The sequence below is a fragment of the Barbus barbus genome, assembly GCF_936440315.1.
Source record: "Barbus barbus genome assembly, chromosome: 8".
NCBI classification, from domain to species: domain Eukaryota; kingdom Metazoa; phylum Chordata; class Actinopteri; order Cypriniformes; family Cyprinidae; genus Barbus; species Barbus barbus.
Window position 1 is genome coordinate 5,303,335 of NC_136736.1, and position 288,358 is coordinate 5,591,692.

General features: G+C 36.1%; 3 protein-coding genes across 3 annotated transcripts; 2 read left to right on the top strand and 1 right to left on the bottom strand.

The window, feature by feature from the left end:
* Positions 1 to 22,725: 22,725 nt before the first annotated feature.
* LOC306873764 (VPS10 domain-containing receptor SorCS3-like) lies at positions 22,726 to 239,127 on the bottom strand (the record flags this gene model as incomplete). The annotated part of the gene is made up of 21 exons (XM_079423246.1): positions 238,338 to 239,127; positions 139,374 to 139,441; positions 114,638 to 114,737; positions 109,528 to 109,738; positions 80,806 to 80,912; positions 67,666 to 67,739; positions 65,674 to 65,738; positions 64,405 to 64,523; positions 61,677 to 61,766; positions 61,035 to 61,214; positions 57,191 to 57,337; positions 53,021 to 53,123; positions 51,061 to 51,137; positions 49,600 to 49,691; positions 47,549 to 47,656; positions 46,488 to 46,605; positions 46,276 to 46,379; positions 39,317 to 39,430; positions 37,533 to 37,704; positions 29,127 to 29,306; positions 22,726 to 22,797 (listed from the first exon to the last, which is right to left on the bottom strand). Exons 1-21 carry the CDS (start codon positions 239,007 to 239,009, stop codon positions 22,726 to 22,728), a joined length of 2,973 nt encoding a protein of 990 aa, XP_079279372.1. The 5' UTR covers positions 239,010 to 239,127.
* Positions 194,332 to 198,025, top strand: LOC306873424 (uncharacterized protein). Its single transcript, XM_079422693.1, has 5 exons — positions 194,332 to 194,461; positions 194,936 to 195,959; positions 196,185 to 196,337; positions 196,743 to 196,835; positions 196,991 to 198,025. Exons 2-5 carry the CDS (start codon positions 195,627 to 195,629, stop codon positions 197,306 to 197,308), a joined length of 897 nt encoding a protein of 298 aa, XP_079278819.1. The 5' UTR covers positions 194,332 to 194,461; positions 194,936 to 195,626; the 3' UTR covers positions 197,309 to 198,025.
* On the top strand, positions 225,314 to 227,888 carry LOC306873425 (uncharacterized protein). The gene is made up of 4 exons (XM_079422694.1): positions 225,314 to 225,356; positions 226,300 to 226,681; positions 226,770 to 226,862; positions 226,972 to 227,888. Exons 2-4 carry the CDS (start codon positions 226,610 to 226,612, stop codon positions 227,287 to 227,289), a joined length of 483 nt encoding a protein of 160 aa, XP_079278820.1. The 5' UTR covers positions 225,314 to 225,356; positions 226,300 to 226,609; the 3' UTR covers positions 227,290 to 227,888.
* Positions 239,128 to 288,358: the final 49,231 nt, after the last annotated feature.

Here is a 288,358-nt window from a genome sequence, read left to right on the forward strand (position 1 = left end):
TTAGACTGCACAGACGGCATGCATTGAACCAGTCTCTGTAGCCCATTTTCAGTTCCTTTATGGAGGATAAGCGTAGTCTAAAGCATAAACAGCATGCCTGTATGCATCTGGAGAGACTGCTCACCTTTACAAAAGCTGTTTTCTAGAATCCTTAAAAAAGGGGAAAAAACGGCAAGTTAACTACCATAAAATGTATGCAAATTTGGCCTAGATCTGTGGCCTTGAATATGCACTTACTCTACAGTTTGAAAGGTTGGAGTCGGTAAGATTTTGGTATTGTTTTTGAAAGAAGTCTCTGATGTTCACCAAATATTATTATATTTTAAAATAAGTTTTATTTTATTTGAATACATTTTAAAATGTCATTTATTCCTGTGATATGAAAGCAGAATTTTTTTTTAAGTGTAAACCTGTGTATTGTATATTTAAAACACATTTAGTTTATTAGTACTATTACACAAATATTAGTTTTATTAGTAAATTCCACATATTTATGTATGACCAACAAAAATGCATCATATTAAGTTCATTATTTTTGTTAAAACTGCGTGATACATATGGTTTCTAAAATTGATAAGAAATTCAAATACACAAATCTTAAATTTAAGCCTTTTTTGAGTCTTGAGCAACACATGGCTCTTCAGAAATCACTCTAATATGCTGATTTGATGCTTACTAAACATTTCTTATTATGATCAGTGTTAAAAATAATTGTGCTGCTTAATATTTTTGTGGAAACAGTGATATATTTTCTTGAAATATAAATATATATTTGGAACAAAGTAAGTCTGTACTGTCACTTTCGATCATTATTGAATGCATGCTTGCTCAATAAAATTGTTAATTTCTTATTTTAAAAAAAAAATATAAATAAATGTTACTGACCCCAAACATTTGAACAATAGTACAGTGCACATGGCTCAAATTCATTTTTGAATTCACTTCTGTGAAATACTTCAGATATTGTGGTGAAACAGAAGTTTCTTTGTCAGATTCTTCTAGAAGCTCTAAATTTAAAAGATGAGGACATATTGGATAGAAATCAGAACATACGTTGTGGTTAGTCTGGCTGGAATATCAGTAAACTTTGGGTATGAGATGATCAAAATAAACAGAATAATATGAGATATGTTCCAAAATCTAGTTAGCTGCCTAGGTAGACAGCATTTTAAGGCATTATAGTGCTCCCAACGCAAATACTATCACTTGCTTTGTTTCTAAATGTAACGACTCCCTTATTTCTGGCAGTTGCAGTTTCATATTTACTGAATAATCATTTTAAACCCATTAATGCCCATTTAAAAATTAATCTCATAGCATTTTTCATGCAATTTTAATAGCAGTGTAAATGCATTCATGGCACCTCTGAACGGTAAATATACAGATTCTGAAAACAATGCTATGGCCACATTGTAAGCATTAAAAATTCAAGTGTAATAAATTCAATGTTGCATCAAAATATTTCTTTCTAAAGCTACTTTTTTGTCATGTCTATTCAATGCTTCTCTTATTTAACACTATGATCTTTTGGATGATAATTTCTCAGCCCATATTGATGTGATTATAAATATAAGTGACTCAATTCTTATGTCTATCTAAAAAATAAAGAATAATATTTGTGTGTGCTAAGCTTATTAGAGCATCCCTGTTCACGTGAGGAGCACTATTTTATGACACACAGATGCTGCCTAAGTAGACAGTGTTAAAACAAAGGTCCTGATTAAGACAGCACACTAAGTTTCAAAACAGAGAAATAATGTATGGTGCATGCGTTATTTAAAATAATAAAAATGAAAACAAAATAATTTCAACACTAGTTTAATACTAGTTAAATAATATATACTGAGGTACCTACCCATTTTGATTTGTGGTATCATAATTTAATTGTTTTAATAATATAACTAATTGTTCTGTTCCACACAGAAAAAAATATATATATTTGATTAGAGCTCTGTATTCATAAAACATATCTTTTACATGGAAATGATGAAGCACAATGTTTTGGATTGTAATATGTCACTAATTGAGTAGAACAGGAATTAATTGCTTGGGGAATTATTTTGGCCAAAGTCACTTATATTCTGATATATTGCTATGCATTTACATTCACAATGGAATCTAAGAAACCACCTGCTTATTATTCATGAATTATGTGAATTTTGAGTGACACAGGCAATCAACTCCAATACAAAATGTCTAACCATATACTGAAACACTGCTCTCTATAGGTGCAGCTCTAAATCTGAGGTCAACATCCAAAATGGCAACATTGAAGCATATGCAATACGTCTTTACTCTTTTTTTTTTTTCTTGTACAATGACTGAATAAAAAAACTATTTACAGCACTGGCTTATCTACAGCACATCAATGAATCACTGTTTGGATTCGTAACACCCTCTTTCTGAAATGTATAGCAGACTGTGTCCAGTGAACTTCAGTCTTCACTATTATATTTACAGTATAAGGATATGAAATGAAATACACTTGCTGTATATACAAAGAAATTAAAACTTGAGACCTACTGAGAATATTGTACAGTTCAATGGTTTTTCAATCCCTGGGAGATGAGACACTTTAACAATGTATGCCCCCAAAAATAATAATAATAACTTTGTTAAACTGTTATAAATTAATTTGCAATTCTAAATGACGAATACACATTATTCAAAAGGCATTCTTATTTGTAAGGCATTCACTTATGAAGCAAAATGATCATGTAAGCCATTTATCTACAAAAAAAAAAAAAGTCAAAAGAACAAGCTGAATGTAAAAAAAACCTCATGGAATGCACACGGATAGTATATATTTGAGGAGCTTACAATAAATTACATTTAGCTGAAGGTATGTTAGAATTAAAGTTACATTTTATAACATTTTCCAGAAAGATATCAAACTCTATTGTGTTCATGGTTGTATATCAAGAGATTTATTCCACAAAACATTCTCAACGTTTGATATTCCATGGATTTGACCTAAGTTCGAGCCCCAAAAAGCTTTACTATAGAGACGTGATTCTTAATAGTTACTGTATATTACCGCTTTATAGAAGTACAAAAAGTTTGCCTTCAAATTGACATTTTATCACAGTGCTTTTGGAAAGGTATCTCACATCATGACTGAAAAATTCACATTTTAGTCCATATCTCTTCGCCTTTAGATGAAGGCTTGATAAGTGAGATAAATGTGTAATTAAAAGTTTAAATGTTTCGACAACCACCAATTTAGTGGATTGCAGAGCAGGATTGCTTGCACGAAGAAGGCAAAGCTGTAATATAGAGAGGGATATAAACACTGTTGGCTTTTTTTTTTTTTTTTTTGCATGCTTCAGCTGCAATTGTGTTCCCTTAGTTCAAGTTATGACAAATATAAAAATGAGATGACCTACTGAAGAGATTAAAAACCTAAAAATTAAGTTAATATAGTCACTAAACGCACTCTTCACAATGTGTGAAAAATCAGTTTGAACAGGTAAAAGAACTTGGCATAAATAAGTTCTGACCCAACAAAAATATGAAGTTTTTGATACTAACCCCCCCCCACACACACACACACACAATGTCAAACTGATAAACTGACAAATATAATTCAAAAATGCACTGGGAAAGTGGCTTCTCCCCCAACTTTCCATTACGCTTACTGTTCTGTAATATTCAGAACAACATTTTTGGAATTTCAAATGTTGGTAAATAATCCTAATTTCTCAACCAAGCATGTTTTCAGTAGTTAAATCTATTCTTATTTTCCACACAGATCGTAACAAACAAGACACCCATGCAAATCTGAGCTCCTTAGAAAACTATTAACAATGACAGTGTTTTGAAATTACAAAAAAAGCAAAAAAGGAAAACTGTCAGCCTTTAAAATAGTGATACCTCTGTACACATTATTACAATACGCCTCCGCCTTCTTTCTTGACGTTTTCAGACACTCGTGCAGTTCGGGATCTCCCTTGTGCTTTCGCAGGTGCTGATCACACCGCCTACTAGTCAAAAACACAGAAATGACACATTAGCCTTCAAAATTCTACTTCAACAAACAAAGTTGTGTGTATTTATTTTCTTAACACAAGTCCCTGGATGATTACTCAGAAGAAAACTTATTTAATAATCTTGCTTTTAATTGAAATAACTGCCTGAAACGACTTTTCCCAGACCTACTTTTCACTATTCAGTGAAATCTCAATGGATAAGTCTCAACATGACTTCAAGTTGGACAAATGGTTTGCTTTGAAATGCATAACATTACAGAAGTGAAATGCATAGCGAATGCCATTTTATGTAATCTTAAAATGCTTGATTATACACTCAACTATAATACTGAAGTATAAATGAACAAACTAGATGTTTTCAGCATTAGAGTCATTAAATATTTATCCTCATGAAGGCAAGCAAAATGAGTGTAAAGCAGGCTAGAAACTGAACCATTAAGTAAGAAATCAAGCAAAAAAAAAAAGAAAAACGAATGTTTCATTCTCCTATTAAACACCCACAGAAAGAGTGGTGGGATTTATTTTCTGCGTGGCACCGATTGTTGCATGTTTATTCATCACAGTTGTTGTTATCACACTGACCCCAATTTGACCCCTTTTATAGTTTAATCAGCGCTCTTTTATAATCACTGCTTAACAGCACCAATTAAATATTAATTTGCAGTTATTAAGCAATTACATGATCACAGACGCATCCACTTGGGAAATAAGGACACTTGGGCCCACTGTAGATAGTTCTCATTAGCATGTATTATGTGTCCGATTATAAACTCTCTTGATTCCAAAGGCTGTTTTTTGGTCTGATGCGTTTCACTGTGTAATTCTAAAAGCTGAATGATTCATATTTTAGTGTAAAACAAAAAGCTTGCCACCGCAAGAGTAGTTTTATTATAGCATGCAGGTCTGTGACTCAAATAGTCCCGAGGCTGCAAAAGACTAAAGCCGGAAAAAAAAAATTACTTCTCCTATCATGTAATTTCTACTTGAGAACTACTCAGACTTAGAATACTACAAAAAGACAAGTATTCAGAGATGTAGCTGGAAAAGTTGGCATTATGTTCACTACGATCCACATTAAAAAACCTTACTGACCAATCCTACTTTAGCATCTTTTGTCATGTGCAATATCAAACAAGCTTTTGCTCTTTTCTGAAGTACTATTAATCTTAATTTAATATATATATATATAGCATACTTTACAAGCATACTTTAAGCTTAAAAAATTGCTTAATTATTAAAAAAAAAACATTTTCTCTGAAGTTCTATGTTATAAATCACTCACATTTTGCACGGGCCTCCAGGTCTTTCTCCATCAGTTCTTTCTGGGTGGAGAACTCACTCAGGGTGATTTTTGGTGTGGCGTCATTCTGGCCCACCGTACTGATCATCTCCTGCTCTTTCTCATGGTTCACCTCTGCGTAGATGTTAATCCAAGGAATTTTTCTGCAGAAGAGGTTTTTGTTGGGAAAATACATGAGTATTAACAATCATCTTTTTACATTTTTTTTTTTTTAAAAGGTGTAATTTCTGAGCCACTGGAGGCACAAAACGGAGTTGCAATATGTTTGTTTGAATTCAGAAATCTCAAATCAAATTACCAAAAAAGTCAAATGTGCAAAAAATATGTTTGTTTTTGTGCCTATTTCAGTGGCAAATTGGCATAACATGCATGACAACACAAAAAGAGGGATGTGTGCATGCAAACTTGTTAAACTGCAATACAACAACTTGTTAAATATGGTGCGTCTGTAATCACAATCCTCTATTGTATTCCTGAAATAATGACAGTGAGTATATTTAATAACTTCTGGAGAAGAAGTTGCCCAGGCAATCAGAGGTTCTGAGAAGTCGCTTGTCTTGATAACACTACAGGACAACCCGGAACAAATTATAGAGATGTTTTTATAATTCCCTGAAATTTCATGGCATGCTTTTCCAACACACTAACCACACTGTAATGTGTTTGCTATTTTTCAAGCTCACTTTATATTTTTATGAATTTTCTCTTTTTTTTTTTTTTTTTTTTAATTTTTTATTACTATTAATTTTGTGAGCTAATTGCTTTGTTTTTCCAAGTGTAACATTTCCATAAATACACTTACTTTTTAAATTACTTGGGGGGAGAACAATTATATCTATTATTAATGATTGTTTCAACATTTCCCTGAGTCTTTTCCATTTGAATTATTTTGAAACCAAATAAATTATTCAAAGCGCTACAAAACAGTTTTCCAGTAGAGGAACCATGGCTGCATATTAAACAATTCAATGATATTTCCCTGCACTTTCAGGAAGCAGCACTCCCCCCTGTTTCAATATCCAAACTAATAACTAGATTTTACAACTAGCATGAGCAAAAATAGCACTCTCAAAACATCCCAGATACAAAGGAATGTCGCTCCCGAGTCCATCCCATCAAATCTTACTTTATATTTCATATTTATATGTAGATAAACAGAAAAGAGAACTATGGTGTGCGTGAAAAGAAGTTCAATGGCTCGTGCCCTGGTAAAAAAGAATAAGTGATGTAAAATCTGTTTGCATGGATGTACCTCTTAAATTTGTAGATGAGAAATACAGCTAAACCCAAAAACACCACTGACAGAAGCATCAGCATAGCAGAACTGCTGTGTCTCGGGATGGAGTCAACCAGTGGAGCTGTGATAAAGACAAACATTGTGTTACTGAACAATGACTATTTTTAATAAGAAAATTAATGTCTTTACAACTTCATACACTGCCATTCAAGAAAGTAATATTTTTATTATTAAAATAAACATGCATTAAATTAATCAAAAGTGACAGTTAATACATTTATAATGTTACACATGATTTCTATTTCAGATAAATGCTGTTGTTTTGAACAATCTATTCATCAAAAAATCATTCACAACTAATGTATCACAGTTTCCACAAAAATACTATTGTGTCCACTAACAATATAGTCACAGTATGTTTCGGAACAAAACATACCAGTCTAAAACTGGCATTTCATGCAGATCTAAGACCTTTTATCACCAGTGAATTAAAGAACAACTGATCTTGAATCATTGCAGAGCATCTCCTGTAACATAATTTCCACAAAGCCCCCCTCAGCTCTGTAAGAGGGACTTCTGACAATGGCATCCCTTCAAAATCGTTCATGGGAGTCTTACACCCACTGGCTGTATATTTCCCCCATGACTATGTTGTAGAAAGACAGGCCCATGAATCCTCTGACCTTTTCAAAAGAATCCTGAATGCTTTCCAGAACTTTGGCAACAAAAACGGGCCAAGGAGGCAGCCAATTTTGCTCTATAAAAGTGCATGGGTAATAGCACAGACCATGAGTCATATTTAAGTTAGATATTTCGCTCACTACTAGTCAATACTATGGTTACTGCAAGTAATCAGTAACCATTACCAAGTTATTGCAGAAAATGTTAAAGAAGCCAAATTACAACCCGGATTCCTTAAATTTGAATAAAATGAAAACTAAAAGACTTTCAAATCACATGAGCCGATATGTTATTCACAATAGAACATCATTTTTTTTAACTGAGAAATTGTACACTTTTATCCACTAAATGAGCTCATTTCAAATTTGGTGCCTGCTACAGGTCTCAAACAAGTTGGCACGGGGGCAACAAAGGGCTGAAAAAGCAAGACATTTTGAAATGATTCAGCTGGGAGAACATCTAACAACTAAATAAGTTAATTGACATCAGGTCTGTAACATGATTAGCTATAAAAAGGAACGTCTTACAGAGGCAGAGTCTCTCAGAAGTAAAGATGGGCAGAGGCTCTCCAATCTGTGAAAGACTGTGTAAAAAGATTGTGGAATACTTTAAAAACAACGTTCCTCAATGTAAAAATTGCAAAAGCTTTGCAAATCTCATAATTTACATTGCATAACATCATCAAAAGATTCAGAGAAAATGGAGTAATCTCTGTGCGTACGGGAGAAGGCTGAAGAACTTTGTGGGATGCCCGTGGTCTTCGGGCCCTCAGATGACACTGCATCACTCATTGGCATGAGTCTGTCATTGACATTACCAAATGGGCCCAGGAATACTTCCAGAAACCACTGTCGGTAAACACAACCCGCCGTGCCATCTGCAGATGCCAACTAAAGCTCTATCATGCAAAAAGGAAGCCATATGTGAACATGATCCAGAAGTGCCATCGTGTCCTGTGGGCCAAGGCTCATTTAAAATGGACTGTTTACAAGTGGAAAAGTGGTCTATGGTCAGACGAGTCCAAATTTGACATTCTTGTTGGAAATCACGGACACCGTGTCCTCCGGACTAAAGAGGAGGGAGACCTTCCAGCGTGTCATCAGCGTTCATTCCAAAAGCCAGCATCTCTGATGGTATAGGGGTGCATAAGTGCATACGGTATGGGCAGCTTGCATGTTTTGGAAGGCACTATGAATGCTGAAAGGTATATAAAGGTTTAAGAGCAACATATGCTCCCCTCCAGACAACGTCTATTTCAGGGAAGGCCTTGTGTATTTCAGTAGGACAATGCAAAACAACATACTGTAGCAATTACAACAGCTTACTACATAGCTTCGTAGTAGAAGAGTCCGAGTGCTGAACTAGCCTGCCTGCAGTCCAGATCTTTCACCTATAGAGAACATTTAGCGCATTCATTAAATGAAAAATACGTCAAAGACAACCTTGAACTCTTCAGCAGCTGGAAACCTATATCAGGCAAGAATGGAACCAAATTCCAGAACCAAAACCACAGAAACTCATAACCTCGATGCCCAGACATCTTCAAACTGTTTAGAAAAGAAGAGGAAATGCTACACCATCGTAAACATGTCCCTGTCCCAACTATTTTGAGACCTGTAGAAGGCATCAAATTTGAAATGAGCTCATTTTGTGCATAAAATTGTAACATTTTTCAGTTTAAACATTTTTTATGTTATCTATGCTCTATTGTGAATAAAATATTGGTTCATGTGATTTTGAAATTCTTTTAGTTTTCATTTTATTCAAATTCAAAAACGTCCCAACAGTTCCGGAATTCAGGTTGTAAATAAATGTGGCATATGGTGGTAAACAAAATGGATAATACTGAATACAGGGTAAATTAGAATGAATTAAGTGAAAGCATGCAGGACATCTTTTTTTGGTTCCAATTCAAATTGTTTATTCATTTGTCCAATGTGATTATCCCAAAAACAGTATTATCAGTATGTGTGTTCGCTTGGCATCAAACGAATGACTCTTTCAACCACTAATTTCTACCAGTTTAGCTACAGGAATTGATTTCACTTAATTTGACTTAATGAGTCTTTTAACAATAGCAAAAACATATTTTTTTTAAATGAAATACCTACTGTTATGAATGTGAATATTCGAGTAAACATGATCCTGTAAACAACCATGACGATCAGTACTGACAGTTTAGTGAGAGAATCAAGAATCACTCTGATTCAATAAGAGTCATTAGATTGGTTCAAACTGAAAAATATTGTTTAGATATTTAAAAACGTAATTTCTGTGATGGCAAAGCTGAATTATCAGCATCATTACTCCAGTCTTCAGTATAACATGATCCGTCAGAAATCCTTTTAATATGCTGATCTGATGCTCTTATTAGCAATTTTGAAAACAGTTGTGCTGCTTAATATGTTTTTTTTTTTTTTTGTAAACCGTGATTCATTTTTATCAGGATTCTTTGATGAATAGAAGTTAAATTATTTAAAACAGACATCTTTTGTAAAATCGTAAATGTCGTTACTCTCCCTTTTGATTAATCTGCGGCCTTGCCACATAAAAGTATTGATTTCTTTAATAAATTAAACAAGAAATAAGTGTAATGTTACTCTCAAGTTTAAGACTTGTGATTCTTTCTTCTTTTTAAACCAAATGGCACAAAAAGTAATTAATTCCCAGAGTTTTGCAACCAGATCTGAATATGAACTGTTTCTCGATTCCCAAACAAAACAATAAACCAGAAAGCCTTATTCTTTTCAGTGCTGACTTTTTTCTTCTTCAAAGATCTTGCAAGCCATGATTGCTGGAGAGCAATTATCCAATTATCTTCCATAAGGCTTTCAGCATCACTGGTGGAGCATAAAAGCCCAATCTTTCAACAATATATAGTGCTGACAAGCTTCTGGTCTCAGGAAAGCAATCAACGTAATTACCCTGGAGAATCGAGGGAACAGTATATAGCACCCAACAGAGGCTAGAGATGGAGATCGACTGAAATGCCACTGTGAAATGTAATCAAATATTAGCAGTAACAAACTACAGATGTCAACTAAATCATACCAAAATAGCTACATACAGTATGTAGCATAACAGTTGTGTTACCTAAAGTTAATTGTGTGATGTAAACGATGACCCGGGAGCCAGGTTTCAACTCGAACTCCACAGAGATCTGATTCAATGCGTTGACCAAGATTTCTGAGATCTAGGAAGAAAACAGCATTCTATAATTCAGCGTTATATAAAGAACTGTCATCGGCACTGCCTGAAGAAAATAGAAGTAATGCTTAAAAAGATGCTATTTGGTTTTTGCATGTGGGTGGATGAAAATAAAATTAAATAATTGAAGGTATCATTCATATCCATATAGCACAAACTATGCTGCATGTTTGGTAGCATCCACTTTCAGGAAAAAAAAGGTACAAAAGCTATCATTGGGGCGGTACCTTTTCAAAAGGTACACCTTTGTACCTAAATGATCCATAATAGTAACTTAAAGGTATTATCTTACAGTAAACTTTAAGATATTATTACCTAAAGTGTACATAGTACTACCTAAAAGGTATATAAGTGTACCTTTTTAAAAAAGGTACCGCCCAAGTGACAGCTTTTGTACCTTTTTATCTGAGAGTCTGTGATAGCCCATATGCATCCATAAACAGTATTCTGCACTCTTGTTTGTATCAAATACAGATCCTACTTTGACATAAGAGTGGAAATTATGCACATTTTAATCTATAATGTCAGACTTTGACAACCCGCAGTGTGACACACATACCCCATCCCTTGTATCAAACAGGATGAGTACCAGTGAATGCCCAAATGATTTGTTACAGCTCTTTCTGCAGCTTCAATGACAATGGAATTGGCCAAAGAGTAAAATATGTTGTTATTCTTAAGAGTGTAATTTGCCAGTTGTGATTACCGCCTGTGAGATATTAAAGTGTAGAGCTTAATTTTGTAAAATGGCAGTGTCAGTAATGTGGGGTTGTGGATCAAAGAGTTTAAGGGTTTATTTAAAACCCTAAACAGTTATAATGTCTCCACAAACACTACTATTCAACATTTCACCCTCAAAACTGTAAATTCAAAAGCCCCTACTGTAAAAGACTCTTGTTGTGACACGTCCTTGTCATGTAAGCCTAATTAGACACGGGTCTTTCTGCTATTGATAATAATGCCTTTAAGGTTAAAGAAAAAAAAGAAAATAGGTAATAGGTAGAAATGTCAAAACAAATGTCAGAATATTTTTGACACGTCGTCTCTTTTTGCGGTGACAATTACTTTCATTGTAGTCCTGTGTAGTAGCTGCTCTTTTATTCTGATAAAGGTCCATCATTCTCAAGCGCATTTCAACCTTGACCATTAATGAGAAACCATAAAATTTACATCAGATCTCACGTCTAACCTGCTCCAGATCCTCCTCGGTCCGTTTCCTGCCATCCGATTGGTTCCTGGGAGGAAGCAGGAAGAGTTCGGCCGCAGTTGGAATGCCAGGGAACACGGCCACCAGCAGCTGTTCTTGTGGAATGTCAGCAACCTGGGTGGCGCAGGACAAAACAGCACTAAATACATAAGGCTCAATGATTTATAAGCTACCGTCTCCCGCATTTACGAGGGTTACATTCCTTTTAAACGAGGCTGATGGCTTCCAATAAATCAGATTTGATGTATACAGAATGAATCCTGGCCAAGAAATTATTAGACACAAGCGCGCGAGTGCAAATGGTTCTATACACGCTGAATTCCTAAAAACCTCAATCAATATCTTAGTCATAGATCCACTACAAAGCCCAAAGGTCTAGACATTACGGGCTGCCGCAAAACCAATAAAGAGAAGCCCACCATGTATTCTCCCAGAGATACTCACCAAAGGCCATTTCCCTCATAAAGAGGAAATTATCCGACCTCAGGTAAATAATCTTTGTTTTATCTGGTACTACCATGCAGGGCTCGACCGGTTATAAGACAATAGCTCAGGAATAGACAGCCTAAGCATAATTTACAATGAGCAATGCGGCCAGAGCCAAAGCAGTCTTGCGAATCAATACTCCGAGTCTAAGTTTGCACTCACCACTGCAATATTGGAGAAAGAAAAGCCCTGGGGCTCATTGAAGGATTCAGCCTATGTGCAACTGCTACTGATATTCCTAATGATTAAAGCACATCTCCAAACTCCAGCCTTTGTTTCTTTCTCAACACGCTTGATTCAACGCACACTCCGTCTGCTTGCAAATTAAGGTCCAAAAAGGCAATTAGACCGCAAAAGAGAGACATAATGTTGCAATGCTCTTAATTACACCCTGCTAATAGCTTAAGAGTCATTGTTGTAATTAAATCGCTTCTTGTCAAAACAGTCTCTTCCCAGACCGAAGAACTGCGGAATAACATTAAAAGGCACAGATGCAATAATCCATTATAGCAGAGGACAAAGTTGTTATTAAAGAGGTTGTTTAGACATCTGTTGTGTTGTCTGTCATTGTAGTTCATCTTTCCCTATTTAAGTGCTTGGCTGTGTCTACTATTGACTCTCTGCTAGAATGCAAATAAAGCTTTACAGGCAAATTTAAACAATTCAACACTTCTAGTATTTTTTCATTCATATGCATAGTGCAATAAAAAAAATCCCTTATTGTCATCTTTACAGAGAGCATTCATTGCGTAAATGCTTCCTTTGAAGCCAAGGCATCAACGTGAAAGTCCTTGGGCAGTTTTTAAAGCACAACACTCATGATGAACAATTTACTGCGAATTATTACAAAGCAAGAAATTTGCACATCGGCTGGGTTTTTTGCTGGAGAAAGTGTTGAAGTGTACTCTGGTCATGCTGGGAGTCCGTATTAGGTAAATACTGTATGTCTGGACGTGGTGCAAATGGAAATGCAGTTGGTCCAGTAACAGGAAGAGACACTCACCTCTATATCTGGAGTTTGAAGATGAAAGTGTCTTCCTGTTACTGGAACTGAATTTACATTTGCACCAAATCTAGACATATTTACCTAAAATAATATACATATACTGCAAAAACACACTACCAAAATTTGGGGTCAGTAAGATTTTTGTTGTTGTTGTTTTCTCTTATGCTCACAAAGGATGCATTTATTCTGTTCAAAAATAAAGTACAACTAATATTATGTTATAAATAAATATTTTTAAAATCATATACATTTAAATGATATTTACATGATATTTTATAATGTATTTTATTCCTGTGATGGCAAAGCTGAATTTTCAGCATCTTTACTTTAATCTTCAGTGTCACACAAATTATTCTAATATTGTGATATTTGGTGCTCAGCGATATATTTCTTATCATTATCATTGTTGAAAACCATTGTGCAAAAACAGATAACTCCGTTTTTAACAATTCTCAACAATAATGATTTTCATTGTGCATTCCAATTATTCTCAATCAAACTGCAGTTGGTTTATTTTGATTTTTTGATCATATATATATATATATATATATATATATATATACAGTGGGGATCGAAAGTTTGGGCACCCCAGGTAAACATTTGTATTAATATGCATAAAGAAGCCAAGGAAAGATGAAAAAATCTCCAAAAGGCATCACATTACAGATTAGACATTCTTATAATATGTCAAAAAAAGTTATATTTTTTAAATGCCCAGACTCATCGGACCTTGCCCCAACAATCAGCACAATGGGTTCTTCTAAGCAGTTGTCTAGAAAACTGAAACTGAAAATAGTTGACGCTCACAAAGCAGGAGAAGGCTATAAGAAGATAGTTCCACAGAAATGTTACGTTCAATCGATTTCTGACTTCAAAGTGTCATCTGAATTGTTATTTTTAGTTGGCTCAACCTTTAGTGAACTAGTTTTATATTCCATTCAACTAAAATGTTTTAATTGGTCAAACATTTTGAATACTACAGCTAGTTGAGGCAGAAGTATTATAGTACATAAATGTAAGTGTTACAGTATATAAAATCAAATCAAGTCACTTTTATTTACATAGCACTTTATACAATACTGATTGTGTCAAAGCAGCTTTACAAAGTCAAACAGGAAAATAAATGGTCAATAATGCAAGAGGATATTAACAAGTCATTTTTCCAGTTAAAGTCAGTTCATTGGTAATTCAGTGTTGATATCATCCAGTTCAGCTCTCCTCCAATAAAGTCTGTGCAATCAGCCAAGCGTCTCCAAATAAGCAAGCCAAAGGCGACAGCGACAAGGACCCAAAACTCCATCGGTGACAGAAATTGAGTAGAAAACCTTGGGAGCAACCCGGCACAGTCGGGGGGCAGTTCTCCTCTGGCCAGACGAAACCAGCATGGTGTGGTTTAATTCTAGGCTGCAACACAGGTCAGATTGACACTTGTGGTCTTGTCCCAATGGCCAACGAGGTCTTTGGAGGGAATCTGTCTCTGGAGCTCATCTAGCTGACATGATCTCCTCTGACATTCAGGGCTGTCGAGGCGGTCTCTAGGTGCTGATCCACCAACTGATCTGGATACGGACTGGATCTGGGTGGCTACATTAACCTCGGAATAAGAATGAAACAGAGGGATATTAGTGTAGATGGCACTGAGAAAAGTAAAGCACATTATAATTGTAGTAAAAACTCTATAAACATTTACACATATTACCTGGAATGAAAACAATAAACTCCTCGTCTTGAAAGTAAACACAGTATGTAGTTGCAGTGAAGCGGTCTGGTCACATGGGAGTGTTCAGTGCCTCGGAAGAACTGACTGGGTTGCATCTGAAATCTTGCAATGATGACAAAGCACCAATGAAACCTTTGGCCACACCCTGAAGGAGAAAGAAAAGTACATTTTAAGTTAAAAAATGAAATGATGCCTTTTAAATCATTAACAATGTATCAATATCAGTTAATTAAATTTGTGATGAAACAAAAGTTGCAACCTTTTTTTTTGACACAAATCCAGTAATGCAATAATTTGAAGTGAACATGGGCGTGTTGAATGGGTTTTTGCATGTTCTGCAATTGTCCTGTGAAGGAGTGCTTGAACTGGGCCGGGATGCACCGTTAGGCAGTACCAGCACTTCTATATTTTAGCCTTTAGAGTACCTGCACTTTTTTGTGCGTACTGGCACTTCTGACATGTTGCCGGTACTCAGAGTAAAATTGTCAGGGTCTGGGTGATTAGGCTATATGATCGCATATATGATTAGAAATTATATTGAAACTATGTAAATCACACTACCCAGGCAGGATCACCTCTCATCTCGTCCAATCACGTGAATGAACGCAAGCAGAGTCGGTCTACTTCATTGTGTGGTGTGCAAGAGCATGTCAGGGGAGGCGCACGGAGTAGTAGAATAATAATTAATTATTGATTACTAATTTGAATCAATACTTTATAACGAAAATCATATCTTAAAATGAAAAGAAGCAGGCTTTAGCAATCACATCATTTTAAACTGTAAACTCCTGGAAAGTCCAAGGATCCCGTGAACGAATTTAAACTGTAAGCTCAAAACAGCGCTAATGCAGAGAAAACACGGCCGATTTCATCAACGATTACGGAGAAAATAGTGACTTATGTCCAGATGTCAGTAAAATTATTCTTTTCAGCGTGTATTTGGCTTAAAAGCAAGAGTGTTTTATAATGAACGCTGATTATGCGGTGGTCAGAGGTTTAGCGATTCTGAATGGATCCGTATATTAAAGGCAGTTGATTTATTGGTCTTTGGCGGCTCCCTGTGGTCCTGTTTGGTATTGCAGCTTGACTTGTGCTAATTTGTATTGAAAACTTTTATTTAATTATTGATTGATTGATTGTGGCACTATACATGCATTGTGAATTATTAAAAAGTACTTATTTATGTAATATAAATAAATAAATAAATAAATAGGGGGGGGGGGGGGGGGGGGTACCGGCACTTCTTTTTATCCACTTCAAGCACTACCGTGAAGTAAAAAGTCGACGTTAAATAAACGTTTTGATAAATTCAGTCTAACATTAAGTACAAATATTTATTCAGTGTAACGTTACGCCTGAACTTGACATAACGTTATCTTGATATCCACTTTTCTTCGGATATACAACTCATAAAACACTTTCTAAATGTCCACTCAAAAAATCGAATATGTTGTATGATTTTCTCGTTCATTTTAGTCTAAAAAAATAACATTTATTTAGTGTAACTTACCTGATGCATGAACTTGACAAGATGGTGGCGCTGTTTCTCCCGCGAAGTCACTCGGGCGCGTGCACGTACAGAATGATCCCAGTGTTGGCTGGATTTGTTTTTATTAGTTTAGCCAACATTTAACATTCGGATTTGAAAATAACCATTCATTTAATGTTTTTAATATATATTTGTGCAGACTTAATATAATATCTTCTCAACTAAGCCCAAACAATAAAATTAGTTCAACTTAAATATTTTTGCCCTCCCAACATTTTGTTAATTGGATTTTTTACAGTGAATGCAAAAGTCTTCAATGTCACTTTTGTTCAATTTAATGTATCCTTGCAAAATAAAAGTATTAATTTCTTATAAAAACTGACACTTTTATGAGGCTATTAAACTTCAAAACAATGCAAAAGCACCAAAAAAATAAAAGTGGTCCATACAACTGATATGTACTATTCCAAGTCTTCTGAAGTCAAACAATTGCTTTTCATTAGAAGTTATGTTGGTATTGGCAACACCCATGTCAAATGTTGTGAAGTTTAATGGATCATTGATGTCACAAGTATGTCACACTCTCCTCCTCATGATATCATACTCTCTCTATACCACACCCATCAATAACAGTGTCAAAAAAGCCTAAAATAATAAACAAAACTTGGTCCTTCTTTCAGTATCAAAGTGTTTGTGATTCAAGTCCTGTGCTGACTTGGAGGCACCGGCTTTGCCTTTAACCCCTGCTACTGAAACCTTCTATTCTCATCTCCTCAGGCTGTTATACCGCTATCGCCCCGGTGCACCAGAACAGACAGCTGCCTCCACTCACCTCTCCTGCCCATTGCCTCAAACAGCTGTCTTAAATGGACCTTGACTTTGATTATGTCTGAGCCTCGCTCTCCCTCTCTTTTTAATACACTGAGCTGTTTATCAGCAGCAGTATGGATAAAGTATATCTGCTACCTCTAGGGCACCACGGGATGTGCTTTAAATGCGAGAGGATAAATGAAAGGAATCTGAGGCAAGAAAGATAATGAGAGAGAAAGAGCACATGCAGAAGGCGGAAGTGCATTTACGAGCAGATGTGAGATCAGTAGCTTCTTTGTGCTCCGCTGGTCTGACTTTGTTCTCAGGCAGATTCTGTTCTGTATCAAGGAGTTTAGATTTAAGTGTGATATTTAGGGATTTCTGTATCTTTGTGTTTTATGTCTGAAACAGAGAGAGAATATGGCTGGTTTGATGAGCACAGTTTTCCTAATGAAACAGGAAGCTGAAAAATGACTTCAAACCAGACTAAGCTGGTTTTATGATATTAACTGGTCATAAAAAAAAAGCCTCTGTTTATGATCTTAACTTAACTTAGGTTGGTTTTGGGTACTTTGGGCAATATGAGCCTGGCTGGCTACACCCCTAAAACAGCTACACTACTGTAAACCATCTCAAGTCTAGTGGACCAGCTTAGGCTGTTTTAAACATAAAAGTTGCATAAAAAATAAGCAACGTGTTAAAAATATATGCATTACCATTCAAAAGTTTGGGATACGTTTTATTTATTTATTTGAAATAAATGTCTACTTTTATTTAGCAAGGATGCATTAAACTGATCAAAAATGAATCTTTTCTAATGTTACAAAATATATATTTTTTTATTTCAAATAAATTCAGTTCTTTTGAATTTTCTGTTTAAGAATCCTGAAAAAAATGTATCATGTCTCCACAAAAATATTAAGCAGCACAACTGTTTTCCATATTGATAATAATAAGATTTATTTATTTATTTACTGGTTGATTGATTGAAATGTATACTTTTATTCAGCAAGGATGCATTAAATTGATCAAAAGTGAAATTTTTCCCCAAATAAATTATGTTTTAATTGTCTGCTCATTAAAGAATCCTGAAAAAATGTATCACAGTGTCCACAAAAACATTAAGCAGCATGACTGTTTTTAACATTGAAATAAATCATTAAAATAAAGTTTTTTAGCACTAAATCAGCATATTAGACCGATTTCTGAAGGATCATGTGACACTGAAGACTGCTGAAAATGTATCTTTGCCATCACATGCATGTATTTTAAATACACACACACATAAGTAAAACACAATTTTCTAAAAAAAAAAACTAACAATGCAAATCATAATCAGTTATAAAACGTTTTCGAGCAACAAAGGAGAAACATTTTTTTAAGCGTTGGTCTCAATTTCTTTAAAAGACTATCGATATGAGAACCGTAAATCAGCTTATCATCGAGCCAGATACCAAGATATTTGTAAGATTCAACCCTTTCAATCTGTGTACCATTTAAAGTATGAATCATAAAACCATTTAATGGTAATCTGAACCAGGTAAAAATCATGTATTTAGTTTTTTTAGCATTTAACACTAATTTTAAGTTACCAAGAGAAGTCTGAAATGAATTAAAAGCATTCTGTAAAGAGTCCATTGCCACTTTTAAAGATGGAGCCTTTACCAAGTTCATTTATATCGATATAATTTGTGTATGTGTATATATATATATATATATATATATATATATATATATATATATATATATATATATATATATATATATATATATATATATATATATATATATATATTTATTTATTTATTTATTTATTTATATGTATGTTTACCTATTGTTCCTGGATTTATTTAGTAATTCATTTATTTTTCAGTGAATAAAAATACAGAAGCAAAGTGTAAGGGACAAGGACAAAGGATAGGATAAAGACAACGGGAGGCATTTGACCAGCATCTGTAGGAGCTACAGAGACGAGTCAGGAAAAGACAGAGAGTGTCAAGATGGATAGAATAAATTCCCACTCACTTGGAGAACAGCCTTCTTAATTACCCGACCCACATCCTGTCTCCACTCCGGGATGTCGGGGTTGGCATCGTCCAGATTAGGAGAGAAAGATAAAAGAAGCGATTTGAAGAATTCTGTCACAGAGGAAGAGAGAAGCAGAGACGGTCCCTTAATTCTTTCTCTCATAAGATGCCCAACACCTTCTATCTGCTGTGATTTGCTCCAGATGATTTAGTTGAGCTGTAGCAGAGTTATCATTACTGACAGGTATGGAAAGGTTAGCGCTGATCACAAAAATGATTACAGTCTATTTGGCAGTTGCCAGAAGGGAGTTTTTATAGCTTGCAGTGGCCAGAGAATATTTCCTGTAATTCTGAACACTCTGAAAGCTGTAATAATACATTTCATCAAGAATATATTTTTTTTATATAGTTATATATACACAGTAGATTGTTACCATACAGAAAAAAATTAAAGAGGAAAAAGTCATTTGAAACATAGGACGTTATATGTCTGTAGCATAAGAAACCTCACATTCACAATTTGTCATCATTACACATCCTTCAAATAACATTAAAGTGACTATATTTAACTATATTTAATGTCTCATTAGCATATACTGTTGGATTGTGATTATGGACTACACAAATTATTCACTACTCTATCAACTTCCTCCATAATAACAATGTTAAAAATGGTCATGAATTGTTTTTGTGTATCCGAAAATTGTCCATATTTCTGCCATGTCGCAAATCAAGCATTGTGTGACAGATTTTTGTTTGTCAAAATGATGGTAATGAAAGTGATATCTCAAAAATTATTATAATAAACTGGTTGAGGCTATTTTACAGATACACAAAATTATCATAAATACAAAACAGAAGATTAAAACACACATCTATCTATCTATCTATCTATCTATCTATCTATCTATCTATCTATCTATCTATCTATCTATCTATCTATCTATCTATCTATATACATAAATGTATGTATGTATGTAACTGTCTGGTCAAATGATATTTACCTATAAATTAGGAAGTGTTGGAAATGGCTCGAACTCTTGCTACTGTAAATGCTCTAAAATTCTAATTTGTTATTTATTTATTATATTTTGTGAGTATTTAGCAAGTATGCAAGTTGGTTTATTATGCAGTTTTTTTATTTTTGGACTTTATTTTATTATTATTAGTAGTAGTAGTAACATTACTTGCTGGTCTATTTTTATTATATATATACATACATGCATACATATATAAATTATTTATTTATTTTTAAAGATACACAATGTTCACAAAATAATTATATATATAATGGACATCTGTATTATATGATTGAAATTCTGGAGTAAAACAACAAATAAACATGAAAAGCATAGCAAAAATAAATGACAACAACATGATGGAAAGTTTCCAAGACATTTTTTATGTGACCTTGCCTAAAAAAAAAAAAAAAGTAGAAATCTGAAGTGCAGAAACAATCATCCGTACTATGTCACATTTGTCTGATTGTGAACACTCACCTTGTATGGCGATGCTTCTGGTGTCCTGCAGTATAGAGTCTCCTGACGAGACCTGCACAGTGACGGTGACCATGCCCTCGGTGCTGAACGTGTGGGAAATACTGCTGTCCAACGTAATTATGGGCTAGCACCAAAAACATAGTGCGTATAAAACAAAAACAATCAAAATTCAATCCATAGATTTCTTTTGGTATTTGTAAGCTCAATGACTTCCGTAAAATGGAAACTCTTAAAATGAATAGCGCCAACTGCTTTATTGATGTTTCAGGGCAAACAAGCATAAACTAAAGAACACATCTAAATACCACAAAAAACGACAAGAACAAGAACTACATTATTAACGGTTCATTGCTCCTGTTCTGTTTATCTTCTACCGTAAAATGTCTCGGAGGCCTTCGCCCCAACAAAGCGAGGCAGAAAATCGGTAATTAGGAGCTGGTTGTACCTCCGTGTTGTTCCCCAGCCACCAGAAATAGGTAAGCGTTCTGAAATGAGAAGGCCAGACCACTGCCGTCAGGTTCACCTCCTTATTCTTAATGACCACATATGGAGCCAGCAGCTGAATATGCTCTACAGGGCCTGAAACACACACACACAGTCAATACAAGAATAGCAAACTGCGCAAGGGGTGAGCAAAAACTGAATATACTGCTAAATCAACTAGCCGGTGGGATGAATAACTAGTCGACTATTTGTTCTTGTATAATTAGGCTGGTTTCGGCTTCACCTGACATCGATTGGATGCTGTTCAAACACAGCAAGACGGAAAGCAAGGGGATGGAAACAGAACGCAGGGGTCTCAAGACCTGTTTTTAAAAGTTTGAGTATTTTTAACTTGGCCCCGGCATTTAAAAAATGCAACATTCACAGTGGGATGTTCAAGAAAAAAAAAAAAAAAACGCCCAGAAGTCAGTGAACAAGTAAATTTTCCAGTACAGTTTTAATGCGCTAGCAGTGTAACCAACCCATTCTCACTCCCAATTCGTCACATATTGAAGCTTGGTCAGGACCGTTTTGGCATCGCTTTTTGACACTCAAGGTACCCCTTTAGCGTCACTTTTCGACTGAGAAGTGTCCTCCATTGTTTTCAGTTGTTTGTCTTAATTTAATGGTTTGCATGCATTTGTAAAAAATTGAAATAATTTTATATACATTTTTACTTTCATTGGAGCACCTAACCCCACCCCTGCCCCTAAACCTACCCACCTCTGAACAATATAAAACACACACAGGCAAATATAAGTGCAGTCACAGGTATTTATTGAAAAAACTGACCATAAATAAGCAGTATAAAAACATTCCAAGTCGTGTTGCATTCCAAGTCTTCTGAAGCCATACGAAGTCTTTATAAGAAGAAGAGAGTCAAGCAAGGTTTTAATCGCTGAAAATGATCCCGCTCTGTTAACGCGCTCACATCTCATTCAAGAGCCAATGGCATTTCACAACCAAAGCTGACGTAAGGCTTCTTCTGGTGGCATTCTTTGAATTTGAGCACAGACTGCAGCAGCACACAGGAAGTCTTTACGGCGGATGGAGATGGCGATCGCGTCTGTTCCTCTCACAAATCAATTGTTTTGCCTCGGAAGACTTGGAATATTAATACTTTTTAAATAAATTATGACGGTAGTTGTATCTGCCTGCTATATCTTGTGTTTTATTGACAGATGGTAGGTTTAAGGGGCAGGGGTTGGGTTATGTGCTCATAAATGTGTAATTAATGTAATATAAATAAAACTGTTTTGATTATTTTGATTATTATGTTATTACCCAATACATCATTTCAGAATGAGCTTTATTGGCCAAGTATGTTTACACATACGAGGACTTTGTTATAGTGACAGAAGCTCCACAGTGCAACAGAATGACAGCAACAGGACAGGACACAGATAATAAAAGAATAATATACAAATATCTAAATAGGCAATGTACAAAACAGCAAAAACACAATATATAATATAGACAATTATGTGTGTACAGGTCTGATATGTGCAAATTTGAAATGAAAAAATAAATAAATAAATAAGTGTAGTGAATAAATAATAGAGTTTTGTGTTTCACGTTTTATTGTCAAGTGTTCATGAGATGGATTGCCTCAGGGAAGAACTGTTCCTGTGTCTGGTCGTTCTGGTTCTCAGAGCTCTGTGTCATCGACCAGAGGGTAACAGTTTAAAGAGGGAGTGTGCTGGATGTGAGGGGTCCAGAGTGATTTTACCAGCCCTTTTGCTCACTCTGGATGAGTACAGTTCTTGGAGAGTGGGGAGGGTTGTACCAGTGATTCACTCAGCAGTGCGGACTACCCTCCGTAGTCTTCTGAGGTCAGATTTGTAACTGAGCTGAACCAGACAGTTATTGAAATGCAGAGGATGGATTCAATGATGGTGGAGCAGAACTGTTTCAGCAGCTCCTGTGGCAGATTGAACTTCCTCAGCTGGCAAAGGAAGTACAACCTCTGCTGGGCCTTTTTGACAATAGAGTCAATGTGAATATCCCACTTCAGGTCCTGGGAGATGGTGGTGCCCAGGAATCTGAATGACTCCACTGCAGTCACAGTGCTGTGAGATTCGGTGAGTGGGGGAGTGCAGCGGGGTTTCTCCTGAAGTCCACGATCACCTCCACAGTTTTGAGCGTGTTAAGCTCCAGGTTGTTAAGACTGCACCATACTGCCAGCTCCTTGACCTCCTGTCTGTAAGCAGACTCGTCACCATCCTGGATGAGGCTTATCAGTGTGGTGTCGTCTGCAAACTTCCGGAGCTTGACAGAGGGGTCTTTAGATGTGCAGTCGTTGGTGTAGACTGTAAAAAAGCATAGATTGTAAAAAAAGACGGACGACGCATCTCCGCTTCCTTCCATTATAGAAAAGTGAAGCGAAAACATCTCTGTATGGCCGCTGCCATCGTGAGTAAATGACGTCATTTGGAGCCCGAGTCTGCGCAGTAGTGTCGTGAGGTGGAGCCGCGGAATCAAACTCCCGCCCAAACTCCTGCAGACCCAATCAACCATAACGACACGCCCGATTTTTATAGCATGAAATTACTAGCTAAAATCATATTTTGGAAAATTGTATTGGAAGTGTAGTTAATTTTATTGTTATGACTCTAGTCCCATTCGTTTACATGGAGAGGGCGGAGTTTATGACCTGTACTGCAGCCAGCCACCAGGGGGTGATCAAAGAGCCCACAGCTTCACTTTCCAGTACGAGTGAGACACACCCGGTGTAGAGGGAGAAGAGCAGTGGGGAGAGAATGCAGCCCCCACTGCTCTTCTTCCTCTACAGAATTATGACGATAAAATTCCCAGTATCGCGCCGGCATATTGACGCTAAGGGTTTCCTATTTTAAACAACGGAGGACCCTTCACGTCGAAAAGTGACGCTAAAGGGCTACATTGAGCGTCAAAAAGTGACGCCAAAACAGTCCTGACCAAGCTTCAATATATGACGACGAGTTGGGATGAGACTGTGTAGGTATAACACCCAAAGCACAACTTGATAAATGAAGCATTAGCACTAAAAATGTTAAAACTGAAAAAAAAAGTATAGAAAGAATATAATAGATAAACTATTTGGACAACCTATGTGACCCACATCTAGTAAGTCTGCACAAATACATAAAACAAATCATATTATTTCTCACATCATTTATTCACTCATCTGAGATCTTTCCGCATTGTTTACTCCTCCCCGGGTGCAATTCTTAGCTTTTTTTAATGTTTATTTTATTAAATAATTCTGCTTCAGTCTTTAATGCACATCAGGAAATAAAATTTGGACCTAATTGCTCTCATCTGATCACAAGTGGCCACCCCCTGTTTGTTTGTGAAAAGTGGAGCTAAAAGCAGTAATTAAGCACCACAGTCTACTACACCTGTGGAGTTAAAGGACACATGCAGATTTTGGCAAAGTAACTATGAAAGTCACCCATAGAGTATTGTGCTGTGTTCAAGAGATGTTTATTCAAAGTTTGCTAACCAGTGGCCAGCCACTTTATTGCCTGTGTGGCTACCAACTTGTCTGTATAAATTCGGAGAAGTTTTTTTTTTTTTTAGTCTCTTAGTATTTGTTGTATAATGTGTGTTCGTCTGCCAGCTAAATAGAGTACGATACTGGTTCATAATTGGGCCAATTAGTGAAATAACACTTTTTATTGCATTTTTAATTAGTATTTTTGTTTAAATCAGTATTACTCGTTTGTTTTTGTTTTTTTAAACATCTAAATATCTTAAACAACAAAATAATAATAATAATAATAATACAAAATAAATAAAACTTATTTTCAGAGAACATATCATAAATTAGTTTGTTTTCTTCTACTGTTTCTTTTTTTTTCCTGGTTTTAATCTATAAATTGCACTCGCAGATAATAATAGTGTTAAAAGCCCACTTAAGTGTACTTAAAGAGAGTTTACTGACTTTCATGACTATGTCTATGTCCCCACCAGAGGTCACTCGCTCACCACATGGACTCTTGCACCACACTAACTGTTGCACGCCACCTCAGACTACCATTCCCATCATCCATTGCACTGACGACACACACAGCTGATTGCACTGATCACACACGCTACTTAAACCATGGACTTCCTCTTCCTCTCTGCCGAGTATTGAATGCACTTATTGCTACCCTAGGTGATAGCTACCTTACGGAGCCTTTCGTAGTTTTCATAGTCTTAGTCTTGCCTGTTTTGATTCTAGCCTGTGTATCTTGGTTTAACCCTTTGCTCTGCTGTTTTGGATTGTGTTTGCCCCTGCCTGGATTATTGCTTGTGTACCTGGTTCATCTCTCTTTGCCTTGCTCTGTTGGATACTGTTCGCCGATCGAATACCCACGCTTGTCTAAGGAATACTCTTTGTCTTGCCTCGTCTATGTCTGTTTGCTGTGTATCAACCAATGCTTGTTTATGACCACGCCTTTTAATAAAGCTTTGCAGATGGATCCGCACGCCTCAGACTTCTGTCACTCCATTTTTATAATGTTTGTTTAATGGCATATTTTATGTATGTCAGTATGACTGACACCAAGCAAGCAATACTGATTTCCCTATAAAAAATGTTTCCCTGATATTTAACCATTGACTATAGCCATTAGACATTGCATTATAATTAATAGCTTTAAATTTTAACATTTATTAGACTTTAAAAATGACTTCTAATTTAAGTGAACTTAAAACAATCTTCACGTAAACCCATTATAATAAATGTTATATACCTGTGCCCCTAAGGAGAATATGCAGAAATTGAATAAATTTATCAAACACTAAATTCTAAACTAAATACAGATAAATAGTTACAGTTATATAAAAGTTGTTGATTTCCCCTCTTTTTTCTTTTATTCTTGATGAACAGATCACAGCAGCTGGTTATTAGGTTATTTGGCTTTAAGGGATGTCGCTGCTGAACGTGACGCGGATCTGACTCGCATCATATTTTCTCTCAATTCTCTTTATCTTTTTTGACCCATTTCAGTATCTACTAATGAACTGACAAGTTGAATCGGGTGTGTTAGATGAGGGAGACAGTGCTAGGATGCTCCAGGACAGTTTTGAAAACCATTTCAGAGACATGTTTTTAATGTAACTCATATATAACATATTACAAGCACGCACAGTTTTAAAGCAGCTTTAATTGCCTTTTTGGTAACTTCATGCCTTAACTGACCACGACATTGCATGCACATAGTTTATTTTGCGCTTTGATATGAATAGATACAGGCTATAGCGCACGCCGGTTACCGTGCTGTTTGACTCGCGACTGTGACTGAATAAATGTACTTCTTTTCAAGAAAAACAGACAGAAACAGCAGTTATGAGCGGGGTGGCCAACCCCATGATATACACACACACACACACACACACACACACACATACACACAACCCAAATTCCAGAAATGTTGGGACGTTTTTTAAATTTGAATAAACTAAAAACTAATAGAATTTCAAATCACATGAACCAATATTTTATTCAAAATAGAACATATATAACATAACAAATGTTTAAACTGAGAAATTTTACAATTGTATGTACAAAATGCTACAGGTCACAAAATACTTGGGATGGGGGCATGTTTACCAAAGGGTAGCATTTCCTCTTCTTTTCTAAACAGTTTGAAGGCATCGAGTCTATGAGTTTCTGTAGTTTTGGTTCTGGAATTTGGTCTCATTCTTGCCTGATACAGGTTTCCAGCTGCTGAAGAGTTCACAGTCGTCTTTGACGTATTTTTCGTTTAATGATGCGCCAAATGTTCTCTATAGGTGAAAGATCTGGACTGCAGACAGGCCAATTCAGAACTCAGACTCTTCTACTACGAAGCCATGCTGTTGTAATAGCTGCAGTATGTGGTTTTGCATGGTCCTGCTGAAATACACAAGGCCTTCCCTGAACTAGAGATTGTCTGGAGGGGAGCATATGTTGCTCTAAAACCTTTATATATCTTTCAGAATTCATAGTGCCTTCCAAAACATGCAAGCTGCCCATACTGTATGCACCCCAATACCATCAGAGATGCTGGCTTTTGAACTGAACGCTGATAACACGCTGGAAGGTCTCCCTCCTCTTTAGCCCGGAAGACATGGTGTCCGTGATTTCCAACAAGAATGTCAAATTTGGACTCGTCTGACCATAAAACACTTTTCCACTTTGAAACAGTCCATTTTAAATGAGTCTTGGCCCACAGGACACGACAGCACTTCTGGAACATGTTCACATATGGCTTCCTTTTTGCATGATAGAGCTTTAGTTGGCATCTGCAGATAGCACGGCGGGTTGTGTTTACCGACAGTGGTTTCTGGAAGTATTCCTGGGCCCATTTAGTAATGTCAATGACAGAATCATTCCGATGAGTGATGCAGTATCGTCTGAGGGCCCGAAGACCACGGGCATCCAACAAAGGTCTTCAGCCTTCTCCCTTATGCACAGAGATTTCTCAAGTTTCTCTGAATCTTTTGATGATGTTATCCACTGTAGATGATGAGATTTGCAAAGCCTTTGTAATTTGACATTGAGTTAAATTGTTTTAAAAAGTATTCCAAAATCTATTTACGCTCTTTCACAGATTGGAGAGCCTTTGCCCATCTTTACTTCTGAGAGACTCTGCCTCTCTAAGACATTCCTTTTATAGCTAATCATGTTGCAGACCTGATGTCAATTAACTTAATTAATTGCTAGATGTTCTCCCAGCTGAATCTTTTCAAAATGTCTTGCTTTTTCATCCCTTTGTTGCCCCCGTGCCAACTTTTTTGAGACCGTATCGTAGACAGGTATCAAATTGCAATGAGCTCATTTAGTGGATAAAAGTGTAAAATTTCTCAATTTAAACATTTGTTATGTTCTCTCTGTTCTATTGTGAATAAAATATTGGCTCAAGTGATTTGAAAGTCTTTTAATTTTAAAAGTAAAAAATGTCCCAACATTTCCAGAATTTGCGTTGCATATATATATGTATATATATATATATATATATATATATATATATATATACACATATACACATACACACACACACACACACACACACACACCAAATATCACCATAATCATTTCTGCAGGATCATGTGACACTGAAGACTGGAGTAAAAATGTAAATATGCTGAAAATTTAGCTTTGCCATTACAGGAATAAAATCATTTTATTACATATTAAAATATTTAATCATTACAAATGTGTAATTCATGACTTAGAAACATATTTAGTTTACTTGCAGCAGTACACTTTAATTGCTTCTAATGACAAAATAAGGAATTATGAATTTACAAATTACATATGAAGAGTTAATTTGGTAAAATTAGATAAAAAAATAGATAACTCCGTTTTTAACAATTCTCAGAAATCATGTTTTTTTCATTGTGCATTCCAATTAATCTCAATCAAACTGCAGCTGGGTTATTGACTAGGTTTAAAAAAAAAACAGCTAACTAACACAATAAAAAAAATTATAAAATAAAAACATTTTTTTAAAATAAAAAAAAAGTTATCTGTTTTTGCAAAAAAACTCTTCATATATAGATCTAAATTATTGTGACATTATGTGACATTGAAAACTGGAGTAATAGTGCTGAAAATTTAGCTTAGATCACAGGAATAAATTACATTTTAAAATATATTCAAATAGAAAGCAGTTATTGTAAATACTAAAAAAAACACACACACATATATATATATATATATATATATATATATATATATATATATATATATATTACTGCTTTGGCTGTATTTTGGATCAAATAAATGCAGGCTTGGTGAGCAGAAGAGCATTATTTAAAAATCGTACTGTTCAAAGCCTTCTGACTGGTAGTTTACTAAAACTTAATAAAAAAACATAACAATAATATTATAATATATGATAACTTTTGGTACCTCAGCAAACTGGAGAATGCATTATAACACACCTGAAATAACTTCCTCACTTCATGTATACTAAAAATACACACTGAAGTAGGCGCTCATTTGTGTGTGTGTGAAACCTACACGTTACATGCAGGTAGAGGGATGATGTGTCAAACCCGAGGCTGTTCTCCGCCAGCGCTGTTACTCTGAAGATGCCCGCGCTGCGGTACATATGCCGGATGCCCTCCTGCGTCCAGCTCAGGTTGGAGTAGGAAACAGCCGTACCGTCCCCAAAGTCCAGCTGAATGTTTGTCCTCATAGAGTCGCCCTAAAAACAACACGCAGAGCCAAGCCTGATTATTACAACAACTCTTTAGCACACTTTCCTTAATCACTGAGTCTGGCAGCTGCGACCAAAAACAGCTGTGGGTAACGTCACCATTCTGCTCCACAGACACCGGCCCATCTGTTTCCAGACACAAGCATTGTTTTCAGCCCTGGAGTTCATTCCTGCCGTAACTCTGCCTCATATATGAGATGAGGTGTGTGAAACCAGACACAGAAGCCACTTATTTACAGAGAAAACTGCGCCAAATGAATTACCTCTCAGCATGTATTTCAGCTACCTGTGGGAACCCGTCATATTACTTTTGATGTGTAATATATATACTTGATACTCCATATTGTGTTGGTTTGGCTTGCTCAGATATCCTGATGGGTCAACCCACCGCAATCATAATTGCTGTTTACCAGATATGATATTGCATAGGGAATATAACCATAAATATGACTCATGTGGCTCTGAACGAGTCTGCTGTAATGTATCCTGCCATTTTGTAATCTAAAAGAACTAAATTATTATATTTTATTTATTTATTTATTTTCAGTTGAATATGTGGGTGGGATTACATGGACGAAATCATGAATCCTCTGTAAATTACATTTCTTATTTCTATTTAATCCAATCCAAACAGTAATAACAGTCTGCCATATATAGACTATAGCAACTGGTATAAATCATACAATATAATTTACATCTAAAATATTACAATATTATACTTAATTATACAAAGTGGAGACTGTTTAACACTATGAAAAAATACAATTTGTTTATTGGCTTCATGGTGAAAGTTTTCCTGCACCCAGTACACCAGACTTTTTTTTTTTTTTAATTAACAAAGTTAAAAAATACAAGGCATCTGAAAATGCTTATATTAGATATTAAGACTAGTGGAACCTTTTTAGCTTTAACCTTTTATAATATATATATTTTTTTTTATTATTTATTTTTTTATAATATATATATATATATATATATATATATATATATATATATATATATATATATATATATATATATATATATATATATATATATATATATATATAAATTACAATCCAGTGTAGAAATCAACAAGTAAAGAAATAATATTATTATTATTTTTAATTATAATAATTATAATAATTAGAGTATTATTTAATAATTAATATATACAGTAATTAAGTAATACTTAGTAGTATTTATAATAATAATAATAATAATAAGTATTAAATTATATTAAACACTTACATATATTTATAATTTGTATTATATATATAAAAATATAAATTACAATCCAGTGTAGAAACAAATCAATAAATAAATGTGTTACTATTAGTAGAACATTGTTGTACTGCAAACAGTATTATTTAATAATTAATATAGACAGTAATTATTATTGTAATTATTATAATTAATAATAATATTTATAATAATAATAATAACAATCACAATTTTTACACAAAAACTGTAAAATTCAATACTATTATGGCTTTCTTAATTTTATTGGTTTCAAACATTAAACTATGAAGATTCACCTTCAAAAAATGCAGCATTTTTCCCCCTCTGAATCATGTTTTAGTTTGGAAAATATGGAAATCATAATCTAATAGTGCATGTCATTCAAGACCCAACAGCAATCCACAGATATCTGGGCTTATATCTTATGACACTTGAAGCGCCTCTGGTGCAACGCCTGAAACATCTGCCCCAAAACCACCCATTAGCACTAGTTCTAAATATAAAACTGCTAAACCCAGTTAAAAACATCAAAAACAGAGAAAAGAAAGAAGAGGATCAGGAAGTTGAGATGAAGTTGAGTTTGTGCCTCGAACCATTCCTTTTATCCACAGTTCTTCAGGCTCTACATCTGGTTATGGGTGCAAGTCAAAGAATGCTAAAGCATACATATGTGTGTGTGTGTGTGTGTGTATGTGTGTGTGTGTGTGTGTGTGTGTGTGTGTGTGTGTGTGTGTGTGTGTGTGTGTGTGTGTGTGTGTGTGTGTGTGTGTGCGTGGAATTCCCAAATCCATGCTTACGCTTCCCCAAATCTCCCTCCTTTCTCTCTTTCCGCCGTTAGCACATTGTAGCCTAATGCTATTGGGATATTAATTTGTAACACTGCATTAGCAGCACAAGAGGGGGGGGGGGGGTGTTTATGCCCTGCATAATGACAAATCCAAAGCTGCCTGGTTTATTCCTGTCTGTTTGCTTTTAGGCACTGCTGACTGTGAAAAGTGTCCCGCCTCTATGCTTTTCTGTGCAAGCATGTGCACCGGGTTGCTTTTAAGATATTTCACGCCACTTTGTGCAGAAAATCACAACTACACTGTGGGAGGAGAAAGGAAAAGATGACTGACAGGAGGAACAGTTTGTATAATGACAGTAAGGGCACAATTTGTGCTGAGCTCATGAGGTTCAGACAAAGTCCTTTTTCAGTGAAGTCAGTTCACGCAGATTAGCTGCCATCCTGGAACCCCCCCCCCCCCCCCCCCCCCAGCATTTCTAGGGAACTGTTTCCCTGCAAGAATGAATGAGTGAATGAATTAATTATTATAATTTGTATTCAGTTGTCCAGTACAAATATCAACACATGATTAATACAATATAAATATATAAGAAGCAAAATATTATTTTAAAAAATATTATAAAAAAAATAAAATACTCAAAAGTTTAAGATGAGTGAGATTTGATTTTTCTGAAAATAAATTCATACTTTTATTCATCGAGGACACAATAAATTGATCAAAAGTGAGAGTAAAGACATTCATAATACAAGAGATTTCAAATATATTATGTTCTTCTGAAAAAATTATCAAATCATCTTGAAAAAAACAAACAAAAAAAAAACATAACGGCTTACACAAAAATATTAAGCCGCAATAAATATTATTGAGCATATTAAAATGATGTCTGAAGGATCATGTGACACTGCAGACAGGAGTAATGATGCTGAAAATTCAGCTCTGGATCACAAGAATAAATTACATTTTAATATATATTAAAATAGAACACTTATTTTAAACTGTAATAATATTTCACAAAATATTATCAAACAGAGATTATACAATTTTTAGTTTTTAACTTTATTTATTTGTATTATTTTATATTACACTGTTAAAATATATATATTTTTTTTTTTCCTGAACTGTGAAGCACAGGTTTTATTCAAGATGAAATACAATTAAAATTTATTATTATAATTAATATTATTATTATTATTAGACAATTTATATATAGGTATTTATGTTTAAATATTATTATTTTCTTTTTCTTACCCCAATGGCTTTATTTAAACAAAAATTAAGAAACAACATTTAGTAAGGTTTATACCTAAAACAATGAAGATGGATGGATGGACGGACGGACGGACAGATAGATAGAAACACACGTGGTCAGAATTGTTGGCACTCTTGGTAAATATGATCAAAGAAGGCTGTGAAAATAAATGTGCATTGTTAATCCTTTTGATCTTTTTTTTTTTAAATCACAAAAATCTAAGCTTTCATTTGGAGAATAATAATTTAAAATGGGGGGAAATATCATTATGAAATAAATGTTTTTTGTTGTTGTTTTTTTTCTCTCAAATACACGTTGGACACAATTATTGGCACCCCTAGAAATTCTTATGAGTAAAATATATCTGAAATATATTGCCATTCGTATTCACAATTTTGAGCACACAAGCATGATTATGAACATGAAATTATCCAGCCATGGCTTCCTGTTTTACAGAAATATAAATAGGAGGGAACACAAAACAAAGGCCAAATTCCAAATTAATCACCCATCACAATGAGAAAAACCAAAGAATATTTTTCTGATGTGCAGCAAAAGATAACTGAGCTTCACAAATTAGAAAGTGGCTTTAAGAAAAGAGCTAGAACAGTGAAAATTCCCATTTCCATCATCAGGGCAATAATTAAAAATTTCCAATCAACATAAAATGTTATGAATCTGCCTGGAAGAGGACGTGTGTCTATATCGTCCTAATGCACGGTGAGAAGGAGAGTTTGAGTGGCTAAAGACTCTTCAAGGATCGCAGCTGAAGAATTGCAGAAAAAGGGTGAGTTTCGGGGTCAGAAAACCTAAAAAAAAAAAAGATCAAACAGCACCTACATCACCACATGTTGTTTAGGAGGGCTTCAAGAAAAAAATCAAGAAAAGAAAATACTTTCACCAAAAAACAATCTCCAGCATATTCAGTTGTCAGACACGACTGGAACCCTAAAACTGACCCCAAGAACACCATCCCCACCATCAAACACGGAGGTGGAAACATTATGCTTTGGGTGTTTTTCTGCTAAGGGGACAGGACAACTGCACTGCATCAAAGGGACGATGGATGGGGTCATGTACCAGGCCAGGGCATTGAAGATGGGTCGTGGATGGGTATTCCAGCATGACAATGACCCAAAACACACGGCCAAGGCAACAAAGGACTGGCTCAAGAAGAAGCACATTAATGTCCTGGAGTATAGCCTAGCCAGTCTCCAGACCTTAATCCCATAGAAAGTCTGTGGAGGGACTTGAAGGTTAGAGTTGCCAAACGTCAGCCTCGAAACCTTAATAATGTGGAGAGGATGTGCAAAGAGGAGTTGGACAAAACCCCTCCTGAGATGTGTGCAAACCTGGTGGCCAACTACAAGAAATGTCTGACCGCTGTGATTGCCAACAAGGGTTTTGCCACCAAGTACTAAGTCATGTTTTGCGAAGGGGTCAAATACTTGTTTGACTCATTAAAATGCAAATAAATGTATAACTTTTTTGAAATGCGTTTTGTTTTTTTTTTGTTTTTCTGTCTCTCACTGTTCAAATAAACCTACCATTAAAAGTATAGACTGATCATTTCTTCGTCAGTGGGGAAACATACAAAATCAGCAGGGGATCAAATAATTGTTTTTTCCCCACTATAGGATAGATAGATAGATAGATAGATAGATAGATAGATAGATAGATAGATAGATAGATAGATAGATAGATAGATAGATAGATAGATAGATAGATAGATAGATAGATAGATAGATAGATAGATAGATAGATAGATAGATAACAATAAACTAAGCTAATCTGCTTCCTCATAAACTTTCTCTGCTTCTATATTTCCTAACCTCGAGCTGCTTTTTCTGTTCAAAATAATAATAATAATAAAAATCTTGTGTTGCACCTTAAAGGCATTAAATATTAAGGTCCATTTGATTTGCCTAAGAAACAGCCCCAGCTCTGACCCTCATGAATAAAAATAGATAGAATTCTCAGCCCATCTCACTGTCTCTCTCTCTCTCTTTCTCTCGCTCTCTTTACTAGCTCTCATTCTCTTAATGAAAGGAATAAGCCCTCATTTCCTCATCTCATCATACTCCAATGTGACAACTCTGCTGTGGTGAGACGCCTAGGGAGAAACACTTTACCTGGAATGAGCGTGCAAGCATGTGTGTGTGAGACAGAAACCAAGAGAGAATATGTGTGACCATGTGTGCACTGCACCTCAATGAAAGCTATTCCCCAGCAGGCTTGTAATATGTATCCGGCTTGCACCATACCATCTGTACAGAGTGAAGCCTTTTCAACTGCCAGAGCTCCAGCACAGCTTGGAGCAGAGGACACCAAATTATGGAAAGTTTCCAGAATGTCAAAATGACCTATGTGGGTGTAAACGTTCACATATAGAGCTCAATGATCGTCTCACTTAGCCAGACTGGTCTGAAAGTCTGGTCCACCAAGAACAGCCCATTTAGACAGAAAAAATAGCCTGACCATCATGTAAAGTAACCACTCATAGTTCTTTTTGTGATGGTGATGGTTAATACGAAATAGCTGAAACCATAATAACAAACCAGCACAGTAAAATAGTTTTAAATTATAGCACAACTGTGTCGGCCAATAACTGGCTGAAAATTCCAGTGTAAAAAATTAATAGTTTAGTTGTTATCTTAAAGAAATAGTTCACCCCCACATGAAAATGAACTTACCCTTGCGCCGTTCATGCAAATGAGTTTGTTTCTTTATCAGAACAGATTTTGAGAAATTTAGCATTGCATCACTTGCTCACCAGTGGATCCTCAGCAGTGAATGGGTGCCGCCAGAATGAGAGTCCGAACAGCTGATAACATTACAATAATTCAAACATTCAAGTAATCTACATGACTCCAGTCCATCAACTGACATCTTGTAAAGTGTTAAGATGTGTTTATAAGAAACAAATCCATCAACACATTTTCCTCTATACATAAAATTGCTTTCTCCAGTGAAAAACTATGTACAGACCAAGCACCGGTTACAAGCAAAAACAGTCCAAAATATTCTTAAACAAACATGCTGGTAAATTTTGACGAGAGAAAAGGGGATGGAATTTTTTTTTCACTGGAGGACGCATAATTATGGATTATGGACTGGTTTTTGGCTAGTTAAAATGCCTTAATGATGGATTTCTTTCTTATAAACATGCAGCTTTTCACTTCACAAGACATGAAATGATGGACTGGAGTAGTGTGGATTACTTTTGAATTAGTGTGATGTCTTTATCAGCAGTTTGTACTCTCATTCTGACGGCACCCATTCAATGCAGAGGATCCATTGTTGACAAAGTGATGTAAATGAAATTCCTTCAAATCTGTTCTGATGAAGAAACATACTCTTACGTATTGGATGTCCAGCAAATTTTCATTTTTGGATGAACTATTACTTTAAGGTGCTTTTTCTGACCTGAACCTTAAAATGACTTTTGTTGGTGTATGCTAATATAGTCTGGTTGATTCAGTCATATTAATTCATATTTCTGATTTGACTTAAATAAATTTGAAGTTACTACACAAAACACATTTTTTAGGCTGCCAGACAAAACAATGCCCAGGAATCAGTAAAAATTTGTAGATTTCATGATAAAAAAAAGAAAATTCTGTCAACAAGTATAAAGCACATACTCTTTTCCAATGAATACTTTGTCTATATCAGTACTTCTCAAATGGTGGTTTGCAACTTAAAATGGGCTGCAGGTCTGTTCTGATAGGGTTAAGATAACAGATAAAACAATGCTAAATGCAAATGACAAAATGCAACAAAAAAATCAAAACATGCTTTGGTAAGAAAGCAATATAAAAAATAAAAGTGTATGAAATTCTAAGGCAAGGCACTGCAGGCAAAAACAAATTTATTATTAATGCACTGGTCAGTTTAGAGATTTTGAGCTCTTTTTTTGGCTTTTTATAACGTGTTTCAGACTAGTGGAAAAAATATCCAAATTACACTTTCAAGTGTTTATTTTATTGCACTTTATCTATACTTGCCCCTGCAGATTTCAGTTACAATACACTTTTTTTAAATGAATTATTTTTGTTTTCCTCAAAATAAGTTGTTTTTTTCTCTCCACTTCTGTAGCACTTACATACACCAAACTTTATTCATGAATGATATTCTGAAGGTTTTTACAGATGGGGTTTGTTCACGTATCATTTGCCTGTTTTGCCTTTTTTAACAAAATGATATCCCTTAAAAACATGATATTTTTTTTCTCTCCTGTAGCTGATGACTGTATTTTCTGATTTATTAAGCTATAAAAAGAGCTATCCAAGATCCTCTCTGTAAAAAAAACCTTAACCTCTAATATGTCAACAAAATTAAACAAGAATTTGTGAACTTGGCTATCCAATGTTAAGATTTCTATTCTGTGGATTTATGCAAATTAGTTCATATTTAATAAGATAACCAATCATTTGCATTCTGAAAACAAAACTTGCAATACAAAAAAGTTTGCAACTGGTGAAGTATGGTGATATACGTTAGTATTTATATCTATTATCTATTACTATGTATTAGTACCTGTTCACCTTGGGTGTTTTGCCTTAAAATGTAAAAAATAAAAAACACTTCCCATATCTTTTTTCGTTAATGTCAAAGTCAGTCTGTGTGTCTGATTATATCTTTATTTTGCCACCCTAAAAGACACCGTTTCTTCCACTTGGTGCCTGATGTTAAATCCGAGTCCTGAAGCAAAACCAGCTGAGAACCACTGCTTTAGCTAACAGATATAATAAATTAATCTGCTACATGGACATCTTGATATCTGATCATTGAGAATCTGCTAGAGTTAGCACATCGATTTAATAATTATTACTGTATAATTTACTTAATAACTTCTGGCCATGCCGCATTTTAAATGATCAGATCACTGAATCTGATAATTTGACTATGATTTTCCATTTGCTAAGATTCAGATAACCCTTGTGATGATCTCACCTCGTCTAGCTGCACCAGGAAGGTCACATTGCTGCCCATGTTGGCTGTGAGTTTGTCGTCATGGGTTGTCAGGACTAAACCTCGCGGGGGGCGATTCGGACACTGCTGTTTCCTGGCCGTGTACATCTCCTTCACTCCTTTTGTGCAGTTATTCGCTACCACTTTGCGATACCTGAAACACACAAAGAAATCAAAAAACTTTCTTTTGAGATAAACGATTTGATGGTTTGATATTATCCAACTTAATGACATTCACATTGTGACTTAGTGTCTGGGTCACTGTATTTATCCATTTGAATACAACAAGCCTGATAGATCCATTCTGAGTAGCTCTGTTTTTTTTTTTTTTGCTGGATGAATTGGTTTTGGCCACAATTTATGTGACAATCTCAGAAAATGATAATCACGTTCTTTCTCTGTCTCTTTCCTTGTCTGTAATTTCGCACCCTTGCTCTGAATGGATATGCTTTCTGACTGATGTTGGTTTTAAATGAGGTTTAAATGAAGTCTTTCCATTACACAGTGTTATCTGTCCAGCTAGGTCTCTTTGTATGGATTGCCTGTCTAGAAAGTTGTCGCAAAGACGGACGCCACAATCTCCAAAAAGTTTAAAACCTGCTCACGTCAATATGGCTTGTGTCTGCTCATCAGCTCAGCAAGTTTAAATCATGGCTCACTTAATTAAACATAACCACTTTCCTAACACATGATTGGTTTAGTGCTAGTCTGATAAAAAATTGTTTACGAAAAGTGCTCTTCTTACAACTATTTAAAAACATATATGAAATATATGGAAAAATATAAAAAAATTAAATATATTTGATTTTCCTATAGTTTTTATTCAGTTTATATTAATACATTATTTGTATTTTACATTTTTTTTTGCATTTAATTTTATTAATAAATTATTGTTGTTATTATTATTATTATTATTGTAGGATATCAGAGCGAATCAGACAATTTAAGATTCGATCAGATTGGAGTTGTCCCAGGATCCCGAGACAACAGGATGTTCGTCATAAATCTGTTAGCTCAAAAAGCTGAGTGCACACACAGGCGCTGTTTGGATGAGCAATGCATGTGTATTTATTAACTATTACTACATCCATTAAAAATAATGTTACTTGGAAAAACTTTATAAATAATAATAAAAAAAAATATAATAAACAACATTAAATATTATAGAAAATATAGACATAATTAAAAAACAAAAAAACAATGAAAATGGTAAAAACTAAATTAATAAAACAGATTTAGCCATCAGTGACCAAATGTCCCCACAATGAAAGTAAAACACCACCATGATGAAATGTGACCCTGGACCACAAAACCAGTCATAAGGGTCAATTTTGTCGAAATTGAGATCTATACATCATCTGAAAGCTGAACAAATAATCTTTCCATTGATGTATGGTTTGTTAGGATCTGACAATATTTGGTTGACATACAACTATTTGAATATCTGGAATCTGAGGGTGCAAAAAAATCCAAATATTGAGAAAATCACCTTTAAAGTTGTCCAAATGAAGTTCTTAGAAATGCATATGACTAATCAAAAAATTAAGTTTTGATATATTTACAGTAGGAAATTTACAAAATATCTTCATGGAACATGATCTTTACCTAATGTACAAATGATTTTTGGCATAAAGGAAAAATCAATAATTTTGACCCATACAATGTATTTTTGGCTGTTGCTACAAATATACCCCAGCGACTTAAGACTGGTTTTGTGGTCCAGGGTCACAAATATGAAGTGTCTGCATATTGTATAGACAGCTTACCCTGTGCTGTTAAGGTAGATTTGTCCTTGGCTGCAGCTTCGAGACAACATGGAAAGGTTGAACCAAAATGCAGGCAAACAGTTTCCATCCCCTCTTCTCTCAAAACCATAATCACTACAAAACAAAACAAACAAGAAAAGAAAAAAAACTCACATAAATAACATTTCTTTAATTTTGACTCATCTGAGGTATACAATTCATCCTTAAAAACGTTCCCTGATGCCTGTCCTGTAAAACATTCTCCTAACTACCTGTACATCCTTTCATTCATGCACAGCAGCACATCTTGTATTCAAGCATATCCTTCTTTTATGCCCTTGAGACAATTGCAGCCATTGAGATGCATTAATTCTGGGATGACAAATGTCTTTTCTGCTCTGAGAGCTGCAGGCATCAATGTATGTCCTTAACGTCTTTCAATTCATTCTCTCTTCTCCCAGAAGCCCTGGAACCTGCTGAAGTGAATGTCTGTTCATATATCACCGGTGACTTTGATTTATCAATTAATTACTGATCCACAACAAAACCCAGAAGACCACATGGTCCATTTTGGCATCACGCATTTGGGCTTTTAATTATGAGCAGTTCCAATCCGGCACTCAGATAAGAGTCAAGCTTTAAAAGACATTTGTGTGCTGGTGCTCAGATTATTCCCATACAAATGTAGTGTTATTTTAGGTGCATATGGGCAATTACTTAAATAGTAACACATACCACAAAAACAAAAGAGGTCCCAAGATTGAACCCTGAGGTACACCACAAGTTAATGGTAACATAGTGGAAGAAAAAAATTCCAACCTCCACCAAAAATGTTCTATCAGAAAGATACAATTTAAACCATGGGCAATGGTGTCAAAGGTAAAGCTTTTTTACACTGGGTTTTGTATCATTGTAGTTTTATTAATGTATGTGCTTTCTTGTTGGTTTTATTATTTGTTGTTTTTTTTTTGTCAGGATTTATGTACAACACTTGGTTCGGCACTGGCTTTTTTTAATGTGATCTAGAAATAAATGTGCCTTGCCTTAATTTTGAAAACTAAAACATATGTCCTTCAACAAAGAGTTCATGATAATCTTTGGATATATATATATTAGGGGTGGCACGGTACACAGATGTCGGTTCGTTATGTACCTCGGTTCGGGGGTCACGGTTCGATACGATTTCGGTACAATAGGGAAAAAACCAACAAATCTACTATGCTTGGTTTCTTTTCATTTATTTTGAACAGAGAGTAGTACAGTAGTAATACCAAATATTATATTACTTTATATATATATAATCTGCAGTACATATATACATACAAGGAATAAATTATTGACATATATTTGATTTAGTTAACAGATAAACAAGGGGAATAAAACAGTGCGACACGTAACAGTCTATATATGCTGAGTTTCAGTTCATTTTTGTGACACGCTTAATTTGTTCACAGAAATGAAACTCAAAAAGCAGAAAGCAACATCCTATTTGTTTTCTTTATTTTATAAAACCACAATGTTTTGCTTTCATTGTGAGTGTACACAAATAAAAGCAGACCTTTATACAGTGATGCATTAAGTGTTTAAAGTTGATTCTGCTGATATAAGGAAACAGTTGAAGTGATCGCGTCTCACACACACACTCACACAAAACGCATCAGTTCCAGCATTGCTACTTTATCGACATAACATACAAACATCAGCGCACCTGCCTCTGTGTCACTGGAACACGACTGAAGTACAAAGCCTATAATTTACATAATAAATAATAGTTTAGCACTCAGATACGTATCATCGCAAATATGGAAATATTATGGAATATTTGGATTTGTGCTGAAAGAGAAAGGTAGGATAAACAAGCACAAAGCTCCATTTCGCAAACAGTTGAGTGCACAAGCCTATAAAGTATACTCCTTTGTCAGTTTATGTGAGAGACGCATTCAGAATCAGCACATGGTCACTGTCTAGTGGGCTTTGTTTTCAAGTGCGCAACTCGTGGCATTTAGTTGCTTAGAAGTTACCCTGGGAACTTTTGCAACCTCGCAGACTATTACACGTTCTGCTTTGGAGTGATATTTGTTGGTCGACCACTTCTTGGGAAGGTAACAGTGGTCTTGAATTTCTTGCATTTGTACACAATCTGTCTGACTGTGGATTTGTGGAGTCCAAACTCTTTAGAGATGGTTTTGTAACCTTTTCTAGCCTGATGAGCAACATCAACTCTTTTTCCGAGGTCCTCAGTAATCTCCTTTGTTCGTGACATGATTAACTTCCACAAACATGATCAGACTTTGATAGATCCCTGTTCTTTGAATAAAGCAGGTCACATACTGACATTTGATAGTTTTTGCACTGACTGAAAACACCTCTGCACAGATGGACTCTAATTTCACCTTTAAATTAACTGCTAATCCAAGAGATTCACACACTTTTGCCACTCACAGATATGCAAGATTGGATCATTTTCCTGAATAAATAAATGACAAAGAAAATATATATTTTTTGTCTCATCTGTTTGATGTCTACTTTCAGGACCTGTTTGAAAATCTGATTATGTTTTGGGTCATATTTATGCAGAAATATAGAAAATTCTAAAGTGTTCACAAACACTTTAGAATATATATATACAGTGCTGCTCACTACAGCAGCACTGTGTATATATATATATATATATATATATATATATATATATATATATATATATATATATATATATAGTATATATAGTGTAAAAATATGTAAAAGTTTAGACATGTTTAAAAAGTCTCTTAATTGTCATCTACATACTGCATCACCAACTGCAATTATTATTATAAACAATAAATGGATCATTCCTAATTACAGTTGTCCTCGCAACAAATGCATTACAAATGCTATTTTGTTCTTCTATCAGTATCACATATCTTATATCTGCAGCTAGAAGATGTGTTTTTAATTCTTACACCACAACCTAAACCAATAAAATTGATTAGATGAGCTCTCTGTATAGAGCTAATGGAAAGAGACAACATATTATATTCCACAGAATAATTGCTCTGCATATCATGTCACAAGATGTTTTTTGCAATTAAAAGTTCTGTGAATACAGCAAATTTAGCAAAATTTTTTCAAGCATGTTCCTATCTTAAAACTGCAGGATGAAATACATACCGGTGGGCCGAACTGATCTGGACAATGAATATATGAAAACAAAATATCACAGAAGCTAATGGACTTAATTAAACTGCTAAAGTTTTTCTCATTCAAAAATGAGGCTCAATGGAAGAAAAAATAGTACCACAGCTAGGCTGTATCTGCCTAATTTAAGATAATTAGAGAACTGGGTAAAATTTTAAAATTAATTAGCATGCAAATTAAATATGTTTAGTAGTTTGTCATGTCTGTATCATCCAGACTATTACACCTACAAATCACACAATGCATTGCCAAACAAAAAAATAAATAAAAAAATGCAGTAACTGTGAATTATGGTTCTTTCATTTGTTTACACCGAGAGAAAAAAAAAAAAAAAAACTTCTGTTCTGGCAGAACTAATTCTAAGTTTATTCAAACTTTAATTAATGGCTTGAAGTTGAAAAGCCATGAAGAGTTGCAATTCTGAACTTGTGCCTGAACGCTTAGCGCTCATTTGAAACATATAGGTTTGAGTCTAGTATGCAACATGTCCTAATTGCAAATTTTCTTTCCTTTCTCAACTGCCCGTCAAAAACAAAACAGCAAAAATAACATCATGTTCCTTTTCTTTTTAAGTTGACATATAATAATTTCCCCTGATAAAAAAGGAAATACATATTTTCTGCTAAACTACATGCTGCAGCTCTGGCTTTTATATAAACGACCTGGAATGTAACTATAGGACGGAAGTTGAATTACAGATTTAGTTATCAAGAGAAGATTGCTGTGATGGCAGAGGTAATAATGTAGACACATAAAGAGTCTGGCAGCAATATGTTACGTGCAAAATTCAAAGCATCATTATATAACCAAGATAATCAATGTACAGTCAAGTTAAGATGTCCTCCCATCAACTTTCAGCCAAATTCAGTTGCAGCACTCTTAATGAACAAATGAATGTCTCATACTGAATTCAACCCACAAGCTACTTTTCTGCTCAGATCCATGGTGATTGTGAAACCTAGCATTTTTCTGTTTTTACTCTAAAATATAAACAAAATTAAGCACTGAAGATTTTATTTTATTTAATTTCTTTATTTTCTTAAATATGTGGGTAGATAGTATTTATAGAGTTGTAACTTTTTAGTTTTAGTTACTTTTTCTTATTTGTAAGTCGCTTTGGACAAAAGCGTCTGCTAAATGACAAAAGTAAAGTAAGTAAAGTAAGATGTCCATGCTTTTTTTCAGGATTACTGAACTAACTACATTATTTGCAATGTCTCTTCAGTAACTTTTTTTCTAATTTCCATAAGTGGCATTTGCTAAACATTTTGGGGGGTAATTGTATTATGAAACTAATTTATTTATTTTAGTGCTGGGCAAAGATTAATCGTGATTAATCGCATCCAAAATAAAAGTTTTTCTTTATATAATATATCTGTGTGTACTGTGTATATTTGTTATGTATATATAAATACACACACATGCATGTATATATTTAAGAAAAATATGTTATGTTTATATATTAAATATATAATATAAATTATATGAATATAAATATATACACGTAAATACATGTACATATTTTCAAAATATATACTGTATGTGTGTGTCTTTACATATACATAATAAATATACACAGCACACACAGATATATTATATAAAGAAAAACTTTTATTTTGGATGCGATTAATCACGATTAATCTTTGCCCAGCACTAATTTATTTATATAAGTTAAGTAAAATGACTTTAAGTTAACTTTTCTAAATCCAAGACAATCAGCATTCTGTTAAGAACTGAAAAATATCACTACTATCACCAAAAATCCAAAATCAAAATTAGATTATTTTAGTCAAAATTAGTCAAAAGCATTGAAGGATCGCTCATATACAGTATTTTCCCTTTCAGGGCTTGCTGTATAATCATTCACACTGACAGTAGAAAGCAATGCTCCTGTTCTTACGTAGGCGTGCTTCGTGTCACAGCGAAACAGAAAAATGTCAGAGACAGTCTTTTTTTTAATATATAAATCCTCCCACTGACATTCTTAATCAGTGAATGTGACAGACCTCTAAGAAAAAGAGGGCAAAATTTCAGCAAAAAACATTTGATAAAAGTGACGCACCTTTCCAAAGGATGTATTAACATACTTTTGGGAAAGAAAGAAAGAAAGAAAGAAAGAAAGAAAGAAAGAAAGAAAGAAAGAAAGAAAGAAAGAAAGAAAGAAAGAAAAATATAAAACAATTCTACACGGTACATTTCTCACACAGTCAAAAGTTTTCTTTATCTACGAAAAAAATCATCTTTCTTCATAATTTAGAAGGAGGGTCCTAGCAAGGTGTTAATCTTTTTAGGGGGTCTGTTCCTTTCATATTTTGAACAAAGCATTGCTTAATGAAAAAATCTAGTATTAGAATCAAAGTATTGGGCAAATTAAAGACGCACAATAAATCTCAAAAGGCAACCTGGGGACTACTTGCATATAGAGAAGATAAATGAACACATATCTGAAAGCATGGTAAGATCCCTTCACTGAGATGTGTAACTGCACTATTTGCTGCAAGACGAAATCAAACAGAACAGGAGAACATATTAAAGACAAAGTAAGGATGCACTGTGCGTTGTTGGAAGAAGATAAAACACTTCTCTGTGAATGTGATAAATGATGTAGATCCCGAGGTATTTATATATACTTTAAAAGAACCTGCAGACAGACAACAACAGACTACGATGATAAAGAACCTCGATCTTCTCTTCTTCTCCTCTCAGCCCTGCGGCCTTTAAAAGCCCAGAGACTGTCTGAATCATGCATCTTGATCCTCAATAAAGCACCTTTCCCACCTACACTGACCCTATAGAAGGGGTTAACCAGTCCACTGGTGTAGAAGTCTATTCTGAGATCTTTGAAAACAGCTCCCGGATCGCCAGTAAACAGAACATGAAGGCCATGTGTTTTTATAAATACCTGTGATCCCACCTAAAGAGCAAAGTAGGACACAAAACAACAAAACTATAAAACGCAAGAAAATCTAGACTGCACTTGTTTGCAGGAGTTTCAGGTCTTGCTTTGTTTGATCGGTTTGATATATTAAAAATACAGTAAAAATTGTTATATATTGTGAAATATCATTACAATTTAAAATAACTGTTTTCTATTTTAATGCATTATAACTATTTATTTGATAGCAAAGCTGAATTTTTAGCATCATCACTCCAGTTTGCAGTGTCACGTGATCCTTTAGAAATCATTCTAACATCTGGATTTGCTGCTTAAGACACATTTCCTTTTATAATCAGTTGCTAATTCATATTTTTATGGAAACTGTAATGCAGGATTTTTAATTAATAGTAATTCAATAGAACAGCCATTATTTGAAATAGAAATATTTTATACCATTATACAGTAAATGTTTGAATGCCACTTTTGATCAATTTAATACATCCTAACTGAATAATAGTATTAAAATCTTGTACATGGCTATATTATTTTGTTTTGAGCAAGTATGTGGCGGCCAAACTTAATCACATTAGTTGTAAACTCTGATTATGTTCAGACTAGCCAGTTTGTGAGACCATGCAAAGTGAATGAACTAATATGCCCATAATAATAATCAAATATCTAAATTAAGATCACATCTAAAATGATGATCAGCATATAATTAGAATCAGTCTACATTTGAGACCTTCTTTAATTGGAGTCAGATCAAATTAAAAACACAGTCAGTCTAAAGTAAATTAAACCGTTTAAGACAATTCTTCTAGAATCACGAGAAAAGATATACCTGCAGGACATCACTGATGTAGCTGTCTGATCAGTGGGTGGATCTTTAGCTGCGTTCATTTTATTAAGCATGCTGTTCACTCACCATTCAAAGTCGTGTGCTCTGCAAATGCACGGTTCTGCAGACAGGATCCTGGAGTTGTCCCATCCCACCATGCAGTAGTTTCCTGGACGACGCTTCATGTAGATCTGTTTTTGACCCATTATGCATGGCTCACCCTAAGAAAATCATATCTAAGTCAGTTGCAACCTATATTTCAATTTAGAAATTGTGTTTTTGCTTGTTTTTCATTTTACCTGGTTATGCATGTGCCAGGTTTGGTAGTCTCCCTCTGTGCACCTTCTGGTGAATATGGACTTGTAGTCAATTTTGATAAGCTGCCATTCAGAACGATGACTGAAGTGTCCAAAAAACCTGCCAATTGACAAAGAAATGTTTCATACTGCTCACTCATTTTCAAGTGAACCAGGAGTCTTTCATTAGCTGGTCCAGACGTGTAAGAATTGGAATTAAACTTTGCAAAAAGGTCCATCTCCAGAGACCGGATTGAGCATTCCTGGGTTACTTCATTAGATATGTCTGAAATTGCTCCCTGTATCCTATAAATTGTACAATATGGTGTTAGTAGCATTATCTGAATTCAGAGTGAACATTGCCTTATGTAATTCATTCTTTTCTAAATGAAGTCTGATATAATATACTTTCTTGACTAAACTGGAAAACACACACACAAATAATTTTAAATAAATAATCAGATACTTCACGTGATTCTTATTAGCAGTTATTTAATTCCCTTGTCATTGTGAACATGGCAAACAAACAGAACAAAGATTTATGAAAAAGACTATGAAACCACATGTTGTGAAGTACTATTGAGATAGATTCATGAACACGAGAAGAAAAAAAAGTTTGAGAGTTTGCCAAAACGTGTGCTGTTTCTATCTGTGTGTAGCATCTACAGCTCTGCAGATCCTTACGCAGATCCCTGTTATAGTTTATTTTTAACAATAATTTCCTGTTCATTTCAGTTCTGTCTTTCAGTCCTGTTTTTACAGAGAATTTTTTTTTTCTTTTGTGTTCAAAGTATTAATTAAAAAGTATGATACAGCCCTATTAAACTATATACCAGCACTGAGACATAATGAAAAGTGTTATTGGTTCACTGAGACTAACAACATTAGCTTAAGAGTCTGATTAATTAACCTTTCCTCACGAGTGCATCTCTTGAACGAACAGATTTTTAGTGCTCAGAGGAATCTATTCTTCTGTAATAAATAGGACATAATGAGGACGCACAGGCTGTGTGTGCGTGTGTGAGAGAAAGACGGTGGTCAAAAACAAACCTCTATAGACTTACGTCATGATCTGATTTTCTGCACCTGCCTCCACCAGAACACCATCTACGAACAGCGGCATGGCTGAGAAACTGTGACGAGTCCACTGGCGACCTTCATCAAAGCTGATCCTGCAGAACACATCTAGATGTTCAAATGTCAATGGATGACAAAACTACAAACAAAGAATGTTGTGCATGCAGTGCTGGCTAGAATACTTGTAAATTATAGTCTGTTACTGATTCCAGATTACATTAAAAAAAAAATGCAATTAGTAACGTAATCCATTACATTACACATTTTAGGTAATATAACTAATTTTTGATTACTTTTAGATACCCTAACTCGTTTATCACATTGATTTAAATAGGATAAGCTTGTATCGCATTGATATAAAAATACAAATAAAATATATTCATTTTGAATTATTAACAACATGAATGTGCATCAAAGATTACATTACAGGACATCAAGGTTTCCTAAACTGGGATTTGTAAAGGAATTGTAGGGGGTTTGTGAGTTTAGTGAAAATTTGAATTAGTTAAATCATAAAAAATGTCAAATTAAAATAAATAATGAATAGAAACAATTAAAATAAAACACTTACTAAACAAATATATATTACAAAAATATGTTTACCTGCATGTTATGTGACCATTAACCAACAATAGAGAACCATGGACATGCAAATGTGTTACTTAATGGTTAACTCATTACCTAAAAATCTAGTAAAATAAACTTAAACTAAAAAAAACTCAATTTTTTGCAAATCTAGTGGTTAAATGCTGAGTGGCAATTTTCTAAATCTATTTCATTTTAATTCTATTTTAGAAAGGTACATTTAAAAATGAAAAAGAATTGGGGAGAATCAATAATATGCATAATGTACTGCTATTGTGTGAATGTGCTCACATAATCAATAAAAAAGTAACTGTGGTCTGATTATGAGTATTTTTTAAAGCAATGTAATCTAATTACAAGTACTTATTTTTTGGAGTCTGATTACGTAATCCAGATTACATGTAGTGTAATCAGTTACTACCCAGCACTGCATGCAGGTGTAAGTGTAAGTAAATGATGACAGAATTTCCATTTATGGCTGAACTATACTTTCAATATATTCAAATTTGATGAAAATTGAATATTTTAGAGGGAATAAGATATAACCAAAAAGTAGAGATACATACAACCCAGTAAAAGTACCATAAAAGTTAAAAAAAGGAAAAAAAGAGCGCAGAGGTCATGGAAATGAAAACATACAGAAAATGGCAATGTTTGAAGATCTTAACATCTGCAAATGTGGTAGGGAACAGAAGCAAGTAAACACTAGAGAACTTTCTTCCTTCAAGTCTGATCATGATACTTTCTGACAGCTTATCAACATCATTTTCACAGGTGCAAACAGTAGGCTAGCATGTGTGACAAGGTTGGAACAATGCACAATGGCACTGCTTCCAAGTTGTCTCCGGTCTGCTAAAAGCAAAAGTCGGAGGTAATGTTGACATGTATCCATTAAGAGAACATACAGTCAAGGCTGTTATTTGAAGTCATACTCTCAGGAAATGACACGACTGCCCTCCACAGTTGTGACTCCACTTATGGTCTCGCTTCAGTTGTTTAAGAGAACTAAAAAATGAAGGTGCAACACTTCAGTGGACCTAAAACTAAAGCCAAACGCTTCGAGTGATAAGAGAGAAAAGATTTGAGACTCTGGAGGATTAAACATCACTGAAGCAAAACCAGGGAGGGCCAATTTGAAGAAGGAATCAATGTGTGAACTCGTGGGGATAAGTGGGAAGCTTTAATATGGAACACTTCCCATGGTGCGCCACGTACAAACTGATTCCAATCTGTTATTTGGCAGCCTTCGTGTCCTGCCGTTTCATTTTTGTTTGTGTGGGGAGGATGTTCGATCTACACAAACCCAACGATTGATTTTTTTTTCCCTCAACGATCTTAATAGCACAGAACCGACCCTTTCAGACAGATGGAGTGATGACCGAAGTAACTGAAGCAGGAATTTCACCAAACCAGCATGAATAAACCTGGCAGAAGCAAGCTTAATTTCACCTACCAAAGATGTCTAGTGGGCACAGTGGGCTGCTTCACGGCAACCAAAGCTCCACCTTTGTCCAAAAACCACACATTGTGCTCTTCCTCAAAAATCTGCATCATGGGAAGAACAACATGGGGTTATTTTCATTGTTTTGCACAAATAGGCTCAAAAAGGCACTTTTGTGTAGAAATTTGTGTACTTTTCTCACAGAAGTTTTTCTAGTTTTTCTACTCTGGTTTAACATTTTTCCGGTTTTGGTTGGAGTTCTACAGAGATTACGTATTTTTGAAGGACAAAACCCAACCAAAGTTAGCATTTAAGCACTTCCGGTTCCATCGTTCTGAATCAATGGGGTGTTTTTTTTAATGGATTTTTGGTATAATTCCTGAAATATACATTTTGTGGTTAATACAAGCTCAGGATTAGGGCAGTCATTAATGATTATTTTGGTAATCGAGTCGAGTTTGGTAATTGAGGTCGATTATTCTGACGATTATTTGAGTAACCAGATAATTATAATAGTTTTTTTTCATGGTAATAAAAATTGACCTAAGCGAACAATAGTCTTTAGAATTACATAAAATAAATAATGTATTATAAACAATTGAGCTAATGTACATTACGCATTATAATGCCTACAGAGGGGGCCAACAGCATGACAATTGTTTTACACTTTACTTCGTTATCTAATTTGTTTAATATTGACTAAATAACTTTTAATACAAATGTCCATTTTATTTTTTGCCCTTTGTTTACAATAGAAATGCTACAGCAACTGTAATTTCTTAAATATGTGGACATCAAAACGAGGGTTTAAACTTTTATTTTGAAATCACGATGAACACTTAGCATATGGAAAAAGATATTGATGTGTTCTTCTGTGTTTGCGTAGGTTTATAAATAATTTACCTTACAAATCTGATGACATGACGCACATTGCATTCCCAGATGAATGGTATAATAAACTCAAACTCACAACAATAGGCAGAGATGGAGTTTGAGACGCTGCACTCATGTAATTGTTAACAGTTTGTGTGGAGCAGCATTTACTGTGAATGGAGCTGCTCTGAAACGCAAGTACGTAAACTACACGCATGTAAATATTTAAAGCGCATACATTAAACCAGAATTGCATATATTTATTTAATTGAATCATAATGTTTGTGAATTCACAATAGCATTATGCATTTTTATTTTATTTTTTTAAAATATCATGCAGCTTGATTCTCATCCATGGAATGAGTCACTTCCGATATTTTGCCGGTTACTCGACACGGGCAAAATGCAATCAAGGATTTTTTTTAATTGAGTACTCTAATTGAATTTAGGAATCTTGACAGCCCTACTCAAGATATTTTCGCATTTTATTCTATGACATAAAATACACACTTAAAAACCCTCTGTGAGTTTGCTTGGAAAAAACTTTGTTGCTATCAAGTGGCTAAATGGGAAGTATGAACCAGTGTGAACCAGCCATACCTGTCTCCAGTTATTGCCTGCATCTGATGAAATGAACATCGCCACATTATTGTAAGACAGCTCAGAGCCAATATTTCCTGGGAAACGAACCAAATACAAAAAAATATTTGTGTTAAATAATGAAACAATGTCGAACACCAGCATAGCGCATTCAAAATTCATAAATCAAAAAAATGTGTATTTGTACTTGAATAAGCAGCTTTTGTAATTGAGGTCAGACAGCATGGTTCAATATTTGCTCAATCCATGCTCATCCAAACTCAATATACTCACAACATGCATATAAACAAACTCTGTTTTGACTGGCATTTTCAGGAGCCCAAAATCACACACGCATATTGGACAAAAAATGGTTGTTTCGAAACAGCAATGAGGTTAAATGGAGGTTTTGAGAAGAAAAATCTTGATGTCTCACACAAAAGTCTGGAATTAAAAATCAAGTGCCACAGTATGAAATCAAACACTTCTTATCAAATATCTCATCCAGGACCAAATGATTTGAGCTATGCTACCCATACTCATTTTATATCTCCATATTTTCACACTATATCAACAATTGTCTCGTTTTGTGCATTTTAGATAAAAGTTACTTAAATTAAATTTTAAAAAGAAACTTCTGAGCAATATGTTTTCCCTCTATTGACCCTGAATTAGAGAAGAGATTACAAGATAAGGTATGAGTACCACAACTTCTACTCTTGTGTATTGTAGTTGTGTTGTTTTACGCCTACGCACAGAAACATCATGACTAGCATAAACCTACCCGCAGTCGCCTCTGCTGTGTGCTGTTGCCCTGTTCTAAGACTGTCACAATGAACTGAGGGGAAGTGATTGTACGTCCTTGAGTTACCTGTGAGAAATGAGTTTGTTTCCTTCAAGTGACAACTCTAACAGCAACCCCGCTGGGAATGTGAAATGAGAGAGTTGTTCATGTTTAAAGAACTTTCATATATTTAAAATGAGGGGCTATTTCAAAACTGATTGCACATAAGATGAAAAATATTTGTCACCAGACCCCTCATTAAAGTACAGAACAAGTGTATAAAGAAATGAGTATTGATACTGCTATATGTGTGTGTGTGTGTGTGTGTGTGTGTGTGTGTGTGTGTTTTAATAATCATAAAATAACCTTTTGGAGGTTTATGTGAAAGCACTTGGTGTTCAAAATATTTTCTTTGTTATATGAATTAATACATATTAATTTTACAAATACAGTCGTGGTCAGAATTATTGGCACCCTTGGTAAATATGATCCACAGGAATAGTTCAAAGAAATAAAATAAAATAAAATAAAATAAAATAAAATAAAATAAAATAAAATAAAATAAAATAAAATAAAATAAAATAAAATAAAATAAAATAAAATAAAATAAAAATAATAAATACCATTCAAAAGTTTGGGGTGTTTTATAATAATCTGACCAGGAGAAGTCAAAGATGTAAATTATAGGCCTTCATTGTAGATAGTTCACCCAAAAATGAAAATTAGCTATCATCATTTACTCAAACATGCATTTTTTTCTTCCGAACAAAACAGGCATTTTGAAGTTGGTAACCAAAACGTTGTGTTCACCATTGACTTCCAAATTTCTCAAAAAAGACTATTTCATGTTCCAGAGAAGACAGAAAGTCATATTTGTTAGGGACGACATGAGGGCAAGTAAATAATTTTCATTTTCAGGTGAACTATCCATCTAAAAGTTGTTTGTATTTGTGATTTAAGGAGATTTGCTCATAAACAAGCAGAGTCGTACTCCACATTACATTTTCGATTGGTGCCAAAATCCAAGAAAACGGACCAAATGCTGACTGCAAACAAACATAAGGGTCTGCAGTGAAAGCATCATTAGTGACCAGCCTGACGTAACAAGTAATGTTTAAATTTCTTACAAACATGCCAACACACCCAACAGCGGCCGAACATGACAGTCCCACACATGCCGCTCGTGTTTTCATTTACCTGTAGCCACGATGACTCCCGGCGCCGAGCTCTTGGTGGAGATGGAGCCTGAGAGGTACGGGTTCTCTGACATCTGCAGTTGTAGGTGCAGCGAGCAAAACGGCTGAGCAGAGAGAAAGTGACACATCCTCCATTAGCCACAACAAAGCTATTATGTAGCTGTCAATCAAAAGAAGCCGACGTGATCCTGCAGGCATGAGAAAGTCTAAGACAATAAGTGCACGAGTGCTGCTGCGTCGGCCATAACGCAGGCGACTTTATGCTTAATATTACACAATTCATAATACAGAAACAACTCCTATAATTAACTGTCATGACCCTGGAGAAACATGGATAACGCTGGGTGATCTATTGCATACCGGATACCGTTAATCTTGCTGTCGGAGATCTGCGTGTAAACAAAATAACACCGCTCAGGTAAATCAAAAAGATAAATCAACAAAGCAAACTCAGCCAAATCAAGTTATTATCAAGGCAACACAAACAGAATTTAGAAAATTATAGCTGTTGTGGGAATAATTCTGTGTTCTGTTTAAATTCAGATGTAGAATACATGTCTTATTTTAAATCATAAAGGCCAGGCGATACAAAACAAAAGTCAATCGCAATCTTCACTTAGCAGGTGTTCGACTATGAACAAAGATGATGTCTGGCAACCAAATTACGGAGAATAAACATTGCTGTGCAATGTTAACATGCTCTATAAGTGCATAATTATCAACATACAAGATCACACCTGTCTCTGCTAACCTCTGCAAACATTTTTATTACATAATGTAGAAACTATGATTCGTTGATGTATTTTGTTTGCTTTTAATGTTTTGCATTAACGGTGTACATTTCTCTGTAATAAAAACATTGGTTAAACTTTATTTTAAGGTGTCTATGGTAGGATTAGGGTTTGGCTTAGGGTTAATTGCATATAACTATGCAGAATTTATTAATATTATAATAGTAAGTACATGTAACATGTAACAAGGACACCTTCTAACAAGGATATAAAGTAGTATTTTTTGTGTGTGTGTGTGTGTGTGGTGGGGGGCTATTTCGAATCTTTCTTTTATGTCAAAGATTTTGGAGAAAGTGGTGTTAATTCAGTTGCAAACCTTCTTGAGATCCAATCATATCTATGAAACTTCTCAGTCTGGTTTCAGGAAGTTGCATAGTACAGAATCTGCCCTCATAAAAATTCTAAATGACATTTTATTAGCCACAGACGCTGGAAATGATGTAGCTTTGATTTTATTAGACCTCAGATTTTTGACTTGGTTAATCACAACATTCTTATCTCTCATCTAAAAAATTGTATTGGCCTGCGAGACTTTACGTTAGAATGGTTTCGGTCCTTTTTAACGAACCGAAAGATTTCTGTATGTATTGGACAAAACACTTCTTCTACTGCCCCTCTGTCTTGTGGCGTTCCTCAGGGCTCCATTTTGGCACCGACTCTTTTTATGTTATATATATTACCTTTGGGGTTGATTTTCAAGAAATATGGCATCTCTTTTCATGTATATGCTGATTATATACAGTTGTATCTTTCGTTTAAACCAAATGGAGTAAATGCACTAGGAGATCTGTATGCATGTATCCAGGAACTAAAAATATGGCTTACAGAAAATTTTCTGAAGTTAAATGAAGGCAAAACCAAAGTAATTCTGTTTGGACCCAGTGATGCTTTTAATACTAGTAATTATAATCTTGGTTATTTGCATCAGTGGGTTACTCCTTGTGCAAACAACTTAGATTTTTGGTTTGATTCGGGCCTAAGTTTGACAAACAGATAGATAGTGTCGTTAAGTCGTGTTTCTTCCATCTTCACCGTCTGGCTAAATTGAAATTGTTCTTATCAACAAAGAATTTTGAAAAAGTAATTCATGCAACTCGTAAATATGAGCATATTTCTCCTATTTTGATCTCATTGCAGTGGTTGCCGATAAAATTGAGAGTCGAATTTAAAATACTAATTTTGGTTTTTAAATCACTAAATAATCTTGCACCAATTTATCTCACTGAGTTGTTGCTTTTACACAAACCAGTGAGATCACTGAGGTCGGAGCATCAAAAAATGCTATCCGTTCCTAGGTCCAGACTGAAACATCGTGGTGATCGAGCTTTTGCGGTTGCCGGACCAACTCTCCTTGTAGCTATCCGAACAGCACCATCTTTACATACTTTTTTATATACTTTAAATATTTTTTAATATTTTAGATGTTAAGAAAGAAAGAAAGAAAGACTTATTTTAAAAACATAACAAATCCTGAATCAAACTTTTGAATTGTAATGTATATGACAAATTTATAATACTATTAACGCAGAGTGAAATTTATACCATTTCCAAATAAAGTAGGATTCGATTTCATTTTACTGTTGCTGAATTGTAGGCTCAATCTTCCAGCTGATTGGTCTGTGTTAGTAAATACCCGGAAATAACATGTAGCTTTGATGCTTACGGATGTAGAGAGCCTCCAGTCATGACTTGTAGAAGAATGTGTTTGGTTTTGTAATAAAGGGTACTGTAGCTGTGATGGTTTATTACTGAGTGCAATAGTGGGTATCATGTACTCATTTATCCGACACTAGAAAGATAACAACTTGAAAAGTTCAAATGAATAACAATAACATATTGACTGTGGTTTCCACCAAAAAAGGGACACATAATGCAATATAATCATGTTTGGAGTGCCCTCTGTCGAGACCGCTACCCTTACTGTGAACGTTAATTGCCTTTTACAGTCATTACCGGCAAAAGACAGGGATTTGACATTAAAGCAGAGAAGCAGAAACTCTCCTGGGACCTCCAACATAACAAAACCAGAATTATATCTGCTCTCCATGCACCACAAATTGTCCTTTTCATCCCCTCAATAGGTGGTTTGACATTATTACATGGATGGCAAAGGCAACAGGAATTCGAGTCAGTAATGATAAGGATTATAGGAGGCTAATGAGAGTGTCAAAGCAGAGGACTATTACAGCCTCTTCAGTCTGCTGGAGACTTTCTGTGTGTGTTTCTTTGGCCTTGATGTTTTGCCTCTAAACATGATATGGCTGCTAAATATTAATAATTCTCTATGCATAGCAATACACTGAAACGATTTCCCATTTACAAATAATAAAATAGTATTGCTTGAGTAGATCTTATATCATTTCTGACTATGCATTGCAGAGTCTGTTGCCTTTAATTAAATCCGTTGGAGAAAGAATATTATCTTGACAGAATTTTAAGTTAAGCTAGCCGCAGCATGCTAACAAAAGAAATATTTCACAAATTTCCGAGAATATTCGGTCTAGATTTATTTTGTATTCCCATAAACAACAAACTGACCCATAAATCAAATCAAATCAAAATCAAAATCAAATCGAATCAAATCACCAGTGTAATGTTTATTAGTGAGTGAACTATTCCTTTAATTTACAAAAACAATAAATACTTACAATTATTTAATTTTATTTTATTATAACATAATGCTTGTAAGCAAGCAAACTATTCCTTTATGTACAAAACAACAAAAAACAAACAAACAATAAAAATAAATAAAACAATAAAATAAAAAAATATTTTATGTATTTAGTAATGTTAACAAGAAAAAGAAACAGACCAACTTAAAGGAATGGTAAACTTACTAATAAAACATAATAAAATAAAACAACTGTATATTTTTTTCAGTAATGCCTGACATCACTAATAAAAAGTGTTGTAAAATAAAAAGAAAATAATATATAAAAAATTAAAAATTAAACGTTACAATAAAAATAATTATGAATAACAAACTGACCAAGTTAAAGGTATAGTTCACTGACTAATAAAAAAATAAAATAATAATAAAATAACAATTGTAGGTATTTTAATAATGATTAACATAAATAAACTGACTGAGTTAAAGGAATAGTTCACTCACAAATAAAATAAAATAAAAATAGTAGGTAATGATTAACAGGAATAAAACAACTGATCAGGTTAAGAGAATAGTTCACTCACTAATAAAATGTTGTTATAAAATAAAATACAATAATTGTATATATTTTTGTTGTTATTAACATAAATATCAAACTGACCAAGTTACAGGAATAGGAATAAATAAATACATTTTGTTAGTTGTAAGTATGTATTTAATAAATAAATAAATAATCCAAACAAACAATCCATCCAACCCATGTGTTTCTTACCAGCACACAATGAATGGTATTTCCTGCCAGGTCAGTAGAGGGCGCCTGCAAAAGCCTCCAGTCCCGGCCCTTGTTGTAAGTAATGTACGTCTTCACCTGGTTCTCCACCTTCCTATTAGCGATGAGCATACCTTCAATCCCTGCTACCTGGGAACAAGGGGGAAGAAATATGATACAAATATGAACATGAACATCTACATTCAGCATTACAGCACTTCGGACTGTCATCTAATAACGTCTCTTAATTACGCAGACACTAGCGCCCACTCTATGATAGCCCAAGCTCTCTGACATGCTATTACTCTAGCTGACAAGCATCTAACCCAGTGCCAGGCTGCTCATCCTTGGCTTAGAACAAGCCCCAACTTAGCAATATTGAATGGTGACAGTGGTGCTAGCGACCCGTTTTAAATCGCACCCCGCTAGCGAAGCATGCTCTAAGGCAGAGTCCGAGTCTGTAAGTGGCACTAATAGGGAGTGCATTTGACAGTGTCATAGTGACGGAGCCGCACTGGATGGACACGGCTAATGAGGTCCCCTCCTCCGCTGGCCAGACGTGTCAATCACAGCAGTAATTATTTATTATCCTTTAGCTTCCATCTCTCCATTCCAATGTTCTCCCGGAAGAAGATGGATGTACTGGTTATGGTAGAGCAGTTCATATTCAGCATGCTCTGCAAATGCTCTTTCATGTTTACAATGAATTCATCAGGAGTCTGTGTTCAGCGCTATCTATGCAAACAATCAAAAGAGCTACTGAGCAAACAAAGCAAAGATCTCTAGCCTGAAATACTTCTGTTTAAAACAAGAGTAAAATGACCAAGAATATCTTGCTGTGTAAACTATTTAAGAAGCTGTTTGGACTGCATCATATGTTGGTGACCAGCAATGATAGACTGGGAGGAAAGACGAATGGGAAACTAGTGGCAACCTTGGGAAATTATGTTCTATGTCCACTTATAATAAACTTTTAGACCAGATGCAAATAAAAATGTCTAGGAAAAACTCAGCATAATTTATTTGCATGCTTAGTTTGACATTTAATGTAAACATTACATGTAATATATATATAATTTTTTATTTTTATTTTATTTTTTTATTATTGTTATTATCCATAAACCTTTTGATTACATTGTACACTAACATTCAAAAGTTTGCATTCTTATTTATTTTTTTTTATTTTAATGTTTTGCAAAGAAGTTGCTTATGCGCACCAAGGTTGCATTTATCTGACAAATAAAAAAAATAATTAATCAATTGTAATATTGTGAAAAAATATATTATTTTTATAGACATTATATATTTGTTATTATTACTTATATATATATATATATATATATATATATTTTAAAATGTAATTATTACCTGTAATGACATTTCTGCTCACTGAATTTCTGCTCACCATGACTGAATTTATTTGACCAGAAAATTGTAATATTGTGAAATATTATTACAATTTACATTTTCAATAACTGTTTTCTATTTTAATATATTTTAAAAATGTAATTATTCCTCTGATTTTAAAGCTGAATTTTTAGCATAATTAATTCAGTTTCAGTGTTTCATTATCCTTCAGAAATCATTCTAATATGGTGATTTGGAGCTCAAAAACATTTCTTAATATTCTTATTATCATTAATGAATAAAAAATAAAAACTTGTGATGCTTAATATTTTTTGAGGAAATTGTGCTTAATATTTTTGTTTAATTTTTTTTTTTATGAATGTTTGTAATGTAAAAGTCTTTACAGTCACTTTTGATCAATTTAATGAACCCTTGCTGGATAAAATATTAATGCTTTAATATTCATAATTTAATAATAATAATAATAATAAACTGACTTCAAACTTTTAAACAGTAGTATATATCTGAATTCTAGTGTTGCCAAGGTAAGCAGTGTGTGTACTTTGCATACAGGGCAGCAGGTCGCTGATGCCAACACCAAAGAAGTGTGTGCCAGGACCAAAATATGCATTATCTATCATTACTGTTATAAAAAATATATAAAAAGTAAAGCAACCTCACTTCTCGCTGATCAATAAACAGATAAATATGACAAACGTCCAGTCATGAACCGCGTCTATACTTAGGCTCCAACTGGAGCTTCAGTGAAAAAAGCCAGGTTTCAATAAGCATTAATGAAGGCTGCTGCAATCTATTAGAGATATGGATGGACTGCTGATTCAGTATTGGCAGGGTGAGCGTGCATTGAGCCAGCCTTGGCACAGAAGTGGGGAGATGCATCATAACCAATGCATTAATGAAACCATCCTTGCTTGCACTCACTAATGGAGGCTATTTTTAGCTGCTTAGACAAGGAAATCCAATGTTTCATTTCTCAGTTTTTTTGTGCTTGGTACAGGCTGCTAATTTTAAAGCATTATGAAGTAGTATATGCTAAGAGCGACCATATTCTGATAGTAATGTCTTACTGTCAAGAAGGAGGAATGGTTTCCTTGAACTCAACTGGCAAATCTACTCTTACAGAAAAACTATAGGCAGTGAGAGTTCTTGCCACAGACAGGCGGATCGATCTTGAAATATTGATACTTCCGACACTCAAGTTTTCTAGTGAGGATTCATCATCACAAAATAATATCAATTATCGATTGTGCTAGACTAGTGAGTAGTGATTTTATTATTTGGCATAGAAATGAATGCAAATCATAAATGTCTAAAGGGAATATATATATATATATATATATATATATATATATATATATATATATATATATATATACATACTGTACACTTTCATAACTTTTTTAGAACACTATAGTAATATTGCTCTGAAAGACAAATAAAGTAAAACAAAAAACAAAAAAAAATGAATTCAATTAAATGCAAATCAATATTAATATAAACATAGACACGAATATTCCTGAAAACAAATCTACTTCACTTTAGTACTTCATACTTGGTGCAAGATAAAAAAACAAACAAAAAAAAACTAGTCTAATAGCCTAGTCTTATTAAAAGAAGAAAGCAGAACAATGCCACTAACCCAAAACAAGTATAATGCAGACTACCGCTGAGAGGTGTTTAAAGAACTGAGGAAGAGAGACAACAGTTGATAGAGAGAAAGGCACTTCCTTTCATTTAGTTGCACTTATTGTGTGTTCTTTTCTTTTATTAGCTTTTATAAGAGTTCCAATAAGACTTTTTCTCTCTAGAAAGTCTCCACTAAGTCCTTAAGACTGATGCTTGTGCCTATAAAGACTCCCAAGCTTGTTTAGATCTTGAAAAACAAAACAAAATCAAGTTCAAATTATTGAATAGACATAATAAAAAGTGTGCTTTGGAGCAATTAAGACAATTTGAAAAGTTTTGAATTTGAGGATTGCTCTTTTTTTGAAGTACCAGTATTTCCTAACCAAGCTTAAGCTGGCTAAGAAATCAGTTATGCTCCAAAACACAGCTTGAGCAAGATTTTCCAGAGGGAAACAAGTTACGATATGTCTACTTGGTACAATGAACTCTTTTATCTAGAAAAATCAAGGGAAACTTCATTCCTTGAGATAGGATCCCTTTAAAAAGGAGTCATACACAAAACACGAGCAGTTCCCATTGAATAAGCAATCTCTCTCCTCTCCCCCCTCGACAACATTTAACTACAACTCAATTTAACTGCAACTCAATCTCTCTGTCTTCATTGCTATCGTTCATTTACGCTTGCTAATTCCCCTGAGGCTTAAGATAATGTGGACTATGCTTGAGTGCCAGGGCGAGAAGTAGCGTCTGACATGAATTCTAATGCAGCCCGAGGAGTAATGAGCATCTAGCATGAAGCCGTTGACTTGAAGGCTAATGTTAGCTTGTTAACAAGTTAGTGATGAAGTTATGCCTCGTAAAGGTCGATCATGCTGTTGCCTCCGAGCCCACGGCTGGTTCTGACGTTCTCCAGGGCCAAGGTGAAGTATATGCCTCGCGTGTCAGATATGTACAGGTTATAAGTATCATTCTGGTTCCACTCCTGGACGGCGGTGAAAACCTGACCTTGATCTGTGCTCACGATATGCATGTCCTAGAAAACAGAAAAAGAAAAAAGGAGAAAAGACAGCTGAGGGTGAGAAAAACGAAAGCAGAAGTCATTAGCGAGGACCCCTGCTAGTTCTCGGTGGGTATGATCTACAGGATAACATGTCTGTGCAGGGCTCAGTTTAACATGTGTTTTAACGTATACCCAACTGACCAAAGCAAGCCAAGTGAAAGATCTTGCACTTCAGTTCTTCAACAGGAATGTGCGGAAACGTGCCTGGCATTAGTAACTAAAAACCTTTACTTTTGACTGATCATTCATCCACACCAATAGGTGTCAGTATAAAGGCCAAAACAACTGGGGTTAGGAAAGTAACTAAAGAGGGTAGATGAAAAGCTACTAAATAATTAAATTATAAAAATGTAGTATATTCTCGAATCTAGTTGTCTAATAAAAATATTTTGTCTACTCCAGCTAATTCATTTGAAATTTTAGGCAGTCTCTTACCTTGGGCAGTGAGTATTTGGGGATTTTAATGCATACAAAAGGTTCCCTTTGATAGGACACATAGTAGCTTGCTCTGCCAGTGGTCGTCACCTGCATGAAAAAAACGAACAAAAAAAAAAAACACATATCTCAGATATCAAATAACTGGCATCAACACTGGGGAAATCTATTGATTTGTCTTTGTACTTTGAAGCAAAGTTTAGAGGTGGGTGGTATGACCAAAATCTTATATCACAGTATGAGTAATTTTATATAACGCTAATGATGCAATTCTAAATATTCACCCTAATGCTGTCTTTGTTAAAAGTAACTGGCAACTCAGAGCTGGGTAAATATGTTCAGTTAAATCATGGGTGTCCAAGCCTGTTCCTGGAGGGCCACTGTCCTGTAGAGTTTGGCTCCAACCCCAATTGTAGGTGGGGGGAGTGAATGTACAGCGTTCTCTCCACCCTCAATACCACGACTGAGGTGCCCTTGAGCAAGGCACTGAACCCCCAACTGCTACCCGGGCACCGCAGCATAAATGGCTGCCCACTGCTCCGGGTGTGTGTTCACGGTGTGTGTGTGTTCACTGCTGTGTGTGTGCACTTTGGATGGGTTAAATGCAGAGCACAAATTCCGAGTATGGGTCACCATACTTGGCTGTATGTCATGTCACTTCACTTCACTTACTTTAAACACACCTTGACCAACAAACAACAAATCAAGGTCTTGAGATTTACTAGAAACATTTAGAAAAGTGTGTTGGCGCTGAATGGAGCTAAAAGAAGGATTGGACACCCCTGGCTTAAACTACAAGCAGTATATACTGTCATAGTGTCCAGCCCTAGCAGGGTTGCCAGGTCTGCAAAACAAACTTATCCCAAAACTAGCCCAATCGCAATTTTATTTTTTTATTTTCCACGATTTTCCACTGCTTCGATGGTACGCTCTGTCGAAATCCGTATTCTGGGGGGAAGGAGACCCCCTTTGTCAAAATAGCGCTCCGGTGGTAAAACCATGGACTTGGCAACCCCGAGCCCTAGCACATTTGATGAGAATGAGAGCTATTAACTTCCTGTCTCCTCCAGCACATTACACAAAGCTGTAAATTCAGATGGCTAATTCAGTAACGGATCGCGCAGGTTATGTCTAGAACGACCCGTTTAAAATCTCCCCACCAGGATACTGCTTGGTCTTGGTTTGTCGATGCCCTTTGCAGTTCAAGAGTGGAGAGTGGTAAATATCTTGTAGAACAATCAATACTCTCATTATTCTCTGTCAAGAGAAATCTTCAATCCTCGCAAGCAACGCGCCTGCTCCCACCCCGCTACGAGGGGGATTGTTGGCACTAATGATAGCGCGTGTAGCACATACACACTGGTTGTTAGCATACACAGCAGGAACTGTCAGAAGCTTGTCATATCTACTGCTGCACAAGGGGGAATGGAGAATTAAATAAATAACTCTTCCACAGCACAAAAGGTACTTCATCCTGCCAAAGTAGAAGACACGTTTAATTCATCCCACCTCTTTTCATCATTTCAATTAGAGGGCAAATATACACCCAACAGGATTCCGATTTGAACATGGGAATAAAATGGCTCCGTGATTATATGACAGACACAATTATGCTTCTTAGTGGGTAACGTGAATAAAATAAATGAGGAGAGAGAGGCAGAGGAGGAGAGAAGCGGTCTGGAGAAAGTTCTAAACAAACAGCATGTCCGACGTGTCTCAAAAAAGCCACTCTGCGTGCAACAGAAGGAAGGAGCAGGCAGGATCGATGCTTTCCAGGGGCAGTTGAACTTCGAAAAAAATTGGGATGATAGATTTTTGTGTTTCACATTCTTTGGACAGTGATGCGGCGTGACAAAACATTGGGGTTGAGCGTCCACTCCTTATTGGCAGGACTTGTTATCTGCACTGCTGTTAGACTTCCAAGAGGGTTGTGAGAAAATGTTTTGAAACTTGCCATCAATGTGAGGAACCTTTCCGTTGGCTGGGAAATACTGTCATTTATAATTCCCAGTCTGAAGTTTTGGCATGACTTCGGATGCAATTATTTGTATTCTCTAGGTGCCCATTCTCCATTTCCCATCCTAATATGTACTGTTTTGAAGACAATTATTTTCATGCAGACGGAAATTAATATATTCAAAAACTGCCCTGGATTGGAATTGGAAATTTAGGCTATTACCATTTCACTTTTTCCCTTGAGTATAAGATTATTATTCTGATCCACTAGGGAGTTGAAAATGACACCTGAACATACATATTTACACACACAAACTTCGCCTGAACGTTAAGGAAACTTTGTTTTTTGGCAGGGAATGACTAATCATTTTTGGGTGACTAATATCTGTAAGGTATGTTCTTACTGACGATTATTTGCAGCCCAAAGCAAGCAGAAGTCATTTATTTTCAATGACATTTGAGGCGATATGTGCAGCGGTAACTGTTGCCGATGTGACTCTATCGTTGCCGGCTTTACTCTAAAGCACTTCAGAAGATGGTCCTTAATAACAATAATTATACCATCTGTTACCCATTCAGATATAATTATCGGGCTAAATAAATATGCTTAAGGAGACAATGTATTTATAAATATTATTATTATTTTTATTGTTAATTTAATATTTGCTTTTTATTTAAAAATGAATAAGATTTAATGTATATTGGCATTAATTGATAATATGTTTAATATCTAATTAATATATCTCTGATCTCTGTGATCTCTGGTCCTTACCTGAACAAACACGTATTCATCTTGGACCACAAGTGAGTTGGTCTCAATATAACCAGAAAATGGATATGTCCTACTGGATTCAGAGCAGGCTTGAGCTCTGCATGTCACATACTGGCAATCTGTTGTAAGGAGAGAAAGAAATAGGATTCTAGCTGTTAATTAGATTCTGATTCTGAGGGCACTGAGTCCAGCAACCTCTGACTGCTTCTCAGAATCTCTAAGGACGTATCAGCTTCAAGGAACATTAGGTGGAAGATTCAGAATTATGAATCCAATATTAAATGGAAAGGTAATTCAAACAGCTGAAACTTCTGTCATTATTTGCTCACCCTTATGTCAACCATTTCTTTCCACTGAACACAAGAATTATGGTTTTTGAAAGCTTGGTTACTATGAAGTATTGTTGTATGGAGAATTGAGATTGATTTTTTTTGTTTTTTCAAATAAGGGTGAGTAAACAATGATAGAACTATGCATTTAACCAGTGAGAGAAAGTAAGGCGGAGAGAGTCCAGGTCCTGTATTAATCTGCTGTCAGATGGTGTGTTTATAATTACGGTAATCCTATTTAGCTGCCCTCAGGACTGGCTTTATCCTCATTCCCAAGCTTACGTTTTCTCTTCTCATCTCTTTTCCTCCTCTAACATCAGGACTGAAGTAGGAGTATACCATAGATCAGTAGATGGGATGTGCGAGGAAGGTGAATTCGAAATAACCTTAGTATGTACTGTGAAGGAGCATTTCTTTGAATGGACGAGCCAACTAAAGAAATATACCTCTTCACTGAGCCACTGAGTCAGTGTTTTGAGTCTGAACAAGTGACACTGCATGAAAATATAACTTGTGAATGTACTGGGACATGTAGTTTCAGAACGAACAGAATGAGTGAGGCATCAGCAAGAATCTGCTGGCTTTTTCTTTTTTCAAATGAATCAGAATGAGTGAAACATGAGAAAGGATCTGATCAAATGAATCTGTTGAGTGAATAATAAAATGACTCACTCAATACTCCAAATTTAGGAAAAATATGAATTTGTGAATGATTTTTTTTTTTTGCTTTTATAATATAATATTACATTTTAATAATATTCAAATTAAATTAAAATAAATTAAAATTAAATTACATTTTTGTTTATTAAAAAAGGACTAGGTCCATGACCTGGAGAACAGTGACAAAAGATATGAGTGACTGTTATGAATCAAATTTCTCCCTACTACTCTGCTAGACAGTTTTGGAGAATACATACAAAGACAGAAAGAAGCAACTCACGGCCATCAGGAGTGTGAGCCTCCATGTGCACCAGATCTAACTCCTTGTCCAGATCACTTACTGACCTGCATTAGACACACCAGAGCGAGGAGAAAGCAGTTTTACCACAGAGACGAAAAAAATCCATAACAGATGTCTTACTGAAGGTCCATTTCAGCCAGCAAAGTGAAAAAAGAGTTGTGAGGTGCTACTTCCCCAAATGCCACATGATGGGAAAAGAATCAAAGTACAATTTACAGCAGCAACCAGAAGCATGTCTAAAACCAATGTATTTGTAGGTGTATATTTGTGCATGATGGTGACAGTTAAGGAGTACAATTGAAATGTGAATGATGACACCTGTTGGAAACACGAGTACGTGGAGCACCAGCCCTTAAACAACCCTACCATTAACTAGACAGTGTCTTTTATAGCTCAAGTAGGCTGTACCAGTGTACCCGTTCTATGTGACTCATGCACACACTGAAGACAAACTTCTGATAAAACCTCTGCTTTTTTACTAACAGTCTATAACAACCTTCAGTGGTTAGCACTGAGTTACATATAATCTTAGCTACGTCCTGTGTAGTTTGTACACTTTTGTAAGAATGCATTGACTAAGAATGTAAATGTATTTGCTTAATTCTCACATAAACACTGCTCTTGCGATCTTAATGTTATATTGTGTCATGTTTACAAAAATCATTCTATAAATGTTCCATTCTCAGCCAATAAGATAGGGGTTACCTAGATATGGCAACCCACTTCATGGACAGGTTTATTAAAGTTAATATGACAGGATAAAAGCTCTAAATTAAAAGCTCAATAGTTTAAAGTTTGAAAATGAAGAAATAAATACATCCATTTATTAGTATTGTAATTTTATAGTTTAATAAAGCCAGCTAATAAAAGTGAGGTTACTTAGATAAAACAAGTAATATGTAAACAAGTAATATATATATATATATATATATGTGTGTGTGTGGCCCTGGACCACAAAACCTGTCATAAGGGTAAATTTTTCGAAATTGAGATTTATACATAATCTGAAAGCAGAATAAATAAGCTTTTCATAGAAGTATGGTTTGTTATAATGGGACAATATTTGGCCGAGATACAACTTTTTGAGAATCTGGAATCTGAGGGTGCAAAAAAAATCAAAATATTGACAAAATCACCTTTAAATTTGTCCAAATGAAGTTCTTAGCAATGCATATTACTAATCAAAAATTAAGTTTTGATATGTTTACTGAAGGAAATTTACAAAATAACTTCCTGATCTTTATTTAATATCCTAATGATTTTTGGCATAAAATAAAAATCAATAATTTTGACCCATACAGTGTATTTTTGGCTATTGCTACAAATATACCTCAGCGACTTAAGACTGGTTTTGTGGTCCAGGGTCACATATACTGTATATATTTATTTAATATGTATAAATATGATTAAAATCACAATTTTAAACAGAAAATCACAATTCAATTCCACAGCCTTACTGGAGTCTTTATCTCATGTGGGTGTGCATCAATTTAAAGAGATTTTTATTTAATTTTTTTCAAAAAGTTCCATCCATTTCTTTGTGTAAAACAAAGACTTTAAAGTCTAGATGCACTGTGGAGTACAATTTCTTTCTCTTTCACTCTCCTCAGCCATCTCTACGCCTCTATTTTCTTTCCATCTTCCTCTGCCATGCTTATTCTCCCCCTTTCTTTTATTGTCTTGATACTGAATGGAGAGGAGTTGTGCAACAAAGGTCTTAGAGCTCACATATCTTTGCAGTTTTCATCTCACGTCGACATGAACAACATCCTCCGCATTTTCTAAGCATAAGAGCGGGCAAAAAAAGGACACAATTTTCAATCGTATCCATCTTCTCAATTGCTCAAACTCGTTCCACATATCACGCACGCATCAATGTCAACCAGCACTCAACTAAACTCTCCTTGTTCGCCCATAAAATTGTAAGTTAGTGAAATGGAGATGAGGTGTGATTGTGACAGTATCACCTACCAGTAGAAGCGATTGGGAGTCACTCGCTCGTGAACCAGCTGCCACTTTCGGCCAAAGTCAAATGAACTATACAGCTGAAAAAAAGAGAGAAAAATGACAGAGGCAGCCATTAAAAACAGGCAGCCATTAAAATCTGCAATCATTCGCTCTGTTAAGTTAAAGCCATGTAACCATTTAAAGCCAGATTTTTCTCATCTCAGTTAAGACCCTTTTCTTTGAATATAACTGATTCGTCATTGTGATTTGTATTTCATTATACAGCTGTGCTTTTCAAAGCACTGAGCAAAAAAAGACTTTCAAGAGTCTTGAAATCAGTTGTCATGAGTTAAAGAGAACATGAACACACTATTGTATGGAAATAAATGCCCTTTTAATAGTGTGGAAAATGGAAACCATATTTATTGCACATAAACACAGCGATCGTTTGCTTTAAAAAAAAAAAGTTTCCTATAAAAAGGTGTATTGTAGTTTGAAAATATATAGTAACTTTTAGAACTTTCTCAAACATTTTTAAGCTAAACAAATAAATAAATTAGAAATAATAATAATAATAATTTTAAAAAACAAACAGTGGAGGAGAGAGAAAATTATATTAGAGTATATGTATATATATATATATATATATATATATATATATATATATATACACTATATATGTGTGTGTGTGTGTGCGTGTGTGTGTGTGTGTGTGTGCGTACAGTGTATGTATATACTGTACTATATACATATATGTGCCAAATATTTGGAAAAATCATTAATAGACTTTCATTAATTGTTTGTTTTTTAAAGAAATTTATATAATCAACCAAGGACATACTGAATAGATCGAAAGTGACTAAGGATTTTAAATAAATACCTTCTTATACATTTTTTTTTATCTCAGATGCCACAAAAAGTATAAAAAATCAGATTCAATATTTTCAAAAATATACTATTTCTGAAGGATCATGTGAACCTGAAGACTGGAGTAAAGGCTGCTGAAAATTCAGCTTCATGGGAATAAATTATATTTTAAAAAGATATATGAATTATATTTTAAAATAGAAATAAAATGTTATTGTAAACTGGGCAAAATACTTTTTTTAATAACTCTATTAATAATAATCATAATCATGTCTCCTACTGTAATGTATCTCAGTTATCTGTTTTGGTACAACAAAGTCAGAGTCAATGGTACATTTTCTTTGAGATGCATTCAGACAATAAATCAGACAAATTCTATTTATCATAATACTATCCTTCCAGATCTCTGTTATGCATTATTGTGGCTCAAACTCTCATACAACAGACAGAAACAAGAGAAGACAACTAGCAGAAGTTAAAAGCACAGATCATTCGAGGTTCAGCAGTTACCTGGAGCAAGCAGTGCGTGAAACACAACACACATTAAAATGTGTCTAAATGGAATTATTCGGACTTGAAGCTGCAAGGTGAATCTCAAGGGAATCCTAATGGATGAGATGAGTCCATTCAAGTCCGGAGGGAATTCATTTAGAAGTTTCTGCTCCACTATGTGCTCTATTCAGCAGCCATGGAAAAGAACAGACTATACCTTCAATCTCCAGAGATTTCTAGAGCCGTTAGAATGGCAGATCTCAAACTAGGGTAAATGGACCCCAGAAGTCTATCTAAAATAGCTAGGGTATCCAGAGAATCTTTCTGTATTGTGCAAGCTATATTAACGCAACAGCAGACTCACATTTCTACCATCTGAGTTTCTCATTCATTTCCTCCATAGATATTTCAAATAAAGCATTTAACCATTGAACCAAACCAAAAAGCCAGATGCAGGTTCACGAACAGTATAACACTTGTAAAAAGTATGAACTTATAAAATGGGTCCTTGTTCAAAAAAGTTAGGGACAACCTACAGGGATTATTATTTTATTTTTTATTTTTTTTCTGTATTCTGAGACATATTACAATTTAATTCTCTGTGCATTAAAAAAAAAGACAAAAGTGTCAAATGTGCTGTGGAGTAGTCATCCTTCATTTCTACAGAAACACTGATGTAGTTGTTCAAATCTTTAAATGAACAGACAAGAGTCAAAAAACATCTGAAGACTGCATTGTACATCTTGACAAGTCACTGAACATTACATTAAGACAGAGCAAAGACAGTTAGCATCACAAGCTGTTTACTGAAAGGAGCTGGAGGCATCGCACAGATGCTCGATAACAGGACAGAAGCTTTTGATGAGATCTGAAAAGACTGTTTCTGAGAAGATTGCCCCCAATCACTGAATCTAACCCAGAAATACACAGAGTTCAAAGAGGTTCGAGTACAATAAGAATCCAAATACAGAGAGCAGACATGTCAGTTCAGTTTAATTAGATTTTATTATTCCTAAAGTGACTCTTCACTTCTATATATGTAAGGAATAATTGACTCCGGGCCGTTGAATTAATAGAAAAATAATGCACACCCGAGGTGAAGCGTCGTGGCCGTTACACCTCGGGTGTGCATTATTTTTCTAATAATTCAATGGCCCGGAGTCAATTATTCCGCTTATAATAATTATTCCGCTTATACTATGGTTGCCAACTATGGTTGCCAACTGAAACTGCTTTGGAATGCACGATCGCATTTTACTTTCAGTTTCGAGATTCGCAATCGCACAAATTCCGCTTATACTATGGAGCGGCAGTACTTACCACACATTTTACAATATCAGATGCTTGTCAGTGGTGCTCAGGATCTGTAAATCATCCGACATCATCCGCAGGCATCTCTCCTTACTCATGTAGTAAGTGAAATCTTATGTAATGTAACAGGCTACAGCTAGCAAGGAGCTAACCATGTCCTTTTAGTGGCTCGTGTTATTTTATTAGAACGCATTATTTGTTTTCCGTGCCTTACTGAATACAGACACCAACATATCCCTGCACTTCACACCCCCTGCACAGCCTGGAATATAACATTTATTTCCATGATCTGCCATTTTCGCTGTTGTCTTTGCTCGTATTTCTTCACAATACCTGCAGAACTTCTGATGGTTTGGCTGGCGGCTGGCCTAGAACATGGGCTGGGTATATGCAAATGTTGGGGGCGTAACTATTAGTGATCATGACTGTTACGTAACAGTCGGTGTTATGTTCTGATTCGCCTATTTTTCAGTGGTCTTTTTTATTCACGAGATTTACATAAGGAGGAAACAATGGTGTTTGAGGCTCACTGTATGTCATTTCCATGTACAGAACTCTTATTATTCAACTATGCCAAGGTAAAGACAGTTTTCCATTCTATGGCACCTTTAAATCGTTATTGTGAGTAGGATTATTTCTTCCGCATCTCTTCCAACGCCTCTGTTGCTAATTCCAAAATATCTTTTTAAACGGTAACAGAGGCTTGAGCCGTTGATAGCAGACTTATGCAGTTAATAAAGTTAATAACTAAGTTATGAGAGAGAGAGAGATTGAGTCTGTTTTCGGCAGCAATGTCCCTAGTTATAGTGAGACTTTAAGTTCATTTTCTTCACAAACAGCGCCGTTGATGTTACCTCGCTAGTGAGAAGTCATGTAGTTTTTAAGTTCTTAAACTATGCTACTGATAAAATCGTCATAGTAGCGCTAACTACATTAGCGTTTATGTTAAGGTGTGTGCAAACTTTATGTACGTCTGTGAGGGAGAGACTGAGAGCGGGAGAGAGAGAGTAGGCTATGTGCTTTCCGTACATAATAAAACGTATTTTTGTGGCAAAAACATGGACAAGATCTGTCATTTGTATTCTTTTGTTTACTGTATTTATTTGTTTGGCCAGTGTCGTTGTGGGTTTTGGTTATTTTTCTGTTGTAAGACCTTTGAAATAACAGAAATCATTTGGCGAAGTGATATGGTCATGTAATGCGGTCAAGACCTGCCTGGAAATACGTTCACCGTGCGTTTCCCTGAAAATAATTGCACACCTTAGAACGTTCGTCAGCCAATCAGATTCAAGCATTCAATGGCCCCGTAGTATAAGTGCAACATAATAAGGCCTAGCAGTTAGCAGGGTTATTATTGCTAATTATAAAGTAAAATGATTCAATAAATGTGTTAATTGAAATTAAGCTGGAATGCAGTAAAATATACATATTAAATGAGAAAAAAAAAATATATGAAAATTTGAAATGTTGCCAAGTTTAAACACTAAAATCACTAACTGGAAATAAACAAAAATTAAAACTTAATTAAACCTAAACTTAAATAAAAATAAATGAATTAGAAATAGGAATAATTATAAAACAAACCCTAATAAAATTACAAGAGCACATACCAAATAAAGAAATACTAAAAATGTATATAAAAGACATGATAAAATATACAAATAAAATTCAAAATATTAATAACAAAAAAAGCATATAAATAATATAAATATTAAGATGAAGAAAAAAAATAACCTAACCTAAATGAAAGTTAGAAATGTTGCCAAGAACTTACATTATTATTGTCATCAATAACAATAATAAAAAAAGAATAATACAAATGTTAAAAGCACATACCAAATAAATAAAAAATATACTAAAACTAAAATATAAGAAAATAAAAATTAATATTACAAATAAAAAGTTATTCAAAACATTTATAAATAACTAAAAAAAGTATATAAATAATACTAAAAAGCCTGTGTCAGCTAGTGCTTTCCAAAAGTGAAGAAGCACAAATTTGACTAAAAAATGCATTCTCAGATAATATTTCTGGAAAATGTTGTATAATTAGTGGCAATTTATACTGAAAAAAATACAAAAAAAATTAAAAAATTGTATTTAAAACTACAAATAAAAAAAATAATTAAAATATTGCTCACATTGAGAAACTGACACACAACACAGCCCTGATGCAAATTCCAGCTTAAATAATGTCCAGAGCCTGTTCCGCCCTTATGTTCCATAATTCCTGTCCCCTCCATCTCTCTCTGTCCTAATAAAACAGACAAAAATGCTAACAACAAAAATAGTACCAAGCTTCTAGTGGAATGAGTAGAAGTGAGTGGGAAGTAGGAGAACAGAATGTATTCTCTGATCCTTTGACCCACAGAGTCATGTTTTCCCATACATTACCAGAAGCATAATGCTAAACATATTGAACACACTGTCAAAGAAGTGCAGAAAGACCCCGTACTGACTCTAAACATCCCACCAGACGGATACATGACATATGAGTGCCAGCATGACCCCTACAAGTTGCTAAACACATGGCCTAATTTCCACTGCTCTAATTGTGTTTCTGCATGCCCAGCCGCACAATTAATGGCAAAGCCTGGCGCGTTCCTATTACACTGATTGATGCCACTGTTGATCGCCCCCCTGCCGGGAATAGAACGCTGTTATTCTAGTCCTACAGCGAGAAGGCACCGACCCAGTCAAGCGCTGGCCTATTTCAACTAAGATTCTTTATGATTATTGATGGCTAATGGAGACAAGAGTAAAAAAAGAGGACAGGATACAGAAACTAATGTTCCTGTGAACATTTCTTTGAAGGAAAAATGCTAGATTAATAGTTACTTTCATAGAATATATTTTTTTTTTTAGCTTTCTCGCTAAGATAATACTTGAGGGACACGATTTTATGTCACTATATAGAGTGAACCCAAAACGGATTTGGAAAATTACGTCACACTAGGCTATATTAATTTTATTGTATATTGTTCCACTAAGGATTGAAACCTACAAAGTGTTCAAAATAGCTTTGTCTTCATTTTGAACATTTCAGAATTGCTAATGTAGGCCTACACTAAGCTGCATTAGATAGATAGATAGATAGATAGATAGATAGATAGATAGATAGATAGATAGATAGATAGATAGATAGATAGATAGATAGATAGATAGATAGATAGATAGATAGATAGATAGATAGATAGATAGATAGATAGATAGATAGATAGATAGATTGATATAATTCCAGAGTAGCAGCAGAACGGCTGTGAATCTCTGAGTAACATCGAGTGACGTTACTTCCTGAATGATTCTGTTTTGAACAATACGTAAATGATTCTGTTGCTGATTTCAGAACTGCATACTAGCATGCTACTTTCCCTAAATAGTAAGAGTAGTCTGCATTTTCGAATTTAGCAAATGACTCATTTATATTTGCTGGTTTCATTCTTGAATCAAACAACGTTTTTGAACAAATCGATTGAATCAATGACCATCAATGATTCGTTGAGTCACTTGCTGCCACCTACTGGCGTAACATGTTACTTAACCTGTAGAAATAGTCACAATTTAATGCACAGATTGGCACTCTGTCAGCAAATGCTCACTTACACTAGACTATAAATGAATGAACTTTAAAATATTTATATAGCCTTAATGAAATGACAAAATCAAAGTTGCATTGGAAACCGTAATTTGGATAGTGTTGCTCTGTTAAATTAATACTTCTGATGGGCAAAATTCTTTGACTTTTTTTTTTCATTGGGAAAACATCAAACTTCTTCAAACAGGAGTATTAGTTTCCTGTCAAAATTTTAGACCTTTCAAAACAAGTCAGTTCTTAATCAGATCAAATCTCAAATTGTCCCAGGCCTTTCACATTTAACACAATCTGTCCAAATATGGGGGACAGGGCAGATTGGCGAGCCTCGTATATATCCCTTGTCGATGTAAGCGCCTATGGACCACTGGGTCCCTCATAAGCGTGGACGTTGACATATTGTGCCGCTGGGTGAGCTCAACCTGTAGTCATTCATCAGCCGGATGACATGCTCAATTTTAAAAGCTCGGAGCTGTCACAAAGTCAGCTTCATAGCTTCCCACTTACATCAATAAATCACTAGCTGCAGCAAGGACCTACTGCTGACAGTCGGTGACTGCCAACAGGGAGACTCTGGGGCCTTCTAATAGGAGGTGAGGGGAACAGGGAGAGGAGAGCTGATTTTAATAATGTACTTATAATGAAAAAGAAAATCTATAGCACGTATTTGCATAACGCCCTGAACACTTGGATCATTCCCATTAAATTGTGATGGAGAGAGGAGGGAGTATCAGGCATGGACTGCTGGAGGAAGAGGGTGAGGATGAGCTGTGCCAGAAAAAGACAGGAAATAAGAAACGCCATTTAATGTCATGGAATAAGAAAGCAGTTCATCTGGGTATGTTTTAGAGACACATGAAACAAACGGTTTGTAAAAGAAATAAGCGACAAAACTGATGAAACTGATGAAGTTTAGGTGTCGGTGATCTCAAGTGAACTTACAGAAGAAATAAATTCTATATTCACAAATGGAAGCCCTGTTTACACTCGGAATCAGCCAATCAGAACAGAGCATGTTTACATTTGTCCGTATCGTTTGTATCTAGATAACTGATTGGAGCTATTTTTTCAGTGCAATATTCAAATTTTTGCTGCATGTTAAATTGACATCTCATTAGTGCAAGTTGTTATAGTTGGGTAAACTTCAATAGTGGTGAAGGTAAAATTCTATATATATATATATATATATATATATATATATTTATGTTCCCATTTGACGATGATTTCCATAACTTTACAAAAGACGAAAAAAAATATAGTGATTGATTAAGTTGCTCAGAAGAGAAGAAGATGTCAAATTTAGCCTCCTTTAGCCATTACATTAGAAACTTTCTGCTGTAGTTTAATGCCCAGGTAATATAATACAACGTATAGTGTTATAAACGCATATTACAGTTTAGGTCTATTGCCACAGTGTCAAAGGTTTTTATTTACAACATTAGCCAATCACAGTTGAGTGCATGAATGCAGCGGCCAATCAGAAAGGTGTTTAAATCAGTCACTAGGCGAAATTCCACTCAAAATCTTTTTATTTCAGATCAGCTTCCTGACTAAAAAGGGAGTGTTATTTCCATTCATGTGAAAGTAAAAAAACAACAACAAAAACTTGCAATTGTGCCGTTGAGCTTGTCAGATATACATTCTATGAAAGATGGAGGAAGTAATAGAAGTTTGTATGGTGTGTGTTACACCAACCTGTGATAGGCTAGATAAGAATGTTAGTAAGTTTTATGACTTTTTCAGCTGGATTTTGCCTTTTAACATTTGCTATTTATAAATGATAACTAATTGCAAATAAAAGTTTAAGAAAAATGGAATGCCTCTAGGTGGCAGTAACTTATGAGTTTTTTATTTTCTGTGTACTGACAGCCCAGTAAAGTAATTAATAAATAAATAAATTAGTGGTATCAGACAAATGTACGGCTGGTCAAATAAATGTGTTAATGAACAATAAATAAATGTCACAATGCCAGGACAGTTCACTGAATTCCAACACTAGCAGCTTGGTCTCCAGAAGCTAGGCGTTCAGAATCTTAGAGATCTCTACAGTGTTTAAATGATCTGTCAAGCACAAAATGTTTATGCTAGCAAGGCAGATGGCAAGATTAGCCCAATTTAAGACTGAAATTAGCAGCAGGAGGACACGTTTAGCTTGCTCATGTGTGATTTTCAAGGGACTCCGTTTGACTAAATCCAGAAACATTAACTAGCTGGGCTAATTTCAAAGATGCAGGTAATTTAGAGAGTTTTTATGCACAGCAATTTATTTTGGGAGAGCAAATGCAGATGTTTACCCATTTATTAAAAAGATTAAATTGATATAAAAACAGTTTTGAACTTCAGAGTTTACTGAATTTAGTCATTGCACTATTTACAAAACAAACTTTACCATAAAATAGTGACCTTTTATTTATATTTTACTTTTCCTTATTAAACCTTTTTAATCCAATTTTAATGGATTTTTAATTCATTTATACATTTTCTTTTTCTCTGCTTATTAATCTAAATCAATTCCTCCTAAGTTTCTACTAAATTCGTACCGGTATATAAAATATGGTCAATGAAAGTTGAGTTACACATCACATGCATTCGTCTGTCCAAGTCCAAGTACCAAAATTCTACTAGAGGCTCAGACAAACCATTTAATTAACCTATTAAACATGATCAGACAAGTGTTCACATGTATATAAACTCCTCTTAAATACTGTCGAGAATTTTCATCTTCCCCAAATGAAGTGTTGACCTGCCCTACAGAGGAGGAGGAGAATGAATCAGAATGAGTAGGTTATGGAATTATGGAAATGAGCAACCAAGTGTTATTGTTCCTGCGTCTGGCCATTTTCATAATTCACTTTTATACTGGCTAATTACGTTAACTATACATTCCTGATGCATTTTTATACAGCACTCTAAATCATCTGGCGTCCTGTGGAGATCACTTGCGATGGCAATAGCTGCGCTAATCCTTTCTTTCTTTATTTCCCTATCGAGCTATAAGCACATTCAGCGATCATGATCCTGAGACATAGGCAGAAGGTAGCATGGTGAAATATATGCAAATCATGCATCAGTGTTGTTTGGGGTTGGGGTTATCTTTGACACGCAGGCTCCTAACTGTAATGTACACTTCTCTAAACCTTCACTCAAGTTTGCCAAAACTGTTTGCAAGCGTTCAGAAGTATATGGCTGCATTCATTAAGGCTGATTCTTCAACTAGACAGTTCAGTTCATCCTTGTGGACTATGAAAGTAAACTTGAAGTCAAATAAAGTTGAAGTTTACAGTGTCTGACAACCTATATTTATAATTCTAGCAAATGTCTTTTCCATGTCAAATTATGTACTGCATTTTAACAGCATTCTGTGCTAAATTCAACTCTTATATTTCATCTCAAGCATGCTCTGAAATGGTAACCAAGTGCTCTCAAAATCAATAACACATTACAATAAGGTCATATAAGTTAATGCTAGTTGATGCATTATCTAACATTAACTAACAGCAAGCATTACATTTGTTTCAGTAATTATTAATATTTGTGAACACTGGATATTAAAAATAGAACTGTTTATTTTGATATCTTCCTAAATTGCATTCAAAATAAAATACAACTTTAGAAGTATTCTTCAATTTTAACATTACAAATGAAGACATTTAAAAAAAAAAATAGCAAGTATAAATGTAATTAATGGGGGGATGGTAAAAAGTGTTTGTGTGAATAATAATCAATATAGGTGTAGTTGTAAGGTTCCTTATTGCAAGTTTCTGCTGAATAGATAAATGTAAAATAAGTGTACAGTAAATGAAGAAAGTAATATTAAAAGAAGAGATGAGATAAAAATGACTTTTTAGTCATTCATTTATTATTCAAATTATTATTTTAAGTTGTTTATTCTAGGTTGAAATGCCACAGTATAAAAATAGCCTTATGTAAGTTGTCATTTATTTCGGTCTTTCTAGCCAGCATGTGATCACTCAATACAAAGATATGCTTTACAGGGAATAATTAATTGATTTATTATGCAAGTGTAAGTATGCTGTTGAAAATGATGTAGACAGCTGAAAGGTTGTGAGAAAAGTATTCAAAAAACACTAACCTCCAGAGATGAGGTGGCATTTTAATTTTTAATTTTTGAGTTTGCTTTGACCATCATATCACACCTGGTTCAGACGGCGTCAGGTAAGATCAGAGAGCATCTGTGCATCGCTGTGGGGCAGCAGTTGACGGGGTGGTATTATCTGCCCAATGAGCCAGTCCGCCCATGGAAATTAATGAATTGATCCGGTTATTATGGGCACTTTATCAAAGGCTCAGTCCTCCAGAATCCTGTCTGGCACAGCGTCATGCCCTCCAAAGCAAATGAGGTAACCACAGGAAAACACAGAAGTAGAATATGAAAAGAAATAGCTGTTTTTACTACTGCTGATAATTGTTTCTTCATTAACAGATGTTTATTTGTGCACAAACCTTGGCTTATTCCTGAAGCAGAAAAAAAACAATTTAATAGTAATTTAAAGGTAAAAATGCGTTATTTCTGTGCAGTAGTGTAAATAAAAGGAACTGCAAAATACAATCTTAATGTTTTCGAAAAAGTGCTATGCGTGTATATTTATCCACTATGCAAATATTTGCATAATTCACAATAATACATTACAGGTGAAACATACAAAAAGCCTTGTGCTAACCAAGGCTGTATTTTTTTTTTAATGAAAATAAAATAACTGTTAATATATTGTAAAATGTAATTTCTATGATGGCAAAGCTTAATTTTCAGCAGCATTTTTAACATCACATGACCCTTCAGTCTAATGTGCTGATTTGGTACTGGAGAACCATGAACTTTGAAGATGTATTTTCAATCGCTCAATCACTCAATCAATCAATCAAATCATATTCTACTCAGTAATGATGTATTCAATTTATCAAAAGTGGCATTAAATACATTTATACTGTTTTCCTGAACTTTCTATTCATCAAAGAATCCTGAAAAAAAGAGCAGCAAAAAAAATGTTTCATCATTTATAATAATAAGAAACATTATTAATGATAAAAAAAATATTGGGCATAAAATTAGAATGATTTCTGAATAATCATGTGACACTGAAGACTGGAGTAATGATGCTGAAAATTCAGCTCTACTATCACAGAAATAAAATACAGTTTAATATTACAATATAAAACATTTTTTTTAAATAATAATAATAAATATACAAATGTTATAATACTACTCTTTTACTGTATATTTGATCAAATAATCTCTGCCTCGGTGAGCATATGAGACTATACTTAACAAATCTTAATTATTCCAATCTTTTTACCAGCTAAAATGCCCCCATGAACTATTCTGCTATTACTATGTAAAACAAATACAAAGACAAAACTATTAGTGCTCATGAATATTCTGAGGAGCTAAACGGCCTCTTGGCTTGGCACTGCAATTGTGTTTTCCACATTAAGGGAAGTTCAGAACGCCTGGGAGGCTCCGTCAGGAGGCATTCATGCGAGACATGAAGAGAGAGGTTAGACACAGTGAGGTGACAGGCGGGAATCCGGTTAAAGATATTCGCCATCTGGATGAGCAGTGAGCTGAGAAATACAGCTATAACAGCACTGAAACAACTGACGTAAACTGAGGTAAAGGTGCACATGAACACACACGCGCCTCGCAGTCACGCAGGGACATACGGATTTTGAGAGAGGATTACACACAGAGCTGATGGAGCGCATGCACATGTATACTACGGTTGCTCATGCTTACATCATGATCCTTGAGGTACAAGAGGCCATCATATATTGTGACTATAGACGCAGGTAAAGGCCTTTGTTAAGCACGGCACGCAGCGACCACGCAGCCAATACTTAATTCATGAATATGTTCAAAATACTGCACAGCTTCCAGTTCCTTATTGCTTTTACAAAATGGTTACCTCATAAATGTAAATTCAAATGTAAATCACTTTAATAAAATTCATATAGGCCCTGATATGAACAGTTAAAAATTTTGATTTTTAATAAGTCTTCTATACTCACCATGGCTGCATTTATATGATCAAAAGTAAAGTACAAAACGTGTAGTTTTGTCAAATATTATTACACTCAAAATAAATGTTTTCTGGTTTAATATATTTTAAAAATGCAATTTATTCTTGTGATTGTAAAGCTGAATTTTCACCATCATAACTTCAGTCTTCGGTGTCACATGATGATCATTCAGAAACCATTTTTTGCTAATTAACATTTTTGTAGAAACTGTGATCCACTACTGTTCAATCGTGCGGATTATGTTTATTTATTTATTTTTGCATATTTGGTGGTCAAGAAACTTTGTATCATTAATGTTGAAAACAGTTGTGCTGCTTATTTTTTATTTTTTTTATAATTTTTTTTATAATTTTTTTTGCGTAAACTGTGGTACAATCCTTTAATGGAAATATAGTTCAAAAGAACAGCATTTATTTGAAATAGAAATGCTTGTTCAATTTAATGTTTCATTGCTGAATATTTTCAGAACCCTATTAGCAACAAATGGAATTGCAACTTGTTGCTAAATAATGGTAGAATAAAATAAAATAATAAATTAACAAAATAAATAATATATCCATAATTACATAATACAATTAAATTTTAAAATAAATAAATACAATGAAACTTGAAAATAAATAAATACAAACTTAATTACTAATGTGAACGGACGTCACACGCAGTTTCACAGTAAGGTTTAAGTAATCCTCTAAAATGCCACATTTGGTGCTACACGCCAGATCTTCCTTGCAAAGTCATTCTGCATTACTAATCAAAGCAATGATGAATAAAAGGTGGCGTTCTATGCTTAATTACATGATCCCATGCACTCAGCATTAAGAGACACAAATCCATCTACTTCAGTTAGACATGGTACGTATTACAGCCGGTAATCTCTCGCTCAGCTTCTCCAGAACCGAGGAGTCATCCACCAAGACACAGTTCACGCTATTACTATTAACACCTCGTGCTGCTACTAATTCCGATTTTGCTGCAACAACACAAACGGCACTAAAAAAGATGTTGCATCTTGCGTTTAATCTTGTAATGTTTACCCCTCTCCCACGATCTTCTATTTCCAGCGCCGTCCCTGTAGCATCGAAGCTAGCTTTTGCAAAAGTTACGATTGTGTGCAAAATAATTAACGGCATATTTGCATCGTTAGCTGGGCTTAAGTCAAAGAATGTTTGCGTGTTTAGAAGTATAAGAGCGCTAGACTCTCAATGAAGTAGTTGTTCCCTTAGGGAAAACTTGATTTTTTTGCAGGCAGGTTTGACGTTAGCAAACGTGCTTCTGAAGGCAAGCCAAAACAGCTAATTCAATCTTAAGCATTTGAATGAGGGCAAAGTCATGAGGGAGATTGTATAAAAACAAGATGTTTTTTTGTTCTGCTTTGTTTTGTTGCCTCACATGTTGCTAAACCTGACAAATGCATAATTAATTATTTTCTAGGTAGAGCTGGAGGAAAAACCAATCACGGTCTGTAAATATGATGCTTGAACAGCAAAGCAGTATGTAAATCACCGCCGTATCTGTGTCACATACTTACAAGTAGCATCCATCTGCTTAAACTAATCCTCGCCTACAGCTGATAATAACTTAGGAGACATCAATTTTTACAACCAAACATTCCATTTCGCACCCACTCCCTCTGAAAGCTAATACCTATAATCCTATGGGCATCTGTCAGGTCAAGCTTATCCAGGTGTAGCAGCATCTGTTCAATGTGATCTCGCGAAAATGTCTGGAATAAACATTATGTCCAGTAAATCCAAACAAGCCGAACCGTTGAATACACTCAGGATTTTCTTACAGACAGTCTTCAAATTACATGCCTGGGCAGAATGTCACCACCTAGTTCCAGTCAAAACCCCTAGGCATCTCTACAGTGAGGTTTAAAACACACACATTTGTTTAGTGAGTACATTTCATAGACTTTCATTGTTTTTATTAGATGAATGATATTATGGCCTAACCAGCCCCCTACCCCTCAAAAAGACCCTCACAAAAACCTGTGCAAAACATTACACTCGTGGGTGTATACATAACACCGTTTTTAGCTAAAAACAGAAAGCTTACTATGCGTTTTGGCCATTTATTTACAGGACAATGGTGTTTTGAAAATGCCTGAAAACGCAAACTTTTGAAAACAGTTTTCAAAGTGCAAGTTTCTGTAAATGATACCGTTATAGCCTCCATGTAAGCTACACAAATGATGCATAATACAGTGTTTTTAGTAGTTTTCACTGATTTGTGTGAATGATGATGTCTGAATGCAAAACTTTTCAAACATGCAAAGAAATCACTTTTCTACGGAAGCCAGTTTCTGCCACTGAATAAAAAATAAAAAAGGGTAATTTTGAATTTTTGATCTCACAGTTCTGATTTTTAGTTTTTCTTGAAATTGCAAGTTTGTATCTTGTAATTCGGAGTTATCAGAATTGCGTAATACAAACGCTCAGAATTGTGAGATAAAAACTTGCAATTCAAACTTTTTCTCGCAAATGTGTTTGCATCTCCCAATTCTGATTTTATATAATTATTTTTAAACTTGCAATTACGAATTATAAAGTCCAATTCTGAGGGGGGAAAGACTGATTTGTTCTAAGAATGAGTGTGAATGTGAGTTTATATCTCAAACATGATTTTGCTGATGCATGATAAAAGTTGCTACAGAAATGTTTGCCTTGCTGGAATATGCTGCTGAAGGACATTTTATGTTTGTTTGTTTGGTTTTGAGATATTTTAGTTACTTTCTCTTGTACATCATTACAGTAAGCTTATGCAGGTAAAGATATGCAGCTCATTAGTAGCTATTCCAAGAAATCGTCACAGTTTCTTGTTACACCTTGTTCTGTGAAATAATTGTGTCTATAAATAAATGTCTTATGCCAAGGTGACAATGTCTTTACCACAGAAGAACAATGCAAAAAACTAAACATAAAAGAACTGTCCATGGCATATATATATATATATATATATATATATATATATATATATATATATATATATATATATATATATATATATATCTGTCTGAATTATATTTTTCCTAGATAAAATGTTGACCAACAAAAATCTAGTCATTTATGCTTTTTGCAACCTTGTACCAAAACCGGGGACATAAATGGCATTTAATTACTAGATATGGATATAATAGCTATTTCTTATGTCTAATAGGTCTCATTGCTGTACTCAATACTGTACTGTAATTCATGGAATTCTGGCAATAAAATCAAAAGTACAACCTGCATCCAAAAGCTAGGTGTTTGTTGGAAATCTCAGCACCAAAATAATTTGTAGTAAAAGGTGATGAAAACATAATAAAGGCCAGATGTTCCAGTTACATCACCAACACTTTCCCCACAGCTCCTACTACTTCTGAGGGAATACAATGAAATGAACCTGCCCATTTTCCCCATAGCTTATTGCCAGCCAGTAAATAGGTTTCGGTGTGAAACTCACATGCGGTGCATTCCGAATTAATGAAGCTGGTGACGAGTTACGGTCATTAGCGGAATAGCAGGGAGTGGAAATGTAGACGGGGAGATGGACAAAATCACACACCGCTGGCTGGCAGCAATATACTTTAGAACTATAAATCCTATAAGTATAGATCCTCCTCTGCCTCTCTGACCACCACACGTTTTTTACGCAGAAGGCCTTTTAATTTCACGGCCCAATTAGTAAATGACGATACGCCACACTAAATGTACAGGTTTTTGATCACCCTTTCACTTACAGTACATAGTGGTATAGGCTGGTTTCAAACTTGGTCTGAATTCAAGTTCCCCTTCCCTCCACCTCCGCAGGTCTCTTGTCACATAGTAACATTTGGTTGTGAACGGCTGTACTTTTGCATCCGTGAGTACTAATGGCAGCTCTTTACCACTGTAGCTAGGTAACGACTCAGGAGGAGAAGGTGCCAGCTCTAATGTTGTCATTGTGTCTGTCTGTTGCAGATGCGCTGCAAGAGATGCTGAGAATGTGAGCAGCAATTTCTGTGGAGACAAGTGGCAACTAGAAATGCATTATACTATGATATTCAAATTTTTTTTTTGCATTCATGCATTTGTGAATTGTACTGGTGTCCACATTGTGAACCATACACAAGAACACAGTTTCATACGATACATAATATATTAACATTATTTTGTAAATCAAATAATGCATACTTTAAAAATGTTAATAAAATAAAACAATATATATATACAAAGTTTCTGCAGGATATATGAGGGTAAATTTAAGATGATTGAAGACATTTTTAAGATCAAGTGAAGAAAATGAATGGAACAATATGCCATTCTCTATTATCACTGCTTCAAAGTTTGAAGAGAAAAAAATAAAAAATAAATAACTAAAGGTTTCAGTAGCTCTGCTTCCAAATACTTTATAGAATATGAAAATAATTTTTACTGTACATTCTGATCACACTGCAAAAAATGTTCTTCCTCCGTATTTTGTCTTGTTTTCCAGTGCAAATACATCGATACATTTACTTGAGAAATAAAATTACATGAAATAAGGATAAGAATCTCATTTCATGAAATTGATCAAGAGTTGTTTCCTAAAAGTTGATCAAAATTAAGCGAGTTTATAACAAAACTAGAACAAATATCGAATGGGTTTGCAAAAAATCTACTTCATTCAAAGGGAAAACAAGTTTGCATTCACCACTTACAGATATTTTATTCTTATTTTAAACAACCCTACTTAATTTTGTTTGATTTTTACTGATTTAAGCATTTTAAGATGTTTGTACTGGAACATTTAATGCCATCTCTTTATGAATTTAAGACTTTTTAAGGCCTTCATTTGTTGAAGGGCCTATTAAGATTTTTTCAAGACCCATAAACTCTTATTTAAATATGTAATATATAAACTGTCTTGCAAAAACTTAGGGTCAAGGTCACAGTTTCTACAAACATTTTCATTATTGATAATAATATGAAATGTTTCTTGAGCAGAACATTTCTGAAACATCATGTTACACTGAAGACTGGGGTAATAATGCTGAAAATTATTATTTAAAAATAAATATATAAAATAATAAAAAGTCTTTGCTGACCCCAAATGTTTTACACACTCTGGAAAGCACCATTTTCTCCTCCATGTTTCCTATATGTGTAGTTTTTTTGGGTTTTTTTTCTATTTATTCAATCAATCACACACAGCTTTAGATATATTTGGTATGAGACAGCATGTGGCTGGTAACGTTCACGCAGAGTAGATCTTAATTACAAACATAACATTACTGTTGGAGCTTATGTTGCAAAAAAATGAAGCTTTTGCCATCAGTGACTTCTCTCAAAACAAAACACTTTCAAAGAATAGTAAGGCATGATGAAATTCCACATTTAGTGATTTCACCAATGACTGCTGCATCTCCAAAGCAAGAGAAATACGCCACAAGCTTCACACAAGACTGCAGACATTGGCATGCGTCTCAGCAACTCTTCTTTTGACATACCGCTGTCTTTGTGAATCAGAAATTTTCAGATTTGTCCTCTACAGGACTTTGTCACTGGTTGTCACACTGCGCTTCATGGACTTTCGCATAGCTACTGTTATCTCTTCAGCTAGCTGGCTTTCTGCAAGAGCGCTTTCTTAGCTCCAACAAGCCCTTCCAGTCCACTTCTTAAAAGACTTCTCATGGTTGAAGTGTGTACCTTGCCGCTGGATGGTTCCCAGACGCTGAGCAAGCACTTCAATGGATTATAACTATCCCTTAAGAAAGTGACCTTTAAGTACAGCAATAACTTTAAACGTAATTTGCTTGGGTGGCCTAAGCTAGACGTATATGCATGTCACTGTTCCTAGTTAAGAATAATCTTTCCCTTTTATCCATTTTTAACCGATATCATAAATAAAACTGTTAGAAAACTTAAAAAAATAAAAAATACTACCTCTAGTGCTGTAGGAATCACATTGGAATAACATTAACGCAATACTGTAATGCTGATTAATTCATCTGCAGTTTGTTAGTTTTTAAGTAACATTGTTTGATTGAATATGTATATCATCCATCTACATGTTTTGGGGGAACATTAATTAAAACAGAGTTGCAAAGGGAGAGTCGCCCCCCCCCCCCCCCCCCAAAAAAAAGTGAACCAAGGAGTTTTGGTCCTCGTTGACTTCAATTGTATTTTTATCCTTATAATGAAAGTTAACTGAAACAGTTTGGTTACCAACATTCTTCTATTTCTTTTCCAGAGAAAATACAATCATGAATTTCATGAAGTTGAGTAAACGAGAACAGAATTGTCATTTTTGGGTGAGCTATCCCTTTAAAACCATGGAAACTACTTGCATACTGCTGTAAAAGGTGTGCAAATTGAGAGGTATTTGTTTTACACTTAGGGAGTCTTCATTTTGTCGTCTGTACGGACGTACTGTGGGAACAGAGTGGCGACACTAAGCTGCTCCTGTTTGCGCAAGTAAATGTCAGCCTTGTCTACAGCCCCTGTGTGGTCTTTGATGGCAAACTGCAATGACAGGGTCAGAAATGTAGGCAAAACGTAGGAATAATACAGGAAGCGTGAGAAAGTAAAGGTGACAGAGGTTGAATAGGACGCATGCGAGCAATACACCACCAAAAGACTGTCACTGTGGGCTTAAGGGGTCCCACAGGTCACGGACACCCTACGGCTTCAGGAAAGTGATGATTCTGACAAGGTGTTAAAAGAAAGAAAACATTTCAAAGTTACAATGGCAGCAGCTGAATTAAAAGTTTAAGAATTAAGAAATAATTAAGAACTACATTTAAGTCGGCACATACAAAAAAAAAAAAAATTGTCAGAATTGCAACTTTATAAAACAAAATTCTGAGAAAAACGTCAGAATTGCAAAATGTGAACTCGTAATTGCGAGAAAAAAAAGTTAGAATTGTGAGAGAAAATTGGAATAGAATTGTGTCGCAATTTTTGTTTTGTTAACAACAGTCCAGGTTCGTCTGTCCATTGTGTGAGGAGGATTCCAACGGTTGACCAGCAATTTTTTTGCTACTGTGAGAGCAGCTAACAGTAAAGATCTTTGTTGGACGGACAAGCTGAAGTCCCAAAAGTCATTCATGAAAAAATGGCGCAGAGTCAAACATATCTCAGTACCCAACAAATATGATAGGTCCAGTGAGAGCTGAGTCCAAAAAGGTGAGAGAGAGGGGCACGCTGAAAAAAAAATGCAAAAACGTGCCTAAAACTCCTTGGGAACAGAGATTACACTTAGGAGAAGACGACAGATTCATATAAAAATGTTTCATTGGAGTCAAGTAAACACTATGCTGCAATTTCCAATGAATCATTTGGTGATTAGGGTTTTTAGAAGACAATTTAAACATAACCCATACCTGATCGGAAAATAAAGCATGCACATCCTCATTAAGATCCTTACCCCAAACAGTTGTAATAGATAAAGGTTTGTATGAATTAGGGGTGTGCGATATGACGATTTTTGATCGTGGACGATAAAAATGTCTCCACGATCTGCTTTTTAAGAAATATCGTAGTATCGCGCTACCGCGCACATTGTCAAATACAGTTCTGGCGCCGCCGTCTCTATATACTGTACAACACGACATACAGCAGTAGAGTTACTCTGACAGGACACTGCACTTATTCGCGATCGCAAAAGTACATTATTTGCATACAAGCCTTGCTGGTTAAATGTTTAATTCGCGCGCTGGTCTGACGTGCGCTTGTTCTGAGCACATACACCTGAAGCACGCGCACTAAAACGCCTGTCTAACAGCGCCTGATTACTCAACTAAGTTATATTTTGCGCTAATACTGTCAAAACACACAAGGTTTACATACAGACTGAGTTGGTTATCTCTAAAATGAAAGTAAATAGTTAAGAGAGAAACGGATGCGTGCCTGTACTGTATATTAGATGCGTGCAGCTCTTAAAGGGACAGGACACTAAACGTGCTGTCGACTGTCATTAAAGGGATAGTTCACCCTAAAATTTAATTTCTGTCATTATTTACTCAGTGGAAAACCAAACAGTTGCTGGTCCACATTGACTTTGATAGTAGGAAAGAAAAATCCTATGGAAGTCACTGAGGACCAGCAACTGTTTGGTTTTCCACCTTCTTCAAAATAGCATTTATAAATGTTCAGCACAAGAAAGAAACTCATTCCGGTTTAAAACAACTTTTGAGTAAATGATGATATAAAAATACAACATTATGACAGAATTGACAGACAGATGACAGAATATTAATTTGTGGGGGAACTATTCATTTAACATTAACAAAACAACAAAACGCAAAATAGAAAAATCACTCATTATTCTTGACTGAAAAACTTTAATACAGTTGCTTTAGGAATCAGTCTATCTAGTGTTTTATTTTTATATTTGTTCATTCAATTTCATTGAATGCTCTGCTAAATACACCTATTGTACCTGGAAATAAAGCACTGTTTGTTTTATTTGTATATTATGTGTATTTGTAATGTGTATCTTTGTTCTTATTTTTTAATAAGAAAAATAAAATAATGACAAAGATTTTTTTTATCTTCGCCCACTTTGGCCTAAATATCTGCCATGCATCTTTGTCTTTCTAGTTTGGCTGTAATGCTCAGACAACTTGTAAAACCAAAATAGTAAAACTAACAAAGAATCGTGATAAAAATCGTGAATCGTGATATTTCTATAAAAAATCGTGATATGATATTTTTCCCATATCGCCCACCCCTAGTATGAATGCTCAAGAAGAAAGAGATAGATGACTGAAGCAGAGGAGGGAGATTCCTCAGAAGGAAAGATTATTTTGCGCAAAGGGTGAACGGGCAGTTGAGAGTTCCAAAGCACCCCATATGCCCGCAGGGCCGATCTAATGCACAAATACATAAAAAAGGAGGCGCCTGGGAGATTATATTGAGTTTCAAGATTCTGGAAGGATTTTAAACCACTACCATCATAGATATCTCCCAGAGTGTTTACTTTACTATGAGTCCATTGCAGACAATGAAATGGAGCACTGCCTGACAAAAGGTTATTATTGTGGAAAATAGGCGAATGCCTATGCCATTTTGTAACTAGTTGTGAACGTCTTTCAACATCCCTCCATGTGGAGAGGAGATGGGTTACAATGGGACCAAACCGAGATTTACACTGCCTAAGTGGAACTCCCGAAAAAACAAGATGCATCCATTTATACGGATAAACAATAGATTCCTCAGTTGCTCTCCAAGACACAGAAGCGTCAGGTTCAAACCAAACTGCTAAAGGGCGGATGGAAAAGGCTTGAGCATACAGTCTAAAATTAGGGAAAGAAAGACCTCCATGTAATCTACATCGTTGTAAGGTACTAGTCAGTTTAATACGAGGACGTTTCCCATCCCATATATACTGTGAAACACATGCATCTAGTTTATTCCAGTAGCCAACCGGTGGAGCGAGAGGAATCGTGGAAGAAAAGAAATTGATACGTGGGAGAACATTCATTTTAATCACCGATATACGGGCCTGAAAAGAAGTAGGAAGACGAGACCAATTGTCAAAATCTGAGGATACTTTGGCTAGAAATACCATTATAGTTTTTTGAGACGATTTCCTGCAGGGAAGGAGAAACATCTATCCCCAAGTACGTAAAGTTTTGAACCAATGGAATAGATACAGAAAGGGACAAAGGGAAATTAAACATGACTTACTCCAATTAATTTTAAACCCTGAGAGAGATCCAATATGGTCAAATAAATTCAGCACATGAGGAATATAATGTGACGGCTTCTCCAAAAACAATAAGATATCATCAGCAAACAAAGAAATATAATGATGAGTATTCCGTATATTTATGGGAGAAATAGTTTCAGATTGTCGGACCGCTTGAGTTAAGGATTCCAAGGATAGGGCAAATAACAGAGGAGACAGCGGGCAACCCTGACGAGTACCTCAATGTATAAAGAATGGATTAGAGTGAACAGCACCTGTGAGAACAGTGGCTGCTGGATTGGCATACAGAACTTTTATCATATTTATGAAACTCGATCCTAGACCCAGATGCTGTAGAACCATCCATAAATAGTTCCATTCTAGCTGGTCAAAAGCTTTCATTGCATCTAGAGATAATACTGCCCAACTAGAACAGGAAGACGGATCTTTATCTTTTTTTAACAAGAGAGAAATAACAGCTATATTAATGGATGGGTGAAATGAGCCTTGAGTAACTGAAAAATGTATCATATCTAACATGATGGGGCCTAAATCCGACCAAAAAGTAGAATACAACTCGATTGGAATGCCATATATGCCTGGGGATTTCCCCTTGTTCATAGATCGAATTGCTGACTCCAGCTCCTGAAGAGAGATCGGTTCAGCCAGGTATTCCGAATCTGACAACCTAGGTAAATCAAGGTTGGACAGAAAAAATGCAAAAGTGTCAGGGTCACCATCATTATGGTGATATTAATGTCTTTTGGGTCTGTCATAATGAGCCCAGATTGGTATTTCACTGCTGAAATATTAGCAAACTTTTCACTGTTGCGTAATCTTAGGGCTAAAAGGTGGCTTGGTCTACTCCCTATTAAAAGGCAATACTGAATCAATTAGAACCTGAAGGCATTTCTTACTGATTTCATAATTGCATTAGAAAACACGGTAAACGGTCACGACCAGTCTAGATTTTTCATCTAGCTTTACTTTTTTGATTTTCTTAGTATGCCTCACAGCATGTTCCCCACTCTCGTTCTCTCTCTGCCTAACACGTACACCTTTCTAGCAGTTATTATCCAAGATGACAAAGGCTAAATGACAGCTCCCACCTTTAAGAGAACTGGTCAGATAAAAAATAAATAATAATAACAAAAGGTCAGTGCACAGATGAAAAAACAACGTGCCCACTGGAGATCTGAATTCTAAATACTCTTGGAAGGCAGAAAAGTATCTAGCAAGGGCAAGAGTGGCCCATCTTCATCACAAATATGCTTTCTTATATATCCTTACTTAAATATGTTTGAAAATAAGCCTCACTGCAGTGGATATGAATGAGCTGAATAACTGATATTTTTCACTCATGTTTTTCTTAATAAAATACAACTTACCATTTTAAACCCCAATCATGCCACCCTAAATTACACGCAATTATAAAATCTTACAAGTGCTGCATTAGCCTAATGCTGTAGCGTGCACACTGCAAATTTCTCCTGAATCTGAGCAACCATGAACGATTTTAAGGGATGCAATTTAAATAGGAAAACTGACACAAAATAAATAGATTTTCCATAAAACATTAGATTAGATTAGATTAGATTCAACTTTATTGTCATTTATGCAGAGTACAAGTACAGAGCTAATGAAATGCAGTTAGCATCTAACCAGAAGTGCAAGAATATAGTGTTTTATATACATATAAGTGCAGAGTAAATGAAGATATGATTTACAGAATGTACAGTGGAATTGCTATATACAGTATTGTACAGTATTGAGCAGAGTATATACAGAATATAAATAGGAATGCAATGTAGGGATTGTATGTACATTATGAACAGAGCAATGTAGGATTATATACATTATGAACAGCAGAAACGTGAGAACAGTGGTAATAAATAAATACAGCTGGATGAGTGTGCAAAATATTGATAGGACAATGTATTCTATGCAAAATAGCAGTAGTGCAATATTTTATAGAAATATTTTACTGTGCTTTGTGTAGTAACAACTTTATACAGTTTATAGTGTGATAACTTGTACAGTCTGTGCAAAATAAGAGTAGTGCAAATGCATGTGTGTAAAGTACTGTGACCAGTGCAGTAATAAGCAGGTGCAGGTTAGATTGGTGGTGTGGCGTTCAGAAGTGTCACAGCCTCGGGGAAGAAGCTCTTCCTGAGCCTACTAGTGCGAGAGCGTAGGCACCTGTAACGCCTGCCGGATGGAAGGAGGGTGAAAAGTCCATGGTTAGGGTGAGAGGCATCCTTGATGATGTTTCTTGCCCTGCCCAGACAGCGCTTATGATAAATGTTCTCAATGGAAGTTAACTGGGTGCCGGTGATCCGTTGAGCAGTTTTCACCACCCGCTGGAGTGCTTTGCGGTCAGATGCGGAGCAATTGCTGTACCATACTGAGATGCAGTTCGTGAGTATGCTCTCAATGGTACAGCGGTAGAATTCCACAAGGATCCTGGGATTCAGGTGAACTTTCTTAAGGCTCCTTAAGAAGTAAAGGCGCTGCTGTGCCTTTTTGACCAGAGTAGAGGTGTTATGGGACCAGGTGAGGTCATCAGAGATGTGGATGCCAAGGAACTTGAAACTCGACACACGCTCCACTTCAGCTCCGTTGATGTAGATGGGTGTGTGTGCATGACTCCTAGTCCGCCTGAAGTCCACAATGATCTCCTTTGTCTTCTGGGTGTTTAGCTGTAGATTGTTGGTGGCACACCACACAGCCAGGTGCTGCACCTCATCCCTGTAGGCTGATTCATCGTCATCCTTGATCAGACCTACCACCGTGGTGTCATCTGCAAATTTAATTATGGTGTTGGAGCCATAAACAGGAACACAGTCATGGGTGAAGAGGGAGTACAGGAGAGGGCTCAGTACGCAGCCCTGTGGCACGCCGGTGTTCAGGGTGATGATGGAGGAGGAGAGGTTATCTAACTTGACGGAATGAGGTCTGTTAGTCAGAAAATCTAGAATCCAATTGCAGATGGGTGTGCTGATTCCAAGCTGGCTGAGCTTGGAGATCAGCTTGGAGGGGATTACTGTATTAAATGCAGAACTGAAGTCTATGAACAGCATTCTCACATGTGTGTTTTGACTGTCCAGGTGGGTGAGGGCAGAGTGAAGCGCTGTTGAGATGGCGTCCTCTGTTGACCTATTGTGGCGATAGGCAAATTGGAATGGGTCCAGTGTAGCAGGGAGACAGGATTTTAAGTGGGATGCAACCAGTTTCTCAAAACACTTGGCAATGATGGGGGTGAGTGCAACAGGACGGAAGTCGTTAGGGACCGAGGCAGTGGAATGTTTCGGTACTGGTACGATGGTGGAGGTTTTGAAGATAGTGGGGACAGTTGTTTGGGCCAGGGACAGATTGAAAATGTCCGTGAAGACCCCAGCTAGCTGCTCCGCACAGGCTTTAAGCACACGACCAGGTATTCCGTCAGGGCCAGCTGCCTTCCGTGCATTCACCTTGCACAGAGTGGAGTAAACATCTGATGTGGAGAGAGTGAGAGGCAGTTCACTGGGTTGATGCTCAGCTTTGAGTGAGATCTCCTTATTATTTTGATCAAAACGAGCATAAAAGTGATTGAGCTCGTCTGGGAGGGAGGCAGAGCTGGAGGGGGGCACAGAGTTAGGTGGTTTGTAATCTGTGATAGATTGTATGCCTTGCCACATACGTCGGGGGTCTGAAGAATTGAAGTGTTCTTCAATCTTCTGTTTGTGTGTGAGTTTGGCCTGGCGGATACCCTTCCTCAGGTTGGCTCTGGCTGAGCTGTAAGCCTCCTGGTCTCCAGACCTGAAGGCTGCATCTCTTGCTTTGAGCAGGAGGCGAATCTCTCTGTTCATCCAGGGCTTCTGATTGGGGAAAATTTTTATTTTTTTGTGTGTGGTCACTCTGCTCACACAGCTGTTGATGTGCTCCATGACAGAGTTGGTATAAATGTCAATGTTAATCTGAGAGTTTGTGGTGGCCTGGACAGCAAACTCACTCCAGTCTGTGTGCTGGAATTTATGTTGAAGAGTGGAGTCAGCACCTTCCAGCCAGATTTTAACAGTCCTTGTTGTAGGTTTCACACGTTTGATGACTGGGGTATACTTGGGGAGCAGGAACAAAGAGAGGTGATCAGACTGACCCAGGTGGGGGAGGGGTGTGACTTTGTAGGCATCACTCACATTAGTGTAAACGTGGTCCAATGTTTTATGTCCCCTTGTAGTGCAGGAGACATTTTGATGAAATTTAGGGAGAACAGATCTAAAAGTGCAGTGATTGAAGTCCCCAGCAACGATAAAGGCTCCATCCGGGTGCAGGGTTTGTAATTTGCTAATAGCAGCACAAAGTTCTTTCATAGCCACGTTAGCATTAGCGTCCGGAGGTACATAAACTGCAGCAGCAACAATGCAAGTGAACTCACGTGGTAGATAGAAAGGCCTGCACTTGATAATCAGGAACTCCAGCTCAGCAGAGCAGTAGGTATCAACAATGACAGAGTCTTTGCACCATGATTTATTTACATAAATGCATACTCCGCCACCCTTGTTTTTACCAGAGGTTGCTGCTACTCTGTCAGCCCTGAAGAGAGAGCGTCCATCCAAATGCACCACGCTGTTTGGAACATCGTTGCAGAGCCATGTTTCAGTGAAGAACATAACATTACAGTCCATAAGCCATTTCTGTGTGAGGGTCCAGATCTTTAGTTCGTCCATCTTGTTCAACAGAGACCGTACATTGGCAAGGAAGATGCTGGGCAGAGCTGGTCGATGTGGGTTTAGCCTTAGCTTAGCACGCAGCCCTCCACGCTTTCCCCGTCTTTGTTTACGGTCTCGACGCCGACGCCGAGCACTTCCGGTCGGTACGAGTGATCCGCTTGTCCGCGGTGATCTCAGTAGCTCCGGCGGGAGTTCGCTGAAGTCGAAAGGATGATCTAAAACTATGTTGGAACACTGTTTGTTGATGTCCAAAAGTGACTGTTTACTATAGCTGTAGTTCGCATAACTGAATCGCGCGAACACGAGTGAAATAACCAGGTAAATTAACACTATTTTCCTAAATCTGGTAAGACGCTGAGCCTCGCGATGTGTTCGCGCCGCCATCTTGGATCTTGGATCTTGTTAAAAACATTTAACAAGTGCAGAAATCACACACTCCAAATAGACATTATACCCAAAGAGCCCAATTGATTTTAAATCGCTAAAGAACCCACTTATTTATCAATGTTTCTACTACATCCTCTAACGCCTTTCGTTTTTGCTGCATTTTACCCACAATGCACCATCTGCTAAGCTCAAAACACAAGCACACAGTTTCTCAGTCCAACCAAAGTGTTGTTCCATCTGTCTCCTGCCAGTTTTTTTTCATAAAGCGATGGCACTTCATAGGGAACCCTAATATAACTTTAATTCTAGCTGTGACTCTTTTATTTCAGGGTGCAATCGAGTTGCAGGTGTGTGGCTGCATTCGTCAAGGATTCAACAGGCGTACGTTATCATCCACCTGTCTTTTTCATCTGCATCCTCCACAGCAAGCACGGAAGAAAAAAAAAATATTTGGAAAACTTCACAGATGCAACAACTTCTCAAGTTTATTTTTATCTGTTGCTTATTAGTTAACACAAGCACAGCTTTGCCACTGCGACTATTACTGCGTGCCTCACTGACTGCTGCTGTCTTGATCACCAATATGCGGCTTATTCTAAATAAGGGATATTCTTGGTTCAATACAAGTTACGTTCAATTGGCAGCATGTTGATAACCATAAAAATTAATAGATTTGTCTTTTAAAACACAAAAATCAAGAATGCAGTGAGGCACTAACAATGGAAGTGAATAGGGCCAATTTTTGACAGATTTAAAAGCAGAAATGTGAAGCCGTTTTTTTTTTTTTTTTACGAAAACACCTACATTAGCTCTACTGTTAAAACCTGGCATTAGTTTTACAGTTGTTTCATGGGTTTTAGGCATTACGTTGTCATGGCAACAAAGCAGGAATGATAAGTAGCAATTTTTTATAAACTAAAATTATGTTAACACATATCATTTATGGCTCTGTTATACAATGAATGAATAAATGAATGAATGAATAAATAAATAAAAAATATATATTTTCACTCAGAAATTCATGGTAAATTTCAAATTTAATTACAAAGAATTTGCAAGTAAATATGGAAGACCATTTCAAACAAATAAACATAAATAAATAAGTAATTGTGACCTTTATCTCACAATTCAGACTTTTCTTCTCACAATTTTGAGACATTCTCAGAATCGCAAGATTTAAACTCTTAATTGTGAGATAAAAAAAACTTACAACTCTGAGAAAAAAAAAAAAAAAAAAAAAAAACAATTGTGAGATTATGTGAGATTATTATTTATTATTATTTATTATGTGAGAAGAAACTTATTTTTCTTGCAGGTCTGAGTTTACATCTCACAATTCTGTTTCTCGGTTTTGTTTTTTTTGCTGCCATGGATTGAAAAAATGTAATTGCAATTTTTAATGTCACAATTCTGACTTTTTATTTTTCTTGCAAACTTTTCTTCTAAGAATTGTCAGTTAATATTGTGTGAAAAAAGAGACAGAATTTTGAGATTTAAACAAAATTGTGAGAGAAGAAAACTCAATTTTTATGAATAGACAATATATATATATACAGTCCTGGCCAAAAATATCAGCACCCTTGGTAAATATGATCAAAGAAGGCTGTGAAAATTAATCTGCATTGTTAATCCTTTTGATCTTTTATTTAAAAAAAATAAAAAATAAAAATCGCAAAAAAAAAAAAAAAAATCACAAAAATCTAACCTTTCTTTGGATAATAAGAATTTAAAATGGGGGGAAATATCATTATGAAATAAATGTTTTTCTCAAATACACATTATACACAATTATTGGCACCCCTAGAAATTCTTATGAGTAAAATAGTATATAGTAAAATAGTATAGTATACTCTGAAGTATATTCCCATTCATATTCACAATTTTGAGTACTCCAGAGTGATTATGAACATGAAATTATCCAACCATGGCATCCTGTTTCACAGAAATATAAATAGGAGGGAAAACAAAGGCCACATTACCTTAATCATCCATCACAATGTGAAAAACCAAAGAATATATTTCTGATGTGCAGTAAAAGATAATTGAGCTTCACAAATTGGAGCAGTGAAAATTCCCGTTTCCACCATCAGGGCAATAATTAAGAATTTCCAATCAACATAAATTGTTTTGAAACTGCCTAGAATACGATGTGTGTCTATATCGTCCTAATGCACGGTGAGGAGGAGAGTTTGAGTGGATAAAGACTCTTCAAGGACCACAACTGGAGAATTGCAGAAAATAGTTGAGTCTCGGGGTCGGAAAAATTGTCAAACAATGCCTACATCACCACATGTTGCTTGGGAGGGTCTGGACATCTTATTTAGACACATGACATCATGGATTCTATCAAATACCAACAGATAAAAAAATCAATAAGTGACTGACTCTGTTAGAAATCTTATAATGGGCCATGTTTGGATCTTCCAACCGTACAATAATCCTGAAGGATTAAAAATGAAAATTTACGTTAAAAATAAGGATTTAAGTGTATCAATTATCTCTGGACTTCCTGATATAACTGATACCTCTGCATCGTTTTATTAGCTGTATAGGTCTAGACATATAGTGCAGCCGCTATCACATTCACTTACATCAGACACGCAAGTAAATGCATTAAAACATGCCCTCCGATGGCTCTCAGAGGATGTGATGCCATCTCAGGCTCTGTAATTGAAGTGTGATGTGTGGTTATGCTAGTGTCAATAATTTGTAATCTGTACAGCCATTAAGGGCGATCTTGTTATAGCTATTGATCTGCGGCGCCTCTAACACGCTGTTTTATTCTACCGCACTGAAAAGGCTATGGCATTTGATTGACAGCGTGTCCCTGCCTGCGGAACAACTTGCTAGCTAATGTTCTCACTAAAAGCAAAAGTCATCTTTCTCTGATAATCATGGACTGGTTCAGCCAGAGATGTTATGTGTATGTCACAGTTTGAAAAGGAAAACTTTAATAGTTGGATATAGACGGCTGAGTACCTTGGCAGAAAGGGATGCAGTGTTGCTTACTGACTTACACAACATCAGCACTCGACAGGTGTTGCTTGATATATGGCAAGCTAATAGTATTTATGATGATATTATCAGTCAAGTGAGGTATTATATAATTAAAAAAATAATAATTAATATATAAAATATATATATTTGAGTAGTTTTCCCATATAGATACCATACATATATAGAAATAGAGAATATCCACTTGCCTCTGACAACCCAAAAATCTAAATAAATAAATGAATCATATATAACAAACATATAAAGGCTTGTTTTGAAGACAGTGAAATCCTTGTTAGACTAAATTGGTGAATTAAATGGGATACACTGCTGGTTGAACTGTAGCAGTTTTAAGCCAAAATATCATTGTTCATTCATACATTCAATAATTATTATTAATTAAAAATGTTAAAATTATTTCTGTATTTATTATTTTAATTGATTCCAAAATTCCAAAAAGCTCATTTAATGAATGTAATTCTATTTATTAATTAATTAATTTATTTGTTTGTCTGTTTATCTGTTTATTTATTAAGTATGTAGGTAGGTAAAAAAAAATAATATAATTGTAATTAATTTATTTTATTGTATATTTGACCTGAAAAAAAAGGATCTTCTAATTCTTCCTTTATCTCTCTGTAAATACTGAGCATGTTCACTTGCCTATGACTACCAAATAAATAAATATATCAATAATTTCCCTAAACTAATAAAATATAAACAATGGATCTTCATGGCACAATAAATAAACAAAAAAACAAGCATGCACAATAGCTGCATGTGACCCTTGGAAGGAAGAAGCTAACTCTAAAGGAAGCAACAATAAGAAAAAAAAAACATCTGAAAATCTCACTGATGCAAGTGCACACTGGTGAAGGTCTTCCTGATGTAACATGTTAAATTAACATATCAGTTGCATTTCCCAGTCTGAAGGCCAAGATCTTGTTTTTTCAGGTTCAGTGAGGTACGGCTGGAAGTTATGCTAATCGACTCCAAGACGAGTGCATTCATTTTTAAATATGCAGCTCATGGGGAGATCTCCAAAGAGGAGCTGTTGTACCTATAACAGCCAATGCATCGAGAGACATGTGATTCTTCTGTCACTTTGAAATACATTGTAGGGAAAGCTCTCTTTGTTTACCGGTGAATAGTTGAGACTCTCATGTCATGGCAGCTTACTGCGGTTGGTATTGAGTCCTTGTCAGATATTTCATACTATTTGCTGATTCACTACTGGCCAGTCAATTAGAGGGGCTGGGAAAAACCCCAGAGAACCGTACGATCCAGGGCCCCATTTCACTTAACAGCATTCTGTTGTTTTCCACTGTTGTGTGCTTGGCTCTTTAAAGATCTGTCTGAGCTACTTTAGACCTTCACCCAGCACTGTCAGGCTGACAGCATATAAAGATATGTTGTGAGCTGCCCTTCGATGCAGATCTAGGACTTGGAATGCAGTAGAGACCATAAAGCTGATCTTAGAACTAAAGCTGAAAGGATGAAAACAGCATAAACAGGAGAACGCAGACAAACGGTGAAAACTTGCTGCCCTAGATAAAACCTGACCTGTATACAGAGCACCGATTGGAAATATGGGACATTTAATGGATAAATATGCATTTTAAGACATGGTAGATCATAATTCTGGTATGTTATATAATTATAACAATTGATATATGTTATAAATAATATAGAATTCTGGGGGTGTCACGGTGCACACAGCAGGGAGGAACGAGGAACACAAGACGAGGATAAACTCAAAATAACAGTCTTCAATGCAAACAAGGCAGGGCATAAACACAGGAACACCGGGAGTAACGAGTAGACCAGACTAAACTAAGACTTAGTTCACACTGCAGGTCTTAATGCTCAGATCGAATTTTTTGCTGAAATGTTTTTGTGCTGTTCTTCACATTGTCATTTAAATGCGACTGCCATCAGTCTCATGTGTGAACCGTATACGGCCCTGAAGTGGTATACATCACCAAGTAAAGGCAAAGGGGGTATTATAATTTTCTGTGATGTTTTTATTGTTTGTTTGTTTGTTTTTTCTGCTGGGTTGCCTCATTGTTTTTATATAACTAATGCATTTTAAGTCATTTTAAAGGCTGTTGTTTTTGTAACCACAAAAAAAAATATTATCTTAATATTGTTTTGTATATTATTATTTGAAGTAACAAAACCATGGCTAATTTGCGGTTACCATGGCTACAAGAACCATGATTTTTTCATGTTTAAATGGCTAACTTTCATAAGGGAACATGGAAACTCGGAGAGAATTTTAAGATGCGTTGGTTGTGGTGAAATTATTACCGACATTAAAACACTTTATTAACCTCAACACCCAAAAAAAATTCACAGGATTATGAATGCAGCCGACCTGAAAGTGACACACCGGCTTCATTTTCAACTTTTTTTTTTTTTTCTTCTTTTGTTGGCACCGGATGACTGATGTCCATCAATTATGATCCTTTCCATTCAGCCACGGTCGCGGGCGCAGATGTGGGAATGGGATGGTGCCCCCCCCTGGGAGTTGGTGCCCTATGCAAACTGCGTACTCTGCGTATTGGGAGCGGCGGTACTGGTAATATATATGTATATATATACATTAATATTTAATGTACTTATATATTTTTTTGTCATTAAATGCATTATTTTAATTAATTAAAAAATGCAATATTTAATGTACTTAGATTTGTATTCTTATACATGAGAGCAATCGGTTTTAAATAGTTAAAATCAGTTTTAATTATTTTGTGAAAACATCATTTTATAATTCACATTTGGCCCTAAAATACCTAAAACCCCATTGAGCTCACGATCACATGCAGGACTTATACAGTATCACAGCAGATCTGTCTCTTCTAATTCTCCCCGTATCTTTCTGGAAAGCATGGCATGATGCTTTATGATTTCCTGTACTTCTATTCCTCCATGTCTTGATCCTCTTGCTCAATCTCTCAATATGTCATCCTCTGTCAACTCTCTCTCTCTCTGTCTGTCTCTCTGGGGAGGTATTTCCAGCTTTGTGAATGATGCGGGAGGTCAGAGAGCACCTAAGGAGTTATCCGCAGGTTTTTACGAGCCGTCTCGTGAGGCAGCCACCCCAGGGGAGAGGTCAGAGAGCTGGATAACTACAGGACTGACGATGTGACTGGGGTTTGAATATGGCACATATGTTTTATATGCTCACAGAGACGGATACGAGTACTCAGGGAGCAAAAAGGTTACGGATACAAATATGTTGCCAGAACAAAAATAGCACATATACTCGATTTTCACAATATATACTGGGCGGTGTATGTGTATTATTTACAGTTATACAATTATTAGTTCTGATCTCCAACAATATTAGTGTTAGTTTTGTATTGTATTCTAGTTTCAGTGAGTCTAGTGGGGATTTTCCAGCAATTCTTTCTGCAGGTTTCATTATTATGCCAGTATAGGTCTTGAAAAGTGACTGTCTATATGACTCAATAAATCACTCAAACTCATTCAAACGATTTGTTCTAGCACACTAATTCTTTCAGGAACAAAACAAGTGAGCCATTTAGTTATTCTCTCAATCGATTTAAAAACAGTGATTCATTCAGGAACAAATCACTTAAGTAACAAAACAAGTGACTCTTTATTAGTGAGCCAGTGACTCATTCACTCAATCAATTTGTTCAAAAACAAACCATTCAGGAATGAATCTCAGCTACTTTGGAATGATTTTTGTTGGCAAAGCAAAAAGCAGACAAAGTAACTGGCAATATTATGTTGGACCCGTTCATGTTTATTGAACTGTAAAATACAAGCAAAATCAGAATCATACTTTCGTAAACAATCTTTCTTTTCTTTTTTTTTTTACTTCTGAATATCGCCACTCCAGCACAAGTCTGTTTCATCAGGAACAAAAGTATTCACTCTTGATAGTGTTTGAATAGCAATTTTATTTATATAATAACTTTGTATATACTATTTAGACCCCACTTTCACATTAGTAATACAAAATGCAAAACCATGCAAAATGCAAACCGTTTCACATACTTTTTTATAGCAGGCAGTGCACAGTAAGACACATTCCATTCTGAAAATAGCCACAGTTACATAAATTGCTCAATATGCACAAATTCTTCCACACTCATTTTCTATTGCTGTTTTGGTCATATATAAACATGCTTAGGCTTACTGTTTTCTAGTATATCTCTTTACTTCAAAAAGGGCCATGCTTGGAGTGGATGTTTTTAGCATAAACTTTTCTTAGTGCATTCTTCTTTCTTTAATATGTCTGTCTAAGAAATATTATAAAGGGAATTCTGCAAAATGTCAAAAAAACATAGGATACAAAAATCTGACAATGAAACACGCTCTGTCTTTTGGAAGACAGGTGTTTGTTTTTGACTCCACAAGACAAGGCACAAAAGATGCTTCAAGTGAGTCACGGTGATAAACCAGAATGTTTATCTGATGTGTCAGATTTTCCAGAAGTAGCTGACAATGACATGCACTCAGCTGAACAGATTAATGCTTTTCTTGATGAAACAATGCAACAAACGTCACTCTAGCCGCTTTTATCCTGGAACATCACAACATCACTCTGGTGCTGCATTCAGCTCATTTTGGAGGATTCCATGAGTGGATCAAATCCAAGATAATCTTTTAGGATTAAAAATGTTTATACTTGTTCTTACTGCTTTTCCTCCCACATTTACACTGAAAGTAGTTACAGAATTTTATCATCAAACTTAAAAGACAAAAGTATGATAAAAAGTGACCACTGACAGAGGAAGTCTACCAGCAAATAAATTTCATTTTGTTTGATAAATATTCCAGTTTGGGGATTCGGTGCCTTGCTCAAGGGCACCTCAGTCATGGTATTGAAGGTGGAAGAGAGCGCATTCACTCCCCCCACCTACAATTCCTTTCGGTTACGAGTCCGACTCTCTAACCATTAGGCCACGACTTCCCCCAAAGAGGACACAACTAGAAATCAGTGGTTAAGTTGTATTTACAACACTGTTCTAGAACAGTTCAACCCAAATATTAGAGCGTGTGCAGCGCATTTTACAGAGGACTATTTCCTGCAGGACTTAAGGTTTCTGCAGGATTTTTAAGCTCAAATTTAAGACTTTAAGACCTTTTTTAAGACCTGCACAAATAAAATTAATACCATATGCGCAGGGTAGGACAATGTCTATAGTACCATATTAAACTGTAAAATGACTGTCAAAAGTATAAGTTACAATTCAGATACAAGTTTTCACAAAAACTAAACGTTTTATAAAATTATAAACTTTACATTTCAGCCTTTAAACCATTTTTAAGAAAATGGATAAGTCAAAAGTATTCATTATATTGATTTTAGCAATTATTATCAATAAATTATTATATAAATTAAATAACATGAATTAGGGGTGTGCGAAATTGACAAAAAATTATATCTTGATATTTTCTGGGATTTTATCGATAACAATAATTAGAAAATATTTTGCAGAGTGTGTTATTGTGCTGGTATCTTAAAGATTATCGTGGACAGCTGACTCCTGAATTTTTTTTCATATTCTGTGTTGTCAGTTCACAGCAGTGATAGAAATATTTATAGTTATAGTTATATGGCCATTTTTACCTTTAAGCCATTTTTTTCGAAAAGTGTGCATCATCTTTTGAGTCAAATTCTTGCATTTGGGCTGTTACCAAGCAGATGAAATCAGTATCAACAAAATATATCTTTGCAATGCATCTGAAGTGGAATTTAGATGCATTTACAAACGGTTTAACGCAGCTCAGAGGGACATAGAATGCTAACCTGCAGTTACAAATGCATAAATGATGTTTTGATATTTGAAACATAAAACATTGAAAACTGATGTTTGAAATCATTTTAAAAAACGAAGATACTTTAAATGTGAAATTAAAACGGCCAGTAGGTGGCAGTAAGTCAGCGTTAATAAGCCATTGCGATTGAATCAAATCATTTAAACAGTTGATTCATTCAGGAACGAATCACCGTCATGCTGCTCAACTGTTGCATAACATCAATATCATATCTGTAATCATGCTGACTTTTGGAGAAAAGATGGCACTCTTCGCGTGATTATTAACTATATGAAATAATATACCGTAAATATAGGCTATACATTTTCTGCCCCCATATCGTAAATTATGTGTTCATTCTAAATAAATTTTAATAGACTGAATCGTGCAGTGAAACTCGTACGCGCACTTGTTTAGCCTGTTAACTGATTCATTCTCTGCCAGCAGGTGTCGTGTTTGGCTGAAATATAGCGGCTTTCCCAGTAAAGGCAGAACACAAAGCAGCGCAGCACCGGATTTTGAACTTGCAGCGCTCATGTTTAATTTATGAAATCATAGCCTTTTGAAGTTTAATCGTCACATTCAGCCATATCACTATTCTTGTCTTTCCGTCTCCAAATTTAAGACCTCTTGAAATCATAATTAAGACTCGTACAATTTAAGACTTTTTAAGGCCTTATATTTGATACAACTAAATTTAAGACATTTTAAGACCCCGTGGACACCCTGTCCTGAACCTGGGTAGCCTGCCAGCTAAGCACAAATGCTGTTTCTATAAAGTGGGGCAATTCCAACTTTGCAAGGACAGTCTGTTGCTTCTGACTCACAGCCTGTAAGTATGTTTTCTTATTTAAAGAATTTGCCACTGATGTTTCAAACGTTTTGAGCTGTGTAGAATAGTGCTTTTTTGTCGTTTCTCCAATCACAAATGCAGATATGGTAATGTTTATGCGGTGCGATGCGTAAAAACATTTACATTTACATTTATTCATTTAGCTGACGCTTTTATCCAAAGCGACTTACAATTGCTATATATGTCAGAGGTCGCACGCCTCTGGAGCAACTAGGGGGTTAAGTGTCTTGCTCAGGGACACATTGGTGTTTCACAGTGCATTCGAACCCGGGTCTCTCACACCAACGGCATATGTCTTATCCACTGCGCCACACCACCAAAAAGACAGTATAAGTCATTATAATGACTTATATATATAATATTATAATGGATATATATATATTATAATGGATGCAATAAATGCCTCGTTTATAAAGGTTTTTATTGTTTTTGTCTCGTCGCGCCGGGACACGACATCAATAGGGCGAGGGGCGTAACATTTCCGTCTCACGCTTATTAGGTATTCGGCCAATCACAACGCACTGGATAGCTGGCCAATCAGAGCACACCTCGCTTCTCAGAACGATGAGCTCTGTAAAAATGTATGCGTTTCAGAAAGACAGAGCATAGAGGAGCAACAATAATGTACAGTAAATAATGTGTTTTTTTAACCTTAAACAAAAAAATTATTTTTTTTGTTACACCAAATACACCAAATACACAAAATTACACCAAATACACAAAATAATGCTCCTTTTTAGCAACGTCATATGACCGTTTTAAAAGTTGTGGTTGATAAGAAAAAACAAAAATTGTAATCCCTAAGGCTGCATTTATTTGCTAAAAACACAATTAACTGTAACATTGTGAAATATTACTTTTTATTTTGTATAGTTTTTTATATAAATATATTATACAATTTAATGTTTTCCTATGATGGCAAAGCTGCATTTTTTTTATTTGTTGATGATTTGCTTTTGATTAAAAGAAAACGTACTGACCATTTAAATAGTAGTGTGTATAACACATTTATAATGAATTATGATACAGTAGACTAATATTAATGATATGTCACATCATTATGGTATCTTTATCACATAAATATAATAAATTGTTGTGGTTGGAACTACTCGCTTGTTTGGAGCAATTCAAACCTGTAATAACATTTGAAAAATGTTGAGGCTCATACAGAAAATGGAGAATGTCACAAGAATTGCACATTTCATCTTATGAAATATGTCAGTACATTCCTTTGCTAGTGTGGGTGCATAAAACAGCCTATAATCACAGCATAAAGTAATGTGATATAAATAGCATGACAAAACAAACAATTCTATGAATACTGCAATGAGCCAAAGTCACCGAAGTTGCAATGACTTCTTTGTCATCTCATTCAACAGGAATGATAAAACTGACGCTATACCGAACTTTGAGAATGACATGTCTGTTATCGAGAGTAAAATGCTGGCGTGATAGAATGTGGGTATAATTTATTTGTCATTTATTTAGACAACTCCTGCAACAAGAAGAAACAACAGCTGAATTTCTTAGTAGAGACACTGATGCTACATCTTTCTTCAATTTAAAATGGAAGATTAGACAGGAGAAGCCAGAGTTGTGCCTGAAGGATAATGAAAGTTTTGTCATCTCCCAACCATCTGCCATGCATAATTTAGCCGCTGAATTTTACTCTCAACTCTACGCTGCTGATGAATCAGTGCTGGGCTCTTCCAAAAACACCCAAAGCTGGAAGATTTGCACACCAAACATATGTTACAGGAGAGGGTCTGTAATACCTGGAGAAAGCTCTGATGGGCTCACGGCACCACAAGAACATATATAGTCCTCAAGCTCTTTACTGGTGACTACCTTGAGTTGTGACATCAAAGGTAGCAGAAAAAGTCACACTTTTAAGGGTCTTCCAGAGTTAGTCATTGGTAAAATATCTACTGTAACACTGAAATATTTGCTATTTAAATATCAAGATTGTATGTCAAGATTCTTATTGGTTCAGACCACAGTCCTAGAAAGATTTCTTCATGAACTTCATGAGCCTGGAATTTATTTGGACAAGTTTAAAATGTATTTAAAACTTCTGCTTGTAGCCTATCAAAATCAGAAACCTCTTGAAAAGTGTTTTGAGAGCTTTAATTTCTTAACAAAAATGATCTGAGAGAGCTAAAACACTAGAGATCAATATTCGTATGATTATTCAAATAAATAACCTAGTAAATCATTCTTTTAAAGAAATAGTTGACAGCACTTGCAGCATAATGATGATTAAATTAAAAAATATAAAAATAAAAATATAATAAATCCTCGTGTCCTTGTCCTTCCGTGAAAATGAATGGGGCCAATCAATGATCATTAAAAACTCAATAGTGCGGCCACAGATGTAAACAATATGCATGTTACCATGACTTTAAAGGCATAATTCAACCTAAAATGAAAATACCAAGTTCAGGAAACCCATATGAAGCTGTATATGTGATGCAAAGTTCAAAAGTTGCAGCATGTTAAAAAAGTCATTACACAATATTGTGCAAAATTAGGCTTTCTTAATCAAAACTCTGGCCCATGTAAATCATACTTTGTGTGGAAAGGAATAGAAGTTGTCAGAGTTTTGGATTAACTAATATTGAGACAAAATCATTTACAAAGCCTCATGTTCATAAAGTTATTATCTTCAAATTTCTGTTTTAAATCTTCCAAAAATTGGCCCCATTCAATTCCATTGTATGTAAATGCCTCACTGTAACCTCGAACATATATATATATATATACATACATAGAAAACGAAGGACATGCCAGCACTATTTTTGGCTACTCTAATTAGTATTATTATTACTACTACTATAATGCTACAAATACTGTTGACTGTACTTCATTTATATTGGACCCAAAAGCAGACCAATTGCATCAAATATAGTGAGGCTTGTTTGGTGCACTTCAAGGTCATCTAAATGACCATGGTTGCTTCTGCAGCTATCTTATTAGAAAAAGATCTTATTGCTTCCTCAATGTTGCATAAAACGACCATTTAGAGCCAGCTATTAGTATCATTAAAGACATGAATGGCTTTTGTGGACTTTTGCTGGTCAATGAAACCAGTTAACCAGACTGAGAAGGTGGGCAGGGATCAATTGCTATTTCTTTTGTCAGATTCCCAGAGGCTCCTGTATGTAAGAGGCCTGAGCCGGTGTTCTTCTGAGGAAAGGGAGAGAGAGCTGGGCCTAAACCGCCATCTGCTTTTAATGAATCGTCAACGAGTGGACCTGACCAGCCTGACACCTCTCTAATAAGACAATGCTTCAGGTGTTGACCTAATCCACAGCTCTGCTCTGGCCATGATGAGTCTGGACACAATGTCAGCCACCCTTGTCGATTCAGAAAATGAGACACTTTAGTGCCATGTCGCCACAGCATTAATGTGTGTCATTTTTTTGAGCGAGTAAGCATGACTGTCTCCAAGCACATTGCAGTATAGCTCAGGATAACATCATTATGGGAAGTGGAGAGACCAGTGACTGAGATGCTCAATGTTTTACTGCTAAAAGTTTAGAGACAGAAGGGAAAAGGAACAGTGGCTGATTTGCTCAGAAAACATTTCTTATTATTATCAATGTTGCTTAATATTTTCTGAAAAAAAAAAAAAATCCAGTATACTTTAATGTACATATAAAAATTTCAAATGAACTGCATTTTTTAAATAGAAATATTTTAGCCATAATCTATAAGTTTCTGTAACATTATTGTCTTTATTGTAACTTTTGATTAAATTAATATGTCAGTAGTGTATATAAATGTAGACATACATTCAGACACAATAAAGCAACATAAATCCATACAATTCATACCTCTAGTCTATACAGGATTTAAAGGATTTAAAGTGTGGACAATGGTATATTCTCTTGATATGATATATTTATAAGCTTCAGCTCATTTTGCTGGATGTCCATTCTGTTCACACACATTTTATTGGGTTTTCTTTACATATTGACTACGAATATGAATTACTGCCAAATAAAAGGAGACCTTTAAAAGTCAAAAGTCTTTTTTGCTCTCTTCATCTTTCTTTCTCACTATAACTCTCACGGGAGGGTTTGTCCTTGGTCAATGATTATTACATTTTCAGCACTCCACAGAATTTACCAATTTTATTTGAGAAGCAAGCATTCCAGAATGAAAAAAGCACCCAAAACGAAATGGAGAAACGGTATTACTAACAAACTAAATAGCATACCTAAAAATATTCAGCCTAAAATATAAGCCAGCCTACTCTGTGGTTTAAATAAGCATAAAACACCCTTCACTGTTCAGTTACTTATTGTTCACTCTACAATTGCTATTCAGTGAGTAGAATGGTAGGACCAGACATGATGTTGTCTAGAGAGAATCAATTGGATAAATGGATTAAATACCAAAATAAAGCCATTCTGAATGTGAGTTTGATAAAACAGTGTCTAAATGGCCATTTCACTAATGCAATATAAAAAGTGATGCTGACTTAACTTAAAAAAAAAAAATATATGAAACTCGTTGCTTTAAAATTATTAAGTAAATAATAATAAAATAAAATAAAAAGTTAAGTGACAATTGACAATTCACTTAACTTATACTTTTTTTATTATTAATTACTTAATAATTTTAAGGCAATGAGTTGACTTTAAGTTAAGTCAACTTATCACTTTTTACAATGTACTGTAAAAAAAAAGTGTTTCAAGTTGTTTCAAGTTAAAATAATTTGTTACCCCACTGACTTAAATTTTTTTAGTTTAGTCAGCTTGAAATTTTAAGATACTCAATGTTAATTTAAGGGACAACTGGAATATTTTAGTTGACTAAACTAAAAAATTTTAAGTCAGCGGGGTAACAAATTATTTTAAGATGAAACAACAATTTTATTTTTTATTTTTACAGTGATTACAGCAGTTAGCCACAGCCCCCAAATTCGGCATTCAGGAGTGCAGATATTTGCCCCAAACACAATGAAATATTTTACTTTTGTGAAACTTTGCTTGTTTTGCTTGGTTGAGTCTGCGTGCTGCTTGATGACACACAATATTTCATAAATAGGCTTCTTGGTTACTTATTTAAAAAAAAACAAAAAAGTTTAGAAAATGTTTATCCCACTGCATTGCTGTGAAACCCCCGTTTTGGAACGTTTGTTTTTGAAATAACATGAATTGATGAATCATCACCAAGAAATGAATATGGTAATTTGTGATATTTACCACTGTGGGCTCTGTTTTTTTTTTTCTTTTGCTTAGATGAAGCAAAGCTTACCTTCTGATCGTGGCTGTAGGCCAATGCCCAGTCCTCCTGTGTGTGATGGAAAAGAAGACTTAAGACAAAGAAGTTCAAGCGGTACTTCTGATAACTGGCACCTTCATCTGAGCTGATGAGAACACTGCTTTCAAACTCTGGGTCAGTCAACACCATTATCTGAGAAACAAACAGAAAAGCACAAAGGTTAACCCTGTAAAGTCTGACATATAAGTACAAAGAAGAATATGGATTGGAGTTACTCCAAACTCCAAAAGAGGCTCACAATTACAACAAAATAAAATTTGGTGCAGTTGCTGATATTGATAAGACAAAACAGTGGCGTGTAATGTAAACCAATGAGATCTTTATAACAGTATAGCAGTCCATTCACAGAAAATACATATAAATATCAGTTGCCACTATATCTCCCTAAAATATATATTATAAGGATGATATTTAAATGCTTAGTTTTACGATCAAAGCTCAGTGGTTTTTTTTTATTGTTAGAGGCAAACCTTTAGTGCAGCGCAATGCAATGGTGATTAAGACACAAGCAAATAAACATTCCTCAAAAGCCTGATGTATCATATTTGACGCTCATTTTAACATGATTTTTTTTCTAAACATCAGTCCAGTAAGTGTTCATCTTGAAATATTACCAACAATCTCAAAGTTATTCACAGCAAAAAGACACATGTACTATGACCTGAAGGTGTATATCTTTAGAATTATACAAAAAGACCTTCTTCTAAAAATTTATATATATCAATTATGATACAGTAGGGTGTGTTAAACAGAAAAAAAGAATGGCAAAAGAGGCTTAGAGAGTGTTTGAATGAAGCCCACTAGCTGACCTGCTGAGTAAAAGCAATTACTATCCATAACATTTTAGACATTTTAGTTTTAAAAATTCTTAGTGAAATTGCTGCACCCTGCACCTTTACTCAATCAACTCCATTTAAAGGAACATTTCACACAAACAATATAATCCCCTCTGTATGACTTCTTCCATGTAATTTAGATTTTTAGGTGAACTATTCCTAGGCTTTAGACCACCAACTAAAGCTAACTAAAGCTCATACTAGGTCAAGATTGGCCATTGCTTCCATTCTAAATTGAATAATAATGAGAGTGAGCTAACTACAGTAGTTCTACTTCAGCAATGACCTTGGCTTAGTTTCCAAGCTCCTCTTAAATTGATTCTGGTTATATGTATGCACAGAGGAAAATCTGTGGATGGGCATAGCGTTTAATTAAAACAGATGCAAAACTCTTCTGGCAGTGAACATATTGCAGTATGGAAAGCATTTCTTTTTATGCCCTTGTTTGACTGGGCTGTTGCATCTGATCTCAGTGATAATTAAAGGGTAAGTACGTCTGCCTGCTCGTTAAATGGGCTCGCACCTGAATGCCAGGCACCATGTTCACTGTCATTCAAGGTTTGTACAGTGCTAAAAACAGTTGCAGACATTTTCATTATGGATTTTTACTGCTTGAAAAAATACAACAATGTCTTGGATGTTTAAATGGAGCCTAATAGGCTCTAAAGCATTTCAGAGCACATTAATTTAAGCATGCACACTTACGGTTGACATCTAGACGTGACAATATTTAGCAAGCAAACTGTGAAACATAAGCTCGAGACCTCCCCAATTCTATCATCTCGCTCTTTCTCTTACCTCCATCCACCCTAAATGTAAACGGCTGTTTTCTTCCCTCAACTGGATTTGAATTGGAAAAACAGTGGTGCATTTGTCACTGACAAAAATCCCACCCTTCTCTCCACAAGCTTTAACTACGAATCCTCCGGGGCGGTGATTTAGATAAATAGTTTTTCATTAAGCGCCAATAAACAACCAGCCGAAACGCAGCTAGGATTTTGTTGGCCTGGGCTCCTGATTTTTACTGTTCATTATCGTTATAAGAAGATGGAAAGAGGCCCCTTGTGTCTGCTGGTGTCTTTGGGCTTGTCAGATGCAATTCTTAGATTTTAGGGTGTAATCATTTTCCGTAATAGTGAATTGGGTAACCGTGTTTGTTACCAAAGGGAAATGATTTTTCACTTTGAGTCCCTTATCGAAGTTTTATAGAAATAACTTGTACATTTCTAGAACTTAACTAATAGTAGATTTTTATAATGATGCCATACACTGTAAAAAAAAAAAATAATTCCAAATATATATATATAAGACAAAACCAGCATTAAAATAAAGTAAAATAAATAAATGCAAAATCAATATGTTCCTTATTTTATTGACCTCGCTTACAATTAAAGTTTTTGTTTTTTTATTTGTGTTGTTGAAGAACCAGGATTCCTACAATCTTGGAAAACATGAATATATGAGGGAATATTAAATGTATGATTTCTAGACATCTCAAGGGCAATATATTAAAAGCACATCATAGACCCGTTGAAACCAATGGAGCTATGATCAATTTAGGCTTACGACGCTTTTGTGAAATGCAGCCCTTGATGTTAAAGGTTCTTCACTTCATTTTTAAGAGTGTACTGTACATACTGGACTATTTTACTTGACAAAGGTCTCATAGAGCTAAGCGTTACATGCTTGCGCCAGCAATTCCCATTTTACCCTGGAGATTAAATTAAGGGGCGGAGATCTTCACCCTTTACTGATGTAATATATGGATATTGGATTGACTGTAATGAACGAGTTAGAAAGTTCCAAAATTGCAAAAGTTTGCTACTTTTTTGGTATGCAAGACAGAATATTCTATAGTTCATATGCGTATATGGATCACTGTCAGATAACATGCTATAGAGCTGTAACCTTCTGACTGTTTCATTAGTCAGTCGCAGTTTTCACACATTTTCAATTTCATCTTATCAGACAAAACAGTCTACGGACGTGCTAAAATAACACACAGATTGGCTTGCAGCACCGATAATCATTTATGATGTTGTGGGTGCAACAAAATGAGTTACTTCACAAAACAGACTTCACAGTATATTTAGATCTGCCCGTGTTAATAGCAGGTGTAAATGTGGCCGATGGGTCACGACTGGGCTGTAAAGCCAGGAAAATCTTTGGACAGACAGATACTGATTAAGCATTAGCACATAATTCAGTTTTCAAGCCACCAGAACATGATAACTGTGAACAAATGTTTCTCCGCTGAATAAAGGAGTGAAGAGAGTTGCGAAGCACAATCATTAGGGTTGAGGGATCCCTGTTATCTGCCGGCACCCAGACGGCTAGCATCCCGCAAGCTAATCTACATGCAGCACACAGTTAACGGCCCACACGTAGCCTCCCGCCGATGAATGAGATTGGCGTCAGCGCCGGGCGAGCAGTGTAAACAGCAGGAAAAGGACACAAAGTCTCAAATTAATCATGTCATGGCTGATCAACTGCGTTTTATAACAAATAGAGTGGTGGAAATATAAACAGGCTCATTTGTCGGCGATCTTCGCATCAGCATGTAATCTCGTCTCCATCGAGAGTGCTAAAAGAGCCGCGCGCAAAGCACTTTGGATTCCTGGCAAGTTCCCATTTAAGAGCTCAGGCAGAGCTGCAGAAATGTCATGCCCATCTCTCAAATTGAAAAGTGTTGTGCTAAAGGTTAGGCCTAAACTTAGCCCTATTTGAAAATAGCCATGGGATCTGCCAGAGTCAATCCTTCTCTCTGGAATGGGACTGTGTTTGTCCACATAGTCAGGGAAATAAGCTGACGCATTAATCCAGTTTGTGCACATAGCCTCTAAACAACAACAATACCTTCAGCTGATGCACGCTGTGCGCATCCATTGTGCACTTACAGTTCACAAAAGCAGAGGTAAACAAACATCCAGGGCTTTTCAAAAGAGACCATCCATCTGTTCTGATGGGAAATTGTACTAATGGGACCCATGAACAGTCTGAGGGCAGATGGGGACGAAAGTTTAAGAGATGCTTGAAGGACTAGTATGATGCTGTGTTTTTTTGGGATATTGATGGGCTGACTGTACATTTTAATCAGCATGGAGATGTATTGTATTGATCAAAAATGTCAGTAAAGGCATTTCTAATGCTACAAAAGATTTCAAATAAAGAATCTATATTTAAAAGGAATTCATCTAAAATATCTTAAACTGTGTTCCGAAGACGAACAAATCTTTTACGGGTTTGGAACGACATGGGGGTAAGTGATTAATGACAAAATTTTCATTTTGGGCGGAGTATCCCTTTAATTAAGCAGCACCAATTTCAGCAAATAATAATAATAAGAAACAATTCTTGAGTATCACATCAGCATATTAGAATGATTCCTGACAGCAAATAAATGTTCTTTTGAGCTTTCTATTCAAATAAACCTGCAAAAAAAGTATAATGGTTTCCATAAAAATATTACAACTTAATTTATAAATATTAAGCAACTGTTTTCAACATGGATAATAATAAGACATGTTTCTGGATCACTAAATCAGCATATTAGAATGATTTCTTTCTTATTTATTTTATTTTTTCAAACTTTCTATTCTACGAATCCTAAAAGATTTATCCTGAAAACTGGACTAATGGCTACTAAAAATTCAGCTTTATAAATATACAATATTCAATTGTTTTATCAAATAAATGCAGTCTTGGTGAGCATTATGTAATTATCAAATTAACATTATGAAAGAAATGTTTCAAATGTTTTATTCAGAATTTTTCTTTAAAGTTTCCTTAATGAGAACAAATAAATAAATAAATAAAACTTTTAATAACAATCTGCATTAAGATCTGAACATTTTAACATAACTGGACATAATTATTTTGGACGACATCTGATAATAAAATGTTAAAATATTTAACAAATAACTACATTATAATAATATGATATAATATAATAATGTAGCATGCATCAGCTTTCTACATGGTTTAGGTGTGATTTTGGTCCATTATTCTAAGCAGAATTGCTCCAGGTTGTTCAGGTTAGTCACTCCTTTAGTGACTTTTAGTAAATTTTTTGTAGGCTGCTGGAAAGCAGAAAAATAAATAAATATTTAAAAATAACCAGCTTTGTTTGAAGTAGGGGAACATGGAGTCTCTCAAAGGGAAGAAAACAGAGAATAAGAGGCTGTAGGCGTCTTACCTTTCTCTTGTTGGTGGGGCAGACATAGAGGTAACTCAAAACGGTCTTGACTCCCACTTTATCATTCAGCCTCTCATAAGTGCTGCCATAATCTGTTGATCTGCAAATAGAAGCAAAATTCTCAAAATGGTATTCAGAATGCATTTCTTTGTGTTGTTTGTGTGTGTAGATAGCAATGCTCCAGTCATGACCTGGCCAAAATTAATACATTCTCCAGCAAAATGAATCTAGATCGGAATTTGCAGACCTCAGCTGAACTCAAACGATTGAACAGATTTCAGCAAATTCAATTCTTAAGAGTGTTTCACAGTTTTTTGTTCTTTTTCCTGGCTATGTATATTTCCCTGATCCTCAGCGATGAGCAGAAAAGCTTGCTAAAACAAGCACAATCTGCTGAGCATATGCTGAGCAATTCTGCCTTGTTCTACAGACAGCAAAACTAACATCATCCTGCAACCCCTGGGCATAACAGTGACAACTGATCCAGAGAATACACTGACTTGTTTAGAAAGGCTAATGATATTTACAGTCTTGCAATGCAGACATGAGTATGGACGGCAGTTGACATGTTCCTAACAATGAGTCTACTGAATGAACTCTACATTTCTGACGTAAGTAGTATGAAAGTATTTTAGTGCTGGGAATGCTGTCTAGCATGAGCTGCTAATGCACGATGACATCAGAGGCGCTGAGAGGTGTTTATACTCTTTGTTGCATTCAAAACAACAGGTGCTAGTACTAAGAAAATACACTGTAAAACATCCATAAAATAGGGCAAAATAGACTGTATTCATTAAAAAAATGCATTGCAGGTGTTTTACCTGTACTTTGAATATTGACATGTATTCGTTTACATGCCATACAGTGTAACAGCAAAATAAAATAAATAAATAAAATGAAAAATATATTTATATATTTTTTATAATAATAAAAAAAAAAAAACCCAACAATAACCATGTATATACTTTCATACAAACATGCATAATTTTGTGTATAATTGTATATTGGGTAAGTAAAAAAGGTCAGTAATATAACGAAGGATGATGATGAAGTTTAAGGATGAAAACGCTTTGCAAGTAACTTGCAATTTTATGTTTCAATAAAAATACTGTATAAATTAAACTTTGAGAGAGAGAGAGAGAGAGAGAGAGAGAGAGAGAGAGAGAGAGAATTTAAAAACATCTCTAAATCTCTTAAAACCAAACATAATCCTCTGAATATGAAAAGATATTACCAAAAAAAACCAAACAAACAAAAAAAAGCACTTCTAATATTTGATGTTCTGGAAAGAGACCCACAGTTCTTCTGTCAACTCTCCAAAATCCACTTCCTGTACCTGAGATGAGAGCTTAATGGAGAGTTTTTGGAGGTCTCACATTACTTTGCGATTTCCTTTTCTTGATCTCGCTCTCCCCTCCAACCCCTTGTTTTATCTCACCAACTCTGTCTTGTTATTCCTGCCATCTCTATTTTTGCTTCCACCTCTCTTTTTCTCCTGAGCGTTGCCTATTTCAGCTGAGTAAAATTTGCCTGTGGCCCATGTCACGCCCACCAATTTCTCTCTCCTCTTCAGCCTCTTCGTGGGAACATAACGTTGGTTAACACTACATGCACACGTATACTTGCTATTTAAGCCTTAAAGGAAACGTTCACCCAAAAATATCAATTCTGTCATCATTTCCTCAACCGCATGTCGCTCCAAACCACACCTATGACTTTCTTTCCTCCGAGAAACACAAAAGGTGAATTTTTGAATAATATACTGGCCTGATTCTTTCAAAATAACTGACAACTTTTGTGTTCCAAGTCTCACAAAAACTACATGCCATATGGAAATGTAATCTATGGCATACATTGTCTTATATCAAGAGTGATATTGGCATATATGTTACCTATAAGGCGATGTATAATTTTCAAATATGTACATTCTAAAAGTAAGTGAAGATAGGTTTATAACATATATACAATCAACATATCAAAATTTGTATCTGTACAAATGTTATTAATATCTATATTATGATTTTATACAGTATTATACTGTATGTAGCAACCATGTATGTCAACAATATTTTATTTACAAGTTTACTAAAACAACAAACATATTTGTTTTTATATGTTCATATAATAATTGTATATATTTTAAATATACACGTGTCATTTATTTCCAAAATGTGTTACACATAAACATACATGTTAATACGTGGTTTCTTATTTCAATAACTTGTTTCGATTTCTACTAGGTTTCATTATATGTTTTTAATTCATATGCCAATATATGTCATGTATGGATATTTAATATAGATACATAAATTTCATTTGCGTATCATGTGAGGAACTGAGACCTAAATTCATGACTGAAAGCTGCTGTTTGCAAGAGTTAAGAAGTAGCGAGTAGCAACCTCTGATTCATGAATGAATCATTCTTTTGAATTGGATCTTTTCGTTTAATCATTTCAAAACCAGTCGGATTAATTCATAGACTCATTACCTCATTTGTCACACAAGCTACAGTATGGCTTTAAAGGACTTGAAATATTCAACAAATATACTTCTATGATGTTTTTATGGTGCTTTTTCATTCTCTTTGAAGCTTCTTCCTTCGTTCTTTGCCAGAAAACAGATGACTCAGTGAATTTGGCCTCTAAAACGCCACATACGATTACGGATGCTTTTGTTAAACTTTACCAACAAGTTAAAGTTGAAAAATATCACACATGACAGCCGCACAAGACAAACTTTCAAATTTCTTTGAAAGGCCCGGCTTTTCAAGTCTGAATAATTTAGTAGGAGAAATTAGATGTTAGCCAACACAAACCTCCCGAAGCTCTAATACTTCTCCATCACGTCAGCTTGCTGTTCGCAGCAATAGTCCACAGATGATAGTGTTTTCAACACCATCACTGACTCCACACCAAAGTGACAGTCTCAGAAACGCAAACGGAGGCACATCCCACACACCGCTTCCAAACAGACGCAATCTAATTTGAGGCACCATGGAGGATTCCCATTTTCCATCGCTCAATTCCTTTTTGCCTCTTCCCAGGAGCGGGTCCCCACACCAATAGGGCAGTATAGTTTTCAGTGAAATTATAATGGAATCTTCCCTATATACTATTTTATTCTGGGGTGGCAGCAAAATAAAGGCACAAGGATTATTCACAGTAAAGAGACCGTAACTTCATCTAGATATTACCAAAAGGCAAAGGTGAAGTGAGAGGTAAACAAAGGAAATATATACAGTAAACTCCAACCAGGGCTGAAAGAGTATATGCTGTAAAATGGCAGAAATGTATTAGCAGTTTTTATTTTTTTTTACTACACAGTTTATGCATGAATCTGTATTCAGAGACAAAATGAATGTAACATTTTGCTTTGAATCCATCAACTTGATTATTATTATTATTATTGTTGTTGTTGTTGTTTTTATTATAAGGATGTACACATCTTTATGACACTCCACCCCAAATAAGATAGATGATGATAATAATAATAATAGTAGTAGTAGTAGTACACAGTAGTACAAGATAAAGAAAACGAAGCACAGTAGTAGCTCATAATATCTTGTCTTATCATAAGCCTCTAATTTAAGAAGACTGAGGTGGATCATATTTTTACAGTAATATCATGACATTCTGAAAAAATAATGTTCATAATGTTCATGATAGCAGTATCATTATTTTTATGATGTCAGACGACACAGGAGTTGAATTATGAAAGCATGAGCCGTTAAGAGTAACCTGCTATAAGTGGTGTGACGCTTTCCTGCATTTGTACATCGTTCTTTTTACCCTAGTGACAAGAGAATCCAGCTGAAATCAACAGGGATCAACTCGATCCTGCCAGAGAAAACTGTCCGCAATTATAGTTTAGCATCTGTCCTTATAATATTTTCCTTGCACACAGTTAAAAAAGATGTGGTTTGTCATGTTATTCAATTATTTAATTCCCACCAGAAGAGCTCCGTCGAGATGACTGGTATAATTATGTTTATACACCTGCTCGCGAGTTTGGAGAATTGCGTCTGGGACTTTAGAAAACCATTAAGAATAACCGAACAGTAGGTTAGGAGAAAAACACAAGTCGGAGACTTAAAAGACCAATAAAAGCATATGCCTGAAGCTGGGGCAACATTAACACAGCCTAAAAACCCAGCATGGACCTTTCCAGGAGAGAAATTAATGCAGCATCGAATCCCAGAGTGAATTTAAGGTCAGAAAATAAAAAGAGACTTTGTTCTGCGGTGGCACATGTGCGAATGTTTCACACTGAAAGCCACAGAGACGGGCACACTTTAGTGAAGCACAGGCAATGGCTGGAAGGTACATTTTGCGTCTCATATGGTAACGCTGTACTTCAACTTCCATTTTCACGTTGAAGATTGGAAACTATCTAAAGCACATCTGGGAAATATGGCATGTTAACAGAAAAATCTGTTGGTGTTCTACAATGTGGAGATACGCATTGCCAAGATGTGATTTCCAGCGTTTGACCACAATCCATCTTTGTTTCTGTGAAAATGGGTTTAGTCCCCCGAATCCAGAGCTGCATGCCAACATGAAACTCAACTGGACATACACTTCAGTGAGCGGAGGAAAAGTGCAGGAGAGGGGGACGAAGACATGAAGAGAACCTGAAAATGAGAGGACTGGTGGCCAGGTATCACATCAGGGATTGTCTGTGAGGAGAAGCCAGATGGTGAGGCAGTAAAGTAGAACAATGTGGAGACATGTGCACCAGGCTCCAGGGATGGCGAGAACAATGAACACAAAAGAGAACTTCAAAAACAAGCCACCACCTCACCAAAAATTCAGCCAAAATAAACCCATAACGTTAACTGTTGTTTAAACAGTTCCTAAGTAACATGTGCATACAACACATATAAAAATGCATTTTGTTTGATATTTGTTTCTTTCATATGCGGAAACCTCTAGGTGTGTGAAATCACTTCACAAAATCCAGAGGAGCCTGACGTACCTCTGATGTGTGAATTGACCAGAACGGATATGCAAAACATCATTTATTTCTGGCGTCTAAAAAGGAAAAAGGGAGAATAAATGAGATTTGACTCTTTTCCTATAAATAACTAATTGCTATCAGTGATGAGCTTTCAAACCAGTTAGCCTTCAGTGCGTCATCAGAACAAACGCAGAAAAAGCAAAAAATAAATAAATAAACAGGTGGAGAGAGACTTTCAAATTGAGCTAAAATATTGATGGAGTCCAAATTATGGAAGAATTTCAAAATAAGTCAACGTCTGTATGACAGTGTCATGTATAAATTTGCATTAATGAAGAAGCAGTATTAATGTTCATAATGATCATAGTTTTATTTATAATCTCTTCCTCAGATTAGGGAGAAACTATATATATATATACTGAACATGTTATCATAAATTAAAACACAAACTACATTGCAGATTTGATGTATTATTTATTGTTACACTGTCTTATTGGGAAACAATGACAAAATACAGATGATATTTTTACAGATTTATCTTTTTTATATTTAATATTATAACAAACAGTTTAAATCCTAATAATAAATAATAATAAAATATGTTTTGTTTTTTACACTGGAAACGTCTGTTGTCTGCAGAAATTGACAGACAACTCTTTTGCCTAAAATATGTATATTTGGCTAAAATTACATTATATATTATACAATTATATTAATTATATATAAGGATGGGAGAAGACTTTTTTTAAAGATATGTATATTTTTATTCAGTAAGGATGCTTTAATCAAAAAGGATATTAAATACATTTCTAATGTTACAAATAAATGCTGTTTTTTTTTTTTTACTTTTGAACTATTCTCTAAACTATTCCTAAAAATATATATAAATAAACACAGGACAATCATTTTCAACTAATAATAATAATAATACGAAGAAGAAGAAAAAGAGAATACAGTTGTTTTTAAATAGAAAACAGTAATAAATATGTTGTTTTTCTTCTCACTGTTGCCAGGTCTAGAGTTCAATTACTGAAACTGTGAAAGATCTGGAAGTATAATTATATGTAATTATATTAATTTATATATAATGTTGGAGTAATGCTTTTTTAATAAATGTATATTTTTATTCAGAAAGGACACATTAACTTAATAAAAAAGGAGATTACATTTATAATGTTACAAATAAATTCTACTTCAAATAAATGCTGTATTTTGAACTTTCTATTCGCTAAAAAATGCTGAAAAAAAACTTACACAGGAAAACCATTTTCAACTAATAGTGATAATATTGATAAGAAAAAGAAGAAGAAGCTGTAATACACGTTTTTTTAGCTTCTTCTCCTCACTGTTGCCAGTTACAGAGTCCAATTAGTGAAATAGTGAAATATCTGGAAGTGCAGCATCGTCACTTCCAGCGCAGACACGATGTAGGGTGTTTGATCAATATTAATTTACACATCTGCCTGAATCCCCAACAGATGTTGTTTAGACCTGCGTGATTGTACCTAGAAAAACGGAAATGGTTCCTGAGAGCACACACAAAGATCTGCTTCACTGATGTCAGCTGGCAGCTAGTCTCGCGTAGCCAGACCTTGAGACTGACGGCTGAAGGTCTGGAATAGATGGCCGTTATCATTGGCCAAGGCCCGCCCATGAGGCCGTTTGACCGACATGTCAAACAACCAATCATAGTTTGTTTCATTTAGTGTCACGTTTTGGGGCGTGGAAATGTCGCCACAATAACAACCCGGTGTGTAAAACTCTCAGATGTATTTTAAAGATTCCATGCCGCGAACTTTAAATATTTCACATACTTTTGTAAATCCAGCGTTTAGTTGACCTGATAAGCGTTCGTCGTCACATTTGTAAACACGACGGCTTTCTTCTTTCGTGAGGGGGTTTGGCGCCACGGTATCTTTGTTTCCCAGCGAACCGAATATAAATGAGACACTCTCATGTTTCCAGAAAAGTGTCCCATATACATCAGACGTTTAGCCAACGTTCCGTGTGCGTGATGTCTGAGGCTGAGACTAGCTGGCCGCTGACCAGCAGATAGTGTCCATGTTTACTCTGATAACACCGGACAACAACACAGGAGAAAGAAAAAAAAACACAAAGGTGTAGAGAGCAGTGAAAAATGAAAGGAAGAAAGGGAAAGATACCTTTTGGATCAATCGCTTGACCTCATATTCCCCAGATGACTAAAACAAAAAGGATTTTGAATGGAAACAGTTTTTTTGCCTGAACTTATGCCAGTAAGACGAGACTGTAGAGAGAACAAAACCCTCTCTCTTTAGCAGCCCTGGGGTTGAAGTGAGCCTGGAGGACAGCAATACACATTCAGCAGGCTATTGTTTGGATGTGTGGGCACAAAGGCGGAAAGTGAGCTGAAACGCAGGGATGACGCATCACTGCCGACTTGAAGATCTTCTTGTGATATATTATGCCATTTGTGCTGGTTGAAGTCACTGGTGGAGGAAGTTTGTGTGTGAGGTGTAGGTTAATCTGACTCCAGGCTGCAGACGCTGACATAAATCAAGTGTCTGCACTGACAGACTACCTGTGCGGTGGTTTGGGGCAGAGAAACAAGACAGGAAGACAGGGAGGATTTGAACACAAACCTGTTACCGTCAACCTAACAACCGCTAGTGAGCCTGTTGTGTGTTTTACATTTACTGCGTGCGTGAACTAAATAAACGGTTATGTATAGGACCTCTATCTGCCGTTTACATCGATAGGTGGCAGCAAGTGACTATCTTTAAAAAGTCACTGAGCCACTGAATCAAGTAATTGATTTGTTCAAAAACACAAATTCATTCAAGAATGATACAAGTGACTGTGTTTGAGTGAGTCGTTGATTCATTCATTCAACCGATTTGTTCAAACACTTTGATTTATTCAGAAACAAAATACTGAAAGTACTACTGATACTTTCTGTTCCACTCTGACGTCTTGTTTAGATACTTTCTGCCCCTTATCTTCCAAGCCACCCCTTCTGCCCCTTGTCTATCTGATGTTCTCCAAAAACATCACTCTAAACTCAGGGCTGTGGAAAGGGTATGGCGCAAATCACAAAATCCTACTGACCTTAATTTATATCGATCACTCCTCTCTGACTTCTCTGCTATGTTCCCACTGCTAAAAAGACATGCTATCATGACAAAATTAACAACTCGCCTAACTCTCGCATGATCTTTAAAACATTTTCCTCCCTCCTTTGTCCTCCTCCTCCTTCATCATCTCTAACAGCTGACGACTTTGCCACATTCTTCATTAATAAAATTACAAACCTCACTGCACAATTTTCCACACCACAATCTATCAAACACATCTTACCAACAAACATACACTGGTTCACATCCTTCTCTCCACTCTTTCAGGCAGAAGTCGCTAAACTCATCCTTTCCAGTCATCCTACTACTTGTCCGCTTGATCCTATTCCATCTCATCTCTTTCAAGCCATTTCTCCTGCATTTGTACCTGCACTCACTCACATCGTTAACACATCCCTTCACACTGGAATTTTTCCCTCAGCATTTAAACAGGCTCGTATAACTCCACTTCTTAAAAAACCCACTCTTAACCCAACTCTTTTAGGGAACTATAGACCGGTTTCCCTTCTTCCTTTCATTGCAAAAACACTTGAACGAGTTGTGTTCAACCAAGTCTCTGTCTGTCTCACACAGAACTACCTCCTGGACAGTAACCAATCTGGCTTCAGAAGTGGACGTTCAACCGAAACTACCTTGCTTTCTGTTGTTGAAGCCCTAAGACTTGCAAGAGCGGCTTCCAAATCTTCATTACTTATCTTGCTGGATCTGTCTGCTGCTTTTGATACGGTCAACCATCCTCTTGTCAACCCTATTGTGAAAGGGCATCTCAGGAACCGCACTCCAGTGGTTTGAGTCTTACCTCTCTGATAGGTCCTTCAAAGTATCTTGGAGAGGTGAGGTATCCAAGTCGCAACATCTAGCTACTGGGGTGCCTCAGGGCTCAGTTCTTGGACCACTTCTCTTTTCTGTCTACATGGCATCACTAGGTTCTGTCATTCAGAAACATGGCTTTTCATATGATGGACCATCACCTTCAACTCAACCTAGCTATGACAGAACTGCTTGTAGTTTCAGCCAACCCATCGCTTCATCACAATCTCACCTTCCAGTTAGGCTCATCTACCATTACTCCTTCTAAAACAGCCAGAAACCTTGGAGTTGTGATTGATGATAAGCTGAATTTCTCAGACCCCATTGCTAAAACTGCCCGGTCCTGCAGATTTTCATTATACAATATTAAGAAGATCAGGCCCTTTCTCTCGGAACATGCAACACAACTCCTTGTTCAGGCTTTTGTTCTGTCCAGACTTGACTATTGCAATGGTCTTCCAGCCAATTCTATTAAACCTCTACAATTAATCCAAAATGCCGCTGCAAGATTAATCTTTAATGAGCCGAAAAGAATGCACGTCACGCCTCTGTTCATCAATTTGCACTGGCTACCAATAGCTGCTCGCATTAAATTCAAGGCATTAATGTTTGCCTACAGAACCACCACTGGCTCTGCACCCCTTTACCTAAATTCATTACTTCAGACTTATGTGCCCTCTAGAAGCTTGCGCTCTTCAAGTGAACGACGCATTATTGTGCCATCCCAAAGAAGCACAAAAACACTTGCACAGACCTTTTTCATTAACTGTTCCCATCTGATGGAATGACCTGCCCAACTCAATCCGAGCAGCCGAATCCTTACCCATCTTCAAGAAACGGCTAAAAACTCATCTGTTCCATCTTTACTTGACCCTCTAACTCTAGCACTCTCTATTCTAATTTTATTTGATCTATATGTATTTTTATTTAAAAAATAAATAAATGAATAAATAAAATAATAATTATCTGTACTGCGTTAGGCTAACCAAGACTTGTAATAGCACTTGCACGTTGTTGCTCTTTTGTTGGTTTTGAATGCTTCTCATGTCCTCATTTGTAAGTCACTTTGGATAAAAGCGTCTGCTAAATGACTGAATAAATAAATAAAATACTATTGACTGTGTTACATGCAGCTGGAGATATCGGTTTAAGATGTCAGTTATTCAACATTAATTTATTGTTTTTAATGTGATTACCTGCATGTGATGTTGCTTAGTGCTGTCAAACGATTAATCGCGATTCATCGCATCCAAAATAAAAGTTTTTGTTTACATAATATATGTGTGTGTACTGTGTATATTTATTATGTATATGTAAATACACACTCATACAGTATATATTTGTAAAATATTTACTTGTATTTACATGTATATATCTATATAATTTATATTATATATAAATATATTTAATATACAAATATAACATTTTTCTTAAACATATACATGCATGTATGTGTATTTATATACATAATAAATATACACAGTACACACACATCTTATATAAACAAAAACTTTTATTTTGGATGTGATTAATTGCAAAACAATCATGCTGCTTTTTAGTTTTGTGGATTATTTTTAACTCCAGGATTCTTTGATGAATAGCTTGAAAGAGCAGCATTTATATAAAATACTTACTATGTTATTTTTTGTCAGTCTTTACTCTATTTACTGTCAGTTTTGTTCTATTTAATGTGCCTTTGCTGAATAAAAGTATTAATTAACTCTTTCTAATTTCAGCACCATATGTGGAGTGATACCTCACACTGTGAAGCTTGCTGAGACTATTTTTACCTAATAGATTTTAAAAGAAAGAAAAAGCCCCTAGGCTTTCATTAAAAATAAGGACTAGAGCCACGGGGACAGAGATTTCACAGAGACTTGGGGGTGAGCTCTATTGACTTATGCCAGTAAGAAACCTAATATCCCACCCAGAACATATTAGCAACTGCCTAAAAATGTCAAGGAACAACCAAGCACCACCTTAGTCTGTTCGAAATGACTGGTGTTGTTTCTTGATGATGCCACTGGGGGCAGATGAATATTAAAGGAGAATAACAGTGATGGGAGACAAGACTGAAACTCTGAGTGACACTTGATGCCGTCTGACAGCTAGAACATGTTGTGATATAAAGACTAAAAGCCTCCTGAAGACTCTTGCTCAGAGTGTCTCTGTATAGATCCCTACAGTTATTATCTCACTGCTATTATGTACATGTTGTTTGGAAAACTTTGGCAATGACTGTTAGCACCACACTGTCAGGATAGAATATTTGCACTGGAGTAACACACGACCTTTGTTAATTTTAAATCCTGTTGTTGTATCACTGCAGTTCCATCAGAGCTCAACCAGACCTGACTTCACACCCAGATGCATGACTAAAAGTTTTATGATGCCTATGAAAACCCATTCTGCTAAGTCGCACACCACAGATGAGACGAGGAGAGAAGAGAGAGTGAAACAGGAGGACGGAGACATGACGGATGTGTTTGCTATCACGGAATCCGAGGAAAAGGCAGCAAATAAAATTTTCATAATCTGAATTTCATCAGCAAGCTCATCTTTGTGGGAGGAGAGCTTTTGTACTCGCTGCCATTGTGTTTAATTCTGGAGCATTAAAAATAACACTTCTACATCAAAACTATAATAAAATATAATATAAATATATAATAAAATATTACAAATTTTTATGAAAAACAACAATAATAAAAAATATTAGTATTAATAATAATGTAAAAATATTTCATAAGTATGCTTTAGTACTAATAGTTTTAAAACTAAAATTATTGAAAATAATTAATTGAATTAAAGCTGTGCGTGTGTGTGTGTGTGTGTGTGGTGCGCGTGTGTGTGTGTGTGTGTGACATGATCAAATAATCAAATGACATGAGCAAATAATACAATGGCAAGCCTAAACTAAAAGTAAAATGAAAACTGATAAATATTTAAAACAAAAATAATAGACATGACATTAGCAAATAATAAAATTACTAGCACCTAAAATTAAAATTAAAACTGATAAATAAATACATAAATAAATAAATAATAAAAATGAAAACTGAAAAGCTAATTCAAAATATTAATAAATACCATAATATAATAATAAAAAGACACTTTACCAAATACAGTGAAAAAGATTGTATTACATTTAACAAAAAAATAAGTTTATTGCTTTATTGAAAATACCTGGACATTACAACTAGGTGTGTCCCCGACTAAGGATTTTCATAGTCGAATTGGGATTTTCAAATCATGCCGATAGTCGACTGATAGACGAATCATATGTTTGGGGGCGGGGCAAAATACATTACCAAGAGTCAAGTAGTCAGACATTCAACAGTCATAAATACTGACGTTAATCACACAGAGAAAATGTGTAACGGGCGCCTCGGAGATACAAATGCTTTGTGTTTTGATTAAAAGCATTAAACGTCAGCGAAACCCAAAGAATTAACAACATTTTTTTTACAGTAGTGCTCTCATTATAACGTTATGTATTGTAGGCTATATGACAGTAGTTATTAATGTTCTGCTTTTCTTTCATTGCAAAGAAAACCGGTAGTTCTATGTGAAATCAGACATTGAGCACCCCCATATAGCCAAAATGACATTATCATAACTCCCCCTATCGAATCGTCAATTATTCGGGGTCACCCCTAAACAACAATAAATTATTATAATTTACAGTGTTTTCAGTTAAGAATACAAAAAATAATAATAATGTATTATTGCTGGGTAACCGTTACCACATTTCCAAATTCACATTTGATTGTTTACTTAATTACCTTTCATATTACTCGTGTTATCAGTTATGTATACTTTATAGAATATTTAATGTAACATTTTGTATTGTTTAATTGCATTAGTTTATTATAGTGTGCTAATATGTTTATTTGGCTGTGTTCATGTCAGTGTTAAACATACGTAAAACTTCCTCACTGAAGCCACACACATACAAGTCCCAAAGGAAGAAATACACACACTGAAGTCACTTCACGAACTGAGTCCTAATTCAGTCTATTACAATTGTTTGCACTGTACTCCTACACTTATTTTGGCAGTCCGTGACAGAGGATCGGAGAGAAATGTCATAGGTGGTCGTTTAGTCTGTCACCCAAAACAGTCGGTAGGTGTGACACCCTCGACTGAAATCGAGTCGGCTAGCGGGACGCTTCCTCAAGCAATTTCCTCGTGAAAGTGCGACAAAGACAAACGTATATCCTCGCACACACAAAGATGCTTACAACCTGGCACAAGTATACACCTTTCAATTTCCTCTCAGACACACGGCAGAGACAATCACACACATGCTCACACAATTCAGGCCTCAGGCAGACTGTCGGCGACAGCGTCTCTGCTCTAATAACAGAGCTCATTGAAGCATAATTGAAAATGACTTTGGAGAATTGCCACATTAAGGGAGCATGGTGGATATCTGCAGGTGTTGAGGAGAATTGTATTTGGGAAAAATAGACTGAGAGAGAGAGAAAGAGATGAAAGCGGTGGAGGGGTTTCCCGACAGACGACGAGGAGAAGCCAAATGCGAAAAAGGAGGGAGGAACGGGACGTAATAGAAAGTGGATAAATGATAGAACGCCACTATTTACATTCATAGATGGCCCGCAATCTGCAAGGAAGTTTCCGTCATGCTCTAAAGGTGACCTCAGGAAATGAGACACATCTTTCAGGACAGAGATGGGGAGAAGAGGAAAAACAATGACGCACGGATCGCAAAAGCGGCAGTTCGCCTGCAGATGTGCATTTGCAGGTGTTTCGGAGGGGTTGTCTAACATGAATGTCGAAGTGAAGCTCTTCACACTGACAACATGAAGGTCAGAGTGCTCCAAAAACACTAAAATAGGGACAAAAATGGGTCGGAAACATACATCCTTACTCTATTATTCACTACAAGCAGAAGTAAGCTCACTACAGGCCGTGACCCTTACCCTAGAGTCTGGAAAAAAAACAATTAAATATTGTTTGGAAATAATGAGATGCTCATTAAGGGCAAAGATCACACTAGTTGCATAATAAACGTCCCATGCTGCCTGAATTCACCACCACACTCTGTATGGTTCAAAGGTCTGGGCCAATTTCTTGACTTGTAGGTCAAAACACCTAGCAGAGGTTAGTCTCTCACAGCCAGAGTTTTGAATTATGGGATAACATGATATGGTCAGATCCACATTACAGCTTATTCCTGCCAAGAAACACCTACTGAGACAGGAAAAGAGCGACTTAACCAAGCATAGCTTGATGTATTTTTACATGCAATTTAGGGCAATGATTATCTGAAATGGGTAACATGCATATTGTGTATTTTGTTCAATACTTGGAAGAGAAAAACAAGCACAATATACAATTTATCTTGTGAATAACTAGTTTACTTACTACTAAGTCCTCAAACCAAACTCTTAGTATCTCACAGATTTCTTGATCAAATTTGCTCTACTTCCACAGCACTTGGTCAATTGACTTTCCTGGAGAACTGATGAAAAAATCCCTTATTGTGTTCTTATTCTGGAAGTTGCGTAATATCAGCCTACTCTAATCAGATTAGATTTTACCAGGTCAATTCTGCCGTCTGAGGCGGAGACTTGAGAAGAAACAAAAATCAATATAGTATAGTGAAGCTATTCTTCTGCTATGATTTTGACTCAGTATAAGTCAAGTATCAATATTTTAAACCACTATTATTACTGTTATTATTCTGCATTGATCGAGCAATGTTTTGATTTTTAGATAGGTCAAATTACATACAAAAATCGATTGCTGCTTATTTAATAGTGTAATAATGTTTTACAGTGAAATTGATCATATGTTCATCTGGTTTGTTCAGTAATACAGATAAAAAGGTGCAATGTGCAATCAATGCATTATTTCCAAGCAATGCATTAAAAATAAACTTCATAAATGCATAAAACCTTACTTCACTAAAGAACTGATCAATATATCACAATACTTATATCGCAGGAAGAAATAAATGCAAGATGTTGGGAGTTGAGGGCTCTGATAGGTTGAACTGTGGTAATATAAATTAAAAATATAAGTAAATTTGGTTTGTGACATTTCCACATAATTTCCTTTCTCGATAAAATAAAATAAATCAATAAAGTAAGAGGAATTAGTTTGATGCATGATGACCAGTACTTTTTTTTTCACTGTAAAGGCAATTTTTTTACAAGTAGGTTCATGGTTGATTAAAATATATATTAATAATAATGAATATAGATTTTAAAAATCTTATTTTTAAAGTTAAAATAAGGGGGAAAATACACACACACAGCAAGACTACAACTTAACATCTCTCTCAACTGCTCATCTTGTCAAGCATGCAGACATCCTCCGTGGACCCTTCTTTTCTCTCAGTGATCTTCAAGAAAGCTTTTATGCTCAGAAATGAATCTTTAAAATAAAAGAAGTATAAAAGTTTGACATTTCCACAAGGCACTATTACTCTTGCATGAGGACTGAGACATTCTCTGGTTGCAGCCTGAAGGACAAACATTGGTTGAACGCACACAATGCAGATGCTAGCAAGGGATCTAAATGTGGATCAGACAATGGTCAATTCAGGATCATCTCCGGCATGTCAACATGGAGCAAGACAAGGAGCTGGGAAGCTCCCACAATGAGCTCCCTGTCTTTTGTGTAATCCAATTCTGGCATCTATTTTCTGGGTAACTCTTAAAGCACAGCATAGAGAGCAGATCTGAATATGGAGAAAAGAGGGATGTGTCCATCACCGATGCACAGACATGGACGTATCCTCTCAGGACAGTGGGACTGATATAAGGTGACATCTTCAGGTCATGAGAATTCAGGTCTATGAAAGTGTAAAGGCTTGTTTCTAACTTTATATCTAGGACTGTAAGACAGGACTGTACAGGACTGGTTGACTGTACATACACTACCAGTTTGGAATAGTTTCATTATATTTATGTTTTTGAAATAAGTCTCTTATGCTCACCAATGCTCTTTTTATTTGATGAAAAATACATTAAATACAGTAAATAACTGATGGCAAAGCTGAAATTTCAACAAACACTACTCTAGTCTTCATTGTCACATGATCATTCAGAAATCATTCTAGATAAAAAACATTTTGATTAGTAGTGTGTATCAGTGAGTCCTAAAGAACAAAAAGAGAAGATGGCCCATTCGGGAAAATTTAAAATTTGTTTAGAGATGACTATCTTGCATGATGATGCTCATCCAATACATTATTAAAATAAATAAATGAAACATTTGATAATTTAGCAGAAATAGCACAAAATCTACCAATATCTTAAATGCATGAAATATGACAGTTTAGTTGAATAATTGAATAAAGACCAATCAAACACCAATCCAGACATTAATCTGATTTACATTATATAATTATATGAATCATATATAGGCCAATTTTTTTAATTCATGATAGTAAACTAGGAATTCAGATTAAATGGTTCCTTTTATTTGTGATTTGGGTTATGATGATTAATGAATGTGCTTGCAATGTACAGTTAATTCATGAAATTATTAAATAACTAAATTAATTATAATAATTGCTAAATATTAAAACTACCAGCAACAATATGGCACTTTTCACATTCACACTTGGCACATTTGAAATTCTCTGTCCTTGAACAGAATACAATTGAGCAATGAGCAAAGCCCCCCCCCCCCCCCCCCCACCCCCACCCCCACCCCCACCCCACCACAAAAAATGTAATCCTCTCCAGCAATCCACTTATAGCAGCCCATTATACCTCATCACATACATGCAGTATTCACAAGAATGATTTAACAACAACGGGAGATGCAACATGCCAAGCCCTGCTAATGGAAAACAAGCTTTCATTACTGTTGATGAGACTTTCTGCTAGCAAACAAGACTATATTGCTTTGACAGAGAGAATGAGAAATAGAAAGCATGAGACAGAAAGAGAAAACCGTTTTTTTTCCCTGCCTGTGACACCTAAATCATTCAGCAAATGAGCAGCACCCCAATTCTATTGTTTCTTTATGGCTCCTTTCCTCATACCCAGTCTTTGGGAGGTAGAATAGAAGTGCAGACTCCAATAGTAGGACTTTTATTTCCTCTCTCCTTCCTTCCTCCTGGTTTTTCTTCCATTTTCAAGGGTTTGTTTGATAGTATGTTCATACAGATTGCCACATCCTCCTTAAATCTTGCTAGTGTGCTTCAAAGGAGTCAAGAGTCTGGTTGGTGTAGAAAAGGCAGAGCTGTGCAAAAGAACCACCCTCCAAGTACAACTGAAAGTTTTCATTTGCATCCCTTCATTCTTTTTTCAGTGCTTTTCCCCAGTTATCTTCTTCTTTCTCCCCCAATTAGAAGCTTTAGATCCAATCAGCCTGAACTTATAACAGTGGAAAGAAATATTGCTCCAAACTCTTTTGGAAAGTTTCCTCTCCATTGTGAAGATGTGCAACCCATCCCACTGTCAGAGTTTTAAAACTATGAGATGCTTTTCAGAAAGACATTAGTTTAGTGGTTCTATTTACGGTTTTAACCATTTAAGTTTGTTTTGGTCGTGCAAATTATTGTAAAATGTTCCATTACCTTTATGCATTAGATGTTCATTGTTTTACTTATTGATAGTTTAAAAGTAATTGAAGTAAATGTGTTCAATTGGTTTCGTTAATGAGTTTAAGTGCAGGCAGAATTAAGGGAGTAGGGTTTACATTAAGCGAAGTTCATTTTATGACTCAGCATCTTAAAAACTCCAAACTTTTAAACTTCATTGTGCAACATTTATGCTCTGGACATGATTAATACTTCACACTGTATGGCTTGAGGAAAGATTTACATATACTTTTCTAGGTGATCAAACACACAGTTTTGACCTAGCAGATAATACAAATGTCAAACAAACACATAAACAAAAAAATCATAAAAACAAATCAAAATCAAACAGACAGTCAAACAAAATAAAATAAAAATTTGGGACTCTTTTGACTAGTGCCAGTTAGTAACCACCTATTAGTCTTCAATAACAACCTAAAAAACACCCCAAACACCATACTAACAACAAAGATGGTGCTGAAAATATCTTAATATTAATCCAACATTGCATTTATGGGTTTGTTCTAATCCCAAAGTATTTAAGTGTACATTGATAATATTCTTAGTATGTGCGGTCAACTGAAAACAAGATGTCCTCTGTGTGTCACGACAAAACCAAAGCAATATTTAATTTACACAGAAACACAAACCAAAGCCTAAAACAGAATGCTACTTTTTTGCAGACCTGTAAGCACTTGCATTTCAATCTAGATTAATATATGTATACAAGAATATCAGCAAAACCGATACCAGATGAATGGAAACTAATTATACTTATTTTAGCGCTCTGCAAGAGCACGTGCAGCTCAAGGGTTTCAAACCATGGCAACAGTGCATGCTTTCATTTTCTGGTGGTTCTGATCTGAATTGGTCTAAACAACCTGCTCCGTATAGCAGCCAGTGCTGAGAAGTCAGTTGCTTATTTTCCTGACATGCTTACATCAAACATTAAAAAACAGCTATGAAACCAGATTTCTCATCAACGGAGCACTCAATTCAGCAGATAAGCGCTGGAGACAAGCACAATATGACGTGTCATTATAATAAATAATTGGGGCCATGATAAAAGGAAAATGAGACCTTTAAACTTACAGTCTTTACATTGACAGAGATTAACTGTCATGTATATGACTCTATTCCTATATTTAGTGTAATTTCCTTAGAATTAAATACCCTTGGGGCTGCTAAAGCAGGACAGGGAACGGTCTGACTCCCATTTCTGACACATCTGGTGTGTCGATGGGATTTTAATTTGATTACAGTAAACATAACAAGTACCTCTGAGGCTGCTTCTGAAACTAGAAAACCGCTCGCAAATCCAGTCTAGTGAGCACATGCTGATGGCGGTGATGATATTCTCAATTTATTATTATGACAGACACTAAATTAGAGTTGGCTCCAGGATATAAGGGGAAGTCCCACCAGTGTAATTAAAAAAGGTAAGAATATCAATAAAAAAAAAATAGAGTGTTGTAAATGACCTTCTGAATAATAATCGTTAGTGATTTATGATCGTCGTCAGAAAGCACGGAGAGGGGGCGAAGCAGGAGCCCACAGAATTTTCATAAATCTTATATATATTAAATCTGGAATGATAATCTTGAGGTTTATGAGCTATTTTTGAGGTTTAGTCAAATATAGAAACTAGTGTTAATAAGATAGATAGATAGATAGATAGATAGATAGATAGATAGATAGATCATATAATATTTATTTACCTCATAAAATTCAAGATTTGAGATATTTATGTTTTATTTAAGGTCAGAAGAGTTCAACTGGTACACTGCAATATAAAAGTCTGTCTCGTCTGATCGGAGTGCATTGTTTGGAAGCCTAGCATACGTCAATTCCATAAAGCCACAAAATGATCGTAAAAACATCTAGACAATTTTTTCCCCTAATAAGAGATGGCACGAAGAGAATCCCTGGGGAAAATGAACATGGGCAAAGTTCTTGTTTTTCTTCTTGCTGAGAGGTAAGTTCTGACTTCTTTAAAAGGTCAGGGACATCAGGTAAGTCCTGCTCCGAAAGGTCTGACTGGTGTTGCACGCGCTGACCTGTGAAATATCAACTCTATATAGGACCTGCTGCTGCCAAAATGATGCAATTTGAAAGTCTGTCAGCGGTCACCCTTGCATGACCCCCCTAGGCAGCAATGTCAGATGAAAGCATGCAATGGAGATTGGTGGTCCAGAAGCAACTATATGCAGTTTTAGAGCAGCAGGTAGATCAGATCATATTATGTTTGAATATAATTATTATATTATAATATTATATAATTATAGTTCTGTTCACACTCACACAGTGCAAATATTGATGCAAAAATTTGAAGAACAATCACTCTATTCACATCATCTTGAATATACAGTCATTTCTAACATTTTCTGCACCATTATGAAGATATACCTTGATCAATCTATGTGAAGTGACATACTGCCAAGTATGGTGACCCATACTCGGAATTCGTGCTCTGCATTTAACCCATCCAACGTGCACACACACACACAGCAGTGAACACACACACACCGTGAACACACACCCGGAGCAGTGGGCAGCCATTTATGCTGCGGCGCCCGGGGAGCAGTTGGGGGTTCGGTGCCTTGCTCAAGGGCACCTCAGTCGTGGTATTGAGGGTGGAGAGAGCGCTGGACATTCACTCCCCCCACCTACAATCCCTGCCGGCCCGAGACTCGAACCCGCAACCTTTGAATTACGAGTCCAACTCTCTACCCATTAGGCCACGACTTCCCCATCTATACAAAACAGGTGTCTTTTGCATCTTTCATACACACAGTTTCTAAACAAATAAGTAAAAATTGAGCAACCATCATATATTTCTGCTTTTACAGGAATACGCAACTCCAGAAAAATAAATAAATAAATTATTCAAATAAAAATAAAAAGCATTTTAAAAAAACTGCCTGATTGGTACTTAAAAATATTCTCCATAATGATCTTTAAAGGTGCTGGGTAATTTCTGTACTAAAGCATAAAAATACTGTAACATTTGTAGATATTTAGAAAATATATTCTACTTTGAAATGTGTGTTCTGTGTCAGAATTGTGTTTTGTTTTGGTCTGTGTGATTCCACATACTGCAAATTTACCCAATAATATTTCGACACTCCGGGCTGCCAATTGCCAGAAAATACAGCGCACTGCAGCCATGGAAGCCAGCAAAACAAGTGGGTCAAAAATCAGATTCTACCTAGCCTGAAAAGCATTGGCATAAAAAAGCTAATTAAAATGCGGATAAATCAATTAATCAACTTAGAGTGTAAGGCTCTTTGCCTGCATTGACAATTGTGCTTGTTCTTTTTTGTTTCTCAATCTGGCAACCCACGAGAGCGTTGAGTCTGAAGAAACAACAGAAGATACAAATTTCAAATATTTTGAATTTGGACTGCAGTACCAATTTATTTCTTATACTTTTTTTTTTTAACTGAATCCTTATTGTTTTTGTAACAGGAATAACATGCCAAATAAGATATATCAAAATTACAAATAAAAAAAACAACAGCATTCAGTTTAAAAAGAAATAACTAAATGTTCTAAGTTATGTCTGCCTGGCCAAGATTCCAGTAGCAATTTCAACCGCTAGCTGTTTTACACACTGCACCTTTAAATGAACTACTATTCTAATCAAGTGCAACAAAGTTTCAGAACTTAAGAGTTCCATTTTGCATCTATTTGTCGCTGATTAATTATAAATAAGGTATAAGGGGTTCCCTCTTCCTCCGAGAACCCAGGATGTTTGCATGAGAAAGAGGTACAGTGCTTTGAGCAAAACAAGTGTCAGTTCTATTACTGGCATCGATATTTCCTTCACATCCACACACAGAAGGGTTCATTCACTTTGAATATTATCTGGAAAAATGACTGATCCGGCTCCATTGTTTAAGGTCATGCTGTTCATTAAAACTGACACGCCGTTTCTCAGAGCGATGCTCGTGCCCTGACCTTTCTCAAAAAGTCAACAGCTGTCTAGTTTTCGGCTAGCGGAACTAAACTTCACCAATTGCTCCTTCAAAATCCACCTCCATCTTAATTGAACTTTGATCTCAATTAAGAATGAAGATGTGTGGGCCTTGAAGTATATTATATCATGAAACAGAGTCAGTGACCAAAGCTAAATGCAGACGCAGTAAGAAAATGGCAATTGATACCAGGGTTGCGCTTAGATTTGCTTTTAGCCTGTGTAAATGAGCACAGAACTCCCCAGAGGCCTGATTTGTGGAAAACTGAGTATTGGAGAGCCATCATTTTGTCAATACATACTTTCATTGCTGTGGGAGCAGTCATTGTGATGTATTAAAAGTGAGGCTGCATGAGCCACGGGGTTTAGCAGGCTAGACTACACAACAGTGTGAGAATTCGGTCTTCATCATGACAGTCGGGTTTGTGCTTTTATTTGTGTTACTGTTGATTTGAAGTTGGTAGGCTATTGTGTTCTTTCTTTCCATCTCCAGTTTATTTTTTTATTTTTTTCCTCTGCATTTTATCAATTCAAATTACATAATTTGGAAATAAAATAAAATAAAATAAAATAAAATAAAATAAAATAAAATAAAATAAAATAAAATAAAATAAAATAAAATAAAATAAAATAAAATAAAATAAAATAAAATAAAATTAAATTAAATTAAATTAAATTAAATTAAATTTTATAATAATAAAATTAAATTAAATTAAATTAAATTAAATTAAATTAAATTAAATTAAATTAAATTAAATTTTATAATAATTAAATTAAATTAAATTTAATTTAATTTCCACACAGGAATGTGATGATAAATTAATACTGAGAATGTACAATTAACACTGTATTTATTAGATTGTGAACTTTGTTTTCTCTGCGCCTTCAGCTTACGTTTCCTTATTTATTTAATAATAATAATAATAAATTATTAAAATGTTAATATTTATCAATTAATAATTTATCATTTATAAATTAAATAATGAAAATAAATTACAATAAAATAATAATAATAATAATAATAATACAGAAAATATTTTGTTCTCACAGAAAAATTTAACAAATTAAAATTGTGAATATGCAATTAATACTGTTTAATAGACTATGAATGTTTTTTGTGCTCTCTCCATCATCCATCACCAGCTTGCATTTTCTCTACATTTATCATTTAAAACTACATTCAGATCAAGGACACAATTCTGAAGTAAAGAAGGGAGAGAGAGAGAGTGCCGATTAATTGCTTTCATTCCTCTCCAATGAAACCTCACCAGAATCTCATCCTCTAAACACACTCGCTCTTCAGCTAGTCCATAAAACCCAGCTCCTCGCTGACTACAGCTTCAACCTCAAAATCATTATTAAAGAAATTGACAAAAATCTAAAAGACTCTCACGATGAATCTCTAAAATTACACGTTGACCTTCAAAATAAACTCCAATGCTACTCAACCCTAAACAGAACCACTAAATTTTCCAATTATTTTTTGATTAAACTATTTAAAGAAAGACAAATCCTCTCCAAAATCAGATTAAGTAACCTTGATTTAGAAATAGAGAGAGGAAGACATAGACAAACATGGACAGAGCAAGAGCAAAGGATGTGTAGACACTGTGATCTACAGCAAATAGAGAACGAGAAACACTTTCTGCTGATTTGTCCTAAATATCACAATGTGAGGGAAACATTTCTCCCCAGAATTGAAGCCCTGATCGCATCATTTACTGAACTTAGTGATACTGAGAAAATGCCCTTTTTACTTGAAGATGATAACACAGCTGCAATAGCAGCAAAATATGTATTAACCATTCACAATGTTAGATGTTAAACATGATTAACTTGAAACTGACTTACTTTATCTTTTCATTTATTTAGATGGAATTTATTTATTATTTGTTATGTTGCTATTTATGTTGTTGTTGTTATGTATATCTTAATGCTTTGGCAACATTGCGTTACACAGTCATGCTAATAAAGCTTAATTGAACTGAATTGAATTTGAGAGAGAGAGAGAGAGAGAGAGAGAGAGAGAGAGAGTTACTAAATTACAATAACAAGAAACTCAGGTGAAATATTTAGAAAAATTAAGTTTTCTTCACCCTGGTCTACAAAATTTAATTATGAAATATGATTAAAAATATACAAATACTACTTTTCATTTAATTTCATTTTTTTTTGTTTATTATTATTTTTTATCAATAATTTAATTATTCTAATATCCACTGAATATCTTAACTTCCTTAAACTACAATTCTGCATCATGTTTGCTACCTCAATTCAAATACAAGAACTACTTCTCAATTCAGCTCAGACATGCACACAACCCCAATGCACATGAACATTATTAGTGTCAACAACAATAATAATAATAATAATAATAAATTGTAATTAATTGTATTTACAAATAACAGATCAGACATGGTCGTATAAAATCTTCTATTGGAAGTATAAAACCTTCCAATATTTAAAATTGAGTTAAATCTTAATGTAAATTAAATAGAGTATAATTGACTTCCGAAATCATTTTCCCAAATTTGATGTAATGTGTAGTAATTGCTTAATTGCACAACAATTATGGAGTAATATAGTAATCATAGCAATCATATTCTGTACTTATATTGCACATAGAATGACACACATCCTTTACAAGGAAAATCATTCAGTGTATTCTCAGAAAACCCATTAACCTTGAAACCCTTCTGCCCTACAGCAGCTCATGAAAAGAGCACTGCACTTGTCATCTCAAATCAGACGTCATCGCAAATCGTCAGACTTAAGCACCTCAATACACAGCTTCTCTTGGTCCAAATTGAAGTGTTCAGTTGACCGTGTGAAAGATAAGGCTGCTCCTTTCACTGTCAATTGCACAAAGTGTCCAGATTGTAGAGGACTTCTATGGTTTGGATCAGTGTCAAAGTCTTTTTTATGCTCTAAATGTGGAAATAGTTAAGAAACAGGCGATACTTGGCTACTTTCCAACTGATAGTATAAATTAATGCAACTGGCAAAAAAAAAAAAAAGATATATATATATATAATTTTTTTTTTTTTTTTTTTTTTTTTGCCAGTTGCATATATATATAGTCCACAAAAATGTGACAAATTAAATTTGTGAATATGTAATGAACACTGTTCTTGCTTGAGATGGAATAGTTCCTGAAGTGAATACTACTGTTCCTCGCTTCATTCAAAATCACATAACTCTGCTCACCATCGCTCACTTACTTTGCATTGGATAGAAAGTGTAATGGAGAACGGAAAAGAGCTAAGATGGGAGGAGAGAGGTGGGAGAGAAAGGAAGAGATGGTAGCTTTTAGCTCACCTCCATAAAGTGCTTTCCGTTACACTGCCAAGGTGAAAGTCATACAGCTTGGTGAGAATCAGAATCACCTGTGAAAAGAAAACCAAAAATCAAATAAATCTATATGCCCTGATTTATTTATTACTCTTATTCCTTTCCATCACATTTATATTTATTGCAGACGGTTTCTTTTTAGAGCCAAAAACGAGCTGCAGGAGACTTCACATATTTCAATTTCCAGGACAGGAACAGACTCCAAGATTCAGGTTAATAATAACAGCGCTATAACTCGCAAGAGTCAAAATAAACTTGCATGTAATTTCATGATCTTTAATACCATAAAAAATGTATTAGCAAATATATAAATAAACATTAGCTAAAACAATGTCATGCAGCCTTCAAGTATTCCTCAATTTAATCAGTCAGTAATTAATAACAGTAATTTCTCAAGATTTTGACCTTTCTAATAATGTATAGTTTGTCATGATTAAATAAACAGTTACACTTTATTTTAAGGCGTCCTTGTTACAATGTAATTATGCCTTTAAGTACTGAATAATATTAATAAACTACATGTACTTACTATATGGTTAGGGTTAGGATTAGGGTTTGTTTTAGGGTCACTTGCATGTAATTATGCATAATTTATTGTTATTATAATAGTAAGAATATGTAACGTAACAAGGACACCTTAAAATAAAGTGTTACCATAGACACGTTTTATTTTATTTCAAATATATAACAAAAAATAAATACATAAATAAACATAGAAATGGGTCACCATTTATCCACTGCATGTTGACAGATAAGAAAAAATAGGAGTTAATTGATAACGGTTAACGCTAATTACTGTTGTTTTATCAACATTAGCAATATTAAATAGCAGAAGGTATATTAAAGCTACTGATGCAATACTGTTCAAATAATGTTTGTCATGTCTGTTTACGTCCACACAAGATAAACTAACCATGTTTACATCAATGCATTGCCAAGTTGGGGCTCTTATTTTAACTTAATACTAATTTCATGCCAACACACCAGTAATTTTAACATCTACTCCTCAGTAAAGTCCCGAAAACTTCAATTTAGAAACCAGAGGTGCCTAAGGGCTGGTGGATAGCTATGCTCATTTTCCCCAAAGCCCTTCGATTGTTTGTCTTCCCGACCCCCTGATGTTGTGTTTACTTCTCTTTTGTGTCAACAAGCAGGACTCAATCGGCCTTCAAGGCTTAAGCTGGGTGGGATTGAGCTTGATAGTTCTCAACCCTGACCTTGGGCTGTATGATCTGTGAGAGCTTTTAGCCTGAGGGTCAGTGAGAAGACAGCGGGAGCTGCTGAACTAGCCATCCAGAACGTCAAACACTCATGTATGCACGCGCATCACACGTTCACAGCGCCAACCACATCAAACGCCTCCACATGCTTCACTGCGCACACCACTGAAAATGATAAAGGCTTAAAAAATGTGTTTTCTTTGCATTTTTCTTCACTTTATGGTGGCACCTTAAGGAAGAGTGGGGTAAGATGTCTCGCCCTCTTAATCAAGCAAATACTCATTCATTTGCAGCTGCATGGGCTTATCTTGGTCTAAAGGCCTGTTCACACCAACAATGATAACTATAAAAACAACTATAATGATAACAATATCAGCATCCACACCAACGGATGAAGACAATCTGTTTATTTTAAGCAACTGCTTCAGTCCTATTGTCTGCCACTTTAAATACTCGAGGATGGATTCTGATTGGCTATCAATGCTTTTATCATTCATCAGCTGGAAAAAAAAGAAGATCTGAAAGTGATTTTGATCATATCATTCCTCTGTTCTAAAATATATTGTTATATTGTAGAAATTTTTTTTTAAATTATATTGTTGTTGTTGAAAATACTAACTGCATTCAAATATTTTGAATATTAAAACTATCTTTGTGTTTTAGAAAAAAAATCATCATATCACGCTTTAGTACACGTTTTATTTTCATTTAAAATTATTTATTTATATTTTTAATTTTTATATTTTATTTTTATACTTGTTAAATATATATATATATATAAATATATATATATTATTTGTATTTTGTTTTAATACATTTATTTTTACACTTATTAAATATAAACAACTACAACAACAACAAAAAAAGGCAAATTGCTTTAATGTTTTCCTCACTGTTTTCCTTAAAGGGATAGTTCACCAAAAAAGAAAATATATTTATTACAGTCAGTGGTTATTTTTCAACATTTTTCAACATTCTTTTTGTTCAAAAGAAGAAAGAAAGTCTTGTAGGTTTGGAACAACTTTTAAAAAATCTTCTAAAATCAATTGACAGCAGACATTCTTCAGACATTTATCCTCCAGAAGACAACATGAAGTAAAAAGCGGCACAGTTCTTATTGAGCATTTTGGTTAAGATTGTATCCATTTATTCTCTCAAACAAAGGCTGATGATACACGGGACAACTTTTTGAGGCACAGGGCCCACGACTGATCTAAAGTATCCAGATTTGTTGGGAATTTGTTACCCAGTGGGAAACTGCCCAAGCAAGAATGCTCAAAAAAAGTTGCCTGGAAAAATTCCTCAAAACGTTACCCCGTGTATCATCAGCCAAAGAAACACGCTAAATTATTCACAAATGAGTGCTCTAAGGACAATAAACAAATCTCTGAATTGACTTCCAAAATTAATTTAGCACAGTCAATACACCCCCAAAAAAGGGAGATTGACTCCCACCATGACTTAATTACCTTTAAAACCCAAAAGAACATACATGGGCAGTATCGCATAGGTGACCGACAGTTATATAATTAATAAAGGGCTCAGTGCTTACATTTGCTTCACAAACGCAAGGCGGAAGACAGCAACTGACAGAGGGCAGCCGTGCTTATAAGTCACCGTTGCAGCACATGGTCCCTCACGTTGACATTTTACATAATTATGGCCATTTCCTTCTGTCAGATGCTGCTGTGTTTCCTGTACAGGTCTAGCTAGGTTTGAGATGATGGGTTTCATTTGCATATTCATATTAATTTTCCTTTGATAGCTTTGCCTAGTGTAAAACAGGCCTCTTCCCTGAAGCAGGGCGACAAACAAGCTGTCAATTTGAGTCATGTTGGTAGTAGCGGCTACTCTGTGTCTGTTTCAGAAGATAAAAGTCATGAGACGTGAAAAAAAAAATGTATGAGAGGGGAAAAAATGTAGCTTATACTCTGTTCAAACCACTTTTCCTCACAAAATGATTCTACTGTATAACAGCAAAAGTCAAGTCCAACCTAACAGACGGACTCTGATATCTGTAACTGGGTAAAAATGTCTTGGCTCATGACCTCCACTCTAAATATGGAGAACGGATTGTTCAAACCAAGAAAGATCATTTCACCCAGAGTTGCAAGCTGTCTAAATAAGAAGAGAAACAAATGATGGAAAGAAATTTGGAGACTTGACCAAGTTAGGAAAGAATTACAACCTTTTACTCATTAACTCTCATGCACTGATCAGAGACCCCAAGGCCATTTTAATATAGATTAACTTTTAACAATTTAACAAGAGAAAAAACTCAGAAACTATGGACTTTATCTAGAAATTGAGAGAGAAACATCAAAATCTTGGAGAGAGCAGCAGACACTGCAATATAAACCATAAGAAGATGAGATATGTTTTTATTATTATTTTTTAATAAAGTATATGCTTACTATACTAAATTTATCTTTTGTAAAAAGTTTTTTTTTTTTTCAGTTATTCTTTAAAATTAGATTGCATAGAAACTTCCAGATGTATTTGGAGTGGATGAAAGAAGGGGGGAAAAATGCTTGCCATTAGCAATATAATGTAAGAAAGAAAGAAAAAATTGAATATAGGGGTGTGAGAGAGGCACACAGATAGATTTCTTGTCCCTAAGGGCTTCTATTTTTATTGTGTGAAAGCACAGAGGACTCAGCTGCAGTGGCATTTTACACAAACACAATGTAGAGGCTCCATCCTCTTGATGCCATTCTGCGTTGTATTTTCCAGCTGATCAGCAGAACTCTTGCTGACAAATAAAGCACAGATCTAACTCTGATTACTGGTGCTCAGCATAATATACATTAAACCACTGCAAAACAAGCAGATATGAAAAGGTCATAAATGTTCCAAAACTGAATTGAAACTGAACTTGTTTATTAACTTGTTATTAATTCTGTTCTCTCACTTGGTCATGTTCATTTGTCTTGTTATCTTGTTTTGCATTTCTGTTTTGTCATGTGATTTACCTATAGTCTTGTATTTAATGCCACATTCCATTTGTACTCGGAAGTTGGAAATTCCGAGTTCGCAGTAGGAACTTTAAAGCGCCCTTATAATGGATTTTTTAATATTACCTTTTATGCAGTGTGTAACACGGGTCTAAGTGAATGGAACATAAATACTTACTTTACCTCCCAAGTCTTTCGTTCATGTTTCATGTGACATGCAATGAATTAATCATTTATAACCCGTTACTAGTTAACTTTGCTTTAGTGGACTTAATATAATGAAATTGATTTGTGATAAAATAACAAAAATAAATACCTAAAATGTATGAATATATATATATATATATATATACAGTATATAATCTTACAGCCCTAGTCATGAACCTCTGCAGAAAAGGAAACATTTACAAGCTACGTTCAGTCACTGATAAATCGTTTCTGAGAATTGCATTAGATTTACGTTTGTGAAACAACCATAATCCATTTAGCTTTCAGTCTGTTGGCTTCAATCGTTCAGGCTCGGAGTCCCATTCAAAAGACTCACCCACTAGTTAATTAATTTAAGTTGTCACATGGTTACATGTGTGTACTAGCAAGAAGACGATGCAAGTAGACACAACTCATTCCATGATGCTGCTCTCTGCAAAACCCCAATTGACCTGCAATTAATCAAAGAAATGTCAATTATCCATGACTTGGATTATCATCATTGGACTTTAATTAAAGCAATCGCAACAAACAGAAATATTATTAGCATAACTAAATGTTCCATGTCCACAAAGACCAATTTAAAGTGTCAAACTTAATTTCGAAGTGGCGCGGTTTGCCCCACCACTAATGAAGGGACTAATGGCTTCTTTAGAAAAAGGCCTCTGTCTCTCTCAAACTCTCTCTCCATGTCTTTTGAAGCATCTTGAATTCTTTTATCTCCTATTAGCCGGAGGCTACTGAAGGGTCAACTACATGCTGACCCATGTGGCCATAAATTGTTGCATTTTAAGCAGGAGAGTGTGAGGCCTGTTTATGAATCGGTTGAATTAAATCAGCCTGTGAAGTCGAAAAGCTCAGCCAAGATGCATTTTTATGATTAACTCATCAACACGAGAGGTTTTTAAAAAATGCACCTGCAGTTAATGATGGCTGACAGACAAATGTTTGAAAATGTCATCACTGCCTTTTGGCTGACACTTTTACAATGTTCACCGAGACATAACGGACGTTGAACAGATTGTGTCTTTCTCTGCGGCAGAAGATAGATTTAATGTTTCAGTGCCGCATCATGTCAAAATAGCATTGCAGGTGGGGACTGAATTGCTCCCTATGGACTAGTGCATAGAATTAGCCTTGATGCATCAACATGTTTGATTTAGACGCTGCAACAGGAGTAGAGGACATGTGCACATGATGGCCCACAAACACAAAATCAGACCTTCAGAAAACAGCAGTGGTTGATTTATCTATCCACAGGGGCTTTCGCACCAGGCAGGAACTCAAATAGGAACTCAGTTACAGGAACTAGCCACCAGGGCGGTCCCCCGACAAATACATTTTCCCCTAGGGCCATGTTCCTGGTTGCATTCGCGTCACCAGTAGAAACTCTGAATAGATTTAAGCCAGCTGACAGCGATGTCATGTAAGTGTAGAGTTCAACTATATCAAAAACTGGAGGATGGAGTACGGAGAAGTGCCTCTATCTATCCATCCATCCGTCCGTCTATCTATCATCTATTGATCCATCCATCATTTATCTACACCCATCTCTCTATCTCTCTATCAATCATCCATCCATCATTATATCTATCATCCATTCATTCATCTATCTATAACTATCCATCTACATCTCTATCATTCATCAGTCAATCCATCCATCCATCCTTCCATATCTATCCCTCTATCGTCTATCAATCATCTACCCGCCTATCTCTCCATCCATCCATCCACCCTTTATCTATACCCCTCTATCTCTCTATCAATCATCTATCCAACTGTCTATCCATCCATCATTTATCTATATCCATCTCTCTCTCTATAAATTATCTACCATACATCAATGTCTCTCTATCTACTATCTATCTACACTAGTCTGGTACATCCTGCACAACCAAGATGGGGAATTGCACTGTGTAAATTGCATTCAGCTCTAATTTTTTTTAGGCGTGTTTGTGTCGTTACCTGATTTGCATAATTCCTTAACAGTCGTTGAAGCAACAAAGACATTCCATGGAAATAAATGACGCTACATGTGGGCCCAATTCATTCTTAGTGAATTCCTCTTTTGGTGTTCTCAAATATCCAAAAAGAGAGATGGTTCAGGCTCAGGGTATTGGCATAATAATATATAGAACAAACATGTCAATGATTAGATGTAGTAGCAGAGTTATGCCATGCAACTCAATTATATGGTGAGAGAGAAATCCATATAGTGACATATGACATGCAGTGATGTTAGATTGCTATTCATAACATAGTATAGTTACGTCAGTATGGCTGTTAACACAATATGAGGAGGATTTCTCATTAAAATGAACATGGAATACCCTATGCTGTCTCTCGCTCTCTCTCACACACACACATAATCTGTCTATCTCTCAGTGTAATTTATGGCATTTACTGCCTCATAACTCAGTGAGGAATCAAATTCTTGCCAGCTTGTGTCATTTCACACAACCTTAAAATGAAACATAGATACTGGGATCTATTTTAAATGAGTCCAGATATGTCCAGGAAGAATATTTTTATAGACTGCAATTATACAGAACACAGTTGGAAAAGAAACAAGACCCTCCAAGAACCAAACCTGATTCCAAGACCCTCAAAAAAAAAAAAAAAGTCTTTTATTTTTCTCTTTTTTTTTCATTTATAAAAATCACCACTAATACATTTTAATTTAAAATGCAAACCATGTTATAAAACTTTACCTTCTGTCTAAATTAAACATGAAAATGCCACTACATTGTGGTGAAATATCAATATAACACATTTATTTAGTCAATCATTCATTCATTCATTCATTTTTTTTTTAATGATACCAAAAAAAAAAAAACCTAAAGAAAACATAAAAAAAAAAGAAATCTGTAATATGCCAGGTCTGATGTAAAATGCACGCTTAGGTAATAAAAAAAGGTCTACTTTACATTATAAAAGTAATAATTTAAATGTTAAGAAGTACATAACGTTAAAGGGACTAGTTAAATATAACCAGATAATTGCCCCTGCTGGTCTCTGAATCTTATTCCATTAATGGCCATTCAAAATTAGCAATGTATTCTGATAATGTAAATGTATACAACTTTATCCCAATAAGTACGCTAGCGATATAGCCTATGCAGCATGTGTTGTCTTCCAGTGCAAAACAGAAACCACATCCACCACTACTTAAGGATTACCTCTACACAGTTATTAATTAGCACGTTAACTGTTCATTAGGTGCTAATCAGAGCAACAGGCCATAATAAAACAGAAATCTGAGTTTGCTGCCCTGTGACAGTTTGACTGGAGGGCTCCTATCAGAGTCTAATTAAGCTACTACAGTTCACTGCCATGAGTTGCCACATGGCATTCTGGGAAAAAGTGTCCAGTCGGATGCTGTTCTCATTGCTCAGATCCTGTTTTCATTCAATTTATGAGAAACCACACAGATGTTCCTAGATCACCACAAAAAGTGTCACAACAGATAGAGGAACAACACGTAGCTCGGGGGATTCATAATTAAAATTAATGAAAGTGTGATGAATGCTCATTAGAAGGAAACAGGGAGAGCTTATCTGCAGAAATTTTTATTAAGCAGATCTTTTAACATGGACTTTAGTCCACCTGTCAGTGTTGCTAGATGTAACTCTAGTCTTGTAAAACTGTAAGTGGAAATCTAGTTATGAGAAAAATGTTAAACCTGATCTAAACGCATTTGTTAAACACTTACTTCTACTTACATGCAGTGTCATGATAGCTACCATAAACCTGTAGCTTCAAGCTTACTTATAATTGAAAGTTTATAAATGTTATAATTTAAATTACATTCAATACAGAAACTGTCAAAAAGACAGACTACATTATTATGACTAAAACTACACTGAAGCTATTTAAGAGCAACATAAAGAAAACAAACTAAAATAATGCCAAACAAAAAGCCAAGCAAAACAAAACAAAAATAAAAGCAAGCAAAACAATGCAAAGCAACACAACGCAATGCAAAGCAAAACAAAACAACACACACAACACAAAGAAAAGAAAGGCAAAGCAAAGCAAAACACAAAAATCAAGCAAAGCAAAACAAAATAGAAAATCAAAAGGAAGCAAATCAAAGCAAAATAAAATAAAACAGCAAAACAAAACAACAGAGAAAGCCAAGGCGTTTGATTTCCAAGGACAGAATAAACAGATTAAATATACATCTTGAATGCAATATAAAACATTTTGGATAGAAATGTCTGGAAAAAACATAAATGTAACTTGAAAATGTTAAAAATAGTAACATCTATAATATTTTTTTTCTTTCTTTCAAAATGTCATGTTTAATTCAGTGTGTTATTTGCTTGTTTCTTTGTAATTATGATATTTACAAGCAATTTCTGAGTGAATTTTGTTTCTACACCATATTTTCCCAGTGCAGATTAATGAATTCAATAAAAGTACTGTGCAGTGTTAAATTGTAATCTACTTTACTTAAATTAATTTACATTAATTACGTAAAGTAAACAAATTCAATTAAAGTGTCACCAATGTAAATGTAATGCAACCACTAAAGCTTTAAAATAGCATAATTTACACAAAATCAACCGTGAACGGCAGCATTAGATGCAGGGAATAATTAATTTGGCGTTACCATGAACTGTACAAATGAATCGATGCATTAAAGAATCAGATTTCCCAGTTTCATATGAAACAGAATTTTTACACATTACAGTACATGCTCCTCGATAGAAAAACAAAATAGCTTTTTACTTTAAAATGCTAAATTCAAATTGGAGTTTGAACACAGTTATGCTAATGAAATATGTAGTTTAGTTACTCCTCAGCACTGATCATATGAGTGGAAATAAGTGGCAAATAAACACTTTATTGAACAATAATGTTCATTTCTTCAAATGCTGTTTGCGGTGAAATCTATTCCCATCAGAGCCTTGGGGGATGATAATGATGAAGTCATACATCTAGTGTCACAGTTTCATCTTTTCAAACATCTTTACCCTAAAGTGGTCCCGATACTCATGCACGTCTTTACTTTTAATCAAACAAAGTAATTAAACACTTCAATCACACTAATGGTTGCCATTGATTCCCATTATCTGGCATATGTATCGACAACACAGATTTATACGTAATATGCATCGCTGACTCCACTTCTTTCCCACTTCAGTTCTTTAAGGAGCATGTTACCATGGCAACAAGGCCCCCCACAAAAATCCGTTTTTGCTCTTTAAGACTGGCTGACAACCATCAGGCTTCCATTTTGTGCATAGGAAAACATCTTTTTAAATGCATTGGGATGCGAGGATAAACCGAAAGTGAAGAAAAAAATGCTAAGGTCAGGTGAACAGTTAACTTGCAAAGTTTTTGAATCCTAAGCTGTCACTTTAGATATTATCAATAGCACTGAAGGCGTTTATTTGCTCAAATATTTTGTAAGAAAAAACCCTGACATGGCTGTTTTGAGTTTTTTCTTAGAGAAAAATAAAAAGAGGAACTTGCTTTAGTGAAGATCTATTGTATTCGCAAACAAACAAGCCTGTTGACGTCCCCTTGCAAAAAGGGTAAAATAAACTGCAAAAACATGCACAGAGCAGTGTTTCCTCTACCATGTATGCCCACTTCCCTTTTCCCAGGGTGCATCTGCTTCTCCCTGGGCACCTCTCGAGCAAGTCGAGCGAATCAAACACTATTTGACTGCCTGGAGTACGGGCAACAGGCCCTTAGTGTGAGACAAAAGTTAAGACCTTTTTGTGTAAACCCTCATCTGCTCTCTCTCTCTCTCTCTTTCTGTCTTCACCAGCTTTGTATCACCAGTGCCCAGAAATCAAAGCAGAAGCCCAGAGCCCTTCTCATTTTGTTAAACATTGTGCTGATTTTCTTCATTTCTAGAGACGTGCTGTGCAACACTGAAATTAAGATTTTTTTTAATGCTAATTATTTAGTGAATTGACATACTGCCAAGTATGGTGACCCATACTCGGAATTCGTGCTCTGCATTTAACCCATCCAACGTGCACACACACACACACACACAGCAGTGAACACACACACACCGTGAACACACACCCGGAGCAGTGGGCAGCCATTTATGCTGCGGCGCCCGGGGAGCAGTTAGGGGTTCGGTGCCTTGCTCAAGGGTACCTCAGTCGTAGTATTGAGGGTGGAGAGAGCGCTGGACATTCACTCCCCCCACCTACAATCCCTGCCGGCCCGAGACTCGAACCCGCAACCTTTGGATTACGAGTCCGACTCTCTAACCATTAGGCCACGACTTCCCACAAATTATCTTGCTGTAGTAATGCTATCTTGTTTTATTGAGGATCATTCATTCCTTGTGACAGAAAGGTAAAAGATGAGCAAAGGTACTGTGGTTTGGAAATGTCAAAGTAGAAATACGGTCTATAGAACAATTTGCCAATGGAGTAAGGAAAAACAATTCTGAAGATATACAGTAGTCAACATTTGAAGTGGATCAAAAAATTTAACTAAAGTTGTCCTAGGACAAGAACGCATTTTGGTTTTATGACAACTTTGATGAAAGGTTTTGATCCACTTCAAAAGCTAACTACTAATATCTAAATTGCCAAATGCTCTCAACGTCAAATGCAGAAATACTAATTCATGCGTTTATGACCTCAAGGTTAGACTATTGTAATGCTATAGAATATGCTTATAGAATATTGTAATTGTTGTTCTGCACGCTTGATCAACAAATTACAGTTGGTCCAAAATGCAGCAGCTAGAGTCCTTACTAGAACCAGGAAGTACGACCATATTAGCCCGGTTCTGTCAACACTGCATTGGCTCCCTTTCAAACATTGTATAGATTTTTTAAATCTTGTTAATTACTTACAAAGCCCTGAATGGCTTAGCTCTTATCACATTATAGTCCTCCACGTCTGCTGCGTTCTCAAAACTCTGGCCGTTTGATAATACCTAGAATATCAAAATCGACTGCGGGCGGCAGATCCTTTTCCTATTTAGCACCCAAACTCTGGAACAATCTACCTAATACTGTTCGGGAGGCAGACACACTCTGTCAGTTTAAATCTAGATTAAAGACACATTTCTTTAACCTGGCTAACACATAACACACTAATACACTTCTATTATTCAAATCCGTTAAAGGGTTGTTAATTAGATCAACCGGAACCGGGAACACTCCCCATAAGACATGATGTACTTGTTACATCATAAGAAGAATGGCATCTACGCTAATATTTGTCTGTTTCTATTCTGTTTCTCAGTCCGTGTCCGGATCAGATGTTGGATCGGCGCCGGGAGATGATGTATGTGGCCCTGATCGTCAGCGGAGGCCGGACACATGGATGAGCGTCAGAGACAGATCCCCAGTGAGGACCCCGCCACTTAGACAGCCATCGGGAAAGACCACTGAAACCAGTTGAGCCCTTACAATCTGACTTTGCTGCAGTTGGAACTGAACTGCTGGTTTGTTTGGCCAGAGGAGAACTGGCCCCCCGACTGAGCCTGGTTTCTCCCAAGGTTTTTTTCTCCATTCTGTCACCGATGGAGTTTTGGTTTCTTGCCACTGTCACCTCTGGCTTGCTCAGTTGGGGACACTTCATTTCCAGCGATATCGTTGACCTGATTGCAAAGACACTATTTAAACTGAACTGAGCTGGATGATGACATCACTGAATTCAATAATGAAATGCCTGTAACTGAAAATCTTTTTTTTTTTTTTTTTTTCATTTACATTATTGACACACTATTTTCCTTTTTTGATATTGTGCAGTTGCTTTGACACAATTTACATTGTAAAAAGCGCTATATAAATAAAGGTGACTTGACTTGACTTGACTACTATATACCTGTACTTGGCCGTGAAAATAGCCGTCTTGTTGGAAGAGGCTATTTACACTAACTCCGCCCACCAACGTGTGATTGGTCTAGTCAATTCTAAAAAACATGGCTGTTAATTGTGTGTAACGTAGTATTTTTTGATGCGTTCACCCGGGTTCGAATCCACCTTTTGCCGAACTTTTCTTCCTCCATTTTCAAATCTCATATCACTTCAGAAAGGCATTTACTTTCAATAAAAATGAAGGAAATAATCAAAAAGTTGAAAATAATGTATCGTGTAGGGTTAGGATATAGGGCGGGTTTTATTGTTCCAATAAGGTGGCATCCATTTAATATTTTGAATTAAAATTTCAATTTACACTCAGTGCTGCATACTGTACTGTTGTATAATGTACTACAATACCGAGGTGCAGAAAATTGTCACTATTTGCAAGAAGTCGTATAAAAAACAGAAAATCCTGCTATTTACACTTAGTGTAATTAGCCTCTATTGCTATGTTCACTTAGTGCAAATAGCCGCCTATAATTGACCCTTCGCAGGGAGCTTGATTGACAGGCAATCTGACCAATCATAATGCTGAATCCTCCATTTTGTCCCACAAGCAAATCAGTCGGGAGAGTAGATTAAAAAAAAATAATAATAATAAAAACTTGACAACTGTCTAGACATGAACTGTGGAACCTGCTTTCGATCCTGTCGGTGTACTGGTGACATAAGAGAATAAAAACCACTAACTTGAAAGTTAATGTCTTCCACCATCACATTACTGCTGTTCCTTTGCGCAAAGCACTTAACCCCATGACTCCAGGTGGACCGACCCTTCAATTACAGCATTGCAAGTCTCTTTAGATTAAAAAAAAAATCCTTTGATAGATGATTATGGTCATTTATAAATCTGCCAGGTGGACCATGTTGAATGTTCGGTTAAAATATGCAGAGAGGTTGGTCTCCGGGATGATGGCTTTTGTTTTATAAGTGTTTGTTTCATAAGTGTTCTTATGGTAAACAGCCACCTGATAATGTGTGCACTTGAGAACAACAGAAAAAGGCCAGCACCGTAGTGCATCCCCACTGAACTCGCTCTCTCTCTTTCTCTCGCTTTTGTCCTCTTGCCTCTCTGCACTCATTTCCTCCTTCCTCTCAAATTCAAGTGTTCTTATTAACATGCACAATTGAATTGCAAAGCATTAGCTCTGTTGGTCAAATTTAAACTAAGGAGCAATCTACTTTGATGTTTTTTTTTTTCTCCACATCTAAGCCTTTGACCTTTACAGTGCTAATTGGTTTTAACAAAATCACCCAAAGGAACATTGTATTCTAAATGGATTAGGAACCCTTTGGTAAGTAGTTTTATGAGCCTAGGTTTCCACACTGATTTCTTTCTCTTTCTTTTTCCCCATCATTACTTTGTAGGGATCTTTATCGCAGCGTTTAAAGTTTTATTGATGGCTATTTGCTTGAACATGTTGCATATGTAGATTTGATATGGATGGCTATAGAAATAAAACCTGATTTCGTGGTATGAATAATATTAAATCAAAGTTACGGTACATATAGGTGTATAGTGGTATATGTGTATAGTATATGCAATGAAAACCATATTCCTTTCATTGGGCAATTATATAAATAGTTGCTTAGTCATCAACCCACAGTACCTATTGGATTAGTTGTTCAACTTTCTTCTCCTGCAATGTTCTCTGCGTCTGCGGTCTAGTCCGAGGGGCAAAGTTCAGTGCACTGGAGCTGAAGCAGTGACTCATGGGTACAGACCTCGCAAGGGCTCTCTGTGCACGTCAGACTGAATCACTGCAGACCAAACATGGTGAACCTGTTTTTGTACATTTGCTCTGAGGAGAGAAGAATTTTTAGGAAGTCTAACCTCATGTGAAGAGTTGAGTCATTGTGTTTTACATTTGTTCCTTCCACATGGGCAATTTCAGTCTCTCTTTTTCCCGTTTTTGTTGGTTTTTATTAGAAGTTGATCGGTTATAATAAGGACAGTTTAATTTAATCACAACCATGGCATAATGGCGATCGCGGAAACAAGCGAAGATGACACACAAGTATATTCAAACAAAAGCCAGCAAAAAATATGTAAAATCAACGTTACACACCTATCAAAAAGGCCTTCCTGCACTTTGAGTTCTCTCCACCACTGGAAAGCTGCTCCGATGTGTTTACACGGGTACTACCTCTTGCATGATCGTAACCCTTCTTTTTAATGTTGTGTTTCTCTGATATTTTCCTCTCTTGTTATCTGCCATCTCTCTTCACCTATACAGTCGATCTGCTAATATCCATCATGTGCACTCAAATTGAGCGCTCGCTTCTATCATAAGACTGCCGATTGGCTACAAGTGTGTTTTGGGAATGGGTCTGACGCTGTGGTCAAAAGTGTTTTTTAAATATTGCCTAGTTGTCACAGAGGGACAACCATAAATTTTATCCCATAATGTTTTTTTATTATTATTTTAATAGAATTCCAATTTTGTAGAATAATTTTAATTTGCTGATTTGCTGTTTAAGAAACATTTGTTATTATTATCAATCTTGAAAACAGGTGTGCCGCTTATTTATTTACATTTAAAAACAAGAAAAATAATAATATTGCTTCTCAATTAATTATATCTTGTTTATTGTTATTATTATTATTATTTATTTATTTTGTTTTATTTTTTACTGGGCCACAAGACTGATTAAGAAAAAATATATACTGATTAAGACTAAATAAATGAATACATAAATGCATACATATTATTTATTTCTATATTTATTTTAGTTGCAGTGTTATTTTAGTATCATGACACTATTATAGGTTTTATTTAGATTGTTTTAGTTGCATTGTTTTAATTTTTATTAAAGTTTTGATAATTTAGTTTTTGTGTTTTTTGCTATTTTAATTAGTTTTAGTTCTTTTGAGATATGTCTATATAATTTGTCATAATTTTTGCATTTACATTGAGCAATGCAAAGAAGTGCAAGCATTAGTCACAGATCCTGGAAGAACATCATAATGTAGCTCTCACTTCATGCTGTCCTTGATAGTTGGAGCTTTGCTAAGTTGCCGTGCATCGCCCATCAGGTAATATCCCATAATCCTCAATGATTCACTGCTTGATGGATGACAGCAAGCAGTCTCCGTGGTAACACCTACTGGGCAGAAGTCATAACTCACAGCTGTAAAACAGACAACATATTCCCTTTCTAATTTCATCTGATTGATGCATGGACGTAAGGTTACGCCAGAAGTTACTTGTCTCCATTTCTCAAACGTCTAGGTTTTTTTTTTTTTATACCCTCCGTCTCCACTGAGGTGAAAATGTGTCCCATTAGCTGACAGGAGGTCGATGTGAAAAAAGAGAGACATAATTAAGACAGGAGGATGTAGCAAGGCGTTAATCAAGAAGACATGCTGCGTGTGTGTGTGTGTGTGTGTGTGTGTGTGTGTGTGCGCGTGTGTGTGTGTTCAGAATAAAAATTCAATGACACATGGAAAACCTTAAGTGATGCCTTCCTTCTTTGGGGAAATGGAGATAATTGCTTGAAAGATAAGACTGAAAAAAAGCAAGGACCAAGCAAAGCTAATTGCTATGATTCCATCGGAAGGGTAAAGAGATATGAGTGAAGGCACACGAGGTTTCTGCGCTTGAGAGATGAGTGTTTGTGTTTCTTGATGAGTGTTTAATCATGGCTGTGGTTCAGCTGATAAGGTCATGTAACTGTTAAACTAATTTTAGTTGTGTGATCACAATACAAAGCTACTGTTTGCTCCACATTGCGTAATCGTAACTACACAATGGGCAAATTCGTATTTCTTCAAGCACAAACTTAAGTACTCCGGACAATATTGTCATGGCAAGTGAGGAAGACAAGGCGATCTGATCTAAATGCACCATTACACTTTATTTAATAATGAAAACAAAGAAGATACTACCATGACAGGAACATAACAGCTTCGTTAACACAAAGATGGTTTCAAGATGGCTGCCGCTGTGTTGTTCTGAACTTGTGTAAGGTTTTCAATCAAACAAGAATCTGAAGAATCCTGTCTAAAGTCATTTTTTTCTTTTGAAGATTGTGAAAGGGATAGTTAACACAAAATGATAATTCTGTCATCATTTACTCACCCTCAAGTAGTTCCAAACCTGTATGAATGTCTTTGTTCTGCTGAACACAAAAGGAAGATATTCTGAAAAATGAGGGAAACAGAGCAGTTCTGGGGCACCTTTTTTTCCCTTCTATGGAAGTCAATGGTGCCCTAAAAACAGTCTGGTTACAAACTTTCTTCAGAATATCTTCCTTTGTGTTCGACAGAACAAAGAAATTTAAGAAGAGCCTAATCTGTGTTAAATTGCAAAATTGTGGACTTTATTGGTACTTTGTGGAGGTTTTTGGCTTTAGGAGATTTTTGGGCCCGATGTTGATCAAACCACGCCACCCAAGGCTACAAACAACGGCACCGAGGAATATGTTACCATGGCGCAAGTGCGTGAACTGTTGGAACAGCAAAAAGACTTCTACAGAACCTTGCTCGAACAACAAGAAAGAAGTTGCAAAACTTGTGTACAAATTATAGTTGATTCTTCAAACAGAAGGATTGATGACCTGTCAAAGCAAGTTCATGATTTTAAGGAGATTCTAGATATGACTCAAAAAGAACTTGATGATCTTAAAATCTCATGTAAAACAATCACAATCTGCAAAAGTTTGATCACAATTTCAGACAAGACAGAATATCTGGAAGGCCAGTCAAGACGCCATAATATTGTTGTGGAAGGCATTAAGGAGTCTTTGGGAAGAGTTGGGAAGTCAGTGGTCTGCATATCTGAAATACGACAAACCTATTGTTCATCCACCTATCCAATATCCACCAAAACAAAGGAAGGCAAGTGTTCAGAGTTTGCTTCAATAGATTTAGTATCAGCTATTCATTGTATTTTGATTAGTTAATCACATCTATTGTATATTTCTTTATATACATTATTGATTCCAATGACCTTTAAGCCATTTGATCTTTCTACGGTTGATTCTTATCATTTTGATTTTGACCCAGATTTATTTATTTTTTTCATTATTGAATGCTTCAAACCTTTGTACTTTTTATACTGAAAATCAGTTTAATGATTTATGTAGATCTTTGCCTACTAAAGTGTTGCCGGAATTATGGCAGCTAGATATAAACAAACCAGCATGGTGGACAGTAAGGGGCTTATGCTCATTTACAATCATTTCTATCGCCAAAGGTGCTTACTCCTTGCTTATTTGAGGGAAACGTATTATTTATTATTATTATATTATTATTAATTTGATTGCAACGTTATATTGTCCTAAAGTCTATTTCTCACAGTGTACCACTTGCATAAACACCGCATCCGTAAAGGATGCCATTGTTGTTTTGCGGGCTATGTGACATCAGAGCGTGGAACTGGGAGTACATCGATTTAGTACGAGTTCACGGGTGGGAAGTCACGGGTTTGACTGTCGTACCAGTGCACTTTCACGGGTAGAAGGTTGGAAAAACACGGGTAACGGGTTGCCTGGAACGCAGCATCAGTTACTGATGCTATGTCCGTTATGCCACTGTCATGACACATGCTTTCATGATGTGAGACAGAGCGGTTTATTTTTGTTAAGAAACAAAGTCTAAGCTTTCAAAAAATATATATTTTTTGAGAAATTCAAACGATAAATACCATTTTGTGGATCTTTAAACTGCCATGACAGATCATTGTAGAACCTCAGTTAAGGTGGCACATGAGCTGATCATCTTTTCATATTTACTTAAAGCACTATATGCGCATGAATGAATATTAGAAGGTATTTTATTTCAACTGCGCAAAAATGTCAAAACACACCATTTTTCAAGTTTAAGAAATGACAACATAATGGAATATAAAATATGTTTTACAAAACAGCCAGCATTCATGGAAAAGCCTTCAGTACCTTCAGTAGGCCTACAACAAAACAAATCAAAACAAAAAACTAAATGGGAAACATTAAGTATCATCTTAGCAATGCTGAGGTGGAAACACAAAGGTTACTTTGTTACAAACAAAACATAAATATTAAGCATCAGCTTAGCAATGTTGAGGTACTAACAAAACAAAAACAAACAAAAAAATAAATAAAAAATTTATCAGCTTAATAATGTTGAGGTAGGAAGTATACTTCCTTTGTTGAATAGTTTGTTTAATAATTGTTGCTCCAGAATATTCCATAATTAAATAACAGAGATTTTGTTTGTAAGACACATTTATGTGTTCTCAATATTGTTGTCATTGTCAAGTGTGGCAAAAGTTCATTTTGGTCACGACAAGAAGTTGGATGGATACCTGAACAGATATAACTGAACAATTTTTTAAAGAAATAAATTGATGCAATTAAAGTGTAACAGAAACTAGGAACAACAAAAAAGTCCATTTACACACACATACAGTAAAACACAGGTGTGAAAATGCTAATTTATACCACACTAACAGTAACAGCATCTTTTCTGGAACTCTTAGATTCTTTGCAGTAATCTATTTCTAATGTTTTGAAGGGAAGTGGAAAAGAAAGCAGCCTATATTACCGCAATTTATTACAACCATTATAGCTTATTAGCAATTTAAGCTTAATCAAGTTTCTCCTTGATACTCTATGCACTTTGAAGATAGCAGACACTAAACAAACACACACAAATTCCCTTATCGGTATCATGTGTTATACATTTATTTTGTCTGTCAATATCCTGAACACAGTCAATGCATCTCATGAATTTCTAATGCCTTTAGGCCTCATAGGTGCCAAATATTCCACAGAACAGCAACAAGCTTTGAGAAAGGCCTTCAACTAAACGGTTTTGTACAGATTCTTATTCTACACTCGTCTTCCTATCCTTTTCAAAAGCTATTTGATTTGATACATTATTTAATTATTTTCCCTTTTAGCAAAGAACAAGCACGCCAGTGTAGTAGCCTCACATTTATGCCATATGTCTGATGCTGTCAGTTACAGCATGGAACCCTAGCTGAGAAGAACATTAATCTCTTTAATTTCTCAGATGTTTCTTTTAGATTCAGCGAAAGGCAAACAGTGACTTTGGCTCCTGCTTTTTCTCAAGAGACTCCACAGATCTCAGGTGTTTTAGAAGAGATCTCAACAATACCTCAAACTGAGCTTAAATCAAATTATGAAATCAAGATTTCTCATCAGAATCTTCCAAGACCAAATTTCCTGAGCTATATTTATCGGCATTCTTTTTTTTTCTTATTCTATATATATATATAATATATATATATATATATATATATATATATATATATATATATATATATATATATATATATATATATATATATATAATATATATATATATATATATATATATATATATATATATATATATACATACATTTTTATTTTTTTTTCTTAAGGAACTTCAGTTCATATGTAGTTTGAAACACAACTGAGCTTTCCAAGAAATTAGGTCCCCTGAGAAGAACAACCTCTGAGAAATAAAATGTTCTTCCATGGTTTTCCCAGTCGTTTTCACTGTTGAAGTAACAAAATCAAAAGCTAAAACTCTGAATGAGGCATCTGAACCAATGGAGCTAGCGATTTTTATTACTGGAATAAAGCAAACTGATCTGAAAAGACCTTACTTTTCAGCTTGGTTCAGTCACAACGTGAAGAAAACTTCAAAGAGAATAGCGCTCTGTCATTCTAAAGGTTGAGGTTGGTGAGATTTTTTTAAATAAGTCTCCTAGGTTCACCAAGGCTGCATGCATTTGTTTTAAATACAGTATAAACTTTAATATTCTGAAACGCAGTGTGACTGCACGGCCATTGGTTCGTGCAGTAAATAAAAACGAACCAATGACGCGTCAGCGGCGCTGCACAAGCCTATGGCGGCAAAGCCCGCCAGAGCCCGCCAGAAAAGGCGGGGCCATATGGCTATATAAGCGGGCGCGTCGCCATAGGAAATCAGGCCAAATTGATTGAAGCGTCGACCTGAGTCGTGCAGCTGAATGGCATGGCACAGTACACAGTACTCGTTACCGTATCTCAGGGAACCAAGGTTACGTTAGTAACCGAGTAAGTTCCCTATCGATACTTCACTCGTACTGCGTCGCTAGACGCTATGGGGAACAAATACAATCCCGCCATGCCATGAAGAGAAACGACCAACATAAACTGGCATTGAGCAATAAGGCTCAGAGGGACCAATTATGAGCAGGAAGAATCCTGCAGGAGGCATGAGGTTCGAGCTCCTAGAGGTCAGTCCAGCCTAGATATCATTTCAACGGTCATAAGTACAGCCTCAGCACCAGGAATGGGGCCAAGAGCGTTCTTGAAGAATCAGGCAATGCCTGAAGGGACCGCTTAAGATAGGTGTGTGCCCTTTAAGCAGAGAGAACCCCAGCCTGTAAGGCTGGGACATCCAAGTTATAGAACCTGGCAAACGTGGACGGCGAGGCCCAGTCGGCCGCTGCACAAATGTCTGCCATGGACACACCAATAGCGTCAACTAACCATCGAGATATCCTGTGCTTTGTGACCGGAGACCCTTTGGTGCGGCCACCAAAGTAGACAAAAAGTTGTTCCGATTGCCTAAAGGGAGCGGAACACTTAATGTAAGTTCTCAATGCCCTGACCGGGCAGAGAAGGTTGGACTCCCGGTCCTCCTCAGAAGGGGGGAGCGCCGAGAGTGTAATAACCTGGGCCCTAAACGGAGTGTAGAGCACCTTCGGGACATAGCCTTGTCTTGGCTTTAGGACAACCTTAGAGTCATAAGGCCCAAACTCAAGACAGGCAGGGTTTACAGAGAGAGCCTGCAAGTCACCTACTCGCTTCACCGATGCTAGTGCCAGCAGCAGAGCGGTCTTGAGTGACATTGTTTTTAAGCTTGCAGCTTGTAGTGGCTCAAAGGGGGCACCTTTGAGGGCTCTCAGGACCGTGGGCAAGTCCCATGCAGGGACTGTGAGGGGTCGGGCGGATGGAGCCTCCTAGAACCCCTCAGGAAATGGACAACCAGGTTGTTCCGGACCACCGACTGTCCGGCTATAGGAGGGTGAGAAGCTGCTATAGCTGCCACATAGACTCTGAGTGTGAAAGGGACACGGCCCTTATCCAACAGCTTTTGTAAATAGGACAATATCACTGACATGTCACATGTTGTCGGCTCCTCGCCGTGGGGGAACGAAGTTCGTTGGCTGGGGGACAGGGAGATCTTGGCCAAATTGATCCTGATTCCCAGGCCCTCCAATGACTGAGGAGGAGGGACCTGTGGGCTATCAGCTCTGCCTTCAACTGTGCTAGAATGAGCCAGTCGGCGAGGTAATTCAGGACACGGATTCCCATCTGTCTCAGAGGGGAGAGAGCCGTGTCTATGCACTTCATAAAAGTGCGGGGAGCTAGAGCCAGCCCAAAGGGCAGGACCGCGTATTGATAAGCCACTCCCTCGGAGGCGAATCTCAAGAATCGTCTGTGACTGGGGGCTATCTGGATGTGAAAGTAAGTGTCTTTCAGATCCAGTGAAAAGAACCAGTCCTCTGGGCGAATTTGTGAGAGGATCTGCTTCAGTGTAGTCATTCTGAATGGCCGTCTCATGAGGGCACGGTTCAGACGTCTGAGATCGAGGTTGGGCCAGAGGCTGCCATCCTTTTTGGGGATGACGAAATAATGGCTGTAAAAGCCTGACTTGCTCTGAGCTGGGGGAACTATCTCTATAGCTCCTTTTGCCAGCAAATTCTTCACCTCGGCTCGCAGTACATGAGCGTTGCTGCTTAGCACTGAGGTGGAGACCACACCGCTGAACTGCGGGGGTCTTTGAGCGAATCGAAGTGAATAACCTCATTCTATAATCCCCAGAACCTAATGAGACACTCCGGGGATGGCCCGCCAGGCCTCAGCCTGTGTGACAAGGGTGTTGGATTAATTCGGGGGGTGAGTCGCCATGCGGGGACTCGACACACCTGTTAAGAGGAAGAGAAAAATTACTCCTTTGAAAATGTTTGTGTTTTACTTTTCCTCACTATAGTAGTGATTGGCTGTGTGGGCGTTATTTGAACGGGCCCAGTTCACAACAGTATGTACACAAACACATTGCCATCGACACCCCGAGTTGCCTGGGAGAAGAGGAACATGAAAGCGGGGAAGGCGATGGACGCCTTATAGCGAGCGAATCAGGGGCGGCTTTCAACTAACAAATCTTTGACGCAAAGCTGTCAAAGATAGCTTTCTACTCCGGTCCGCCCAAGAGGATACAGCCGCTAATGTAACGAGGGGCAGTGATTCTCACGTGTAAAAACACCGGCGGATCAGAGCTCTGCGGTAAGAGTGAGCACGCGGGCTCTTTCAGAGAAATTTGATTTTAGACTCACCGGATGGCCGCAGGGGACGAGGCTGGCATCTGCACAGGTTGCTGGAGCAGCTCGAAGAGCTGGCAGAACAGCGAGAGGGCGCAGAGGAAAAGGTAGCTTCTATCCGCAACGAGGCATTTCTACGGTGAGCTTCTTCAGTCCCGAGTGTCAGCGAAGGGATGATCATCGTCGCTGAAAGAGAATTGATCTGATTATATAGCCAGATGGCCCCGCCTTTTCTGGCAGGCTCTGGCGGGCTTTGCCGCCATAGGCTTGTGCAGCGCCGCTGATGAGCCATTGGTTCGTTTTTATTTACTGCACGAACCAATGGCCGTGCAGTCACACTGCGTGAATGAAAAAGTCTTTAGTCCTCTGAGAAAAAGGAGATTTTCCCCATAGCGTCTAGCGACGCAGTACGAGTGAAGTATCGATAGGGAACAGCATGTTCTTTCTATTTCTATCATCCCTGTGTTTGTCTCCTCAGCGTACTTTTTTTTTTTTTTCCTAGGTCTGAGTTTGTTGGTCCATGTTTGCTTACATGTCTGCCTAAAGTTTTTTTTTTTCATTCGATCTCAGACCATAAGAACAAACACAAAGCATAAGCAAACTGAGTTTGTCACAAACCAGGTTTTTGATTAATGAAACCAAAGAAGCGGCTTGGAGCTGTTGAGATTCTTTCTTATCAACATTTCATCATGCTAAATAGGAGGAAATAAGAGTACAAAAGTAGATTTCCAAATCTATGGCATAATTTGAAAACTTTGGCACAGATTTGAGACCGTCTCTGCACATCCCTGAATGATGTGTTGAATGCCTATTGTTTTACTCTGGAGGAAATGTCTGCAAACTGCCGCTTGGTTGAACGGTGGATAAAAGATGGATTTTAAATGGCGGTTTTTGTTTCTTATGCTCTCTGACTTCCTGTTTAAGCACCCGGAGGCTAAGAGCATATAACACGTATTAGGATGGAATACAAATTACTTCCTGTTATTTTTTTCCCCTTGCTGCATCCAGACAGGTCTTGAAAACTATGCCCTGATCTGCCATTTCAGACTGGGCTTATTTGTATTCACATGTAAAGCATACACAAATGTATAATATCAATTATTGAAATATGAAGACATGTACAGGTATGTACAGTTTTAGAGGCATAAAAATATTAATAAATACTAGAGACACTATTTCATAGCAGCATTCTCATTCATGTATAAAATATAGAGAAACTTGAATTTACAAACAAAATTAAAAAATTAAAAGCAGTGAAATCCATTGCACTGGATACATTTATGTAATCAAATTTTTGAGTATGAAATCTAATTGAAAAACAATCAGTGTTACAGTGTAACATTAATATATGCAAGTCTCATTCTTTTACTGTTTTGTGTGTGCATCAATAAATATGGCATAAAACATTTAATTCATATTAAATGCTCTCTGAATCTCATAAATATTTGTGTCAAAGTTGACATAAATATGCTGCTATTGTACATTTCATCATCTATCCAAATATATGAAAATGTTTGCATGCTAGAATTAGCGTCACACTTTTGGTATGAATGCCTGCGAATACAAATAAGATCATGTTGATCATTTTTGATGCAAGTGATAATCACCGCAGATTTCTCTGTGGAAGGACAAACAGGTAACTTTCAAAAGTGCTTTAGACATAAAAGACGGCAAAATGGTTAGTGCTTCTTAATTGAATATTGCATGTAATAAAACCAGAATTTAAAGGTTAAATATGTTGCATGAGTCATCCTCATTGAGAATCTAGTTTTGCATGGTTCAGTTTTTCTATTTGTATTTTGATTGTTTAAAAAAAAAATCACCTTGGGATGTAAATTAAATTTATCTAGTGAAGCATGGAATAAACAAATAGTGGGGTGGACGTATTGCAGACAGAGACAGGGACCATGGTTCCATGAGCAGATGATGTGCGCAGCGGCCATGCATCTCAATTAATATGCCAAATGTAAAATTGGTTTACGTGTACTTGACTGGGTTTTCCATTTTGCTTGTGGAGTGTTTAACAAATGTTTCCAGGGATCTAATGAATGTTTTGAACATTTCCTTTACACATTTTCCTTATACATTACACCCGTTTAAAGATTATCCTTGTTTAAAGATCGTGTCTGGATGAAACAAAAGAGAGAAGGTAGAAGATATGACAAGTATTATCTTTAAAACTTCATTTAAGCAATATTAAACAAGCAAAAGTCTTGTGGCTGCAGGTAACGTGAGTCACAAACGAATATTAAAATAATACAGCAATAAATATTTAATTTCAATCTAACCATGTGTTAAAGTATTCAGAATATCCCCACAGAACAGAATAAGTGAACAATTTGTCCTTTTCTAATCAAATACTTAAAGGGGTCATCGGATGCCCATTTTCCACAAGTTGATATGATCCTTTAGGGTCTTAATGAAAAGTCTATATAACATACTTTGGTATGTGGACAGCTCTCAGCTCACTCAGGGCGGGTCTAAGGTAAGACGGCTTGTCAATCAACTATCGTGGGAGCGGTCTGTGCAGAACTACACCATTCTGACAGGAATCTCAGAACAGTCTCATTTGAGAAAGAGGATTTTAAAATATGGTTTAAAAAAAAAAACACCAGGTGGATTTTATCATTATAGGATGGATGTGTACACGCAATTCCAACACACATTTATGTTCAAACAACTTGTAAAGTGAATTTTGCATCCAATGACCCTTTTAAAACTATAGCCAACACTTTAATCTCACATAAAGCAAACAGTAGTCATTCAGAAAACAGAACAGGATTCTTTTAGAGAAAACAAATAAGCTGATTAATTTAATTATTCCAGTCGCCGATGGATGTTGTTCTCAAATGTTATTGTATATTAAAATGACACAAACTGCAGCCTGCCTGCAGAGAGAAAATATGAGTCCTAAAATACAGTTTGGCATAAAAGTCAGTGTGCAGCTAAATATTGTTCTGTTCTACCACACTCTGCAGAATTACATTTGACCTCAGGCGATCTTGAACAGACCTAAAATAACATCTAACTTAGAAGTATTGAAAAAAAAAATGTTTTAAGTTAGATATACAGGACACCCCCGCAGCCCTAGGGGGTCCAGGCTTTATGCAAGACCCCCCTTCATGGCGTTATGAGCCAATTATGTTATGGTTATGTGATTTTGCTGTATGTGATTTACTCAGCTAAGAGGCAGTGTTTACACATGCCTTTAAATGCATCATTGTATTTACAAAGTAAATGAAAATCAGAAAAAAAATATATTTTCAAACAAAATTTTCAGAAATACTCTAAAATGTAAGCCAACATAGCAGCACTACCAATATGAAGGCAATGCCATAATGCACTGTGACAAGCTCAGAAAAAAAATAAAAACCATTATTAGCGCAAAGCAACACATCTTTAGCTTAGCAATTTGCTAACAACAGACTCCAATAAAATCAACTGTGAATTATATGTTCTGCACAATTCAATTATTGGAGTTTTATTCGCATGAAGCTCCTGCCAAAAAAAAGATAATTCCAAATTTATTTATGAAGTTCCATTTTCAGCATAGACTCATAAAGTGAAAAATGTGCTTCTACGTACTCTTTTGCTCCAAACACACACCTATCATATCTGTGCATAAAATTCCCTGCAGTTTCCAGCTGAAATTAACACTAGTGGTATTACGCAAATTATATTGAAGGTAGCAGATTGTCAGTTCAGGAAAACTTATTTTTGTGTAATTCCTTGCACAAAATTATGTTATGACATCAAAATACTTTTACCATAGTGCATGAACTGTAAAATACCACTTTTTTGGCATCACATAACCGGCCCCTTATATATATATTTTTTTCTGGCATAGTAAACTTGCCCTGTAGCTCACCTAGTATAACACTTTCAATGTGGAGAGCTCAGATACGAGTCCTGTGAAACATGAGCCATGATAAAAAAAAAAAAAAGCTTAAAGATGTGTAAAAGCAAGATACAACGGCATGGTTGCACCTGCAAATGTGCTACTTCACATTTGCTTTTGTTAATAGCATCTGTTAGGTTTAGGGTAGGATTTAGTACAAGTGGCACATAATTTTCAAACATGATGGAGCATTAATCTTTTACCGCCACTCACTGGACATTTCATTTCCAAACTACCACGATACATATACCAGCGTAATAATAAAATCCCATATTCACATTCATCTGTTCAGGATAAAACTGAATGCACTTTTAGTGCCACTCACTGGAATCACCATGAAATTGTCGCAAAACATGCAAGAAGTAACACAGCCTCTACAGGCACATATTTCCAGCGAACCTGGATTGTCCATTTCAGTAAGGATGCCTAGGTAGGAAGCAGCGAGGTAGCTTTGAAAAAGTGCAATTTTGTATATGGACAAAAATCTTTTACCTACTTGTATGTTTTGGTCCATACAATGACAGTTAGTGGGGACTCCCATTCACTTTCATTGCATGGACAATTAGTCTAAAAATATAAATAAATATTTTGTCTTCCACAGAAGAAAGTCGAATTTGGTTTGGAATGACATGAGGATTAGTAAATGACAACAGAATTTCATTTTTTGTTCCTCAAACAAACACGTACACACTTGCTCTACTGTCACTTCTTCATTTCTTTAGCTTTCCCCTGCTGTTTCTCTCAGGGTGGGTCTGCATCTATCTGTCATTTCCTCTGTCCTCATTTCCTCCACCGCCAGATCAATGTTCGTGAATGGCTAGCCTCCAGCACTTCCACTGAGTCAGAAAGGTGGGAAAATATGGTGAACTGCGAGGTAGAAACCGCCCCCTGCTCCAAAGAAGCTGTCCAACTGTCTATCCCTCCGTACCTGCAGTCTCTGTCAGTGCCTCGTGATGGCTCCCAGGATACCGCCTGTATAAACACAAATCGGGACAAACGTCTGAGGTAATTTGTGTCATCGTGGGATGTTCCAGTCTGTTCGGAGTAAATCTGCACGCGCACACACACTCGGCGAAAGCTAAAGTCAGCCGATTCGTCTTCATTCATAACAATCTGTCATAACTTGGCCATGTTAAGATTTTCGGGGGAAAGAGTCTTTACCTCGTCTCCCTTCCTGCGGCTTTGGGCTAAATGAAAAGCAAACAGAGCATAGCGGCATGTGTGCGTGTGGGCTAGCGACTACATCCACAGTGTTACGTCTCTGCATGCTTTGGAATTTCCATATGTCTCTGTGGTTACTCCTGCCATCCATCACAATTGTTCTCTAGGCAAGACAGCTGTCCTCGCCTCGGGAATATTCACAGCCCACCAGCCCATCAAATTACATCTAATTCTCTTTCAGTCAAGCCCGAGACTCCAAAGAGAAGTTCAAAATGGCCTCTGATGATCGCTGCGAGGGAATTCGGGGGCAGAGTTGTTGTTGTCATCAGCACAATGTGACTCCAGCGGCGCTGCAGCCTTTTGGGGAAGGTGAAAAAGTGTGGGAGTTAGAGGGAGTCAGTGACATTTAAGAATATTAGACAGAATCAAATTTTCTTTGTGTCTTTTCGTGTGCATGTATGAGAAAGAGACAGAAGAGAGAAGGTCAACAAAAGTGTGAGACATCATTAGTGCTTCAGTTGGGGAGGCATGGAAAAGGTAGCAAGCAAACATCCATCTTCTTTCTCTGGATGCTGCCTTGCTGTCTATGGTCTACATATACAGTGGTGGTCAGAATTATTAGAACACTAGTATTTTCACCAGCTAAAAATTGAAGTCAGTTATTTCCAGTCATTCTCTAGCTGGTGAAAATACTAGTGTTTTAATAATTTTGGCCACCACTGTACATTTGCTTTCAAAGATGATTTCTAACTCTAGATAGTAGAGTTTTAACATGTTGCCAAGCTAATAATATGAAATGTTTTCTGTACTGCTCATACAGAGATATTGGGTTAAATAGTTGCAAGTTGCATTACTTTTTAGCATAATTATAGGGAATTCATTATTATAATTATATATTTACTATTTACATTTAACTCACATTTTCCCCACTGAATTTATCACAGTGGATTATGGCATTACTTTTTTTTCCACAAAGGTTGATTTATGTATAATATCTGCCAAATGCATAAATTTAAGCTTGTTTACAACTATCTTGACCCTTTGTTGCCCACTTCTATTAGTGGCACACACCTCAAAATATTTTTTTCAGCTGCCATGTGGTGTTGGTCAATCAAAGATGTCTTTATTCACAAACTTAAAAAAAAAAAAAAAAAAAAAAAAAAAAAGTATTTTATGTTTTCTCAAAACTGCATTTATTTTATTTTATTAGCATCATTACTCTAATTTTCAGTGTCACATGATCCTTCAGAAAATATTCTAACATATTAAAAAATATTCTTTAGAAGTATTGCTTATTATTAATGTTGAAAACAGTTGTGTTGTCTAATATTTCATAGAAATCATGGTACTTTTTTCAGGATATGATGAATAAAATGTTCAAAATAACAGCATTTAAAGGGCACCTATTATGTCCATTTTTATAAGATGTAATAAGTCTCAGGTGTCCCTAGAATGTGCCTGTGAAGTTTCAGCTCAAAATACCCCACAGATCTTTTGTTATATAATTTTGAATATGCCTATTTTGAGAGGAAACAGAAACATGGTGTTTTATTGCATGTCTCTTTAAATGCAAATGAGCTGCTGCTTTTACAGCTAGTACCTCAGATACTCTACCCCCATGCTATTAAACTTTGTTGCATTGCAAACAGTTGCTGCTGCTCATGTTGCCAGAAATCTCCAACATTCACTGAAAATGAGTGACTTCTACTGCTTTGTCACCGAAATTCTCAATTAGTGTGAATGGCCCTTTAAAACACTGCTTATGCTCACTGGGTTTGGAACAGAGCCGCTGTCTGCATTCCCTCATTTTCCCTTTCTCTCATTTTTCTCTCTCTTCGCCTTTGCTCTGTTAACTGTCCCTTTGTAGTGTCTGGCAACTCAGTTTGTACATGGCCGGTCTCCTGCATAATTGAACACAGCCTTTCGGGATGTTTTGTTTGCGAGGGAGACTCATTCCATCCCAGCTGTTGTGGTGCGCTACTAAAACTCCTCTCTGCGGATCCATCCGCACACCTCCTGTTCCGTTCTCAGTCACTCTCTGTAATGTCCGTCCATGTTTGACGGGTGAAACATTGTTTATGGGGCTAATGTGCAGAGCGCAGCAGTAAAGTATTAGAAAAAAGAAATAGTGGACAGTGTGCTTTTTTGCAGATGAGCAGATGCAGCAGTTTTGTGATGCTCATTTTTAATAAAAGATGCAGACTACATCTGGCACGCTTGTGCCTGGGGCACTTTTTAAGCATGTCTGTTTTTAGCACTTTGTGTGTCCTGGCTGCTGTTACGAGGTTGTGAGCCACATCATCAGAAGACAGTGAAACCGAGCACAAGCACTAAGTGAGGAAGGGTGTGGGAGCTGCATCATATCAGTTTTCTGCCCACTTCACATACTACGTTAGGTTCAAATGGGCTTCTGTTCCATGGGGGCCCACTTTGTTGGCTCACTTAAGGAAACTAGAGTGTAATTTATTTGATGTTGCATGGCATGTTGCCAGCCTCTCTTGATATTCCCGTCTGTTTTACTCTGCATCACCCTTCTCTGCGTCAACTGATAGCAAGTATAAAAGAAACAGCATTGCTACTAAGCGTAAGTGTCGCCTCTGTATGTGATATGAAAAGCATAACTGTTTATACACAGCAGGGTCATAAATTAAACTGCTGCCATTGCCCATGTCTATCAAGCTCCAAAAATAAATAAATAAAACATCCAGACAGTGCTAATCCTGTCAATAAAATTCCTAACAAAAAAGGTCAGAAATAAACAGGTTTTTGTCAGAGACAATAAAGAAGAGGCAAAAAGAGAGAGAGAGGAGAGATATTAATAATGAACGAAAATGAAAAGTCTATTCTAGATTTTTTTTAAACAATCTAATCATAGTCAAACATTTTGGGATTGACTCGCTTGAGCTCCTTCGATACATAAAACGTTTGAATATTTAGTCTGAGCAAGACTGACTAAAATTACTGATTATATGACAAAAACTGACAAAATGTAACAGTTTTGTTAAAAGCCGAAATCTATACTACACAAAAACATGTGTAAAAATAGTGTAATGTTGGTCTGAAAGAGCTATTCAAATTCAATGGAGAAATAAGCGTTGACCTAAGGCTGACTAGTCTGTCTACTAGGTGGCAAAATTCAGGGTTGCCGATTTTAGGAACTAATCAAATATGATGATGGAAAATGCCAATAAAAACTAGATAATTAAAGTTTGTAAACTAGCTTGAGATAGCCTAGACTGAAAGTTTGAAAAAAGTTGTAAAAGCTTTAAGTTTTAAAGTTTAGATAAATAGATAATAGAAAAAAAAATCATTGACCATGATTTTGTTGTTAGCATGATTAGCATGTTGCCAGCATGTTGTTAGGAAAATTAGCATGTTGCTAACATGTTTTAGTATGTTGCTAGCATGATTTAGTATGCTGTCCTAGGATAGTCATTAGGCTTTGCTAGTGATAGACATTAAACACTCTATAATTCTTATTGTGCCAAAGTTTGGACCCCTTCAATGAAAGTCTATGGGACTTTTTGTGGTTTTGATTGTTTGTTTAACGAAAATCATAAGTCTGATCAGTCCTGATCAGATCAAGTCTGAAGGTCTGACCTGAGTTTGGTTGTTGTAGCTTGAAAACTTTAGGAGGAGATACAGTCCAACTTTTGTCTCAGAAGAAGTCGTCATCAGATATAATATTGCAAAACAGCCCTAGTGTGCATGTCTAATGTGTCCATAGTGGTCAAAGAAGTGTATTTTGACGGGCTAAAACACTCGACCAAATAACAGCAGGCTGAAAAACTATCTGTCTGCACGCTAGGCATATATTTCACCTCTGTGGTACATCTCTACATTCCCTGTAGCCTATATGTGCCAATCAAATCCAGCTGTTCATTACTGTATGTATCTGGACTATAGAGGTTTGTGTCCTGCTGTTACTGTTTCCAAACCTAAGTGGTCAAATGATGTCCCTTGGCAATTGGATTTCTCTTTCTTATCAGCTATCAGTCTATAAACTGCCTGCAGCCTCATTATCAGCCCAGTGTTTGGTAACCAGTCTCATTCTAACCCGTCGTGGATTCGCTGTGTTTATAAAGGTCAATGTTAGACTTTGGCCCAAGACTGAGGCACACAACAAATCATGATAAATAAAACAGTCCTGAGAGCTTAGCTTAGTTATAATGATGACTAAAGGTCGATATTTCTTTACCTGGCCAGGATATGGTTAATAAGAGAAAGAGAGAGAGCGAGAGAGAGAGAGAGAGAAAGAGAAAGAAAGAGAATGGCCATCCTATGCCAGCCGTAGAATTCTTTTAACTATTCTTAATTTAACCATTATATTCTTCTGGTCGTAGATTCGATTTCAGGTCCGGCAGGGATTGTAGGTGGGGGGAGTGAATAACCAACACTCTCTCCACCCTCAGCACCACGACTGATGTGAGACCCTTGAGCAAGGCACCAAACCCCCAACTGCTCCCCAGGCGCCGCAGCATTGACTGCCCCTGCTCTGGGTGTATGTTCACTACTGTGTGTACACTTGGAAGGGTTAAATGCAGAGCACAAATTCCGAGTATGGGAACATTTCACTAAACGCGTACTAAAAAAAAAAAAAAATTTAAACTCATTTATTTCTGCATTAAGAGTCCTCCCACGACAACATATAGATGGTGAAATTATTTTCAGAGTTTTTTTTCTAAATTTGGGTTAAGAATGTAAAGATCAACTTAGTCAGAATGTCAAAATTTTATGCAACAAAATCAGTGCATGTTTTCACTTTCGAGCCAGATTTTTACAAATAACTAAACAAATAAATAAAAACAACCAAACAAGACTAAACAAATATAAAACAAAAGAAAAGAAAAGAAAAAAGAAAAGAAAATAAGGAAAAATGATGTTAAAGCATTTAATAAAAATAAAATAAATACGTTATTATAAATAAATAAATACTTTTTATTTGGACAAAAACTGAAACTTTTGTACAATTGATAATTTCTCTTCAAATAGAATCAGAGAACAGAGAAGATTCTCACCTAAATGTTTTTACCCTATTTCACGAAAAGTAAAACATTGGAATTTCTCCATTGACATTTCTTTCATACATCGCTTCCAATATCTCTCATACAAACACGCACACACACAAACTGAAATATTTAAAGGAAGACCCAATTGATTGATAATATGAGCAGTTTGGTACGTGGTAAGTGGAGCGTTCAGATGCACGTTCACTAGAGTGATCTTTCATTAACTGAAAGCTTGAAAGATATTGGAATGTATGGCATTTATGGCTTTATGAAATGATTCTCATTAACAACACCATCTCATCAGCACTCCAGCAGATCTCCTTAATGTTTTATTAATGCCGTAGTCAGCCAGTGGGAGGAATGCTTTATAGATATTCCAAACACACGTGCACACACACACACACACACACACACACACACACTTAGATATTTAACTAATATGCAATTATGTAATCAGTGTTACATCAATTCAATCTTCTGTCTTCATGTCTTTGGTTGAATAGAAACGATCATTATTTATTTATTGATATGGCAAAGTGGCATTAAAATATCATTTGCGTTGAAGTGTGAAATTTCACTAACTTGCGTTATTGATTTCGTTCTTTCCCAAAAAGAAAAACTGTTTAAAAAGGTTTAATTATATTCACTAACACGAATGACACTACACCAATTTTGGATTTTTTTCTTCCCCCTACTAAAACAGTTTTCTCACCTCCATGAGATTCTGAAATAAAATTTCTGCTCATGGAAACCATAGTATTACATTGGCTTGTTGCAGTCAGATCCCTGTAGGAATGTTTAACAAATCTCCCTCCACTCATGCGCTTTTCATTGGAGATTAGTTTACCTAGATGTGCGAAGGAAACAGAACCAAGGCCAGGACCTTGGACTCTAGCCTTTCGGCAGGCCAAGGAATCCAGCCTGCAGGTAGAAGATCTCTGCTTGGTCCATCTGGATGTAAGAAAGATAATTCAAAGCTACCTCGGCTGAAACCCTGACCCTGGTGTTAGCAACACCCCCATCTCTTCTCCAATAGGGCTCCATATATAATGAGAAAATAAATATATTCCTCCACATTTAGCTTGTTTGTTTGTGCATTGTTTATTTGCTCTCTTGCTTTACGTAACCTAACCCAATCCATCATCCACGGTTGGCTTTTCTGGCTTTCTGCTCACCTGTGCCAGGTACACCATATGGTGCAGACAAGTAAATGAGTACAAATCTACATTTGTCTTCATTTCACAGATTCCTTGCTGGCAACGCAGTGAAAGCAGCATTTTGCTCCAACAAATTAAGATGGCTTTTTTTTGCTCTCCCTCCCAAAAACAATTTATTTTGCTAATGCGATGATCACCTGTGCTACTTTTTCAAAATGCCTTGCTTTACATTGTCTTTATTTTGTGAAAATTGATGTCTTTGTTGGATGAATACAATGAGGAATACAGTACTAAGAAGAAGGGTCGTCACAAATTCACAAATGCAAAGAAAGTCGAGCAAGGTTTAAAAATAATGACATTATTAAACAGGTAACCGTGCAAACACATTTCTTGGATATAAAAAGTGGCGAGTGAAAAGCCATAGGTTTCTTCTGCCAAGACCGACTTTCCACTGAGCGACGGCTCATCTGCCAGCATATGTTAATGTTTGAAGTGGAGTTTGATGGCCATTTGAGTCATTCTCATTCAGACTCTTTCTCTTGTGACTTGAATAAAGATTTAAAAAAAAAAAAATCTGAGAATAAAAGACGATGTTAAGTGGCATTCACAAAACATTAAATTTCCATAGCATGATGTGAAAGAATATTCAGAGGGAAATAGTGTAGGCCAGGACTTGATTTTATCCACTGGGATTTGATTGGATTTGAGAAGTAGGCCACGGTATTAATGGTTAATATTATTTAATAGGTTCACATTCAGATAATCCGTAAGAATGACTGCAACTATAAACGGGACTTCTGGAGATTAAATGGTTTTTGCAAAACTATTTTCTTAAGACACAATGCCATGAACATCACATTATTTGGAAAATCTGAGTATGCATTTGAACAGCCTCCTAAATTTTTAAGACACTTAAATAATGAGTCAAAGACTTAAATCATTAGCATACAAAAATGGAATACAAACTGAAATAAATAATTTCAAGGGTTTTCTTACTACAGTTTTAAAGAATATACATTTGTATAAACATAAGCATGACTGAGGCTGAGAATAAGATCAGCTGAACCTTTTTTTTCTTCTCATTTCCAGTAACATTTAATGATTTGCTTACTAAAAATGATCCCTCAAAGATGTAAGACTGCAGCATTTATTATACAATGTATAGCATAATGCATATTTAATCAAATGATGGCCCTTTTACATTCACAGAGGTCGAGGCTAAGCTTCAAATATCCACTGATCCTTCTGATTGTGGCCATAATTACATAAAGATAAGAAATGATTAAAGATTATGAAAGGAAACAACAGTTACATCAAAGGAAAGTATCACTGATAAATTGTTTATCATCAACGTGATAAATGTCAGCGATTTTTGACCATTAAATTATGAACAGATACACAATGAACATATTTGTTTGCACTGTTGTGATATTTCAGAAGGCCTGTTTTCTCATCTGCACTGTAACTTAGAAAGATTACTGGAAGCGTGTAGGACAAAATTTAAAATGCCACTTAATTCAAAGACCCATCTGGGGGATACAGCACGCATGCAGACAAGCATCGTTTCACCTCTACTGAAAGACACCAAAGTTGGCTGCAATGCTCTCCGTGCACTAGTCCCGGGAGCTAACTGGGATTAGTTACGCTGCAGTTAATCCATAATTGTTTTTTGTCTTATTCAAACACAGATCTTTTGTGTTGCAAACAGGCTTTTGTTTCCTCCAGAAAATGTAATTGCATATCTCTGATCACCTAATTTCTGAACTGTGTTGACTTTGGCATTGTCCTTACTTGTACAAACTAAATGATGGCACTAATCGTAAAACCTGTTTCTGATAAAACTCACAGCTAGAATACATATCTCCCACATATTTTATTCCTTGCACTGTTTTGTTTCACCTATATTCAGGTAGATAAGATTATGTAAATCAGTGGTTCTCAGCTGCCTTTGCATCTTTATACTCTGAGCAGTGGTTTCTGAATGTTCCTTGAATTTGGACAGATTTGGCAGCCAATACATCAGTACACAAAACATATATAAATATTGGCACAAACATCACTACAAGTGAACCTTTATCTCATGAAGTCCTTGAGTAATTTTGTTCATAGTTTTAAAGGATAAAAAGATATTTTGTGCAAGCCATCATCGCCCTTATGTTACATTTTATCAAATAATAGATGAAATATCAAAAAAATCAAACATTTGCATGGACATAAGGCATTGACATTCAAAACAAAAGATAAAGGAAGCATTATAGTCTTTCCTTTAAAAGTTGAAAATCCAATTAAATGCGTTATCAAAACACTACAGTGCATTTTATAATTTGCACTGAGCCTTGTTTTTCCCTGTTGTCCACAACCCTATCAAAACAGACCTACGACCCATTTACATCATGACCCACAAGTTGAGAACCACTGATATAAAGCATTAATGTGAAAGAGAGGAATTTAGTTTACTCCTCTTAAAGTCAAATGAAGGACAAATAAACAAAGTGTACTTATGCAGCTCATTAAAACAGGGACTAGCCACATGCCTATGCCATCCACCAGTAAACAAGAAGAAAAATCTCAAATCAGATCAGCTCAGTCTCTTTAGAGGGCATGAAAACCTTCCTTCCAGTCTTCTGCACTCAAAACAAGATACTCTGGAATAACATAAACAACTGAATGTAAACCATTGCAGACTTACTGATGACAAAGGTTGAATCTTTCCTTTGGCTAAACTGGTCCTTTTTTATTCAAGTACTTCAACCATTCATTAGCAACTAGTTTTTGGCAACCATAAACAATGAGCATCTACTACAGTATGTCTTTCCCGAAGTGTGTGTGTGTGTGAGCATCATGTGTGATGTTTGGTTTTTCTAAGGTTCAGGGTGTTCTTGGCCTTGCTTCCTTGCCCAGTTTTTTATTTGGTTTCCATTGCAATCCGTTTGTATTTCGAATCATCTCAATGGCAGTTGGTTGGATAGCATATACAGCCCTGGAAGCAGCCTCACAGCTGGCAAGGAGATGAATGGGAATATTTAATACCGAGTTCAAACTGCACGATTTTAGGCCTGATTTTCACTCGCCGACAGGTTTTGCGAAATCGCAGACAAATGCCCAAAATCCAAGGCAAATCTCTGCTTGTTCACGTGATTGACAGTCACGCAGTGCGAATGATTAAAGATGCGATCTGAGACAATCACAAATGTGTTGCCGATGCCCGTGAAATATTTGGCATTCTAAATATCTGGACTTATCGGCGATTCAGAATCCTGCTGCACTGAAAAAAATTAGTAATTGAATTTACAAAAAATAAAAATTAAGGTAAGTGGTTGAAATCAATTTATTTTAGCTAAATTATTTAAATAAAGAAATTTTGCTGAAAGTTAGTCAACAAAATGTATTTATTTAAATGTAGCTAAAATAAATTGATTGCAACCGCTTACCTTTTAAAAAAAAATTTTTCAGTGTGTGTGAAAGTGAAAGTGAAGTGAAGTGACATGTGGCCAAGTATGGTAACCCATACTCAGAATTAGTGCTCTGCATTTAACCCATCCAAAGTGGACATACACAGCAGTGAACACATTGTGAACACACACCAGGAGCAGTGTGTGAGCACATCGGAAATGACCTACAGCCAATGAGAGAACACGATACAGGGCAGCAGAAAGTTTGGGGAGGACCTTTTTCATATTTTTTATTAAGCAATTAGCCATGTACAAACAACGTGGCAATATCAGTAGATTTTTGCATTACAATATACAGAACAGGTACATGAAGAAATAGGCATACAGATGAAAACAAGAACGCCCAAAAATTACCTAGCAAATAACTTTTATGGAAGATCTATGAGCAGTCGACATTCCATGGAACAAGGCTGAAGTCACTGCCGCGGACTGAAGCCGATGGAGAATGCTTGTCGCCCTATGCGCCGAACAACGCCAGTGGAATTAAGGTTAAGGTAATATATATATACAGTGGTGTGAAAAAGTGTTGGCCCCCTTCCTGATTTTTTTTTTTTTTTTGCATGTTTGTCACACTTTAGTGTTTCAGATCATCAAACAAATTTAAATATCAATCAAAGATAACACAAGTAAACACAACATGCAGTTTTATTTTTTTTTTTATGCATTTAGCAGACACTTTTATCCAAAGCGACTTTCAAGTTACAGTTTTTACATTTTATCAGCTCTTGCTTTCCCTGGGAATTTAACCCATGATCTTGGCGTTGCTAGCGCCATGCTCTACTATTTGAGCTACAGGAAAGCTTTTGAATGAAGGTTTTTATTATGAAGGGAAAACAAAATCCAAACCCACATGGCCCTGTGTGAAAAAGTGCTTGCCCCCTAAACCTAATAACTGGTTGGGCCACCCTTAGCAGCAACAACCGCAATCAAGCGTTTGTGATAACTTGCAATGAGTCTGTTACAGTGCTGTGGAGGAATTTTGGCCCACTCATCTTGGCAGAATTGTTGTAATTCAGCCACATTGGAGGGTTTTTGAGCATGAACCGCCTTTTTAAGGTCATGCCACAGCATCTCAATAGGATTCAGGTCAGGACTTTGACTAGGCCACTCCAAAGTCTTTAAAAAAAAAGTGCTTGCTAGGGGAAGTCGTGGCCTAATGGTTAGAGAGTCGGACTCGTAATCCAAAGGTTGCGGGTTCGAGTCTCAGGCCGGCAGGGATTGTAGGTGGGGGGAGTGAATGTCCAGCGCTCTCTCCACCCTCAATACCACGACTGAGGTGCCCTTGAGCAAGGTACCGAACCCCCAACTGCTCCCCGGGCGCCGCAGCATAAATGGCTGCCCACTGCTCCGGGTGTGTGTTCACGGTGTGTGTGTGTTCACTGCTGTGTGTGTGCACGATGGATGGGTTAAATGCAGAGCACAAATTCCGAGTATGGGTCACCATACTTGGCAGTATGTCACTTCACTTACTCACTTACACTTACACTTTATTTAGTTTTTCTTCAGCCATTCAGAGGTGGATTTGCTGGTGTGTTTTGGATCATTGTCCTGCTGCAGAACCCAAGTTCGCTTCAGCTTGAGGTCACGAACAGATGGCCGGACATTGTCCTTCAGGATTTTTTGGTAGACAGCTGAATTCATGGTTCCATTTATCACAGCAAGTCTTCCAGGTCCTGAAGCAGCAAAGCAGCCCCAGACCATCACACTACCACCACAATATTTTACTATTGGTATGATGTTCTTTTTCTGAAATGCGGTGTTACTTTTATGCCAGATGTAATGGGACACACACCTTCCAAAAAGTTAAAATTTTGTCTCGTCAGTCCACAGAGTGGACTACAGCCTTTTGTTTCCCAAAAGTCTTGGAGATCATCAAGATGTTTTCTGGCAAAACAGAGATGAACCTTTATGTTCTTTTTCCTCAGCAGCGGTTTTCGTCTTGGAACTTTGCCATGCAGGCCATTGTTGCCCAGTCTCTTTTTTATGGTGGAGTCATGAACACTGACCTTAACTGAGGCAAGTGAGGCCTGCAGTTCTTTAGATGTTGTTGTGGGGTCTTTTGTGACCTCTTGGATGAGTCATCGCTGCGCTCTTGGGGTAATTTTGGTCGGCCGGCCACTCCTGGGAAGGTTCACCACTGTTCCATGTTTTCGCCATTTGTGGATAATGGGTCTCAGTGTGGTTTGCTGGAGTCCCAAAGCTTTAGAAATGGCTTTATAACCTTTTCCAGACTGATAGAAAGGGGCCAACACTTTTTCACACCACTGTATATATATATATATATATATATATATATATATATATATATATATATATATATATATATTAAATTAAATTAAACATAAAAGGGGGCTAGTTTTTTTTTCCTGTAAATAATATTCTTCTATAAAAGACAAAAGATTTATTGCATTTTTCTTTTTCCTCACTTTGAGGGCTTTTGTAGGCTTTAAGAAATAAACTCATTATAAAATGCACAAAATGTTGGTTTCACTTTCAAGTACTTATATTAGTGTATATAAAATTTTCCCAGCAGAAGTATGTTGTTAACAAGGAAGTCATGTTTGTTAATTATTGTGTGTTCGGGGAGGACTAGACCACAATATCAGCGTGATTTTGCGTAATTTCCTTAACACTTCTCATGTGCGTTTGGCTGTAGTTTGCGGACCAGACGATGATTCTTCTTATTGTAAAGTCATGCAGTGTGTAACCTCTTGTCGCCGATCCATCGTGCAATGTGAACACAGCAGCAACTGAATGCTACCCCAGATAGTCGTGCAGTATGAAAACAACGGTGATCCCATGACTTTGAAAATCAAGCAGTGTGAACAGCTTTCTTGAGGTGTCATGATACAGCTCCTTGATTAAAACTCCCTGCAACAGTAAATAAAAACTAGTCTTAATATCTTAAGCAGTATTGCTTCTTAGGTAAATTTATCACTGGAAATAAAAAGTAGCATAAAAATGCTACTATGAAAGTTAATTGGTTAACTGTAAGTTACCTTTAGTATAATTAGAATGTTTGTGGTACAATTTTGCTTATTTAGTTATTGTTCATTGCATTATTTTAGTGTCATGTGTGCTACCTTGATGGTGTTTTGTATTTGTGTTTAGGACCCTGTGCAGTTTTTATACCATAAATTTAACAGGATATTTTTGACATGATTTTTGATTTTCTGGGAAATGAGACTAAACACTTAAACACACATACACTTCATATTTGTCAGTGAATGCATGAAGAGGTGTGTGTGTGTGCGCATGTTTCTGAAATATTGCAATACATCTTTCAGAGCATGGCTCAAGAGGAGATTAATACCATTTGACGTCGGATTAATTTAGCTGCATATTTTCTGGCAAAGCACATTATAGGAAGCCTGCAGAGAGAGATGATGAAGACGACATCTGTACCAAAGGCTGTAAATGAGCTTCTCATATTCAGATAATTGTTTCTAATACCTTTATGGTAAACAGCTTTTTTTGCTTAATATATTAATTAAAACTACATGTCTTTTCCATGTTAAAAATGCAAATTCAGAAAATGTAAACACTGTAAGACGGATATAAACGACTAAGTAAAACTCCCTAGTGTGCATTTCCTCAACTCCCTTCACAACCCTCCTGTATATTCCACCCCCAACCTACATTTATTCTTCCATTGATGAATTTCACTGTGCCTAACGGAGCAGGTTTTTCATCCTTATTAACCTCTTAGTGCTGGCGTACCTCAAGGCTATGTTCAGGGCCCTATATCAATATATATATATTCACTCAATACACCCACTCAATGGTACATCTCCACATCTTTCTCTCCTCCACCTACCCATATGACCTTTACTTACCACAGGCTAACCACAGATGGTCCTAACTGCAGGCTGTCAATTAGACATTGCTCCCTCCTCTGAGCCTCAGTATGCTGAATTAACGGTTTCTAGCCTTTTTTTCACACATTCTAAGCCTGATGGTGGAGTGTCCAACATTTTTTTTTTTTTTCAAACTCATCAACTCATCAATAACATTTGACTTTCGACCAACTTGTCCCAAGGTTTGCCAAAAAGTGTCAAGATACATGTATGCAAATGGTCTTTTGCTATTTTTCTCTAAAACAATATGCCACTTGATATCTAATATCTTTGATATCTAATGTCATAACCAGGCACGTGCAGAGGGGGGTGCGATGGATGCTTTAACACCTGCCCCTTTTCCCCTTGATGCTCAAAGTGCCCTTTTGTCAAGGCAATTTTTTATTTTATTTTTTTTTAATTAAACGCCCTTTTGTGAAGGCCTGCCCAATCTAACTATTAGTAAAAATTAATCAATAATAGTTAAGCCGTAAATAAAATTATCCACATGATGACCTTTCACCTGACGATCTCATTCGGGACGATCCCTCACATTCAGACACCTTTAGGATGCCTTCAATAACGTCCGCGGCTGCCGGTAAGTGGAGTTCTCAGCGGAGAGGTGTGCTTGTAAACTTATTGAATTATTATTATTTTACGAGAACGGCGTGAAGAGATCATGCACAGCTGTTGTTAATATTGCTGTGTGCAGCTTGTGGAAGCACGGTTAGATGCAGCAAGGGGCTACAATATTTTTGTTCAATGTTTTCCTAATGACAATTTTATGATTGGTTTATAAAGGATACTAAGAACAGCCTTTTCCCATTTTTATCACAGAGTAATTCAGGAAATATATTTTATAGTTTCTATACTAAATGATATGTCAATCAGTACTGCATTTTTAATATAGTTTATTTATTTATCTGCTTTTTATTCAGCTCAGCTACAGCGATAGCCGTGTGAGTTTGTCCATTTTAGGGATTTCCTGCAGGTCAAAAGTTTCTGCGCGAGATTGCCCTCTGACTTCGAGTATGAATGAAACATGCACTGCACCAGAGTGTTCAGCTCTCCTGATATTCATATCTCCTCATTTTGGATACAAATAAAACGTCAGGTAATGTCTCTTTTAATTTAAATCTAGATTTAAATCTAGACATCTCTATGTGAAAACACCTGCTCGAGCTCGAATAAAGTGCGGGGGATGAATTTACATTTTATTAAAATGAATATTAAATATAAAAAATGCAGCTAACGTAGTTCTACACACAGCAATAAAAACAAAGGTGCTTGTTCTCTTTTGTTCTTGCTGTTTAATTAGGAAAAGTTTAAAGCGCGTCAAGGTGCATTGACTTTTTTATGTTATCTGACTAAAAATATTCATACTTTGAACTATTATTATTACAGTATTTATTTAAAATACGTAGAGTGCCTTAAAAATAATTATCACAACACTGGTAAAACAGGCTTATACTGATTTTCTCGTCCTCCGAATTATACTTATCAATCCTGTTTTTATAATCATTATCATTCAAAAAACGAATAAATTCAGAACAGGATTTAAAATAGAATTCTCTTTTAAATAAGTCAGGAATTTTTATCTACAACAACAACAGTAGTGTTTACAACAGCAAAACCTCTGTAACGTAATAAAAAAAAACGTAATATTAATATGTAATTTAAAGCAAATAATTTAATTTAGCTCTAAGGGAATCATTTATGATTTTATAGGGAATTTGAACAGAATCACTGTTTTACAGCTGATCACTGAACGAGCCGTATAACGAACTCTGCACTGGATATTAAAATCCAAAATATAGTGAAAACACTATTAAATAGCACAGTAACAAGATCAGCAGTTTAAGACTTGTGAGCACAAAAGACAATATACTTCTCTTTTCAATATAAATAAGATATAAACCTAAGACATAAACTAATCTAACACATGAACACAAGCATTCACACATTCACACGTTGCAGAAAGAGAGAAAGTGACGAAAGGAGGAGTTTAAGAGAATGGAAAAGTGATATCCCAAGTTTACAGCAATATGTTCAATTGCCATGACCTTAACAACCATCAATTACTTTTTTAACACTCACTTTGAGTTTCTCAATGAGGCTAAAATTTATATTACATACACCGATTCAGTTACAACCTGGAGGTGTTACTTGCTTGCTTTGCCTGTGTTAAGGGGTTTCCTTTGTGTCGTCGGCGTCGTTACAGACAGGGGGGTTCCCCGAAGTGTCTGATTGGTTGAGAGTTCAGTAGTCTTTGAAGTGAGGTCTTGGGCGTTGGCTGAGGATGCGGAGTTGGTCTGGTTGAAGTTTGAAGCGAGTGCAGTCGGAGCTGAACTTTGCAGCAAACTTGCATTAGAATACGAAACTCCACGGAAAGCAAAGAAACTAAAGTAAAAGAATAAGAATAAAAGGATGTAACGAGACTAGGTTGATTTTCTTCTCATTATGGTAGCAGCTGACACGTGGGCCAGAGCATGCTCAAAGAGCAGCGTCAAAACGCAGTGGCAAAAGAGAAGAAGAGGAGAATGGAGAGGACCAAGAGGTTGAAAGAGAGCATTTTTAAGAAGAAGAGAGAGTTTGATGGTGTCCTGAGTTTTTAAACTCGGCTTTCAGACTGTCCCATCTGGACGTCTTGACCAATTAGATACTGTCCTTGCTCGGGGTATTGCTTTGTTTCTCCACCCCGTCAATAAATCAACATGTTATCTGTTCAGTCAGAGGTCCGAACTTTACAGGACCTTGCAAAGTATACTTTTGAACATGGTTTCTATAACAAGACTATGATACATTTGACAAAGAATTGATTGGAAGAAACATTTAAAGCATGATTTTTCAAACTCATACATACCAAACACGCATAGGAATCCTGCAGCTATTCAATAATGATTAAAAAGACATACATAATATTTGATTAAAACATGATAGTCTAATGTGTGGGTTACAAACATAATATGGGGTTCTGCATAGAAATGTCCTTTTAGGATGATTTTATGTGCATATGAAAAAGAAAGTCTTTGTATAGTTCTATGGAGAACGAAGGCATGTTCTTTAGACAAAGGAATTTTGGTTTGGTCTGTCTTCTATGTGGGGAGAAGTCAGTCTAACACTAGAAGTCCCAGAGAGCAGCCATTTGGCTTTTCTACCTATAAAACCCGCAGGACAGCCGATGGGCTGGAAGGCTTTAGGCTAATATCCTTAATCAGCTGTGAACAGTTGCTTTTGTTATGTAAACAATGTGGGGCCATGCTGAGCCACTTCAAGGAAACTTGTGTTTCACTTTGCCATCTTAGGGAGAAATCAACACACATGTTTTTTTTCCCTTTGTTGCTGAGATTTATTGATAAAAACAGTACAAAATAAAATAAAAAAGAAACCAACCATTTGTACACATATTTACAAATAATATTAAAAAGTGAGTGAGTACACGCCGCACTTTGTGGTGTTGTAAAGGGTGACAGTGTTTGGCTTCCTTTTGGTGGTATTATCAGTCTGAATCACGCTGTGCATGCTGCTAAGAATGTAGACGGTCTTCTTCCGTTTGGGTGCAAACGCCGTCAGCTTTTAGCAGCCCTCCCTGCCCCCTTATCTTGAATTGTGTAATATAACACACACACGCGTATATGTAGCTATATATGTACGTGTATGTGTATATATTCCCATTCATATTTATATTTTTTAGCACACCAGGGTGACTAAGAGTATGAAATTGTCCAGCCATGACTTCCTGTTCCACAGGATTATAAATATGAGGAACACAAAGGCCAAATTCCCTTAATCATCCACCACAAGGAGTAAAACCTAAGAATATAATTCTGATGTGCAGAATAAGAAATTAGTTAAAGCATTGAAAAATTCTTTCCAATCAACTAAAGATGTTAAAAAATCTGCCTGGAAGAGGACACAGCTGTAAAATTGTAAAGATTAGTTGAGTCTTTGGGTCAGAAACCTAAAAACAATATTTAAACATCCCCTACATCACCTACATGTTCGGGAGGGTTTCAAGGAAAATTCTCCTCACTCATCCAAAAACAAACTCCAACAAATTCAGTTGTCAGACACGATTGGAACTTCAAATGGCACTGGCTTCTATGGTCAGAAGAAACTGAAAAAAGAGCTTTTTTGGCAGCAAACCCACCAGATGAGTTTAGTACAAACACGGATTAAAATATTACCACGGTTAAATATAGTGAAGTGAAGTGAAGTGACATTCAGCCAAGTATGGTGACCCATACTCGGAATTCGTGCTCTGCATTTAACCCATCCAACGTGCACACACACAGCAGTGAACACACACACACCGTGAACATACACCCGGAGCAGTGGGCAGCCATTTTATGCTGCAGCGCCCGGGGAGCAGTTGGGGGTTCGGTGCCTTGCTCAAGGGCACCTCAGTCGTGGTATTGAGGGTGGAGAGAGCGCTGGACATTCACTCCCCCCACCTACAATCCCTGCCGGCCGGAGACTCGAACCCGCAACCTTCGGATTACAAGTCCGACTCTCTAACCATTAGGCCACGACTTCCAGGTGCATCTCAATAAATTAGAATGTTGTGAAAAAGTTCATTTTTTCTTGTAAGTTATTTCAAAAAGTTAAACTTTCATATGTTTTAGATTCATTGCATGTAAAGTAAAACATTTCAAAAGTTTTTTTTTGTTGTTTTTTTGTTTGATTATAGCTTACAGCTGATGAAAGTCAAAATATTAGAATATTTACATTTGAGTTTCAAATAATGACCATCCCTACAGTATACATTCTGGGTATCTCTTCGCTGAAACAACAATAATGGAGAAGACTGCTGACTTGGCAATGCCAATGTGAGACATGGTCAATCAAGTTCTCTGCTTTTAGCAGCCCTCCCTCCCCCACACATACAAACAAGCCACCAGCAACCATTCACACACACACCCCCAACCCCCCTGCAGATTGCTCAGGTAATGACCACATTTACACATGAATTGATGCTAATGATAGCCAAAAGACTAGCCAGTTAGCATCCACTTGGCTAAAGGAGGGTTACAAATTTCTGGGACTTCTAGGAAGCTCGTGGATTCAATCGTGGAACACGTGACAAACATCTGTTTGACCATCAGTCTTGATTATTTGCCCCAAATTTGACGGTCTCCTTCCTGAATTGGAATTATCAATAAGTGTTCTTTTGTCTCAAGGTTGTAAGCTGTTCTGTGAAAAAGTTGGTTAGTTTGCTTGCTTCAGACTAGTGGAGCCAGAATCTAATTTATGACATTGTCCTGTTTCCTTGGGGCCTCTCTGAATTCCAGCTCCTCAGGTTTCAATGTTCTGATGCATCTTAAATTTGTCTGATTCAGTCTCTGATATTCTACACCACCATAGCCTGTAAACTCAACAACAACAACAATAATAATAATAATAATAATATAATTCCAGAGTAATTAAGATGTGAAAAAATGTCTTTAACATTTAAAATTAAAATGGCCTTTCTGTTCTGTGTTTCTTTTTCAAACCTGCGTCATGACATTTGCTGCTGTATCAATACAGAAGCATCCATTTCGATACACATATCAGCAAGGAGGACAGCCCTATTAAAAGCCGTGTTCCATATGCCCCTTTTATACTTTGAGCACCTGCCCCTCCAAAGGTCTCTGCACGGCCCTGGTCATAACATTCATATTTTAAATGCAACTTAAGTGTGCACATACATTTTGAAGCCCTTGTAGTCAATAGATAGGTAGTTAAATAATAGTAAATCTTTTTCAAAGCACATAAAATATCTGAATGTGCTCTTCAGTTTGAAAATGGATGCAACGTTAATGTGCTTTGATTTGATTCATAGCATATCAACAATCTTTATATGCACTAAAACATAAGCTACATTTATGCTTTCAGAAACTTAACAAGATCAGCAGAATTAGAGGCTATTTCATGTCTAGCCGTGCATTCAAGATAATCCCAAACGTTTTTTCCTATAGTCTTTGAGTTGGTATTCCTGGGAGAAAATCTGTAAAACTGTTCATCTGCAAACTGCAATGCTTGGGATTTGGAGCTCCAAACTGGCTTTCTGTAACCAGTCTCCTGCAATCTATGCCAGGAATGTGAGGAGGAAAAGCTCTGGAAACTGCCGCTCAGAGCAGATGGAAGTGACAGCATTACACTGTGCATTTCTTCAAAGGTAAAGCAACTGGATTTGGGGACAGATGGTGGGAGGCCAAACCAACCTCAAGTCTCCAAAATAAAGAATTAAGTCATTAGTAAATAATAAAAATTATTTGTGAATTTTACTGTTTAGTTTTTTGGTAAATGTCGACACTTCTTTCCACATCATGACTTATTAGAATGACAAATTAAAATAAAATGTTGTGATTTCTAATGGTGATTCCAGACGTTTTTGATAGGGATGACCTATGAGGAGCACCCTACCCGTTCCATCCTCCAGCATCTGTCATTGTTTGCTTAATAAACCAAAGTTCCAGCTGTATATCAGTGGATATCAGCAGCATATCAGAAGCAGGGAAACAAAAAGCTATTGATTGAGTAGATCGCATGCCTGGGAGCCACGCTCACTGATTTCTGTTGTCGCTTTCTACCACTAATGACAGCCGCAGTGACCACTCGGTAAAAGCAACAATTTTCAACACCCGATCTTCACTCATATAACACATAACAAAATGAAAACCCCATATTTAACCCTAATTATGTTATTATTTACTCACCCATGTTGTTCTAAACCTCGTGGAACACAAAACAAGATATTTTTAAAAATGTTGTTTTGTCAAGCATTATAATAAAGACAGTGGTATTTAACACTGTTTTGGACTCCACTGACAGTTTATATACTCGACACTGCTTCCTGCTCTGATTTAAACGCTGGAGATTAGATATGGTTTTATTAATGCTCCCACCTTTGACTAAATCAAAGGTTAAAATTTGGGGGTGGCCAATCAAATTTTAGGCACCTATCTATCTGAACATCCCATTGGTGAGTTTCCTCATTCTTATTATTAAATACATTTGGCATTTGCTGTAAGGTATAACACTTACGGTTGTGTGAGTAGCATATTCTTAGACTCAGACTCAAATGAAGCAGAAATTATAGAGGCGTCCATTTGTATCCTATTTTAATGAAGTGACTAAACACCACCTCAGGATTGGATCTGAAGAGAACAGTAATGAATCCATTACATGGGTGGAAAAAACAACAACGACAAAAAAAAAAAAAACACTTTACACGGTGCTACGAGAACTAGTGCCTTTTCATGTCTAAATGCACTTCAAGCTCTTCTTGCACAAAATAGATAATAAGTCCATAAACAGTGTTTTCTATGGAAATACTTTCTTGCTACATGATGCATAATTGTTATATTCCAAAGAGTCAGTGTGAGGGCTCACAATTAAATTTAACACCGGCAAAAAATGTAAATCCAATCAAAAAACACCACATTAGAAAAAAAAAAAAACACCTTTGGGCTTTTGCAAAATTTGTGAATGCATTGCATGCTGTATGTTGTAATACTGATAAATATAATTTATCACTATTTTCATCAAATCAGTCAAAATGTATGCCTATTCACTGTACGTGACCATAATTTGAAACCATCAACTGCAAATTCCGATAAGCACTTCATAACTTACATCCATATTATTACAGATGTTATCCAGATGTTTTCCTTCCCATTGATCAAAAAAGTAACTACCTACTTGTAAAGTAGAACTAATCTAAATAGTCCATTTAAATTTCCAAGTCTTTCCATCCTTCTTCAGTTTGTCTTTTACCAACTGTCCTCATGTAAACAAACCTATCCTTTTAACACTATATTAAACGTAATTTTAAAATGAGTGAAAGCTGTTTCATTGGAGCCACAGCAATTGCAAAATATGGGCAGTCGTGGCCTAATGGATAGAGAGTTGGACTTGTAACCTGAAGGTCGTGGGTTCGAGCAGGGATTGAAGGTGGGGGGGAGTGAATAACCAACACTCTCTCCACCCTCAATACCACGACTGAGGTGAGACCCTTGAGCAAGGCACCGACCCCCCAACTGCTCCCTGGGCGCCGCAGCATTGGCTGCCCACTGCTCCAGGTGTATGTTCACTACTGTGTGTACACTTGGATGGGTTAAATGCAGAGAACAAATTCCAAGTATGGGTCGCCACACACCACTTCCCTTTCCCTTAAAAAACAAAAATCTAGATAACACTAAGGATATTTTGAAAGGGAAAAATTCTGACCACTTAAAAAATGGAAATGTTACAGGAACATTTGTATTATCCCTGGCTCATTAGAGAACGCTCAGGGAGTTTTCTACTGAAACAAAACACAGATGGCTTTAGAAATTGATGTGCTTACAAACAAACGGGCCATGAACATTGTGGGTTTTTTATTAAAAAAATTTAAAAACTGTGTATGTATCTATAATGCTGAGAACGATGATGCATAAAAACATACAACAATCAGTAAAACCAATTTCACATGTGATATTTCCACAAACGTTTAGCCATTTTATCCTTCCTGTGTAAGATTGTAAATTGCATACATTTCTATGCTAGTGTTGATTGGTTTATACAGGTTAGTGCTAGTTTTGCCGGTCTATAGCTGGCAGACAAATTAAGAGGAAAAGCTTCCAAAATACAACATAAACCCAAAGTTATAGTGCCTCGTTGATCTTAAATTCCTTTGATTTTATCAAAAGTGAGAAACAAATCAGGATTTGTAAATCCAGAAACTGAAATGAAAATGGTCTTATGCGTGCAACAAATGAAGGGAATGTTTACAAACCTTTTGCAGCTCAAAAACTAGAATTACATTAATTTAACATTGTTTATGAAACTGCGGAGACAAATAGGCAATTGAAATATGCATTAATACAATTATATGTGCAAATTAGCAGTATTTTAAATACTTTGTGAAAAATACATGAAAATAATTCATTTATAGAAACTTACATTTAGGATCATTATACGCACATCTTTATAAATGAGGTCCCTGCTGTTTTTCTTCAAAATAATCAAAATCTTTATTAAAAGTCACTTTTTTAATTACTTTCGCATTTTGGATCACTCAAAAGTGTGTAGAAACTAATGAGTTTTTGGGCTTGCGCTGAAAACCGCCATGTCAGCTGACACAACTCTTATCTACCCCAACTGACACTCACAAGCAAATAAAAGTTCCAAATAAAACGTATGATGATGAGAACAAAATGGAATTGAGAATGTGACTTTGCATTTATAATGCTAACCATAAAAGAAGACAGACTGACATGAGCTTGATACATACTAGCAACACTGACATTTAACTACCTCCAATCTAATATTAAATGGCAAATATACATGCATACATAAACTTCTTAATGATAGCCTTCCCTATCGTTCCGTCAAAGCACCTTGTGTTCTTACTTTCATTGAATACATGTTTGATAAGGTAGACGGTTTGAATAAACTCAATTAGCATGAGCTGCTAGCCACTAATGATCACAGGGACATGCAGTGGATTGGCGCATTATTACGAGCGGAAAGGGAACATAAAGTTCACTCACCGCTAATCAAGTGTCTTGATGCATTGAGTTGAAGCGCCATGACAATTAGTATAATTTGTCACAGTGCTGTTAGATTGCTCTACATGGGTAGTAAGCTGTGTGGAAAGGCACTAGGAGTACTTGTTCATTCTGAGTTCAAATCTGCCCTATTTATATTTGTGTTTATTGTGTTTTTACAATTGTGGTTGTGGGCAGTTGGAGATAAAAAGGTGCTGAAAGGGTTTTTTAAAAAGCTAAAATGAATCCCTGGTGATTTGAAAAGGGCATATACTGTCAAGTGATGCTTAGCAAGCTGAAAACCAAATATTATTGTCCTGACAATTTTTTTTTAACTGATTCACATAATATCCTGACTGCATTTCCCCTTCTCTCTCTCTGACTGGTTTACATGCTATATGCCTCAAACAAAATAGAATATCTTTCAATGATCTAAAGCCACCCTAGTAAAAAAGTCACATATATTTAAATACATTTAAACTATACAAGTCTAGTTCAAATCTATTAACATATTTACTGACATTTCATTCGAGACATTTCATAATTAAACTTTATTTGGAGGACTACTTGTGCACAATGCACATTTATGAATATTAAGCCTAAAATGTTTTTTTTATGTCACTATTAATGAGGATTGTATGATCTTCAAATAATATCAGTCTTTAAATGCAAGATATTTAAAGTGTACCTGAAGTATACTTGCAATAGTTCCACTTTAGCACAATCAAATATCTTTTAGTTCATCGTTAGTTGGACTTCAGCACTACTTCTCCACAAAATGAGTTGTTCCAATTTTAGACCTAAAGTATGCCAGTTTGATATACAAAAAGTACAATTCTAGGGTATTTTTATTAAGTACATAATCATGTATTTATAGCATACTTATCATGAAATAAATGTATTTCAAATGAATTTTAGTAAATGTATTTTTCCCTAGGGTACGAACCTGGCAAAATTAAAGTTAGATTAGTTCTTTCTTAAGCCTTTGTGATGTAAATCAATGATTTACAAAGCTGTGGACTACGACTCCCAAAAGTTGTATTGCAGTTGAGAGTTTTCTATTTTCGCACGTTCTTTCTAGTTTTGTGTGCAACATGCATCAGATGGTCAGTAAATGGTCTGTGAATACTATGTGGCTGTGCCATCTGAGGCCGAGACCGAAACTGGGTGCAGACTGTGCATTTTTTTTCTGTTGCTTGTCAGATTGTATGAAGTGACCCCAGTAAGTTTTTGGGTAAAAGCCATAACAGATGGGGACATAAACTGACATTTAAGTCAGACTGGATTTTACACTTTTTGTGCTAAGAGTTTGGCCATGATTTGTCAACACTGACTGTGCTTTTTAAGCCACCAATCTTTGTCCATACTAAAATACTGATTTGCGTGCAATGATTAAAAATGCTATTTTATGAAAGATACAAATTTAATGTAGAATTTACCATCAAAGATAAAAGTTTAAAGGTTTGTCAATGGTGACCTACCAAGGGACTGCAGATGAAAATTAGCTATATAAGCATTAAATGGAAACATTTGTGTTGCTTTAATAGATGTGTTTGGCACAATGCAATCTGTAGTGAGCTCTGCCAGTCTCTCTCTGTCATTGTTTCTGTCCTGCTCATAACACTGCATTCTCTCGCTGTCTCTTACTGCTCTTTGCCGCCGATCCCTCTGCAAGCATCAGGTCTGAATGAATAGAGTGTTGTCCTTCCTTCAATCTGTCAGTCATGCAAACACACTCACATATACAGATACACAAAGAACACTAGCCCTAGGAGGATACTTTTTTAAAATTCTGAAATAAGAGCTCTGAGGTCAAAGTCTGTATAATTCAAGAGGAGAGACTGTCTGCTCTTCAAACTTGGAACCAAAAAACACGACTACACACACACAGTATATAAAATGGGAGTTAGTTATGCTATCCCCGACAACATCATAAAAATGTGCTACTGTAGCTTTAAATTTGCCTAGGCACTAGATTTAGTAATCTGCTAGGTTGAGACATACATTACAACGGTTAATCAGAACAAAATTAGGTTCCACCAGCACTCAACCGACACAGCTGAGGCTTCCTGTGCAATGAGTTGATCAGTTTTACATTTTTTGTCAGTTCACTCCAAGGGCAAGTGTCAGTAAAATGAAGCATGGCACATGGTATCGTGTTTTGGGGTAAATGATCCATGTAATAGCTGAGAGGGATAAAAGAGTCTGTTCTGAAAGCCAGGTTTAGGGCTGCTTTATACACCCTCAGGTATCCATACATATAAGAGTACTTAATGCACACAGATATGCAATATCTGACACAACCAAATGATCTCTAGAAACGATAGTCACATACTTTAGTTTAAAGATGAATTATTCAGTAAGCTATTTCTAACAGGTTTTCAGCAGCAGCAGAATTGAGACTGATCCACTGGTCTGACAGTGGAGAGCTTGTTGTGAACTCGTTTGTTTTTAATACCTATATTTATATCCACGTCACCTGTTAAAGTAAGCAATGATTTTGGCTTTCTAAGCATCTTCCTCTGGGGAAGTTGAGGCCTAAGGAATTGGGAATGACATGTTGCTAAAAATACCAACCCACCCACAAACAGTTTGATCTGAATGGCCTTTGAAGACAAGCTACACAGGAGACAAAGTTTGAGACCGTAAAAACCTTAAAGATGATCCATAGATTCTAAGGTGATGAACTTACAAATGTAATAATTCTTATTGAATTAATAAATTAAATTCAACTGTGCGCTCACAGGTGTGTGGCACTTTCCACAAATTGCTTCCTCATACTTTTTAGCACTGTTAGTTTCAGAATTATGTTAGATAAACTAAAAAATTAAATAAATAAATAGAAAGTTAACATCACATAAATTATACATGTGCTTAATTATTTTTCACCAAGGCTTTAAATCTAAATTATTACTACAATTTTGAAAAAGTGTTTCTATTTTAATGTATTCTAAAATGTAATTTATTCTTGTGATGGCAAATTTGAATTTATACATTATATTATACATACTCCGTAATATAATGTATAAATTCAACTTTGCCATCACAGGAATAAATGATATTATGTAGATTAATATGTAGATGTCACAACACGTAGGAGCAGGGAACAAGGAGGCGAGGAACTTCTTCAAACACTGACTTTATTATCCAAATGCTGGAGACACGGGACGACAATCCCAGAATGACAATAGAGACCGGACACAGTGGCAGGGAAGCAGAGAACTAAACACTGGGGAAAACTAGATAATTAATGACACACGGCTGGGGAATAATAACCCAATGAACCTAAACGGGGACAGGAAACTAACCAAGTATGGGCACGAGAGGAGGAGAAACACAAGACACAGGACTGACAGTAGATCATTAATGTAATCTATTAATGTATATTAAAATAATTTTGGCAAACTATGCAATTTAATTTGTTTATTTTTAAAACAAAATTATTATTTATTGTATAATGATAATAATAATATTAATAAGCAATAACAATAATAAACAAACCAGGTTTTTAAAATGTATTTAGACCCAAAATTTAGTAAGAGAGTTAAAAATCAAAAACTTTCTTAAAGCACATTTTAAACTAATTTTTTAATCCTTTTGAAAAGTTTTGAATCCTACTCGTGGAAAGTACCGTGCATATCTTCTTTTTTTCTTTAATAACTTTTAAAAAAGTCCATCTGATCGCTAATTGAAAATCCACTTTATAAAGTAGTTTTTATTCACCGCTGACTGATTATGGCCTATCAGTCGCACTCAATCACAGTGTTCAAAATGACCCACAGGACTAAGGCTGGTGAAAAGAGATAAAACAAAAGCTCAAATCCCTCTCTGTCCCCTGAAAGCTCCAGCTGTTGTGGGGTAGACCTTATCCGAACTGCCAATTAACCAGCAGCACTCGGAAATTTGTGCACGCAGAGCCCTGAAACTCTCAACACTTTTGACAGAGTGTATCAGAAGCCTTATGTGAGAAATGCTGGAACACAAAAACAGCTCCTCCACTTGTCTCTCACTTTTCCTCTATTTGATGGCTGATGTTGGAACATGACTTTGCCATCAGTTTCTCTTGACTGCAGTCAGCCTGCAAAAGAGTCTTTGAAAGTTTTCTGTGACAATGTACACTCAAAAAAATGAAACACGGCATTTGTTGGTCCAAAGAATGTAATTATGTTTAATTTAATTAATTCAATTTCGTTTGTGCATTAAAATTAAAAGAGTTGTGTTGAGAGAATTAAAAGAAGTAATTCTTCAAATTTACACAGCTCAGTTAATTAAAATGAATGCAACAGAGTTGTGTTGCTTCTGCAGTACCGCATATCGGTCAGTAGGTGGAGTAAAATCTGCACATGCGCAGTTGGAAAATACCACAAGAAGGAACGAAGCACATAACGATCACTCTTCAGCTCATTTAGATCGGCGCCATTTTATGAGAATCAAACACGGAGAATTACACTTCAAAACGTCAACGTGTTTTCCTCTATGTGAACAGACAGGTGAGATTTTCACTTTTTATGCATTTATATTGAGACTATGACAACATTTGAATCATTACTCACTTGTAATACTGTGTTGTGTATAGTATTGTCACGAAGTTGCCATATGCCTCGTGTTTTCTTTCACATTATAGTTAGATACATTTTTGTTTTATGCATTTATGTGAAATTTTATACTTGTTGAACTTTTATATACATTACATCACCCAAAATAAATGTAAATGACATTAAATTGCTAGTAAGGAATGGTTACTCCATTTTAATCAATTGTTTTGTGCTTGTACAGCAGTTATCCCCTTCTAATGTCAGTTTTAATAATTAATAATAATAATTAATAATCTTAAAAGGTGGTGTTGTTGGCACATTGTTATTTAATATCTCGCATAACACATTTTAACTTAAGTTTAGTAGTTTGCAGCTGTTCATATTTTGTTATTATTCTTTGGTGACTCCCATTCTTTTTCTCCCTTACAGAGTTTTGAAACTTGAAGGCCTGTAGAGTCCTGTATGTGGCTGTGCAGAGATTGTGGATCGTCTCAGGCCTCCAGATCATAGCTTTTAAAGCACTTCAGGTTGGTACATGGACATTATGGCCGTAAACACAAATATCCATGTGCATATTCTAACTGTCCATGCACTTTTAAAACCTGGAATGCACTGCGGTCCCACTTATCCAGATCACATGGCAGTGAGCAGCTACCTCAAAATTCTAGTTAAACTACACTGATAAATTGTCATGTTTGTGCTGTTACTGACATTCCTTCAGTAAATGATTATTTTCTCCATATAAATAATCACTTGCGCAGTCATGAGACAGTTAGTTGTATGTTTAAGGGCTGCTCATTTAAAACAAACGTGTATGGTACATTCAAATCACACAAGAGCCGAAAGCATTATCAGTTTTCAGTAACAGATTTTAAAGAAGGAATCGTGAAAACACAAGAGGTTAGTGAAACATCTAATGACCCTACTTCAAATGAAGAAACTGAAACATCTTTGTTAGAAGACGATTCCTCTTCTACTGATACAGAAGAGATTTCAGAGAACCTGCCAAAGTTGGTAGAGCTTAAATTTGCTTCCTTGCTGTTAAAACTGGAAAATCACTACCATGTTCCAGGCTCAGCTGTAGATGAGTTGTGTGGGGACTTGCATTATTTGCTGAGTGATGCTTCTCTCTCTTTGTCTCACAGAATCATGCTCTGAGCTAAACATCAATTCCCATAAGCGAAAAGGATCCATTGGAAGTCCTAACCAAGTGAAGAAACCGAGAAAAGCTGAGGTAAATTACTGTCCAGATTACCCAATGGGTGAAACAAAAGAAACTCTTGAAAATCAAAGGATTACACTACTATCGGAGGTGACTAAAAGAAACAACGAGCAGGTTATCAAGGGGCTGATGGACAGAACATTTGCTCTACGGAGGCACGAGGTGGTAGAACACTCCCCTTTCATTGCTGAATTCAAGAACAGATGGCCAGCACTCTTTACTGAGCGAGAGGTATGTCTTTAATGTCATGTCAGCTGATTAATTGCTTGGATGTTATTATAATTCTAAACTATGATTTGAAGTACTTTAGATGTAATTCAGGTTTGTTCATTTATAGTAAATGTATATTATCTGTGAGTGCTGGTAAAGGAAGTGTATAATGATGTCCTGTCAAAAGTTGATCAGCGCCCTGATTTGTCTCTCTCTCTCTTTTGTTTTGTTTGAAAATTGTACCAGGTATCTGCGGAATTCAGCAGGATTACAACAATTCCCTTGGTGTCCAAATTCATGGGTCAGCTTGATCATTTCTCCTCTCAGCTCCTCAAAAATTTCAAAAAGAAAGGAGTAGCTGCACAGAAGATCACAGACATCCTCTCAGTTTTGGAACAGGTATGTTCTATAAATTCATCATCAATTCTCCTAATTCATGATAGGCCAAACTAATATTTTATCCAAATATAAATATTTTGTTATTTTTAACTCATCATTCAATCTTTTTTTATACTAAAATTATGGATTAAAAGTTAAAGGTGAATTTTCATTCCTGAAGCTCCAAATATCATGATTTTTTTCCTTTTGAAGCATCACTTTCTGCCTCTGTTATACATTAATAGTTATTTTTGCAACTACAATTAGAACAGCTCAGATGTTCAAGATAATTGTGTATCCCATGCAGTGCTTCTGATTTGGGACCACTTGACGTTCGTAAAATAAAGCAGTGGGATAATTTGTGTAGTGCTACTTATATTTAAGATGTACAGCAAAAAGTACTAATTCTCATTTCATTTTGATTAGAGCATCACCATTGAAAAAAAGCGTGAATGCATCCTGAAAGCCTTAGTGGTCTACCTAAATGAAGATCCTTCAAACCTAGTGAAGGAGTACATGGTAAGCTATTTACAGTTGTTTTTTTTTTTTTTTTTTTTTTTTTTTTTTTTTTAAAGAAACTTTTCATATTTTTCTCTAAAACCAGTTCCTATTTTTACCTATTTTTATTGGTAATTGTTTTATTTTGTACTTAATATTTGTACTTGTCTTTTTAGGACACTGAACATGATGAAGCCCAAATTTTGATGAGCAAAACCACTCTCGGAGTCTATGCCATCAAACATGAAGGGGCAGATGTTGCAGACCCATACGAAGATGTTGGTGTCATCATCGAAGGCATCCAAGTACTTGAAAACTTGGACAATGTAGCTAATGCTTGTTCCATGATGGTTGGTCTAATCTATGCATTAAACTTGGCTTACCCCCAGGATCTGAGATATACTTTTGAAATGTTTCAAAAGATTTTCATGGAACTCGATGCCACCAAGCTGTCAAACAAAGTCCAGGTCTTAAAAAATAAACTCCTTTCATAGGCACTGTAACTTGAAACGAGGGTTAAGAGGCAGGACCTGTTTTGTCCATAATGTTGCACTGGCTGTTGTAGCACCTTTTTTTCACTGCTAACCAGGTGATATCTTTAATAATATTTATTTCATCTTTACTTTTGATTTCAGATGTTAATCTTCAATTGATTAACTGCAATGTTGTTTACTGCTTTTTTTTTCCAAGTTTCAAGAAGGTATAGTTTACTAAAGAAGACTATTTTTTCCCCAAGTATATTTTTGAAAATCATTTAATTTAAAGACAGTATTCTTGTATTTTACTTTTTATTGGTGATATTATTTTTGTTACATCTTGTAATGAGTAAAGATTTTTTTTTTTTGAAAAGTGAAGACAGTATTTAGATTTTGTAAACGTTCTTGTCTGAAAAAATGTAAAACATTGTAAAAAATATTATTTTGCTTTCAAATGTCAATCATCCTTTGAATAACAGGTGTTTTTAGCTGATTTCTCAAGAAGGTGTACTTTATACCATTAAAGAAGGCTGATAATTTTTTCCAAGTATAAAAAGCATTTTTGTCAATCCTTTCGTTTAAAGGCTGCATGCTTTTATTTTACTTTATACTTTTATTAGTATTATAATAGTATTTTAAGACAGCATGTAGATTTTGAAAAACATTTTATTGTTGGAAAAACAATAGAAAGTGTTAATTGTAAAACATTGTAAAAATGTTATTTAATAAACAATGAATCTGAAACCTTATTCCTATCTCATTTTTAACATAACAATATTAATTTTAGAGTAATTGAACTTAATTAACTAAACAGATTAATACAAAATAACAAATGTTACATTGATTGAACTAAACAAAATTACATTAACTTTATGTAATTAACTTAAGTTCACTGAAATAAATATTCTTTATTAAAGGCAACTTAACTCAGTTACGTGGAACCTGTTGACATAAAAAAGTTAAGTAATGCCAATGTATCATTTTTTTGAGTGTAGGTGCCAGATTTTAAGGGCTGAGGTATAAGCTTGCATCTTAAGTGACGATTTGCAAGAGGAAAAAAGTTTGCTAATGGCGAATGTATGTGGATAACTTAAAACAATCCAGAAATAAATGATCCGACAGAGGAAAGTTTGAAAAGAACCACTTAAGTTGATTAAATACTCCTGTGCAATCTTTTCAGCGCTTCTTTTGGTGACAAGAAAACTGTAATTGGAACGCGTGAACATTGCAGTTCCCACTGGAGAATTTCCTTAGAGCAAAGTCACATTTAACAATAGTCTTTTATCAACACTGCTTTAGAATCAACAAATACAACTGCTAATAGGTTTTCATTTCAAGGGACGATGTCTCATGGAACCACTAGCTCTGTAACACACTAAATGACTTACTTTGGCGTTGTCAAATTCTCAGTTTGTTATTTAATGAAGGGTCTTGTCAGATGCGAACCAACAAAGCTCCAGCTCGGTTAAATATTTAGGTTCAGCCTATTTAAATGCCACCATTGATGCTGCTCCTCTAGCATTTGGACTTTAGGGAGACCAGGCTCTGAAAGTTTTGACGTTAATAGTCGACTATGATCTGACACTAGTTGAGGTCCAAAGAAGAAGAAAAGAAACTCTAGAGATTACTGAATGCTTTAAACCTGTTTTCAGCACATCCTGCAGCTCTGATTCACATTTTAATAAGAGAGAGGCTAGAAAGAGAGTTAAGGGGAAACGTTATCTTATGAGTTTTTTCCCCCCCTCTTTCATTATTACTATATTTTGTCCTCATGAAAACAGCCACTAGAAACTAATTGTCGGAAATAAGGTTGCATATACACAAGTGGGCAGAGAATATGCCCTCCGAACACAGAATCAAAGCTTCGGCACAAATTGAGCAGACACGGATGTTCAGCTGTGGGCACATTTAGTATACTTTGCTCAAGACTGGTGAAGAAATTAAAGTCTGAGAGAAAACCAGAATATCCCTGAATAGGGGGCAGGTCACTTAATAAAAAGGGCTGAAAAGTGCAAAAGATTTAGAGGACATAAAGTTCAGAAAGGCTCAGTACAAAGTGACATTTTCCTGGTAATCTAGCCATTGATTTTTTTTTAAGTCCCTGTAATTTGGAGGTTTTTATACTGTACAAGACCTGATGGACTTTATATAATATCAAATTATGGTTGTTGATAATAATAGTACACATTCCTGATGAACAAACAATTAGTGCAAACTAGTAGCAGTAGTAGTTTTTGAAATGTATTTTTAATTTTGATTTAATGAAGAAACTTTAACAATCACATAATCTTTTAATTGCGCAAAAGGTTCCTAATAGTGTGTGGGGGGGTGTCTTTAGATTATTAAAAACATATGATGTTGACGGTTCGCTAAAAGCTTGGTTCTTCTATGGCATCGCTGCGAAAACCCCCTTTTGGAAGCTTTATTTTCAAGAGTGAAGAGGGACACTAACTAATGAAGTACATGTAATGAGCTTTTTAATCAAGATGAGAAATGAACTCGCCCCCTGAAAGGTCTGTTCTGACTGTGTTCAAGTTCTAGATGCATATGTTGAAAATCAAGATCATTCTCACTAGTTTAATTGTTTAACAGTGGAGATATGTTTCTTTACCAACATATTGCCTGCTTGCACAGAAGAAATTAGCTCAGTGCAGTCAAACAATGTTGTGTATCTGCAGATTTAGAGGTGTGCATTGCATTGCATTGCTAAAAAAAAACACCTTCCTAATCAGTAATTGTGTCTAATTTTCCAGTTAAAGTATTTAAAAAGACTTGAAGAAAGATATATTTACTGTACTTGAGAAGCAACATAACATAATATATTAAAACTTTTTTGTGTGTGTGTATTTTGTCTTATAGAACAGGCTTTTCCACTTGTTTTAGTTGGAAAAGTGAGAAGAAAAACGATGCAAGTAAATGTAAGTGATTGTATCTTGCTTTTGGGATTTAAAAAAAAAAATCTTTAACAATCAATTACATTTTCATAAAAGTCATATTTGACAGCGTGATGAATGTTGAACAGCAGGTTTGTATTCATTATAGTTTAAAAATCTTTCAATAAAATAAAATCATAATTTATATCCCCAAATATTAGTTGAGTTACAGCAATAAAAGTGAATTAAATACTGACTCATTGAAAGTTATAAATAAAAAAGTAGGCTATTACTTTCCTTAACATGAAGTTCCAACAACTACAATGCACACTACACAGAAAGGCAGTCTGCCCATGAAATATATGTTATGTTACTGCACACAAGGGGGTCTGTACTTAATTATAGATATTACTCCACACAAAACAATATCTGGATGAATTATAAACAAGCCGTTGCTGCTAACAGCCTGATAAAGTTGAGGAAATAAGTCCCCATTTACCCATATTTGCGGTTTCACTGTTAGTCTGCTGTGCCATGAAAGTTAACATAACTACACTAAATTACAATTTCATTAATAGAAATAAAAATGAACACTGGAAAAATGTACATGGCAATGTGAATGTGTTTGGTCTTGACGGAAAAGATCTGCTACTCATGTAACGTATAAAATAACCCCCATGTATAACATACATGAGATTACCCTGTAGCAAAACTATACAGGTGGAGCTGGGGAAGGTGGAGGGTTTCTGAAGCATGCTTCAACATGCTACAGCAAGCACTAGTCAAGAATTTGAATGCGGAGCACAGTCTCGGTGGTTGATGCGAAAACTAACCAATCAGCTGTGCCATGTGAATAATGATTATTTTAAATTATAATTTCCAACCTATCATGACCCTATATAATATATGTTCAATACAGCCACAAAAGGACCCACGGATGGGCTAGAATGACAGCCACTGGCACTCTGTGGAGGAGTGGAGGAAGGGTAGAGGTTTTGATTGAGGAGCCTTAATAAATCATCTGATGGACTGCAGTTCGCCATGTCCAAGTAACTGTAAATTGTGACTGTCATTCAGGATAATATTGCTGTGCAAAGGCTAGTGGAAGGCCTCTCGGACACGCCTTGGGAGGAAGACGAGGCTGACAAGGAAGATGAAGAGCAAGATGATGTTCACCAGGCAGAACTGAGCAGCACACATTCACACCAATCCCTGCAAAAACCATTTCACTGCCTACACACTGTGTGTCTGGAACAAATAAAGGCTTTTTTCTACCAGATAAATTTATTCATTTCTACTGAAATTGATGTAAGAAAGCCAGGATAGTTACAAATGTATTTTTTATGAGGTGGAATTGGGGGAAGATCTATTTATGTTGCATTTTACAGTCTAAGGAGTGCTCTGTGGGTCTTGTAGAAGGTATCAGCATGTAGCAGAACTGCTGATCTCTGGTTTAGCATTTCATTATATCTTTTGGATACATTTTCACAATTCAATCTTTCCATCTTTTAGGATTTCCAATGGCCCAGCCATACACACAGGTGGCCAAATCTGTATGTAGAAAATCAATAACTCCCAACCTTGCAAAGTCTGTCTTTGTACCTCTGTGAAAACAAACAAATATGATGTTGTTATCAACTCTGACTCCTACCATGGAATCAAAATCTTGCGGCCGCCCCTGGTCATGTATTACATTCAATACTTCATCAAACACTTCCAACCCATCTGGCTTCGACGATCAATCTCAACTGGACACCTTGAATCTTCAAATGAGGAGCTTGTGCAACTTCTCAATGTTTACATCTCAGTGGTAGAAACAACAGGAACTTCTTACTCAGACTAGCATCAAGATTCTCTCGCCTTCTTAAAAATTCACTAGTTTAGACCTTATAGAGTCTGGAGAGATACATATATCTAGTGAACAGAAGCATTTTAGGAAAACACTGCCATGCTCCCAATGGGAAGGTTATTCCAAAATGTAGGAAATTTGATTATAAGGATGCCTTGTTCTGTTTGAAGGCAGCATCACATATCCTCCACAGACAATTCTAGAACGAATAAAGGTCATTGCACACTCAGTCCGAAATTTTCGCATGCGTTTTCCCGTTTTTTCGTATTCCTCATCCTTTCCTATTAAAATGCATGCCACGGATGCGGAAACGCAGAAAAACTAACCTGATCCGAATTTTTTTATGACGGAGGAATCATTATAATCAAATTGACTTAAATACATGAACTTGAAATATCAAAATAACTGAGATGGCCAATCAAATTAGAGTAGGAGGGGTTTAGCGTTCACAGACGCAAACCTTGAATTCCAGCATGAAGCATCAGTTTTAACATTGAAAGAGAGCGAGGTAACATGCAAATAACAAAACATTTAATAGTTGACAATTGCTTTACGATAGAAATGTTAATCAACCCACAGTAATATCCAGTGAAATAAATCTACTCAACTTTTTTTGAAAAGCTTGTTCTGACCTTTTCCTTTATGTTGTAAAAGTTTCTGTGGCAACAAACATTCCCTAATAACATAAATATAAGAAATGCTCAGTCAACACACTATGTGGTAAATGACAGAGGCATTTGCTTTAGACTGTAACTGGTTTAATGCTATATTTCAGCTCAGAGGTAATTATACGAGGTGATTAAAATGGAAATGGTTTGCCTTATTATAAAATGAAGTTATTAAATAATTTTATGACAATGTTTTGGCCTGGTTCAGTCACCAGCAGACGCACATTTACGGGATTACCCCTCACACATATGCTTCATGCTTTATTAGCAGCCATAACTGAGGTGATGCTAACATGATTTTAGTGCACCTGCAACTCTGGGCCTTTAACAGCCACTGACATTAATAAAATGGCACGTTTGTATTTTGGCACAGAAAGGAAAATGTGGCCATTAGGGGGTCTGAACTGCACAATACTAACCAGGGTAGAGAGTAAACAGCCTAGATGAGAAACACGGCATGTGGGTGGATGCTTTGAAATAGAAAAAATTGTGGTTTTCTTTCACCATAATGTCTGCTGTGTTGCCTCCCTTCAGCAACAGCTTCAAACACGCTCGGGTTTCACTTGTGTTCACTTTATAGCTCTCCCTCATTCCTTTCTGTGGGCTGTGAGAATAATTTAGCCAATACATTAGCGCCACAGCTAGCCGGCTCTGCGCATAAGGTCCTGTTAAAGCCGTGAGCAATATTAGCCTATATCGATGCAGCCCAGCAGTCTTCGGAGAGCCAGAGTTAATGACCAATAACCTGCAGGTGGTCTCACACCACTTTTTTCTATTCATTTTTTCCCCTCGTTTTCGACATGTATTGAATTTCCTTAAAAGGACCATTTTATTTAACTCGACAAAATTAACTTTCCTCTTTAAATCGCATCCAGAGGAGTGTGATATTCCAAAAACACAGCATATGCTAACAGGAATATGTGAAATGAGAAGTGACGTATTTGATTAGTGAGAATTTACATAAAACATGGACAAAAATGCACTGAATAAATGGAAAGACGCTCGTGTTTTTTTGAGAATGACTTTGTTTGTGATCGCTAGTGTTTTTAGAAACAACATCATTATTCAGGATTGTAAAAATACGCTGTAAAAACGGTAGCATAAAATAAATAAAAGTAAACAATAGTATTTGATGCCCGAGTACTTTTTCCCCCTTTTATTTACGGTACAAAATAATTTTGCTGTTGGCTTTACTGCACACCTACACTAAATAGCAAATGAAAATTAACTGCATTTATTCATATTTTATCTGCAATTTAAAAAATGTTAAATCACCCTAGTAAAAAGTAATATATTTAAAATACATATTTATCATATTTACTGAGATATCACTTGGGACTTATAAAAATTCTAATTACATTTATTTGGAATATGATTTGTGCACAATGCACATTTCTTAATATTAAGCCTAAAATGTGTTGTAATGTCACTATTGATAAGGATTGTACGATCTTTGAAAAATATCGGTCTTAAATGCAAGATATTTAAAGTGTACCTGAAGTATACCTGGAATAGTTCCACTTTAACACAATCAAATATAAAAAATATACTCCAGTATATCTTTAGTTGGACTTCATCATTAATTCTGCACAATTTAAGTGCATTAAGCACAAAATTAGATGTTCCAATTTAGCACATTTAAGTATACCAATTTAGTATACCAAAAGTGCAGGGTATTAAGCACATAAAAATGTAAATGTATTTGTAATATACTTAGCATGAATGAATGAATGAATGGTCACTGGCTTTGCTGCACACCTCCACTTAGCAAATGACAATTCATTCGTTTCATCTGCAATTTCTGAGGCCCCAAACATAAGTAATGCAATACTTCTCACACAGAACGTTTAAAGCAAACGTTTTTGTATATAATTTTCATAAGGATTCTTCAATGAAAGCACTTCAGGGATTCTCGTATCTTAAACAGAACATGAGGGTTAGAGACACTGAATGTTTAAGTATACTAAAGTAATATCTTTAAATATCAGAGTTTGTGGATAAGAACCTTTTGCTTTGGATACGTGAGTTGAAAGTTATATATGCTGAATTTGAACATGCTTGATGATGCCTGTGTATTGATCCTCAGTATAGCTTCCCACAGTCGGACTGAGGATGGGCCTGAAATGAAAGACTTTAGACACTCGGTCAGATCCAGTGCCAAGTGTTCCCAGCCTTGTCCTGTGCCAAGCCAGGAATACTAATTGGCCTCTTTTGCCCGCTAATAGAAAGAGGGAATGTCTAGGCGTTGAGATCGCTGATTAGCTTGACTCGGGGCTTCACGCTTTGTCTAATGTTGTTCCTACCTACACTTTACAAGTCGCACAATGAATACTTAACAACGGTACTGACAGAGAATACACACCGAAATCCTGTGCATTCAACTCATTTTCAGTGTTCAATAAAGTTCATGAAATCTGACAGCTTGATAGTTCATATCCAGATATTACGGTGAATTATTACACTTATTCATTTCTGCATTCTGTATGCATTTATTCTCTCCATTCCTGAGAGGAATATTAACTAGAATTATATTACATACTCGCACTTGAAATGTATTATATCAACATCTCTTGCTGACTGATACCTGTCTCACTCTCACACACGGGAGTAAAGTAATATTTGATTGCCACCTTTGTTATGGGAAAAAAAAATATCATCAAACACAATTTCCAGAACCTGCAGTGTCTACCCTACTGGTGAATCTCGAGCTAAATGAATCATAGCGCAGCGAGAAGAGAGGATGATGATGCCGCAGAGGCGGGCTTCATCTCTGTGGGGTCTCTGGTGCAATTAATGATGTGCTGATATATTTATTTAGGTCTCATTAGAATCCAACCCCTGAGGGGCACATGCTGTCCCTGAGAACCCTCCCACCGGAGAGTACATTTTGTTTGGGCAACATAACAAAGGATAAATTAAGCATAACCAACACGCCCTCGAAGTGCCGAGCGTGCTGCTTTCAGAACGTTGTGTAAATATGAGTTTTAATATGAAAAAAAAAAAAAAACATAAAAATGTTATTTCTGCAAACCCGCATGCATTCTTATCTTATGTTTTATGCTCATGCTGATTCAATACAGGGTTTGCATAAATGGTTCATTTCTCTGGAATGGACAAATGTGAACTAAAAGTGAAATAAAAAATACTCTTAAGAGTAGCTTTTGCTACAGATTTAAGGTTAAACAGGTTTTATCAAATTCATCATAAGACAAAAAATAACTACATAGATTATGATTATTAATTGTAAGGTATCCAAATGAATGTCATGGCAAAAAGTTTTTGTTTAATTAATTAATTAATATTTTGTTTGTTATATTCACCACTGAAAACAAACAGTGATGGCATAAATCAATATTTTTCATGAGCAAGCATGTATTACAGTTTTTCTCAGTCGCTTTGATACATTTCTCAGATCAGAATTGAAATTCTCAAAACTACCTGTTCAATCTTCACATCGTTGTGTCACTTGTGCACATCAAAAAAGCAGTTTCTCATTTCTTTGAACAAGTTGCAAATGCTTTGGTACATCCATGCAAATGATTATGTACAATTATCTGCTGTTTCCTACATTATCCATTGCTTATGTAATGTTGTATTATATAGATCTCTGTGCTATTGTCTTACCCCTAAAAACGTCTAGTCATTAGTTCATCGTATGTCATTAAATGCAAAATGGTTGATCTAGTTGTCATAAACTGTCAAGCATATTTTCTACGCATCTCTATTAGACTTTTTGTAAATTTGCCATGAATTGTGCAAGTGAATCTTGACTCTCACTAATGAAGAGAATATAGATCAACCAATTATAAACCAATTCTCTGAAATAGCTCAAAGGTGCATATCATGACCCTTCAACAGGAAAGCATATATAGACAAAGGACAACACAAAATTTACAAATTCTGACGATGGATGAACATCCAGAAAACGATCAGGGACAACAGCCGAGAGGAAGAAGAGGAGTAAGGATGCATGGAAGTGTACAGAGGCAAAACAGAGGAAGAGGAAGAGGAAGAAAAGGCCAAGGACAGAGGTGCATATCAGATGAAATAATGTTGTCAATCATGGCCTTACAATGGCTGAAGGGTGCAGCTAAACATTGGGAGATCAACCATATCCTCAATAATTCAAACATTTTGAAACAGTCTCTTTCAATCAATATCCCACATACAGTAATGTGTAAATTTGTACTTTTGAAAGCAAATATGGCATACATAAGAAGTGCAGCCTTCTGCATTTCAGTACAGTAACTGTCATCCAAACTGTTGCCATAGTTTACATCAGAACATCCCTCCAGAGTACACTGTTATACTGACAACATGACTAAGCAATTTGACTGTCTTATCCATACACAATGATTTGTCATTCTGATGGCACTGAGATGTTCATTGACACAGATATTTATTTTTGAGAGATGAACTTAGTATTTTGAGCAAGAGACAGGCTTTTGCTGGTAATCCATGGTGTTTTGCTATTTGTACAAGTTGTTTTGAGAAATGCACTTACCGTTTTGCAAATGTCAAAGATGATTCGAGAAATGTACCAAAGCGACTGAGAAAAACTGTAAATTTAATTAAAAGTAACAGCATTTTCAGTATAATATATGTATATATAAATAAAATAAATCTATTCATTAAAGAATCCAGAAGATGTATCCCAACTTCCACAAACATATTTCAACACTGATAACAATAAGAAATATTTATTGCATACCAAGTCAGCATATTAAAATGATTACTGAAGGATCATGTGACATATTTATAAAGAGAGAGAGAGAGAGAGAGAGAGAGAGAGAGACAGACAGACAGACATATAGACATATAGACAGATATATAGACAGACAGACTGACAGACAGACAGACAGACAGACAGACAGACAGACAGACAGACAGACAGATAGATAGACAGATAGATAGACAGATAGATAGACAGATAGACAGACAGACAGACAGACAGACAGATAGACAGATAGATAGACAGACAGACAGACAGACAGACAGACAGACAGACAGACAGACAGACAGACAGATAGATAGATAGATAGATAGATAGATAGATAGATAGATAGATAGATAGATAGATAGATAGATAGATAGATAGATAGATAGATAGATAGATAGATAGATAGAGTGACCAGACCTTTTTTAGTAAAAGATTATGAAGCAAGCTGGCATCACTGTTATTTAAACTCAAAACCTTTTGAATCAACCTCATGCATTATAAAACAAACAAAACAACATCCATTAAGCTTTTCAAAGTATGAGGGGGAAATCATGTGCAGATGTCCAACTGTGAAATAATGTTGTTGAAACCCTTTCTCAAGCCTACGCAAATGCATTGAAATAAGCCTAACAAATTTAACTGATATATCATATTACAGCTGAAGTATAATACTAATGTAATATTTCACTGGAATATGTAAGAAACATTTTGGTCTCGTTGAATCATCTGATGTGTCAACATTTTATTAAGTGTTTAAAACAACAGAATTTGATTAAAGGGATTTGAAACACAATAACTCTTATTTCCAGAGAGGCATCACAGAGTCATTACAGTTGTCCCCAGCATAAGTCCTCCATTAACAAGAACTCCAATTTATGAGCACAAATAATTTCTCCCAAAATCTCTTCATAATGAGTTTAAAACTTGCTGTTATGAGAAATGCCTCTAGGGAAGATTCTTCAAAAGAAAAGTGCTGTGAACTACATTAACTATGTTGAGTTTTACTGGTTCTTGTGACCTCCATTAAAATCATGCTTAAGAAACTAAAGAATGTTTTCAAGCAAGTGTTAGAAATGTTGGAAAATAAAATAAAAATTTCAAAATATTTTAAAATGAAATAAAAATAAAATAAAATTTCAAAATGATTTATATCTATACCTATGAATCTCTTATTTTGTGATTTGATATTCTGTAAACAACAAATACATACACAGTGTGGCAAAAAAACTAAACAAAAAAGAAGTATAAGACCATTAGTTAAAAAATGCTTCTGTTATGCATTTTATTATAGTTTAATGTGATACAAATGGTTTCATTTCAAATTATGCCTGCCTTTTTTTTAATGACAACATTCGTATTTATTTACTTAATAAGTGGCATTTTTATTTTTTTAAATGTTAAAAATCCTTAAACTTTGCCTTCCACTTTTTAATTTGATTTTTGTCTCATGTTTGAATTTCAAAGTGCTAGAAGGTGCATTGATGTTTTCTTAAAATGTCTGTGGAACAAATCACCAACTGAATGGTAATCAAGGATTGTTATATTAGATTTCACTAAACAGATTTTCACTAATCTATGATCTTTAAGATGGAGAAATGAACATGAGTGCAAACACTTGAACAGCCATTTTACGCTTCTTTACTCGCTGTGATATTTATGTGCTCTCTGAAAAATCACAGGACCTTTAGCTAGAGAGGTGGAGAGCCTTCACAGATTCATCTTCCTCATCTCTCCAGGGACACCCTGGCCTTTCTATCACCCACAATAACCTCCGAGAGTCAACAGATAAGCATGTCATCAAAGCCTTGCTAACACGGCCCAGCCGTGAGGATCTTAGTGCAGCTATCTGCTTGATCACGTTCACAGAGCTAATGCCGGGCTATCAGCAGCAGAGCAAAGAAACCTACTATTTTACAGAGCTAAGCATTTCTGATAAGAGAATACGACCTACAGAGTCAAAGTAAAGATTCAAATTCAAACCAGTCACATTGTTAACAATGAAAGTGCACATGCTTTTGAAGGATTTCTGATTAAAGATACTTTCTTGTTGGTTCACTTGACTACTGTGCACTATGCTATGCAAAGTCGTCATCCATAGTGATATATTTTTAAAAAAAAATTTGCAAAGCATACAGTTTACTACTCCATATGTCTCTCCAACCACTGTTACAACCAACCCAGGCTCATTTGAAATACATTCCTCTAAATACATTTCTGCAACACCGTTATTATGTCTCCGTACTGCACGTTTCACAGCAGTTTCAAAGTGAAATGTCCAGTGAGTGATGCTAAAACGTGGGTTCAGTATGTGACCCTGACACATATTTGTTACGTTAAAATAGCCATGTATTGCTGTGTTTTTATTTTGTTGCTTCAGATACGTATTGTGGCTGTTTACAATGCTGTTTACATCGCGTGCCATTGTCTACAGTCCGGTAGCCTATATATGGTCAATATAGTTTAATTATGTAATATATTTCTATAGTAATTAATATAATAATTTCTTAATTCAAAATAAAATATTAATGAATCCATCTCTGATAATCCTGGGCTGCTTATGCGTTAAATTCGTGGCCAATGGATGTTGTTCCCTCAACATAGCATCTCAGTAATTGTATATATATGCGTATATAACAGTATGTGTGTGTATATACACATGCATACATTCGCATTCACACAGTTTTAGTAATTTTTTCTTTTCGTAATTGTTTTAGTACTTTTTTTTGTAATTTTGTAGTTTTTTTTTTGTCTTTTTTTTTTTTTTTACAATTATTTACTGCTTATAATTAAATTTATTCATTCATTTTATATTTATTTATATTAATTATAAAAACCAGGCTGGAAAGAATATGATTTATTGTCGGTCAACGCATCTCGCTTCACATGAATCAGACCTCCTGCTTTGCTTTCCTCATTTAATGCCCCTCACCTTCCTAGTTCTTTTTTCAGCCTAGTAGCTTTTTCTCTTGTGTGTCCTCATCCTATTCTACATTTCCCAGAATCTCCCCTATCGCCCTGCGCTCTGTTCTCGCTCATAAAGGAAAACTTTCTTTCTATGACCCATTTCAAGGAACATTTTCCTGTTCTTCCTCATTCTGATTGGATCAGTGCCTGAGGAGGATTTGGGAGTGACTGGTCAGTCTCTAAAGAGCGCGTATGGCATGACTGACTTTTAATGCAGCGTTATAATTGATGTGTGCATATCTCTCTAAGGGACTAGATCTGGTCTGGCAGGAGAGAAAAAGAGAGAGAATTTTGCCACAGAGCTGCACTTTGAAATGTGCAACAGAATATCATGTATTCACATTAATTCTGCTAACTCAAAATGTCTGTCTCATTTTAATTAAAGCCTGAAATCTGAATTAAATGAGTTATTTGGATTCTCATTTTAGTCTTAATGAAAACATGTCTAAAGACTCTTTGCTCACTTAAATGAATCAAAAGAGGGAATCATGCTTGTAATCATAAAGTCGTGATTGAGACATAAAATATTCAAAATATATTTGATGAGGTTTGCAATAGTGCCAAAAAAATCCAAACAAAAATAATTGAATTTATCATCATCTTCGTATCTGAAGGATGAGACATCTGCGCATCTGAGAACTACACTCTAAAAAAAATGGTGCTGTATAGCACTAAAAGTGGTTCTTGGCTCGTAATCTTAGGGGAACCACTTTTGGTGCTATATAGCACCATATCTTTAAAGGTGCTATACTATGGAAGCATATGTGTAGCTAAATTCAATTTGAAATGTAATATGCAAACTGGCAATGCAATATGTAAAATGGCAATGTATTTCTGTATTTAAATTTACATTTTCACATTCATATCATTCATATGTGCAAAAATATAAAACGTCATATATGTAAGTGTCAATGCATTTAAGAAAAATAAAAGACATTTAAATTACCATTTTGCTACCATTTTGTTGCACCTTTGGCTCAGAATGCATTTTGAAACTCTCATTGAATTTTGCTACAATTATTCCGCGGTATCCCAAGTGTCCTACCCCTAAGTCTAAATGCATTTAGGAAAAACAGCATTTAAATGAAAATTTTACTACAGTTTTTGCTTGGACATGTTAAACATATCTTATCAATTTGGGTAATACATTTTAATTTTAATGTTGTAACTTATAAAGCTTTAAAATATGTTTTTATTTGCATATTAAAACTAGTGTAGAAAATGGCAAATTTAAATGATATAATTGAATTTTCATTTTACTTTTGCACTAAATGTTGCACATATGAATGTGAAAATGTACATTTAAATACAGAAATACATTGCCATTTTACATATTGCATTGACAATTTGCATATTACATTTCAAATTGAATTTAGCTGCACATATGCTTCCATACTATACAGCACCTTTGTCAAATGGTGCTATGTAGAACCATAAGAGGTACCATATTGCATTGTATTTCTTCAACAAAAATGGTGCTAAACAGCACCAACAGTGGTTCTTTGGCTCGTAAAGAACCTTTAAAGTGGCTTAACAGCTATATCGCACATTAATCACCCCAAAGAGCCGCTGAAGAACCATACAGGAGCTTAACAGTTTCTGTAAGGTAGCAGTGCAATATAGCACCCCAGTCATGCCAAAGAACCGGTGAAGAACCACTGAAGCACCAAGATTTGGTGCTATACAGCAACAAAAGTGGTTCCCCTATGATTACGAGCCAAATAACCACTTTTAGTGCTATATAGCACCATTTTTTTTGTAGAGTGTAGTTAAGTGTAGCCAAGAGCTTCAATGGGGTGTACGAGCATTTCATCCACTCTGTGATGAAGGACAGTAGACGAGATGTTCCTTCTCAAGTTCACAAACAGAAGTGAAACAGTCTGATGTTCAGAACAGGAGATTTAAAGTTAGCAAACAACACATTTGCTTTCTTAAAATACATGTCCTGTCTTATTGTGAATGACTGGCGCTTTTTACTCCAAAGAAAAGAAAACATGTTTTATAATTAAATCAGCTGATATAACCAACCACTTGTTGAAACTACTTTTCACTATATAGTCAATTAAAGCTGCATATAAGGTCAAGTCTGCTCCACATTCTCTTTTTCCTAATTGAATATCCTATTTCTCTCAGAAGAATGTCACATTGCAGAAGTAAAATGGGTTGTGAACATCATTTCATGTTGACTTGAGAAAATGAGAAAACAATGAAACTCAACCACAGTTTTAACAACACACTCTCTCACAATTTTTCTTATTGGCATCGGAGGTTCCATGAAGAATTTTTAACAACCACTGAGGGGGTCATTCATTACAGTGGTTCAGGGTGCAGGATTGCAGAAGGACTAAAGAAAGTAATTAGTACTTTTATTGTCTATTACCACCCATTGCCACTTATACCAACAACAGAAATAAGCACAATTAGAATCGCAAAATATGTGACAGAGCATTGCTACAGTATTGTGTGACTATATTCTATTGTTGTATTGTGTATATATTGTAACACTTCAATGTTAATGTCGAATCAAGACTAGTTGTAAGACAACATTCTTATGCACAGCATTCTTTTTTAAAATCTGTGAACTGTAAGGTTCTTTGAGGAACCCATTGAAGACAATAGGACTAATGGGCTTTAAAATCAATAAACTGGTTTTCACAGTGCAGATTTGTGCTAAGGCTTTGTACAATTTGTTCTGCTTAGCAATCAGTCTCATAAATCCCAATGAAAGTTTTGTGAAAGGGTGTGTGATATAAAACAAATAAAAGGGAATAAAATTCAACAACAGCTACAAACCTGAAGACTTAAGTCACTAAAAGTTTTATAATAAATGAAAACAATGAATAAATAATTTTTAAAAAGGAACAAAACAGTACAAAGTTGTCGGACAGCAGTATTATGGCAGTCTAGGATTTGTTTAGGAGAGCCGACCCTTGATCAGCATACAGAGCACAATTTAACACTGACTTTATAGTCTACATAGTGTCATCTGATTGATCCGCATAACTGAGATTTCCTATCTTACACTATATCCTTCACAAATCCTCAGACATAACTCTCTGCTCTCTAATGGCTTATGAAACCTGTCAAGAATATCTCTAGCTCATATTTCACCACAAAATCAAAAGAGAAATAAGATATTATAAAGATATTCACGACACTTCTCATTAATGTAAAGCACAAAAGTATGATATCATTTCCATTGTATCATGGTTTATTGTACTGGCATTAATTGATGATGTTTTTTATTTTTAAAAATATTCTACTAAAGGTAATGGGAAACTAATGTGAATCATCATTTGGGGTGGGGGGGGGGGGGGTTACTCTTAAAATGTCTCTATGCATTACAGTAATGAGAACTTGGGGGTAAATGTTCCTAATTGACTTAATTGTATTGTCCTCCTTCTTTAAGATTTTGAATTTGGGATGAAATGTGACCTGGACATGTTTTACCCTATAGCTTGAACAGCCAGAAAAGAGGAATGAAGACTATCTTCCCTGTCATGCTCCACGGGACAAGGGTGAAGTATTGCAACTAAAGCAGAAAAAAGGAAATTGTAAAATCTGTCATGCCTTGTATGTGTAATTATAGATAGATCGAATGTGAAGATGGGAAGGGAAAAATGGGAATGCACATGGAAAGGGAAAAAAAAACACAACACAGATTAGCTGGATAAAAATATTGATTTTCCACCTGAGTTGCATCTAGAGACAAAAAGGAACTTATTATCTAGATGTTGGAACAAACACGGCAGCCTGAGAGACAGAAGGAGAGAGAGGTAAGTCCATGTGAGTGGTCACTCCTGTAGTTGCATGCATGCAGAACACACGGTGACTGTATCTGTATGCGCTAACGTATAAACACAGACTCACATGTACACGTGTACAAACACAGAGTATGCAGATCGGAGCTTTTCCGGCTGGCTGCATCAGCTCTCCCATGCCGCCTGTGTGCATCGATGCTGGAAATGATAGCTCCATTGCTCCTGTGTATTTGCAAAATCTCCATATGTTCGTCAGGATTTCTCTTGCACGGCGCAGCACAGCCGTTCATTTCCCTTCAGATACAGATCACATTATCAGCCAGCAGATCTGGGCATTGGGCTGATGTTACAGGAGATTTTGGAAGATATATGTTTGTCCTTGAGATACTGCAACCAAATATCGCTTATACCGTTTTTTTTTTTTTTTGGGCCACAGTCAATCATTTGATGCTATCAACAATAAAAAGGGCAATCTCATGAAAGCATGTCCAGGTAATATTTAACCCTGAAAAGTAAACTAAACGTAAGTAAACTCAAGTAAATTAATTCTAAACTAAATTAATACATATTTGTTTTTTCTAAATAAATAAATATATGGATGATAAATTATTAAAATAAATGATATATTAATTAACTTACATATTTACACATCATGAAAGTATGCAGTTTACTACCTTAAATTTATGCTAATTCAAAATGATACACACAGAAAATGTATTCATTGTGTAAGGATTACAGAATCTCAGACACTTTGAACTCCTGAGATGGACAACACACACACAGTGCATTAACATACAGACATCTGTCTCCACATCCCACTGAGAGAGAATACAAGAAAATGCCTCTCTCACATATGCATCAGTTCCTTTCCATCACCCATCCTTCCCTTCACTCAGAATGATCAATAGAAGAATGTAATATTCTACATTAATGCAAGTGTTATTTACAGTCATGTTTGGTATCATTTGAATTGTCTCAGGGCGACTGTTACAATGGTCTCATTCTTATAAGAAGTAAACTAAAAGGTAATACAAATCCTAAGAGTTCAGAGATATTTTGCATACTATAGAGGGTGGGTCAATTCCCAGTGGTTTTCATGCAAATTACCTTCTGTCCCAAAAGGTGCCAACTCGACTTGATTAAATTGCAAATTACAATTGTTAGTTCCTGTCTCGAGTTTGGGGGATGTTTATTCTGGTCTGGAGTACTTAAGGAGAATGTGGCAAAAGGATCGGCGCGATTCTGTAACCAGACGCCCGTAGTGTGGTATGTCTCAATGCTCACACTATGTATTACTATAAAGTCAGTTATGCATTCTTTACTCATAGATTTATCTTTGAGAATTCGATGTTTTGTATTGATATGATTTGATCTCTTTGAATTGCTGTGGAATTGACATAATACATACAGTATTTACCTGACTGATAATAAATTGTTACATTTTGTTACATTTGACCTTATTCTGTTTTACTCTGTAATTATTGACTCTAGAAGATTACGTTGCATCCTTGTTAAAGACATGAGCAACCAAATGAACGAGTAAATATAAAGTTAAGAGTTAACTAGAATAATCAAATATCAGAATAATAAATTAGAAATGGACAAGCAATCAATTTGTATTTCAAGCTAAATACGAGGTCATAAAGAAATGGAGTCAGATTAAATAATAAAATGGAGTCAGATTAGAGTTTAACTTAAATTGAAGAACTGTGCACACTGGAAAGACCGAACACGCAGGAAACCTTCATCCACCATTTGGATACCTTCCTTGGGCCGGATGGGTGGAGCCTTACAATTGTTAATACTGTCACAGTCACCAGTCGAACTGCACTGCAATTCCCAGCATCCCTCTTACCACTCACCTGCACTCCATCAGTAATCACTCACACCTGACCTCTATCAGGGAATCTTCCTCACCTGTTGCTACCAATCAAGCTCCCTATAAAACAACACTCAGGCTACGGCCACAGGAAGCCAGATTTCTCCCTATCCGATCTTTTTTTTTTTTTTTTTTTTTTTGCCTCAAATTCCGTAAACACGGAGTCGTCTCAGGAAATATCTGTGTCCACAGGGAATCACTGAAACTGACTGAAAACGATGTAGTACACATGCCAGACCAATATGTGGCGCTGTAATTCTGCCACTGAGATACACAAAAAAACAGAAGACTTGGACCATGTGCGTAAACCATGCGCGCTGAATACAAACTAACACACAAAGCAGAAGATGTTGCTTTAATAAAACTAATGAGCTCAGTAGGTTCTGCAGCACGAACACAGGCACGTAGTCTGACATTGTTGTTGTTGTTGTCGCTGTTATGTGACGCAGCGGTGTCTGATTAGGGGCGAGACGTGGGCTGATGACGTCATCGTTTCAGAAAATATACGGATTCGCCGTCCACACGAAAACATGACAACGGCGTTTTCAAATTTATCCACCCTGGGACCTGGTTTCAAAAATGATCGGTTTCACTCTTCGAAAACGCCGGTTTCGTGTGGACGAAACCCCTATACGGTAAAAATGTATGCGTATACAGCGAAACGCGTCTTTGTGTGGACGGGGCCTCAATCCATACACTCATTGTCTGGTATCAAGGTTACAAATTCTTTGTATGCCTTGTCACGCACCTGCTGGATCCCTGTGACTCTGTAGCTGTCTTCCACCTGTTGAGCCTTCAAAAATGGGAGGATAAGTACTATTTATTTCCTCAGCTTATTGAGCTTCAATGAACTCAGAGTTTTGCACTTACCTTTTGATGTTGCTTTCAGTTTGTGAAATAAAGAAGCTCTTACCTTACTCATCCTCGTGTGCCTCTCCATCCAGTGTGAGACAAATACAATACATTGTGCCCTATTTTACAGATTTGTTTTACAGTGTAGGCTTAATATTTTGTGTAAAGTTTATTAAATTTACGCTTTTGGCAGATGCTTTTATTCAGCGCACACACAAAATAATTATCAGCTTGCATTCTCTGGTAATCAAACTCATGAAGGGTGACCAGAGTCAATGCTAATTCTCTGATCTACTGTTGAGCTGCTACAGTGAGAAAAAAAAAGTTTTATTAACTATTGATTTTGGAGTTAAATAAGCAGGACGTGACACTGACTCCTGCGCTAACCAAGAGTCAACCTGTTGACTTGGTCACATACGCTCATACGACTTTTTACATTATTCAAGATACTGGAATCAAGCTTTTACGTGATCTATTTTGGGGAACCTTTACTGATGATTTGGGTGCATATCTAGGTCAAATCTTGGTCTATTAAAAAAAAAAAAAAGAGCCAAAGACATTTTTACACTTACAACACTCTTCTGATCTGATGTCTTCTGACAGTCACCACACAGTGCTGAAGGGTGCCAAATGTACACTGCAAAAATCTGTGAAATTAACAGTAAAAAAAAACAGCCGCTGTGGTTGCTAATTTTATGTTAAAGCGTGAGTTTTACAGACTGAACTTAAATTTCTAGTTAATTCATAAGATCTAACACAACCTAATGTTCAAAAGTGCTAAATTTTTTTTCAATTAAAAACCATTAAATGTACGCGGTCACCCAAAATTGTGTGAATGTTAATATATGGTTTTCACGTTCAATTATAAGATGTCTAGTTCTCATTTGCTTCTAAAAACACTTCTTTTTTTTTTAAGATTCTGCTAAATATTCATGATTATGTAAATTAGTCCTTCCCCACACTCAATCACACCAGCTCAGACTACCTGCTCCACTTTTAATTTTAATTAGTTGCTAATGTACACACAAGCATGTTCCCGTTCACCATCTCAGACAGCTACGTTCTAAAAATCAACTTTCTTTGGTAAAAACATTTTGAACATTAGCTAACAATATGAAAATCCTCACCTCACAAGTTGACAGGACTGGTTAAGTTGAAGTTCTTTTTTCGCAATTTCGAATTTATATCCTGCTATTCTGACATTATAACTCAACTGCGAGTTAATACCTCACAATATCCAGTCAGAATTGTGAGTTTGTATTATGCAATTCTGAGAGAAAAAAAAAGTCAGAATTGCTGAATCTAAACTCTCAATTATTTTATTTTTTATTTTTTTATGCAGTGGTGGAAACATGCTTCCATAGTCTTTGGTACACTGCCGTTTTAAGGACAATTTTTTCAGCACTGGTGTTGAATAGGATCATTCTGCATATGGTTTGTCTTTAAGCACATTAGAAACACCAGGTAGACATGCTGTTAAATGCTGTTAAAGGGGTCATATGATGCTATTTTAAAGATCATTTTGTGTATTTGATGTAACAAAATACGTTGGCATGCTTTAATGTTCAAAAAACACATTATTTTTTCAAATACTGTACTTTATAGTAGTTCCTCTATGCCCTGCCTCTCTCAAACACATTGTTTTCTACAAACCCCCTCCTTCCAATTTTGTGCAGTCTGCTCTGATTGGCCAACTGACCCAGTGCATTGTGATTGGCCGAACACCACAACAAGCACGTGTCGGAAATGTAACGCTCCTTACCATAATCGCAAGCTTCAGCTTTCAAGTTAGTTTTATCAGATGTGTTGCGCAGAGAACTCCGCATTTGAACAGTCAATAGCAAATACTTTAACTAATAACAAAACATACTTACAATTGCTGATTCAAAAGCGCTAGATTGTGATAGCAGAGTCGGAAATTTACCCTTTTTTTTTTTTTTAGAAATAGCCTTCGTGCACAGCCACCCATGTACTCTACTAGGTTCAAGAAACTGTCGTCCATAAAATGCATTGCACACATTCGAACATTTGGATTGTGCTGTTCTGTTGTAAATAATTGTTACCTATGATTCATAATTGCATCTACTTTCAGAAGGCCAAATAAAGTGCTTTTGCTTTCAAATAGAAACGCACAGCATCTCCCTGACATGGCTGCATCAACACTACTGCGGTTAATGAAACCACGCATTATTTCTTTGCGTGAACATTTAGGCTGCATTATGCAAATATGTCCACATCGTGACGTGGACATGTGGGAGCTTGTTTGAATGAACCGTTTAGGTGGGCACGGACGAGTCAAAATGTTTTGGGTTTGAAACTTTAGTCTTTGCAACTTTAGGGATCTCATCTATGCACAAACAGCTTGTAACACTCCAAAGAGAAAGGAAAACTTGAAATCACATCATATGACCCCCTTTAAAACTTGGGGCCCTATTTTAACGATCTAAGGGCATGGTCTAAAGCGCATGGTGCAGGTGCATTTAGGGTGTGTCCGAATCCACTTTTGCTAGTTTAACGACGGGAAAAACGGTCGGTGCCGGGTGCATGGTCTAAAAGGGTTGTCCCTATTCTCTTAATTAGTAATGGGTGTGTTTTGGGCAAAACGTGCAATAAACTAATCAGAGTCTCATCTCCCCTTCCCTTTAAGAGCCAGTTGCGCTCGTGCCATGGCGGATTCGCTATTTACACGGTGGAATTTAAAAGCGCAAAGACTGAACGCATCTCCAGAGAGGAAACGGAGCTAATAGTGCGCGAGTAAATGGGTAACCTAATTCTGATACATGCAACAACTATCAATTATGACATTTTTATATTTATGTAGCCTACACAATAATAATCTTTTACATTGTAATCCTTTAATTTTTTAATATTTGGCATGTATGTGGGCTGCTGAGCGTCACTGTGTGTGTAATAAGAAGAGTGTACACGTGTTCTGGACCCGTCTATGGGTGCATATTACTAACGCGCTATTTAAATAACATAAAAATACTGCACCATTGATTTTTGATCAGGCTTTAGTTGATCTATGGCGCATTCTATTTCAGTTGCCTCAAAATAGCAATGCGTCAACAATGCACCTGAACACACCTCGTTTTCAGACCAGCACACCCATGGGCGCACAAATGGGTGCAAATGCATTTGCTATTTAAACAACGTGGTGCATGATGTGAAAATAACTATGTTGGGCTGAAACTAAAAAAAAAACACTTGTCATGCCTGACGCCACATTGCGCCGGGTGTATGATAGAGCCCTTGATGTTCACCACAGGGGATCTTTAAATTAACAATAATTCTATAGTAGATCCCTGTTTAAAAGTCCAGCTTTTCTGGACACCAACATATGTTGTGTTTTGAATGCTGGGCCCCAACATGGGATAGTATCCCAGGCTTCTTCAGCATCAAAACAACACTAACCATTGAAATTCATCCACGCTTTAAGCTAGTTTTTCAGCAGGGATACCTCTCAAAACAGAGTGATACCAGTCAGTTTTGTCACTGAAGCACTTTCTGAGGGTCAGTTATTGGTTAACCTATCTTTCTCTAAGCCCTTAAGTCTTTCATATCACACGCCGTGGGAGGGAGGGAGTGAGGGGGATCAAACAGCCCGGTGGCCTTTGAGCCCTTGTTGACAACTCAGGACTCTTCGAGTGCCGGGGAAGATCATGAATACTGCATTTGTTGCATCAGCGCTGACATTTCTGAAACAAACGTCTCACTGTGTCTTGTCTAGGTTTAATTTTTTTGTCGAGCCACTCGTCTTGACTGACCGACATGAAATGGGGCCGCTGTGGTAAAAAGTGGTGACACTCAGCTCAATTTGTGTGTTCAATTCTAATGAAGCATGTACCAATTGAAGACAGCGAAAGAACCTCAAGCCATGAGCGACGCCAAAATTGTTCCCAGAATTCTTTGCTGTGGTTATTGTTTTGTTGCCGTTTCTGGTGTAAGTGGTGCTAGACGTAAAAGCTTTGAACCGACTAAATCTGTTATAGTTGTCTGCATTCTGAGTCTTGCCACATGCTGCTTCTTTCTCTCTCCATTTCCTATAAAACCTTGTGATTATGGGGAGCTCAGCTAAATGTCATTCTTCTTGTGAAAGCACAGCACAGAACTCAAACTTTCACTCCACCAGCACCGACTGACTTTTTACTTGCCTTGAAAAAACGGTCTCAGGAGCATGTAAGAGAAAAGCAGCCCGAGCAACGCCATCAGAAAAGGAGCCATTTTAACAGCTCAGCGGGTGTAGAAAATGGGACGCCTGCAAAAAAAGGACCATCACAACTCTTAATGAGATATGAGAACACAGACACCGTTGCACAATGTGTCTAGCTGTTCAGCTCCAAGCTGCACACTCCCCCTAGTGAGCATGTAAGCTAATGCCTCAGGATGTGTCTGTGGGCTAACACACACACAAAAAAATCCTTCCAGGAAGACTTGACGAGCTTGTTTGTTAGAGCACAGGCCGCGGGAAGCATTTTGAACAGGTTGAGAGATAATAATGACTTCCTTTCCCATCGTAGGTTTAACAAGCGCTTTGTGAGCAACAACTTGCAATATCTCTCACTTACGGTTCTGCTCTTTGAGAATGTGGGAAAAGTTAGGCAATAATATGCAAATAAGTACGAGACACAATCACTGAAATACTGCAGAACGCTGTATCATGTACACTCGCTTCTTATTATTATCAACATTACATATATTTTAGCTGTGGGAACATATCACTGATGATAGATATATTAAATATATATTGCTTTTTGATTCTGTCATCAGCAGCTTATCATATACAGTACTGTACATAGAAACCATCCCACAGACTGACTTGACTAACATATTTATTTTAATTTTAAATATGCAATTAAATCTACAAAATTTAGATTTGGCTTCTTTTAGACAAACTGTCAGCTATTTATTTTTTTCTTTTAAAGAATCTCTCATGCACACCAAAGCTGTATTTATTTGATCAAAAATACAATAAAATTACTAAAATTACAATTGTGTATCATCACATTTTACAATAACAGTGCTCTATTTTTATATATTTTAAAAAGTAATTAATTCCTTTGATGGCAAAGCTGTTCGAGAAACATGTATTTATTAATGCTGAAAAAAGTTGCACTGCTTTTTATTTATTGTGGAAAGCATGATACACTTTTTTTTTTTTTTTTGATTCTTTAATGAACAGTCCAACAGAACAGCATTTATTTTAAACAGAAATCTTTTATAACATTGTAAATGTCTTTACAGTCACTTTTAATCAATTTAATGCATTCTTACTGAATAAAAGTATTAATTTCTTGAAGAAAGAAAAACTATTACTGGCCCTGAACATTTGAATGGTAGTGTAAATAGAATTAATAAATAAATAAAAAGTATGTATAGGTTGGAAGTGAAGAGCCAGCTGTGTGTATTTGTGTGTGTATGTTATGTGCACACCAATGAGCCACTAGAGCTCAAGAGGTCATCTTTTGGCTCATTGGCGTGTACATAACACCGAGACACACACACATGCCCATACCGAGAAAACAAAAACCCAGATCTGACCTCTTATGCAGGTCACGCTCTCATAATATGAACTCTCCACCGCTGGAGATACAGGAGGCTCAACCTCTGCTCAAAAGTAAAATACAAACTTATTTTCACTCGCATAAAGAAAGCTCTAAAGGTCTGGGGAAGTCCTGGTTCACTTGCTTCCCTATACATAACTATAACCAACACATAACATTTATGGAAAACAGCAGTTTTGACCATTTTGATATCTCTTTTTTTGTTCCAACATAGAAAAGGGTGGTTAAATAACCCTTTTTACAATTCATTGCAAACATCTGTCTAGCAAAGCACACAGCTGTTTATATACAGTTACCATTGTGACTGCAGATATTATGTAAATATGCTGATGTGTTAAAGTTTCTAAAACTTTAGCTTAGTATATAATGTCTCCTAAATTAAGTCACCTATACTGCGAATAGCAAAAATGGCCTATTGTTCTGTAATATGCTCAAATTAAAGTGAATGAGAAGGGAGGGTGAGAAATTACTAATTTAATGGTTTCCAGTGAAATTAAAGGCGGTATCCTCAGCACTGAATAATAAGTGGTAATATGAACTTTAAACTAGAAAAGCGGAAAATTATGCACTTTAAAAGATTTATAAAGCCGGCTATTTGCATACTTGCACACTTCCATTGTATGCTAATAAGACGGGCCATCTAAGTATTCATATTAAATCTGAGTCGAAAGAGGTCAGGTCCTGCTATAGCCTACCCCTTGCATAAGCAGTAAATATTAATTGACCTCTAACCTTGATAATACACACTATATGAATATGTATTTAAAGGAATGGTATTAAAATATATAACGTTTTGTCATCAAAACTTGCCTTCGTGTTGTCCCAAATCTGTGCGACTTTCTTCTGTGCAACATAAAAGAAGAAACAATTCAGTTAAAGTCAATGGTAACCAAAACGTTGCCAACGGTTGCCAACTGGTTAGTTACCAACATTGCCCTTTTTCCACAGAAGAAGGTTTTACAGGTTTGTCAAGCTGCTCTTTTCCATATAACGAAAACTAGACCAAAACCTGTCAATATACATGTAGTCAATTTGTACTATAATAAGTCATGTGGTATATTTGTTTGAGGAAATAATGAACTGAAATTAAAACTACAAAAATAAATATTCACTTACTGGATGGAAAAAAAACAGCTTGGGTTTCTGCTATCTTCATCTCCTTTTGTACTTTTCAGAAGGATGTGAGGGGTTATAAGAAATGAGTAAAGTATAAAACAGAATACTGTAACGAATCAGTTCCCATAAAAAAATCCATCTAATCTTGGACTTTACAGGCTAACAGTGAGGTAAGGCTCAAATAAAATATGCTCTTAAGAGAATTAATATCGCAATGGATCCAGGTAGCCTATGCATCAGAAATGCAAATGGGCCGGTATGTTAATTAACCACTTCAACCTTTTATCTCGAAATCTTGTTCACTACTGAACAATATCTGAAGTGTAAAGTTCTCCAATTTGATCCGACCTGCTAGACAAGATTGTTATAAGAACAGCAAATCTCTCTTGAAGCCACAGTAGCTGTCTCATTTGGGCAAGATGACACACATGGAAGCAAGCAGGGGGGATTCAAAGGATTGAGCACATATCAAACTTATTTTAAATGCTTTTTATGAACTTTTAATGGCATTCTGAGAGGTTTGAACTCAAATGACTGAGTGCAGAGAACTGAGACTAACAGTGTGATGGTAAAGAGACAAAAGTGTGTTAGCCAACCAGGGAATATTACAGCATACTGCAGCCATCGAGACACACACATTCACATTCATTTGGATACATTGATATATACATAACATTTTAGCAGCTGGTCCACTTGCAAAGCTCTCACTGTTAATTTTCTCACATGTTGCAGTGCAATGTGTTTTTGGATGGTGGCCAGTAAATATGGATCAGACACTTTTAATTCACCCTTTCACAGGCTTTCCTTTGGCAAACGTGCCCGGGATTGTCATAGCAACAACTGTGGTGAACAATCTCATGTACTCATGTATCTAAACTTGCTCGTATGTTGCTATCCTTGGCCTTTTGAGAGCCCAAGCAAACACAACTTCTTTCTTCTCCCTTGTTCTTGCCATCTCATGCTTCCGTCTTTGTTTTAGCACCTCTTTCATTCGTCTATGTATTCCTCTTCCACGCTCTCTCACTGTATCGTTGTCGTTCTGTCTCTCTTCTTTGAAAGAGTTTAAATGAGATTAGAAACTTCCAGGTGCACATGGACAGTCAGACAAGTAATAAGGGCTGAAAGCAATTTCCTCCCTGCTTTATCGAACTCTGAGAGATGGGCAATAACCACATATAGCAAGCCCTGACTCTGTTGTTTATTATTTATATCGGGTTGATTAGGATCCGCTAGTCACACAATGTGTTGGCGTGATGCCGTTGTTCACCGGGAGAAACATTCACGTTGTGTACGAGGACCTGATTTACTTATCCATCTGCTTGCATGTGAAATTGTTTCGATGAAGACCTGGCTGCTACTGTTACTGGGCAGGTTGTTGAAATAATGGCCAAAAAAACTTTCATGCACGTCATCATTATAAAAAGAAACTAATGACAAATGTATCGTTGTCAGCAACACAAAAAGGCGTCCTTTTGAGCACAATATCAGTGTGAAGCAGTATATTCAGGATGACAAAAAAATGTATGGTGGGACTTGATTTTATCCACACTCAAAAAAATGAAATCTGTGTGTTGTTTGATTAAAATAAATAGAGTATATTGTAACAAATAAAATGAATCAGTTTAAGGGATATACACAGTTATTTCAAATCAATCTAAACTAAATCCAGGGGAAATTAAATGAGCTCAACTAATTTTTGCTGAAACTACAAAAAGGAATTGAGTCGAGTCAACTACTTCTTCTGCGCATGCTCAGAAGACAGGAACTTCCGGTGACCGCTTCAGCCGACGCCATTAATGTGGTGGAGTTGTTTGAAATCGGTAAGTCCAAAAATCTTTTACCATCCTTGTCTATATTGTGCTAATAGTTATTAAAAACTGTTCAAAACAGTCCTAGTATTGTATTCAAGCAGATATTTGACTTTTTATTTTTTATATTTAAAACAGACTCGGATCACCCTGTATACGCAATGAAAAAATAGCAAATTCGTTTAAATGCCTGTATTCATGTGCATATTTAGACATTAACGTGGTATTTACTTAGATCTGACACTAGTTGTAAGGGGTATTTCACTAGATCGTTTGAGTTATATTACAAACATTAACCAATTAACCATTGAATTTTGTTGAGCTTGCTGTTAGCAAGGTGATATTTCCGTACGGGTAGAGACGAGAACACAGCAAATTCAAGTAAAACAATTTACAGTTATTTCACTTAAAATACAAGTTTATGTTTGATGTAACATGTTGTACCCAAAGCGTGATTTTTGTATTCGGAAATACATGGAAAACGAAAAACGCGTTCTATGGAGTCGGGACATGGTTTGCTAGCGGTATTCTGTTACAGTACATTATGGTTAGGGTTGCATCATTGTACGATGTGTAACGCGCATCTCGTCAGTAAAGCCGGTTCTGTAATCAGCGGTAAATTCCATCAGGTGCGCAGCTCCTCAGTGAACAACGGCTCTGCGTTATAAATGCGGCTCAGTGTGACATATGCACGATGATTATCCTGCAGCCCTAATTTACAGTACATTTCACTTTACAATCAGAGTATGGAGAGAAGAGTGATAGAACGTATGATCACAAATTTTTAAAGTGAAAGTTTCATTTATAATTTACAGTGACATTGAAAAGTGGTTTCAGTAGCAGAACTAAACCATCCGAATCTATTTAAAAATGCATTTCATTCTGATACATTAAAAAAAATTAAATAACTATCAAGTAAATATCATGCTAATTCATTTTTGTTTTCATTTCACAGGTTTTACAAGAGAAACATAAATCATGCTTGGCTTTGTTTTTTTTCCCCATTGGGTAAGTAGTATTAGGCTAATTAATGTTATTTAATTTTAATTGATTCATGGATATTTTTAAAACACCTTTTATTACTGTCATGGAATAGAGGAACGTGTTTTATTAATCGGTGCTTGGACATACATGTTTTGGAATCCAGTATGTAAATGTATAATAGTCAAATCTAAATCAGATTTTACATACTGATACATTTTGATACCTGTGATTTTACAATTTCCTAATTGATTGTTGTGCTTGACCAATATTCAGACAGCTTGATGAAGATTTTTCACACTAAATGTGGAGTCAATGGCCGAACAATAAAAAACATCATGCAACCCATTTCACAGGTTGGTACACAAAGTTATACACACCTCTTGGTTATCAATATTCAATTTTTTTTTTTTTTAACAGTGTTTTGTATTTGTTTTTTTTAAGAATAACAGCATAGATGTGCGAAGAGAATGCATCCTCAAAGCATTGTGTGCATACTTGAATGAAGACCATGTACAGCTGTTCAAGGAGTATGCTGTAAGCAAATCCTTCTCTTCCGTCTATTTCACTTTCATATATTACCTGTACTGTGTTCTTAAAGATTAGTTGTCATACAAATGCTGCATATTTTGTTTATTTTGCACAGGATTGCGATTGGTTGAGTGCCAAAGAAGCGATGAAGCAGACAGTAATGGGGATCTATATTGTTCGACATGAAGGACATGACCCAGTGGATCAGCCTGTAGATGTTGGTGTCGTGATTGAAGGGACTAAGGTTCTCAGCTCCTTGAGGAATGCAGCTGTAGCAGTGGCCATGTTATTCGGACTCATTTACGCCTTGAACCTTAGCTACCCACAAGAACTCAAATCTACATTTGAGGTAATCCAGAAAGTGTTCTTCAACCTGGATGGACACAGACTTTCACCAAAAGTGCAAACCCTGAAGAACAAGATGTTGGAGTAAGTTGACCTTGTTCTATTTTGTTGTAGCTCAACACTGAGCAGAAATTGTCTTAATTTTTTTTTATTATTATTGTATAGTCATTTTATTTGGTTACATGCAATATATCAGTATTGTTAATCCTCTTTTTATTTTTTCGGACGGTGGTTGGTTTCTAAGTTTTATTTCTTGACTTGGCTGAAACTTTACAACTACTGCTGTAGTTGCTTTAATGTGATTCTTGAAATATGTAGTTGTAAGATACTAGTTTTGAGATTGTATCTCTACACTAAGCACAAGTTGGTGTTTTTTCCCTTGAGTGCAGTAATTGCCAAATCTGCATTAAAAGTGGTTGATTTTCATTTTATTTAATTGCATGCAATAGCAATATTGTTTCTCCTCTATTTCTATTGTGTAGTTTTTCTTTATTTGACAAAATATTTGTCAACCTGCCTGAAACCTTAAAACTACCTCTGTAGTTGCTTTAAACTGACTCTGGAAATACTGTATTTTTGATCTGTCTTGTTCTAAGATGGAGTAGTTTTGAAATTGTAGGTCAGCACTGATCGGTAATTGCTGTTTTTTGTTTCACTTTGGACACTGAATAAAGAAAGATTTGAGACATTCACATTGAGTATTTGATTTGTAAGTAAATTTTGGCTGAAATATCAGTAATTAAATTAAGCTGGTTTAAAAGACAATTACGTCGTTCAGTTAACATATTTCTGGTTGTTTAAATTTAAGTGGTTTCAATTAATTGGCTCAACAAGACAAAATTGTGTAAAGTTAAATTCACAAGACAATTAAAACAAAAATAATTTGACCTCATTGGCTGAAGATGATTTTTGCTTATGGGTTCTATTTGCCTAGATTAAGCAGAGATAACATAATTCAAATGCGTGGAAATGTGTGTCATAATTATATTAAGTTACACCAACGATTTATTTTTTTGAGTGCAGCTGAAGTGACTGTAGTGGTTGACCGATTACTTATTTTTATCTTAGCAAGCAGGGTGGCCGATATAAAGATGATATATAGTATGTGATATTATACTATTTAATATAAAGATACTAAAAGCACATGCATAACAATTGCTGAAATACAATTTTTATTTATTTTACATATTATTTACTAAATTTGCTTAAATATTTGCTGACTGTTGAAAGTCATGAGAAAGTATAGTGTTTGCCTTTCTATTACTAATAACAATGAGCAATCAAAATAAAAAATGAGCTGTGTAAATACGTTCACATCGCTCATTTGCGTACCGACATGGTTGACAGCTGTTCATGCACAATCACATTTTAGATCGACTAACTGCATATTGTATTTGAAATTAAAATGAAAATGTAATTTAAGTGTACTAAAAAAATAGTATTAAAAATGCTATTATTTTAATTTTAAAATATAATCGTATTATTACACTATTTATATTGTTGTATATAAATTTATATATAAAAAAAACTATTTAATAAAGTGCAATGGCACTATTTTTACTATTATAAATTATTAAAATGTTTATAGTTATATTTAATGGGTTATCCATTTCCAGGTGCTCTCATGAGAACCAGACCGAAAAACTTGTGCACCCATGACTATAATACTTTGTCATATACATTTACTTTTTCATTTAACAGTTCTGTCTAATAATTTATTAGATTGAGTTGTTAAAAAGAGAAAGTAAACTAATGAAGATGGACAACGGGAGCTCCATCGCTAAGGCACTGATGTTCTCGTCGCTGTCAAAATAAAAGTCCCACCACCACAGCAGACAAACAGAAAAGCTTATGGGTCGATGCCAATAACATCAACCAATATATCAGTTGACCACTAATTGTTTGGAACACAAAAAATTGTCTTGAAATTCACTTCACAAGGGAAAGTTACATTTCCGTGACACATTTAATCATGCATATTTTTTATACATACATTTTTAACCTTAAAAATTTGTTTTTCCTCTTCCTGGAAAACAAATCAAAATATTGATGACAATTTTAGTACAATTTGTGGCCAATTAAATGCTCTCTAGAATTAGAATACTTAATTATAACTCCCACCTGCCACTTATCTAACTCTTTAACATCTAATTGACATGATCATCAGCTTCAGAGTCATCAACCTCCGATGTATTCAAATCTACGACCTCAAATCTATAAATGTTTATATCTACACCATATAAAACCTCATGCATTTACATGCAGTAATTTCTATACAGCTGCTTTGATTCAATATGTATTTTGAAAAGCGCTATACATATACATTTGACTTGACTATTCAAGGGTGCCATTCTATTCGAGCCAAAATCATTCAGACGAACCCTGCTGTAATCCACGCCCTGGCCTATCTCCAAAACCTCCAAAAGCTGTCAACTGTTGCGTTTCCAGGCTGCGATAAAAGGCCTTGCCGTATCACATGCAACTTCCTGCTTCAAAAAGAGCTACAATAATACAGGGAAGAAAAGTGATTCAGCATATTAATTTCAGTGTCAATGTTATCATGAGTTTTTTTTGTTGTTGTTGTTGCACAGTGGTGGCCTAGAGCTAGACCTAGACCTAGATCTATGTGCATAGATTTGAATTCAGCATAAAAATGTGAGATACATTGTGAGAGTACTGTAACACCTACTGGTCTTGTTTAGTATAAGACTAAACACAGAGGCTAAATAAGCCCGAGTGGGCGACACTTAAACACACGCATTTAGACAAGTTAATTGGATGTACAGTATAGGTCAAAGACAGAATAAAATGAATTAAGAGATATTGATTCTTGATTGCAAAATCTACAGAGGCCAGTGTTGCCATAGTGATACCACCATTCAGCAATCTTTTGACAGTTCTAGAATCTTTACCAAATGCATTTAATAAAATGCAGAACGACCACACTACAGTACACAGAGCTCTTCTTTTAGACCCTGACACGGCTCAAAACACAGAAATGCCAGATTCTGCTCTGCTGAACTCTTAAACTCAGCCTGTTTTCACTGGCATCTGCAGACACCTAAGTCCACATATAGAGACTTTTAAAGAACAAGAGCCTTTAAAAATTCATCTGCATTTTCTATTCAGCTCCTCTTCAGTCTCCATTAGGACTTCCAAATCGGTTACAAAAGCATTAAATGTTAAAACGCCGTTCAACACCGAGGATTATTGACAGATAAACACTTTTATGCTTCACACTTTACCTCACAGTGTTGTTTTAGCAAGATCAAACGGGTCATTTCTTTTTTTTATTTTTTTATTTTTTTTATCATCCTTGGTGAGCAATAATATTATTTATCTGTAACACACTACTGTAATGCACTGTAAAAGTTGCCATTGGCTATTCATTGTCCATCAAACATTATTTTTGCAGTTCTTGGGCAAACTTATTTTACAGAATGAGCCAAATGCTGCACTAGCTGAAGCACCTCAGTTTGAGTATAATTTATTTAAAGGCAGAATTCAATATTCCTTGGCAAAGCATCTCTTATTTTTTTCTTTATTTAGACAAAGAAAACATTGGCCAGATCCAGCAAACTATCACATCAGCAAATGATATGCATAATGCTTCTGAATAAGAGAAACCATACACTCAGTGTATGCAGTGTTTTGGGCCATCAAAGAATGAGACTTGCCAGGGATTCAACAGTGAAGCTGTCAAAAACAGTAGTAATGTTAATGTAGCATATTTTGATTTTAGCCAGTGAAGATAAGATAGCAGATTAGTTTTAATTAGACAGTGTGCGGATAGACCGCTGGTTCTAGGGAGGAATCTGTCAGCATTAGTTTACATCACGCGAAGCTGCAAATGAACATGAAACACACACACTCATGAAGACTCTCTCGAGCTGAGTGTGTAGCCCCTCTACGGTCATGTCTTATTCATCCGTCTTTTCCCCTGATAAAAGTGTGTGGAAGAGACACTTTCAGGGCACACAAACTCTCCCTGAGAAAGGCCACAACCATGGTCCGGATGAACTCTTTGGCCGCATTTATGTTCTCAACCAATTCCAATTTCTTTATCAGGCATCTGGCACTGCCCAGATGTTGTTGTTTTGCCGTTTTCAAGCATGCATTTGTGAGATTGAATGTTTCGGCAAAACTTTCGAATGGTTCTAAATGCGATATGTACTGAATCTGACCTACATTTTTACACTTTATCCAATTCTCCTCTTAATCTGGGATTTTTCCATCATCGCCACATGACAGACAGACTACAAGAAAACAACACACACATGCACATAGGAAAAAAATAAATAAACAAGCCAACCAAACATTAAAAATTAACTGATTGATGAATAATAATAATAATAAGGCAGCGGCTATTTGCAAGTGCTATTTACTAAGTGCAAATAGCAAGAGATGCTATTTTTACACTAAGTGAAAATAGCAGTATTTTCTGCTATTTATACTACTTATTGCAAATAATCTTTACCTCAGCTTTGCAGTATATTATAAATCAGTACGCAAAAGCATATTGAGTGTAAATGATCATTTCCTCCCTACACCTACCCTGACACTACCCGATACTTTATTTTCATCCTTTTGATTCTTTCCTCCATTTGTATCGAAAATAAATAGACACTCTGTAACAATAATAATAATAATAATACACAGACAGAGACATGACAGATGGACTACAAGAAAACCTCACACATACACAGACATAAAATAATTACATACCTAAATACATACATACACAAATACATAAATAAATGACCCAAAAACATGAATATACTGTATATGTATGTGTATGACACTGACACAATTTTCATAATTTTGGCTCTATATGCCACCAGAATAGAATTAAAATTAAAAAATCAAGATGAAATTGAAGTGCAGACTTTAAGTTTTAATCTTCCCATCATTCTGGTACAGGTTTATCTTAATTTCAGCTGTCCAAAGAATGCTTTTCCAGAAGTGGTCTGGCTTTTTTAGACGTTTTTTTGGCAAAGTCTAATCTTGTTTGCACCTTGTGGTGAATGCTCTGTATTTGCTCTCGTGAAGTCTTCTCTTGATTGTAGACTTTGACAGTGACACGTCTACCTCCTGGAGAGTGTTCTTCACTTGGCTGGATGTTGTGAAAGGATTTTTCTTTACCATGGTAAGGTAACACCACTGTTGTCCTCTGTAGACATCCAGGCCTTTTTATGTTGCGGAGCTCACCATTGTGTTCTTTTTTTCTCAGAATGTACCAAATTGTTGATTTGGCCACTCCTAATGTTCCTGCTATCTCTCTGATGGATTTATTTTGTTTTTGAAGCCTAACTATTGTCTGTTTCACCTGCATGGAGAGCTCCTTTGATGGCATGATGTGGGTTCACAGCAACAGCTTCCAAATGCAAATGGCACACTTAGAATCAACTCCAGACCCTTTACCTGCCTAATCGATGTAGAAATAACAAAGGAATAGCCCACATCTGTCCATGAAATGGCTTTTGAGTCAATTGTCCAATTACTTATGGTCCCTTGAAAAAGGGGGGAGGCACATATTAAAGAGCTGTAATTCCTAAACATTTCCTCCAATTTCGAGCTCCCTGCATTAAAACACATCTTCCAGAGGACCATTTCCTTCCACATGTATCTGATAGCATCACATTTTAAAGTGATTTCAAAGAGATGTGTATTTGATATCATAGCACAGTTTTTTAATCTACCTCGGAGCGTACACCGTCACTGCCAGTCTGAGAGAAAGGGAGAGAGAGACTGCTGAGCAGCCCGGTGGGGAAAAAAAGTGTTTAACGCAACAGAGATGAAACCAAATCACATCTGACACTTTGTTATATCAGTGTAATTAACATAGGGGGACAGATAGATGCCGAGACACCCTTGTTGCTTGCTCTGGTTCAGCGGCCAAGCGTGTGATTATGCCGGCGTGTTCTCATCTCTAGCGTGCCTAGCCCTTCCACTATACTCCCCAACAATGGAGATAATGGCTACATTTAGGCGGCTTGTAAACTGTGATTCTGATCCAGCAGATGATGCTTTTTGTGATGGATGAGGAAGTGGGTGATATGTTGATGTGTTATGTGGCACAAAAAATCTCTGAGTGTAGAATATTAGGGAGATAAATGACGTAAATGAAGGGAAATTAAATTTTTGCAGTTCAGAATGCAAAAGATAGTGACACTGCTTGGACATATTCATGCCAAGCATTCATAATTGTTGATCGCTTCAAAAATGAACAGCTTTGAATATATTTAAGTGAAGAGGAAGAAATGTTATATTATTGGCTGAATCAACACCGCCAACAACACACTTCACCTTTTATATTTCCCCACTTATTTTTGTGTATCCTAAAAATGTGTCTGCTTTTACTTGGAGGTAGTGTATGGCTAAGTGTGATTTTCTTCACAAATTATGGAAAGTCAGCCAAGACTTGGTCTCCCAAGTCAATTCTGGAAATAAATCCCTGACTGTACCACCGGCTCTCACCAGGAGGACCTCAGCTGCATAAAAAAGGGCCAGAAAACAAATGTGTAAACACTAATTGGCAGTTGGAGGGCATACTACATTAGGATGGCTAAATTATTTATGACATTCCATAGCCTCTTTTACTAGTAATTAGCAACCACACTAAATAAACGAAGCGCTTTACATTGCATTAGTGGCACTAAATCATGTCCAGGAGTGTGCAAGGTTGTTGAAGATTTATCTAGCAATTATTGAAGTATTGGAGACTAAATGTTTTGGCGAGTGTATTTGTGTTCTTGAAAGTCAAGTGTCGAGGTAGCAAGCCACTGAACAGTGGCTGTATCTAATTTGCATCTAGCCATCTATATAAACTTTATATTTATTAATAATACATAATGCTATCTAATATACATTTACCATTAATGTTTTTGAAAGAAATATCTTATGCTCACCAAGGCTGCATTTACTTGATCAAAAATACAGTAAACAGTATTATTATGATTTAAAAGAAATGTACTATATTTTAAAATGTATTTCATTCCTGTAATGGCTACTCTGAATTTTCAGCACCATTACTCAAGAAACATTTAATTAAACAGTTAAAAACTGTGATAATAATTAACTGTGAAGAGCTGCTTCATATTTATCACCTATGATGAATAGAAAGTTCAAAAGAACTGCATTTACTCTATTTGAAATAGATTTTTATTTTTAACATTAGAAATGTCTTCAGTCACTTTTGATTAATTTCATGCATCCTTGCTGAATAAAGTATTAATTTCTTAATTTACTTTTAACAGTAGAGTACAGTAATCATATGGGCCACATTCAATACCATATGCAATAATAGATATTGTAAACCTGTCAAAACAATATAAGTAACATTAAATTTACACAAGGATGACAAGATAACAAATTGGTCTTCTTGGATTGTAAAAAGCAAATAATTTCTGAGCTACTGAACAGAAGATAAAAATGCTAACTTGATTTAAAAAAATATCATCTTCCAAACAAGAAACCCTAATTGGCATTAATTGAGAAAATTAGATATAGCTCTTCTCTTTGTCACTAATGGTGCCATTTCAACTTTTAAGAAGGTGAAACAAATAAAAGAGCCATCAAAGACAAGAAGCACAGGTAATATCTTCATTCATGCCCAACAAGTGTCTCCAACAAGCTTGTACAATTGAAGCCTCCCAACAAACTAAGAAACTTGAAGGATGCATTTCGAGAATGTAAATAACTCCTTTATGAGCCAACATCGTTCAACGCAGGAGGGCAAATACCTCCAGGCAGGACTTCTGGAGCACATGTTCAGTTATATAAAGACTGTATACAAGAAGAACAGATGGTTTGACAGAGCAGTGAAGGAGGCCTTAGATGTGAAACTAGAACAGTCATCAGCAACTCACAACGCTGTTTTCCCAATTCACACAGCAATCGAGATTCACACCAGGAGAGAAGCAATTCCCTGAGGTTGCAGATCAGAGAACCTCCACTGTCCTTCAAACTGATGAAGCCATTCGGATGTAAAAGCAACCAGATGGTCCTAAATAAATTCTAACTAGATGTAGTGATAAATGCAGAATATGGCTAAACACTAAACTGGATTACTGTTGGAAACGTCCTGTTTTAAACCAACAAACCAATGCCAAAGTGCTGCAGTTGACCATGTTTAGTGAATCGCATGAAAGCGCAAATGAAACAGCACACCTCTTCAGGGAAATGCTATTTGACAAAGCTCATTTACCGCTTGTATTTTATACTTAGACTTTCAGTGAGGTGTTTCAAAGAGATCCTTGGAGCATATGACAGCAAGGTCTATAAGAATGACCCAATCTCAGTGAAGCAGGACTACACCAGAAGCCATTGATGCGTGCCAGGCTTACAACTTGAATCTTATGCAAATCGGATGCTTTATTTTCCTTCTGAACGCATGACGTCAAAAGCATGATGGGATATGTGAATCATAAATAAATTACATTGAGCTTAAACCTCAAAACACCAGTGATAAGCTTCAGTGGACTGGACCCTTTTCTCCACCCAGTCAGAATATCTTTTGAAGCTAAAATGTGTCTTAAAATGGCAAGACGCATACATTATCAAATGTTTATACAAACGTATTCCTTATTACTTTTTTTCAAAATTTTAGAACAATACTAAGAGCCATTTAAAATATGATGACCAGAATTGTATATTTTAGCTTTTGAAATCTCTCAGCTGACTTCATGAAGTGCATCTTGGGATACTTTTGAAACAGTATGGAAAGAATTTACATTTAGGCCTATGCTGGGGACAGTCCAATCAAGCAATCAATAAATACTAAGAAGAAATAATATACAAATATTTACAAATAACAATAATATTAATAATGAAAAAGTATTCTTTTGGGGGGGGGGTAATTTATTTTTTTGGGTAATTTTGTAAACTATATATCAAAAGGTTATGTTAATAACAAGCTAATTCATTCATGCATGTCAATCATCATAACTTCTGTACTGTAAATGTACCACAGTGCCTCCTGAATAGCATAGCAAAGCAAATCCTACATCCGAGCAGTGATTGAAAACAGAGAGCTGCAAATATCGCACATAAGGTTTTGCATACATAACATTATTATTAGGAAACATTGCTAGGAAAAAAAAATCAAATCACAAACTATGTCCTTGCACTCTTCATTCATCTCTCATAAAACCTCCAGCCAATGAAGACAAAGCTCTGCAAGCAGGGAAAACACGCTTGAGTAGGCAGTCCCTGAACAGGACAAAATCTTTCAAAATGGCTGCCTCAGTCTGGAAGATAATTATAGGAGATTTACAGCTGCGGGGATTAGGGATGGGACCTGGAGGGCAGTAACCCTTGCCTAAAATTGCTGTGGCTGTTTCACTGACAGCTACTAAACAAGTTAATAAAGCTAGATGTAATATGTCTAGACAGGGCCTGAAAACGCTGGAGCATCTGTTTTGATTTATTGTATTTTTTGTGCAAACAGGCACAAAGAAAGACAATAATGGATGAGGTGGTTCATTTGAGAAGGATGAGTCTAATTTATATAACTTCACCTCATACTGCTGGAGAAATGATTTCACATATATAGAGGCCCATCTTAAACGAAAATGCACACAGAATCTGTAGTAGAAACATCTCTGTAAATCCACTGCCTGTTGCTTCTGATTACCGCTCTGGGACAAATCTGCTAAAACCAATGGTCTAGGATCAGTTTTCCAAAGCCAAATAGAAACAATTACTAGAGGCGAACTGTGAAATCTGATTCTTCATCAGTGGCTGCAGACTTCATACATTTCTTAGCTACTCAAAACACATTCCTAATGATTTTTTTTAGGGTAATGTAATTTTTTAAAGTTCTAATTATGTTCCTTATTTAAAATGATATCCATTATCTACATTTAAATTAAGAACCTTCTTCAAAACCACCCTTCTCCATAAAAATCCTTTTGCTGCCGCCTCCTGCTGATTCCTTCTATAAAATCTTGGCCGTCTCCTTTAACACCTTATGTTAATTGCAACACTTAACCCAAAAGTCATAAGGAAAAATCTGCCTTCATTTAGTCATCATACTGTTCACTCATGAATTAAAAATACATGCTTATATTATACCTAATAGATTACCTGTTACTATTGTACTATGTTAATACCAGTGGTGCTTAGGTTGCTTACAGATCATGCCTTGCATTTTAAATGCACTCTGAGTAAAATAATTTGTTACATATATAATCTAAAAGCACAGATGCACAGCAACAAAACATAGCTTAAACATGAAAATTGCATAGAAAATCTGCCTTTCTTCTCTCTCGCACTCATATCTCACTCACACATATCTCATCAAACACCACCTGCCTGGCAATTCTCTGCAGACTTGCTTAAATGCAAATCCTTAGTTCTGCTTAACTTTAGCATTTAAGGACTAGGTTATTTTTTGCCTTCAAAATCAACTAGATGGATCTCTGAATTATTGAGATGTGAAGTATTATAAAGTCTCCTATTTTGCCAATCCAAAAATCTCCAATCCAAAAACAGAGACAGCACTGCAGCCAGGAGGCTCTAGCCAACAACCTGCTCTACAAGCAAATCATTTCATCTGAAAAAAATATACCGGCAGTGCAGAAAGATAATGCATTAAAGAGATATTTGCAGACTTTGCCCCTAGTCGATTTAACTAAGGCAATTTAGAAATAAACTCCCAAAGGTGAATGGTTATTTAAACTGAACATAACCTTATACCACTATGGATTACATTCCAGCTCATTGCAGAGGTCCTATTGTGCTTGATCTCTTTGACAAACAAGTGGTTAACACTCTAAACAGGTGTTTTCTGTAAACATTTAGATTAGCTCTGCTCAAAAGACTAAGCTGGTTTGCTGGTCTTAACTGGTTTAAGAGGGTCTTCCCAAGCTGAAAAGTGCCAAAAAACATGTAAAACCAGTCTGATCAGATGGCTTAGAATGCTTTAAGGTTATGTCTTCAGCAGGGATGATCATTTCAGGACAGGCTGGGGAAATGCTCATCATGAACCCTATAGATTCAAAACAACATGTGCATGCTTTCACAGTGACAACAACTGAAGTTGACGAGAACCCTGAAAGCTTAACGAGTCAGCATGGACTAGAAAACTAAATGGCATATTCTATGGCAAAGAAGTACAGGATATTGCGGACTTACACTGCTGTTTTTTCCAGTCCAGTACACGACTGCGTGGTTGTGCGCGGAGTCTCCAGCCAGAGCAAAAGTGCTGCTGGTCAGTTTGGGTTCGTCTGGTCTGGAATCCGATAGTCTGGCATCGTGCTCATCATCCCTGTTCCAGCGAACTTCGGCGCGTTTACTCTGTCCGTCCACCCGCAGACCGGAGCTCTTTCTCTGCTCCTCCGAGCGGGCATCAGCGCTCTCCAGAAACTCGGGCACGCTTCTTTTCACTCTCCCTAATGCGGCGTCCTCGGGGTCCAATTCGGATTCACTTTTCACATATTCATCCGAAAATAATTCTTCGTCTAAAGCGGACTCGGTGAAGTTCCCCAAAGGCGCACGGGAGTTTATCCCCTCTGCGTTCGGCGCGATCCCTGGAAAACCATCCACCTCTCGTCCAGTGGGTACTCCAACATTTGGGTAAAGAACTGTGATCAGCTTGGGTTTCTTTTGATCCTGTCTCGGATAATTCCCAGAATCAGGCGGGTCACGCAGATGATCATCCCCTGCGTAATTCACTTGCATTGGCGACATGCATGGTGCGCAACTTATATCTGCCTTTACATTTGGAAAAACATACAAGGAGGAAAGAATTAGCCAGGTAGAAAGAGTAATGTAAGCACCAGGGAATACAACCAGATGAGTCTCCATCGTTAGAGATTTTGGGGAATGCTTCTCCCCTCCCTCCGACTCTCAGACGCGCAGGGAAGCAACTCCAGCGAAGTGTCGGGTTTTAAAGAAGTGCTTCTCAGCTACACCGCTCACGTTCAGGGATGTGATGGAGTAAGGCAGCACATAGGGGAGGTACTGAATCCAAGCCAAGCCGCTGCTGCGTCTAGGGAGAGAGAGAGCGAGTTGGGCATAACGACATCGTGCGTATTACGGTTGAAAGTCTTTTATTTCTACATCTAGCGAATTTAAAATATCTATTCAAGCCGTAAAAGCATTTGACTGTTTATGAACAAATCTGATCTGCTTGGGTTACCATTTCAACATTTATAATTTACCTAAATATGCAACATTCATAAATTGTATTTTATAGAAACCATAAATTAATAATAATAATAATAAGAAGAAGAAGAATAAATGTACAAGTTATGTCATATAGCCTATAGATAGGTTAAAATGTACAATCTATGATACAGCTCTTTTCCATGCATTGAAAATTAATGGTAGCCTAATAGAAAATGTCAAGCCTCAAAAATTAAGAAAAAAACTAAAACATAAAAGCATCATAGAATTAGTCCAAACGATTCAAGACTTTTTAAGCCATAACAATTATGTCATTAAATCGTAACTCGTTTGCTGGAGGTGGGTCTTTTTAAATGAATCTGTTCCGTTCGACGGGAATGGTTTTGTTCATGAGAACTGACTCGGTTCTCAAATTCAACTCACTAATTCAGTGATTCATTAGCAGCGGTTAACACCTCACTAATGTGGAGGATTATCAGGAAATTATTCGCTAATAGGCCTATATGGCTTCAGAAAGCTTGACACTTAGCCTACCCTACCACAAAACTCATCTGGACTACCTTTATGGTCATTTTTAGGTGAGTTTGTATCGTTTTCGAAGCTTGACATCTCTGACGATGTCTCAAAGTCTTAACAGGACTCACTTCAGCATTCTTTCTTTTGCGAAACACTAAAGAAACACGTTTCTCGATTTGGAACGAGATGAGGGTAAATGCAAACAGAATTGTAATTTTTAGGTGAACTGTTCCTTTAAGATGACTCTTTGCACAGCTCATAGTAGTGACTGCTACAATCGCTAAAATGCATAAATTGACTGGATTTTTTTTATTTATTTATTGATTTATTTATTTTTTTTAATTATTATTATACCCAATTACAATAAACAGCTCATATCCCTGAATGTGTTGTTTATTTTGCATAGGGACAGATCTTGAAGGTTTGGCACGTGCACGCGCGCAGCAGTGGCATTTATTCTCCTGTCATTCACGCGTGCGAGGATGCTGTGGCCAGACAAGGCGCTCTGTTGACAGGGACAAAACTGCATGAGCTCAGCATGGATAACCAACAGGCCTCACACATCAGCGCACATGGGCTGCAACAGTAGGATACCTTTCTTTAGCAGAGACAGAAGGAGTTTTAGATGATCACATGCTGTTTTATGTTGTCTGTGTGTGTTGGGGTCAGGTTTTGCCTTTATTGTGAAGATCAAATATTGCAAGGATAGTCGAACCAGAAAACACCTAGAGATCTGAAATCTGTACTGAATACTAAAAATGGTAAAGAAAAACTAAAACGTTTTCATGAGGTTTAGGTTGTTTCGATGAAGTTAGGAGATATCAAAGTGAAATATCATAGTACCCAAACAGTAAAAAGTATAAAACGCAAAGTTCCCGATAGAAAACCAGAAGTGTGTAAGTGCATGCTAGTTTACAATAAACCTACAAAATATTGCTAAATTGGACACAATCACCCTTTAGGGATGTTCTGAATAAAAATAAAATAAAATAAAACATTTCACAAAGCATTTTTTGTTATTCTAAAAATGCATTAAATGCAATAGATTGCTATAATTTGGTATTACCAGTCAAGAAAACAAACAAAATGTAGTGTATTTCTGTGCTCATCTGTAGCCTGGGGGGACCAGAGGAGATTGTATTGATAACAGCTGAGCGCTTAGCATACGATACACATTTTCTCAAATTAGAAGGAAGATGGATTTTTGCCCTCTCCCGCTGTCTCGACACTAACCCCTACTGGTTACATTATGCTGCAGGTTACAGCTGGGCTGAGGCGGCAGAGTACTTGCAGGCAGGTGTCGGAAAAGGCGATTAATACAGATCTGTAATGATATTTGAGTAGATAAGGTTTTAATCTCAGGCAATTAAGCACAAGAGAGCATATACTGAAATTGACTGTATACGCATAAATGCATCTTTATTTGCTTACTGGTTTTATTGCATGCACAAAATTGGAAAAGAAGGAAAAACAGTGACACGATGGCTATGTATTTGAAGAAATAAATGTGCGATGCAACAAATCTGCATTCATCAGGAAATAGCACGTTTATTTTTGCTGACTGCTAGCTTCCCTCTTAAACTCGAGATGCGTAAACCCCTCACTACTGACCTTTTCGCATGATCTAGACTTCCCAAAAGCTTTACAGCCCAGGTTATTGATGGCTTGAACATGTGGTTGATACCTCTGGTAAAATAGCCGTTCACACAGGAAATCACTGTTTCTCAACACGACTGTTCTCTCATCATGATTACAAGCTGCAGAGGTCCCATTTTTAAAATATACTGCGTTCAGACTGATCAATAACTTTCTCTGCTACATTGGATCATTCCCTAAAAATAAAGCCTTGCCTGTCTCCAAACAACAATCAAAGCCTCTTCGGGACATTCAGCTATTCTTGTTTCTACAAACGAACAGTCGGATTGTGTATTTTGCCACCCGAAGCTGCTTTTAAAGCATCATTAAAATGTAGTACCAAAACGCATTTAGTCAGGATTCTCATTGTTAGTATAATTGTCACATTGTGCATTAGCAGTGGTGGCTTTGACCGGTACAATTTAACTGTATGTTCAGAGCTGCTTAGAAGTACGTAGGTTTTAGATTGTAAGTTTGCCATAGTATTTTTTTTAGCTCATGCTGGCTAATTATGCTGATGAATTTATCTTTCGTATTTTACACAGAGCAGTTGTTTTCATGAGGGAGTGTTTGACAGTCTGAGCAGAATTTTAATGGCCAAGATGCTCTAAAGAAGAATAAAAACACCTTTGGAAAGAGTCACACCCCTTTGGTCCTTCTCAGCCTAGATGCCCAAATATTTTCATGAATCTTCAGAACTTCATTAAGCAGTGAGCAGAGAGAAGCTCATTCTTCCTCCTCCTATGCCCTTGATGAATTTTATGCAAAACTTTTTTACATTTAAATTCCCAAATCATGCATAGATTTAATGCCGCCTCACATTATACCATGTGGAATGGGTCTAAGCTATCGGATTCTCCCACATTCAAGCCACTAGGTTGATTTTTTTATATATGTATAAATAAATATGATATAAGCCATAAACGAGTTCTGTTTATTTTCTTAAAGATCTTTATCGCATCACATGCCAAAGACTGAAAATAAGCTGTTCTTTACCAGACCGCCTGATATCTCACAAATTCATGCACCGCATACAACTAAACAGCCTGTACATAAACGATGTGTGCTCATGCGGTTTTATCTCGCTCATTCCTTCCTAATTAAACTGTAAAACGTCTTGCACTTAGACAAGGCAAAGCTTAAAATCCGTTAATAAATTCTCAATGGATTCATTACAGATTTTTACCAATGATTTGCGCCAACTTCATTTACAATGTGGTTTATGGATTGAATATTTTCAGTAAGATAAGAGGGCAGTGTTCTGCCGAACACATAAAATATGCATGCTGTTATTATTCTCAGTTGTATATATTGAACTCTTAAGGACCAATGAGTGGTTTGTTGAAATTGTCCTTTAGAACTAATATGAGACTTTACTTTCTTTTCTGTTTTTTTTTTTTAAACCCGACTGATCAGCCATTACCTGCATCACAACTCTGGACTGCAAGGAGAATGCAATGCTAAATGCAAAACATAAAATGCATCTAACATTACTTGGCAAAATAATAGGCTTATCAGTTAAGAAAATAGAGGAAACACCTCGCATATCTTCTGTTGACAAAGGCCATTTGTCCAATCAAACTCTAAGGTATTTTGGCACAAGTTCATCCACTTGGTGCCAGCAGAATGTGGTAGATGCCAAAATGAACAGGTTGCACATGCTCCCATCCTCTGAAAAAAAAAAAAAAAAAGTAATTCTTTGTCATTTGACATTTGCTCATTTTAGTACAAAAAAAATGAATACATAAAAAATAGAAATATATAAATTAATTTAACTGTATGAAATAAGTTTTGGTTTACTGCAACAGACATTTCTATTTTTATTTGTTTTCATATAAACTAACTGTTTTGTTTTTTTACAATGACGTTAAAATATTTTGACCCTCTCTACAACATTTTTTCGAAAGAAGCACCATTTTAATTCAGTTTAAGGAGCACGCTTTTGAATCAACGTATATCTATTCTCTGTTTGCCTGGGGAACACAGCTGGTGAGCTCCCCAGGGTTGCATTTCACCAGGGCCATTTTGGAAGCATTGGCATGTCAAAATGTATCTCCATCCAGTCAATGTAGCCTGAGGGAACAAAGCCTGATCGAGCGCTGTGATCAGAACACAGCTGGAGAAAAGAATAACAAATTGAAGACTTTTCTTTTAAAAAAAACCCATCCCAACCAAGAGGAGGATTACAGAAAGGAGTAAACAAGATCTAAATAAAAGCTTGACTCTTACAAAGACTTGTGGATGAGTTCTAGAGAGAGAATAAAAGATTGCAACAAACATAACTTTGACATTTTGATGTTATGGATACATCTTGCACTTCATCTTTCAAAAATCAAATTATATTGAAGAATACACAGTCTGCGTAAAGTAGATAAGAAACTTACAGACAAATCTCTTACAATGGTTATGATTCACATATCATACAGTTAAGAGATTGTCTTTTACTTTCAGAAAACAAGGCCGTACTATATCTCGAGTATGTGTGAATAAATACACATACTCAAAGCAAAGTTATACATAAAGTATAATATGTTTTACTTATATTCTAATGCCTTGCTTATTCTTATTCAATTTTTTAAACATGGATGTAACATGGATAAATATTTACAATTAAATTATTTAAAATAATTACAAAAATTTTTCATTTATTTAATTATTTTGTATTATACTTTAAATTATAATTTATTTCTGTGATGGTAAAGTAATTTTTCCAGTCTTCAGTGTCACATGATCCTTCAGAAATCCTTATAATATGTTGCTTTGGTGCTCAAAGAATATTTTATCATTATCAGTGTTAAAAACCGCTTGGCTGATTAATAGTTTTGTGGAAACCATGGTCCATTCAATAGTATTTGATGAATAGAAAAGTAATAATATAATAAAAATAAATAAAAATATTTTATTTATATTTCTACATAAATATATTCCTATATACAGTGGTGTGAAAAAGTGTTGACCCCATTCCTAATAATGTTTCACATCATCAAACAAATGTAAATATTAATCAAAGATAACACAAGTAAACACAACATGCAGTTTTTCAATTAAGTTTTTTTTATTATGAAGGGAAAATCCAAACCCACATGGCCCTGTGTGAAAAAGTGCTTGCCCCCTAAACCTAATAACTGGTTGGGCCACCCTTAGCAGCAACAACTGCAATCAAGCGTTTGCGATAACTTGCAATGAGTCTTTTACAGCGCTGTGGAGGAATTTTGGCCCACTCATCTTGGCAGAATTGTGGTAATTCAGCCACATTGGAGGGTTGTTGAGCATGAACCGCCTTTTTAAGGTCATGCCACAGCATCTCAATAGGATTCAGGTCAGGACTTTTACTAGGCCACTCCAAAGTCTTCATTTTGTTTTTCTTCAGCCATTCAGAGGTGGATTTGCTGGTGTTTTTTGGATCATTGTCCTGCTGCAGAACCCAACTTCGCTTCAGCTTGAGGTCACGAACAGCTGGCCGGACATTGTTCTTCAGGGTTTTTTGGTAGATTCATGGTTCCATTTATCACAGCAAGTCTTCCAGGTCCTGAAGCAGCAAAACAGCCCCAGACCATCACACTACCACCACAATATTTTACTGTTGGTATGATGTTCTTTTTCTGAAATGCGGTGTTACTTTTACGCCAGATGTAATGGGACACGCACTTTCCAAAAATGTCAACTTTTGTCTCGTCAGTCCACAGAGTATTTTCCCAAAAGTCTTGGGGATCATCAAGATGTTCTCTGGCAAAACTGAGACGAGCCTTTGTTCTTTTTGCTCAGCAGCGGTTTTCGTCTTGGAACACTGCCATGCAGGCCATTTTTGTCCAGTCTCTTTCTTATGGTGGAGTCATGAACACTGACCTTAACTGAGGCAAGTGAGGCCTGCAGTTCTTTAGATGTTGTTGTGGGGTCTTTTGTGACACTTTTTCACACCACTGTATTTCTGTGATGACAACTCACATATAACAGCCTATATATGCTGAGTTTCAGTTCATTTTTGTGACACGCTTAATTTGTTCACAGAAATGAAACTCAAAAAGCAGAAAGCAACATCCTATTTGTTTTCTTTATTTTATAAAACCACAATGTTTTGCTTTCATTGTGAGTGTACACAAATAAAAGCAGACCTTTATACAGTGATGCATTAAGTGTTTAAAGTTGATTCTGCTGATATAAGGAAACAGTTGAAGTGATCGCGTCTCACACACACACACACGCACACAAAACGCATCAGTTCCAGCATTGCTAAAGTTGGTACTTTATCGACATAAAATACAAACATCAGCGCGCCCGCCTCTGTGTCACTGGAACACGACTGAAGTACAAAGCCTATAATTTACATAATAAATAATAGTTTAGCATTCAGATACGTTTCATCGCAAATATGGAAATGTTATGGAATATTTGGATTTGTGCCAAATGAGAGAGGTGTAGGATACACGAGCACAAAGCCCCATTTCGCAAACAGTTGTCTTTAAAGTATACTCTTTTGTCAGTTTATGTGAGACGCATTCAGAATCAGCACATGGTCACTGTCTGGGGGCTTTTTCAAGTGTGTGTGTATGTATGTGTATGTATGTGTATGTATGTATATATATGTAAATATGTGCGTGTGTGTATATATGTGTGTGTGTGTGTGTGTGTGTGTGTGTATGTATATGTATATGTATATATGTGTATATATGTGTATATATATATATATATATATATATATATATATATATATATATATATATATATATATATATATATATATATACAAAATATTATCATTTAATGCTATATTATTTAGAGCAGGTGTGTCAAACTCAGTTCCTGGAGGGCCGGAGCACTGCAGAGTTTAGATGCAAACCTAATTAAACACACCTGATCCAGCTAATCAATTCCTTCAGGCTTATTTGAAAACTACATGGTCTGTGTGTTGGAACAAAACTCTGCAGGGCTGCGACAGACTTTGACACCCCTGATTTAGAGTCTTAGTGAAGTAACACATTTCTGTCCATAAAATAATTTGTCTCATTTTCATATTAAATAGTGCAGCCTCTTTACACATTATTATTATTATCTTATAAAAAAAAAATCAGATATTATAAAAAAAAAAAAAAAAAAAAAAGACATTTGTTAAAACTTCATCCTTTAATCGAAGGCATTTCTGAAACCTTCCTCAATTGTATAGAGTTGTCAGTTGAGCCGTCAATACAAATCTACAACTGGCCAATTGCTTGTTAATGGAATCGACAGCTCGATCAAGCATCATTGGGGACTGCCAAGCCAACCTTGACAGGGAACGCCTCTCATTTTCAGTTAAGTAGTCCTTAAATGGGGAAAGAGACTAAGGCCCGGTTTCACAGACAGGGATTAGACTAAACCAGGATTAGGCCATAGTTCAATTAGGACATCAAAGTAATTTTTATTAACATGCCTTAGAAAAAACATTACTGGTGTGCATCTCAAGACAAAACAAAGGCACTGATATGTTTTAAGATCAGTCACTGCAAGTTTATTTCAGTTGAAACAGCTCAGAATTACATTTTAGTCTAGGACTAGGCTTAAGCCTTGTCTGTGAAACCGGGGGTAAATGTCCAAATGTGCTTTGCAAAAGCCCAGGTAGAAGTCACTTTGCTCTAATCTTCGACCAGACGTCCTTCTAACACAATTCCAAGTTTAACGATCGTAAGGTAAACCGTGTAACCGTTCTTAAATAGGGTAGTTAGGTTAACTCCTAACTACAGCTTTTACCCGAGCTTTCTTCCACTGTTTGGAAAGTTATTTCATTACTTTGTGGATTTGGCGGATGCTTTTTACCCTCTGGCGACGTTGTGTGGGTTGTTTTGAGTCCCTGTCTTAATTTCCCTGTGCATTTGAAAGAAGAGTTTCGCTCTTGACATATCCGACTCTAGCGTGAGTTTCTTCCGTTGCTTATAAAATGCAGTTTTACTCTCATTCGCTCTCTGTGGAAAACCAGAATATAAGAAGAAAATATTTTGAGGCAATCTTTAGGGTGTCTGTAGGGCGTTTTGTACTGGAAGCCAAGTATACATTACTTAACTGACAAGGTGATTCACTCGTTAGAAGGCCTATATTACAAAATCCTTGAGGCCAAAATAATATTATCTTATGGAATACTCACCGATTTATCTGACTGGTAGGGTGCTGTCGTACTTAACTTTTTTTTTTCTTTTTTTTTTTTCTGCCAAGCACTCAAAGGAAGGTCATGATTTCCTGGGTTCTCCGAATCAGCAGCTCATGAATTAAATAGATTTGCGCTGAAAAGCCATTCCCATCGATGTCACAGAGGTGTTTTGTCATTTTATTTAATGGTTTTGTTTGTTTTAACAACAATTTGGCTTTTTCGGCCTTCTGGCAATGTTTGCAAACACATCTGAGGTCATCATATAACATCAATGTAAGTGATAACAGCAATAGAATCACTCTTCAACTGCCATTCACACCTTCAGCTGCATGCTAGTTCTCATTAAAATCTCATAAAAATCTTTCAAAATGACATTATGATTACACAGCAACATGGAAAGGGGAAAAAGCCAACGATTACCATGGTATTAGCTGGTTCTGGCTGGATCTATTGCTGTGTGACTCAGCATTGCTGTGTTGCTAACAGGCTTATTTGCTAGTAGCAAGCTGGGGAATACACATTGAGGAAAGGATATCCCCAACTTCCCTCTAGGGCCCTCTCGATGTAATGCGGAACTTATTTGATCAGCCTGTCTGAATCTGGATGAGCTATTCTGCACCGGCGTTTGAGCTTCATGCAAACCGCTCTCTTAATACACAGAAACTGTGCCGAAATAGCCCCGCAGAGGGGGAAAACAGCACCCATTACACTTATCATGGGGCGCTGACACAATTCACAGAGCCCAAGATGCACCTTGACATTCGTCAAAGTCACTGATAACATTGTTAGTCTGTATTCAGAGAAAAGTCGAGTTTCTATTGAAAGTTTGGGGAATAAATTCAGCCTTTCTTGATTAATTTTTAATTGAACATCGATCAAATTTCAGTCTGCTAAAGGCAACATGCCTAACATGGCTACTGGAAGTGTATAAAATGTATTCCACAAAAAGGCATTTGATGATAAAATATCATGCATTTGAATGAGGCTGAGAAGCACTTCACATCTTAACCTAAATCTCACATGCAGTAGCGTAATCATTCTATATTTGTTGGTTTATTGACATGTAAACTTTAATCTGAATTTCATTTTAAATGACTCAATAATTTACCTATCGTTAAGCCCCTCCCCTCGAACACAGATGAACCTATCGCAGTTGATTATCAGTTGCACGTGAACTGGAACTCTAACATCTTTAGGATTCATCGGTTTGATGGGGTTTATGCTGCAAAAATGGAAAAACAATGCACCTCGGGTATTTGTAACACAAATCCCAATGAAGACGAAAACATTCATTTCTGGTTGTCACTCTCGTTACGTTACAATTTTCATCTGCGCAAGCAAAACATTAATTGTCATTTTGTGCTTCAGCAATGTATCGCTGGCTAAAACTAGCTAACTTTTAAGTTAGTGAGTCCATGCTAACGTACAAATCTAAACAGCGAACTGTTCTCACGTCACGTACAGTATAGGTCAAAAATACCAAAAATAGGTCTCAAAAATAACCATATTAAACTGGTTATATGTAAATTTAATTTAATCTTACACAGCGGTACATGAACAGTGCTGATCCACGATGTTGTCATTGCGATTGTGATGACCGTAACACGAGGCTTCTCCCGTTTGCATTGTGATCTGTATTTTACATATTTATTATTTATTTTAAAATCTTTTATATATCCCTTCATAGCATATTTAAGTCCCACTTGAATGATGGTCCTTCTGTGTCCAAAATTTATCAAAAAACATGGGACAAGGTTTTCACACTGACAGCTGTCATTGTAAGACAGTTAGCAACTCTTGTATCAAATGTCCTATAGGGTTTTGTTTTTTTTGTTTTTTTGCAAAATCCACTCAATTGATAAGTTTAACACTTTTTTGTTTTTTTTTCATTATATATATATATATATATATATATATATATATATATACATACATACATACATACATACATACATACACACACACACACACACACACACACACACACACACACACACACACACACATAATTAATAAACCATTACTTAAACTCAATTAAACACATTTTGTTTTCATGGTCTCTGTGAACACATTTTAGTAAAAGTACATTGTTTCAATTTGTCTCGTATTATTGAAAAATTACTGCTTTTTTACTGCCTTCCTTAGCATAATAGCACCACAAATCAAACCTACTGGCCTAAAAATACAGCTTCCCAGTCTATTTTTTCATCACAAGGTGGGAGATAAGTGCAACAATGTACACTGACAGCTAACAGGAGGTAGATGACAATATCCCATAACAATGTAAAGCTCTGTGCCATAAAAACCAAGTGATTTCTCTGTATAGTGCAGAATATGCATTATGAAATTTATCCATTGATCCGCAATTGTTGATGATAATCCAAGCACATTTAATCCACTGAGGCAAGCTGAAAGGTGTTCAGGGTTAGTACATTTGACTGGTAAAAGAAAGAATAGCACTATAAAGGCATTCATGTCTGTGAGCACCTGACCATCCTCGTCTCTAATTGCAGAAATAGTACATTTCGATTCATCATACTTCAATCACAGAGCCAGCAGCCTTGCCTTGCTTTTCTCTATCCACATAATAATGCCACCCGGTACTGTGCAAAATAAATGCAACTCTAGACGTGGAGAGGGAATGCTATTTGCCTTTCAATGCAATAAGCAAGGTAGCTATTTCCTTCGAGAGATCAACAATGTGGCTGCTATATTCCAGCAACTTCATTTTACTCTCAAGATCAGAGTCTCTTATTCTTTGTGATATGGAAAGATGGGACAAAATGCAATACAGTTCACCCTAATAAAGCACTTTGCGGTTTCCCTTAATGCTTCTGGGCATTATGATCTCCAGTATTCAGTGTTTTCTCGCCGAGCAAAGCTGTGTTAAACTTCCACCTCTCAGTCTGGTGGTTGTCATTAAGACAGAGGCCCTATGCAGACAAAAATGAGAAATTAATTAAAAAGAAATTAAGATGGGCATAATCTCTGCCCCAACACACGAGGATATTAAGAAGGGTGATAGGAATATATAATCAGTCCTGAATTGAGATTTATGATGAGCAGAATAAAAGAGGTACCACCTGACATTAAGGCTTTAACAAAAGCATAAGTCACATGTTCAGATCATTAATAAAAGACATCAATAAAAAATGACCCCATAGAATCATCTCAGTCTGTGTTACTGACGGTCTACTGCGACTTGGAAATTCAAATCAAGATATGTGTAACATGTTGGAGATTATTAGATTCAGCATGATTGGGTATCGATGGAAAATAATCTGTGTGAATAATACATGACAATCATACTGTCATGTTGTATTGCATATACTCAACTAATAAAATTATATTTATTAAATATTTTTATTAAAGCCAACAGTCAAATATATGCAGCAGATTGTATATTACAGAAATGTGAGGATACCGGGGGCTTTGAATACCAACAAAGAAAGAAAAAAAGAAAAGAAAAAAAATGTAACATATATATTACAGTGGAATTTTTGGAAGCCCGTTTCCGCCACTGAATAATAATACAAAAAAGTAATTGTTACTTTTTCTCACAATTCTGATTTTTTTTTTTTCTTGCAATTGCGTCATATAAACTCGCAACTGTGAGTTATAAGTCCAATTCTGAGGAGAAAAAAAGACTATGTTCTCAGAATTGAGAGTTTATATCACGCAATTTTGAGAAAAAAGTCAGAATTGCCAGTTTATATCTGACAATTCTGAGAGAGAGAAAAAAAGTCAGTATGTTTCAGGCAATTCTGAGAAAAAAGGATTGTCAGGAAAATTTTCAAAATTGTGAGATGTAAACACAAATGTGAGGAAGAAAAGTTGCAATTACCTTTTATTTTTTTATTTTTTTTATTCAGTGGCGGAAACGGGCTTCCAAAGGAATAAGTCATTTGAGGTCAGTAAGATTTTTTCAAATCCTCACTAAAAAAAAAGTGGTCACAAACAATTTATTTTAGCTACATTTAATAATAAAAAAAAAAAAGTTAATTAAATGTATTAAATTAAATGTACCTAAAATAAATTGATTGCAACCACTTAAAAATTTTTGTAAATTCAATGAATCATTTTTTTCAGTGCTGCAAGTAAATAAATAGTTTCCACAAAAATATTAAGTATCAACTCTTTTCATTAATAATAAGAATAGTTTCTTAAACAGCAAAACAGCATATTTGTGGCTTAGAAGTGCAAATAATTTTTGCAACCACTTTTTTTTAATACCTCATAACATTATCTTCAATTATTTAACAAGCAGTCTTTAATTATTCATTTTGGATCTTTCAACAGTAATAAAACAGCTAGCATGTAAAGAAATGCTGTCTTTCAGAAAAACAATATTCTTTCATATACTTGTTCTCTCTGCACTCTTCATATGCCTCAAAAAAATAAGAATGGAGTGAAGCATGACTGATTTATCATATGTTATTACATTTCTGTGTTAATAGCGTCACACCGTACGACTCTGGATGCTTCAGAGGCACTTAGCGCATGGAAGTTTGTTTCCATCAGTGTTTAAATTACAGTGGCTGTTAGTTTTTCATTCCTGCGATTTTTAACTTCAAGAACCCCATTTGGCAGAGTGAATGTCAAACTACTGCTTTTACTGTCTTTTAAAAACAAGTACCAAACTGTCATCAGAGCACATGATGTGCACCAGTGTTCACAAGCACTTAAAGACAACTTCTTTATCGCTCTGAGAGAAATATTCATCATCGCAGCCTTTCATTCTTCATTTGTCTTCGTTTTACTTACAAGCACATGCAAAAGAAAAGAGAGGGGGGTGTTATTTTGCCATTTTGAATTATTTATGCCACGTTTTCCTTTGTCTCTGAGAGAGCGCCAATGATAAAGTGCTTCTTTTTGCTTAAGGATGAAAAAATGCTTGAAAACCTACCCTGTCTCTTCATCCACACACATAGTAAAAATCAAGTTGAAGCTAAAGGAATACACAAACAGCCTTGATCAGACACCCCGCATCTTCATCCCCAAGGTCCCTAACAGATGCTTTGGGAAATAAAACTAAAACCAATCCATGTGTGCTACAGATGTCAGCTCACAGCTCTCAAAAAGACAGCGCTGTCCAAAGCCAGACACCTCTGAAAGCTAAACCTCCATAAGTGTGTGATATATATATATATATATATATATATATATATACACTGAGACCACAAGCTGTTAACCCAGCATAGAAGAGCCTTGTAATATTCATGAAGTTTGTGACTGAGAATATTCGTGAATACAAAACAAATCTCTATAATGCTCACCAAGGCTGCATTTATTTGATCAGAAATACAATCAAAACAGTTGTGAAATATATAATTACAATTTAAAATAAATATCTATTTTGATATATTTTCAAATCTAATTTATTAATGTGATGCAAAGCTGATTTTTCAGCATCTTTACGTCAGTCTTCAGTGTCACATGATCCTTGGGAAATTACTCCAATATGCTGATTTTATGCTCAATTGTTATTGATGCTCAATTATTAATGGTTCTATTATTACCAATGTTGAAAACAGATTTTGCTGTTTAATTATTTTGTAGAAACTGTGATCCATTTTTTCATGATTCTTTGATTAGGCCTATTTTTTATACTTACCCCACAACTTTGAATAGCGGTGTAGAATGTTAATTTCTTAAGCAGTAAATCAGCATATTAGAATGATTTCTGAAGGATCGTGTGACACTGACGACTGGAGTAATGATGCTTAAAATTCAGCTTTGCGTCATATATTTGAAAATATATTCAAATAGAAAAATATTATTTTTACTGTATTTTTGATTAAATAAATGCGGCATTGGAGAGCATAAGAGACTTCTTTCAAAAACATAATTATTATTACAATCTTTTGGCCTACAATGTAGACAGACAGATTCTACTAGCTTGACATCCTGGAGTGGGCATTTGGAAATGAGAAGAGAAACAGAGCGGAGCATTTATGAAATTCTCTGATATTCCAGCATAAATATTAATGTCACTGTATATGCAGGCCTGCTTTGAATCTGAACTGTTTTCATTGACCTCTGCCTTTTTAAACTCATGCCTTAAATTATACTTTCATTTCCTGCTTATTTCAAGCAGTAACCTAATCAATGAGAACGGGTTTAGTAAAAAATGTCCACATGTCTCTGAAACCGTATTCCCTCCAGCGCTATTCAGATCTAGTACTCCATTTGAAATAAGTGGAGTGCAAAGTGCATTTGCAATCATGTGGTTCAACCTGTGACACCATTTATTTTTAATTCAAGTTTAAACATTGAGTAATTTGCTTAACCCTACAGTATTTGTCTACGCTATAGTTCATTCAACTGCTCACAACTTTACTGAGAAGTTGCTTCTGCAGATCTTAATACATGGTTATTTAGCACTTGGCACATCCTCAAGGATTGCTTGATTTGATTCATTATAGTAACTTGCACATGAACAAACAAACCCTGAGACGTAAGATAATAAACTGAGGAAATAAGCATTTCTTTCCTTATCTGTGCTAGATAATTCACTGCTGTGGTATCAGGCTTCCTTTAAGCAATTCTCTGCTGCCTTAACAAATAGAGACTCCATGGTCACAAAGGCTATTTCCACGCCAAGTTCTAAGCTATTGTCAGTGTGATAGATCCATTCGTGTTGTTTGGGGAAGTGTGGCACTTCTGAACCCAGGCTACTTTAAATTCATCACCGTTTTGACCAGCAGGAGGAATGCACTCAAATCATGTCTCAATGCACTCTCAGCCACTCTCATGTTTACAGGCAAAGGGAATATCAAAAAGACTGTCTGTGAAGTAAGCTAACAATACTACATTTTGAGGAAAGTTTTTTTTTGTTTTTTTTCAGATCTTTGGCATGAACTTATGTTTAAATAAACGGCATCATAGATCATGCAATAAAAATACTAACAAATACAAAATTAGAACAAATTTAGAGTTTAAGACTTGAGAATGGAAGGCTTGAACCCTGAAGTCAATATTGATAAAAACAATTGGTAACACTTTACAATAAGTCTCATGTGTTAACATTAGTTGTCCAGCACAAATACCTAAACATTTTTCAAATGAAGATATACTTACTTTAGATGCAAAATGACTTGAAAACAAGTCTTTTTAAATAAATAAATAAATATTCATAATTTCATTCTTTTTAGCACTGTAAAACATTTGACTTTTAAAAATATATACATTATTATTATTATATGCGTTAGAAGTACAGTTCTTTGCTAGTTCATGTAATTATCTATTATCAACAAATGAAACCATATTTTAAACTGTAACCAAATAATCAAGTGGTGCAACTTTAAAATTTCATGTTTTGGAATTATAACTCGTACAGTATATCACAACTCTACAGACTTCTTTAACTTCAAAATCCATTCAATTTATAATTTAATTATTAATAATTCAAGATGATCAAGTACAGCATTGCAACTATGGAGAATACCCATAAGCCCTTGAATAATTTATGCATTCTTGGTCAAAGCACAGGAATTTATGGGGACATTTGATAGATGTTCTCAATTTTTTTCCCTCTCTCTTTTGAGTGTTGTTGATGTTTTTTTAATGTATGATTATGTTGTTTTTTAATAGTTGCACAAGTACCAATACAACTGAAAACAAATACCAACTACAACAAAAAATAGCAATAAAAATTAAATTAAATTAAAATGCAGTTAAGTCTATTTGCAACTAGTTATCCTATCTGCAATCTAAATTATTTATACATACATTAGGGAAATTGGATGACCGAAATATTTCTATGGATGCATAGACAAGCAATTTTCTAATTCATTTAAATAGATTTACATGCTTTACGTATGATTAATCAATAATTTTACAGTGTATTTTACAGTAAATGTACAATTTTAAATCATAATTTAATTTACTGGGTTGGTACATCCACCAATATTTGTCCAGTATATTTCTGAATAATTGTGTAATTGAACTAAAAACAGATTCACGGCTGCCCATTAAATGTGCCCCTTTATCTACTAAATAACAATGACTGTTTCAGCACCTGGTAAATTGCACGTTTGAATCTTTACTTAACTCCAAACACATTAAAAACAGAAGCCGAAAAACATAATCAGGGAATAACAAACAGCAGGACAATAATAAATGGAGATTAATGGCTATTTGTTGCTAATGAGAGTTTTCACAATTTCAGTTGTGCTTGTACGGCAGCAGGAGCTGTTCTTCCACAGATATTTCACTCCAGAACAGTCTCCTTAAAAGTGATTCATTTTGACCAGCAGGAACAAAATCGGGCTGGAACTGTCCAAGGTGCTGGCCTTTCATCTGCAGTCCTCACCTTGTCTGTCTCAAGACACCCAATTTAAAGAGAATAATTTGGAGGAAAAAATAGGATCATGGAGCACCTTTGTTAAGGTAAGAGTCTCTTCAGGCAGACATTCTTAATTTGTACCCCAAAAAATGGGGCAGAGAGATCAATTAGAATGTGGGAATATGAGTCCATTTAGTGTACGGAGCAGGACGACCAGAATGCAAAATAAGCTACTGTGCATCAAAATGCATTTAAATCTGCATTTGAGTGAGAAATACTGAATGCCAAGAATCTAATTTAATTTTCATTAATATTTAAACTGTGTAAAATGCACTGTGACAATAGCATTTGTGTTTATCGTACCATTAAAACACACTCACTCCTTGGACTTGCACATGATGTATTTAAATTTGCTAATTACATTTTTTTTACCACTCATCAACATACTCCTAGACATGTTGAGAATAAAAAGTATCTCTACTTAGTGCACTTTCAAGGATGAAATGCTGATCATTATATCATTATAGGACTTTGCATTGGATCTAGCTGGAAGCACTGTGAAATACATCATTACATATTACAGAAAACGAGGAACAACTATAAATCTAACCAATAAAATGAGTGTAATCAAAAACTGGGTGTCCATGGCTGCCCATTAGATCGTACCTGAAGTTTCCAAAAAGAATGATTCTATAGTTTGATGAGACCAAAACTGAACTTTGGGCTCCAGTGTTAGTCTTGGTGGCGATAGCATCAGGTTTGGGCATGTTTTGTCGAAGCACCACAAGATGGAAAGAAACAGACTTTGTCACTCTATGTCCAAGTTCAACAAGTTCAACAAAAGTTACCAGGAACAATTATAAAAACATTAAATTCTGAACTTATTTGGAGAGAATATATTTCTGAAATAATTTTCCTGAAAGTGAGTTTTAAATGTGCCGAGTACCCATGGTAACCATATGCCCTTTTTCATGGGTATATGTCCTGGTTGGGATTTCTAATTTGCCTAAAATGTCTAATCTTTTGCTTTGTTTGCTGTACTCTCTACAGTTGTCATACATTGTATGTGCATTTGCATTGTTTTGGCTGTTTTCTGTAAATTCCACCTTCCCAGAGTTTGTCAATTGTTTACAATGTCTGCATGCTATTGGTCAAACTACGTTTTAGCCATTACCTTCAGCAAGTATGAAAACAATATTAAAACAAAGCCAAAACCTGAGAATTTTAGGCAAGTTCAAGCTAAAGAACTTTTTTTCTTTTTTTTTTCCTGGCATGTGATGTAGACAATGTACTTCCATTTCTGTTTTATAGGCAACACTGTAAACATTGGCATTGTTTTTATAAAAGATATGCCAGTAATGTAACTATACTGTTTTCTATATTCAGTATATATTTGTTTTTTGTTAACGTGATGTTGGGCTGTTCGGAATGCTCACTAACGACTACATGCTAATGGCATACTTATAGTTGCCTCTACATATTAAGCTGAAACAAAGTGCATTTTAAACACTGAAAATAATTGCATGCTTCCACTATAAAGTACACTCACCTTTGTAAAAGGATTTGATAGTTTGAAAGAGCAAACCGTTTACATAAGTAGCTGTATTTCCTGTTCTTTTAACATGGAACTTTGACCTTTTTATTTCTTGGATATAATTAGGCTAACCTTTCAGCGCCTATATTCAGACCCCAACAGACTTATTAACTCCCCAGCATTGGAATGGAGACTCTCTCTCACGCTCTCTCACAGGTCTGAGCCGAGTAGCCAATCTCCTGCCCAGTCAAGGAATTCATTACAGGTCAAAACAACCTAGCGCTCTTTGAAGCAGTGCCCATTACTCTTTGCTAGACATTTTAGGAGGTCTTACTTGCATGAAGGAACACAACAGCTCTTGGGAATTTCGTCAGATCTAGGTCCAGCAGAGTGGGCTTTGCCCCTTTGAACCCGTGCTGAACCAGCTTCCTTTTCCCAATTTTTCATGTTAACTACATAAATAGAAGCAGTCGGACTGAACTGGAGTCCAGCGATAAATTCTTAAAGACCTGCTTGTCTAAATCCGGTTGTTGGCGTTTGGTCAGGCGTAGGCGTTGAAGCGAGACTTTACAAATATCTTTGTTTGATTCGAGAGCCAAATATGCTAATGGTTCGAGTGTCTAAAAACAGGCCATTCAACTTCAATGTCTGTGTTTTCATGATTTAAATTAATATTGCATAGAGCACTTATTTTGCACTCGTTACATCTCTCAAGCTAAACAGCTTTTGACTGCCATTTATATTCTCGCTCAGCCTGTTCCAAGTGTTCATGACAGGCTCTCAAAAACAATGGGAAGCCAAGGCTAAAGTTAGCTAAGCAAACAAGCCATCCAACGAGACCTAATTTCTATTCTAATACGTGGAAGAGATTATCAAGGTCGCACATGCTAAGCTAAAAGCTTCCCGCTCTCCCACACGCTGGCGTTTAACCATATGTACTGAGTCATTGGTGCCCAATCTCACAGCCCTCCGAAGCACAGCCCATTTGTGTTGGTGTGCAGCCAACCATTCTTGTTTTTTGATAACCCTTTCAAACTAGCGTCGTATTAATAGGTACCCAGCAGTGTGGCAGTTTGGCTGTTTATATATTTATTTCTGCACACAAAAGCAAGCCGCGTCTCTATTGATTTATAGCATTATGGGCAAAAATTGCTTTGTTTGATCCTCTTCTGACCTCGTGGCCATTCTGTGATGCATCTTTAAATGCTCGCTTCCTCTGTTCACGACCTGCCGCAAATACGTTCCTCTGTCAAATCACAGTTGTTTAGCTTATCTCCACCCGTCCCCGGTAAGAGGGCCCCGTTGGAAATAAAGCGAGACTTTGCGGCTACAATAGCACAAAAGCGTACATGGCTGCAATGCTAATGCAGTGATAAGAGGGGTGTTCAGATTTACAGAGGAGAGACAGATGCTGAATTTGGATGTCCTTGCATATCAATGGATATACTGCAAGCGGAGCGTTTAAAATGTGCCGTTAATGGCAGTACTCCAATTAGGTATCAAGCCCAAAAATCAATGCCACTGGATTGAGATAATTACGGAAAATATGCAAATACCAAAGCTATGGATCGAGGATCCTGTGGGAATAGGTCATCCTCATTGGGCTGGATGGGTAACAGTCTGTGTTCATTATGATTAACCTTTTAGGGTCATTCGACGTTAAAGTAGTCAGTTGTGGCCTGTATGAGGTAAGCTAACAGGGCAGATGTACAACATCCTTCATTATCATTGAAAAGACTGTTCTGTATTTAAGCAAGAAGGTACAACAGCATGACCATGAGGGCCTTAATGCATTCATAAAAAGGCTCATGCTTTTTAAGAATTATACAGAATAAATGTGTTTGTTTTTTTAAGTATTGCATTAAATTAATCAATGCAATATAATTATTTTTAGTAATTTTATTATCCATCCAAAAATAAATATTCTGCATTGTATTCACCATGTTACTCCAAACGTGTGTGATGTTTACAGAACATAAAAATTATATGTTGAAGTATTTTGTGGTCCAAGCAACATTTAATTGGAAAAGGAAATTTTGATGGTCAAGGAAAGTCATACAGATTTGGAACAACAAAAGGGTGAATAAATGACAGCATTTTTACTTTGGGGAGATTTTTAAAGTTCCATCCTTCCACTAGAAGATATAGTTGTCTCTTGCAAGTTATGTGCAATGATATAGAGTGAATTCCAAAATCCGTGAACACAAGTAAAAATGCTTCAATTTTGATTTTTTTCTTCTATTTTAACAATTTATACTACAAATTATATTGTATATGAAAGTTATATTCAATTATAATATAGTCGTGGCCTAATGGTTAGAGAGTCGGACTCGTAATCGAAAGGTTGCGGGTTCGAGTCCCCGGCCGGCAGGGAGTGAATGTACAGCGCTCTCTCCACCCTCAATACCACGACTGAGGTGCCCTTGAGCAAGACACCGAACCCCCAATTGCTCCCTGGGCGCCGCAGCATGGCTGCCCACTGCTCCGTGTGTGTGTGTGTGTGTGTGTGCGCATTTGTTCACTACTCACTGCTGTGTGTGTGCACTTGGATGGGTTAAACGCAGAGCACCAATTTCGAGTATGGGTCACCATACTTGACAATACGTCACGACTAAATTATATTATAATGAAAGTTTAAATTAAAATTAATTCGAATTTACTGTGTTCCTCTTTTGTTTTCATGATGACATTAAAGTTTGAACTCCGCAAGTTTAAAGTGTAAATCTTCCAAAAGTTTAAAAGAGCAAGAACATATGATATTTTGTATTTTACATGAATAAAGTCACAGAGATTTGCACAAAACATTTCATATTTTACAACAGAACATTTTCTTGTATTCCATTAGGTAGGTAGGTAGGTAGATAGGTAGAAAGGAAGGAATGTGTCAGGGATCTGGAGGGAGGACTCAAATGCAGAGTGAGTGTTAACAAATTTGCAGACAAAACGAGAGAAGGTGAGGAGGGGAGTGAACACAGTCCAAGCAATAGGCAGGGAATGACTTGTAGACAGGCAGGCCTAGGTGAACGGCCACAGAGTCCAGTCCAGGATGGTAGACCACCAGAGAGCAGTGAAGGCAGCGAAGCTGGAGGCCGGAGGTTAGCTGTGATGGCCTGACACTCCTCACCACTCCACACTTGTGATGTCACAGGCTCTGCACAGGCCTAGCAGAGTGGCAGACCCAGGGAGTAGCTAAGCCTACAGGTCAGGACAGGACTAGACTGGGAACTGAGAAGAGACTTATACTCAACAACTTGACAGGGGATACTCCGTATAACAACAGGTGAGACGAGCTAGCGAACATAGAGATGTTAGCACAACAGGTTAGAATAATGAACTGACAACACGCAAGAAAGGGAGAACAATATAAAGGAGAGGAGAACACGAGGAACAGGTGAGAACACTCAGACAAATAAGGAGAGAATGAGAGGGACAGGTGACGACACTCAGACAAATGAGGACTAGTCAAGGACTAAACAAGGGGGCATGGTAACTGGAAATCAGGAACCGCTCTATCTGGTGCAGGTTTAGAAACAACCTCCTCCAAAGCGGACTCTGGGGGCTCACCTTCAGGAATCTCATACCTGGTGGCCACAGTAAGGGTGGCGAGAAGCTCTCTTGTGGACCTGAGTAGGCTGGCAAGGGATTCAGAAAAGGCCTCAGCGGCCATGACAACGGGCTCCTTGGGAACGGCCTCCATGACTGTGAATGAAAGAGTAGGGTGCTCGGAGATGGCCTTCGTGGCCATAACTGGCTGAATGAGAGCCTCTGGAATGGCTTCCATGGCCAAAACGTTAAGAGAACAGCCTCTGGGGGCACAACAGGAACAGTAGGAAACTCAGAGATGGCCTCCTTGACCATAACGGGCTGAAAGAGAGCCGCTGGAATGGCCTTCTTGGCCAACATAGTGAGCGTGGGCTGTTCAGGAATGGCCACTGTGGACATGACTTGACTGCCAGGAACATTCTTAGACTTGACATGACTGGCTGGAATGGCATCCGTAGATGCAATTGGGAAAGCGGGTGGCTTGGAATTGGCCTCCGTGGCCAGATCAAGCAAGACGAATTCTGCAACGGCCTCCGTGGCCATGACAGGAGAAGCAACCATCTTAGGAAGAGCCTCCTTGGACATGACAGGCAGGAATACATTCTGTAGAGAAGGCAAGACTCATTACCCTGGCTTTAGTGGACATAACAGGAAGGGCATTAGACTGCACAGCACGGGCCATCTTCCTCCTCTGGCGGATTGAAGCTGCATGCTTGACCGCCTCTGTAGTATCTGTAGCTAACTCGGCCAACACAGGCGGAGAGGTAGTGATCTTGGTCGTCTCAGCGGAGACAGGAATATGCTGCTTTCACGTGCTTTCGAAATTATCGTAAATATGAGTTTCCTAATTGGAAATTGGATTTGAATGACCTCTCAAGTCGAACGGACGGACATGTATTTTCAGACTTTTGAGTCCCATTGTACACTGTAATTTGATTAATGTATCTGTGACTGTGTATTTTATCACAACTGGAATGTAATATTGACCAATCAGCATTCATGAATGAAACTATAATCATATTCATTAATTTAACCGCAATTCACAATTCAAATACTCTTAAATTATTACCATTGATTTAGAGGGGGAAATCATTAAGAATGAAGTTCCTCCCACTGATAACGGTTTAGCGACTAATTCATTAAAGCAATTATGGTCAGGTAACAGTGCAAGCGTTCCCATAAACTATATGCTTTTCCCAATCTTCTGGAGTGCTCGGTTGTGGATGATGGAGCAGACAGCTGTGATCTGGCATACTTTACTGTGACTGTGTTTGGATATATAACACTCGTTTCATGAATAACCGATTTCTGGATCCAAAAAACTAAAAAAGTGCATGTCTCTTAAATGAAATACCCTTTACCGCCTGCTTTCCACGGGTTGTAATTACATTAACTGCACCAGGCAAATAAGGACTCTCATAAAAGCTTTGGGGAATAATTTACATAGAATGGAGGCGTGTTTGTGCTGAAAAGAATGACTGACTTAAATACGGGTGGACAGCAAAGACGAAGGTTCTCGCCAACTCTACTGTTTTGTAAATTCATGTTATTCAATAGTTAAATTGCACCGATAACCCAGTCTTCAAAATATTTATTATTCATCTGACATTTGTCATGCCTGGTGGAATGTATAAGGACCGTCATCATCTCCACAAACATGACTGAATGTCTTTTCAGATGAACCACTCAACCACAGTAGGGAAGTAATTTGACTCTCAATGTGGATGTGATTCAGCCGTGAGTCAGTAACATGCAAACACAAACCATATAATCTGCAGCGAGACCTATTTTAAGTGATATCTGTGAGAGACACCAGTCTCCTCCTCGTTTTAATGGTGTGGCTTTAAACAGAAGAGGCCTTTGGAGTCCTGGATACATACATCTGTTCGAGCGCTAATCTCGCCAACGAAAGCACTGACGGAAATGTTTGTTGTTGAAGGATTTCTCGATTGTCGACAAGGCAAAAAAAACTAAGAGACTAGAGTTAAAAACAAACTTGGAGAACAGTAACAGTGCACAATGTTTTAGCATAAAAAAGGACACAATTGACGCCAATAATGTTAATAACTGACCTATGTGAGCTAAAAGAGCTGAACACTGATAATCTGAACAAACATGTTACACAAAATTACACAAATACAATACTTTAAGCAATCTGCTCAATGAATAAACACATAAATTAACAGGAAGCTTGTTGTAAATATACAGCTGACTGTTCATGTTTAACTTAATAAATGTCATCTTCAAAATGTTAGTTTGACAGATTTTTCAAACTAAAATTGTAATTTCAGAGAGAGAACTGTCAACAAAAATTAATATTGACACGATAATTTTGAGTAATTCACAGGAGGTGATTTCCAAAAGGCAAAACTGTGACTGAAAAGTATTAAAACAATTCACATCATCTGTTGCAATACAGTTATCAACATGTTCATATTTTCTCACATCTGTGAAATCAAATACCCAGCAATATAGTTTATTTAATTTGTTATTTATGTGCATTATGACTGAGAATGTGGCATACTGACATTTGATGAAGTGCATCTGCTGTAATTTCCTCTCTCGCCTGCCAGTGTTTATTAGGGCCCAATAATTTACCCGCAGGAGGCTAACTTACAGCAGTTCACAGAGGTGTTTTTAACTGCACTTACACAATCTTCTAATGTCTCTAAAATCACCTACTTCCAGTCAGCAGTCAGAGGTCAGAGGTAGAGAAACACTCACTCAAGTATAACACAAAGCACTGCAGCATAAACAACACAAATGTGCACAGAGCGTATACTTCAGAAACTGCAGATTTATCTAGATATAGACGACACATTTGTATTTGCCAGATACTATAAATCTGCAGAACTGAAATCATTTATCTAAACATGCCAAAGAGGAAATGGAGTGATACCGATCAGCAAGCGTCAAGTGTGGTATTGCCTCGCTTACTAACCCAAGTAATTACCAAATGCTATAATTTTAAATCAACATTAAATTTATATTATAGATAGACAGACAGACAGACAGACAGACAGACAGACAGACAGACAGACAGAATTCAAATATTATAAAAAGGATTTGTATTTCTTTTTATATATTACATATTTCTGAAATAGGAATATTTAACATTAAACAAAATATGACATATTTAGACTGGATCAATACACTTTTTACTTTAATTTTTTAAAAAGATTTTGCTTCTGCAATAATCTGCTGATTATCTTTAAAAAGTCTGTATTCAAAAGCGTTCATGAATTATAACAATTTAACTTTAAATGCACTTTCAAGTCTATTTTCAAAAGGGGGGGGGGGGTGACAGTTAAAGGGTTAATGTAATTGAAAATCAGTAAAATCTGTTTGTAATACATTGAAAATCAAATTCTATTAAGTGAACTATTTTAAAATAAATTGATAAATCATGCACAATGTCAAAACATATGCATTAAGAAGCAAAGTGTGCTGATTTTTGAATACCATATTGATTGTTGAAGAACAATAACAGTGCACTAATAATGTTTTAAGAAAAATATAGAAAGAAATGACTCCAGTAATCCAGTCATAGTACATTAAATTAATAACTGACCCGCATTATGAACATTAACTCCAAGAAGAAATCCAATAAAGAAAGTGTGTCAATTTTTAGCACCTTATTGACTATCCATTATCTCTATGCAAATCACGAGTTCTTAGTTTCAGCTAGATTTGCATTTGCTTTTACACAAGAACAACTTTGCATAACGCAGCAAAACAACAGGTGGTAAAGTTTTGGCAAGCTTAAGGTTCAGGTGATGCTTCTGCATAAATAAAACGCTGCATCAGAGCCTCAAACGCTGCCAGTGCATTTTTTTTTTTTCGTCAAAGCTCAAGAATCAACAGCTTCTGTGCTGTCTGTGCAGAAGAAAAGATCAATCACAGTTCAGCATGCAAATGAATGCAAGACCAATCACAAACTACAGATTTCACTAACAGTTTTAAATGCATCAGAAGAAGACCTACCTATCCTAAATGTTTACAGAAACCAAAATAGGCAGCACACCCAAAACTGAACATATTTACCACTTTAAACGTGTTTTTTAAAAAAAAGTTATCAAAGGCCATGAGAGTGACGCACTCAGTGCCACAATACAAAGTCTGCATAATTTACAAACAATTTTGAACCCGAGTATAATAAGAGGGTCAAGCTGAATGCATTTCAAAGAAAATGAAAATGAGTATAATACAACAAACTACTGTGCAATAAACATGAAATGTCACTAAAATGCTACATTTCTCATTGAGAAGGTTGACTAGGACCGTTAACGTGTCCACTGCAACTGACCAGCACACTGACAAAGAGCAGATGAACATTAAGAACATATACGTTCTCAAAACCCTCAGTGTCATCCTCACACAGAACGGGAAAAAAAAAACGAGTCAATAGATTCTGAGAAAGCCGTTTAGAAGCTAATTGAAACAATTTTCCCTTGCTGCAGGGGAGGCCAAATTGCATCGTCTTTGAGCTGCAAGATTGGGAAAAGGAAATTCTTTGAGTGAACTTGGAGGTTTGCAATTGCACAGAGACTGCGAGAAAAGGCAATTGTGAGAGCGACAGTTGTAAAGCAAATGGCCATTTCTCTGTCATTATCGTTGCTTTACATTACGCTTTCATCATATGTGACACATCGCCACCGCCTTTAGCATATCTCAGATGGAACAAGAACAATAGCAAAAACAACAACGTAGCCTAAATAAATATTGAACCGTGAAGAGAAGTCATACAGTGACTCCATATGTAGAAGTGATATTTGTGGAATTCAATTGGGAAAAATCTGGAGCACAAGGCATCACGTAGACAAGGTAAGCATCCCATTAACAACATTGAAGGCTACTCAAAAGTTAATGGGGATACGGCAGTGCTGACTGGTCAGAGAACGAGGGAAGACATTTGCATTTAAATTGGAACAACTTCCAAAATCCTATCGACCCACAGAAGTCGACTGCTGGAGAGGATTGAGTGTATATAGTGATGGTGGGATGAAGGGGTGATTGTAGAGACACCATCAATGTGAATCCACTCTGAGGCAGGAAATAAAGACATTCATCCATAGATCCTCTCTAGAGGGCAATGGATATACTGAAGGCTCAGAAGAACATTGTGGCTCCATTCATGTGCAGTTCTGTACTACTTAAACTACACTTATTTTTTTCTCCATCATGGCCCTGTATGTAGCAGACACCTCATTGATTTATTTTATTTATTTTTTGTAAAAATGTTTGAAAATGTTACAAATTCTAATTATATGACATTTACATGTATCATGTATAAAAAAAGAACTAATATACAAAATATAAAAAAATTTAAAAGATGTTGAAACCAGTATCTTTATCTTAATATCGAAACATATATTTAATCATATAATTTGAATTATGAATAAAAATGAATTACAAAATGTTTACTGCTTTGAAACAATTAATTGAAAACCGTAAAATATGAAAACATTTGATTTGAAGCACACACACACACACACACACAAAACTTTTAAATTATATATGAAATTAACTTTATATAAAAAAATAATATACAAATATTATATTAAATATTTTGTAATATGTTTGACTAAATTCAATGCAAACCAGAAAAATCTGAAAATAATTTGATTTGCATTGGTGTCCCTATAGTGGCACACAACTAATTAATATTAATAACAATCATATTTTTTGTCTGTAATGTTTTGAAAATTGAATTACATCATAAAATGTAATATTAATTAATGCATTTAATAATATATATACACATACACTCACTGGCCACTTTATTAGGTACACCTTGTTAGTACCGGGTTGGACCCCCTTTTGCCTTCAGAACTGCCTTAATTCTTCGTGGCATAGATTCAACAAGGTGCTGGAAACATTCCTCAGAGATTTTGGTCCATATTGACATGATAGCATCACTCAGCTGCTGCAGGTTTGTTGGCTGCACATCCATGATGCAAATCTCCCGTTCCACCACATCCCAAAGGTGGTCTACTGGATTGAGATCTGGTGACTGTGGAGGCCATTTGAGTAAAGTGAACTCATTGTTCAAGAAACCAGTCTGAGATGATTTGAGCTTTGTGACATGGTGCATTATCCTGCTGGAAGTAGCCATCAGAAGATGGGTAGACTGTAGTCATAAAGGGATGGACATGGTCAGCAACAATACTCAGGTAGGCTGTGGTGTTTAAACGATGCTCAATTGGTACTAAGGGGCCCAAAGTGTGTCAAGAAAATATCCCCCACACCGTTACACTACCACCAGCAGCCTGAACCATTGAGACAAGGCAGGATGGACCCATGCTTTCATGTTTTTTACGCCAAATTCTGACCCTACCATCTGAATGTTGCAGCAGAAATTGAGACTCATCAGACCAGACAACGTTTGTCCAATCTTCTATTGTCCAATTCTGTGCGAAATTGTAGCCTCTGTTTCCTGTTCTTAGCTGACAGGAGCGGCACCCGGTGTAGCCCATCTGCTTCAGGGTTCGACGTGTTGTGCGTTCAGAGATGGTATTCTGCATACCTTGGTTGTAACGAGTGGTTATTTGAGTTACTGTTGCCTTTCTATCATCTCTAACCAGTCTGCCCACTCTCCTCTGACCTCTGACATCAACAAGGCATTTTCGTCCACACAACTGCCGCTCACTGGAATATTTTCTCTTTTTTGGACCATTCTCTGTAAACCCTAGAGATGGTTGTGCGTGAAAATCCCAGTAGATCAGCAGTTTTTGAAATACTCAGACCAGCCCGTCTGGCACCAACAACCATTGCACGTTCGAAGTCACTTAAATCCCCTTTCTTCCCCATTCTGATGCTCGGTTTGAACTTCAAGTCGTCTTCACCACATCTAGATGCCTAAATGCATTGAGTTGCTGCCATGTGATTGGCTGATTATCAATCTGTGTTACCAAGCAATTGAACAGGTGTACCTAATAAAGTGGCCAGTGAGTGTATACTTCTACATAAAATAATTCTACATATGTATACATGCATATATAAATAAATTCATAAAATAAATGTTAAAATAAGAAATAATATAAAAGATATTTGAAATCGAACAGAAAATTGTCATTAAAAACCAGTTTAGTAATCTTAGCTCAAGGGGGAATATTATTAATTAATCATAACTCTTTATGATTAATTATAATAGAATTAGCTTGATAAAGCAGAATTTACAGTAAAATCAATTGACCAGGCCGTCTACTGAACGCTCAGTAAATTTCCAGGGTAAGAGAAATACCCTTTTTTTAAGGTACAGTACTACTCGGAGCATGTAACAAGATTGAAATCGTTAAATTGACTTTGTTGCAAGCAGGAAATCAGAAACAAATACTCGTATGTATTGTGCACAAAGTTTTATTAACTAAATCACAAACACATAACTAGACTAATCATGAGCTGTATGCCAAAATCATCAATATTAAAACAATAAAAGGCTTGAACTACTTCAGTTGTGTTGTAATGAATCTAAAATATATGAAAGTCTAATGTTTATCAGTACATTACAGAAAATAATGAACTTTATCACAATATGCAAATTTTTTGAGAAGGACCTGTATAAAATGTTGTCTACATATACAGTGCCCTCCAAAAGTATTGGAACAGTAAAGACAAAATTGCTCTGTTGGCTGTGAAGTCAAGACATTTGCAAATATGATTAAAAGATGAATATGAGACAAAACTACAGAATGTCACATTTTATTATTAGCCGTTTCAACACATATATGCTTTACTAAATAAAAAGAACAGCACTTTTAGAGTTCATCCCACTCATTGATGTGAGCATAAGTATCAGGACAGTTGTAGCGAAATTGCTACAATATCCTTCGGACGAGACGTTAAATCGAGGTCCTGACTCTCTGTGGTCATTAAAAATCCCAAACTTTTCCCATTAGCCTCTGACCATCATGGCCTCCTAATCATCCCCATACACTGATTGGCTTCATCACTCTGTCTCCTCTCCACCAGTAAGCTGGTGTGTGGTGGGCGTTCTGGCGCAATATGGCTGTCGTCGCATCATCCAGGTGGATGCTGCACATTGGTGGTGGTTGAGGACATTCCCCCCTTCTATGTAAAGCGCTTTGAGTACCCAGAAAAGTGCTATGTAAATGTAACAAATGATTAATGAATTAATTGAACATAAGGCAGATATAAAAGATTAAAAGCTATTATTTAGTTGCAGATCCCTTGCGCACAATCACAGCAGTGATTCTGTGACCCATAGACATCACCAGACTCTTGGTCTCATCCTTTGAAATGCTTTCCCAGCCTTTAATGCAGCCAATTCCGATTGTTGCTTGTTTTGGGGAGTTTCTGCCTTTACTCTCCTCTCCAGCTGGTGAAATTCATGTTCAATCAGATTTAAATCTGGAGATTGACTTGGGCAATCTAAGACTTTCCATTTCTTTGCCCTTATAAATTCCTTGACTGATCTGGCAGGGTGTTTTGGGTCATTGTCCTGATGCAATATGAAGCACTTCCCAATGAATGTTGAGAGGGCCTGTTCCAGAGGCAGCCATGCATGCCCATGCCATGACACCACCTCCACCATGCGTTACAGATGAGGCTGTATGCTTGGGATCATTGCAGTTCCCTTTTTTTCTCCACATTTTTGCTTTCCCATCACTTAGATAAAGGTTCATCTTTGTCTCATCGGTCCATAAACACAGTTCCAAAACTCTTCTGGCTCACCTTTGTGCTTTTTTGCAAACTAATCTTGACTTTATATTTTTGGTGCTGGTCAGAGGTTTGCATCTTGCTGTGTAGCATCTGTAATTCTGTGTCAAAGTCTCCTGAGGACAGTAGATTGTCAGAGCATCACCCCAGCTTTCTGGAAGTTGTTGGTGATTTTACAGAACACGTCTTTTAGGGTTCATTTTCACAGCTTTTATGATTTGTCTATCATCAACTACTGTTGTTTTCTCAGCCAATCAGGTCGTTGTTGGTTGCTGGTGGTTTCCAAAATCTTGATTTCTCCATTCCCTTTGTTTTTGCTAGAGCTCTAACTGACTTCCTCTTTTCTTTTAGCATCCAAATTGCTTGCTTTTCTCTCAAAGTCAACTCCCTCGTCTTCATCGTGGTTTGTGTGTGTCATCATCGAATGCAAGATTCAGAATGCAGAAGTAATGGATTTAACTGATTCATCACACATACATCACACATACATGGTAACTGGGAAGGGTAAGTGAGACTGGATGAATGAAACTGGACAGAAACAGGAAATGAGGCCGAGTTGACCATCTGAAAGAACCATCAGTCTCTAATTCAAAGCACAGTATACAATAGCTTACAAGAAACCTCTGTGTGATGCAGGGAACGATACTTGCCTTTGGATACTTGCAACGAGAACGAGAGTCCCGTGAAGCTTCTGAAGAATGTCTGGATGGTTCCATTCGATGGCCGAAGTTGCAATCTCTTGAAACTCAGAGGTTGTTCTTGACTCTGTTGGGGTTGAGAGTCCTCTCTCCTAAGTAAGCACATGGCTGGGTGTAAAGTGGGGCCTGTTGGCCCTGTGGGCCGCAGTGGAACTGCAGGCCGCAATCCATAGATGAATATGCAGAGACTGCCGGGAGTGGGGAGAGCGAAATGTCTGAGTGAGGGCCTTTCCGTGATGATGAATTCCAGGGTTGAGTGAAGATGAACTCCAGTGGTCAGGTGCCATCTACCCAGGCTGGGGAGACCGCACATGGCTCTATGCTGGGGCCTGCCGGGCGCGCCCGCACCGGCTCAGGCGCTCCATGAGTCCAACCACACAGGCAGCAATCGGAAGATTTTGCAGAAGAGGAGCGGACCTGTGCATGAGCCCTTTAACACTAGAACCGCCAGAGGTCGCTGTATACCTAAAAGCGCCAACGGGTAAATTTTACCCACACATTTTTTTTTTATATGGCTAAAGAACATATTATTTCACTGTATTATGCCACTGTCTTCACAAAGAAGTGTCTAGAGTCATGAAATGATTGTCTAGTCGTCAACTATATTTTTACCCTGTTGTTTTATGTTCAAGACTTTTTCATGCAGCCTACACTAATCCATTATGGTCAGTAAGCTAAAAAAAAAAAAAAAAAAAACCTTTGTCTGAGAGCATGGTTCGAAAGGCTCTGGCAGTCTATACTTTGATTAAATTACACACACACCTGGCATTCTATGTAGAAAGGTTTGTCTATGAGTGACAAGGAGGAAAGTTTTGTTTGTATGGCATTGCGTGAGTTTCAGAAGGGTCCGTTCTTACGGCACGTCACATCTCACATACTTCTGAGCAATAAAACAGTCTTATCAGATGGTTGCCCTGGTAACTGAGGAGGGTCCATAGACCCTCACAGATTGTTTGTTGAATGAGAGAGTTTGCTGGATTATTCATTAAATATAATGAATAATCCAGAATAATAAGAATTTTGTCTGATTGGTCCTAATGCTACACCAGTAAAACCTGTTGTAAAATCATTGAAAGTTCTAATTATATTATCAAATGCATTACGGATTTTGTAATAAAAAAAATGATATACCCTTTTTTTCCCCCCTCCTTATGACAGTAAGTAGGACTCCCACCTCTTGCCACGTATTGACCTTTTCTGGTCAAGCTTTGGTGTCTTCCTCCCCACAAAATAATTCACTAGTTTGTCAAAATCTAGCTATCTGACAAGGTCTGATTTTATTGACATAAATGTAGTAAATGTGTGTGGGCCCCAATGGCCCTAAAAATCCATCCCTGCTTCTTCCTTCATCCTAGACTTTTTCTTTTCATTCTTCAACCTTCCTTCCTTTCCTCATTTTTATCTGGAATCTTCCAATTCCCTTTTTCTCCTCAAGTTGCTGTCATATCTAATTCACTGGAAGGCACAATCATACAGACCTGCAGATGGTGTGCTAAAGAGCGACGCCGGTTTCTCTTATCTCTATCGCTCCTGCAGTTTTGCAGGGACACCCGTCGTCAATGAGACAGTCGGCTGCTTTGACCCGACTTTATCTTGCCCCCACTGGACCCTTCTCACCATAGCCCGGCTATTTGCTACTCTCTTGAAGGCAAACAGCGGCTTCCTGTTAAGAAATGGCCAGAAATACCTCAGGAGCCATCTGTAGTAAAGGGCAGGCTGAGAGGACCAAGCGATTTGATGTGCGAGATGGCTATTAGCATATGGTAATGAAGTGAGCTGTTGCACTTATGACAGATCATTACCATGTGGGGGAAAACACATTGAAGTGTACCGCTCTAACAAGCGCAGGGATGTTAATCAGATTTAGAATAAAAGAATATTTCACCCTTGTGTCATTCCAAGCATTTATTACTTTCTTATGGAACAACAAAGCATTAAAAACAACCCCATGCAAGCAATCGATCAATCAATGAATGTATCAATCAATTAATGTTGTTAACAGTGCAGCTTAATGAAACCGAATTATGTTTCAAAATGTATTTTAGATGCAAGTAAAAACTTTTCCAATCTTACAGGTCCTACATTTAGGCTAAATCCAACATGGATGGAATGGAGAGCAAAGATTCACAATGAATTAATAATGCAATATAACACATTTTAATAAAATTCAGCAAAGAACATACTTTACAATATGAATTTTATTCAAATATGGTTTGCTGTTATAGACAAAACAAGCTTTTCTGGTATTGTATTTTCTTGGATTGAAATATATAGAACAAAATACATTTTAAAATGTTTTATTTTTTTTTTTAATCATTTTAAATATAATTAAAAACTGGGTGAAAAATGTATTTACTGTATATAAAAGTAAAAAGGGATATTTACATAAAATAAATTAAAATACCTTATTAACCCCTAAATGATACATATTTCTACATCAAAGATAAAAATGAATACTTTAAAACAGCCTTTGAAGCAGTACTGGCACAGTGACAGTTTTATATCTTTTTTTCTGAGAGCTGTAAAAGCTACAGCATATGGACAGTCTAGTTTTCTTTAGTGTGGTGCAGCATTTTTAGGGCCGGATGCAGACAAACTGAGAGCGGAGTGACCTGAACCCTTTCCCAGGGAAAATTCCTCCATTGCTCTCTGTTAATGCTTTTCTGTAACTACCGCCATCTCCATCTGTCCTTGTAGCTGATGAGCTCCACTTTCTCGCTTTTTTGTTTTCCTTCTCTTTCACGCTGGTAAGTGCCCTGACGAGCTCTTACAGACAAAAGCCATGCTCAGACTGCACATTAAACAACCAGCAAATTAAAAACAAAGTATGGATGATTAAATTACAGCAAATTTTAGGGTTTGTAAAACATCTCTACAATATTACAGGTCAAGTCGCTTGCGTAAGCATTCAGCCTTGAGGAAAAAAACAACAACAAAAAACCTACTGGTAATTTTCTCCCAGGACAGTATCCAATAATTTTACAGACATTTCCATTAACCCTAAAACACAACACAATGAAATGAAAAATATAAAAAAGTACAACACCTGCTAAATAAATACTGATATATATGGGTATAGATAAAGCCAAAATAAAATAATAAAATAAAATAATTCTAACTATCAGAAATGTTAGCTATTGCAATTAGCTATTATTAATTAATAATTACCTATTAAATATAATACATAGTAGGGTGTCCTCGACTAAGGATTTTCATAGTCGAATAGTCAGGCTCCTCCTATCGAAGCATCAAATCGTCGACTATTCGGGGTCACCCCTAATACATAGAGTAATATAATGCATAATATAAAATAATCCATAACACTGATATAATACCATATTTATAATACTTTGATCTATTTTGGAAAAAACTCAAAAGAAAAAAAAATTAAATACAAAATATTATATATAAAATATTAAATATTATGTGCATAAATAAACAAACACCTTAGCAACTGTGTAGCAATATCATGGTAACTAGTTGTTGTGCACAGTCAGGCACTCTTTATTTAAAAATATATGTCATAATATAAATTAATAATACATAACACTGGTAAAATTAAGTAATATTTTTATAGTAGTGTGAATATAATATTCTGGGGGAAAAACTGTTAAAATAAACTATTCAGCTAACTAACTATTAATATAATATAATATAACATAGTATAATAATTTTAACCTGATACACCCAAAAATAAATGAATTAAATAAATACCTGTATATTTACAGCAAGCAATTACTTAGCAACACTCTAAAACACCTTGGCAACCATTCACAACAACCTAGCATCATATTAGTGCATGTTAGTTTTGCACATTCAAGCTCTAATAATCATGTGAGAGACTCAAAATGTAGAATTCACAGAGGTCCCAATCGGGTTCCCCTTACAAAACATACACAAGCTCTTGATCTATAAGCAGGAGCACAGACTTATCTGGTTTCTATTAACCCATATTTTATGTATTCAAGAGCAGCAGTCCTCTGAGGTCTCATTTCAAATCACAAACATTTGATGTCAACACTCTTAGACAGATGTCATTTTCACTTGAGAAAGGACATGACACTCCCGTCCGAAGAAACCAGTTTGGTACAGTGTGCCACAGCTTCCAAATTAGATCTGGGAGGAAAATCATTACACAAGTAGATGGACGATCAAATCTTCTGGGGCCTTCCAACCCTCCCTGAGTCCCAGCTGAAATTTGTTTATTTGTATCCTAATGGCCAGCGTGACATTGCCTGTCACATGCCATCTAAGATATTTGACTGGTTTCCATTTGTGTCTACCTGCTCTGCCGCTCAGTATTTCAGCAGCATTAGAAGAGGGGCAGTGTGCTCTCAACCACACAGACAGGACATGAGAGTCACTGATAGCTGACAGATGTGTGGACTGCTGTAGTCGCCCTTGTCGAGTTGATATTAGGTACAATCTTTTTTTTTTTTTTTCTGTCGAAATGGTTGAGATAGTATTTCAGGACAGAAGATATGTCTAAATAACTGGAAAAGCCTGTACGTGCTTAGAGAGGTCTCAATAATGCAATAGAGAAGCTACAAAAAAGGCCTCTGACAAGCGTTCAGGGAAAAACAAAATCAGGTGCAAAATTCTGATTGGATGAGCCACACTCAAAGCCTTTTTAAAATAGCTTGTGACAAAAAATGACTTCTGAATGTAATGGCTAATGACCTGGATTACCTGGACAAATAATGTTCTGTTTTGATTTTATTCATCAGGAAGGCTCAAGTATCCTTCATCGAGATCAGCGCTATGGTTTTTTAACACATACTCGGAATCATTCAGCAGTATTATTATTATTATTACAGAGGGAGAAAATGACTTAAGGAGCTACATCTCCCTGTAATAAGACACTTGAGCTTGTTTGTCTAATCACATGCTTTGACAATTCTGGGTGCAATCATGGGAAAACTATCCCTGAGAAAGCAGATTTAGTTGTAAATTAAATACAGATGGAAGGCTTTAACAAATGTTGATCTTTGAATGACTTCAAATTACAAGTATGAAATTTCACCCTAAGGTCATACAAGTTTAACAAATTAACATGCTTAACTTATTCGGTTTTATTGAAATATATTCATTTTAATTGCAATGTGTTATTTTAACCTTTGACCCCAAATCATAATTTCTGTTGTATATGTAGATTTAAAGCAAAAAGAATTTGGAATAGTATATATATAACAATTAGAATTTCTGCCAGATCTTTATTTATAGTACTGCAATGTAAATTATTACAGTTAATACAAAACATTTATTCAAAATTAAAATATAACCGAGAGATTCCCATACGGAATATATTGCCCTATATCAGTGATATTGCCAAATACTGTTGTTACTGTATGTTCTCAAAAAAATAGAATAATGTGAAAAAGCTCATTTTTTATTGTAACATTTCAAAAAGCAAAATTTTCATATATTCTAGATTCATTACATGTAAAGTAAAACATTTCAAAAGTTTTTGATGTTTAGAGCTTACAGCTCATGAAAGTCAAAAATACAGTATCTCACAATATTAGAATATTTCCTAAGACAGGGGTGTCAAGCTCACTTCCTGGAGCCCTGCAGAGTTTAGATGCAACCCTAATTAAACACACCTGATCTAGCTAATCATCTCCTTCAGGCTTATTTGAAAACTACATGGTTTGTATGTTGGAGCAGGGTTGGAACAAAACTATGAAGGGCTACGTCCTAAGATCAATCAAAAAAAGAATTTGCCAAACAGAAAAGTTTGAGTTCTTTAAAGTATGTTCATTTATGCACTCAGTACTTGGTCGGGGATCCTTCAGCACAAATTCCAGCATCAGTAACCAGGTTTCCATCCAAGGATTTTTTTGCGGAAAAATATTTAGCGCTTTAAAATATTTACGATATAGCTGATGGAAATGCCAATTATCGATTAAATTTCTCATGTGGCAACAAAATATTTTTCCGTTTAACTTTAGCGCATAAATTCCATATCGATACTTCAAATGTCGCAAAAATTAGTTTGGAAACACTTTTTGTCGAGAAAAGGGGCTTTAACGCAAATAAATGTGGTGTCACATGACAGAATTTGCCTATAGGCAGCGTCCGTGTTCATGGTGTTGTTCACGTTAAAGCACCGTTTCCCTGTAGTTCAAAAGCGCATTAAATCATATTCATATTATTCAATTGTATCTAAAATTATTTTATACATGGTAAGAAAAAGACGAGTTACCTCTCAAACATATTTATCTTAATTTGATGTTAGTAGGCTAGCCTGCGTTTACATGATTATTTTTTTTTTACAGTGCACTGTTCAGTTTAAATAGACTGTAGTCCGTGCCTTTCAGCTTGACCACCATAACTCCGTGATATTATGCCAAGCACATTTTGTATTACATGAACGTGAAGTACAAAAGTTTAAATTAATTCGTTTTGGCTTGTTAGCTTCTTATATTTTTATTCTTGCTTTACTCTGAGTTCTTTCTACCGTTAAATTTAAATGATTTGTTGTGGAGTGAGGGGAAATATTTTTTTTTTCATGTTTCTTCAATATTTTTGGCTGACTGTATTTTATTATGACATGAACAGGCTATGCTTAACTGGCGCTGGCACGATCGCTTGTGTTTTTAGTTTTCCTTGTAAAAGTGGAAATAGGATAAATTATGTATGGAAACAGCTCAAGGGCAACATTTTTTTGCGATATACCAAAACTTATGCGACAATTCGTTTTTTAGGGATGACGTCATGACGCCACCATTTTATCGGTAAAAGGACAGTTGGATGGAAACAGGCTGTAGACAGCAAATTTCGCAAAGTTTTTTTTTAATGCATATCTCTTTGTCGATAACAAAACAGTGCAAAATCTGGATGGAAACTTAGTGAGGTGTGAATGGAAGCGATCAGCCTGTGGCTCTGCTGAGGCACTATTGAGCCTTCAGCTCGTCTGTATTGTTGGATCGACTGTTTCTCATCTTTCTCTTGAAAATATTCCATAGATTCCATATGGGGTTCAGGTCAGGCATGCACAGTAATATCATGGTCAGCAAACCACTTGGAAGTGGTTTTGGCACTGTGGGCAGGTGCTAAAGTCCTGCTGGAAAAGCAAATCAACATCTCCATAAAGTTTGTCAGCAGATGGAAGCATAATGAGATGGACTTGATAAAGCACAATGGACCAAGACCAGCAGACGTCACGGAACCCCAAATCATCACTGACTTCGGAAACTTCACACTGGACTTCAAGCAGCTTGCATTCTGTGCCTCTCCAGTCTTCCTCCAGACCTTGATTTCCAAATTAAATGCAAAATTTATTTTTATCTGAAAAGAGAACTTTGGACCTCTGAGCAACAGTCTAGTTATTTTTCTCTTTAGCCCAGGTAAGATGCTTCTGACGTTGTTTCTGTTTCAGAAGTGGCTTGGTAGCCCTTTTCCTGAAGACGTCTGAGCGTGGTGACTCTTGATGCACTGACTCTAGCTTCAGTACACTCTTTGTGAAGCTCTCCCAAGTGTTTGAAGTGGCTTTGCTTGACAGTATTCTCAAGCTTGCGGTCATCACTGTTGCTTGTGCCCCATTTCCTACACAATTTCTACCTTCCAGTCAACTTTGCATTTAATATGCTTTGATACAGCACCTCTGTGACTTACCCGGTTTGTGGAGGGTGTCAGTGATTGTCTTCTGGACCATTGCCAAGTCTTCCCCATTATTGTGTTTTCAAAACCATCATAGTAAAATTTGTAAATGTATATAGGCCTATGTACCAGGGGTATTTACTCTGAGAAGGCAAGGGATTCGGTGGGGGGGTTAATGGCCTGAAAACGATCTGTGGGAGTTTTTGAGTAATTAGCTTGGTGTCTGTGACCAATATTTACTGAGCTTTGATGACTGATGATCAGTAAAACTCAAAATAATTTGTTTAACATTTTGCTGCCAACACAATAGGAAAAAGAGTCACAGAGGGGAAAAAAGTAGGTTGTACAAAAATAGCCTATTAGCTATTTTATCATCTTGTCTTGTCAAAATACTAAATTCGTAGTACACAGTAGGAAAAGTGTAGCAGAGAAAAATAAATAAATACAACATCTGTCATTTAAAATTATAGGCTAAGCAAAATATAAACAAAACCGAGTTGAACGTTCTTCAAGAACAGCGCAGCCACACTTTGCTCCATCCTTATTCTGCTCTGTCACTCATCGACAACCTGCCTGTTCTGTCTGAGGGCCATATATTCACCACCGGTACAGCCTGCTCTGAGCATCGTTATGCACATGCTGCGCTCACAGACCACGCAAATAAACGAAGCACTGGTTCATGAGTGCAGCACGTGCATAAGAGTCCTGAGTGCAGGCTGTACCCTGGTCAATCAGAATAAAGCCAGATATGCTGTTCTGAAAGGACGTCGGGAAGAGAATATTGTTAGACCGCCTGCTCCGTTCAAATTACATTAGAGTTACCGACCGCTACCGCGTTTTATTTGTTAATTTAATCCCGCGTCGCAAGAAATCTTGTAGGTCCCACGGTTTCTGCGGGAGAGCCGTGGGAACGCAGACCTCTACATGAAACTGCTCTAATTTGTACTAGGTTCCATATGTTTTTACTTCGTATGACAATGCATTTCATATTCATACATTTGTTTATGGACCCACACATACATTGGGGGAAAACCCACAACTTAATTTGTTGCCTAATTTTAGTCAAATCGTGGCCATGATTTAACTAAATTAAAATAAGAAAAGGATAATTAATTATACATGGCCAAATGGGAACACATTCTTAATCCGTGGCCTATTTCCCCCCTTTTCCCAGGGCTCTGTACATTCCAAACTCTTACTGTATTTTGCTACGCTATTTGCACCTGACACACTTTACCACACAGCTCCCTTTTTACCAAAAATGCATGTTTGTTTATATATATATATAACCATATAGAAAATTTCCTTTTACAAGAATAAGAGTTTCAAAAACTATGTAGTCTGCTATATGAAAGGAGAGGCACAGCTGACCACATCTCACAATTCCCTGCGGCCTACTTTTACAAGGTTTAATCCATTCGGCAGAAGATTTCCAAATAAAACCAGCAAAGAAAATGAAACTGATTTAATTTACTCCTGCTTATTGCTTATTTAAATAAGTCAGTCCATAACATGTTTTTTCAAGTAAAGAATTAACACGAATAATCACAGGTGTCAAGCACAGCCTCCTATCAAAAATAATTCAATACAGTATAAGCAGCATTATGCATTCACTTGCTGCACTTAGGCAGTGTGCATGTGTGTGTGTTTGGCCTTAAGTCAATCTGTGCATTGATTGCGGTTCTTGATGAGATTAGGTCTTTCGGGAGGTCTTTAAACTGGCACACCTGCTGTTTGCTCTGTTTGCATGCATATGTGCTTGTTTACTGCACCCATTCACTCTGTAACTGCTCATCCTTTCATTCTCTCTCCCTCATTCCCTCGTTCTCGCTTACTCATTATTATTCCAGCCACTCCACAGCAGGAGTAATTGGTCCGATCAAACTTTATCCCAATAATGCAAACAGAATCATTATCCCTAATGAAGTGAACACTCTGAATGGCTGAAGAACGCTTGGTTTTTGAGAAATAAGGTGCTCTTGATAAGTCAGATTCAGATGCTGCTTCTGATCAGAACACAACTGGACTGAAGCTCCTAATCTGACATCTTCAGAGAGACAGAACCTGCTGTGCTGAAACGCGCCTGACTCAACCAGAGCCCTGTGTCCCCCGTAAATGCACACACCTCCATTTGTACAGTACACTGTCTGTGAGCACAGCTTGTTAACTTCACTCCACCGAGCACCCTGTAGAGATAGCGTGAGAGGGAGAAAGGGAGAGAAAAAAACTGCAGCAGTACCAGTTGCATTTAACGACCCTCTCAACAGACAGAGGCAGCCAGCATGGGACAGTTCCATTTCACTGGCAGCTCATTGTCATTAGAATGCCTCTCTTTCAGCATCATCCACAGCCTGGTTTGTGTTTCTCCTTTGATTCAGCTTTGCGAGCTACTGCTATAAGCAGAAGAGCACAAAGGCTTCTAAAAGCTGCTGGAATGGTTTCTACTTATCTATCAAATATTTCTTGAAAATAACTAGTCAAGTCGACATCACACAAATGTGCATAAAAAATTGTACATATATAAAAAATGAATCCAGATTTGTGTGATGTTGACTGGTCTAGTTCTTTAAAATATTTGTATGCTGAATAATAAATATTAAAATGTCAAAAAGTTAACTAAAAACAAACAATATAATTGTATACACATCTATCTATCTACACTATATTGCCAACAGTATTGGGTCACCCCTTCTAATGAATAGGTTTGACTGCTTTAGTAATTTCCACGAGTACAAATCTTAATGTTTAAGCATATAATGATATTCTAGGGAATTGTGTGCTTCTAACTTTATTGCAACAGTTTGAACAGGGCCCTTTTCTATTCTAACATGACAGTGCCTCTGTGTATAAGGTTCAAAAAGACATGATTGATTCAGTCAGTTGTGGAAGAACTTGACTGGTCTGCCTAAAGCAAAGTCCTAATCTCAGCTGAACACCTCTGGTGTGAATTTAAATTCAGACCTTAAGCCAAAAACTCATCAAACACCAATAACTTCTATATGGGTGCAGTCGTTTTAGACGCTTTCAAAACTGTTGCAACAGAAATGGAAATACAGTTTTTTAAATACGTGAATTATGCTTCCATCTTTGTTGCCATAGTTTTGGAAGTGCCTTCTTCTGTTCTAAAGAAGGGGGTGTCCCAATACTTTTGCCCATATAGTGTATGTACAAATCATTGGTGTTTGGTGATTAGTTTTCGGCTCAAGATCTGCATTTAAAGTCACACCAGAGGTGTTCGGATGAGATTAGGACTTTGCTTTAGGCAGACCAGTCAAGTTCGTCCACACTGACTGAATCAATCATTTATTTTTGAACCTTGCCTTATACACAGAGGCACTGTCATGTTAGAATAGAAAAGGGTTCTGTCCAAACTGTTGCAATAAATTTAGAAGCACACAATTCCCTAGAATATCATTATATACTTAAACATTAAGATGTGTACTCATTTGTACTCATCTTGCTTATTAAAAATAAATTAATAATAATAATAGTAATTTAAAAATATACAACCATTCAAAAGTTTGGGGTCAGATTGATGTCAGATGTTTTTGTTTTTTCTTCCAGCAAAACATTTATTAATTTGGACGAAAAAAGTGAAAGTAAAGACATTTATGATGCTAAAAATTATGCCTTTTATAATGCTTCAATCCTGAAAAATATGCACCACAGTTTCCATAAAAAAGCAGAACTATTTTCAACACTGATTGTAATAAGAGAAATGTATTTCTGAAGGATTGTGTAAAAAATGTATTTGTGTGTGTGTGTGTGTATATACTGTATACATAATGTCTTCACTAAACAGAAAAATAAATATGATTTTTATATTAATTTTTCTGTTTATTGAAGGCATTACAACACATTTTGTACTGTCCCACTGCTAAGAGTTTTGAATGAGAGCTGAAACGTCCTGCATCAACAGAAAAACAAATTACTGCAGCTGTCAACTGAATTCTATCAGACGTTCAACAATCACCTGACTGAATGAAAAACTGCAGACGTTTCACAGTGTTGTGTTAAAAAGTTTGCGTGGTTAGAGTAAGCTTTAAATTATGTTGTTCAAACTGTGATCCTGAAATAAACAGCAGAGACAGTTTCTCTGAAGTTCCTCTCTCATGAGCACAAGTTCATCTTTGATGTTGTGAGAGAAACCATGTTTTGAATGCAAAGAGAATGGGGTTAAAGACATGCTATATTGCTTACACACGCACACACACATAGACATATGCCTTGTTTTGTTAAGCATAATCTCTTGTCAGTGCTTCCTAGCATGTAGAGTGTAACCAATTCTGTCTTAGACCATCAGTAAAGAATGTAGTTCCTCTGTCCTGTGGCGTATACACTGAGAATGTTCTAGAGTCAATATGTTATGACAGCACTGGAGGCAGAGAAGATAAATGTAGACATGGTAAGAAACAGTGTACAGTAAATATCTTAATCATTCCTAAACAGTAGGTGTACTGAAACATTGATTTATAACAATGTTCAACTAAGAAGGGAAAGTTTGCCAAGATTTTCTCTAATGGTACTTGAAAGAAAGGAACAGAAGTTTTAAAATGTAAAAGCTTGGGGCAGAGGCGTAGAGGTCGATTGCACAGAGCGTGCAATATGTGATCACGTGCAGTTGCTGACGCTCGCTAAAGCGTGCAATCGCTTTCTTATGTGCGCTGTTTTATCTATGCTTTCGCTTTCAAAATCGATCGCGTTCAGCAAGGAGGGGAGAGGATGGAAAGTGGGGGGGCACAGTAACTCGTTTGGGGGGGCACGGCCCGCGAGTGCCCCCCCTTGGCGCCGACCCTGGTTTGGGGTCAGTAAGATTTAAGTAATTAATACTTTTTAGCAATCATGCATTAAATTTGACATTTTTCTATTAAAAAAAAAAATGTATCAACGAAAAATATTAAGCAGCATCACTGTTTTCAGCATTGCTAATAATAATAAACATTTCTTGAGCAGCAAATCAGCATATTAGAATGATTTCTGAAGGCTCATGTGACTGGAGTATAGATGCTTGCATTACAGGAATAAATTATATTTTAAAATATATTCCAATTTAAAACAACGATTGGGTCATTCCGTGTTAACTCAACCAGAGGTCCCTGGCTCAAATTTTTGAATCCACAATTTTGTAGAGGGGGGTCAAAATGGCAATTTTAATCTGAGATTTAGAGTCAAATTTCAGGGGGGTAAAAATGACTTCAGAAAGATGACAGCATCATAATGTTGCTTTTACACAGAGATTGGTAGGTCTATTAGTAAAATCTGTTGACTTTAGTAATCTTTGTTGCATTTTGTGCCAATGGTGACCATTCAAAAATGGGGAAAGAGCACTTTTCAAGTTTTTTTCTCCAAAGTTTGCAGGCCTGTAACTCCAAAAGTATGAAAGATACCTTAATACCCTTTGAGATATTGGGTCTTAACTAACTTCCCTTTTAGCATCTTTATTTTAAAGGCTCTATATGGTTCAGTTCAACTCAACTTCATTAATATCTACAATATTTAACCATATACAATCAATTAGTAGTCCTACCTCTCCAAATACACAACTTCACACTTTGCTGAATGGTTGTCTTGTTGCATAGTCAAAAACCATGGTGGTATACTTAGTATCCATTGATCCATCATACAGTACATGGATCACAATGCCTTGCCTTCATTCACCTCTGCCATCCTCAACACCCAAAAGAACTTTGAATAGCCCTTTTTTTGCACTGTAGATATCTCTTTTGTACTTTCTGTCAAATATTTACCCACTACCTTTCTATATTTGTGTACTCCTCCTTGGGGTTCAGTAATTCGATTTGGAAAATTTGAACCTGTCATTTCAAACCAAAGGCTGTAGGAACATATCAGAGCTATAGATTTAAAGATCAAAGCAATGGTGGGAAAAATGAGTTCAAAACAATGGCTGGCCCCTGAGAAATTACAATGAAAATAAAACGGAAGTGAAAATGAACAAAAGATACAGAGACAACCACCAAAATAATTCAACTCCCTGGGGTGAAGAGGATCATTATTCACAGAGCATACAAACAAACTAAAAATGGTGTCAAAGAGATACAACATCTATTAAAACGGGCGCAGGGAAACTTCAGCATTCATTAAAACTTGACCAGTTCAGCTCCAATATATCTCTATAATTGTGTGGAATGCTTTTCTGTAATTCTACAGCGAGTTAAAGTGGACACATACCATAAGCTGTACTGTACTGTAAATATTAAGAAACCATATTCTAAGAGAAATGTTGTTGTAAGAGACGGTGATAGAAAGCGAGCAAGAGAGAACACAAGGGATTATTATCAGGAATTTTATTCATATGTATATATAGAAATATATTTAAGCATATTCTATATAACTATTCATATATAACATTTATTATTTAGTAAACATATTAATATTATTTATATTATGAATACATATGATCAAAAAATAAGATTTATTTTTATTAAAAAAAAAAAATTATAAAAACACACACCATACATGTACACGCATACATGCATGCGCATGCGTGTATATGCATATATATATATATATATGCATGCGTGTATATATATATATATATATATATATATATATATATATATATATATATATATATGTATATATGATTTTTCTGAAGAACAGTGAAAGTGAAAGTGACCCATACTCATAATTTGTGCTCTGCATTTAACCTATCCAAAGTGCACACACACACACACACCATGAAAACACACCCAGAGCAGTGGGTAGCCATTTATGCTGTGGCGCCCGGGGAGCAGTTGGGGTGCCTTGCTCAAGGGCACCTAAGTCGTGGTATTGAGTGATGGAGAGTGGTGGAGAGACCGCTGGACATTCACTCCCCCCACCGACAATTCCTGCCAGACCTGAGACTTGAACTCACAACCTTTGGAGTACGAGTCCGACTCTCTAACCATTAGGCCACGACTTCCCCAGTGCTCAATTTAACTATTCAGAACAAACAAGGGACTCATGAACAACCATCACAAAACAAAAAACAGTCGTAGATCATCCAGCTAACTGTTTAGTTATATTAATATTACTATCATTTATAGAATTAATATGATTATAGAAATGTGGCACAATGTGGGAATTACATCCCAAACATGCTCAATGGGTGACATGTCCGGTGAGTATGCTGGCCATGCAAGAACTGGGATGTTTTCAGCTTCCAACATGAGGTGATGGTCGTGGATGAATGGCACAACAATGGGCCTCAGGATCTCGTCATGGTATCTCTGTGCATTCAAAATTGCATCAATAAAATGCACCTGTGTTCATTGTCCATAACATACGCCTGCTCATACCATAACCCCACAGCCACCATGGGCCACTCGATCCACAACGTTGATATCAGCAAACCACTCATCCACACAACGCCATACACACTGTCTGCCATCTGCCCTGTACAGTGAAAACCGGGATTAATCCGTGAAGAGAACACCTCTCCAAAGTGCCAGACGCCATCGAATGTGAGCATTTGCCCACTCAAGTCGGTTACGACGACGAACTGCAGTCAGGTCGAGACCCCGATGAGGACGACGAGCATGCAGATGAGCTTCCCTGAGACGGTTTCTGACAGTTTGTGCAGAAATTCTTTGGTTATGCAAACTGATTGTTGCAGCAGCTGTCTGGGTGGCTGATGTCAGATGATCTTGGAGGTGAAGATGCTGGATGTGGAGGTCCTGGGCTGGTGTGATTACACGTGGTCTGCGGTTGTGAGGTCGGTTGGATGTACTGCCAAATTCTCTGAAACGCCTTTGGAGACGGCTTATGGTAGAGGGATGAACATTCAATTCAGGGGCAACAGCTCTGGCGGACATTCCTGCAGTCAGCATGCCAACTGCACGCTCCCTCAAAACTTCCAACATCTGTGGCATTGTGCTGTGTAATAAAACTGCACATTTTAGAGTGGCCTTTTATTGTGGCCAGCCTAAGGCACACCTGTGCAATAATCATGCTGTCTAATCAGCATCTTGATATGCCACATCTGTGAGGTGGATGGATTATCTCGGAAAAGGAGAAGTGTTCACTAACACAGATTTAGACAGATTTGTGAACAATATTTGAGAGAAATAAGCCTTTTGTGTACATAGAAAAAGTCTTAGATCTTTGAGTTCAGCGCATGAAAAATGGGGGCAAAAACAAAAGCGTTTATAATTTTGTTCAGTGTATATCATTGTTGTTATCTTCATAGTTACCATCCTTGGTGTGAACGGCCTTTAAAGACTTGTTTTGTCACAGGTAGTTAGAAAACTCAGATTTACATCTCACAAATATCGTTTTGTGCTTGAGAGACTGTCATCTGTAATCCCATCTATCACACATTTATCCATAAAACTATTAGACCATTTCCAAAACCCTTTCATTATTCTGGTATAGCCTAGCAGTGAAAGATCTGGGCTGGAAATCAATATGTTGAAGGTTCAAAGCCAGCTAAGGCCGATTCTTCAGCCAGCCCACCCTTGATCAAGGCACTTAACCTGAGGCGACTCCAGAGGGACCGTCCCTGTGTCTTAAGATGACATTGCTCTATGGCGATGTTGCATGAAAGAACATAAAGCGAGCTCCACTGGCCCCAGTTGTGTGGCGATAAATAATGAGCCTCAGTTTTATTCCCCTGGGCGCCAGAGCGGCTGTACGGTCTCTTTCTCTCCAAGCTATCCTACACATCTGTCAGAGAGCTGCCCTCTGTTCCCTCTGCCTAGCCCCTTTTGGTATTAAGACATGAACACATAGTTGGGTTCTTTATTTACCTTGATGTGTCAGCGAGGTGGAGAAATAGATTATACACACACACGCACACATATTTACACACCTGCAACTAGATTGTTGTGTTCAGCCTGGTCATCTGAACACTGAAACTGTTGGACATTTAAGTTTTTCTTACAAATAGTTTGCTACTACCTGGATCAGCATTTATAGTGGTGGCCATCTTGAACTGAGTAAAAGACCCGAAAGGACTTTTGTCAGCCTTTTTATACCTTTGCTGTGTGGCATCATGGGGAGTGGGAGATACCAAGTATGAGTGGAACGGGGTGGAAACTGTTTTATGAGTTCTTGCATTTGACTTGCATTGATTATTGCTGAATTGAAGTTATGGTATAGTATGCTATTGATATTGGTGTATTGAAGGAAATGGTGTTATTCGATTTGTAATCCTTTTTATGTGATATTACTTCATATTATTGTCATGTGATATTACAGCTTCTGAGAAATGGTTGAACCCAGGAGTATAAATTATCATGTAATGAAGCAGTTAGGGAGACTATTGGACCTGTGTGCAGTCAGTGCAGTAGCTTTTGAGGAGTACGCAGATTGAATTATTGTAATACTTGAACCAAGGTTATTTTTTTTTGTTGTTGTTGTTTTTTGTTGTTGTTCTGCTTTAGGGGTTTTCCCCTATGGCATTTTTTGTTTTGTTTTTGCACCTGTGAGCACTCTGCACTTTACTGGCTTGGGAAAAACGAAAGAAAAAGAAAAAGCTGGCATTCGACGTTCTCCATTCATTGTTTGAAGAACGTTAGATGGTGCCCCTAGTTGCAAGTTAACAACATCACAAAACCCAAAACAGATCTAGGCAAAAGCGTCATAATGAAGCACAAAGAGATGAATGCTGCAATCAGCCACTGACAGATGATGGGAATAGAGCTCACTTTAGATGGCAGCCGCTGCTCTTTAACAAAATATCATAACATTTGATATAAACTTGGCACTAGCTGTAACCATTTTATGGCACATCTAGTCTCTTTAAAAGGTTTCAACGCTTCAAAAACGATTACGGCTTCAACTGGGAAGAAATTTCACATTTTTCCTCAGTAAAAGCTCTAATACATCAAAACACTAAAATACGTTTGAACAGCTATTTAGACTGAAGCACTCAGTAACTATGATGTTAAACTAACTGGATCCAAAAACAACAGGGAAAGACAGGAAAGCTTCCAATTCACTCAATTCACTCATTCATCCACTTGCTTGTTATATCTGTTATTAATAAAACACATATACTTCGGAAATGATTCAAACTTTCAGTCATGCAGCACATATCAAAACCTGAAACTGACACACTTGACATTTCATACTGTGACTCATCAGTTCTGTAATCTGAAAAACAGAATTGAGCAACCTGTCAACAGTGGCTCTTTTTTTCTAAACCTCGTGAGGTATCTATATAGGCAGCCTTTTAAGGCATCAGAGGCGTGCTTCCAAAAGTAAGCCGGGTTCAAAAGGTATGCAGCATGATTGTGTTGCCTTCTGTAACAAAAAAAAAAAGTTATAGAACCCAAGTGCAACTGTTTGAAACGAACAAACTACAAAGCAAAAAGCCAAAACTATCAAACAAACAAGGAACCAGAATAACCCAATGATTCACCAAAGGGCCAACAATACAAGCACATCCACACTTAAGGACAAGACTAGACA

What these genes read in the sequence shown, in the direction of transcription:
- LOC306873425 (XM_079422694.1), top strand. Translation starts at nt 226,610, where the DNA reads ATGAAGATTTTTCACACTAAATGTGGAGTCAATGGCCGAACAATAAAA. An exon ending in TCATGCAACCCATTTCACAG is followed by an intron (nt 226,682 to 226,769) that starts GTTGGTACACAA and finishes GTTTTTTTTAAG; the next exon opens with AATAACAGCATAGATGTGCG. An exon ending in AGCTGTTCAAGGAGTATGCT is followed by an intron (nt 226,863 to 226,971) that starts GTAAGCAAATCC and finishes TATTTTGCACAG; the next exon opens with GATTGCGATTGGTTGAGTGC.
- LOC306873424 (XM_079422693.1), top strand. Translation starts at nt 195,627, where the DNA reads ATGCTTCTCTCTCTTTGTCTCACAGAATCATGCTCTGAGCTAAACATC. An exon ending in CACTCTTTACTGAGCGAGAG is followed by an intron (nt 195,960 to 196,184) that starts GTATGTCTTTAA and finishes AAATTGTACCAG; the next exon opens with GTATCTGCGGAATTCAGCAG. An exon ending in ACCTAGTGAAGGAGTACATG is followed by an intron (nt 196,836 to 196,990) that starts GTAAGCTATTTA and finishes TTGTCTTTTTAG; the next exon opens with GACACTGAACATGATGAAGC.